Here is a 288,358-nt window from a genome sequence, read left to right on the forward strand (position 1 = left end):
AAATTTCACTAAAGACAGACCCAGAAGCTCTTTTTATCTTACATGGTGAGTATCACTAAAAATAGGATGATTTTTTATATTCTTCTTCTCTTGTGTTTGTTTATAAAAAATGTTTCAAGTTTCAAGGAATTCTTCGTTAAGAAAAGGAAGCAAGAGCTCTACACAAATGGGATGCTCTTAAAATTTAGAGATTTAGTACTTTTTTTTTTTTTTTTTTTTTGAAGCCTATCTATCCAAGAGGAGGGCCCAGGGGCTGTGCGTAATGCAACTGGAGAGAACAGACTATTAGGAAGACCATGGGTCATGAAAAGGGTTTTGGTTTCCCTACCTTTTCTGATGTCTGAAATGAGGAGGCTTTGGAGACCTTCAGAAATACTTTCTTATTGCTCATCCTTTAAACTAGATCCTGGGACTCCAGATATCATGTGTGGAATCATGGGAAGTCTAGAACACGATGATGTATGACCAGTGGACTTTTCTATTGGGATCTAAGGTGGAGTCTTTTGTGTGTTTTGATTTGAACACTTTGCAACAAGTTGAAAAGGTTTTAAAGACCAAGATGGGCAAGTATTACCCTAAGAAGATACCGTCTGGGCCTGGCTACCTTCCACTTGCCCCTTTCTTTAATTTGTCGTGCTGTTCTCTTTTCATGCTCCCCTCTTCCTGTCCTTGTACTTTTTTTTCCCTTCTCTCTCTTCTCTTTGTCCTTTTCATTTTCCATATCTTGCCTCGAATGAACAATTTCTTAGGTAATGTCTGATGCCAGTGGTTGCCTTCAGATCTAAGCAACTTCTAGAGTTGCTTAGCCTATGGGCTATGGGTAGAGAGAGAGGAGTGAGGGATGAGAAATGTGAGCTTGTAAATGTGTCCTGTGCTTCCTGACCTTAAACTTCCTGGTTTCATCTCCTAGGTCAGGATTTGGGTTAAATCAGTTGTAGGATGAGATTGCCTGCCCACTTTTTCTTCCCCTGAAGGTTCCCTTTCCACCTTGTTGGCAGAAGCTTCCCCTTCCACCAGCTGACAGAACTGCCCTTGGACTACAAAGGTGAAAGGTGGCAAATTTCATTTTTGCTATCTCTTTTGTAGCTGGGGTAGTAATCTAGGATAATAGAAAGAGATGTTTGCTAAGGGTCTTCTGGGAGAAATTTTCTTTCCTTTGAAAAATGAAATAAAGGGAAGGAAAGATCTATCTTTGTCTAGATTTGATCACGTTTGCATGTGGCATCTGAAATTGGTACAGCTTTGCTACCAAGGGATAATACTGACTGAATACTCTAAGGATGGCAGGGCAAAAACATGGAAAGGTCCTGAATTATTGAGACCACCAAGCTGCCCATCCAAGACTGGATCATCTTAGGGAATTGGCCTTATGGTTTAAGCCACTTTTAGTTGGGATTTCTGCTACTTGAGCTGAAACCATTTAGATGGGAACCAGCAAGCTCAACCTCATGGTTGGGCTTTATTTTATGCTAAGTTTTAGTTTCTTTAATGTTATATATTAAACAGACAAGACACCCAATATATTTGTCTTTCTCCAATGCTCTTTACTATCCAGAGGGTGGAAAGTTCATTCCTTGATTGTCTTTGTAAACTTTCCTAATAGAAACAAAGTTTCCTAAATAAAAAAAATGACTTAGTGAATCCAAAGCTTATGGCCATCACAGTAGAGTAAAAAAGTTAGTTTTCGTCATCTTTTTCTCATTTTCTGATGAACGGTATATGATGCTGGACTAAATACGGCAGAGTGTCAATTCTGATAAGCAATTCTCCAGCACACTGGTGATGGAGGTAAGAGCCTTTCTACTTGTTTTATTTCTCGTGCCATGTATTCCTTCCAGAAACAAGGTCTGAGGTTGTCCATGTTTAACATACACTGAGCTCTGTAGTAAAGTATGATCTTGAGTGTCATGCCCTCCCTTCATTTCTGTCCAGTCCCATTTCTGTATGTGGCAAGATAAAAATTGTATTAATCTGGGTACCTACTTCATCATTTCATTCTTCTCAGTAAAAGCTTCTGGATTTACTAATTTACTCTCTGTTCTGATCCCTGCGAGGAGGATTCTAATTGTCTGACTGCTTTCAGGCAGTGAAAGAGAATCTGTAGCAAAGGTGGAGGGGAGGTGGGTGATAGGAGGGGCTGGCCAGGATGGGAACTGAAGGAATTCATGGTAGGTAAAAGTTTGAGGAGAGAGCCATGGGAGCAGGTCCAGGTTGAAGTCTGAGAGTGGCAGAGAGTGGCTGCCAGTCAGCCAGTTTGCACAAGGATGGCCAAATGCATTATTGACAGCCAGTGTTCATTCTGAGACATTAGTACTTAGGCTGTGACAGTTAATATCTTCAGTATCACCTCTTGAATCATGGGTACTTGATAAATCTCTGGGACATATAGGGTCCTCTATGGTGTTAGAGATTTGAAATACAAGTTTTATAAAAACAACTTGGAATAACATTTTAATTTCTTTTTGGAGATTTTATATATATATATAATCTGAGTTACTAATCTAGGACTGAAGCATCACTCCAGGAGGCTAGCCTCAAGTGTTGCTGCTATAATTATTTTTTTTTTAATGGGAAAAGAGTGATTGGTACACTGGACTCCAACTGTTTTTACTCAAATACAGGAAATGGAGGAAATGCTTTTCCCTTAAGACTTAAGAGTTTAGAAGCACTAAATTTAGCTCCCTATAAATATGTTTGCTTTTTTGAGAAAAATTTTCTTTCTTACCAGGAAGCGTTGGAGTGATAGGACGATGGAACAAAAGTCTTATGAGTGTCTCTGGTTGTGTATTTATCTTTAAGCATATTCTTGCCTCTCAGAACCATTATCTGTTAAGCCAGTTTGTCATCCACAGCTATGCTGTGAAATAATTAATATTGTATCCTATTTTTAATTTAGCTTCTACTTGCTTTTGAGTCCAAATTCAGAAGCATAGTCTCTTTGGACAAAAACAAGGAAGAAGTATGACTGCAGATAGAACTGGGACAGGTCCGTAGTGTGGCAAACTGGTATGGGGACCAGGGAGGAAAATGCTAAATGAAAAATATTTTATTTTCATATAGCACTAGACTACTGTTCTCCAACAGAAATGTAACATGAGCCACAAACATGACCCACATAGGTAATTTTAAATGTTATAGTAACTCCACTAAAAAAATGCAAAAAGAAGTAGATGAAATTAATTTTAAATACATTTATCTCAATGTGTCTAAAACATTGTTTTAGTAGGTAGTATCAAAAATTACTGAGTTGCATCCCTCTTTTTATTTTTTTTTGCACTAACTATTTGAAATCAAGTGTGCCTTTTGCACTTCCAGCATGTCTCAATACAGGCTACCCATATTTTCGGTGCTCAGTAGCCACATGTCGTCAGTGGTTACTGGACTGAATAAAATAGGTCTAGATTATTTCTAAAGATAATCATTCTGTTTTTTATGTGATGCTCATAACAGATCTAAATGGTGCCAGGGCACATAGGCAGAGATGATTGCTTTTTCTTTTAGATGTATAAGGACTTCTTGTTAATGCATTTGGGACCAAGCTAAGAAATGTTTGCCATAGAGCAAGAGGAGGAAGGATTGCCTTTAACAAGGAAAGAGGATACTCTGAGAGGAGACTCAAAACTTTGTGAGGTGGTCATGGCACAGTACTTGGTGAAGATTTATGGTTGGTATTTATGATCCAGGTTATCCAGATGGTATCTTTTATGAAAATAGATACAGGAAGTATAATTATATATCAGGAACAATATGGTATAATGGAATGAGTTCTAGATTAAGGGTTAGGAGAACTGGGCACTAGTCCAGGCATTGGTCTCCATGGAAAGAAGTAAACTAAAATTTACCAATCCTGTTAGTACCCATTTTCTTACCCAATTCTTATAATGAGACCAATAGGTAGGAATTAAAACCAATGCCAGTTAATAAAGGAAGAAACAGAGCCTAGAGAGGTAATGTCCTGCTTTATCCTGGTTTATTATAGACTTAGGATAAAATCTCTGTTCTAATTCCAAAGCTGCTATATTCTTAACATTATAACCTATATGCATGCCATATAGTAGGTTCTATCTTTTACGAATTGGGGTTCATCTAAAGAAGCAGAACAAGGCATGCATGCATGTGTGCAGTAAATATTTGTTACAGGGACTTGGCTAATGCAATTTTGAATATTGGTTAAGCATTCTCTATAAGGATGTCATCTCTACATGTGATGCTAGAGCTTAAGTCCAGAGGGGAGGCAGGGATAAAGGTAAGATGGCAAACGTGCTGGAAGATAGAGCATGAGCTGAACCCCATGAGATCAAACTGAACCCTATTTCCATCTTGTTGACTCCCCCCTTATTCATAAAAAGTTTTGCGGAAGCTGGGGTTCTTCATCGTGGATTGAAGCACATATACCTGGCTCAGGGGTCCGAGAACCTAAAGGAGGATCCAGGGGAAGGTGGAGAACTTGCACGCCCGGTAGCTGCTTTGTAGCAGTGAGCTATATCAGCTGATCAGCCAGTGGCTGGAGCTTCCCTTGATTTCTTTTCCCAAGAACCTTCCCTGTGGTGCACCCTGATGGGAAACACATAAGGGAATTCTGGGTAGTGACGTTCAGCCTATTCAAGTTGACACATAACAAAGCCATCACATAGGTACTCAATGAATATTTGTCAAACGAGTGAATGAATATTGTGCTGCTTCCCTTGGAAGTTATTTGGAGACCACAACACCTAATCCTGGTTCTGCCTCTGACATGCCAAGCCATTTGGAACAGGTCACTTAAGCCTTTGAGTCTTGGTTTACTTGTCTATAAAACTCCAAGAGTAATTCCTGTTTTGCCCATTTAATAAAACTTTTATAGGGATCTGTAAAAGTTGAGATCTGAACGAAAGCACTGTGAACATTGTAAAGGATAAAACAAATGTAGTATTATTTTAATTATGAATGTTGTTACTACTTGAGCTTCCTAATTGATCATATGGAGTAATAGTTCCTAAGCAATCCACCTTCTAGCTGTGCTAGGAAGATTAGACTGGAGTATGCAGAAGTACTGTCAGCTATGCCATATCAAAGGTGAGACTTGAGTTATCACTCAACACTAAGATATTTGCTCATAATATTTTAGTTCTGGGCTAAGTGGCTTTGAGGGCCAAGCATGTAATTGGTAACCTTGAGACCTGGAGGATAGTGGCCACTTCTCAGGTGGGAGTTGTGGGCAGTGGATAAAGTTTCTGTCCTGTAAGTCTGGGCTTGAGTTTCATAGCAGCCAAACTTGCTCAGCAAAATGAAGAAATCCCTGCGGAAGTTCTTAGTGAAGATGGCATAGAGGAAGGGGTTGGCGCAGGAGTTGATGGGGTAGAACAGGACCAGGAGGATCTTTGACTTGGACACCGTGATGAGGGGCACCTTGAGGGAGGCAGAGATGGCAAAGAAGGAGATGGGTGCCATGCAGAGGAAGTCCGTGAAGATGAGCATGGCCATGCGTTTGGCGATCTTGGTGTCACTAGAGGAGGACACGATGTTGGGGTTTCTCACTGTGAAGTAGATGTGAGCATAGCAGCCACAGATGACCACAAAGGCCAGGACATTGAGCACAAGGAGAGACATAACATAGAGCTGTGACATGGGGCTGTCAATATCCATAGGCAGGCAGATGCTCACCTTCATGTAGCTGCTGATGCCAAAGATGGGAAAGAGAGCAACTGTAAAGGCAAAAATCCAGCCTAGCAGCATGACACCGGCAGCATGGCGGAGCTGCACTTTGCATTCTAGCTGCATGGCGTGGGTGATGGTGTGCCATCTTTCCAGTGTTATGGCTGTCAGAGTGTAGACCGAGAGCTCACTGGCAAAGACTGTGAAAAAGCCAGCAGCATCACAGCCTGCTCCTGTCTGCCAGTCAATGGCATAGTTGTGGTACTGGCTTTTGGTGTAGATATCAACTGAGGCTATGAGCAGCAAGTAGATTCCAATGCAGAGATCGGCAAAGGCCAGGTTGCACATAAGGAACCGGGGGACTGTGAGTTTGTACTGGCTGGTGATCAGGATCATCAGCACTATGGTGTTCCCTGTGATGGCCAGGATGCTAATAAACCATATCAGGACTCTGAGAATATCATACCCCATGATATCTTCACATGGATTGAATGCATCTGGCTTAGGGGAACAAGTCACATCAACCACTTCCTTGCATAAGTCATAGTCAAATTCACTGTACATCATGTCAAATCCTTTGGTGTAACTGGATTCCTCATCTTCTGCCAAAGAGACTCTCTGACCCCTAGCCTGAGTCATATCCTCGACTTCTTGCCTTAAAATAGATTTGTTGCAAATTGGGTGAAGCTCAGAGCTAGAAAAATACAAAAAGAACAGGATCAACATCTTGCGTCCAGAATGGCAAATACATCACTGTTTTTGCACAGGGTAGAAATGATGGGGTTTCTTTCTGTTTTTATTCCCCCCCCCCTTCTCACAGTCTGTCTGCCCTTGAGTCTAAGCACAAGGGTTAATGGTGCTTACTGTAAATGAACAGAGCAACTCATGTGTATATTCCTAGAGTTGGATGGCTCACTGGGGAAGCCATCTAGCCACAACCTGAATGTGGGAGGAAGGCGCCCGGGACTAGCTAAGATTTGCTGTTAAGTGCGAATAATTTACAGACCTAATATCTACTCCACCCTTTGCCTTCCCCCTTTCTATTTAGCTATCTGTTAATATGCCTGAGTAGGATATAAAGCTATTCCTCTACTCTCTACTCTTGTTGCTGGAAGATATGGACTGTTTCCTGACTGAAATGAGAACTTAGTTGCTTCTTTTATCTACTTAAAGCAGAGAAGTGCAGTCTGTGGTCCATTCCCAACCAACACCCCTCCCTGGCTCTCTGCTACTCAGCCTAGTGGGAGGTCTGTGATTTGCCTGAAATGTTATGGAGGCTAAATTATTCTCTATTGACTCACGTTCCAGGAGCCACAGTAGTCTTCAGGTATATATCCGTCTGCAAGGTAAACCAGACTCTCTCATATTAAATAGTTACCTACTAACTGCTGAGAGAGCAAATATAGGTTGCAAGTGGGTTGGGATGGTGCTAACTCATTCTAAGATTATAATTTATTCCCTGGGGAACTGGCTCTTCTTGGGCTCACATTTTTGTATTGCTTTTTCCTTTCAGCCCAAACATACAAGAGGCCTAGTCAACAAAATAGAGGTACTTGCAGAAGGGATTTGAATGAAAACCAGAGGATAAACATCCTATCTATGTGTGAATAGTGCAGGTAGAGATGGGGTAATCTGTTTTGAAGCAAAGACTTAAGGAAAGGCGATGTTTTACACTGGGTTTGTTTTTGGATGGGAAAAAAAAATTTCACAAGACCCTCTATACTTCCTCCCACTTTCCCTCCCTGAGAAGCAAATTCACAACAATGTTAAGTGACTTCATTGCTCTCAAACCCTAACATAATCTCATACACGTAGGGAAGTAGGTATTAAGCCCTTGAAAGAGTCCCCTATAAGGAGAGAGTAGCTGGGGGAGTGGAGGTTTCATCAGAGATCTTCGAGAAAGGTGAGGCAAAGCTCAGATGGGTATAGGGAGGACAAAAGCAGCACTACGGTCCTTCACCTACCTTGTGACTCCTAAACCCTGTCATCGGATTAGCACCAGCCCAATTCTAAGAACGGAAAGTAAGCTGGTACCTACAGATGACAATTCCATTTATTGAAACAGATCTGACTTAACCACCTAGAGACAGTCTTCACTTCCTGGGGCTTATGTTGGCTTCTGTGAAGATTCTTACTGTTGATAATGCTACTAACATATTTTAAATATTGATGCTTCCCTTTCCTGAAACAGAAATGACTCAACCACCCGAGTATAGAAAAGGTAAACAATGTATGTCTCTTAGAAAAGGATAGAAACAAAAATAGAAATGAGGGAAAGTAGTCCTGCCTTTGCAGTATCTTAGCAAATAATAAACATCATAAAGAGTTGGGAATTCAGTTTAAGGTCATCTTAAAAAATGGTGTTCTTGGACCTTGATAAATCATTGAACGGGCTCTTGGGAAGTGTATAGCAGAGTGGCCTAGAGTCTGAGCTTTGGAAACAAAGCAGAGGGTTTGGGCAGTTTGGTTGTGGTTGGTCAGGTTATTTACTATCCTGAGCCTCTGTTTCTGCCTCTGTGAGGAGGGAATAAAAATATTATTGCCTTTGCGAGAATTACGAGATAAAGTTACAACGAATCACAGAGCTGGGTGGTGAGAACGTAGCCAGTATGAGCAATACCAAGACAAATGACTGCGGTGAATTCCTGAGTTCATGTTGGGGTCCAGGCCCTGTGTGAGGATTTAGATGTCTATGCCACAGTGTATCAGTTTAAAATCTAGTTGTGAAGAAAAGGCCTAAATAAAACTAACATCAGAAAATGAACAAAGTAACATTGCGAGCTGAGTGCAAAACTCTGACAAAGGGCTACGTGGTTCAAGGACAGATCAGGTGTGCAGTTAACAAGGTCTTTCAGGAGGGATATTGGCCAAAACCTCACAGTCACAAGGGCCTGACATATCTTGGGCACTGTTGCCAAATGAGGATTGGAAGGACAATTGTATCATACAGTTTTAAACTTGAATATCATTACTAAACCATACCTACTATGGTATACAATGAAATGACACCATTAAAGAAAAAAAAAAAGCCCTACAGTTACCTTATGAATAGCATACTTATTTTATTTTGTGTTTGTGAGTAAGTGTGTTGAATACAGAGACTAAACGCCCACTGCAATTTTTGTTACTCTGTTTTGGCACCTCTTATTAGGAGAGGGGTAGGGCTCTCCTTTCCTGTACCAGACAGGCGCTGTTATAAATTGTAGTAGGGACCTAGAAAGGGTGAGAGCCAGGGAGTCCCTGGGTGGTGTAAGAGACCTGGAGATTGCTGGCTGGGAGGAACCCTGAAGCTGCGTGTATGCTGCCTGGGGGTGGCAAGACCAACAGAGGCTGAGCAGCAGTTAGGTAACCTATTCTGGGGTGTGTTAGCACTGAGGAGTCTCACAGTGATCTTGACATCCTTGAGAGTTCTCCTGAAGGGTGTTGAGTTCCAGGGTTTTCTTAGTGAATTGGTATCTTTCTTGCCCCGGGCTGGAATAACTCTTGTCTGGAATATAGAAGAGGCAAACCTTGTGCCTCAGCCCAAGCCCTTACACATTCTAGTCAGCAGGAAGAAGTTCCCTGACCCTTGTGTTTCTGTGTGAGGAGTGTCTGATTCTGGATAGTTCCTCCCTGAGGCATGGTATTTCTGAGAAGTTGTCCCTTTTCTTCAAATCCTTCAAATGGGTGAGTGTGGACTCCTAGTCACTTGGAAAACATTTTAGATAGATACCCTGTGTTGTTTTGTTTTTACCTTATCTTGCTTTTGAGCAGGGATTAAGTCTACCCGGACAGGTGAAAGTCTGTTAAAGGTTGAACAGTAAAGGAGACTGTACCATGTGGTGCAATGATGACACAGGAAAACTCTGTGACAAGGCATCATCTGAGTGTGAGTGTGTGGCATGGGTTGTGTCAGTGAGCTCGGGGAGGATGTGAGCTTTGAGAACTCCTGATATCCAGTAAATTCTATCTGCAATGGATCCTTTCAATGTCTGGAACCTTTGTGTGCCTTCTCCAAAATATTCCCTTTCCACTTTGTCTAGATCCTCTGTATGATTACCTCATCTTTTTTAACCAGTTGCCTCCTGGTTTTTGTCTCTGTCTGGATTACCCTCTTTTTCTGGGCTTCTTCAAATTTGGCCAGCCTTGAAAGCCGAAGTGAACAGATGTCCCAATCTTTGTTCTCCCTGTGAGGTGCTAATCTCCAAAGATGGACTGGGGCTTCTTAGAGGGGTTGCGATGTATTGTGCATGTATGCATCAGTCTCTGGTATGGCATTTAGGCTTCTCCCCTCCAAAGTTGACTTGGGTGGTTCCTGGGACATGTGCAGGTGGCAGAGTGTGGGACTAGAACAATAAATCCATATTGGTACTAAGGAAAGAGGGAATAAATAAATATTCATTAAGCATCAGCTATGAGTCAGGTGCTATGTTTGGAGTTTTTCATGTTGCCTCATTTAATACTTGGAAGGTGATCTACCATTGTGGGAAGCCCTCTGTTGTGAGCCCATTTTGAAGAAAATTAGAAACCCTTCACAGTACTGAAGCTTTGATCTAGAATATGTCTAAGGGCTTTTGCTGGGGAGGTCTCTGCAAGTGGATTCTCTTCATGCTCAAGATACATAGAAGTTGTGGACCAAGTTCCGCATCGGAGAAATGCCAGAGTGGGGCTCAAGGATGGACATGGGAAAACTTACATTTGATGTCTCCAGTTTGCAAAAGCGCAGCAGTGGCTAGGGTAGGTGAGGCTGGCCTCCATGAGTGCAACAAACGTATCCAGACTGGGGAGCTTTTTCAAGTTGTATGTTGATCTGGCCCGCAGCTTCTTAAGATTTTCTAAGCCGTAGCTGGGCAGGGAATGGATCCTGGTTCTTGAAATGTCTCTAGAAGGATAAAATGTAAACCTAACATGATTATTACGGGCCTCTCTGATTAATTAACAGGCCTCTCTGATTCCCAGATATACTCACATCCTGCCTGACCTGGGGCTTAACTTCCGCCATCTCCCATCCTACAGTCTGTCTTGAAATGGACTCTGCGTATTAGTGGAGACCTGAGGGATTGAAGGCATTTCCTTCCCACCGTAAAGTCAGCTACAAAAATATTTGTGATGAGCTAGGGGTGGAATCTGCGGCCAAATTTCAGAAAAGGTCAAGAAAAAAACAAACAAACCATACTATAGGGGCAGTAAATGTACCCTCAGCACGATGTGCAAGTGGCGACAGAGTAGTAAGTATGAGCACAGCCAGACTAGCTTGTATAAGTGCCCCACCCTTCTACCTATTAGCTCTGTGACCTTGGTAAAGTCATGTAATTTCTCCTCAGCCATACAATAGGAATGATAACAATCCTAGCTAACTCAGAGGGTTGTTGGGACAATTAGATGAGTTAAAAGTACACAAGAAACTTCTGGCCAGAAGAGAGCCCTTAATGACTGATGGCTATTCTTTAAACATCTCTGTCTGACTGTGTCTCTCTCTCTGCCCGTGTCTCTGCCTCGAGTACACGGTTGTTCTTGCTTTGTAGGCGTCTCTGGGCAAATCAGCAGGGATCTCTGGAACCTGACCAACACCAACTGAACTCAGATCCAAACCCTCTGCTTTGTTTCCAAAATAAAATATTTTGCTAAATAAAAAACAAAACCAAACAACAACAACAAACCCCACAAAGCCCTGGATGTGATGTGTGGGTCATTTGCCTGGTGTCTCTAACATCTGTTCTGTGCGCTTCTCTCTGCTCTGCTTTGTACTTCAGAAGGGATGGCCTCTGCAGGTTCCATTTCCCAGATAGCCTCCACTTTGGAGGGTTCAGCAAATGAAACTGGTGGGAGATTGGAGGCTAAGAGGAGGGGTAAAAGTTAAGGCATTTCTCATCTATCCTTTATCTCAAGCAACAGTTCCTTTATGACTTCAACCGTCATTAGATCTGCTGAGGGTCCAGCTTCTACTCACTTGCTCAAGTCCTACCTTTAGTAGTAGTGGTTACCTATCAATACTAATGCCTAGACTGCTTCTCCTCTGCTTGATATTAGGCAGGTTGTATGTTCGAGAGCTAATGATTACATTATTTAACACCTACGTATATTTCACTTAGTCCCTTCCTTTTTAGTGCTGACAAATTTGGTAAACTTGGCATCTGTCATTCAGGTACTTCTGTGTGCTTACTGGTTTATTTATTTATTTTATCATTATCATCATCATCATCATTATTATTATTATTTTGTTCTATCACTGCTGAGAGAAGTGCATTAAAATCTCCAACTATAATTTTGGATTTGTATACTACTACTTTTAGTTTTGTCAGTTTTTGCTTTATATATTTATGGAAATGTTTTAGGTACGTACAATTTAGGAATTTTAGATATTCCTGGTGACTTGCTTGGTATCTGGTAATATTTGTCTCCTAATGCTTTGGATGTTTCTTCTTCCCTGGTTCCTCCCCAACTGCCAGCTGTTAGAGTACCCCTGGGCTCAGAGCCTAGACTTCTTTCCTCTATTTTACACTTAATCTATAGGTTTACTCACCTCATATTACAGCTTAAACACTATTTATATGTTGTTGGATCACTTATACTTATCTCACCTATATGTCTTTTCTCTCCTGAACTGTAGGCTCTTAAATTGGACTGCCTCCTTAAAATCTCTGCTTGGATGTCTGATGGGAAGGCCAAACCTTGGGTATTAAAAATTGAGCTCCTGATTATCCCCCCAAACCTCCACTTGCGGCCTCTCCAATTGTTGAGGCAAAAACTTGAAAGGCATGCTTGGCTCCTCTTTCACACCCCATATGCAAACCCTCCGCAGAACATCTTGGCTTTCCACATATGTCTGGAATGAACCACTTTTCACAACAGTCATTGCTATCACCATAGGGTAAAAGTTCTGGTGTTCCAAGGTGTCTTTCTGGTTATCTCTGAAGTATTAGGATCCTTCAGAGATGAGGTCCCTGGAAACAAGAGTCTGATCCATGAATCTTTGTTCCTGTGGTAAGTCTCAAGTCCCCACTGCTCAGTGATCCAGCTACGCTGGCCTGCTCTCCACTTATACTCCCCATTGTTCTGGAGCTTCTCAACATCCTTCCCTGCCCTAGAAAATCTCTAGTTTCTGTTTTCACACCATTGTTCCACTGACCAGTTCTGCTATTGACATTTGCTCTGGTCTCTGTGTCCAAGTTCTTCTTTCACCTGGCTTTTCTCCCCCCTCAAGTGTGAAAGAAAGCAGACTGCCTATTTTGTATAAAACAGTTCAAGGCTCTATCTGAGGAATAAGATGAAGGTATAAAAAGAAGTCCTTCAGGAACAACTGAAACCAGGGCAATCATTACCTGCCATGAACATTTTTCATATTTTTAAAAGCAAGCAATATAAAACAGGGGACTATTTTTTCTTAGTTATGTTCCCCCCCTTGAGTTCAGAATATATATAAAAAATCACATTAAGCGAAGATTTCTAAAAATAAATTTTTATATTCCATGCAGTGCTATGCTCTTATCTCATATACTGTGGTAGATTAAAGAGGGCTGCAAATTCTTTACACTCTTCCCATGCAGGGTCTACTTGCCCTTCCCTTGAGTTCAGGCTGCACTGTGATGCCTTTGGACTATAATAGAGCATGATGAAAGTGTTGCTTTACCAGCTCTGGACCTTAGCTTTCAGAGAACTGACAGCTTCTATATTGGTCTCACAAAGCCCTAAGCTGCCATGGAAGAACTCTGAAAGCCCCGAGACCGCCATGCTAGGAAAAATCCAAGCTGTGTGTAGAGGTCCTGGAGGATGAGATGCTGTGTGTGTGTGTGTGTGTGTGTGTGTGTGTGTGTGTGTATGTGTGTGTGTAGGAAGGGTGGGGGAGAGAGAGAGAGGAGAAAGAGGGAGAAGTAGTGCTCACTACATGAGGCACAGGAGTGAAAGGACCACTTGCACATAGACCACCCCAGCCACCTGAGCTGATATCACATGGATCAGAGACAAGCCACCCACGTTTCTGAAACACACGATTATGAGCAAAATGGAATGATTGTTTTGAGCTGCTAAGTTTTAGGATAGTCTTTATGCCCATAATAGAGATCCCAGACTCCCACTGAAGTCTCTGTGATTCTGTCATCTCCATCATTTTTAATAGTTGTAGAGGTATTTTTCCTTGAAAGCCATTAAGAGTGCAATAACATTATATTCTGTATATTTTATGCCTTTCTCATCACTTACTAGCTTTTGTTTTATATACTAGCTCCTTGTATTTGCATTTTTATCTCTTCTTGATGGTGGAGCACCCTTTGCATTCTCAGCGGTGCCTTTCACATAGTAAGCCCCCAGAAAATTGTTGATTTGTTTGAAGAGAGTCTGGGGAGTGACACTGAACAAGGATATGGGAGATGAAGAACTAGGTCACCCCAGTCAACTGTGATGTGCCCTGACTTCTGACAGTTTCAAAGGATCTCCCACCTTGTGTTATCTCTTCTATTGTTTCATACTGCTGGACTTTTCCTGTGTCTTTGCTCAGATTTCAGATGCTCTGAGAGCTGGGATTATTTACAAACTTTGGTGTTATGCGTTGTATTGAGCACAGGGCGGGGCTCATGAAATCTACTCAGTAGATAGTCCTCTGATGAGCAGAGATGGTTCATTATTGGCATCAGAGTACATATAGATGAGAAGCTGGAACAAGTCTCCCAGGAGAGCTAAAGGGAGAAGACTGCAAGGCAGACTGAGAGAGGAAATCTGGATTTCAAGGTTGATCAGCAAAATGGTGCTTCTGCAGCAGGCAACTCTATGTAACTGAGAGTATCAAAGGCACCAAGGAAGGGAGCAACCTGTGCAAAGTTTACAAGCAAATAGACGTGTATGAGAGAAGCAGCAGAGTAATGTGTTGGGTGGCTTGATCTGAATACAGTTCAGTGCCTGAGAAGCACTCACGCACTGAGAACTTTGAGACTGAGACTGAGAAGCTTTGGTGCCTCTGCCTTCTCAGTGTTCTGGAGCTAGCTTGTATTGCAGATTGCTCCTATCACAGCTACGAAATACGTAAGCTGTTGTCTTTAGCACTAGGTGGCTTTGCTGCTCTGAGGCCAAGGCATCTTGTCAGAGTCCTGGGATCCAGATCTTCTGCTGGTGGATGTTGAAAGGAGGGAGTGGTTTGTAGGAGAGGGATGTAGAGTCACTTTCATGTCAGTAAAGCTGTCTTTGGCAAGGTGATTCCAGGGTGATAGGGAAATACGTCTTTGTAGAAGGGTTGACTTAGAGCTTGCTGGATACTTGCTGGAGTGAGTAAACATGGGACCTATCAAGACTTCCAAGTTTTGGACAGGCCGAAAAATGTTTCTGTTATCTCCATGGATTAAGAAAAATCGTAGAAATTTATATCAGCAGGGACAAAGATAAGTGGATATTGTTGAGTGTGGTTTGAGACTGAACTACAAATATTCCCACTTTTGCTCTCTGTTCCCCTAAAACTCTTTCTCTTTTCCCTGGCTACGATCTTTCTTCAAGGACTGGAAGTCTAATGTTTGATTGCAGTTTCTCTGTAAAAGCACTTTCCATGCTTAGGACACAAACGTCCAGTGGGGGGCTGGGATGGGGTGGGAGGGGTAACAAAGTAAGACCTTGTCAGGTACTCATATCTTCATGAAAGTGGATTATTAGGACTATTGGCTGAAAGTGGGCTTGGAGAGAGGTCCAGAGCACAAAGCATAGCGAATGAGGGGTTTTCAGAATGGTTATTCTGACCAAGGATTTTTTGAGGAATAAATAAATGAGATTAGATCTTTGAACCTGGAGAGCCAGGTAGATGAGCCCAGAATTTATAATGAGCAGACTAACAACTCACTGAAAGCTGTGTTTTTGTAGGATGAGTCTATAGAACCCTGAGCCTGGCACATAGTAGGTGCCTGTAAATCCATGTTGAGTGCATTGGAAGGAAAAAGGATTGAAGGTAGGAAGCAAATGGAGTGACTATTGCAGGAAGTGAGGAATAAGCGCTCTTCCTCACATGCTGTCACTTCATCTGTTAAAGTCACTGTATCACATGACAAAGATTTATTGGGCATCTGCTCTGTTACTATAGCCTCCTGAGGAAAATTTCTGCAGAGCATATTGTTCTGGGCAATGACGTTTGTCCCTCGACCAGAATGAGATACTTTAGGGCAGACACTGTTTATTTCTAAATCTCTACATCCCTTACACCAGAACAGTACTGATGCACAGTAGGTGCTCAGTCAACATGTACTAAATGTAGGACATGCATGAGCCAGTGTGCTCAGGGAATGGCTGAGAAGGTTTATCACAGATGCGGTTCCTAGGGCTGGTGGGCTGGACATACAGGGAGGGCTAGTCGTGGGCTGCTGTTTTTAATCCTTGTCTTTCAGGCTGGTCTAATGACTGCAGACTTTCTTTTTTTAAGATGTCACTTGGTTAACATTTCAGCACATGCTGTATTTGGCAGTGACTGGTTTGGAGAATTTAAATCCTGAAAAGTACTAACAGGAGACATAATGGGATGATGGCTGGCGCTGAAGAGATTTAGTAATCCTAAATTGTTTCAACATTGTTAGGATTCCTGTTTTTGAGACACAAAGCGAAAAGGGAGATAGCTGTCAGTAATAAGGCACCGAGTCAGGAGAGGCAGGAGTTAAATTGCACTCTGTGCCCCATTTAATAAAGTGTGTTATAGCCAGTGCCACAAATTTGATTTGAACAATTTCTATTTTTCCAGCAAAGATGTTATTACAGGTCAATCATTTCCATAAGTGAGAGCACATTTCTGGTGTATACTACACTGACAGATGGCTAGAAGACCTCTCTTTCATGATCCCAGGCGGAATAAAAAGGCAATTTACTATCTATAGGACTGTGGGTACACTGGTAATGGAAGAGAATCATTCTTATACAAATAACTCAGTGTTTGAATCTGAACTATCAAATGAATCTGAGCTATAGCCAAATCAATTTGATAAACCATCAGAATATGATTGTACTAGCTCCAGCCTACAAAGGCAATGCATTAAATTTTCCCCATAGGAAACAGTTTCCCAAGGAAACAGCAATTGCTTGATTGCTTAACACACACAAACACACCCCAAAACTTGAGTGACTTTAGAATATCAGGTGAGAACTGAGCTGGCCACTGATGTTCAAGGCCAAGACTCTGGAGGGGAAAACGAAGATGCTAGCCTTCTCCTTTGAAACTCAGAGGCACATGCATGTATGCTCCTGACTTTCTCCACATCTGTTTCTTTTTGCAGTGGAACATCTCACTCTTGCATCCTTTGGTGTTCAGAGATTCTGTTTTTCACTCATCTAAAATTTTTTGCCTTCATTAAAGGAGTTACCATTGGTTGGGCACCTTTCACTTCACTCTCTTGGAATCCTCTGCATGCATGTACTGGGGACAAAGGGCTGAGCTTGTTGGAGAGGAAGATTCTCCCTAGTTAGCTTGTGGAGGAGCTACCCTGGAGACCGGAGGAAGCTTCCCAGGTTTCAGACTTGGTTCTAGTGCAGTGATCCTAGGTGAACTTTCTGGACCAGCAACAGCAGCTTTATCTATGCAAATTATTAGAGATGGAGCTTCTCAGGCCCATTCCTGACCTGATAAGTATGACTCTGGGGGGTAGGGATCCACATTCCAGGGTTTTATAAGCATGACTGGTGATTGTGATGCATAATCAAGCTTGGAACCACTCCCAGCTGAGCTGCTCGTAGCTGAGCTCTCCTCTGGAATGGACTTCTGACTTAGCCATGATTTGCCTCCATCAGTCAGTATCATGTGATTGTTGAGGAGGGGGACTATCCCCTTGCCTTAATTCAGTACAACTTTGAAGGGCCATCTTAATTTCACAACTCCCATGGGATTAGCTGGGGCTTCTGTTGCAAATGCATTGCAGTTTAACTTTCTTTTTAGCCTGATTCTATTCCCAGCAGGTACTTCTCACATACTCCAGTAGCATTCCCCAGTCAACCTCCTGCATGCAAACATCCATATAACAGGCTTATTTGGGGGAATGGGAATCTGCACCAATGCACAGTCAAAGTGCTAGCCCGAGCATCTACTGTGCAAAGCAGTCTTCACAGTCTGCCCTCTTCCTACTCATCAACCCATAGCACCTGGGGTGGGCTCCTTCTCTGCACACACCCCAGCAAGGAGATCTCAGGTCAGGGTCTGGCTGAGGTTGGCACATCAGGTTGTAGGAGTAAGAGATAGAATAGGCCATAGAATCCTAGCTGAGCAAACAGACTGGAAGGACATCTACAGACTAACCCGAAAGCCCCAGAAAGAAGGGAGGCTCATGTTGAGGTGATCAATCCTCTTGGCCCTCGGGAGAGGAGAAGGAGACTAGCAATCACAGGCTGGGCTTTTGGCCAGGCTCTTGCACATATATCCTCATGCATTGTAATGAAAAGATGTGGGAATGTATTACCACCCTCTACCCTTTTAAGTCATGGTAAGTGCTTCATAATTCCTTTGGATTTTCTGTAAATGTTATTCACTTTATTCTGGCCAGATCTGTTCCTGTGGTAAAAGGGTTGAAAAATGCACCCGTAACTTGAGGACCCTGTGAGCTGCTTGTGATGGTGACCTCCCTCTTCCTGCTGGCATACGTGGCAGGACCAGCTGAGGGAGTCATGTCCGTGTTCTCCATTAGATGCTCAGATGAGCATGTGGTGCCATGCCTCAGCCTGGGACCTGCCTATGCTCCTGTAGGAGATGTGCTTCTGTGCTGTGTGTCCTTATCATTTACTGGTGTACTTAGGCTGGGAGTCTGGGGCTTACAATTATCCCCCCCGCCCATCTTTTAGTTCGCAGACAACTGTATAACATTAAGATGTTTGATTAGACATATTTATGTGCTTTAGACAACATGATATAGTGGGAATCTGTGGAATTTAAGGCAGAAGACCCATTCTTGGTCCAAGCTCTGCTACTTACAGTGGCAGTCTGATGTCCATCAGGTCCCTTTAAAATTCTGATTTTGGGTTCCTGGATAATGAGCTAGTTGAGGATCTAGTCCAACTCACATGTTCTTGGTTGCAGAGTGCGTTAAGGAGCTATGCTTTAATAGTATACTCAGTACAAGTAACAAAGGGAAAGGTGTCCCCTCACAGACGACGTTTTGCCATAACAGACAGAGGTGCCTTTTTAGGAACATTCAAAATCCTTAGGACTCTCAGGTAAGGGAAACAGACAAACTGCTCTTGTGGTCAGAGACATGAACAGCTCTGTCTCGAAGTCTGTTTGTCTAAGTCCTTGGTATATTAGAGCATATGGACCATATGCCTGGCACTCTCTATTATGCATGGGAACTACCTGGTTCTTCGTAGCGCACATCATGAGCTGTTGTATTAATGTGTATATTTAGTAATTGTCTGACTGTCTTAGGAGAATACATTCTGTGAGAAGACCAAGGCTTAGGGAGGTGAAGGAATGGTCTTAAATCAAGGTAGTCTGCTCTGGCTTCTCTGCTTTAATCATGCTGACACTTCCTTCTATTGCATATATTGTCCATCTGAAGGCAGGCATACTAGAATAATCGTACTTTTCAAAGAGGCAGAATCCTGTCTATGGGTCAAACATGCTCTATCATCAATAGTAACCATTGGTGGAGTTTCTTCTCTACCATATAGGGTGTGTCTAGTTCTAGAGATACATTACGTTCCAACCTGAAGGAGAAGATAAACTTTTGAATTATAGGGAAAAGTGATGTTGACAGATAGGAGGGAAGGAGAGAGGGAACCACATGTGGGAGCCTATATTGATTGCCAAATACAAGGTGGAGTCCAGTGGCTCTCAAATGCCTCAACTGACCTTGGGCAGACCATGGATGGATCATCTACTAAAACTTGATTTTTTCCCATATGTCTATTTCTGTGCTCACTAATTCTTCTTACATCTAACTTCTTCCTTCTTGATTCCTTCCTTCCTGCAATATATTTCATCAGTAGATGGAGTAGGCCTTGCCAACAGCCCAGGAAAACACATTAAAAAAAAAAAAAATCTTGGAGAGTGGGGTCCCTGTCACCATGAAGGCTATAGAAGTCACAGGAGGAAGAATTCTCTGTTGGCTAAGGTGGTCAGGGAAGTGGTGGCAGCTGGCCTGACCCTACTGGAAGGTCAGGGGCCCATGAGAAGAGAATGGGAGACAGAGGTGAGGAAGCAGCACCAGAGGGAGGGGTGCCCTAGGAGATTTCAATCGAGGCAAAGAGGATCCAAAAATAAGTGTGTTTGGGGATCTCTCAGGGGAGCATACTCCCAGACGTTGAAGGTGAAGAAGGAGACCTGTGCTTCCCCTTCCAGGGGAGAAAGGTATGGCAGAGTGGTTAAGAACCTGTGCTTCGAGTCAGACCAGTTTGGTGTTAAATATATGCTCCCAAATTTGCATGACTTGGGATGAGTTAGTTAACATCCCTCCATGGAAGCCAGTTTTTTGTTCTCTACAATGAGAACAATAGCTCCTACCACAGAGGTTTTATGAGAATTAAATTAGAAATGCCTCTTAAGCTTTTAAAACACTGCCTGGGACTTGGCTAGTGCACATTATATATTAGTTGCCGTTATGTTATTGAAAGTCAGGATATAGATCAGTCTAAAATTGTCCCTGGAAGTCTTTGTAGATGACGCAGGTCAAGACTGACCTTAATTGCCAACCCTATATGGGAAGCGTCTTTGAATTAGAGAAAGTTGACCTCTGACTTGGACATGTTAATCTCTAGCACATGGAAACAGGGGAAGCTACTTACAGAATGACTGGTCCAGAGGCTCCGTGGAAAACATCTTTAGGCAATTCTTCCAAATTATTGTTATCACTTAGATTCCTGGGGATGGAGTTAAGGAGAGAAGAAGGGAGACAAAAAGCCACGTAAATATCACTGTTGTAAGAGCCATTTCCCTCTAAATGGCCTGGAAGAGTAGGCAGGGCTACTTACAGCTCATCTAGTTGGGTTCCATTGAATGCACAGTTGTGTATTTCTTGAATGCCATTCTTATTCAGCCATCTGAAATAAAAGGCCCATTAAAAAAACAATAATGTCGGATGCAAACAATACAGGGGTTTCATTATTGGAAGCACTGGGGCAAGGTCAGACATTGCAGATTATTGGCATAAATAAAATGCCACCAATAAGGCTCAGGGACAGGAGTGGGAGGGAGGCTGATTTATCACCGTGTGACCTCATGTGATGTTTGAAGTTTGCATTATGTGCGTGTATTACATATCCAGAGGGGAAAAATTCGTTTTGAAAGGGCACATTTAGGCCTACCACCTGGATCCTATACAGTCTTCGTGCACATTGTTAGTGCATAGAGATGGTACCATGGGGGCATGAGACAAAGATCTTTCCCATCCTGAAGGACCGAAATCATGCAATTATTAGACAAGTGTTTATAAGACAAAGAACATTTTATATCCTTTCTCTAAGGCCTTAAGCTTCTCACCCATGCTCACTCATAGCAGCAGGCCTGCTTGTCATCAAAAGGTGATCTAATTAAGCTGTCGGACAACCTGAACATCTCCTGTGACCCACAGGGACCTGGTTATTGGAGGTTTGTGGAGGTGGCTCTGGGTTAAGCCAGAAAGGAAGAGAAATCAATTACGGAGACTGTGGGCTGTGGCAGGGCGCAGTAGTGTGAGTGGGAACAGGAGGGGCCTCTGCGGTTGAAGGGGGCTGGATGTGGAACCGTCAAGCTGATTGTGCAAAGGACAGTGAGCAGGTTAGGGGAGACCAAGGACACCTTGGGCGGACAGCTCCGCACTGCTGTGCTCCTGGATGGATCTGAAAACAAAAACAAAATCCAAGGTCGGGAGAGCTTAGCCCGAAGAGCCTTTGACCACCTGCTCTTGATTTGTTGTCAGGTTCTTTTCCTTGTCAGGCTCAGTGGGTTTACAAGTAACAGTGTTTGAAAAGCTGACCCCGAGAGGCTCCTGCGTGTTGCAGACTCGTATTTCCTGGCTTGCAATGGGTAGCTAGAAACACTTACAATCACAGGACAGTAACCGTATGTTTTTTTTCTTCCTCCCGAAAACCAGTTTACATAAAGAGATCCAGACAGGAACAAGCAAACCTTTCTAAAACATCAGCAGCCAGTCGGTGGGTTCTGATGGCAAGGAGTTGCCGTGCGCCTCCACTCCCACTGACCTTGCAACTACCTGCCTGGACCCCAGCTATCCCTCCTGCTCACGGCTTTGTCAGCCTGTCCCTGGTAGTGAGTTGGTGCGACAGCTGCCGCTAATCTGTGGGATGTAGTTTCCTGGGATTTTCAGTCAACCCCAGGGATTGGCAAACTTCTCCGTAAAAGGCCAGAAAAGCCATTTTAGGTTTCATGGGCCAAGAGACAGAACGGAGAATACTACATAGATATTTTATATAGGTATGTGTGAAGCAATGTTGACAAAGGTTTTGACCAAACTAAAAATAGAATACTGATTTTTTAAATAATAGATGTCTATTGAAAAGCATGTTTTGTTTTGTTTTGTTTTTTTTCTGGGCAGGATACCATCTTGCTTAATTAGGTTCAGTGTCAGTGTTCCCTGTCATCAAAATGTTCACTTGTACAAAGCAGTACAGTTCATGGGCTGGATTTGGCTGACCCTTCATCTAACACAAAGGTGTGGGTAAATCTGGGTGGGCTCCACCTATGTTTCTGTAGACTAGATTTTTCTGTACATAAATTTCCTGCAAATAGATCTTGCTATGATGAAATAATATACAGATGGATTTAGAAGAATTCCTAAGTAGACTTTTGTCTTCATGGATCCTTCTCAAACAACAGACACCATCCTACAGGGAGGGGTGGAAGTTTTTGGTGTCAGCAGTGGATCATTACACACACACATACACGAATGATGTCTAGAACTCCGGCCTTGGGGTTTACATTAGGCTATAGCATTCAAACTACTATCAGAGAGAAGCTGACATTTATTATGTATACTCTTAGTCTCTTAAGAGATATAGTGCTGGTTTTAAAGCCTGATGATGATGACGACGTCCACAGTGACCAGGACAAACTGGGCAAAGCATCAGCTAAAGAATAACTGGATCATGGTTTTCTTTCCTCTTCATGTGTTTGTGGCCTCAGTAGAGGTTCGGGAGGCTCCAGAAGCTGGGGCAGGCAAGTGAGATGGAACCCAACTAAGAAAAGGAGGAAATGCACATGGAGTGAGCCTCTCCTATGGCTGGGACATGGTGGGAGCTGATACACTTAAAAGCTCATTTTATTTTTTTCTGAATTGAGGCTGTTCTTTTGGTTGGTCATAGCTAGTTTTTTTCCCCTATTCAGGCCCTATGGTTGCAGGGCGGGCGTGGGAAAGGGCTCAGATGGGGTGGGAAATGGTGGACCTTTATTGCTCATTTTCCTCTGAGTCACTAGCCTAGTGTCTGTGTCTGATAATCCATTATTATTATTATTATTATTATTATACATATAAAATATTTTTTAGAGAAGGGACTTAAGATTTTGGAAAGTACCAGTGCACAGAAAACTCTTTCGGTCCTCTGTGCCATTTTAGCCGTGCTGCTTTTTCTGAGCATACTTGGGTGTTCCTAGTGGGAAAAGATGCCCCTGCATCCAGATGGGTCACCCCAACTAGAACACCTGGAGTCTTAAACTGTCTTCAGGGATTTTCTGATTCCATTATCTATAGATTAAGGACCATCTGAGGTCAAGAAAAATAGATTTTGTTCTCACAAAAGTGAATTTATCCTTCAGAGATGGGTCTGAGAAGTATTGACCGTTAAGAAAGCTCTCCTCTCCGGGAGAGTGTGTTCTAAATTTTGGGGGGCCACATAGTGTCCATGAACACAAGCCCGAGAAGAACAGCCACGATCTGCACATTTCCTTGGTAGGCTTGGGTTTGTGAAGCTGTGTCCTAAGTTCTTATTTCCTCAGGTTTGCCTTCACCCGGGGAGAGGTAAGGCCTCTTTAGATCAGGATCCTTGCCCTCTTGTGATTTTGTCTTGTGATCTGGACAAAAAGAATGTGTGTCAAAGTAGAAAACTGTGAGGATATCTGTAGACTCCTACTTAATGATGTATTTTTATAAAATACTCTGTTAATAGATTTGCCACATGGTAACATGAAGTAACTTAGAATCACTATATTTAAAGATGTTTAGAGCAAGATTTAAAGATGCACAGGATGGCTAGGTACACCTGATGGCGTTTATCACTAGTCTCCTTCCATAATGTAGCCTGGCAATCCGTGCACTGTCATTCGTGCTCTAACCTGGCGAGCTGATGTTACTCAGGTATTCCCTCTTTCCCCCAAACTCTTTCTCCACCTCCCCCCTCTTTTTTTAACCTCCATAAACTTGATGATTGTTTCCTCTCCTTGCCTTTTGCCTGGCTATATCCCATTTACCTGTTAAAGCCCCATCTTAGACACAACCTTCTTTCTCAGCCACCTTTCCCTTCTTTAACTGTTCCTTCAACCCTCATGTTACAGGCCAGTCAGAGTAAATTATTCCTTCTGTCCTCTTAGGATAATTGCCTTTATTTTGTACACTTTTCATTCTGTTTATATTTTAATTCATTTCTTTTGTTTTCCCCTTCTTTCATATTTCCTCTACCCCATTGACTCATTCTAATACAGGTGCACATAAATTCTGAATATCATGAGTGTATTAAAGAGAAGGAGTAGGTATTAGTTAAAATTTTTGTTCTAATACTATGTACTGAATACATGCCTTTGATTTAAAAATTTTTTTTTCCTTCATACTTGCATTGCCTCTGCTAGTCTCTTTGAAACCTTTCCTATTGTTCTCTCTAATTAATTTACATCAAATGCTGTGCTTAGCTTTAATCTTCAGCATGTCCTCATCTCTACTGTTTCTCCCCCCTCCCTCTTTTCTTTTTTGTACTGCTGGGTAGTCTCTGAACCATGTTACTGCTTTGAAAATGACTGAAATTCTTCCTTGGCTGGAACTTACCTTTTTATGTAATGGCATATTTTAAACACACACACTGGTATATTTTTCAAAAAATGCAACAGTTTGTGAACTGGAAGGATAAAATGCTTTTCCTAAAGATGTAATGGTGGTTACCAGTTTCCCAAATGCCATTCTGTTTCCCTAACTTTGTAGACCCTGCCAACACCTGGGTAGCCCCAAGCTTTCTCTTTCTTAGCCATCTTGGGCAGTGGATGAACTGTCACACAGAATACTAGTATGAATGACGATGAAGTAGTCCATTATTGGCACAGAGTGCATTTGAAAACATTCTTCAAAATAAGAGGGACTAACTCAAGCTCATTAAAAAATGTAATTGTTCCAAGAAAAAGAGAAGTCATCTTACGCCCAGCATGGGGTTGAACAGGAGCTGCTTGGCATGGTTATGAGGGAATATCTTCCGAATTCAGCCTCCTCCTTGGTCTTTTTCTTTGGGCAACAAAAGCCTTGCCAGGCAATAACTAGCTTTATTGATGCATGAGTTATTCTGTCCTTCAGAACAGATGTTGCATTGCAGGAGACCATCATTTAAAGAGCAATTTTAAATATTTGAATCGCACCACAGAATCATAAATTATTAACATGACTCCATGTTGTGATTCTGAAATGTAAAGATGGGGAATGAGAGAAAAATACTGAAGCAGAGAGAAATTTAAATGGTGTAATGCCAAAGTTACCCAAACACAAAAGGAGCATCCTGTTATGAGAGATGATTAAATCAGAAACCAAATGTTACTCCATTGGAGTTTTTTCTTTACTTACAAAATCATACTTTCATAACTCAGTCCCATGAAAGAATTTCTTTCAACTGTGTGGATGTTGATATTATCTTGAATGTCTCTAGAAGAAAGTACAAATATATTAGGTCTTTATGCCACCTCCACTCCTATAACCTCCACATGCTTAGCTTCCTGGGCAAGATATGGTCTTTAGCTGAGGCAGTGTTGGAACGGTTAGTGTTCTGAAAGATGATGAGTTCAAAGTTAGGGAAATAAATGACATTGAGTTTATCTTCAGTATATCCGTTCCTAAAAATGAAATTGCTGACAGTTTCTCCTCTTCTCTTGTGTCTGGACATTTTCGTAGCTAATTTCAGCGTGTTAAGATTCTGATACGTTCCTTTATTATCCTTGCCTGCTCACTGTGACAAAGCCAGTCACACTGACCTTTTACCTACATATGGAACTTCTCCATTCATCGTACTTGGACCTTCAGCTTCCTCCCATTTCAGTCCCCCTCTTCCAGCCAGTTTACTTCCTTCTGTTCCCCTTGGGTCACAGAAAAGTTTTATCATTGATTTTTCTTTTCCTGAATGGAGCAATGGAGAAAATCTTTTTTTTTTTTTTTAATTTTTTTTAGATTATGTCCCTCATGCTCCCATGAAGCTTCCCTATGGTCAGATTTAACAAATACACTGTATATAGGTATAGTAAACTGCCTAGAACAATTTGAGAAATGTTGAGAGATCTTTTCCCCTCCCTCCCCCTCTCCCCTTTCTTCCCCCTTTTCCTTAGCTCTCTATACCCCTTCTTTACCATTTCCTTTTGGTTCTGTCCAGATTCTTACAATCTCATTATTGAAAGTAAACATGGCATTACACACTGTCTTTTTTCCTCCTCTTTGAAAATGCAGATGTCTTGAGAAAAGGCAAATAGATTATCTTGCTAACAGTGTGAACTTGTCAGCTGGTTTCTTTATGCCCAGGGTAATATGAGAATTCAGGAGGGAAGAGGCGAGGGTGGTGCAAGTCTGGGGTGAGGGGTGTAGTTTTAGGAGGGAGGTATATTAAACACTGAGTGGTGAAGAAAGGAGACTCCTCTGTTGATAATGGTCTTTTTGAGGAGGCTGCTGTCTTCAAACTGAGCTTAGCTGGCTTTCCTGTAAAACCCAAGGATCCTTCCTGTTTGCCTTCCTTCCTCCTCTGCTTACCCAGAGTGACCTCCTTGGCGGATATACATCAAATAATGCATATTACAGGCCCTGAGGCCATTGGGCAAGACATCTACTGAGTAGGTCAAGTCTCAAGGAAAAACTTACAGTAGAACCTTTTGGAGAGATTGAATCTTGTGAACAGCTGGCAAGTGCTTAATACCCGTGTTGGATATTAACCTGGAGAGGGAGAAAATTAAAATGAGGGAAAAATGAACCTGGCTATCTTAACAATTGCTATGGTATACTGACTCCTTAGAGAAAAGAAACTTACACTTCTGACACAATGCACAAAACTTTTCAAAACTTTTTTTATCTTTTTTTTTTTTTATAAGATATGGTGGGTATTGAGGGCACATATTTCATGGAGCACTGGGTGTGGTGCATAAACAATGAATTTTGGAACACTGGGCACAAAAAAAAAAAAAAATGTTAACACAATCCAAAGGTGAATTGTGACTAGATAACAAAATGTTCCTAAATTATCGCTTGTAGTCTTTGGAAAACTGCCCCTTCCCCAATCCAAGTGATTCTGTTGATATTAGAGCATGGGGTTCCATGTGCTCTGACCCCAGAATATGCATGTAACCTAATTCTGGTGAATTAGACGGTCTCCTGGGAAGTGGTTAGAAGTTGATTAGAGCTGAATCCATTGATGCTGTCACCCTTAAGAGATAGTCCATAAATTTCTATAGCTGAAATGTCCAGAGCTATAATGGATCCTTCCCAAGGTCTGCTTATCTTCATCTGGGTTCCTCAGGAAGCAGAGACTGAGATGAAGCCCAGCCTGTAGATGGCATCTTTGATAATGAGTTTAGAGAGTTTGTGACATCAAGTAATGAAACGGGGAAGAAAGTTAATCAATACAAAGATAAGTTGTTGAGTTGGCCACTGCGACTGGTTACTTAATGCCAAACACTTGATTTAGGAGACTATCAAAATGGATCTCAGAACTGTTGCTCTGAATGGGAAAGAAGAGGAAACATTTAGTCATGGACTACTATTCCTATTGGTCAGATGTGTTTCCATGGGGTTAACTCCCTACTTAATGGCTTACATGCTGAATGAGTGCCCAGTGAGTGAGGAGACCCAGCACAGGAAATGAGAGGTCTGCAAGGCTGGGCCAGATGATGTCCAGTTGCACCTGTCTCCAGCTGATTGAAATTTGCTGCCACAGCAATGGTGAAGATTTTCAAGGCACATGAGAGTTTCCCTCTAGTGAGTTATTCAGAATCCTAATAGCTCCTCACCACCATTTTTCTTCTCTATGTGGCTTACTCAAGCCAGAGTTGGTCTTGATCACTTGCAATCTAAAGAATGTTCCATGGTACAAGTGAACAATGTGAAGGTTCGTGTGTCCTTTTGGGTTTATGATTCTAGAATAGACTGTGCTATCTTTGCTTCTATATTCAGAGTCAGTGAATTCTGCCTGTGGCTTCTCTAATGGTTCTCAGATTTTGTTCCCTCTTGGTTCTCAATGAACTACATAGAATCCATCTTGGTCAATTCTTTTGATTACTCAGCAGCCCTTGATTTGGTCCTCCTCTGTTTTGATCAGTTATGTTCCTATAATTTTGCCTCTTCCAAAACGTTATAGCAATGCAATTATGTATTATGCAACTTCTTGAATCTGACTGCTTTCACACAGTTTAATGCATTTGACAGTCTTCCATCATGTTGTATATATCAATAATTCATTGTTTTTTTTTTTTTATTGCTGAGCGGTATTCCATTGTATGGATGCACCAGAGCAGACCCATTCACCATTGAAAGACATGTAGTTTGTTTCCTGTTTTTGTAATAATTAAAAAAACTGCTTTAAACATTTGTGGTGGTGATGGCGGTGTGTAAGCATGTGTATATGCATGTGTGTGTGCATATGAGAGGGAGAGAGAGAACATTTTTTTATCTTGTGTGAATACCTATGAGCAGGATTGCTGGGTCGTATGGTAAATGTATGTTTAACTTTATTAGAAAGTGCCGAACTGTTTTCCAAAGTGGCTGCACCATTATGCATTGCCATCAGCAATATATGAATGTTCTAGTTGTTGCACATCCCTGGTTATGTAAAAAATACTCTTTGAATATAAAAGTAATACATGTTTATTGTCAGAATTAAAGAAAGTATGGGAGCATTTACAGAAGAAAGTAAAATCACCTTTAGTTTGTCTACCCAGATATGGTTTCTGCTAATACTGAGGGTTTGATGTTTCTACCAAAACAAATGGCTTTCGTAGTTGCTCTCCAAATCTCTGAGATTCTACTCATTCTAAACAGAAACATGGCCATAAATAAGTATATACTAGCTTGACACAGTCCTATTGCCCATTTGTTATTTAATCATATCTAATCATCTGCTATTTTTAGATCTCTTCTCGTGTGTCTAAATACTATTCCCTTAATGAGATACCAAAGCAAGGGCCATATTTAATATTCTCTGACAATCTATATGACTATGTTCAGATTTTGAATGTAGTATGTGAACATAAAATATTGAGTTAATTGGTTGATGTTTCTAAAACATTGCTTGAATCTGTCACCAAGAAAAAATAAAAATTAATCAGTTAATTTATTTTTCTAGTGTCACTGCTACCTAGAGTAATTAATCTTAAACTGACACAGGGAAGTCTTGAGGCCAGGAATCTGTAGAACCTACGTGCCAACTCTGTCATGAACTAGACATAATGTGCTTCATCTCTCTAGCCTGGAAAAGATGTGGAGTGCATGAATATCAAGGTAGACATTCTATCAGACACCTTTGTGCTCTGCTTCACATCCTCTTGGTCCATCTTTTACTCTAGCTGTTACCATAGCAACTAGTTACATACAGACTTAACTTGGCAGATACTGGTTGGAGTTATACTGATTGTCTCATTTTCTGCCTTGGACTTCTCTGCCACATCTGAGTGGGGCGCTCAAATGAATCTGCTCTACCATTCAGAGGCATGTACAAATCAGGCAGTGCAAAGAGGTTGATACACCATACAGTGACTTTTGACTAGTGATCAACTCCTCTCTTCCATTCTTTGGGTGAAGAATTCTGAATATATCCTAAATGACACTTAAGAGGGACTCTAGCATGACTGAACCCCATTTACTGGTGGTGGTGAGCTGATGATAAATTCCTGAGCTGGCTCTCCCTCTTTGTTTTATTCTCTTTAGTCATCCAACCGCTTTCTCTGGGTTGGGGTATAAAAATAAATTACTCCCATGTAAGTCCTTCCTCAGACATGTTTTAGAGTGCCTAGGCTAAGACAAATACCAGCTTGCACTGAATCTTGCATTTATATAGATTCCCTGATGGCAACCCGTTACTCTGCAAACCTGTCTTCAGTTGCAGCCTAGCCTGCTCTGTTTCTCTTTTTTCCCTTACTGTAAAGTTTCTAGAAAGAGCTGTCTGTATCTGTTGTCTTCATTTTCTTCTATCCCATTCCCCTCAGCCTCCTCCCAAGTTTCTTCCTGGTATGTCTCTCCACCAAAACTACTTTATTATGTGCCAAATGTACCAATCCATAACCAATAAATCTAATGAGCAATTTAAATTCTTTTTTAAACATCTTTTAGGAGGATTCAGTACTTTCCCCCTTTCCTGTTAGTTTCTGTCATTTTGCTCTCTTCTGTTGTTCCTCTTACTCCTTTTTATTTTCTTTTTGCCCCCCGCCCCCACTCTGAACCTTTTGCCTTTTTTCTTTATAATCTTGCCGGAAGATCTCCTTTCCAATTGCTTTAAGCACTACCAGTATGTTGACGACTCTTAGGTTCATACTTGACTTCTGACTGCTCTAGTCCATCTCTAATTAGAGTTTCTTTATATGTTCTTCTGAATGCATAGCAAACTACATTTCTTTCCCTCTTCACTTCAACCAAACTGTTCCTCCTCAGTTCTTCCTCATAAATAGCACTACCATCTATCAATTGTGTGTTACAAATGTGACAGTTAAACTTGGCTTCTTCACCCTCACTCCCCAATATCAATACACCTCAAAATCCTCTTTGACTCCATTTTCAAAAGATTTCCTCATTGCATACAATTTCTTCCAACACTACTGATGCCACTGTAAAATTTGCACTTCTTACTCTTTGAACCCTATCTCATGCCATCTTCCCCCTGCCCTGTAGCATCTGTGGCTCTCACTCATTGCCTCAAATACACTAAATTGGCATTCGCACATGCTTTTTAAGGAAGGCTTACCACCCACACCTTGCTTAGTCCCTCTCAACCGATGCTTCAGGGGTCAACTGCAAATGTCATTTTCTCAGTGAAGAACTCCCCAACTGCCAGCTTAAAGTAAGCCCTCTGATTTATTCCCAGTATAATCATGTCTTTTTTAGCATTTTTTCTTCTTAGCACCCATCAAAATTCTAAAGTATACACTTTGTGTTTATTCAGTATCAGTTTCTTCAACTAGATTGTGAATGGCATGAGTGCAAAAATCATGTTTTTCCTGAAAATTCAGTGTTGGCACAGTGGTTGGCACATATAATATGCTTGATGTTGTTCAGGCCAGGCAATGTGCTATGTGCTATTTAGAGATGAGCATAGAAAAGGAATCATTCACTACCCGTGTTCATCACACCTGATGGATTTGACATAATATAGATAGTAACCTGGCTCTCTCTCTCTTAATGAATGATTATGACTTTTACAACATTGAAAGAGGGAAGAATTTTGATTGTCAATGAGAATAGTACATTATTTAATATCAGTAGCATGAGCTTCTGAAGCCACAAAACTTACAGGATATCTATAAATGTCTATAGTTGCACATTGAAATCTTTGGTTTTTATAGAAAACACACAGCAAAATGGTTCAAATTATTCCAGTAGTGCTAGGTTTAAGACACTTAAGAAGATCTAGTGACCATCTAGTGAGCTGGATTATTGGTGATAAGTTTATAGCTAAGACTCTCCATAACCCCAAGATAACTCAGGAAATGGAGTTCGGATGAACACTTAGTTTTCAATTCATTTTTCCCCTTTGATCAATAAATTCATGTCTGATGGAGGCTGGAAGTGGGTAATAACCCAGGAGCTCTATGTCTCAATGGGTTTGCTTTGGTCAAATGACTGTTTGCTGCAAAATTATTTTGATTCACTCAACTGTGGTTTATCTTCAAAAACAGGAAAGGCCTGAGGGTAAAATGTCAGCAAATTTAAGTTCTGCAAAAGGATTTTCTAAAGAAAACTTCCAGTTAGCCCTCTCAACAGCAAGTTGTGTGTTCTGAGCTGGTGTTAACAACTTTCATGCTGAACTGTCACTAATGTTTAGGTTACCGTAATGGAAATGGGCTCCACTTCTGTTGGGGTGACCTTAGTGAGGTTCCTTCTATTGCTGGGAACAATTCCCACTGTGTGCTGCCGCGTAATGAGATAATGCACTTGTCTTGTAGTATATACTGCCGAAGCAAGTGCTATACTTGCCTTTTATGGACAGGTGACCCCACAACTCTGAGCTCTGAGGCTCATCATTGTAAACATTGTTAGTGTTTTTATTAATCTTCAAAAGTGCTGGTGATTTGTTGTCTCCAAAACCGTGTGTGTTCTTACTTGTATTGCTTTGGACCGTATGTCTTCCTTCCATACAGCCTCTGTCCCATCCAAGAGAGGATACCAAAGATCATCCCCCAGCTTCAGAAAGTGAGTTTGGGTTGGTACAGATGAAATACTCAGACTGGTGTAGTGCAAACTCTGTTATTCACTGAGTGTCTTAAGAATTCAGAGAAGGGGAGAACAATGTGGGTTGGAAGAGTCGGGGCGGGCTTCTTGTAGAAAGAAAAGAAAACCAGATTTCTGAGTGAGTATAGAGCTTTATTGGCCTGAATGAGAGAAGTGAATGCATATGGCTCATTCATGGGAGGGCCATGGGGGAACAGAGGAAGATGGAACAGAAAGGTAAGGAGGAGGTAGTATGCTAAGGATTTTACAGCTATGTAGGGGAATGTGGACTTGATGGGTAAGTGACTGGAAATCACTTTAAGGTGCTTAAAGGTGAAGTATGACTTGGGGGTTCTCTGAGCAGAGGTAGCCCATGTTTTTACCATCCCATAACACTGGGCTTCGTAGTGGTCGTTTGGTCAGGACAAACCGAGTGGTAGTTGAGACCCTACTGCATAACTGAACTGAGAAAAGTCAGGAAAGAAGGACCCTCTCCATCACACATGCTGGCCAAGAAGGCTATTCTTTATCTGTATTTCACCCCAAATCCACTATGGCAGGGAATGATCAATTCTGAGACTGTGCAAATCAGCTCTTTTAACCTGTGAACAGAGGCTGAAATAGAGTTCATGCCAGGGACTGGAAGGCCCATTGAGAGGCTTTAGGCAGATTTGAGTTAGGAAGGGTATACTGCTGATTATGGGTTTAGGTTAGGGGTCTATTAATTTTTGCACATTTCCTAGAAGCTAAAGCTGAGTGTTTGAACTTGAACTTCTTTTTCTACTTTCTAGTTGTTTTACCATGATAAGGAATTTGTTTGCACCTAATTGAGTTTTTTTTTTTTTCATTTTACATATGTAATTATATTATTTAGTGTTCTCCTCCTGACCACTCTGGGAGAAGATAGTCATCTGCTAACAGATAAGCAGGAGAGTAGACTGTGCTTGGTTAACACATGAAAAGATTTCTTACCTGGGGTTCACTTATATGGAGATTTCTATTTACTGCAGTCTTACCAATTGAGAATTTGCATCTTTACATACTTCACTATATAAGATGCCAGTTAGCTAACGTGTACTGGATTGATTAGGTGTAGAATTCCACAATCTTGGAGTTAGATGGCAGTGTATAAGAAGCTGTGGTACAGAGAAAAAGGACTTGTACTTACGATTAGGGACCCTGGACTTGAATGCCTTTCCTCTTACCATCTGGATAATACTGAGTAGTTTAGCTGCTTTTTCAGAGCCTCAGTTTTTCTGTGCAATGACTTTGTGTAGGGAATTACAAGAGATAGTGGAGCGCCTAGTTTCCTGCTCCCCTGTCTTGTAACTTCAGAACTGGATCCATTAAACTTATACTCAGCTTAAATTCCCCTCAGCCTCCATGGAAAATAGACTTAGTAATCCAGGATGGGTGGTAGTGGTGGAGAATATATGAGCCCAACATCAGGATTTTAAATAGCTCAGTCCTGTTAATGTGGCCGCATATTCGGTTTTGACCTAATATCCTGTCTTAATAATCAGTCGCTGATCCTCTTAGGGCAGAGAGCAAAGATTTTGAAACTAGCATCTCCAATGCTAGAGGATCTGGGTTCAAGTCCTACCTGTACCATTTCTTAAGATGTGTGGTTTTAAGAGTGTTAGTTGATGTCTCTGTGACTCTGATCCTTTGTCCTGATACTCCTTACACGACACCTTAGCACCATATTCAGGCACTGTTCTTGGTCTTTCTCCAGCCTTGTATTCCAGTTGCACTGAGACCATTCCTGATTTCTTGGTTCCCCTAGGACCTAGACCATGTCTTGTTTGTTTGGTTGTTTGTTTTTGTCAGTTCTCTTGGGTACTGAGATGCCATTTCCACGTCTGGGTCAAGAGTTGTCACTGTGGGACTTCCATGATGCCAGAGCGGACTGGTCTGATATCTGCTGCCCGAATGTCCTTTTACCCTCTTGCAACACCAGGAAGCTCTAGCTACATTTCCCAGATTCTTCTTGGTCCCTCCTCTAATTTCCTTCGGCTACTTCTGATAATTGTGCCTGAATCAACTTTCTTGTGTGTCTGATTCTGTGTACTTTCTGGGTCCTGATCGTATTATCACCTAGAGGTTTGTGGGTCATCTCAAGGAAAATTACTGCAAAGAGTTGACAAAATTGAAGACTTAGTCGACTATTTTTAACAAAAATACAAGCAATCCAAATTGGTTATTTTCTGTGATAACAAATGACTTCAGAAATATGCTACAGAGCAGATATTTTTTAAAATTAGGCACATTTGATTTGTCTTTTTAAGGAAAAGATGATATATTAGTAATGAGGGGGAAAACAATGCATTTGAAAGAAATCTATGCTATGTAGAGATCATCTGGGGAAAAAAAAGAATGGAAATAGTTCATTTATTGCAAAAAATGATGCATGTCATCATTAAAATTCTCATATTATACATTTTAAAAAATATGGAAACACAACTTTCTCACCTGTTTGCTTTTTCATTGGGTTTTGAACACATTCACTGGAAATATAAAAATGCAATACCTTGTAGGTAGTTTGTAAGAACATCTGATTGACATTAGGGAAGAAAATTTCCTAGCTGAATGTCATAAAAACATTAGCATGAAAGTATAGGGTTGAACCACTGAGTCTGATGACTCAGAGTACTGCTGTAGGCTTGTCTTCTCTGAGATCTACTTATTATTATATGTGCTGCCGAAGCGAGCACTGAGATCTACTTATTTTAGTGATACTTGGTTTTCAGCTTTGACAGCCCCTGAAATCTAGTATTGATACAACCTGTGAATTGCTTTTCCAGTGTAAAACAAAGGATTAAAAAATAATGAAGCATATCCTAGGACATTGCTTTCTCTAAAATATTTTTATTATACTTGGAGCAAAATAGGCTTTTTGTGTCATATAAAATATATATAATGAGACAAGACGTAAAAACCTATATTCATCTTGGTTTCATGCTTTAAAATATTTTTTTGCATATATTTTGTCATGTATACATTAATACTGCAATCATATATGTATCTACTTTGTAAATAAGGTTATTTGGGGATGCATGCTTGCCTTATTTTTTTCTGGGATGGGGTGAGGAAGCAAGACCATATTGTTCAATGTGTAGGATATTTTGCTTGGAAAGAAAAGCCTATAATTCTGAAGGGGTGCCAGATGGAAATGGTAATAGATTAGTGTTGTGTTGCTCTAGATAGGTATAGGATTAATAATAATAATGGTCAACATTTATTGAACATTTCCTATGCACCGGGCACCACCAAGCACTTAACATTGATCGTTTTATTTATTCCTCTTCTCTACCTGCGGAGACAGGTATCATTACCATCCTCATATCAGAGCTGAGGAGGCTCAGCTGATAGAGGTCCAGTAATTTTCACAAAGCCACACATAAGGAGGGCAGAGCTAGAGATTAAATCCACCTCTTTCTGACTCTATAAAGTTGGTGCTGTTAACATTATCAGGTTTAGCATAATGACTGATGGTCCTTCATTATGAAGGTTGCCCACAGATGAATGAATGGACTATATAGCTAAGCACTCCATTCCTTACCTCTGGAAATGTGTTCAACTAAAGGCCCGGGAGGGTTTCTTCATGAGGGCCATGATACTGTAATTTATAATAAACAAATATTTCATGTTTGTCCCGTTTCCTTGTGCAGAAGTTCTAGGTTGGTGGAGATGTGAGGAGAGTGGCAGGCTCAGAAGCTCTGAATCTTTTCCCCACACCTTGCCCTATGTGTGCATCTCTTCCATCTAGCTCTTCCTGAGTTATATCCCTTTATGATAAGCTGGTAACTAGTAAGCAAAATGTTTCTCTGAGTTCTAGAAGCCATTCTAGGAAGTTAGCTGAACCCAAGTAGGGATCATTATGTCAAGTGAACTTTGGCTCACTTTCTACTTGCATCTGAAGAAGGTAAGAGACTCAGAGTAACTCCTCTGTAACTGTATAGATATGTTTGCCACGTAATAAGACTCATGCTCTCAGCCCAACAATTAACCTCTAAAGGTACCGTGGGTGGGTACAAAGAAATCATGTGCTTTAGTGGCAAATTGAATCAAGAGAACTAAACTGAAGAAAAATAATAGACAAAACAGGCCTGAATGTTAAAAAGTTTCTGATGGGCTAATTGTGCAGCTAGCTGTCGCTGTTGATGTTCTTTGTGCTTTCAATTTTGAGCACACTGTAGGATACCTTTGTATCCTTAGCTAGGGCACATCTCGGTGAAATAGAATATTCATGTTGGTTTTGCCTGAGACACCAAGGGATGAGAGATGCTACCTTCCAGTTACATAGTTCTTAACCTCTCATGCAAACTGAACAGGAAACTGGTATAGAGACCTTGGGAGAAGGGCTTCTGGGGATGATTGTGAATATGCCCTTCCCCTGCCCCTCCATGAACAAGTGTGGGCAGTGCTGGCTGCCTCATGTATGTTGAGAAAGGAACTTGAAGTAGACCGTGTGGTAGTTTCATAGCAGTTTCCTGCTTGGGGGGACGTAGTGACCAGTGTCTGACTCAGGCCAAGTGAGAGGCTGGCTACAGTGACAGTAGACCAGAGGACTACTTTTGGGGAAGTAACTGAAGACCTATGAAGTAACATAGGTCACAGTTCTGACCCGGGCCTCTCTGATGAAGGGAAGACTGGAAAAGCCCTTGCCTTATACCTGTGTAGCACATATGATTCACAAAGCTATTGTATGTTATCACATGTGACCTGGCAGTGAGTCTCTGAAATGAGCATGATTATGATTCTCATCTTACAGTGCTCACAGGTAGTATAAAAAAAATCACTCAAATTTCTAGACTCAAGCCAGAAAGAATCATAGTTAAAACTTACCAATTACCTTAGCAAGGGTTAGGCAACATTTTAAAGGCCCTCCTGTATTGAAATCCTTTAGTCCTGCCCACACTCTAGAAGAAAGGTAGTATTAGCTCCATTTTCGGGTAACTGAAAGTTTTGAAGCCTCTGTTTTCTTGGCTTGTCTGCTAGAAAGTGGAAGAAATGGCATCTGAACTCAGCACTCTGGCTCCTATGCTTTTCCTGTGATGTTCTTTCCATTATAGCACATTGGCTACATAAAGGACTTTTAAAACCTAAAGTTCTCTCTAGGTTAGATTCACTGCCAATAGAGCATTGCCAAGTGGCAACCTTTTGGGATCTGTTTGGATGCCAATGTAAGAATAACTTTAATCAAACTACCAATTTGTGGCAAGCAGTTACTTTTAAAATACATAGGGGAGTCACAAAAGAGTTAATATTTTAAACAGTTTGCACACCCTTCCTCACAACTCATTTCTAACATTAATTATTTAGGAAGCTATTTCTTAGGTATACTCTGACTTAGCCTGAGTAGATGATCACAAGTTCCACATGGCAAACATTAATAAGGTGTCAATGTTTTACTCAGAACACCGAGTACATTATGTTGGCTTCATCTGTGCTCTACACCTTCCCCGCTGTGGTGTGCCAGAAAGTGGGATGAACTGGGTTGGAGTCAGACATTTCTGGCTTCCATTTTGTCAAGTACATAATCTCTGAGTTTCAAAATCCTCATTTGTCAATTGGGCAAGATACACACATACTATTTTGGGAAGATGGGACGATGAGATGAATAGATGCTCAATAAACACTAATTTCCCTATTTTTCATGTCCCAGGATTGTTTCTTAATCCCATTTTCTGAGTTTGGGCAATTCAGTCACCATCTATGAACCTCAAATTAACCACCCATAACATGGAGTCATCAGAAAATATCTCTCAGCGCTTTTGTAAGACTGTATCAACTTACACCAAGTGCAAATGCTTTCTTTTTATGCTAGGATTCCTGTTACCCGCCCCCGTATCATCCATCAGAACCTCTTCGAGTTAGCAGTTCTTGCTCTTGTTGCTGCTTTAAACTTTAAAAGCAGTCTCCTACGTGTTTCGTCTTCTCCCTGCCTTTCCTTCTTTATGACAACTTTTAGAAGGAGAGAGGAACATGGTTTCTCTCCTCATTGCGTTGAGGCCCAGAGGGGTCTAGTTGCTTGCTTACAAGTTCCCACTGACAGGACTGGAACCTGGGTCTGTGGCTCTTCTTGGTGTCCTGACGAGTGACTCTGTGTCTACTTGACTCCTGTGGTTTGTTCCTTGTCCAGAGAAACCTTAATGGGTGACCTTTGTTGGGGGGTACCTGATTTCTTCTCCATAGCCCCCTAAACATCTTGCTCTCTTCCTTGCACTGCTAGCTTTGAAACCCAAACTGGTGAGGGAGGAGCTCTCCACCTCCTGAACTCAGCATTTTTTTTTGGGGGGCAGGGTGTTCACTATGAGTAAACTCATGATTAAACCACAACAGAACATTTTTGTCTGCTACCAATGAAGATATTCTTCCTTAGAGCATTTGTCACTTTGGCATTCATACTCCGTAATGCCTCAGATATTCCTCTAAAGCTCCTTCCCTTTCCCTACCCAGACTGGTTCAAACTCAGACCTGCATTTTCATGAAGAACCTACTATGCGCAAACCCCGTGCCTTGTGGGGGGCCCAGAAATGAATCCCTTACTTTGCATTTTCTGCCACTTCATTGCTCCCTAGTCCTGAGCCACTTCATCTGCTGGCTGGTGAGTCCCCTGGGCTGTGTTCTTTCTGTACCCCATGTGTGGGGGAGCCATCTTCTCAGATGGGCATGTCTAGAGTGTGGGAGCAGCGGGGCCTTTCCACTAGACCATGCCTACATTCTCATGCCTTTGTTTGTAGCTGACAGCCTATGAACACACATTGGGAAAGAGAAAGTAGATGAGATAAATGAGGGCAACAAAGGAAAAGTGTGTCCTTCAACATCTATTAGAGGGAGGCGAGAACCAGGTATATGAGACCTGAACAGCCAACATACTCTATAAGGAAAAATGCAGAGCTGAGTGCCTTCTTTTTCTTTTGTTTGTTTGTTTTTGTTTTTAATGCCCAGACCTGGGGATCTAGCTATGAAGACAACCTAGTCCCCACCTTGGAGTAGCACAGAATCTGGTAACTAGAATTCTCTTGTGTCGCCCTCCCTCTGTCATCGTCCAGCCTGCCCCTGCTGCCCTCCCCAGACTCCTCTGCCCATCCTAGTCTCCATGGGCTGCCCTAATCCTTAGGGAGAATTCTGTGTTAGCTCTAATTTCTTAAGCATCTGTGACATCTCCCAGGGATAACTGCAAATGTAAAAGGGTCTGCAAAAGACACAAACAGCCTTTAAATCTCCCCACACTGACTGCAGCGATGGAAGATAAGGCAGGGGTTCATCTTGCATGGAGGTGGCGCTTTGCCTGATGCCATTAGGGTTTGCCATTGGAGTTGTCGCTCCTCCTGCCTGTGCCTGAGGCAGCCCCTGCTGGGGATCTGGCCCTCCCAGGCCAGCTCCAGCATTGCCCAGTACAGTCTGCCTTGTAGGCCTCAGCCCCACTTCCAGTGTTTGCCGGAGTCTGCTGAGGCTGGCTGTGCCCAGGTGTGTGGGACTGAAGTGACTGGGATGGATCCTATGATTGTCCTTTAGTTCCAGGAGTTGAGTTTCTGCTGTTCCTAATTTAAGAGTAAATCTATAGCTGCTTTAAGTTCTTAATGTACCCAGAGGATCTCAGTACTTGAAAGGTCCACATGCATCCTGGGGAAGAGGAGACTGGTCTGGGAAATACAGTGTTCTGTAGGGAGCTGTGTTTTCCCATCTTGCAGAGAGCATTTCTCCTTCTGTACAAGGCGCTTCGTGCTGGGTCTAAATATACAGAACTGAGGACAGCACCATCACTGGGAACCCCAGATTTGTGAAGATCACAGTTTAGACTTGAGAGTTAGAAGAGATCTTAGAGGATGTGTAGTCCAGTTTCCTCTTCTCATTTACCTCATTAAGCATATTATGTCCATTATGTGGATGAAGAAACTAAGCCCTAGGGACACCTGCATGGCTCAGTTGGTTAAACGGCTGCCTTCGGCTCAGGTCATGATTCTGGTGTCCTGGGATTGAGTCCCACATCGGGCTCCTTGCTCAGCAGGGAGCCTGCTTCTCTCTCTGCCTCCTCCTGCCACTCTGTCTGCCTGTGCTAACTCTCTCTCTCTTTCTCTCTGACAAATAAATAGATAAAATCTTAAAAAAAAAAGAAAAAAAAAGAAAAGAAACTAAGCCCTAAAAGGATCAGCCATCACTGTTGGGAGAAGTGGGAGCTGTGCTAGCACTGAGGAAGGAATCAAGTCTGAGCTTCACACAGCTCTTCTGAGACTTGTCTCCGGCCCCTCGCTGCACTTGTCTGTACATTTGACTTCTGGTGATGACCGACATGGCTTATTTAAAAATTAATGGGGCGAGGGGTGCCTGGGTGGCTCAGTCGTTAAGCATCTGCCTTCGGCTCAGGTCATGATCCCAGGGTCCTGGGATTGAGCCCCACATTGGGCTCTCTGCTCAGTAGGAAGCCTGCTTCTTCTTCTTCCACTCCCCCTGCTGTGCTCCCTCTCTCACTGCCTCTCTCTCCCTGTCAAATAAATAAAATCTTTTAAAAAAAAAATGAGGTGAGGACACAACTACTTCATGAGAAGCTCTATCCTATGAAAAAAACAATTCAGAGACTCTGCACGTGGGTTAAGTATGGTTGCCTAGGTGCTATTAGAGTGGATCCTTTGGGACTTAGCTCTCTCTCCAGAAACCTCCATGCCTGAAGTCCATCATTATCAGTCCTTGGGTTTCACATTGCCTTGTCTATGCCTCTCTTTTAAAAACAGAAATTCCTCTAGGAAGAAGAACATCAAGCCCTGAACGTATTGATGTACCATGATGGATCAAGGAATAGCTTGCTGAGGGAAAATCCCTGGGCTTCTTGTAGGAGAAGACACAGTGAACAGGTTAGAGGAATGAGGAAAGGAGGTGAGCAGTATGAAAGCATCACCTCCTTAATGATCAGGCCCTCAGCAAAGCGGAGGTTCTTGCCCTCCTTGAGCGGACAGGCTCAGGCTGAAATCTCATCCTGAACTTGAGCATTTCAGAAGAAAAATCTGACCATATTTTCCTAGCATTGACAATGGCAGGCATAGTTGGCTCTGCGAGACACCTAACTGATAAAAGAAGCAATTGTATAATTTCCATTGTGCCCATTTTTGTCGCCATGACAACATCCTTAGATCCTTACAACACTGACAGCCAGGGAGATAGCTAATAATTTATTTCCAATAAGCACCAGCCCCTGTGTAAAAGGACTTCTGGTCCCATCTGGAGGATGGTTCTATGTGTGAGGTGCTTAGAGGGGGCATGGGAGAAGGAAGGCTTTGGGGGTTACTGGAAGTGAGGGGCAAAAATCATTGCAGTCACTTGGGTCCATGTCTCACCTAGAGGTAAATCACATACCAATGATTCTTCTTTGGAAATCTGTCCCCAGTTGAACCATGCCTCCCCAGGCCTCCAGGTGCCATCATTATTGTACCCTTGGATTATAGCAGTTGCCTCTTAGCAGGTCTCCCTTTAGTGTATGTCGGTACTCTGCTCCTGGTCAACGTACAGTTCAAACCCTTGTCATCTCGTTACTGTGCTGCTTAAAATCTCTTACAGCTTACTCTTTACTATGGTAGTAGGACTGAACTCCCCTGCCTTAATTTCTTTAATCTTACCAAACCCAGTCTATCCTAATGCATTCCTACTCTTCAGTGTGTGTCTTGTTTGTAGCTGGGACTCAGTTTCTCCCCCTCCTCTGCCTGTTCCATGATCCTTTTACCTTCTATGTATTTGCTCATCTCTCCCCCCCCACTCCAGGAAATTCCTTCTTTTCTATCTTTCCAAATTTTATTTACCCCTTAGGTTGCAGCTAAGTGCTGCCTACCCACATGACACTTCCCCTGACTCCTCCAGCCTGAAGCATGGGGTCAGTCCTCTTGTTTATGACAAGGACCACACAGCTCTACAGATAGATGTGTTATTGCCAGGAGTTAATGGGTGCTAGCTAGCCTTTTCTCCACAAAAGACTGAGCTCCTTGAGATCTGTCCATGGATGTCTCCTATCTCTCTCACAAGGCCATCTCCTCCATCCTTTCTCAACCACCACCTTTTTAAAACATTATTCCCTACTTGTCCTACTTTATCTTTCTTTATACCACGAACACCACCTAACGTTATTGAACATTATCTCTTCAGCTAGAATGTAAGTTCCACAAGCGCAGAGGCTTCATCTGTCTTGGCATCTTTTGTATATCCAATAACTACTACAAAGCCTAGACTATAGTAGGACCCCAATACATGATTGTTGAAAGACTGAATGAATGAGTTCTTATTTATTGGCCAATTGGCATCCAAAATGATAGAGGAGAAAAGGGCAGACACCAGTCCTTTCTACTATGTACATGGCTGTCATTACTTCTAAAAATGAACATTCATATGGTCATCAGGACAGTCAGCCAGCCTTTGCTGTACACCCAGAATACTCCAATTTGTAGGGCCATTGCACATTCCTGTGAGGAGAGCCACGTACTCAGGGACTACAGGCAAGGCCAGCGTACTGCTGCAAATGCATGGACTTCTACCTTGCCCACTTCTTGGATTGCCGGGAGGCTCAAAGGCAATAAAGAATGAGGAAAAGTGTTAAACTGTGAATCAGCATAAAAGTGGGACGCATTATCTAACCAGCCGTGATGTGAAGAACTGGAATTAGTTTTTGTGGAGACGGCAAGAGATATTGTGGACAATGAGTATTGAAAATAAACAATAAAAGGAGAGGTCAAGAGCTCTCCATTAGAACTCTGAAGGATAATGCAGTTTTGCTTGTTTGGAAGGGCCTTTCTGGATATGTGAGGAGTTCAGTAAGAAGGATGCCTTATTCCTTTGAGAAGCATAAGTGATGTATTTCCACATTTGAATGCTGGTCAGTGGATTCTCTCCAAAAGAAATGTTAAACATGCTTCCAAAAACTTTAGGGATACCGGAGTGGGAAAATATTCACCATCACCACTACTGTCACCATCCTCAGCAAATTAATCCTTGCAACTATCTGAAAAGGTAGGTATCACTTTGTTTTTATTAAGCATAGGGGAGAACTGTGGTACAGAGAGATGAAGTCTCCTCTGTGAGCTTTCCTAGCTAGTAAGTGACAGGGTCAAGAGTTTAATAAGAATTGTTAACACTTACTGAGAATTTTCTAAGCGTTAGTCATTGTTTTCAGTAACTTCTTTCATACAAAACAGAGGTGCAGGTAATGTTATTCCTGGTTTATAGAAAGGAAAACTGAGACTTAGAGAAGTAAAGCTATTACCAAAGGTCACACAACCAAGAAGAGTGGGAGCCAACACCTGAGCTCAGACAGGTGGCTCTACTCTGTGTGGCTTCCTGAGTCCCTAGCATCTGTCCTTTGAGATGTCCAACATTTGGTTCAGCTTTTATAATCTGAGAAGCTACTTTCATTACTCCTATTAAAGGAAATGAAAGAGGAATACAGACCAGAGAGTGAGGGACTTAGGGGAGGGATGGGGAGGAAACAGCCAGAATTGCTTGGGTGAGTCCCAGCGAAGACTCTCTTGGAATTAGTCCTGGCTGGAGAAAGCAGATGGTGTGGCTACTGCTAACAGGGATCCTAAGGAGGGTCTAACAAGCCTGCATGTGAGGAGAAGATGGTTGTCAGTTGGGGAGCGGCCCTCCCCAGCTGTGGGGAGGGTTTGCTAAGATGGAATTAGGGTTTATTGAGAAGTAAAGAGCAACACCCAGCTGCCTGGGAATTACATTGACAGGATGCAAAGGCAAGAAAATATTGTGTAAACCTTATTTACAGATCAATAGATAATCTTTCATATACAAAAGGTCAGCTCCAGGAAGCCAGAGCATTAAAGAAAGAAATATTGTCTGCAAATACAATATTGACTTTAAAAATGCACCCAGATGAATCCTGTGATTCATCTTTGACTTCTAGTCAAAGTACCTTTCTTTATTCATGAGGTTTTTTTTTTTTCCCTAACCACTTTAAGTTCCTCAGTGAAGTATGAAGGCAGTGATGAAGAACGTTGATTTCCAGTTGTCTTGAATTCTGTGCCATCAAGTGATCATCATGAAATGGAATCAATGCTGAAAATTTCCAAAACAACATTTCCAAGTGTGTGTGTGTGTGTGTGTGTGTGAGAGAATTAGGATGTTCCAGTCAAATGGAAACTTACCTCTAACCCCTTGTAATTTCCTGCTTTGGTGGCTGTGATGATAAACATTTATCCTGGCTTCAGGAAATAAACAAGTATTCAATCCTACTGGTCCCTTCTGGATTCTTTCATCCATTTTGTGTTTCTTCTTCGCCATGAAGCAAGTAGTTCATCATCCCAAAGAATATCTGAAATCGTTGCCAACTACCTCTACCTGGCTACTGGATTGTGAGGCCGTTGTGACTGCTGCTCAGACACAAATAAGCATGGAAGGAGAAGGAGGCTCAACTGGGCTTTGTTTCCATTATGGACTCTTTCAGATTCGAGGTCCACCTAATTTAGATCCCTTATCAGTATTGAAAATTTTTCAAAGGGCCACAGGCTGAGCCCCAAATAGAAGTATTACTGGTAGAAGTGCTTTTGGAGTGCAGAGTTTCTGGGATTCCCAGGGTCATCATGTACCACATCTGAAGGAACTATGCGCAGCTGGTAATAGCTCACCTTTAGCAATAAAGTCAAAAGATTTAAGATGGACCACTCTTCTTCTTAACTTCTTACTTTCTTGATGCATGGCAGTGGATGTGAAAGAATTTTACTCACTGTAGAATTACGTAAATATTTTTCTCAGAGTAATCAAGGAGGCTACTTTGACAACGACTTGTTGTTGTCCAAACTGCTGACAAGTTCTTTTCTCAAATGGTCTGAGAACAATAACCTGCTCTTATAAATGATGTGGCTGGAATCAGTCACCTACAGCTTTGTCTGGACTTGATGGGGGAGCCAGGTGGGAGTGGGGACCACTCAACATCTCAAAGTGAGGAAAGGACATGGGGTGGGGGGTGCTGGATTTGATGACTGATGGCATAGATTTTAGCTTCTTCCAGAATCACAGGAATAGCCTGGCCCCTCTTTTTTGTCTAAGTTCCCATTCCTTCCTACTGGGGCTGTGCCTTCCATGCCCACATCCTCCTAAGTTCCTCCCTAGCTCTCACCCCCTAGAGGAAGGGCTGAGGGTCCTTATTTATAAGAGCGAATGGTGTTGACCATAAAGTATAGGCCAATATTGAGTCTAATTCTGGATCTCTTGATTTCAAACTCTGTTTTGATTCCTCATCCCTTATTCCCCTGCTTCCAGCCCACCATTCTGGCTACTATTCATGCTGTTATTATCAAGCATTATGGAATAGACATGTGAAGGGGTGGTTTTCTTCTTGGACCTATCCTCTACAGGAATGCTCTTCATTACATGCATGTGTGTGGCAGTTCTCCTGTGGATTCCTTTGCATGTCCTAATGTGATTTTATTCTGTTGTTGAAGGCTCTGTGGCCGCCATATTCCGCTCAGACTTTTTCTTAAAGGAAAGGGAGAGAAAGAAGGGAAGATGGCATTTGGGAGGGAAAGAAGAAAAAGAAGAAATGAAATAAGCCAACTGGGTAACAGGCACTAATAATTTTATGTTTGTGTAATTTTTTTTTCTTTTTGAGAGAAAGCATGTGCATGTGAGTGGAAAGGGAGACAGGCAGAGGGAGAGAGAGAATCTTAAACAGGCTCCAATGCCCAGTGCAGAGTCCAATGCAGGACTTGAACTCACAATCCTGAAATCATGACTTGAGCCAAAATCAAGAGTCAGTTGCTTAACCAGCTGTGCCACTCAGGCACTGCTGTTTGTATAGTTATAGTTTGTATACTGAGAAACAACTTGCAAGATGTTTTTCACAGGTATAATATTAATTATTTTTCACAACCCACCCTATTTACAGATAAGGAAACTGAAGCTTCCAGAAAGTACTTTGCTGTCTACCTAATAAATATCAGTATCCCACCGAAATCGGGTCCTTCTGCCATCATATATAGTTTTTTTTTTCTTTTCTATCTTGTTCCATGAAATGTAAAGGCATTTCTCAAGCCTCTTCTTTTTGAACTCATGACAACTGGTGTAAGCAAAAGCTGAAGTTCTCAGTGGCCACCATAACTCTTGTTCAGCCCTTAGTGAACTTTTCCTTAGAGTGGACTGTTAGACTTGAGTTGGTCAGAAATAATCATCCTACAAAATACTCAGTACATTTATTAGTGTTTTTGAACACTTCCTGGTTTGTATAGTATTTTCACATATAAATTTCACTTGAGGGTCCTATACAAGTGCACTCAGAAGTCCAGTTGGCCCAAGAGTACATGGTGGGGTGAGGATGAAGTCAGAAGTCAGTTTTTAAAATTCTAGGCCCACGCCTTCTCTGTTAACCTATATTTCCTCAACTGTTATATGCCTAATCCAGGTTAGTTTCTGCAGACAGTATAGCAAATTGCATTTAGGGAGCCAAGACTCCCAGGTCTGAAACGAGAAGAGGTTGTCACCCTGACTTCAGAGCCTGAGAGGCTGCATTTGTGGGGCACAGTGCAAAAAGAAAACACAGGACCCTTTGTTTTTAAATCAAAAAAAAAAAAAAGTTTAAGCATTTCACAACAGCATCAGCAAGGAATCACACCTAATGGGAGGCCCTCTGGGTGTGGGGTGCTTTGGGGATGGAGCCCTGCATGACTGCATGGACAGCATGCCAGTGAAGCCGGTCCTGCCTCTGACTTTAACTCAGGAGTGAGCAACCTTGACTCTTTCTCAGATCCCTTCTCAGCAGCTGTCAGGGAGAGGAAATTCCATGTCCTATAGTTTCTATTCCGTTAAATCAATCTTTCATTCCCTTAGTCCATCAGAGCTGAGGTATACGACAGCCAAGTGTTGCTCATTGGATCTACTAACTCCAGTTCTCATGGATCAAAATTTAGGGTCAGAGTATCACTAGCAACTAGTACTAATATGAGCATTTACCATGTGACAGGCAGTGGGTAGAACTTCTTACATACTTTAAACTGGTTGCAAAGTTGGCCTCAATGCCCTGTGCTTCTTTGTATCCACACACCTTATTTTGTGACTTTGCAGCTTGTTCCATTAAAAAAAAAGGGAATGTGCTTCTTTACCTCTTGAATCAAGGCTGGCCCCATGAGTTCCTTTGGCTAATAAAATATTCCAGAGGAGACAGTGTGCTAATTCAGGGTGTGGGTCTCAAGAGGCTTGCAAGTTTGAGCTGTCTGTGTTGGAACCCCCAGGACTGCCATCAGAGCAAGCCTATGTTAGCCTGCTGGAAATGAGCACAACTTGGTGGAGACCTGTCCTCTCACCTGGGATAGTCCACAGCAGCCAGTCCCCAGCTGACCTGCCACCTACATGCAGTTACTTTTTTTTTTTTTTTTAAAGATTTTATTTATTGATTCGACAGAGATCACAGGCAGGCAGAGAGAGAGAGGGAGAAGCAGGCTCCCCGCTGAGCAGAGAGCCCGATGCGGGGCTCGATCCCTGGACCCCAGGAGCTGAAGGCAGAGGCTTTAACCCACTGAGCCACCTAGGTGCCCCAATGTAGCTACTTTTAAGTGAGCTTAGCTGAGGTCAGGCAAACAGTCCAGGTCAGCAGACCCACTCCATGGATCAACTCATAGATGAGAGATAATAAAGAGATGTTGCTTTAAAACTCTTTTTTGGGGGTGGTGGTGGTTATACATTACTATGTTAATAGGTAACTGATATGCATCTATCATTATTATTTCCATTCTTGTGACAGGGAAAAAGCTGTGAGAGATTAAGTTCTAGCCTGTGATAAGTAGCTAGTAAATGGGCTTAGTGTGACTTCTAGCCCAAATTCTTACGTGGTGTTTTATGGGTTTCTATCCTAGCACTCTGGGGTCTTTCAAGCACTCAGCTGTTTTGGAAGCCATTTGAATGGAAGAAACCGTGTTTTTGTTAGTGTGGCAGGCTCAAAGGATGGAGCTCAAACACTTGGAATCTCTCCGCTGATAAAATACCATGTCTATTATTAACTAGAACTTATAAAATAAAGCACCATAATGTATCAAAGAAAAAATGTGTATATGCAGAACAAATGAGATGTCTTTGAGGTCAAGGTCACAAGCTAAATGCTAGCACAAATTCTGGCTGCATCTTATTAACACTAAATTATGACTGATTTCTGCAAGAAGTCCATGTGACAATTCCATTTATGCAAGTGACATGCCTTATGATGTCTGTTTTAGTAAGTGAAAACAAAAATGCAGTTATAATAGTAGAACTCACTTATTAAAGTTAAATATAACCCACCAGCAAGTGTCTCCCCTCTTCTACGTTAACCCACACCTATTTAAAACAAAAAACAAAAAACAAAAAAAAAAAACAGTTGCTCCCCTGAGTAGCAGGTGGATGTTTTGCTAAAACAGGAATACACAATTTGTTTATAGAGGGGGTACCAGAGTATAAGAGTTCTTACAAATATCGGAGGTTGGGAAGGCTCTGGAAGGCATCTGGGTCGATGTATAGCAGATTGTTGGCCTTTTCAATTCTACTGCAAAACAGTAAAGAACGTGTACATGAACTCAACACTGAGGATTGCTGTCGTATTTTTCATGTTATGCAAAGGGTTTATCCATTCACCTACCCATCCCTCTATCCATCTGTCATTTCTTTTTTTCTTCTTTTTAAAAATATTTTATTTATATATTTGACAGACCGAGATCACGAGTAGGCAGCGAGGCAGAGAGGGAGAAGCAGGCCCCCTGCTGAGCAGAGAGCCCGATGTGGGGCTCCATCCCAGGACCCTGAGATCATGACCGGAGCTGAAGGCAGAGGCTTAACGCACTGAACCACCCAGGTGCCCCTCCATCCGTCATTTCAATGAAGAGTTGAGACTGTGCAAACTGAATATTAACCCACTTGGCTCTCAGAACTAATGTTCTCTTGGCACCTGTTAGTAATAGCCTAACAAAGCACTGGTTGAGGGCGTCCTTTTCACCCAGCACACTGCATCCATAACTGGTAAGTGTTTTTTAGAAACCCTCTTGTTTCCTCTGCGGCGACTAAGAGGGCAGGAATGAGACTAGCATGGGAAAAGAGATTTTGTCTGGTCTGGAGACAAGAGAGCAGGAGATGGAAAACAACAAAAGAAGGCGAAAAGAAGATGGAAGGGAGGGTGAAGGGCAAAGGAGATTAGGGAAAAAGTAAAGAGGCAAAGGAAAACACAGATCAGGTGAAAAGCAGTGGACATCGCGGATTTTAACCAAGAACCTGCAGCAGACAGTAGCTGGGAATGTGCTGATGATTCCCTGTTTGCTGTAGACTGAGGCTACTCTCACAGCTCCTGAGAAGTGGGGACTTCTGCCCTTGTTGGCTTTGACTGTGTCCTGGTCAATAGTCTGGAGGTGAGCATGTTCACATTTGGATGCCAGCAGAGAGAGACTGCCCTTTCCTCATCTTGCTGGATCAATGTATATTTGCAGAGGTGCTCTGTGTTAATTACTTCCTCCCTGTTTCATTAGCTTTTATATCGCAGTAACCTGTAGCTACCCAGATCCAAGTACCAGGTAATTAATTATTTTAAGTACAGTCAGTGCTACATGGGGGTGAGCACCTCTCCGTGCAGGGAAGAGATGAAAGAGCCGTTCCATTAGCTCCACGGCCCGCTGAACAACAGAGGGGATGCTTGCTTGACCCTGCCCAGAGAGCTGGCTGCCCTTTGGTTCATTTCTGTGACATGCCCTGTGTGTCTGAGATCCTGGTCAACTCTCTTTTTCCAGCTAGGAAAAGGTGAGACCAAACAGAGAAGAAAGGAAGGAACAGGAGGGCAGGGGGAGAATGAGGGAAGGCATCAGTTGCAGAGGTTTAATGGCCCTGAGGAACGATGCAGGTGGGAGGCAGAGTGGGTAGAAGGAAGGAAAAGGGAAGGGGCTGCCAGTATGGAGAAACCATGTGTCATTTCTAAATAAATAGGATGGATAATGTGAATGTGTATATATACATCTACTTGGCAAACTTAACAAAGACGTTTAAAAACAATACCAGAATTGGGATTTATTTTCAAGTCCTTATCCTGTTGTGGATTTGGCTGGGTAACTTTAGATAAGTATTGGAACGTCTCTGTGTCTTTCATCCTCGTCTGTAATGTTAAGAAAGTGGTTCAGTGGCTTTCCTAACCATTTCCGGGGAAGTGTTGTGAGATACTAATACATGCCCCACAGAAGAAACCTTTCCAGTGATCTTGGCTGAGAACTCTTAATAAAATATCCTCCTTGGAGATTCTAAGTATATATTTGCATATTATAGGTTCTGAGTTTTCCTACAGTAAGTGAATCTAACTTTATTTGCCCAGTGTTTCCCAAACTTATTTGACCATACTATCATTTACCTTTTTTAAACAACACTCAATATATTATATCCTGAGTGTTTGATGATGAACAGAATATACTCTGGAAAAATTGGGACCAAATAGTCTCCAGTCTCTTCTGGCCTTGATTTTTTTTTTTTAAGTTTATTTATCTATTTAACAGACAGAGAGAGAAAGAGAGCACTCATGCACAAGCAGGGGGCAGAGTAGGCAGAGGGAGAAGCAGGCTCCCTGCGGAGCAGGGAGCCCATGCTGGACTTGATCCTAGGATCCTAATATCATGACCTGAGCTGAAGGCAGATGCTTAACTGACTGAGCCACCCAGGTGTCCCTGGCCTTGATACTTTATGATTCTCTGAATTGGTTTATTGTAATTATAGGCTGGTATGAAACAGAACTGCATCTGTATGAATATTGGCAGGTGTGTAAAATGAGAATGTCAAAAAGAGAAAGAAAATTGGGTTATAATGAGGAACCAAGGATTGTTATGACATACTTCCTCTATGGCAGTTGATGTGTTAGATCTGATTTATATTTATCTCCTTTATTCATCACAGTGATCCTTTGCCATGTACTTTCATTGTTATTCTCATTTTACAGATAAGAAAACCAAGTCTTGGAATGATTCTGTATCTTGGCCAAGGTTTCATGGAGATCTATGGCATCAGCTGGTATTCAAGTGAGGATTGCCTATCTTTAACTACATCATGTGGGATTTATTTTGGATTTTTACTATGGAATAATTTTAAATGAGAAGATGAGATAGAGGTATCTTAAATTACTGAACAAGGTTCTTGGGTCTATTGAAAAACAATCTGGGAGGGAGGGAGCATGACAAGACTAGTCTCTAGGTTAGTACCTGAGTCACCAGGCAGAGAGACCTATGACAGTGCCTTCGGGCTGACTTTGACATCTTAAAATGAATTTCTTTTTTTTTTTTTATATTTTATTTATTTATTTGACAGAGATCACAGGGAGGCAGAGAGGCAGGCAGAGAGAGAGGAGGAAACAGACTCCCCACAGAGCAGAGAGCCCGACGCAGGGCTCAATCCCAGAACCCTGGGATCATGACCTGACCTGAAGGCAGAGGCTTTAAACCACTGAGCCACCCAGGTGCCCCTTTTTTTTTCCTTATTTATTCATTTGAGACAGAGATAGAGTGAGAGAGCATGTGAATGCATGAGCAGGGAGAGGGGCATAGGGCAAAGGAGAATTAGATTCCCTGCTGAGCAGGAAGCCCAATGCGGGCCTCCATCCCAAGATCCTAAGATCATGTCCTGAACCAAAGGCAGATGCTCAACTGATGGAGCCACCCAGGCACCTCTTAAAATGAATTTCAGAGATCAGAGGATTGAGCAGAGATAGGGCCTTCCAGGGATATATACAAAATTTAGGGCTATTGCCAAAGACCATGAACAAACCCCACAGGATCTTGCTTACATTTCATGTAATTTGGGCAGGTTGGAGAACACATTTGCCTCTATCACTTCCAAGACTTCATTCTGTGAGATCTCTCTGTAAACAAACAAACAAAAAACAAACTATATGATTCAAGTCAGTACAGTTACACTTCACAGATGGATTTAGGGCTCAGCATAGAGACACACAACTCTATTCCTGCCCTCAAGTCAGCTGTAATAATGAGTCAAAGCTAACATATGAGATGCTAATACTTAGAGAACAATGAGAGAATAAGCCTAAGGTGATGGCTCGGTTAGTTTAGAGGTTATTCAGTCTATAGATGTACAAACTGAAGCCCAGAAAGGGAAAGAGAATTGATTAAAGATATTTAGCAGGGCGCCTGGGTGGCTCAGTGGGTTAAATAAAGCCTCTGCCTTCAGCTGAACTCATGATCCCGGGTCCTGGGTTTGAGCCCTGAGTCACTCTCTGCTCAGCAGGGAGACTGCTTCCCTCTGTCTTTCTCTCTCTCTCTGCCTGCTTCTCTGCCTACTTGTGATCTCTGTCAAATAAATAAATAAAATCTAAAAAAAAAAAAGATACTTAGGGAATATACAGGATAAGAATAAGCTTGAAGTTCCTTAGACTCTGCAGGGCTCAGCAAAATTTTTTTACAAGCCTAGATCGTAAGGATTTTTTGGCTTTGTGGGTCATTTGGTTTCCATCACAACTGCTCAATTGATAATGCAGTGCAAAAGTAGCCATAGATAGCAAGCAAATGAATGAGCATGACTGTCTTCGAATAAAACTTTATTTATAAAAATAGATGGCAGTCTGGATTTGGTGCCATGTGCTCTAGTTCAATGACCATGCTCTAGACCATGGAGTCAAGTTCTTCTCTCTACTAATCAAGCTTTGGGAGATGAGAACCTCAATTTAATCTCTTTTCAAAGGAACATGGATTTAAGTAACATTCCCCTCTCCCCCCATACTATTACCCAAGTAGGGGTTGTTACTGCACGGCCTTTGGTCTTCATGTCTTGATGTAAAATATCCAGGAAAGATCTTTCAGGTTTTGTGGGGTTTTTTTTATTTTTATTTTTGTTGTTGTTGTTGTTGTTGTTGTTTTTTTCTTTTTTCTTTTTCCCAGCTGGAGTAACTTGAGGATGGTGGAGAGTGAAGTCCACTATGCCAAAGCCCAGAGCTTGAGAAGATAGAGGGTGGCTTAATCACTTAATGTTTATAAAGTGGCTCACAGATGAAACGTGCTATTATTAGGCCTCCAGAGGAAGGCTCATGCAGTATTAATGCAGCAGCTGAGAGTGTCTTAGGAAATCTCACAGGCAGCATGCATTCAAATTGGCTGAGGCAGAAGCACTGTCTGTTGGCCTGGGATTTAGCTGAAGAGCTCTAGAAAGGCTCTTGATGAGGGGAAAGCCTGGAGGGCAGAGCAGGGAGGAAGTTTTACAGAGAAGGTGTGATTATAAGCAGCAGCCAGCTCACTGAGGGGGGCTGGTGATATCTGGAGCTCGTCAACTCAGTGGTGGTGGGTGACTTCTCATAAGCCCCTATGAGGAAGGAGACATTTTGTGAGAAAAAAGAGCCTTCTTGTTCTATGATAGCATTTTTCGTGATTCACTTGGTAAACTTAAGTATTCACAATTTTTACAGTTGAATATAGATAAGGGTGGTGTGTGTGTGTCTGTGAGATAGAACATGTTGGCCATTGGTCATTTATTTTGCTCTTCTGTCTTACAAGTGGAAGGAGTTCTGGGAGGTACAGGAATGAGGAGGAGTAGGAAAGAGGTGGTAGACCTAGAAAAAGAAGATGTTAATTTGAACACTTAAAGGAGTTAAGTAAAAGGGTTGCACAGGGAAGGATAGGTCATGGAGGAAGTACTCGAGGACAGAGCTTAAATCCGAATGGGGCCATATCTTTCAAAAATGATTTCCAGGTTCACTTACAGCTATCAGTAGGTTTGGTTCACCACTCATGGTAATATCTCACCTCATATTGCCTAAAGGGCAAACTTTTCTCCTTTAGTGAATGTATGTGTTGCGAGTTCCCTTATCTGGATATCTTCCCTCCCTCCCCTCCATCCTTTTGTCAAAGAGAACTACAAATTATTAGAGTGATAATTTTATCATTCTCAATTCTTTCTTTGTTCATTCTTTGTGAACAGAAAGCCAAAGAACATTTCTAAATTATTTCGGAAGGTAGTTCATATTTTATAGCCTCATCTTCAAATACAAGAGAGGGTGTTGGGGTTGTGTAGGGGGAGGTGGAGCCTTTGACAGTCTGAGGGTTGAGGGAAGGTGAACAGTATGCAGCAGTGGAAGAGTGTATCACAGAGAAATTCAGGAATCTTGTTTCAGCCCAAACTAGTGCCATCTCTAGTCATTTCTGTTATCATTTATTACACATCTGTATTTACCAGCTACTCCATATACACTTTCTGCAATCTTTTTGACATGCCTGTGAAGATTTTGATCTCCATGTTAATAAACAGCCCCACTTGTGTGCAGAACCACCTCTGGCTGATTGCAGGCCTGGAGCTCTTTCTTCTACATATCCTATCTCCCGGGCCACCCTGGGCCCAGTATTTCCACTCCTGTATATATTAGCTCAAGATAAATAAAAATATATGCCCTCCCAAGAACTTATAGCAAACATGTATTGCAGCTTTACTTGTATTAGTTTCAAACTGGAGACAACCCAATGGATAAGCTGGAATATCCGTATATTGGTGAAATTCTACTCACCAATGAAATGGAACAAACTGTGGATACAGCATGATTGAATTTTTAAAAAATCATGTTGAGTCAAAGAACACATACTATGTAATTTAGCTTATATGAGGTTCTAAAACAGGAAAAATTAATCAGTAGTGACAGAAGTCAGAGTGATTGTCATCTGGGGTCTGAGATGAAGATTGCTGATGGGGAGGAGATGAGGGGAAACTTTCTGGGATGATGGAAATGTTCTGTATCAAGATTGGGGAAGTAGTAACATGAGTGTACATGCTTATCTAATTTGCCAAACTTAAAATGGTGCACTTCAGGGCACCTGGTTGGTTTGGTCATTTAAGCATCTTATTTTGGCTCAGGTCATGATCTCGGGATCCTGGGATCAAGCCCCATGTCAGGCTCTGTGTTCAGTGAGAAATCTGCTCGTCCCTCTCCCTCTCCCTCTGCCCCTTCCCCAACCCATGCTCTCAAGCAAATAAAATCTTTAAAAAATGGGTGCATCGTGTGTAAACCTGGCGATTCACAGACCTGTACCCCTGGGGATAAAAATACATTATATGTTTATAAGAAATAATAATAAATAAATTTTTTTTTAAAAAGGAGGAGAAAAAGCAAGAGAGAGAGGGCTAGCAAGCAGGGGGATGGAGAGAGACTCTGCACTGAGCATAGAGCTGGACGTGGGGCTCAATCATAAGACCCCATGTGACCTGAGCTGAAATCAAGGGTCAGAGGCTCAACCCACTGAGCCACCTATGTGCCCATTCCATAAACTTTTAAAGTAATGAACTTTATCTTCCACAAGAGTTCATAATGATATCTTCATTCTAGGTTAAGTTGGTTTTCCTAATTTTTTCTTATGACTCTTAGACAAAATCTTCTTCTACTTTCCAGTGTCTTTTTTTCTTCTCTCTGTTTATGTGAATTACATAATTTCTAAAATTCAAATAAAGTGGATTTTTTAAAGGAAAAAAATGGGTGCATCTATTTAATTGTTTATGGAATATAAATAAAATTATTTGAAAGATGACTTTTATGCAAGGGAAGGAGAATAAACTTTGTGTTTTGAGAAGTCTGAATTAAGGGAATTAATAGAAGAATCTTGGTCATGTTGCTTGGCCAGAAGGTGGTGTCCAAATCCTAGTTCTGTCCTGGTGATTCTATTAGTAAGCATTCTTCCCCTTTTGGCCATTGCTGTCCCCCCAACTGTAAAGTGAATAGTTGGCCTGTATCATAGTTTTTCAAGTCTGACTACATTCTAATGAATCTTCTGATGGATCTTAAAAAAATTCCAAAGCCTGTGTCTACACCAAAGATTTGGATTTTAGTCTGGAGCGGGACTCTGGTATTATTTTTTTCTCCCTTTAATTTTCTAAGCAATGGTGAGTCTCCTATACAGGAAAGATTGAGAACTGCTGAACTAGATGATCATTAAGGTCCTTTTGAGGTCTTTGAATTTTGTCTTAAAATTGGCTTCAGGAACAAGAAGGGCCAAATTTCCCTTGGTTACTGAGATAATAAGTTAGATAAGTTTTTTGGAGCACAAGATAATGAGAGATAATGAGCCAAAATTGTAGCAAGATAAACCAGAGATAAAAGATGGAAGCAGGAGTAAAACAGAGAATGTACTAGTTAGGTTTAGTTTTTCATAAGTAAGAAAATTAAAAAAAAAAAAAGCCACACTATTTCAGATGTTAAATGTGTAGCAAGAGCTGGTGTGGAAAATCTATAAGAACATTTATTTAGTATTGATAATTGACAGTATTTTTCATTATGTATTGCTTCCCTTGATTTTTAGTGTACCTATGTAAAGTGGAGTTAGTGTAGCTAAAATATCTCCAGGGAGGTTTAACAAAGGTTACCTGACTTGACTAAGATAATACGCAGCTGTGAGGATCCTTAAATTGGTTTTTGAAGGGAGGATGTGGAATTTTTACATCCAAATAACTTATATAATTAAGAAACCATTCTTTGTCTCAATAACTTCAGTTAAGAATTTTCTTTGCAATTGTGACAAATCATTGCAATTGGCACAATTCCATCTGTGATGGCGTTTTCTTAGAGGCAACAGGTAAAGGGCTTATAAGAAGAGGAGAGCTCTAGGGATGTGACAGATTAGCTGTTCTCAGAATGTGATCTTGTGGTGTGTATGGCCAAAAGTATTTTCATAAAAATGCTAAAAATAGAATGTTTTCCCTCTTATTCTTTGAGGCTACAATGGAGTCCAGGGGTTATTCGATTTGTAATATGGCAGGCACAATTATAATGCAGAAGCAGACATGAGATTCCATCTGTCTTCTATTAAGCCAGATTGCTGAAAATTTTTGCAAATATGTAAAATCATGGTACTCTGCACACTAATTTTTTTTGAGAAGACAAGTTATTTTGCAAATGATTATTATTTATGGTAGCATGTAGGGATTTATTGTTTTAAAATGGACTGACAACTAAAATGCTTCCCAGTTTTAACTTCTAGTATGATAAATGTTGGTGATAACACTCAACCAGACATTTCTCCATATCACAAACATGACTGGATGTGAAAAGCACAATAGGGGAGTTCAATTAAATTAAACCAAGGGGATTGATGCATTTGATTTTTAAAAATAATTTTTAAATTTGTTTATAAACATATAATGTATTATTAGCCCCAGGGGTACAGGTCTGTACACACTTCACAGGACTCACCATAGCACATACCCTCCCCAATGTCCATAACCCCACCACCCGATGCACTTGATTTTAAAAACCCTGTATCCCTGTTGGATACAATTGAAATGTTTCTCATTGAAATTTTTCCTACCTTCTCCTTCTCACAAGGCTTATTTGATTGCTCAGTTAAAGGAATTACATTGTTTTGTCATGCTCTTTTTTTGATGGGGATGTGTGGTCATTGTCTGATTCCCCAACTTGACTTTGAATTCCTGATGGCATCTCATTCATCTATCATTGAATCTTTGGCATCTAGTGGTAAATTAGCATGTAATAGATACTCAATAAATGTTTAGTGGATGGATGGGTAAATGGAGGAAAAGTCTTGAGGTTCAGAAATGGCATCTATAGAACTACAAAGGAGGTGACACTTGTCAGTGTCTCTCACCCTTTTCCTGTAGGCAGCATGCCTGAATTTCAGCCGAGGCCAACTTGTCTGTGAGTTAGGCATTTGTTTCCGGGAGTTTCACTTTTAATTCACAACATATAAGGAGCACATACATGTATTTGGTCTGCTGTACCAATAGTTTCTGGATGCCTTTAGCTGTTTCTCTGGGTCACAGCATTTCCCAGATCCCCATGGCTCCCAGATAAAGTCTTTGAACTGACAAAACTGCCATGGAAGAGGAAACAGCAGAGATGATTGGTACGGTTTTATCAGGATTGGAGATGACTTTTAAGGTCTCTTCTGTGCATGTGAAATTCCATGTTTCCTTGAAGGAAGGGAAGATGTGTCTGTGTGACATACTGGAGGTTTTCAGGGCATGTCTCTGGAGTGAGTTTCTGAGCCACAAATTCTACTCCAGATGTGCATTCTTCTTGTCATTGGGTGGTATTTATATACAGGTACACTTGATGGAAGGGGGCGGGGTGTTCAGTAGGAGGGACTTTGGGGAATGAACGAGCATGTAGAATTCAACCAGGTCTAGCATAAGATTTCAAACTATCATAGAGGGGTACTAATTTGTCTACCATTTTGCCTGATACTTATTTGCTAAATGCTGGGACTGTTTGATTCAGAGCAGAGTTTAGTTATGGGTATACAGGATAAGGAAGAACTAAGAAACTGTCACCAGAAATTGAAGGTCTCACTAGAACCTCAATGACATCTACATATTGGGATGTAATATGAAATAAAATACACATGGAGACGACTTTGCTCTATTTTCCCCCCTCCCCCAACATAGGAGATATTTTCCAACTGGGTCTGCCTCTTCTTTTCCCTCCTCCCTTTACTTTCCACAGAGGATTTCCCTCTAACATGCTAAAATACCCCTTCTTAATTAGGCACATTAGGGGATTCAAGTGCATTAAAATATTTTTAATATTCACTAAATCAAAAAAATTTTTTAAAGATTTTATTTATTTATTTGACAGACAGAGATCACAAGTAGGCAGAGAGGCAGGCAGAGAGGAGGAAGCAGGCTCCCTGACATCCCAGGATCCTGGGTTCATGACCTGAGCCGAAGGCAGAGGCTTTAACCCACTGAGCCACCCAGGCGCCCCAAATATTTTTTGTTTTTAATAACCTCAGACTAAATGGGAGTTGATTGTTTTCCTTCCCTGTAGTCTGGAATCCCCACATACACACTCTGTTATAGCCCTCACATACTGTATTGAATTTGCACTCTGGTTTGTCTCCTTCACTAAGCAAAGAGGACAGCGACATTGCCTTTTATTTTAGTATTCCTGCTACCAGCCAAATGTTTGCTGAGTGAATGAATTATCTTTGAAAGATTATAAAAGATTTTCTACCCTGGCTCATGCACAACAAAGCTGTGTTCTTGAAAACTTGCAGTAAACAGCGTATTTACAAATCAAATTGTGTATTAGCACAGGAAGGAAGCGTCTTGTTTAGCAGAACCTTGGAGTGAATATTTAAAAGAGTTAAGAACGAATTCAACAAATGTTCAACAGATTGTCATTAAGTAGCTTTTGTGTTTCAGGCACCAGCCTGGGTGCTAGGGATCTAAAAGATGAATAAAATTGATCTTCGGTTTTAGCAATCATCTCTAAGTCAGTCTAGTATTCTAGGCTTTCTTTTAGCCAGTGCTGTCTTTATTTGATAGACTACATCTGAGTTACTGGAAAAAAGAAAAAGAATGGTTGGTATGTTGCAATTAAATATAGCTGCAGATACATGAGTAATATACTTTTACATATAGTACATATAATTAACTATTACATATTAAATGTTAAACATGCTTATACATAATATACATAACACACATATACATATACAGGTATACATATATGCATACACATATATACACATGTATGTACATGCACACAAATATATACTGTATGATTTTCTGTATTTCTATCCTATTTCTACTCTCCAAATTCTTCTGGAAATGTGCTATATAATTTTAAAAAATACAGAACAGTTCAGGTGAAAATGCCTTTCAGAAAATTTCATGATGGTCTCTGAACACGTACTTAACCCTCTCATTTAGAATTCTCTTAAGGGTCAGATGCAGAGACTAGAATAGAGATCTGAGTTTAAATCCTGCCTCTGTTTCTTACTAGCTGTATAACTGGGGGCAAGTTAGGGAGTCTCACTGAGCTTCAGTTTCCTTGTCTATAAAATGGAATAATGACTATCTCACAGGGTCATCAAAGGGTCCAAGTATGATGGTATGTGTGAAAGCACAGTGTTTATCACATGGTCAGTCCCAGATGTCACCATGCCTGCTAGACAGTCTGCCTTCTTCTGGAGTTTAAGACTGAATTCCTCTTCAGTTGGGAGATACTGAGTTAGCCAACCACTGTGCTGGGAAAATGATGCTAGCAAAGGTCCTAGGAATAGTTATTTCAACCCCAATGCAGATCGGATTCTGAAAGCAGCTGATATATAGCATTGTACTAACCTCCATTCTGAGTGTTTCCCACAGAGACCCACCACTGGTCTATTGGCCATCAAAGAAGAGTGGGCAGTGTGCCCCAATAAGGATGTCTCTGTCACTGAAGGCATAACCTAAAAAGGATATTGTTCCCTTTGGGACAGGGTCAGTACAGAGTGGGACTTGCTGTTAGTGTGTGATAAGGATGTCACCAAAGGGCTCCTTTTCCCTCCTCAGTGGCAGCAGGTAGATGCCCTCCTTTTCTGATATGTCACATCTCCTTCCTTCTCCTGGGTTAGGTGAGTCTTTGCTAAAGATGCTCTAAATATGGCCCCAAACTGAGACCAGTAAAAGAACCCTCCATGACTCAATCAGAGACAGTTGAATACAACTCACTTTCAAATACATCAACAGCAACCAATTGTGTCATTTTTAGTTTTGTCTTAATACAAAATGTTGAGTAATTATATTTTGAAGTAATATGTTTTCCTTAGTTCCCAGAGCAGATGAGGAAAAGGACTAAAAATCAGTCATAATAGCTAACATTTATTAGGCTCTTTTTGCCAGTTTTTCTGTTCTTCATATTTATTAAATTACCTAATCATCATTACAACCCTATGAAGGTTGTATCACTCTTAGTCCCTTTACAGAAGAGGAAAAAGAAGCCTACAAAGATTAAGTAATTTCCCCAATTACCACGGAGCCAGTAAGTAAAGTCGACCTCGGATATGATCATGGGGCCTTAAAAAGATGGCAGATATCAGGTAGGCTATATTTAGAGTAAGTTGGAAAACTATTGCCACTTAAGAAAATCCTGTTAGAGTAGAAATCCTTTTGGGAGCGATATGCCTATAAAACAACTAAATACCACGCCATTCCTCCATGCTGCTTCGTACTAGAGTTCTGGCAAGGCAATATGTCAACGTGCAAAATCACCTTTCATAGATAAAATCTCAAGCAGTGACTCATATGGTAAGTGCTTTTTTAGTTCATTCTCTATGCAAGTGTAGAGTGTGTAAGAGCACGTAAAAAGCAAGAACTGTCTCCCAAGAATTAGCGGTTTTGTTGGAGGGAAGCAGCATGCATGTGATGTTTTGAGTACAGAAGTGCAATAGAAAAGAAGTGGAGGAAAGTGTGGGAAGGAAGCCCAACACAGCAGTGCAGAGCAGGGTACAGAGTAAGGATTCAGTACATTTTATACTTTGTTCTCATATACCATGTTTTCTCTCATGCCTTCTTAATGTCAACATTTCTGAAGCTCTATCTTTGGATTTCTCAAGCTTTCCCTGTTAGAACCTCTCTGTTGATGCTTCACATGTTATTGGGACATATTTCTCTCTTAGACCAGAGTCCATGTATGCAACTACCAAAGCCGTATATTCTACCGCAAGCAGGTTCATTATTTTCCTCCCCCAACTCCACTCCCTTCCCCAATTAGTAAGTCCAGCCAACAGCTCTATCATCCCTATTGGTTCACTAGACAAACCCAAGCTTTAGATCCTGGGGTCACCTCTACCTTCCATTCAAATATTTAACAAATCTCAAGTCCTCTCAATTACTTTTTTTCAGTGTTTCTTGTAAACGTTTTCATTTCCTACCATCATTATTGTAATTATGGCACGTTGCAATTTCAGCTAGACCATTCATTATTAACAGTCAGGTGATGACTTATTGGTGGTTTGATGTGGGTCATGAGTTCTCTCTCTCTTTTTTTTTTTTTTAACAATTAAGTGTCCCAATGATTTACTTAAAATTCAAGGCTATGTATCTGATATGCAAGAAAATAAAAATGAAGTGGCTTAGTGGAGACATAGTTGGAGTAAAAAAGGAGTTCATCTCTGCCTGAATATAGGAGGGTAGCTAGTACTTGGGCTTGGGAGCCATGATGGTTGTTGTTTGGAAAAGCAAAGGGAATTAAGATGATGATAAAAAGAGAAGGATGGAGAAAGGGAAAGAAAGGGAAGGAAAGGGAAAGAGATTTTCTAGAGATAGAATGATATTGGAGTTAGAAATTAGAAAAGGCAGAAAATCCCTTTATTACTCTGTATGCCTGTTGGAAACTGTTTAACCAGGAGTTTAGTGGGTTCTGTGTCATGGAAAACCAGGGTTGTATAAGGGAGTGGAGGACTGTGTGTAGAGAAGAAAGGGAAGGCACGTTGATTGGGTCACTTGGCTTCGTTGTAGTTTGCCAGCTTCTGCAGAGGCCAAAGAAAAGGAGGTGGGAAGGTAGGTGGTGCTTCTAACACACAAGCCGTGAGAAGTGATCTGTCGGATTGGGACATATGGAAGTCTCAGCTGTGTGACTCAAGGCTGCATCAATAATAATGATAGTGATAATAATTAACCTTTATTACACACCTATATAGCAGCATGGTGTAAAATGCTCTACCTGTGTAATTTCACTAATGACTTGATCTACTAAGGTTCTGCTGACTTGTGTTTGTCTTAGCTCACATCCACATGTGAATGTATGTGAACATAAACCTGGAAGACAAACAGACTTGAATTAAAATTCTACCTTTATCTTAGACAAGTTAGCTAACCCTCATGAGGCTTATTTAATCCAGTGGGGATCATTATAACTACCTCTTAGGGTTTTTATGAGATTATGGACATAATACATGGCATGAAGAAATTTCTAGCTGTCTATCAAAATTGGTTTTTCCTCTCTTATTTTTGAGTACATAGTTAGACTACATTTTCTGGGCAATTTTGCTGTTAGGCATCATCTTGTGAGAAGGTTCCTCTCAATGAATGTGAGCAGAAGTGTTGTGTGTGACCTTAGGCTTGGCCCATAGTGCCCCGCGATGTTCTTCCATGTTCTCTCTCCTTTCCAACCAAGTTGGCTAGAGACATCCAGGGCAAACTTGGAAGCCATGATTAAAGATGGTGAAGCAGCTCTTGCCCTGGCATCCTAAATAAAGTGTGACTGCTAGGTGACAAAGAGGGAAACTTAGTTTTAAAGTCCCTGACATTTTGGAATTTGCTGTTGCCATCTATTCATTCTAAAACCTAAGACTGTAGCATGGTATCTTGTATTTGCCCAACAAGTCTCCTCCTATCAGGCACGTATGAGCTTTCCATCCATCATCTGGTGGAATATGGGTATATACACTAAGTGTTTAAATTTTTGTTGGCCTTTTAATTAGGAGTCATGTAGGAGTATTGTTGGACCACATTGGAAGAAGACAACCAACCAAAAAACTTCCCCCCAAAACTAAGTGTCTATTTGATCTCATTTACCAGAGTCCTCTCTTAAACTTAGTGATACAATATTTGCTACCTGTGGTGGAGTTGTGTGGCCTCTTGCTGTGAGCACAGCAGATGGCTGCTCCTTCCGGAATTATGGTCCCTTGGCTTTTTCTTTTCTTTTTCAATTATGTCATGAAAGAAAATGCGCCAACATGCCAGAAAGAACATCTTTTTCACAATGGGGACTACTGAATCCATTAGCACACAGACTGGGGGAGGGGTGTTCAGATTAAGAAATTTGAACCTCTAGCTCTCTAAACTACAGCAATGTAGAGCTGCATGAGTCAAGGTCTCTTGAGTGGGTCAGAGGAAGTCTTTCATCACTTTTTCAAATTGCTGGAGCTCTCTGAGATCCATTTCCTGCAGTAAGATGTTGGTAAGGCCCTTGGTACCTCAATACATTTCATACTCGATTCTTTGTAGTTGGTTGGGCTATTGAAGATCATATGAATAATGTATGCCATGCAGAAGGAAAAGAAAACACATAATGTTATGCAAAGGTCATGCTGCTTACCATGATTTTTATTACTTCACTGGAGTCAGGAGACCTAGGTTCTAGTCTTGACTCTGCCACTAATTAACCACTCTGTTTGAGTCAAATCAGTTACCTTCTCTGGGCCTTTGTTCCTCATCTATAAAACAACACTGTTGATCCACATGATCTCCTGGGTCCCTTCCTGCCCTAGAATTCAGTGATTTTTAATTATTTCTGCGATTCTGTTATTAAAAGGCAGCCAGCCACATCGTCAGCAGTCCTGCATGACAGCTGTTTCTAACAAGCTGGGGTGAAGGACTCTGTGGAGCATCCTTCTCAAGGCACTGCACCTGTTTCCTTAGGAGCAGCTCTCTGAGATAACCAGCAAGGGCCATTTTTCCTGAGGCCTGGACAAGGAGAGAAGGTACCCCTAGTCTGAGCCATTATTCTCCTGAAGACTGTGCTTGTTTCATTGTCAGCTTAAAGAAGGCTCCATTGATCCCCCTGTAAGTCAGTGTTGAATACCTCATTGTCATATATCCTGAGCCTCTTTCCCAAAGGAAACACCAAGTATGTGTGTGTGGCAATGATTGCATGCTTTTCTGCATACTTCTCTTGCCCCACAGCATCCCCAAAGCTTCCTTAATAATTATCTCTGTGATCTGTTATGCTTTTTTTTTTTTGTAACCTTCCTATACCTATAACATAATTTTCCCTTCCCCAAATGGCTTTCATCCTCTTTCTAGTCTGTTTTCACTCTGTAATTCATAATTACTCTCCCTTTTATGCCCCACCATTTTCCACCTCATTAACTCTTATTCCTGGCATAAAAGTGCCTCCTTTATGGGCAGCAGTGAAGGAACAAGAAGGAACTCACACTTGGCCACTTCTGAATTTGAGTTGGATTGATTCTTACTTTGCTCTTCGGCAAGCGTCCTGCATGGAAAACTGATACCATCCTGTCCCTTGCGACATTTTCTGAATTTTTTTGAATTCAGAAATGCAGGGGCCCCTCCTTAATGATTACATATTTCATTGATTTTATGTCAATTTCTGAGCAAATTTCTCCACCCCACATCAAATGATAGTCAAAAGCCCTATTCTTGGGCTATATTTGCCTCACGTTGGTACTGAATGTACCCCTACAGCAAGGAGGATCCGTATGGTCAGGAATAAAGAATTAAGTCTTGAAACAGATTCTAGGTAATGAGACTTTGCCACTGCCTGGAGGAAAATGGCATCATTTTAGAAAGGGAGGAGGAGAGTGGACTGTCTCTCGACACGAGTCAGATTTAGCTGGATAAGTCCACCCAAGATTTTGGGAATCATCAACCAGTTGATTTTCAGGCCTTTTCTATGCCTTGGTAGCCTTTGTTTAAACAAAAGCTTAGAGAGTGGCAAAACAAAAAATGCTGGGATTATTCCTTATGAATTCTAGGGTGTTGGCTGTGGGGCAGAAAAGAACCCATATTTCCTTCCTCCCTTTAGCAGCTTCTGGGGGGAACTTTTGTACTCCTAGGCACTTGAGTAATTTGTGAAATGCACATTTGTCCTTTACTAACATAACTTCAGGTAACAAAGATCTTGTTAGGAAGACCACTTTTAGGGAATTTTTTTTTGTTTTGTAACATGCCTGAAAAGAGAATTTCAGAACATCAGCAAAGGAAGGAAGGTTCTCAAGTAGTTATTGTCTAGGTTTACTAGATTTTCATGCCCTACACATGCATCTTCTCCTTTTTTCTACAAATTTTCATTCACCCGTTTTCATTCATCCACTTGAGTTTTTGCTGGGGCTGCAGAAACTGAGTCGAGGCTAACCAGGACAAGGGGATATCTACGTTAGGATCCAGGTAACAGAGCCAGTATTGTAGATCCATACAAGTACTCATAGACTCACCCAAGCTTTGTGAAGCTTGCAAAGTTATTTATATTCTCTGAGCCTCAGTTTCTTCATATCTGAAACGAGGACAATAGTATTTACCTTGCAGAACTTTGTGAGGCCTAAATACTGAATAATTAATGTTAAGTACCTAAAGCTTAGTAAGTGTTAAAGAAATGGTATTTATTATCATTTTTTCTGGAGTCTAGTCTAGTGACTATAATTCCTTGAGGTCAAGGGTTTTGCTATATTCATAGCTTGTCACCTCTACACCCAGCCAGCACTCAACAAGTGTGTGCTGATTGGACAGGTGACATCTGCAGTATTTGAACTCCTTTGCCTTGTATTGATTAAAGTAAACTTAACCCCTCACACCTAAGTATCTCCTCAATTTTCTGAGCAACCCTTATAGTTTCTCCAAGGAAGCCTTCTCTAATCCTTGAAATTAAGACATTGCTTTCCTCTGAGATTCCCTAGCACACTCCTTCTGTCTTTATCAGAATATTTTATCATTGCTGGATGTGTAGTTATGCTGGCTGTGCTTCTGTCCGTGGGTTCGCAAGGGCTGGATCTGTGGCCGCCGTCACACTCTCAGTACTACTGAACCTATCACATCACACACAGAAGGGTTTCAAGTCTATGGAGCTGAAGGGAATAGGCATTAACAATGCTTTAGTTTTTTTGGCATCAAATCTCAAATTGCTCTGCAGTCATTGTCTTCAGATATATTCAAGAGAATAGAATTTCTGCCTTCAAGGAGCCTCTAATAGGAAATTGTAAACAGTTGTCTTCAGCGCAACTGAGAGCAGGGTTCCTGTTGACCAAGTGATTGTTGATAGACTAAAGTAGTGAAAGAAGCAAAAATCTGTTATCTTGTTGAGGAGGGAAGAATGAGAAAGCATGGAAAGGTTTGGTGATCTACCTAAGGCCATACACCAACTTGGAGAAGTAGAACCTGGGACTGCCTGCTTCCATTTGATGTTCTTTTAAGCTCACAATGCAGGATCTTTGTGCTAATTATCTCAAACTTAATGTTTAGCTATAAATAGTCCCCTCCTTCCTGCTTGTTCATGATGCTTTTTACCCCATAAAAATATATGTATTTGAAGGAAAAGAAAAACATTCGGAGCAAATGTGTTTTTGGTGGAAATTCTAGGACCAATTTATTACATCCAATCCTGTTTTAGATTTCAGAATTCATTTGAATATGTTAGTTGCACAATTTGTATATTTTCCTCTGTCTTCAACCACAAGCAATTTCCCCCTTTTTAGGATCATTGTGTCTTTAAATGTAAGACCTAAGACACAGGAATTACCATAGCAACTTGCTTTCCGTTTAGACCGCAATTGCTGACAATCAATATGATCAGACAAGGTCAGCGAGAGAATATGCTCTGTATTATTTAAAGAGAGCTGGGAGGTGCAGGCACAGTGAGGAAATGAGAAAATTTTGGAAAATCTCTCCCTACAGTTGGGAGTGAGTCCTTTATTGCTTGCTGCTTCTGTAAACCTGAAGAGATATCTTATAGTAGCAACAGTTTATAATCTGCCAAGAAGAACTTGAGAATGGAGGCAGGAGGCATAAGTGAACACCTCACTTGTGCTCATTTATTCTTTCTTCTAGTTCCCAGAACTTAAGAAAACTAAAGATTGAAAATCACCAACTTGGGGGCACCTGGGTGGCTCAGTGGGTTAAGCCTCTGCCTTCGGCTCAGGTCATGATCTCAGGGTCCTGGGATCGAGTCCTGCATCGGGTTCTCTGCTAGGCAGGGAGCCTGCTTCCTCCTCTCTCTCTCTCTGCCTGCCTCTATGCCTACCTGTGATCTCTCTCTCTGTCAAATAAATAAATAATAATAATAATAAAAGAAAATCACCAACTTGAACGGGAGGACAAAACGTAGCTGAAGGGGGTATTATTGAAGAGGCAAACACAGAGGAGTTCTTTTCACCTCCGATAGGTAATGAGGATACTTGGGAGGAAATGGGATGGGCCACAGCCAAGTTCGTCTAGTGGCTCTAGGAGCAGAGCTTGGCTCCCGGCATCCTAGGAAGTGTAGCCGGCCATGCACCCTGCATCATTTGGGCCTGTGTCAGTGACTTTCTCTCTTTCCCACACCCTGTCTTAGTCTCTGGTTGAAAGAAGAAGCAGTCATTCACACCAAAGTGTCTATCTCTGAAAACTGATGATACTCTTGTTTAAGGGGGAGGCCATACACTTTCACAGGGAGCAAAGATGTAAACAAAGAGTCAAGATGAACACTGGGGACAATGGAGCACATAGCTGAAGTGTTTGGGGGGCATAGTGGAACACATAGCTAAAGTACTTTGGGGCACAACAGAACATATGGCTGAATTACTTTTGGAGCCTTTGAGCCTTTCTGGATCCCCTTACATCATATTTGTGACCTATCATGATTTCATAGCAGGCTGGTTGAAAATGTCCAGGTCCTCACCCAGTCAAGGAAAAGGTGAAAAGAGGTCACTGTTCTGTGGTCAAATTGTAGATGCGGCTCAAACACAAGGCAACAGCATGGAAAGTAAACATAAAGTCATATTCTCTGGGAGCATTTGTGTGATGGAAACAAGACCCAAAGTTTGGAACGCTCAAATGTTTAACATCCAGGAGGAAATCTTGGACTAACTCTCTGCCTGACACTTCCTTTCCCCTCCTCTTCCCCAGCTATTTTCTGCCTGAAAATTGAGTGGGAGGAAGCCAGTTCTAAGATGGGAGAGAGTGCAAGGGAGGGGCTCCTGAGAGCTGGTGCGATGAGGTGTCGTGTTATTTATTAAAGTATTGCCTGATGCCTACAAGGTCCACAGTATTCAAGGAGAGCTCACCAGCTAAATCTGTGGTTAGCAACCCCAAATATGTCTCCTCCAAAGAGAGTCTCTGTGGCCCTTGAGACATCTCTTATTTTATTTTATTTTAAGATTTATTTATTTATTTCAGGGAAAGAATGTGATGGCAGGTGGGGTCAGGGGCAGAGGGTGAGGGAGGGAGAGAATCTCAGGCAGACTCCCCGCCAAGCCAACAGCCTGATTCAGGGCTTGAGCTCACGGTGCTGAGGTCAAGAACTGAGCCAAAACTGAGAGTTGGACCTTAACCAACTGAGTCACCCAGGTGCCCCTTGAGCCATCTTTGGAACAAAAATGTATTTGCAGGATCAACAGCTAGCCTTTAATTTCAGGTTCCCCCCTTTGTTACAAAGATGTGAACTGTGACAGACTCTTTCCAAATCTTAGGTGTGAAGTGAGTAAACAATTCTCTACTTCATAGCATCAAAATCAAAATTAAGTGATATTGGTGAAAGCACTTATTAAGTAGTAAAACGTTAAATGCATAACCATATTTTTGAAATTATTAGAATGATTATCACTACTGTTATTACTATTATTTTTCTTTGAAGACAGCCCCACTCCCTCCCTGTATACTCTTTTCCTCCTTTTCATTATGCTTTTTATCCTTAGCGTTAGAGATAAAACTCATGACCAACTTGATAAATTGACCCCTGAGTTATTACTTTACACCTAGCATTACTTTACCCCCCGAGAAATAGATAGAGAATGATTTTTAACACAACATGGTGCTAGGAGGTAGAATTTGGGCATGAAGGATGACTGTGAGACGCTGTATTAATTTAAAATTCTATTTTGTGAGGATGACCCTCTCCAGTGTCCCTCCCCTAAAGCTGCAGGTGGGGGTACTTCTTTTACTTACACAAGTAGCTATTCATTGTGACATTCGACATGTTTTCAGTGTCTTCAAGCATTATTGCTGGTCTTTCAGGCTTTATGTTTCATACAAAGCATTGCTCCTTTAGAACACGGGGTGGCTGTATTAAAGGTAACCTCTATTCTCATCTGTTGCTGGAAAGAGAAATCATAGAATTGTAGGAAAGGGGAGAGGGCAGAAATATTAACAATGTCCTAAGGAGGTTCTTGTATGCAACTTGCTCCTGTTGGCATAGTTTTCTTAAGGGCTTTATTTGATTTCACAGTGTCTTTCATTTTCAAAGGATATTTACCAGTGACAGAAGGGACCAAGGACAAAGAGTGCTTTATATATGTTAACCTCATGCCCATACAAGGTGCAAAGCTGTGAGGTTTAACTCCTTGGGAGTACCACCAGGAAAGCATTTTGGATCACAAAGAACTTTGTAGTGATGCCCATGTTGGAATGGGCTTGGTGCTGCTGGGGAATAGGGAAAGATGGAAGCAACCTGAAAGTCAAACTTAGAAAGTGAGCAACCAGATAGTCTTCTGTCTAATCTTTGAATTAATTTTTCTCAAATAGTACCTTTCTGTAAATGAGTAAAGCCAATTTAATGCTATCTGCTAGACAGGGATAAGGATCAGGAGTTAGAAGAACTGTGTTTAAATTTTCTACAAACTAGCTCAGTTGGCCCATTGACTACAAATGTAAGTGGGACCTAAGGGTTCTCATGATTTACATGAAGATGTTAGTACCTATTGATCACTTTTCTAAGGTGACGTGAAGATCAACTTAGCAACATGAGTTGAATGGATAAATGAATCGTAGGTAGAAAAATGCTTTGAAAAGTTAACTATATTTTTTAAAGGCAAAGTATAAAACTAAAGCAGCCATATGTTACCTGGCCTTAGAGTTGCTATGGTGGTATGAATCACCCAGTGTGGACTGGGCTTAATTACAGCTTTTAGATCCATTATCCCAAACCCGTTTCTCATCCCATAGTTTTAAGATATTTACCTGTTCTTTGTTTTAAATTCGCAGCTATTCTCATATGTGAATGACAGGATTTAAGTTGTTCAGTTTTCAGTGTTGAATGCATTTGATGTTTAGATACTGTTTATATGGGATAAGCCCCAGTTTGTCAAGGCAGCAGTTAATCTAAACTTAATCTTCCATTAGGATGTTGGTTACCTCCCTCTGACCTCTTCCTGTTTGCAAAGGAGGGTAAGAGAGTGATAGACTGTTATAAAAAATGGAAGAGTGATGTTGGGAGTTCTGAGTACTAGGGAAATTGGAGGGGAAGGCTTCTTTACTTTCAAACACATAGGAATGTTGGGTAAACATTTACAAAACAGCTAATTTAGAAAAAATGAAAGTGACTCCACCCCCTAAGCTGATCAAAATGGTCAATGTACAGGGGAGCCAAAGGACCAAAGAAAAGTTCTAATTAGCTTAATGGCTGGTCTTGGAGCTTCAAAACCCACTTGGGAAGCTGAGCCCAAATTGCAGACTTATATTTGAGAGGAGCTAGAGCTGAATTATCTGCATAAAGTTGAGTGAGGAAAAGTGCTTACTAGGGAAATGGGACCCTAAAATTCCACTTTGTGACTAAGGACATAATCAGAGAAGCAACCTAGGCCCTGGGTAGAAATAGTCACCTGCAAGTATTTAACACCAGTCCAGTGATACTTGGTTACATGAATGAGAATTCATACTATCCACTGGGTATAGTGAGCTCAAGCGAAGAAATTAATATGAAGACCTTAGCAAAACTGGAGAAAATGAAAATGTTTGATAGCAGCAATTGAGAAACTGTATGTTTGGGTGTTTCTGTATCTAGAGCATGGGGCTCCAGCTGAACACACCTTATCCCTTCTAAGATGGTCTGAGATTAAATGTTATAAATTGTACAAAGAATACATTAGAGAGAATATTTATACCTCAATGACCAAGCATTGAAATAAGACTATAATAGATTTAAAAAGAAGTATATTGAAATGTTCAAAGATAAAGGTCTGCAAGTCATAAGATAACAGGAAAGTGTGAAAAAGGACAGAGGTTTAAAAAGAACTAATAAAAAATACTAATATAAGAGCATGCAGTTAAGGTCATTAAAAACCTGATAGATGGATTGAGTAATGATCTAGATATATTGAAAAACAAAGGGAATGAATTGGGCAAGAGATGAGGCAATCACTCAAAATGTAGCTCACACACAAAAAGATGAAAACAAGAATGCTAAGTGAAGAGACGTGGGGGATTGTATAAGAAGTTCCAACATAGCTCTGATAGGGAATCCAGAAGGATGATGAAGAATGAAGAAGGAATGATGAAGAGGATAGAGATGACAATAAAAGCTTTTCCAGAGTTGAGAAAAGATCACCTTAGTTTGAGGAAACCGCTAAGTCACAGGCATAAAAAATAATAAAAATCCATACCCAACAGTGAAACTGTAGACAAAGAATATCTTAAAACTTACCAAAGAGGAAAGACTACCAGAAATGAGACTGAGAGCAGGCTTCATAGAAGCAACTGTACACAATAGAAGATAGTAAATATAGGTGAGTGGAAATTCTGGCTAACCCAGGCTTATAAATTCACCTAGACTATAAGGAGTTCAGGAGACGGCAGAGAAGACTTTCAGATATGTAAAGAGTGAAGAGAGCTTATCATTCCTAAATGTGAAGAACAATTAAACGACTTTCATCAGTAAGACAAAATGGAACTCAGAAGAAACAGCGCTTGAGAAGAAAATTCTTGGTAAAAATTATAGTAATACTAAAAAATTCAATGAAAAAGAATGCTAATTGGGAGGTATTTTTTAAAAAGTTCTAGATCAAAATGACATGGAAAATTGCGAGGAAGAGACCAGAGTTAAATCATTTGGAGTTTCTTGTGTTCAGGTAGAGTAACAGGATGCTGATTAACTGGAGGGTTTGATAAATATTTTAAAAAAGGTAAAGTAACAATAAAATAATATGGATAGAACATATAATTTCCAGAAGAGTAGAGACGATAAAAGAGAGACTAAAGATATTGTATGGTGACTTTCCAAGCATTAACAAGAAAGTTTTATTATTGTATGGACACATATGTGTGTATGTGCTAGAGGCTAAATGTCTTCTCATAGCTCACAGATATATTTTCATTTAACCCTTTGTGTGAGTGTGTGAGTGTGTGTGTGTGAGTGTGTGTGTGTGAGTGTGTGTGTGTGTGTGTGTGTGTATGTCTTTGTTGTAAAGGAAAGCAAAGTTTCAACACATGCATAGACCCAGAAAGACAAATTTTCTAGGTTATTCTTTTGTAGCAAATACAATTGTATATATTGCTACATTCAACAGATTGTCTCTGAGAAACCAGGCTGCAGGTACAGGTGCTTCTAGGGGGCATTTTTACACTATTATCTTCTGGTTAGTTGTTTTTGTTTTGTTTTGTTTTGTTTTTTAAAGATTTATTTATTTCGCAGAGACAGAGATCCCAAGTAGGCAGAGCAATAGGCAGAGAGATGGGGACACAGGCTCTCTGCTGAGCAGAAAGCCTGATGCGGAGCTTAATCCCAGGACCCTGAGATCATGACCCGAGCTGAAGACAGAGGCTTAACCCACTGAGTCACTCAGGTGCCCCCTCTTCTGTTTGTTTTTGAAGGAGCCCAAAAGCTGCCGTTTTGTGTGTTGCCAAGCTTACATTCTAAAGACCTGACATCTTTTATATTGGCTTTCCTCTAATGACAGTTAAAATCCATTGATAAAGACAGCATATCACAGAGCCCTTTTCAAAGAGGACTCTAAAATGCTTTCCACACTCCGCCTCCATGGAGGCAGGCATAGAGTAGTGCAAAAAGGAAAATAATTCTCTACTCTCTCATCTTCTTTACAAAATGATTAAAATAATTGCCCTTTCCCTGTTGAAGTGCCTGTTCTGTGTGGTTTTTTCCCCCCTTCTGCATTCTGCAAGGTTTTAGTGGGAAATGTTCTTTGAAGGCTCCTACTTTTTCCCCAAACTAGTATTTGATTCTTTATACTTACTGTAGTCATGGATGAGTTTTGGTCTTTTTGAATTAGGGATTCTTGCCCTTTAATACTTTAACAGCCATCAATATCTTCTGAAACATTTGTCAGCATAGTGTTATGTTAAAAAAAAAAGTAGGTTACAAAAGCTCATGTGTAATATAATTTCATTTTAATTTTTTTAAAAAATGTGTGTCAGCAGAGAAAAAAATTGTGGAAGGCTGTCCACAAAAATGTTGAAGTGGGCATATCATTGTAGAACTACGTAAAATCATTGTTATTTTTAACATTCTGCATTGTTTAATGGTTTTTTTTTTCCAATAGCAAGCCTGCATTGCTTTTTAAATTTTTATTATATTTATTTTTAAAAAAATTTTTATTAACATATAATGTATTATTTGCCCCAGGGGAACAGGTCTGTGAATCAGGCTTACACATTTCATAGCACTCACTGTAGCATATACTCTCCCCAATGTCCATAACCCAGTCACCTCTCCCTACTCCTCCTCCCCTCAGCAACCCTCAGTTTGTTTTGTGCCTGCATTGCTTTTATAATCATAAAACTGTCTATCTTAATTATTAAAAGCAAAAACTAAACCACTTCTATTTTGGACAGCATTCCTGGTTGTACAGCATGGGTGATTATATAGGTCACCAAAAGAATACAGGCAGTGTATAAGTACACAGAGCCTTTGAAAAACAATATATGCTGTGGTTTGAGATGCTACCTGAAAAACAGTTGTTGCCAACTTTGCTTGTACTCTTTGGTTGCAGTTAGATTTATTTTAGGAATAAGCCCCCAGAAGTGTTGCAAAGGTGGCCAAGAGATATTACAGGATGGTAAAGCCAACATGTAAGTTGAGTATCTTTAGACAGCTGTATCTCAGACCAGGGCAGTAAGCCTTAGAAGAGGTACTCCTGATCCCCCTTCCCCTGCTGTAATTTTTCTCCCTTGCCATCACTTAGAATTTATCTTACTCTCTATGTAAGTCACTTGATTTTTAAAAAGTTCTAGTTTATAGTCCAGTTTGTTAAGGTACAGTGTAATATTAGTTTCAGGTGTGTAATACAGTGATTTAATTCCATATATCGCCTGGTGCTCAGCACAGCAAGGACACTCCTTAATCCCCTTCACCTAGTTACATGGTATTTAAGAAGTTTATTGTCCATTGTCTGTTTCCTGCTCCAAGAATCTAAACTCCTCAAAGGCAAGGGTCTGTCTAGCACACTGTAGGGGCTCAGTAAATACCTGCTGAAGGAAGGCGTACACACTCAATCGTCACATAAACATGGAGAGAGCAGTGGTAACACTGAAGACTGGGCAACAGTAGAAACAGGAAGGTAAGAGAGGGGATGCTGGGAATTGAGCAGCCTAGCCTGTTTGTCAGGGAGGGTCTTTGGAGGTGAGCAGTAGCAAAATTGGGTGGTTGGGCTGGGGAGGAATGCTAAAAGGGATTCGAAAGTCAAAAGGAGCAAATCAAAACAAGGAGTGAGCACACTCAAAGTATGTGCAGAGAGCAGTGAAGATTTCCTAACATGGCATTAAGTTAGGGCTCTGCCACTGAGACAGAGGGGATAGGTTCTCACCCTGACTTACTGTACAGGAAAAGTGGATACTGGTATAAAATTCAGAAGAGGAATGGGCAAAATGGTTTCTTTCATTGTCTGTCTGTGATAATATTACCTGGGTCAAACACTCAGCATTTAAAGGCTTTGCATTTGGAATCATTTTTAATTCAAACCACTGACAATGTAAGACAGCTATACTCGTGCAGAAACAGAACACTTAAGGGGATACAGACCTTTTTATTTAGGCTTCTCTGAAACTCTAATTAAATGAAACGGATCTGTGCCTCATGCTTAGCTCTGATTTTTTTCATACAATACATTTGAAAGGCACACTGTGAATATGTATTTGAGCATTTTGGTGATGCTCATTTGTGATGAGTATGGGTAGAAATGAAATTCACTCAGTATAAAATGTTTACATGCTACAGTGAGCACGCCTTTGCTGTTTCTGAAGAGACAGCATGCCTTTTTGCTTAGTCCACCTTCTGAGGGTGACATGTCAGGGAGCTCCTCCTGCCATGCAGAAATCCTGTTACACTGGAAAATGGAAATTGTAATTAGGATGAGCGGAACAGAGATCCTGTCTCTTTTCTAGAAATGTGCATGTCTTTTATAAGACATGCAAGCTTCATGAAATACTGTTTCATTCCTCATATTATCTTGGATTAATGGCGCTGCAGGGTTTATTTTATTTTATTTTTTTTTAAGTTTCTCGATTATTTTAAGGAAGACCCTAAGTGCTGGGAAAGGTTGCAAGGAAATAATCTGGAATTGAAAGGGAGTCTGGTCTAATGGGTTCTGGACAGGGGAATGTATTTTTTCCAAAGATTAACCTTTGCCATCCTTGCTTGAAGGGAGAGGGGTAGACTTTCTCAACCTAAAAGGGAGCTTTCTTCCTGTCTAATCATGGGACATTTTTAAGAAGTGAAGAGGAAGAAAACATGCTGGAGAAATGGTGCATTGATAGTGGCTTAAAGCACATTAATCACTTTCCCACCATGTCATAGCAATTGATTTTGGAAATATTTCCAGGAACATTGGCAAGGCAAGCATATTTTATATTAAAGACTCTAGAGCTGGTGATTTTAAAACTTTACTTTCCCAAATTTTGCCCAGTGGCCTGATTCTGGGACATTTAACCTGTGACTTAAAGGTGATCATTTACCTCTGTGTTTAAGAATTATTTAGAGTGAGAATCAGGCCAGATTAGGTGTCAAAAAGAGACATGAGATTATGAATACCAAAGAAGTAATGATAGAACAAGAGCAGAGAACACTGAAACCTAAAATGGGATTATCAAAGCAGTGTAGTCAGTCTCATAAAGGCTGGAGGCACTTTGACAAAGAGGGAGCCAAAATGATCAGTGCTCTTGATAAAGAGCTGAAAAATTCATTGCCATCAACTTTTTTCCCTCTATTTAGGAGGACCACAAAACTCACACATGTGTTTGTTACTTTATCTTTTGAAGCCTTTCAAAGTACATAGTTTTGTTTTAATCATATAGTAGTGAACATTGGAATAGCAATTTCCTTTTCTTATGGCTTTAAATGTGGCATATTAAGTTGTAAAGAACCAAACTGATCTGTAAGGTTGATTATCCCTGGACTTCAGGGAGAGGAGCTAGAACAGGTTAGGACCCAAAACAGAGAGGTAATGAAGAAAGACCAAGGAAAGGGGCATATTTAGTTGAGTTAAATCCTGCCATTTGCACTGCTTATGTCGAGGATTACCAAGAAGCAGAGATGCACTATTGTGTTGTGTCACTCATGGACTCATTGATGAGATGTAGCTTCTTTCTTACTCTCACATGGACAAAATTTTATGAAAAAAGCTGAATATATCAGATCTTAGAGCATTTAAAAAGGCATACCAAACCTTCCCATTTTCCTATAATAGAGAAAACTAGACTTGAGAAAGTGAGCATTTGCCTGACTTCTCCCAAACGTTAGATCAGGGAAACACTATTGTTGTTTTTTGGGTAGGAGAAAAATATTTTCCTTTCTGTCTTCATTCCTGCACAAGTTAAGGAGAGCATTGAAGAATTTTACTTTTCCCTCTGGAAGGAGAATTACTTGGAGCTAGGAGATAGGGTTGTGCCAGATTATCCCATGTATGGTTGGCCAATTCTACTTGTGCTTTTGACTGGGATATCGTAGTAGTATATATTTATTATTTACTCCATGAATTCAATATATAAAAATGGAGAAATTGAACAATTAAGTCCCTGAAGTGAATTTTACATGTGTCTTAATTTGACCATATCTTAATATGACTATAATTAGGGTGAGATACGAGGATATGCATACGTCTCTCATTTCCTTTGGTTCTACATAAGCCTGGCCTAAGGGACATCTACTCTGTGGAGAGCTGACCTCCTTAACAATGGCTCCTGCAAGTCAGTGATACCAAGTGGTTTTAAATGTAATTTCAGTTTGTCTGTCGTACACAGACCATTACACTATCAGGACATTGCTAGACAAGCACCAGGCATCTTGTGTACAGGATCATGCTTGGGACATCAAAGAAGTCAATATCCTGGTGAATTCAGGTGAAGTTATGCCAGTGCATGGAGTTTCTTTTCATCTCCTATTAGCTATTTCAGAGCCCAGTAGGAAGGAGCCCATTGTATGTAATGTGATCAGAGGACAAGGACTGTGGACGCCTGCAGACCTCTTTAGGGAGACCTCGGGTCCCCAGTATGACTTTGAATCTATTTCATTCATATCTGCCATTCAGAACATTTTCCTCTCTCCCTTTTGATTATGGAAATCCTACTGTCTCCATAAAAGCTTCCCTGGCTTTTCTGCTCTACTCTGGTCTAACTCCCACCGATTTGAACTGCTTTCAGCACCCAGGGTCTGGACAGCAACATTTAGAAGCTGCTTATCTTCTGGTCTGTGTCCTCCGTTTCACAAGAATTCCTCTTCTATACCTACATCACAAACTTCTTGAAGGTTAAAACGAAATTCAGTCTTTTCTTTGAGGTCCTACTATGGAAGATTGAAAGAAGAATGGTTAGATAGATTGACAAAAGGAGCTTAGGAACTTCTAATAATGAAGCTGAGAGTTCGGGTTGTTGTTCTTTCTGATTATACAAAGTCATAAGCAGGTGGGGGAGAGTCTCATTTCCAGTTGGTGAGGAGCACCTATTCTGTTTATTATTGTTCCCTCCAGGAAGCGTCTCACCCTCCCACCTTCCCTCATTTCTTTTATACACCACACTTAAAATTGGAGGCATAACCTTGTTCAAGAATGTGCAAAACAGGAACATGGTAATGAACTCTTGTTGCTGCTATAAACTTGATGAATGGCTTGTAGAGGAAGGGCATTAAATGGCAATCTCAGTCCAGTGATTAGGTCTGTGGCATTCCTCCCTTGGAACTCATGCAGACCAGCACAGCATTCATTCTACTCTAGGTTTTCTAGGAGCCCCATTGGTTGTGCCAGGAATGTTTCTGGGTCTTGGCTGGAGAGGGAAAGGAGAAAAGAAGATTTCTTTGTTTCATTCCAGCATTCTCACTCTCACTGCTTTCCTCCATCTCACTTCCCCCAAACCACCTCACTCATAACTCTAGCTGAGTTTCTTCTGGGTGAAACCTTAGGTGCTACCTTGACCTGTACTTTCCCTCTGACCTTTGCCCACCTGATACTACCAGGACATGGTTGTTTATATTTAGTCCTCTACTTTTTGCCTGAGATGCAAATTTCCTGCCACAAGGAGTGCTCAGGCTCAGTTTGCTCAGGTGAACCATATGATGAGGTTGCTCCTGAAATATTTTTATGAGAATTGTATTTTTCAGTGTCTATCTGTGTTTGCAGAGCACCAGCAAAAGGGTTTTCAGAAAGTAAGACGACAGTACTTTGGTAAGTGACTAGTTATACTAAAAATGGAGTACTATTTTAACCATTAAATGTGATCTGACAATAACAGGAGAGTAAGGAAACTTTGTCTAATTATCTATCATTTGCTTATAGCAATGGAGCACAGGTTTATGCATTTTGTTCTGTGCTTTTCTCCAATCATGTCATGTGTATTTTATTGAGAACTACACTAGACCAGGTACTGTAGCCCATTTCTCTTGGATCCTCCAACATACATTGTCTTATACAGAATTACTATTTTTTATATCTTGTTATTCCATATGGAACATGGACAAGCAGTGCTGGCCTTACCTGGGAGCTGGTTAGTATGATAGAATCTCTGGTTCTACCCAGACCACTGTAGTCAGACTTTCCATCCTTAGATCCCCAAGTGATTTGTGCACATTAAGATCTCAGCTGCTATGGTGTAGGAGACTCCTAGCAGGGGCTCATAAAATGCTCATTGCATTCAGTAAAAGAAAAATCCTGTCTTACAGAGATGAAATCTTGTATCTCAGCCAAGAATTTCTGGTTGACTCTCTATGTTACTAGAATGTTGAGTCTAAGGAGAGGCAGAGATAAGTAGGCAAAAACAGGAAGAAAAGAAGTCTATGAAGTGGAGCGGACATAAAGAAATTTTCATTAAAAATAATGTTCTGGCGAGATAGCTTGGGCCAATTTTTAATAACACATCAAATTGGAGCAATGATTCTTTGGCATGAACAAGACCAGTTTTGCTCTGGGATTTTCACTGTTTGGATCAGATATCTCTCCACTTCTAGGGCATCCTTCTTTATGACTGCCAAGTGCCTAGCACGCAGTGGGATGTATGAGAACACTGAGCAGAAACACCGGCATATGAAGGTATGTATTTGGCAGAAACATAAGGGTTTCTTTTTTCTTCTGACCTGGACACTTTTACTATCCTGTCCTGAAGTGACCATAAGAGTCTTAAGATGTAATTTCTCTTTAATAAAGGAGAGGCAGCATTGCAAAAGGCAAAGGATTATATGGAGAAAGTGCAAAAAATGTGGCATGGGAGGAATCCTACCTCCATGGCTGAGAGCTGTTGAACTTAGGCCAGTCTCCGAAGTTCTCTGAACTTCATTTCTCCCCCTCTGAGGTGGGCACAAATATTTGCCCCTATTGCCACTGAAGGGTTGGTGTAGGAGCTTAAGCGAGTTATAGGTATAGGAGTTATTTTGAAATTATAAAATAGGTGGGGTGCCTGGGTGGCTCAGTTGGTTAAAGCCTCTGCCTTTGGCTCAGGTCATAGTCTCAGGGTCCTGGGATTGAGCCCCGCCTCAGGATCTCTGCTCAGCAGGGAATCTGCTTCTGATCCCCCACCTGCCTGCCTCTCTGTCTACTTGTGATCTCTGTTGAATAAATGAATAAAATCTTAAAAAAATAAAATAGGTAACCGATGTGAAGGTATTCAAACTACTGTTGTTACCACAATTAAAATAAATAAGAATTCTGAATTTGTGTATGTCCTCCTCTTTTCCATTAGACAGAAAGGTTATCATTCTCCTGTATCATATACGATCTGGAATACCCTGGTTTTATTCCTAGATGTTCTAGAATAATAGATTACTGTGTGAGCATTGGAGTCAGAATGGCTGGGTTCCACTCCCAGCTCTGTCACTTGTTAGATATGTGATGCTGGGCAAGTTACATACCCTTCTTGGCTTTAATCTCTTCAGTGTAAAACTGGGATGATAATTAAGCTAATGCATGTAAAGTGGCTTATCTCAGTTTATGGCAAAATAATTACTCAACAAGCGACAGCTATTATTGCTGTTGATCACTACGGGAACTCCTTGAGAGCCAGTACTGAGTAGATTCATCTTGATGGCCCAGAACATCCAATAGTGACAGGCCCATACGCTTCATCAAATCTCTCCCTCATCTAATTAACACGTATATTGTGGCTCAAGAAGAATTTGTGGAACTATTGACTGATGGGTGGATTATGCTTCCCTGAGTTTGCAGGTCTCTCTCTGAGTAGAACAGAATAGATGTTAACAGCACATAGACTAGTCAGAAGGAGGTGTCCCTGGCTTAGGGAAGCTCATTAGCCCTACAAGCCTCATCCTCACTGGTGTTCAGGGAGTGATGGAATTCACAATCATTTACTCTGTGAACCCTGATAAATCACTTGATGGATTAGCTGGTGTCATCCATCAGCCTGCACTTGTCTTGGGCACTTGACTGAAGTCTGTAAATCTCTTCCCTTTAAAAAGGCCCCAAACTGATCTCTGATTTGGCTTCATTTCCTTGAAGTCAGTGTGGAACTTACTCTTTATCCAGGGTTTTTTTTTTTTTTTTTTTTCGTCTGGAACTTGGTACTATACTAAGCCACCATCCTGTTGCCCCCAAAGCAGATGTCTACTTTACTGAATGAAAAGTCCCATCTCGAGGGTCTTACTTGGTTGGACTGAGAAGTTATATGTACATATGAGAGGAAGTAGGGAAGACAATATAAAGGAAGGTATAAAAGGGCACACTTGAAACAAATACATGAAGATTGGCGCCTCAATTTTTAACATTCACTAAAGGAGGGAAAAAAAAAAAAAAAAAGCAATGAGCTTGAGTTCTCCTGGGCAGTCGGTGAATGAGAGAGCCCTTCAGTAGATCGGGTCTTGAAAGCCTTAATGTCAGTCTGATGAAAGGAAGCTCATCCTTCCTTCAAATTTCAGTTCATGTACACATGGGCCCTTGCAGTCCAAACAAGTAAATCAATCTAGATAGGATTTTCTCATGTATTAAAGAAAATCTCCGTGAGCATATGTGCCACATTGACTAACGTCTCACCATTAGCAATTTAGTCCTCTGAAATAGGCATTAGCTACTTCATGTCTTTATGAAAAGGCAAACTGTCTTGGAGGATCCAATTCATTAACTCCTTAAATTTCAATGGCAATACTTTCTTCAGATGTCCTTATCTTTACTGGGAAAGAAGAATAAAGAAAAAGGGTTTAAAAAAATATTGAGACCCTATTTGAGGGAAATGTTCTCAAAGGCTGGGTAAGAATCCAAGAGGTAGAGATGACAAACTCACAAACTTCACCTGCTGTTATCTGTCAGTTGTGCCCAGTCCTGTGCTCAGTGCTTTGAAAGAATATGAGAAGAGAGAAGATCATTGTGTAGTTGAGCTGAGATACCGTGAATGGGAAGCAGATCAAATGGTCTCTCTTTTTTTTTTTCCATACCTTTTGTTTGTATGCACTTTTAACTTTCCAAAGCATGCTCACATCCAAGTGCAAATTACATGTTTATAAAACAGTTGGCATCGACAATTGCTATCTCTATGCCCAGACTCTCTCAGAATCTCAGACCCACTGTGGTGGTTAACTTCTGCTTTATTCATTAAGGCTCCTCTGGCATTTATCCCTCTTATGCTTTTCCTCTCTGCCTGTTTAACTTCTGGAATGGTCTGAACTATAAAACATCTCTGATCATTTGATTTCCAGGTAAGCTGGCCAGGGTGGAGCTGAGCATCACAGGAAAGGTTTATGAAGTGTAGGATTCAGGTGGTTTATTTGTCAGGGGGGTGGGCAGGCAAGTGGGTCCATATCCTATTTGAGTCTTTTACTGTCATAAATGGTCCAGATGGATGTGGTTGTGATAGGCATGGGCTAAATGAGGAAATAAAAATAAGTAGTTTGTGCATCGATTGGAGCTTGCATTTAGATTGCATCTTTTTATTTTAATACCATTCTATTGAAAAAAAAAAAAAAAAAAGCCTAGCAGGAGTCTCCAGGGCAGAGCCACAAGGCTATTTTTAACTTGAGTATTATGCTGCCTTAATTGTATCTTCTCTGAGAAGACACAAACATTGAGTTACTGGCAGAGAGGGAAAAAAAAAGCCCTGTTCGTTTTCTGGTATATCTGTGAGCAACCACAAACATAACACATTTGAAAGTCCCTCCCACAACTTGCCTTGTCAAGAACGGTCAGAAGAGCAAACATGGCTGAAACAGAAATCTTAACAGAGAAGATATTGCTTGGCTGTTGATTAGAAAATAGGAGAATACTGTACAAGCCAGAAAAACCTTGTTTTAGTAACCTCTGTCAAGTCTTGCTACTTGGAAGTCTTAGCTGCTGCATGAAGGGTACCAAGTGGAGGTCACCAGGACCATGAATGCCTGGGAGTGTCAAATGGGTGGAGGATCTTAGAGATGGACTATGTACATGACAGCATATCTATGCCTTCCCAAGCAAGTGAGCATCTATAATATGCATCTTTATCACTATAAGCTTGATAGTTTACAATGCATACTATGGACTAAATGTTTGTGTCTTTCTCTCTGTATCCCCAACCCAAATTTATATGTTGAAGCTCTAATCCCCAGTGCGGTGGTATTTGGAAGTAAGGACTTTGTGAAGTAATTGCACCATGTCTTGGGAGTGGGGCTCTTAAGGGTGGGGTTGGTGTCCATATAATGGGATAGAGAGACCAGCACTCTCTCTTTGGCCTACAGGAAGGAGGCAGGTGTCTATAAGCCAAGAAGTGGGTTCTCACCAGAACTGCCCATATGGGCACTCTGATCTTGGACTTCTAGCCTCCAGAACTGTGAGATATAAATGTTGTTTAAGCCATCCAGGCATGTTTTATTATAGCAGCCCAAATAGACTAAGACAGTGGGTCCTTTACCTATATTCTTCCAGTATTCCCTTCTAGCAAGGAAACCATGCACTCTCTTCATGAATAAAGCAGGAGGGACAGAGATGTGGAGAGTTAAAATGAATACTATTCTGGGAGACTCCATAAAATCACCACATCTCAGGAACTCTGATTCCCCTATTACACTTCCCCTCTCCTATCCCCCCCAACCCATAAAAGAAATCAGAGCAAAACCAAAATGGGCAAAAATCTAAGCATATAAATATGAAGCTAATAAATTATTCTCTTTTGAGCTGGACAGCCATTAGATATTGTAGAGTTTATTTTAAGAACCCACCTAGAAACAGTTGAAATAAAGAGACTTCATGGCATTACTAAAACCATATCAATCCAAAACGTGACAAGAAAACAGCTTCTTGTATTCTTGGTTGAAGCAATAAATATAACAAAAATACTTATTTTCAGAATATTTATGGAGAACAGGAAATGAGACAAGGACTTTCACCTTCTAGACACTAACTCATGTTTGACCTGGGTCAATAATGACAACTTAATTGGCTTAATTTTACATTTCGCAACTGCTGACTAAGTTAATTTGCAACTTAACAGGCGGCTCAGTTTGTAAACCCTTGAACTTAAGTCCGTCTCAGCAAGAGCTCTACCCAGAAATGAGTTGGCACACAGGAAGTCAAAGGCGAAAAATACTGAAAGAAGAGTTTTGTCCACTTCTATGATTCTCCGTTAAAAAAATGACTCTGGGTTCTGGTTTATGGAAGTTCCGAGTGCTTAGGTATAGAAATCCACTCGTCTAATTATAAATGACATCAAGGAAAGCTTTCACAGCCATAATGTTACCCTTGGTCACTCTTTAATTTTAGCAGAATAATTCTGGGAAATAGTAGATGCCAACATAAAGGAAGTCTTGTGTAGCAGGAAGGATCAGACTACCTTGCTTTACCCACTGAAGGACCCTCTGATGCTGTTTAGTTGCTTAGCGTTGCTGAATGTTAGTATCCCTGTCTGTAAAGTCCAGATTAACAGAGATGCAGTATTTAAAACTGGCCCCAAATAGGTACTAAAGAATTGTTTTTTAAAAGTCAACTTTATTGAAGTATAATTTGACAAATGATAATATATGCTCATTTTAACTGTTCAAGTTTTTACAAATGGATCTATTTTGTAACAACCTGCAATCACGATAGAGAACATCTGTACCAGTCTGAAAAGTTCCTTGTTCTCCTTTCCAAACAATCTCTACTATCACTGTTGGCTCTAGACAACCACTGATCTGATTTCTGGCACCACAGATTTTCTTTTTTAAAGTTTCATATAAATAGAATCATATGGTGTGTATTCTTTTGTGTCTGGCTTGCTTTTTTTACTTGGTATAATGCTTTTGAGATCCATCCATGTTGTATTAGCAGTTGATTGCTTTTTATTTTGGAGTAATACTCTATCACATGGGTAAAACACAATTTCTTTACCCCCTGACCTCGTGATGTGCCTGGGGTTATTCTCAGTTTTGAGCTATTATGAATAAATCTGTAATGAACATTCTCCAACAAGTCTTTGGATGGACATATGTTTTCATTTCTCTTGGGGAAATACATTATAAGAAACTGTCAAACTCTTTTCTGAAGAGGTTGTACCATCTTGCATTCTCACCGGATGTGTATGAGAGTTCTCCAGAGCTCTCCAGAGCCTGACCCATATCCAGTATTGTCTAGACTAATAGCTCTATGGATAGAGACAAAAGTCTGTGTGTGAGTGATACTTAACAAATACAAATCAAACCATTCACTTGGTTGTTCAAAATAACTCATTTCATACCCATGATTAACTATGAGAGCCAGACTTGTCCCCGTAGCCTCTAAGGTACTCCATGACCTCGCCCCAGCTGCTATTTTGATCCTATCTCTACCATCCTCCTTTTGTTTGTTCTCCGGCCACAGCCGGTAGACACACTACATACATTTATTTCTGTTCTGTCTACAAACTGGATTCAGCCCTAAATATCATCCACCTCAGGGCCTTCAACAGTGGATGGACATTAGAGTCAGCAAGGGAGCATTGAAAAAATGATCAGTGCTTGGCCCCACCCCAGACAAATGAAAATCCCTGCAAACGACAGGCCTGTGGATTATTTTAGGAGCCTCTAAAATATTTTTATTTTATTTTATAATTGTTTTAGAATCCCACCCGGGGGTTCTAAAGTGTAATCTGAGATGAGAACCACTGAACTTCATTATCCTTTTTATGCCCAGGGGTTCATATCTCCTCTTCCTATTCAGGGGCCTAATTGCTCCAATACTGGCCTCCCCTTGTTAACCAGGAAGCTGGCGTGTCATCGGTCTGCCCCCCCCCCTCCTGTTTTATTTCACCATGTGGGGCTCCTCTGCCTATTACCTCAGAAACACAGAAATCTGGGGCAAGAATGGACTTACATTATCTAACAAGGAGGTGCTCTGGAAGGCAAAGCATATTGGAGCCCAAATTTCCAGCATTACAGTCTTGGTTCCTGATCTGTTTCTTTTTATGTGCCTTTGAGTGAGTCCAAAGAACTGAGAAATCGAAGGATCCTCAACTTTTTTTGTATGTTTGCTCTAGTTCTCATTTAATAAATTTCTCCTTCTAGAAGTCCCTCTTTAAGTTAACTTTTCTTTCCCCAGTGATCTGGGTGTGGAGGCTGAAGTGTTAGACTAGTGTTCTCATTTTTATATGTAAATAAATCACTTGATTATATTTTTTGTCCTTATGTTATCATGAATATTTCAAATGAATTTTATATGGTTCATATTTATGGCTTGGGAGCTATTTCACATGTTGGCTCATTGCCGCCTCATCTGCATATACCATATCTCAGCTGATGTTGATTGGTCTCATTTACATATTCATCATGCTCCTATTTTCAAAGATATTTTGTTATAAACTGGCTTTTCTTCCCCCTCCAGTGTTATAATAGCACGTAGATGTGTTTTTAAATTGCACTCATTTCCATACATAATTTTTCTGGTTACCATAAATCACCACCTTGTCACCTACTCCCCCTACCCTATTCAGTGTAATCCTCACACTTTATACCAAGCTGACATATGGCTCTGAAGTAATTAAAGACAATGTAAACAGTTTACAGTGCACTTTGCAAAGCCACTTCACATTGCAGAGGGTTTAATGGTTCCTTTTCCCCCAGCCATTCCCAAAGCAGTGGGGAGGTTTGAGACAGTGAGGCTGAGCAAAGCCACGGTGTGAACAGTGATCATTTCATTTCTCAGGGAGAAGCAACTGCCTCTCCTTTATCAGAAAGACTGCTTTCGCTTGTGACTTCTTGCAGAAACAGAGGGGTTGGGTTAATGGAAGAAGAATCATCAGGCATGAGTTGGGCAGAGTTGCTAGATTCTTTAAATCTTTCTAACAGGAGGAAGGGGGAAGAATCAAAGCCTCAACCACCCAAGCCACAGAGACATGTCTCTTGGGGATGAGAACCAGACTAATTTTCTTTTTCGACATCATCTGTTGGTTCAGCCACCAGCCCCTAGTCTCTTTTTTTCGGGCAGTGGTCTCAGGGTTTGTCAGTGGCTCTCCCTCCCCCACTCCAAGCCCATGTGGGTGGGGTGGGTGTTCTCAACTCTGAGTATGGAACCTGTTACCCAGGCCACAGCCACTCTGAGCATTGCTTTCCTTTAGTTGTGGTGGTTGGTCCAGAAATGGTTGTGTCATCTAAAGGAGTCACACTAAATTTTAAGATTTTATGAGATGGAGGAAAAAAAGAAGGTCAGGTCTTCTGAATGCAACCCAGGAGATGAGAAGCAGAACTGCTGCTGGCATCTTGTCACTGGGTTGGGGCAAAGGGCTGAAACTAACATAGTATAAGGGAGATCTGAGAGAGGGAGAGAGGCCAAGTCCTAAGGACATGGAACCTGAATAGAGCTGGTTCTAAAGCCGTTGTCCTCTCTGACCATCAAGTTAAATGAGCCATTACATTTCCTGCCTTTCCTTAAGCCTATCCGAGGTTTATTTTCTTTTGCCTCTCACAACAGAAAGTGCCTAACAAATACAATGTTTGTATCACTTACTTTGAACATAATTATCTTGTGCATTTTAAACTATCACCACATAAGTACCTGAATCACAGTAGATTCTCAGTCATTCACAGTATGCTTATCAACTCGTACATTGCTTATCACTATCGTTCATATTATTTGGTATTTTTATTTCCAATTAGTCCTCCCAACTAATTATATTTGTTGATTCATTTTTATTCATGCATTTATCAGTCATTTGTTGTGCAAGGCACCAAGGATCCAATACTGAAAAAACACAAACATGTCCTTAGTCCAATCAGGGAGTTAGAAATTAAATTATCACATAAATAAGTTTCATATATTGTTAAAATGAAAGTCAGCACCGGGAGACTAGTGATAGGAGAGTTTATGTAGGAGGGGGTTTTGCCCTATTTGGAGAGGCCAGGGAGGGCTTTTCTAGGCTAATGACAGTGGCATGGGAATCTGAAGGATGTGTAGGAGCCAACTAAATTAAAAGCACAGAGTGGAAAAGAAGTGTTAGTCAGGAGGAACAGCATGCACCAACCAAGGCTCATGGTGGGCAGATAACACAGTATGTTTTGTGAACTGATAAAGGGCAAATAGGACAAAGGAGAGACTGTGAGAGGGTCTCATTTCTTTTTTTTTATGTTGAGAGCACTGGTAAGGCATGGCATGTATGTGCGTATGGCAGGACAGATGTGGAAGGGAACAGGATTAGATAGGAGTTTAGAAACTATCACTCTGGTTGCCGGATAATGAATGGGTGGGGGGTTGAGCAGAGGGCATGCTGGTGGATAGGGCAGCTGAAACAGAAAACGGTTGCAGTTATCTAGGGAAAGATTACAGTAGCCGGAGAAGGAGGTAAGTGGACAGATTAGAGGTATAGCAAGGAGGCAAAAACAGTAGGACTGGGTTTTGTACTTTAACAAAAAGTTATACTTGCCCTTGCCCTTAAAGAACAATGAAGGGATCTGGAAAAACTGTAAATTCTGAATACAGCCTGATAAATGTGTTATTGATAGTATAGACATAAGATTATGGTTTGGAAACACTGAGAGAATTCTGGAAAGGCTACAGAGGAGTAAATATTTAGTCTGGACCTTGGAGGACAAACGGGATTCCTTTTCCAATTTCAAGCGAAGTTTTAGTCAGAGGGACAGCAGTGTGAAAATATATTTTGTTAATTAATTAATTGGCTAATTAATTCACCTGTAACTGGGTTTTTTTTTTTAAGAGTTTTTGTTTGTTTGGTTTTGATCTGTCTATGTGCTAGGCATTGTTCAAAGAACCAGCCATCACATTCTAAATAAGTACAATGTCTGGTAATGATAATGCTTGAGAAATGGCAATTTCTCCTGCCTGGTGAAAATGTGTGAGTATGCAGTGGGTATGGTGGAAATTTAAAGGGCTTTGATTTTTGTGCCAGGCACTTCTGACTGAAGCCTATGGCAGTGAGAGTCCCTCCAGTTTCTTCTGTAAGAAAGTTTGAGCAGTGTGGGTCTGGCAGCAGGGAGCTAGGGGGATTGGAGCAGGGGCTGGCATAACAGCCTCACATAACAGGCTATCTAAGTGTTGATGAGACTTTGGACCTAATAGCAGTGGGAGTGAGAGAAGGGCTGGATTCCAGGGATTTTTTTTTTTTAAGATTTTTTAATTTATTTGTTTGACAGATAGAGGGGGGGGGGAGGAGGAGGAGGAAGCAGGTTCCCCGCTGAGCAGAGAGCCCGATGTGGGGCTCGATCCCAGGACCCTGGAACCATGACCTGAGCTGAAGGCAGAGGCTTTAACCCACTGAGCCACCCTGGTGCCCCTCCAGGGATATTTTTGAGAAAGAGCCAATGGGACTGGAAAGGGACCTGGGTTTAAGGGACAGAAAGTCAAGGGAGATTTTGAATTTTCCTGTTTGGGAGTCTCAACAGGTGGTAATGCTAGTCACTGGGCAATGTGGGAAGATGAGAAATTTAAGAATAAAGACAGTGAGCTAATCTGGATGTATTAAATTTGAGGCACTTGTCATTTAGGAGCCCTGACACTAGGGCGTCATTTGATATATAATGATCAGGGATGGTGAAAATAATATAAAAAAGAAAATGGCCAAAATGGAGCCCAGAAATCTGATTTTCTGAGGGGCAGCTGAGGAACAAGAAAGATGGAAAGAATCATCTGTGGAGTGGTCTGGGAGCTTCGCAGAGTGGGCAGGAGGGTGTGGTGTCTCCGAAGTGGAAAGGGGAATAAGTATTAGGAAGAATGGCAGGAATAGTCAATGACCTGCAAAGCTGCATGTAAGTTAAGTATGAAGAACACAAAGTAGAAGTCACGAGTCCGGCCATTCCATCTGTTGGGAACTTTCACAGAATAATTACATGGTGTTAGAGAATTTGTGGTCCCATATCATGAGGGCTGGCTGAGGAGTGAGCGAAAGAAGACAAGGGGCCAGTGAATGCCCCTGTTCTTTCACAAGAGTGGGAGTGGCAAGAAAGAGGAGAGGTAAAATGTTGCCACATGTGCAGAATGAATCAAAGGGATTTTATGCTCCACGGAGAGGGAGATATTGAAGAGGAAGCCAATGCTTACTGAGTTCGGGAAACTGGCTAAAAATTCAGTGAAGAACAGAAATACAGGGAAGGAGATGAGAGAGGAGATGAGCACTCATCACCGACCAAGAGCAGAAGGTGAGACAGTGGATGAAGGGGAGCATAGAGATTGAAGGGTACAGTCTGTTCAGAGTTCAGTTTGGCGCCAGGCCTTCCACTACGCAATGTTTTTGAAGCTCTGGGATACAAAAAGCATTGAAAAGAAATGAGATGAGTTTAATTTTGTTTTAGGCATCTTGCTGTGTCAGTGTAGGCTGATTAATAGGGACAGCCGTGGAAATGGACAAGCTGCGTTTAAGGAAGTTGAGGAGTTTGTGAGCCAGCTGCCCTGTCTCTGGGATTACGGCTCTATCAGCCCAGTTTAACAACTTTTATTTTTATTGCAAGGTCCCAGCTGGTGGTGAAGAGCCAATGAGGGGTCATTCATTTTGGCTGGATTGAATGTGATTAAGGTGGATTATTTGTGGTATATGGTATTCCTCCCTTTAGCACGTTTGCTATGCAGTTACGGGGCTGCTTGGGGACAAGGCATATCAGATAGGCTTGTTATTTAGTTCATGTCACTTCCAGGCAGGGCAATGGCTCACCTGTCGAGGAATACACCTTGAGCAGAAATCTCTCCAACTCTATTGCTTCCTTCTTTCCTTTGGTGAACTCTACTCCAAAGAGTGCCCTATCTCCTAAGTCCTGTAAGTGTTGACGTCCTCAAGAAGGTAAACCCTGAAGATGGCAGGTTTTAAAATGAGCTCTCCTCCAGCTGGGGATCCTTATACTTAGGAATCACGTAAGCTATTCCCTTCTTTGAAAACTCCTTCCTTGACCCACCGATGGGGAAACCAAAGGCCCGAGAGATACAGTGATTTAATCAAGGTCGTACTGTAAGTTTCTATTGAAGCGAGCTCTCCAATCCAGGATCCTGAGTACCGTCCTCTCAGCATGTGATGTAATTGCTGAGACACATCGCCATTCTCTCTGCTTTATATTTCCTTCATTAATGGGTTTCTCTCCTGCTTCCTCAGACTTCAGCAAGTATTCTTAAACAGGGGTGAAAGAAGCAAGAGGAAAATGGAATGGCTCTAAGAAAGAGAACTGTATGTAACCTGGGGAGTTGCTTTCTTCTTACAACAAGAAAAAAATCTTTCCCTCCTGTGTAATCCATTTATCTGTTGCTATATTTATTGGTGTTTAACTTCTGGCTGCCACTGTGGTAAAGAACAGATTTTCCTGGCCCTTGAGGCCTGGGAGATGGGATCAGGAGTCTTCAAAGGAAGAGTGGGTTATTTTAAACATGGCAGACGTTATTGTACTTTTTCCTCCTGTGCCTCATTTTGAGAAAAGCCTGTTTGGGGAGATGCCTACATTAAACTAGTTCAGTAAGGAGCAAATGTTTGCATTAGCAGAGGGGTCTTCTCTTTTCAAAGGAAATCTCCTTCAGTGCTATAACCTTTCCTGCTGCTTTTAAATGTTGATATATCAATTACCACCTGTCAGTGTGGCTTGGGAAAGAAAAGTCTCTAGAATCTCAAACACAAATGTTAGGCCCCACTGTTAATTGAAACTTAATCAGAAATAATAAACAATATCCCTGGGTATGAGCAGAGAAAATGAGCTCTGGTTTATAAAAATTCAGCTCCCAGGTACTTGGGAGCAATGCCTTCGAGAAGAAAAAGTGAGGATTGCTTAGACTGACCTTAGGCTCATCTCAACAACCACTCTCTGAAAGATTCCCCATCATTAGGAAAGAAGATGGGAGGCGGTTCAGAAGGTTGTCTGGCTTCTGAGTATCACACTGGACATGATGTGACGCAGCTGCCCACAGCCCGGTTGAGGCATTCACACATAGTACTGTCAGGTACATACATTTTCTCCAGGTCCCCAAATCCAGAAAATGCTCCTTTTGGGATGACTCGAAGCTTGGTGAGGACAAACCTCCTGAAAGAGAGTGGACATCAAATATTACAACCTCTCCTTTCACTGATACACAATGGAGTGCCTACCCCGTAATAGCAGTCAACAGCCAACATGTGCCCAGTGTGGTCATTTAGTGGTAGCAGCAATTGCTTTTACATGATCTCTCTTCATCCTCGCCACAAAGCCGTGATCCTCATTTTGCCTAAGAGGAAACAAGTTTAGTGACGTTTGCGGATTGGCCCAGGGTCACCCAGCCGATGGGTGGGAGGTGACAGAGCTGAACTATGAACCCGCTCATTAGTACTCTGTGTTGCCTCCTGTAGCCTTCTGGGAGGTCTCTCCTCTTTCTCTACACCAGCCCCCAAAACCTCTTCACTTAGTGTCATTCTTAGCTGACCTTGCTTCCTAGGTCAAAGAGAAAACGAACCTAGGAGAAGAGAACTTACTCATGCTCTTACATGGCCCTCAGCCATGAAGCCGTCTGCACCCTGCCCCCCTCCTGTTACCAAGGTTGACCAGGACTCTGGAGCTGGCTGAGACCAGCCCCTCTAATCCACGTCAGACCTCTCCTCTCTTCTAGTAGAGGTAAACACTACAGCAATTTCCCCCTTTCTTGTGTAGATTTTATTCACCTATTTTTGCTTCTCTAACTGGATCCTGCCCATCAGTATACAAACATGACAAAATTTATTTCGTCAAAAACAACAACAACATAACAACCCCAAAACTCGAAACCTCAGCCACCTTCAGTTTTTGCCATTCTCTTCTGCTTCAAATACTTGTCTAATCCTACTCCAAAATTTCTTCCAGTGGCTCCTTATCTCAGTCAGGTCTTTCCCAGTGACTTTGCTTTCACAGTTTATAGTGATATCCAGGACTCGCCGGGATCTTCCTGCTCTCCCTTTCCGTGGACCCTTCACCCTCCATTTTGACAGTTTTCCCCCTTATCTAGCTTGCTTATCTAGCTCTTACCGCAGTACTCTCTTACTAGTTCTTGGACATCCCAGATCCTTTTTGCCTGTGTTTCTTCATTTGCAACTTTTTCTGCCTCGAGCACTCCTCTCTCAGATATCCGCATGGTTTCCTCCTCCAGCCTGCTATTTGCTCAAAGGTCACTTGCTTAGTGATGCTTTTTCTAACCATCCTATTTAAAGTGACAGTCTCCCCTAGTTAACCCCTGGCCACCTTTCCTGCTCACATTTTTCTTCACAGCACCTCTGGCATGTCATACGTTATGTTTATTCATCTATTTGTGTATTCACATATTTATTTATCTCTAACCTCTAACTAGAATACCAACTCTGTAAGGGCAGGGATTTTTGTATAAGTTGTCTGCTACTGTATACCAAATGCCTGGGAACATTACCTGATATATAGCAAGTACTCAAAACCTTTTTGTGAGATGGTTTTAATCAGTCTGAGAATTCTAAGTTTGAGAATGGAATTACAAGTGACACTTCTGGAATCTCTACAACAGGTACACTATTCCTTCCTCCAGCTTTCTTTCTCTTGTTTTGTGACTGATTCATAGGTACTCCTCCCCATGCCCCGGCCCCCACTCTTAAATCTTTCCTTCCACAAGGTGGTGTGTCAGCAGGAATTAAACAATGAAACACTAAGAATTTGGATAGCTACGCAAACCTTCATTGCTTCAGTTTCCTATTACTTATTTGTGTTAGTGAAACTCCAGTGACAGGTAAAGTTATTAAGGCAAACAGTTCTTTAACTTTGTTTGCCTTTGGCTGTCGTGTGGACTGGCTCTATGGAGAAGCAGTGTGAGAGAGAATCTTAAGTACTGTTTTTGCTCTGGAGGAGTTTATATATATAGGAAGGTAAAGCCAGAAACCTTAGAATCACCAGAAAACAGTTGTGGGATACAGTTGACGTAAAAACTACAAGTGTTATGTAAATATTGAAGTGAGAAAGATCCCAAAGTACATAAATATGTAAAAGGAAGATGGGAAGAAGTGGGTGAATTTGAGACTGGGTCTTAAAACCATCAGGTCATAATACTACAAGCACAGTCTATATGAAACCATTTAGATAAAAGAGATCTAAATTAAGACTGTGAGCAATGTATCTGGAAGAGTGTCAACTTCTAGAATTCCCATCTGAAAAGAATTTTTAAAGATTTTATTTATTTATTTGATAGAGATCATAAACAGGCAGAGAGGCAGGCAGAGAGGAGGAAGCAGGTTCCCTGCTGAGCAAAGAGCCTGATGCAGGGCTTGATCCCAGGACCCTGGGACCATGACCTGAGCTAAAAGCAGAAGCTTTAACCCACTGAGCCACCCAGGCACCCAAGAATCAATGTTAAGGTACTCATTTAATCTTAGTTAGCATAGAAAACTTCTTTTTGTTCCTATTTATCACAAGACAGAAGAATGATTAAAACAAACTAGAAAAAGCAAGTAACAAGTCAACTGGATAGTGCTTTTTGTTTCAAACCTAGTAGCAGATACATTTTCTAAAATTTTAAACACCTATACCTGTACTAAATGTTTTAAACTTATTAACATAATTAAATCCTTTTTTTTAAAGATTAAAAGTCTTGACTTCCATTTCCTGAAATGTAAAAAACTAGATAACCTGAATAATTTCCACTAAAAATCACCCAGAAGTCTTCTATAAATCATGACAGATACTGTTTTAATTGCATAACTGAGCTTATAAGAAAGTATGAAAGATCCCCAGGGGCCCAAAGTAAAGCCACTGAACACAGAATGTAAACAGAAACTGAAGAGGGTAAACTGACGCTGAAGTATTCAGGGCAGAGGTCAGTTTCTGGACCTGGTAGTCAGGTGCTCTGTGTTTTGATGCGAAGGTGTTGGGTGAGACGAGATAAGATGAAATGCAAAGATTTATTTTTGTGTTCTATTTATTTTGTATTCTATCTCGTTCATTCTAGGAAAAAAAGGTGCAAAAAATGGAAGACAGGCAATTTTTAATGAAAAGATGTCTGGAAATTTTCCATAACTTAAAAAAGACATCAATCCTCAGATTTAGAAATTTCAAGTCCTAGGAAGGGAAACAAATATAAATCTACTGCCAGATACCTGTGAATTAAAACAGTGGAACCAAAAAAGAAACTATCTTAAGATATACTACCTTCAAACAAAAATAATTAGAAAATTTTGTAAATATCTTCACAATTATTATAGAAAATAACTGCCAGTTTAGAATCCTTTACCCAGAAATAAACATTCATATGTGAGGGTAAAATAAAGACACTTTTAGACAAATTTGATTAGTCATTAATGAAATTTTAGCCAAGGAATCCCTTTGGAGAAATAAGAAAATTTAATCTAGTAAGAAGACACAAAAAAAACAAACACTAGTAAACAGAGAAATCAGTATGCCTTATTGAATAGGTGGATTTTCATAATATTTACTATTCTATAAAGAATGCCGGAAAAAATACCAACCAAGAACTAAGTCAGAAAGCAAATCAGTATAGAATTTTGTTTAACATTGTGCATTTAAGCTACTTAAAAATCAGTTATGAGAGATAATAATTAACACCCCCCCAATACATGTACAGACATCTAGAAAGTCAAAATTAAATCAAACCAAGACAAAAAAACCCCACTCTTTTAAGTCACACATCAGCCAAAGAAAAAATTTACATTTTAATTAAGAATTGTTTGGAATTGAGCTGTAGTGAAAATATGAAATTTACAGAATGCAGATAAATCACTATATACAGAGAAATTAATAGCTTTTCTATCCCCAAAAGAAAAGAAAATGGAAAATTCACAAGCTACATTTCCAACACAGGAAACTAGTGAAGGAATAATACAACAGTGGAAACAAAACTGTAAAGTTAATATTTACTCCATTTCTGGTCAGAACTTTAGGTACAAACTTAGTAAGAAAATTGAGGAAATGAAGGACTATTGATAGAGATGTTTTGAAAAGATAAACACTCAGTTAGACATTACAACTTGATGTATAGATATAGTTTATACTAACTTGTTTCACTTATTATAAGGTTAAGTTTCTTCATAAGTTTATTGCTAACATGGATAAGGAGTTTTCTTAGAATATTAAAAGATTTATTAGAATAGTTTCAAGAGTTTTGACTTACAACTTTAACACTAAAAATGACTTTTATGGAAAAGTACATTTATCTGAATGTTTGTTGAAGGAAACCATTTATCACTTAAAGTTGCAAACTCTACTTATATGTTTATTTTAACCAGTAACTTTCTGATAATTGATTCATTATGACTTTACTGATCCAGCTCTAATTAACTCATAAATTTGTGCTCAGATTTCCTTTAAATCAAGAATATTGGTAAAAGCATTATTTTCTATGAATTTTCACTTTAGAAATAAATAAACGAGAATCTAACAGATTAACTTTGAGACACAATTCAAAATTTAATGCTGCCTTGAGAGAAGAAACCTAAGGAGTATAGAGAAATGTAATAAAGATAAGAGTAGAAATTGAAAATTATAATAGAGAAGATCAATAAAATAAAAGCTATTTTTTTTTTATTAAGATCAATAGAATAAAAAAGTCTGTTCACTTCAACCAAGAAAAAAAACCAAGCAAAATAAATGAGGGTCATGAAAAATGATGCTTAAGTGAGGATGTTAGTTTTGTTTTTGTTTTGTTTTGTTTTGTTTTAATGTATAATTGACACAATACTGCATTAGTTTCAGGTGTACAACACAGTGATTCAACAACTCTGTGTTTTGCTACACACACCACAAGTGGAGCTTCCATCTGTCACCCATAAAGCACTATTACAGTACCACTGACTATATTCCCTATATGTACTGTTCTGTTCATCCCCATGACTTACACATTCCATTACTGAATGCCTGTATCTCCTACTGTCCTTCACTCATTTTTCCCATCCCCCACTCTTTTCCTCTCTGGCAACTACCAGTTTCTTCTTTGTATTTATGGGTCTGTTTATACTTCTTCAACTGTTTTGTTTTTTAGATTTCACATATAAGTGAATTTATATGATATTTGTCTTTCTCTGACTTACTTCATGTAACACAATACTCTCTGGGTCCATCTATCTTGTCACAAATGGCAAAAGTCACATCATTTTTTATGGCTGAGTAATACTTCATTGTTTCTGTGAATGTGTGTGATGTGTGTGTGAATTCACGCATACACACGTGTATATACACATACCTCCATACTATTTGCCAAAGTGGCTGCATGAGTTTACATTCTCAGTAACAGTGCACAAGGGTTTCTTTTTCTCCACATCCTCACCAATGCTTGTTACTGTTTGTCTTTTTGAGTCTAGCCATTTGGACAGGTGTGAGGTGGTATATCATTGTTGTTTTGATTTGCATTTCCTTTATGCTTAGTGATGCTGAGAATCTTTTTATGTGGCTGCTGGTCATTTATATGTCTTTGGAAAAAAGTCTATTCATGTCTTATGCCCATTTTTAAATTTGTTTATTTGGTTTTTGGTATTGAGCCATATGTTTTTTAAAGTACTTGGGCTATTAATTCCTTATTGGAGATATCATTTGCAATTATCTCCCACTTAGTAGGTTGCCTTTTCATTTTGTTGATGGTTTCTTCAGATAAGCAGGCTTTAAATTAGCCCTAGGAACAATTTTAAAACATTAAATTTGAAAAATCAGACAATACAGATAATTTTCCTAGAGATATACACATCGCACAATTGATTAAAGAAGATGTAGAAAAACTGAATAGATGTAAAACTGTTTATAAATGGGGTTGATAGTTTAAAACCTATCCACCCCAAAATAAGGTCAGCATCATATGATTTTAGAAGTAAACTGTACATTTTTAGAATAATAGCAAATCTCAATCTTTCACAAAGTATTCCAGGAACTAGCAAAGAGGGAATACTCTCCAACCCATTTTATGTGGCTAGTATAACATCAGTAATAACACCAGACAGGGACAATAAAAGAGAAGAAAGATTAGGTCAATCTCATTAATGGGGAAAAAAAATCTGAAATAAGGTAGTGACAGTATGTACTCAAGAGAGACTAAATAATATATTGTTGCCAGTTTGAGTTTGTCCTAGAATTCAAGTGTTGCTAAATATTAGAAAACTCTTATTAAGATTTCCACACTGAGAAGTTAAAAGAGGCATAGAAAATATATTTAGTAAAAGGAGTTTACTCACTCTAACACAGGAAAGGGAGGAATATTCCCAATCTGTAAGTGGTAAAAATCTATCAAACACTGCATTAATTCCACACTCAATGATGAAGTACTAGATATATTCCATTTAATGTTAGGAATGAGGCAACGATGTTTGCCAATACATCTTCCATTCATTATTGTGCTAGATGTACTAGCTTAGATAGTAAGAGAAGAAAAAAAAAAGATAGTGCTATTGATGAAAAGTTGTCATTATCTATAGGTAACATTATTGTCTACAGAAACAAAGAAATCTACTTGAATTTAAGAGATCAGTAGTTGAACTAATAAGAAAGACTAGTAAAGTAGCTTGCAGAATAATTAGTGCATAAAATAATTTGTATTCTTATTTCAAAGTATATCAATTATAATGGCCATAAAACTTAAACAATAAAAGGAAATCTGAAAAAACAAATTAGGGTTATATGGAGAATAATCAAATACTTAACTGAAAAACATTTTTAAAAACCATGGGAAAAAACCAAAACCCTGGTCTAACAGAAATGCCACATTCATAAATGGGATGTCTCAGTATTATAAAGGTATCCGTTTTAATCCACATTAATATATAAATTAAATGTATGACACATCTGAGGTGCAATAATTTTTTTGTTTTGGTAGGTTTGTATGAAATTGACTAGCCGATTAATACTCTTTGGAAGGGCACGTTTCAAAGAAGAGCCAGAACAGTTCTAAGGTGTAAAACAAGACTGGGGGAATTGACATGCCAGGCAATATAATTTTTAGAAAGCTACAGTGATTAAGATGTGGTGGTATCGACAGGGATTAGGAAATAGGCCACTGGAAGAGAATAGAATGCCACAGAAATAGATCATAAACAAAAGGACATGGGAATTGAAAGAATAGCATTAAAAATTAGTAGAGGAAAGTGTGGATTAATCAAGAAACTATTGGTTATCCTTATAGAAAAAGATAATACTTTTACTTATTACCATAGTAAAAATCTCAATTTTAGGCTTACTGAAGATCTAAATGTGAAAAGGCAAAAGTTTAGAACTTTCAAATAAAATGTAAAATTCTGGTCAGTTCTGTTCAGAATACTTTTTTTCCCCCAGAACACTTCTATTTGTATTTATGGTTTTTATTTTATGTGAGGTTTGAACTCACAACCCTGAGATCAAGAGCTGAGCTGAGATCAAGAGTCAGATGCTTCGCCGATTGAGTCACCCAGGTGCCTTGGGTTCAGAATACTTTTAAGTCAAGCAGAGAGAGTCAATTATCATATGGTTTTACTTATTTGTGAAGCTTAAGGAATAGCACGGAGGACATGGGGAGATGGAGAGGAGAAGGGAGTTGGGGGAAATCGGAGGGGGAGATGAACCATGACAGATTATGGACTTGGAAAAACAATCTGAGGGTTTTGGAGGGGTAGGGGGTGGGTGGGAGGTTGGGTGAGCCTGGTGGTGGGTGTTATGGAGGGCATGTATTGCATGGAGCACTGGGTGTGGAGCATAAACAATGAATTCCGGACCACTGAAAAGAAATTTAAAGAATAAATAAAAATTTTTTTAAAAAGGACCCCAAAATTGAAAAGTTGATACATTTGACTATATTAAACTTAATATTTCTATTAAACAAGTATACATAATTGAAAAGATAAGCTATAGACTGGGGAAAGATACCTGTAACACATATAAAACTAACAACGTTAGCTTCCAGAATATGAAGAACTTTACAAAAAATAAAAATAAAATAAAACACAGTAAAAAACATTGTCAGAAGATATGAACAGGCAATTTATATAAGAGGAAATGGGAACGACCAGGAAACGTATGAAAAGATGCCCAACCTCATTAGTAATCAGGAAAATGCAAATTTAAATAAAAATGAAATACCATTACAGACTAGCACTGGCAAACATTAAGAGGAAAACTTGATACAAGGAAAACTTGAAACAATAACATTGCTGGTGAGACAGTGGCAAAAACAGGGCATTTTCTATAGTCTTGATGGAAGGATAATTTGCTACAAGTACTTTGAGTAGTCATTGACAATATGTGTTAAAGTCAAAGAAAGAAATGCCTTTCCAGGTCTCTCTGCCATTGGGTACCTGGAAATAGGTAAAAGATTAATTACGGTAACAAAATTTATAATAGTAAAACACCGGGAACAAATTTCCAGGAACAAAAGAACGAATACATAGTAATAAAGTGTTGCGTGTTGACATAGCGCCAAATGATAAAGCAGTAAAAAGAAATGAAATGACCAGAGCTGCATGCAGCAGTCTGGATAAATTTCCAAAGGGTAATGTTGAGAAAAAAAGTTGGTGCCATATATACACAATATGTACATTATATGACTCTTATAAAGGTTAACATGCAAATTAAAACAATATATTGTTGCATATAAATCTTGTCTTTTTATTCTGTGTTTCGGATGTTTTGACATCTCAGGGTTTTGTGGGCTCTGGAGGGCCTACTCCCACCAGGGCTAGCTAATTCTTAGAGATGGCAAACAACTGCCCTTTGAGTGTGTCTTTCATGTGCAAACCAACTTATCCAGAGTCTTTAAGGTCTACAGCCACCTTCAAAGAGCCCTTGCACTCTGTTCCTCTGCCCTGATCACCCCAGGGCAATCTCTACACCCCAGAGTCCTTGGAAGTTATTTAAAGTAGGTGATCCTAAACCTCCTTATCCTTTTTCACCAGTTCCCTTCAGGGAAGCCACAACAAAACCTCTCCCCCTGTTTTCCCCTCTGCTTCCCAGTGTGCCCTGGTGTGCCCCTCCAGCCTGTGGGTTCTGTGAGTGTAACAGAGTATCTTTTCAATATCTATCTCCTGATCTGTTGGCCTCACCATTCCTGAAGAACAATAAAACCTGTATTTTAAAACATGCTTCAATGGGGCGCCTGGGTGGCTCAGTGGGGTAAAGCCTCTGCCTTAGGCTCAGGTCATGATCTCAGGGTCCTGGGATTGAGCCCCACAAGGGGCTCTCTGCTCAGCGGGGAGCCTGCTTCCCCCTCTATCTCTGCCTGCTGCTCTGCCTACTTGTGATCTCTCACTCTCTGTCAAATAGATAAATAAAAAATTTTCAAAAACAAACAAACAAACATGCTTCAAGATATATGTATATTTATCAAAAGGAAACTTGAGAATGATCACCACCAAAATAAGCACAGTATTATCTCTGTGACAAGAGGAAAAGGAGTGGGACACAGCCATAGCCAAAATATTTTCTATTTTTTTAAAAAAGATCTGGACAATGATGACCAAATGTTAAGATTCAGCAAAGATGAGTGTTTTAGGAGTGTTGATTATACTATTCTCTACACTTCATACTTGAAATATTTCATAATTTTTCAAGATTGAAATTCTCACCAGGCCATATCCACAGCATCATTTATTTGTTTTTAAACAGAGGGAGCAATTTGAAAGTATCATCATATTGTTCGCGTCAGATGGCACCTTTCCTCCGTAAGGGCATAAAGTGTCTGAATGATTTCTGTAAAAAATGCACAATTTATCAAAATGGATCTGAAAAGAAAATTTTCTTCACTGTATTGCAGGTTATTTAGTGTCTCTTCTGTGATAAATGGAGTAGGTGGGATTTACTTTTTTTTCTTCCCTGAAATTGGGAAACTTTAGGATTCCCTTGAACTCTGTCTCTGTTAGAAGCAATTCATATCTTGGGCAGTCCATTCACCCTTGGCCAAATTTAATTTCCCTTTTTGGCTTAAAGGAGAATGGTTTAAAAGTTCCTATAAAAAGCTTTCTGGCGGCCTGGAAAACAGCCAATACTCTTTTTGAGAAAGCTGCCTTTTTATGATGGCCCAAGTGTAAATGACACTGGGCTCTGTGTTCTTTGAATTTCACACAAGTTTAAAAATTAAAGTGAGAACAGCTTGGCAAAGGATATACAAAAAGAAATTGATCATCTTCCTGACCTCAAAATGCCAAGAGTTTTTGAGCTTTATACTCTTTAGATCAAACTCTTACCCTAATTAACTTTCTGGGAATGTGTTTAGGAAAACTATCCAAAGAGGAGGATTGAACTAAAGGAGCAAATCATCTGGAAAAAATAGACTTTAAATAACACGATTTGGCTGTTTACCATGATCCAGCAGACGACTGCACCACTATCCAAATCATCTGTGCATCTAATTGGTTGCATTTTTCATTTTGTTACACACGGGTCTTGAAGCCAGTGGGGCAGGGACTAGCAGGAAGGAAGAGGTGGGAAGGTTGGAAGGGGTAGTTTCCACAGCATTTGACTTTAAATTACTTTGTTTTTCTAGGGCCTCTTCACATTTTGGCATGAATCCTAACTGCCTAGACATGAGGTGCTCTGTCACTGTACAGAGAAGTGGGTTCAGCTCGAATTAGCCTTTCATCCACCTGCAGGCATTGTAAGCATATGCCAAGGATTTATTGGCGGGGTGGGGGGGCGCGTTGCAGAGTCTCCCATGAGGATTTCTTGGGATAGAAGCATCAGTGTTCTCAGTGTCCCTCTTCCATGGTGTGGAGAGTGTGCTTGTCCTTTATCTTAAACCAAATGTGGGAAGTAATAGAACCAATTAAGGGTGCCGACATACATTTCCTGCAATATGGGAATTAGAAGGACTGGAACATGACTCAAGGTTGACCTCTAAGGGTAGGAAGTATCCAGCTGCTTTGGGAGAGAACTGTAGTTCTATAGACAAAGGTGTGGGTTTCCCATGAGTCAGACCTAGAGCCTGTGGCAGGGAGCTCGAGTGCTGACCAGGAGGAAGATGGGCTTGCCTGAATAGTGAACTGACCCCAAAAGAGAGCCCCAAGTGTGGGCTGCTGGAAGCCAGTAGGGGGAGGAATTGTTCTTCTGACGATGGAGGCCTCCAGTGTGAGGGATCCTGAGGAACACATGTGAGCTCCAGTGAGAATAAAAATTGGCATTTAAATACTGGCCACAATCAGGGGGTCCCAAAGCCAGATGGCCGCTGCAGCCTCCGAGTGGGATCCAGTTCCTTTCCTTCCAGTTTCCCTCCCTGCCAAGGCCCAACCCAGATGAAGCCAGAAAGACTGGCAACTGCAGAGAAAGGGAAATAAGAGGGAATGAAGAAACCCTTCCTCAGTTGCGAGTTTCTGGGTCTGAAGCATTCTCTAAGATGACCCTGGACTTTGATTTTGTTCATGAGGCTGGAACATCTATGATGCCTGCCCCAAATTTCATCTGTGGTGATGAAAAATGAGTCAACGGAGTGGTTTTGTCTGGCAGTGGTAGTGAAAAAGAATGTTACTTTCTGGTTGGACCCTACTGAATCCATATTGATAGATAGGATTTCTGATTTGGTGAAAACTTTTCCCAAGTCATCCTGTGTAGTCCTTCATTTGTGAGAAGAGAAAGTGCGAGGGACGTAAACAGGGCGAGGCATGGAAAGTCAGAGAACATTCTTATTCCTACTTCCTGTCCTTACCTAGCTCTCATTACATGGGCTGACGGGCAATTTAGGACAGAGTGAGTAACTTGGCTCTCCTTTTTGCCAGAGTTTATGATAGCCAAGAAACATTTTCAGCTCAGGGGCCCAGCCATAGTGACTGTCTAAGTAATACCAGAATGGCCGGCTATAAGAGGGGAGATCCAGTTGTCTTCAGTTTCCATAAATCATCTATTAGTTAAACTTCCAGATGCTCTATTTGGTATAGACCCTGCCACGTGCCATTGTGTCAACTCATGATGCATGATGTTTTCTTCAGGAGAAAAGTTTATGTTTACAAGATAGAAACTCATGAGGCAGGCACCACTCCAAATCCAGCTCCAGTGACACCTCCCGGCCCCCTGAGTCTGTCTGATTTCCCCTCAACAACCTTTCCAGAGTGGTGATTCTTCACTTTTATCATCTTCCAGTGAACAGGGCTTTCTAATAGCTATTATGAATCTGCTTTCCTTTTTTTTTTTTCTCCCCATTTATGTCCTCTTATCTCAACATCTGTGCTGGGCTGATAAAAAAGGACGTAGGCACTACTGCTAACTGTATATCACTGCTGACTTTATCTCCTCCTCTGCACAACCTTTACATCAAGGTTGTGGAGACCTTTTTTTTTGCAGCTCCCCCCTCCCTTGTTTGCATTGAGTGGTTATAGAATTACTTTCTACACCACATTTTATCACCTGTTCCCGGGGAATCTTCTTACCTGAATCTGATGTCTGATTTATAGCCCATTTATATGAAAGCTCAGGATGTGGAAGCAATGTGGTGAGGAGAAGAGATCATGAGGGTAAAAAATTAGAAATCTGGGTTCTTTTCTGACTCCACTACAAGGTATGCAAATGCCTGGGAAAGTCGAATCCCTTCTGTAAAGTGAGGGGGTTGGACTGGATGATCTCTAAGGCCCTATAAGATAACTTTTACAGTGTGGTTATATAGAAGAATCTTGAAGCGGTCTCCTGTTTCAGTCATATTCTGTTTTAAAGCAAAGAGACAATTTTGTGTTAAGCACTCAGCATGGAATAAAGTCCACCCTAGGGGTTTACTGAATAATTACTAGCCCTCCTTTTTCTCTAGTCAAGATCAAAATCACTTTGAGCTTACCCTTTCCTTCTCATCCCTCGGCCACCACCCAGGCCACACCATCCGCCCTTCCACTCCTCATGTCTGCAGCCTTGGCAGTGACCTAATAATAAGTTGTCCCTCCTCTGTTCTCTACCGTCCAATCTGTCTCATCTATCATGTCCCAAATTTTCCTCCTAAACACTACTTGTCATGATTCTCTGCCACTGAAAAGTAAGACAAAACAAAAGGAAAAAAAAAAAATAAAAAACACATGAAGCCCTTCAATGGCTTGACCTTGCCTCTAGGAACCTTAACTAATTTGTTGTCCATTGGGGCACTCCACTGTCTGCCTCCATTTCCTTTTCAGTGAAATGTTCTATTTCCTGCAGGTAAACACAGATCTAGCCATGCCCTTACCATTAGTAAATAGCTATGTTATATTTTCACTAAAATCTCGTGAGTCTATGTCCTACCTCCCAAAGTATGTGGAATGGTTCTATAGAACAGCAACTATGGCACTTGTCTCTATTCCAAAGAGCCTAGTCAATGCTTTGCCTGTTTCAGGTATTAACGTGTATTGGTAGATTGGGGAGCGATGTTTACAGTGCTGACAGCATGAAGTTTAGGCATTTGGGTATCACATACTCTGAATAACATAATATGTGCCCTTTGGAGCTATTTCTGCCATATCAATCAAATTTGTTGAAAACAACACCTAGAACATACATGGATGATGAGAAGGAACCTAGCTTTCTAAGAATTTACTTAATAGACCCTTGGTGAAGAATATATAAAGGATTTCTCAGGATATTGTAGAGCAGTTGGTAAAAACTTCAAATTATTGGCCCATGAATGGAATCTAGCTCAAGACATGTTTTGTTTACCTCACACAGTATTTTAAAGAAATTTAAATTGGTTGCCAGCACTCAAATTGTGAAAGTTCATCTAAAATTGCAGATTTATGGCTTCTCTTGAAGATTAAGAAGATGTAGCAGTACTAGGCTACTTTCCCACAGAAGTACAACTGGCTATAGTTACACAATGGCTGATACTTAGACATGGCCCAAGTTACGGTTAGCTAAACTCCTTCCTGGTCTGGTCCTGTGCCTTAAGACTTTTGAGTTTGGGATTTCTGGTACTTGGAAAGCTACCTGAAAGGGCTTGAACTCTTTGGAACCCAGAGGTTCTCAATCTTGGAGGCATAGTACAATCATATAGGGGAATGTTGACATAATACAAATTCTTAAACCTCACCATTGTTGGCTGGGGGAGAGGCACAGTCAGGCATTCTTATTTTAAAAGCCCCTCCCAACCCAGGTTATTCTCACGCATGGTTAAAGACTGGGGACACCTGTTTTAGAGGTAGGCTACAAAGCTGCAGCAGCAGCAAGTTGCTCTGATGGGTAGTTAGGGAGTTGGCAACTACCCGTGGGCACAATGGGAAAGGTTTTTAGAAAGCTGCTTTTACTCTAAATCCCCCTCTCCTCAGTATAACGTTGAAGCATAATCTAAGAGGTTCCTTATAATCTAGGAGTTCTTTATAATCTAAATTGACACATCATCATGATCCATTGGAATAACAACACAAATAGAATGTGTGCACCTTCTTTTGGAGACTTCCTTCTTTGGTCATTGGAACTTAAGTTTTTGGTATTGGGACTGGGTCAGGGTAGAGGGAACTCTACCACGAAGTGTATAATGCGGTGAATAAGGGTGATGCCTGTCATAGTAAAGAAGGAGAGTACTGAATGGGATTGAGACAAGCGGGGGGTGGAGGGGAGTTCAATGTGAAGAAGGACCAAAGGCAGATCTTGAAATTCAGAGAGTATTTGTTCTTTTGACAAATATTCTTTGTCATACTGTTTGTATGTCTGACACTGTTCTAGGCCCTGATGACATTATGGTAAAAAAACAAAAAACAAAAAGCATTTGCCCTACTGAGTTTATAGTCTAGTCAGGAAAATAAGGAATGGGAAATGGTTAGAACAAAGGTGCAGTCATGGCACACTTGCTTGGAATGAAAGGAAGGTCAATTATGTATAAGTTCGCAGGATAATGGAGAAGCATTCCTTTAAAAATTACACTAATACCCAGAGATAGGTAGATAGAGAGGAGCAGGGGCAGAGAAGGAAGAGGGCGAGACAGACACAGACCTAGGTACAGTTACTCCTTTATAAATTATTTATTGGTCATCTACTCCATGACACACATTAAGGTTTTAGGAAAAACAGTGGTAAGAAAGTTACATTTCCTGTTCTACCAGTGTTAATTCTATTGTAAGAGATACATATGTAATCTAATAATTATCGTGCAGTTTGTGTGGTGATGACAGTGGTCATATTCAGTGCTTATTGTGTGAGGTACTATGCCAAGTATTTCAATTGCCTCATCCATTATCTTCAAAACGGCCTTAAAAAGTAATGATACTTGCAACTACTTACAGATGAGGCCATGAGTTTAGAGTGATTTAATAACTTACCAAGCACATAGCTAGTAGGTGGCAAACCAGATTATTGAATTCAAGACTGGTCCCCAAAGACATGCTCACTTGCTCCCTATTGATATACAAAGTTATATTTCAGGTGTATAGCGTACCAATTCCGTAGTTCTCTATATTACTCAGTGGTCAGCCTGAGAAGAATAGTCCCCACCTGTCACCATACAGCGTTATTGCAATATTATTGACTGTATTCTGTGTGTTGTATATTTTATCTCTGTGACTTCTTTATGACTGGAAGTTTGTACCTCTTATTCACTTTAACCCATTTTGCCCACCCTCCCCTCAACCTCTCCTCTGGCAATCATCACTTCTCTGTATTTGGGGGCCCATTTTTGTTTCTCTATTCTTCTTAGATTCCACATAAAAATAAAATCATACAGTATTTGTCTTTGTCTGGCTTCTTTTACTTAGCATAATACCCTCTAGGTCCATACCCTCTTGTCCCATGGCAAGAGCTCATTCCTTTTTGTGGCTGAGTAATATTCCATTGTATATTTATACCACATCTTTACCCATTCATTTATTGATGGACAATTGGGCTGCTTCCATAATTTCACTATTGTGAATAATGCTGCAATAAACATAAGAGTACTTATATCTTTTCAGATTAGTGCCTTTCTTTCCTTTGGGTGAGTACTTTATAGTAGAATTATGGAATTGTATACTATTTCTATTTTTTATTTTTTGAGGAATCTTAATACTGTTTTCCACGATGGCTGCACCAATTTACATTCCCACCAACAATATATGAGGGTTCCTTTTTCCCTACATTCTCGCCAACACTTGTTTTTTCTTGTCATTTTGTGTCTAGCCATTCTGACAGGGGTAAAGTGATATCTCATTGTGGTTTTGATTGGAATTTCCCTGAAGATTAGTGATACTGAGCTTTTCATGTGTCTGCTGGCCATTTTTATTTCTTCTTTGGAAAAACTATTCAGGTTACCTGTCCATTTTTAAATGGATTCTATGGAGGCTTTTGGTGTTGAGTTCTAGGAGATATATACATATATATATTTTTTTATATTAACCCCATTATTGGATATGTTATTTCCAGATATCTTGTTCCATTTCCAGTAGGTTTCTTTTTCATTTTGTTGATGGTTTTCTTTGCCGTGCAGAGCTTTTTATTTTGGTATAGTCCCAGTAATTTATTTTTGCTTTTGTTTCCTTCGAGGAGACATATCCATAAATAGATTGCTAAGGCTAATGTCTGAAAGTTTACTGCCTCTGTTTTCATTTAAGAGTTTTATGGCTACAAGTCTCACATTTAGGTCTTTAATCATTTTGAGTCTATTCTTGTGTATGGTGTAAGGAAGTGGTCCAGTTTTTGTTGTTTTGTTTGTTTGTTTGTTTGTTTTGCATGTAGTTGTCCAGATTTCCTAGCACCATTTATTGAAAAAAACCCTCTTTTCCCCAATGGATATTCTTGCCTCCTTTGTCATAGACCAATTGACCATAACATATAAGTTTATTTCTGGGAATTTCTATCCTGTTCTGTTGATCCACATGTCTTCTGTGCCTGTACCATACTGTTGTGATTACTTAGCTTTGTAGTATGTTTTGAAATGTGAGATTGTTCTTCCTTGTTATAATTGCTTAAGCTATTCCTGTCTTTCATGTTCCATGCAAATTTAGGGATTATTTGTTCTAGTTCCGTGAAAGATGCTGTTGGTATTTTGATAGGGGTTGCATTTAATCCATAGTTTGCTTTGGGGGGTATGGGCATACTAACAATATTCTTTCAATTTATGAGACTGGTCGATTTTTCCATTTATTCCTCTTCAGCTTCTCTTGTCAGTGTCTTACAGTTTTCAGAGCCTGAGTCTTTCACCACTTTGGTTAAACTTATTCTTAGAATAACTTATTTTATTTTTATTTATTTTATTTTAGTCTTATTTTATATATAAACTTATTTTATTCCTTGTGTTACAGTTGTGAATGACATTGCTTTCTTAATTTCCCTTGCTGCTACGTTGTTATTAGTGTATAGAAATACAACAGATTTCTATATATTAACTGTGTATCCTTTCATTTTATTTATTCTAGTAGTTTTTTGGTGGTGTCTTTATGGTTTTTTATACGTAGTATCATGTCATCAGCAAATAGTGACTAGAATTTACTTCTTCCTTACAAATTTGGGTGCTTTTTATTTATTTTTCTTGTTTGACTGCTGCAGCTGGGACTTAGAGTACTATGTTGAATAAAAATGGTAAGAATGGATATCCTTGTCTTATCCCTATCTTAAAGGAATTTAGTTTTAGAGGGATTTTAGTTTCCCACCATTGTGTATGATGTCAGGTGTGGGTTTTTCCTACATGGTTTTTATTATGTTGAAAGATGTTCTCTCTAAACTGACTTTGTTGAGAGTTTTTATCATAAATGGATGTTATATATTGTCAATTTTTTTTTCTGCATGTACTGAGATGATCATATAGCTTTATGCCTCTTCTTGTTAATGTGATACATTACATCGATTTGCAAATATTGAACCACCCTTTCATCCCCAGGGTAAATCCCACTTGTTTATGGTGAATGATTCAATTGATCATTGAATGATTGTGGAATGATTATTGAATTCAGTTTCTAAATATTTCATTGAGATTTTTTGCATTCATTTTCATTGAAGATACTGGTCTGTAGTTTGCTTTTTTTGGTAGTGTCTTTGTCTGGCTTTGGTATCAGGGTTATGCTGGCCGGGCTGGTAAGGTTTAAATGAAAGTGTGAGTTTTAAAGTGGGACCAACCAGAGCGAGAGAGGTCTGGGGCTTAGATATTTCTCTGAAAAAACAGTAAAGGTGGTAAATGAATTGAAAGTGGTGAGGATTGTGCTGGGAATAAGGGAAAAACACAAGCCTCAAAAAAGTGAAAGAAGGGATTTTACCAGAAATTTCTCTGATGGCCATTCTTACTAAATTAATTCAGAATTGGTTTTTTTTTTTTACTCTAGATTCTGGATTTTGCTCTGGATACAATTCACAGCACTTACTCTGTCAAAGTGAATAAACAGAATTCCATTTCAATGACTCACTAGGGTCTCAGCATCTGATAACATGGCAAATATATTTTGCCTCTAAAGCAGTTCTTTTGGTCCCCTTGGTTAATGTCAACCTGACTTAACTTGTGATTTTTATTGACAACATTTAGCTCAAGACAAGGTAATGAAAGGTGACTGTCACATAAAGGTCAGTTTGGGGCTACTTCTTCTCAGATACAGAAGGATTAACTAGGGATAAACTTCCTTCTGGAATCTATGGGCTCTGACTGTGACAATCACAGCATGAAATCACAGGAACACCAGGAGAAAAGCTGATCACTGCTCCATGAACCAAAGATAAATTTAAGTCTTTTGTAATGCACTTTAAGCCAATTTCCATTTTCTATTTAGAAGTTTCACACATTTAATCAGAAAGCATATGCGTTGAATAATTATCTTTTACTGACTGTGTAAAGTGCAAATGTCGAATGTTCAAATGAACTCCATTAGAAACAAATGCTAAAACTATCTAAAATAGATTCAGAGGGAAGCAAACAAGACAGTGCTCAGAAGGTAACCCTGCATCCACTCAGTTCTAAGATAATAAATGTTATTTATTACAGAATTTTGAAGAATGATTTATTTAGTCTTAAATGTGATAACCTGATAATAACTATATCTAACCCTTAGGAGCAACATGAATTTTGACAGAGGGAGAGATTTCATAAAAAAATTAATTTCCTCTTGGGGGGGTAAGAAGAAAAAGAATAGCATTATTTCTTTTTAATGGATCGGAGATCTTACGAGAAATCAAGAAATATCTCTTCTTTGCATCAGAAGAATATAAAGCAACGTTAAATATACTTTATGCTTCTCTAGATACTAAGTGCTGGTATAGAGCTGATCCTGGATGAGTAGTTCGCATGTTGTAAAAGACGCAAAGTGACTTTTATCTATAATTCTTAACTGGTAGAAATAAATAGCCATGGTCAATAGAAACACAAGGACTTTTTCCTTCATTAACAAATACTGAAATCTACAAATAATAATTTCTAGAATGACGATGCCACAAAGCAACAGTTTTGCAGCAATGATAAGATAGTATTGATACTTTGCATTTAACAAAGAGGGCTCTGTCTCCAAATTCCAGAACAGGGTTGTATTTCATATTACTCTAAGACTGAAATCTGTATCTCAACATTTGACGTTTCTATTGATCTAAGAAATAAATGCACCTGTTAAATAGGATCTTTGCACTCATTGAAGACCAAAACCTGGTGGTGAGGAGCCAAATCTCTGCTGGTGGAATGCAGATCCACACAGCCCCCACCAGAATTTTCTATTTCTGAATTGTGCAAAAGACATGATTCTAGCTGGGGGTGGGGAGGACACTGACCACTAGAAAGGGGCTTAGCCTTAGCTAAGAAAAACAAGGATTAGGGGCAGTGAACTAACATTGATTGAGGACTCAGTAGGTATAGCCATCGCTTGAGGCTGTTTGCCACATGACATTCTCATTTTGAGTTCTTGCTGCAGTGTAACAAAGGAAGTTCATTTTTTAAAAAACTAACATAAAGTATAAGTGAGTGTGTGTGTTCAATTCTATGTATGGATCTATGTAAACCGCCCCCATGATCAGAATACAGAACTGTTTCATTCCCTCTGCTGCTCCTTTGAAGTCACTTATGACAGTACCCCAACTTCTGAGCCCTAGCAACCACTGATCTGTGTTCTGCTGTTACATTTTTGCCTTTTTGAAATGTCGTATAAATGGCATCATACAGTATAGAATCTTTTGAGAGTGGCTTTTTTTTTTTTTTTAAATAGTTCATTTGCTATTCATTTTGTTGTGTAGGTCAGGTGTTCATTTTTATTGCTAAGTAATATTTCATTGTAGGAATATACTATCATTTACTTATTCACCTACTGAAGGGCATTTGAATTGTTTCCATTTTTGGATAATGAATAGAGCTACTATAAATATGAAGATGCAGGGTTTTGTATAAATATGCATTTTCATTTTTCTAGGATAAATACCTAGGAATGAAATTGCTGGATTACATGGCAAATTTAAATTTAACTGTATGAGAAACTACCAAATTGTTTTCCATAAAAGCTTTACCATTTTGTATTCTCACTAGCGACATGTGAGAGTTCCAAGAACACTGCAACTTTGCAAGCACTTGGTAGTATGTTTTATTTCGTTTTTCTGCAGTTGCAGTAACTGACCAGTTACTGACAAGTTATCATCTTAAGGTTTAATTATTTCCTTAATGGCCATGGCTATTGATTATCTCCTCGTGTGCTTATTTGTCATCAGTATACCTTCTTTGGTGAAATGTTTTTTCAAATCTTTACCCAACCTTTCTGTTGTTTTCTTTCTGTGACATTCTGGGATTTTAAAAAGATATTGTGAATTCCTGCCATTTCTTAGATACATAATTTACGAATATTTTCTCCCAGTCATCCGTTCTCTTGACAGTGTCTTACCCAGAGCAAATGTTTTTAATTTTGATGAAGTCTGATTGATTAATTGTTTCTTTTATGGATAGTGCTTAATGTCCTGTCTGAAACCTCTTTGCTTAACTTCGGGTCATAGAGATTTTCTTCAATGTTTTCTTCTAGGAGTTTTATAGTTCTTTGTTTTGCATTTAGACTTATGATTCATTTTGGGTTTGGGGGTTGATTTCTGTATAAGATGTAAAGTTTAGGTCAAGGTGTTTTTATTTTATGTTTTGTTTTGTTTTGCATATGCTCCAATTTGTACCACTGAGTTGAGTTTGCCCTTTTGTCAAAAATCACATTGTGTGGGGCACCTGGGTGGCTCAGTGGGTTAAGCCTCTGCCTTCAGCTCAGGTCATGATCCCAGGGTCCTGGGATCGAGCCCCACATCGGGCTCTCTGCTCTGCAGGGAGCCTGCTTCCTCCTCTCTCTCTGCCTGCCTCTCTGCCTACTTGTGATCTCTGTCAGATAAATAAAGAAAAAATCTTAAAAAAAAAATTACATTGTATGAGTCTGTTCCTGGACTCTCTTACATTGATCTGTGTGTCTGTGTCTTTGACAAAGCCATCTATTCTTGATTACTGCAGGTTTTATAGTAAGACTTTATACTTTCTCAAAATTGTTTTGGCTGTTTTAATTTCCTTACCTTTCCATATAAATTTTAGAATCAGCTAATCTGTATGTACAAGAAATACTGCTGGGATTTTGATTGGAATTGTGTTAACCTACAGATCAATTTGGGGGAACTGACATTTTGATTGTATTACATTTTTCAATTATAAACACAACAGAGTATGTATCTCCATTTATTTAGATCATCCTTGATTTCGTTCATCAGCATTTCATGGCTTTCAAGATACAGATTGTGAATCTATTTTATTAGGTTTATACCTAAGTATTTCAAATTTTTTAAAGTGATTGTGAGTGGTATTGGATATTATTTTTGGTTTCTAGTTGTTCATTGTTAATTTAGAAGTAAAAGTGATTTTTACTTGTTGACTTCGCACCCTGCGACTTTCCTAAACTTACTGAGTAGTTCTAGAATCATTTTTCTTCCTTGAAATTTCATGGATCTGATAAGTATACAATTGTCATTTATTATTAACAGGGACAATTTTTTTTTAAAGATTTTATTTATTTATCTGACAGAGAGAGATCACAAGTAGACAGAGAGGCAGGCAGAGAGAGAGAGGGAAGCAGGCTCCCCGCTGAGCAGAGAGCCCAATGTGGGGCTCAATCCCAGGAACCTGAGACCATGACCTGAGCTGAAGGCAGAGGCTTTAACGCATTGAGCCACCCAGGCGCCCCTCTTCTTTAGTTTTTAAATTAGAGCCTGTGGATTACATTGTTTGATCTTTAAACACTAAAGCAGTCTTGCAGTCTTGGGATAAACCCCACTTGGTCATTATGTATGATTCTTACTGTATGTTGCTAGATTTGATATGCTTGTATGTTGTCAAAGATTTTTCATCTGTGTTCATAAGGGATATTAGTCTCTAGTTTGTCTAGTTTTGGTATCAGAGTAATGCTGGCTTCATAAAATGAGTTGGAAATGCCAATTAGATCCAGTTGGCTGATGTTATTGTTCATTCTTTTACATCCTTATTGATGTTGTACCTACTTGTGCTTTTCCTTATTTAAAGAGGAGTGTTGAAGCCTATATATACAGTTTGGATTTGTCCATTTCCCATTTCAGTTGTGTCAGCTTTTGCTTCATGCATTTGTGAAGCAATGCTGTTAGGTGTATATACATTTAAAATTAAGTCTTGACTCTGTCATTATGTAATGTTTCCTTTTATTTTGGGTAGTTTTATTTGCTACAAAGTCTGATATTAATATAGCACTCCAGCTTTCTTTTGATTAGTGTTTGCATAAAATATCTTTTGCCACCCTTTTATTTTCAACCTTCCTATAATGTTAGAGGTGGTCCCTGACTTAGTATGGTTCAACTTAATGATTTTTCAACTTTACAATGGGGCAAAAGCAATATGCATTCAGCAGAAATTGTACTTAAAAGTTTGAATTTTGATCTTTTTCCAGGGTAGCCACATGTAGTACATGCATGAAAATAGTTTTAATGGAATGTGATAGAAATCACATTGTGATCACACAGTGATAGAAATAAATACAGAATATTAAGGAAAAAGCTAAGATTAGTTACTTAATTCAGTCTTGGAAGGATAGAGCCAGGAGAGAGAGAGAGAGATGGTTTTCTGGAGGAAGTCCTTCTCCAGTGGGGTCCTGAAGGTTGAGTGGAACATAACCAGATGAAAGGGAGCAGAGGAGAGAGAGAGATTTTAGGCAAAGGGAAACATTTCAAGGAGGTGGGAGCTAGTACCTGGTCTTCAGCAAAAACATGTGACAGACTTTGGAAGACCTAAACGCCAGTTTATGGAGACTATATCTTTGCATTTGAATGTTGGAGAAATAGAGTAGAAGAAAAGGGGTTAAGAGGAAGGAATAATGTGTGAGTATGTGTGAGTACACACACACATGTATAACTATGTATATATCTACTGCTACTACTGACTGCTACTACAACACACACACACACACAAATATGAACCAGCAGAACTTGGTGTGTCATTTGAATTTGGGGGGTGTGAGATTGAGAAGAATCACAGACATCCTATATTGTTTAGAAGGTACCTCTGTGAGAGTTGTGGTGCCTATTTGTTGAATCGTGTCCCCCCTACCCCTGCAAAAGGTAGAAATCCTAATATTTTGAAAATAGGTTTTTTTCAAAGGTAATCAAGTTGAGATCATACTTAATTAGGGTAGGCCCTCATCAAATATGACTGATGTCCTTCTAAGAAAGGAAAATAGGGACAAAGGAGGAGAATGACATGTAAGGACATACACTGCCTGAAGATAGAAGCGGAGATTCGAGTGATGTGCCTATAAGCCAAGGAATGCGAAGTATTACTTGTCATCACTAGAAGCTAGGAAAGAGGCATGACATGGTTGCTTCCTGACAGTCCTTGGGAGGAATGTGTACCATAGACACCTTAATTTCAGACTTGTAACCTCCATACCTGTGAGAAAATAAAATTTTCCTATTTAAATCTGACCGTTTGTAGTACTTTGTCATGGCAGCCCCCGTTGCAGCTCAAACAGGGTCTAGTGGACAGTTAACTGTACAAATCCAAAGCTAGAAGGAAAGAAATTTATAGGGCAGTGTATGTGTAAGCATTAATAATAAAAATGGTAATAGCTACCTCTTTTTATAATGCTTGCTCTATGGAAGGATCTGTTCTAAGTCTTTTATATAAATTAACTCATGTAATCTTCACAACAAACCCATTAGGTAGGTACCATTACCTATTCCAGATTTTTAAATTAGCCAAAATACAGAGGGTTCAAGTGACTTGACTAAAGTCACAAAGGTAGCAAGTTATAGTGCCCAAATTGTTTTAAGGACTCCCAACTCTACTGTCCATGCTGTGGGTGCTTTGCCTTTCTGCCTGTTGAACTTAATTGACACCAAGAGAGAAAGTGCATTTATACTCTGTGGCAGACATTGAGTACCAGCAAATCAAAATCCAGAAATTCACAGCTTTTTTCTTCCTTGACTTCTTCCATTTCCAAGGCTACAAACTAAAATACTCCACTGCTTAGCTATTGTTGCAGCTTACGGTGGTCATGTGAGACATTTCTTGTGAAAGTTCATAAGGATTCCCCTTCTGCAAAAAAAAAAAATTAATGTTTCAAGTGTAGAAAGTAGTATTCCTACCACCACCCTTCTCCAGTCTCCCAGCCTGGAAGATTAAAAAAATGGCAAGTACACCAATGAGATGTGGTAACATAAGAACTCTAAAGTGTGCTTTGGATTTGACTTTTGGGAGGTCACTGTGACCTTATAAGGAGCATTTTCTATGGACTGTTAGCAGAAAATATTCAGGCTGGACAATTGAGAAAAGATGTGGAGATGTTAAGGAAACAAAGATAGCAAGTGTGAAATAGTATTTCAACAATTTTGAGTGCATAGGGAAGAGATGTTGGAGGGTAGCTAGAGGAAGAGGGAAGGAAAGTCAAAGAAGAGCTCCTCTCCCCCCGACGGTGAGAGACACAATCATGTTTGTAGGCTGGGAAGGAGCAAGTGTTTGTGTGTGTGTGTGTATGTGTATGAGGAAGAGTGATAGAGTGGGGTCCCTTCAAAGTGGAAGTGTGTGGGGGAAGATGTTAGCAGAGGGGCTGATCTTGGACATGTCTGAAAGACCATTGTCCAGTGAGACTAGAGAAAATTAAGTAGAGAAAGGAGAGATTATAGTTAATTCTCCAGGTAAGAGAGCAAGTTATTGAGGGAGACAGATTAACCAGATACATTGAATTTTCTGTATAATAAATTATACAGGGGGCAAGGCCACTGGCTTCAGTGGTGAGGTGGGTTTGAGAAAGGCATGTGAGGAGAATAATAAGGATTGGGTTCTAGATTAAGAGAATGGACAAAACCACTAACCAAGGATAGCTAAGCATGATGCTGACGCTTTAGTCCAAAACTGTATTTTCTGTTTGTTTGTTTTATTGGCTATTTGTCCATGAGTGTGCATTTGTACTCTTAGGGCACAGTCTCTTGGACACAGGGGTGAAGAGATTGCATTGTGGCAGTTCACCAGAGCTATCCCCCTTTCATGGATGCTTCTCCCTTTGGTTCTTTGCTGGGAAGGTGTGGGGATAGGCTAGGTGTAAAGAGTCAAGAATTCTGATGAAAGAATAAAGTAAAGGTTCAACCAGGTCTGGATAGAAAAGAGAGGAGGGCTAGGAGGTAGGTGACATCCAGGAGGAAAATCAATGGATCATGTGGTAGGAGTTCAGCCAGGGGGTCAGAATCAAGAAGTGTGGTGAGGGTTGATAAGATAGGAGGTTGTATGTTGTAGAAGAGACAAATGGGGTTAAATACCGACTGTGGCGGACAATTCTGGACAATAAATGAAATGAGGATGTGCCCTGGAAATGGCTGCAGAACCAAAGTGAGAGTCTTTAGAGTTATCTAGCATATAGGAGGTTAATTGTCAAATGAGTCGGCTACATGGACATTGAAAACTAAGTTGATGTATGAAGTAGTGTAGCTCAAAATGTTGTGTCAGTTTAGCTCATATAACAGAATATTACAGATTGATCATGTTAATTCCAACATATAAATATTCCTACAAAAATCCCTGTGATTGTTAGGATCTGCCTTTTAAACCATTGGCCGGATGGGGAAAGGACAGAAAGGCATGTAGGGATCAGATTGTCAAGGTTTTGTTCTAGGTCAGTGTTGATCTACTTTGACTTGCATTATTTCTTCCCTAAGGAGCCTTGTCAGAAGACATTTTTCCTCTCAATCTTCCTCTCCTGATGTTTTCATTCTCATGAAATTTTAATACCAATGATACACTGTATATCTGTTTATGTACTATATGTATATCTGTTCTTTATATATAAAATGAGTAAAAACTGCCTCCCCTTGCCTCGCCAAGAGCACATTTTTACCTCCTCAGGAGTAATATCATCCCATTGAGAAGAAATGTTCAAGGTAAATACGTCTGGACTTTTCTTGAGAGGAATAGGGGCCGCTGAGGAGTTGTAAGGAAGGACTGGTACTGACCGTAGAAGTCAACTTCTTCCTACTCTTTCCAAAGTTGCAAATGCAGAAACTGCTTTGTAGAGCCCCTTGTAACAAGAAGTGGATGTCAGCCCTGATCTTGGGTAAGGGGCCAAGTAGTACCTAATAATCTCAGGGAAATGGGCACATTCTGAGATGGCATCCTCACAGAACTGGTGACCTGCCCCTAATGACTGGCTTGTCAGTTGAGAGAGTCTCTGCTCCTGTTATGTTAAATGATGGTGAAAAGGAGATAGGAGTTTAAGTCAGTGTATCTGACTGTTACTGAAATAATGATCTAAATAATGGCCAGGGTTTCGCTCTCATGATGTTCCAAAAGAGATATAAGAAAGCCCACACTCACCACTCAACACCACTTGGGATGAAATTTGGAATTAAGACAGGTCACCTTAAAGCTAGGTGAGTAGGGGACACCAAGAGCTATCTTTTTCTTTTAGCGTGAACTGAATACCCACTGGTTCTCCCCCAAGTCCAAATGCCATTGGTTATTATAAACAGGGTGAGCTACACTTTCCTTATCCCTTAAAGAGATGTTGAAAGAATTTAGCATTATCATGGCAATTTCAGTTCAGCCAGAGAAAAGAATAATGTTAAAATAAAATGGAGACCAGGTTTGAGATTCCTCAAACAGACAAAACCAGGTAAGCCACATAAGTGAAACTTAATCTTGCATGTTTCATGGATGTAAGTGGAAATTCACTTAGGTTATTTCTTATAAGTGCTCCTGATAGTCGTAAAGGAAACTTAAGTCATCTTATTAAAATGATTGGGTGACCATTTTTAACCAATCCTCTGCCTTCTGGAAGCCTCCAACGCAATAACCAATGGTTTAATAACATCCCGGTGCTCATGTTGTAAGCCACCCTGTGATGTCATACCTCTCAGTCCTACCGGTTTTGGGTATAAAGTATACCTATTCAGGAGCACTTTGCTCAGTAAAATAGTGATGTTGAATAAAGCTCTCTGAATTTTTTTTTGACAACAGAAAAGAACAGATCTTTACATGGTGGAAGCAAAAACTCAAATGGAGGAAAACTAGAGTAGATCTAAAGCTTGCACAATGCCTAGAGGCCCCTCAAAGAAAAGGGTGGTCCTTGAAACTAACTATTTGGATTTCTCTAGTGTCCCAGCAGGCCGATGAGATTAACAGGCACACTTTGACCTTCTGGTCAGCCATGAGCATTTCCTTCCCCTGCAGACAGAGAATTGCATTGAGCAGAAGCAGGTGGTGCTAGGCAGAGGCTGGCTGGGGCAGCATTCTTTGTGAAGGAGGAAAGGGACAGAGCATGGAGGTTCTTATGTGGGTCAGAGTTCAAAACAAGTCACCATGGAAGGCTGCTCTGAGAGCCATTCTGCTTCCATTCTCTTTCACATCTATCAAAGCCTTTTCTTTTACATAGAAAAAGGGGAAACGTTTAAGAAAGAGAAAATGTTTCTGTTCAATCTTTTCTTAACTGCTAGTTAAGCTTTAACCTTGACAGAAGCAAGTCAGTTTGGAAAGTTAGTAAGGGGAAAATGGTTTGCGGATACTGTGTTCCAAAGGGCGCGTGGTGTGGTATGGGACTGCGAATTCCTTGAATGTGGAAGACTGGAGTAACTTCAACTGGGTCTCTCTTTTTGCTTCTGTCTCCCTTTGACTGTCCTCGAAAAAGCAAAGTGTAAAGAGAGGGAGCAGTCATCAGGCAGTCTAGCTGGTCTAGCTCAGCTTGACTCCCAGGTGCCTGAAGCTCCTCAGGTCATGGAGCAGGAGATGAAGAGAAGATGGGTTTCGTCTGTAGCAGAGAAGAGACCAGGCTTCCAGAAACTACTTGGGGGATGTGGAAGGTGAGAAGGGCTTGGCGGTGGGGACTGCAGAATTAAAGTTTAGTAAATACAGATAACAGATAGAAATACCTGCTTTGTGTAGAAAAATCCACAGATACAAAGATGTTGGAGGAAAAGCCATCAATCCCAGATAGGGTAAGGGCAGGAGATTGAGGCCAGTCACAATTCGTGCTTCTCAAAGAATCAAAGCATAACACAAAGCATAAAGATTGAGTGTATTTTCACCAGTGCAACCCAGTTTATCTGATTTTCCAGAACAGCTTTGAAAACAAAATTAAACAGAACAAACCTCAAACTGAACCAACCAAACAAACAAAAAAACTCAGAAAACAAAAACAGCCTATATTGAAAGAGCAGGGATGGTTTCTTCCTCTTTGCCTTGGCGTGCTAGGGGAGTGCTGTTAGTGTTTCTATGCCTTAATCGTGATTTGTTGGCATACTCCTCCTTAGCTTCCTCTACCACCAGCTGCACCCCAGTCGCCCACTTACTCCTGAGACTGGATGGCCTGTTTCCTAAGTTCAGTGAAAGGGCTGTGGTCCAAAGAAACCTCGTTTCAGCTTGCTGCATGCATTAGAAGGCCAGACACTTTCCTGTTTGTGCTTAAAAAACCAAAGTTGGCTATTAAATGTTCAAAGTCAGGAGGCTGAGAAGAGAAAGAAAGAAAGAAAGAAAGAAAGAAAGAAAGAAAGAAAGAAAGAAAGAAAGAAATGGAAAATATTTAAATAAGAAAAAGAGTTGAAGTTTCTGCTTTCTCAGAGAGATCAGGCCCTGCAGGCCGACTCTCACCAGTGCCTGTTGGTTCCCAGTCCCCACATGTCCCTTCTTAGTCTCGACACTGATAACATGTAGTCCTTCAGGACAAAGCATCTCTGTCCTTCTAAGCTGTGCTCCCCTGGAAGCCAGCTGGGAGCTGCCAAGACTCAAGGCCACCACGAAGACAAACAAAACCCTGGGGGAGGTGTGTCTGGATGGACTGACCTCCATTCACCATGTGCGGCTGGCTCGATCTTCCAAGTGGAGGTGGGAGTTGGAGAACACTAATACAGAAGAGTTACATGGCAAGCTGACGCTACTCCTCCCTACCACCATTCGGCAGGCTAGACCTCAGTGCTAAAGAGAACTGTGAGGCCTCGAGCAAATCACATAACCCCTCCAGATCTCGTTTTTCTCCCCTGTAAAACGGGGATATGACCATGTGGTCTGCCCTCTGACCAGGTTATTAGGAAAACCAAAAAAGGCAATATTTGGTAGCTATGAATACCCCCTGGGTGTTTATGGAGATATCTAGCTAGTGTAGGGTGATTTCAGGAGTGTGCAGATAAGGCTCTCTACCTGTCCACCTCTCTTTTTTCTGAGCCTCAAAGCCTGAAATAGCTTGAAAGGGAAGCAAGTCTTCATGTTTAACAAAAAGATGCTATCTGAAGTGCACATTCTCTAGGGAGAAGGTGTGCAGTGACACTGGGACACTGAGGAATGAGTGGTTGCGCCAGGGATGTCTGGAGAGGCAGGTGTGATTCGGGGAGGGGAAGAGAGGGTGCCCCTGAAGCTGGCTCAAGGATAAAGATGTGGGTGCATAAGGAAGGAGAGAGATGGTGGAAGACAAGATTCCCAGGATAAACATCACCATTTTCACAGTTGGGCTTGAGGCTGATCCTGCCACTCGGGGCTTTTCTTCAGAAGTACAGATTGAAATTACCAAGGAAGAAGAAAGAAATAGTTTTTTTTTTCCATCCTGTTCCTTAGGAGGTTTTATGTCATGGAAAGAGACATTTTATGAAACCCTACCAAACCCCGGGCCCACTGGCATGCAGCAACGTTCTTGACACTAAATCTATGTCACTGGCTATCCCTCACATTTCGCTCATTCGGGCTCACCCAGACAACCTCAATGTAGTTAATTCTCTGACACTTTTCTTGCTTAATCATCTCAGCTGTCCTTGAATCTGTATTCTTCCCAAGTCACGTGCCACGTCACACTGGTGGGTACAAGGCTGCTGTGTACATGTAAAATTGTGGCCCTTTCGACTCTCTGAGCCATGCATGGGGATCCAGGGCAGCCTTCTCGCCTAAAGCAGTCTTGTCTCTGAGGACAGTGAGTCTGAGTCATTCCTTTATTATTCTATGTGCGCTGTGATGTCTGTTGTGCCATGGTGTGGGAAAAATTAAAAAAAAAATAAAGGAAAATATTACTCTAATCCATTTTCTAATTGTAGAATGAAAAATTATCCAAAGAAAAGTCTTGAAATGTAAATCCTACTTTGTCATTGCCACTCAGCAACTCTTTATTACCCATAGAATAAAGTTCAGACTCCTGCATTCCTGAACGCTTTACGCTACTCTTTTGGCTTCCTCCTTCCTGGTTCTCAACGGATTTCTTCCCTTTAAAAGACCGCTCCAGTGTCACTTCCTCAGAGTGGATGTCTCTGGCCTCTGACCTTCTTCGGCTCCTCTAAGCCTTTTCTTCTGGGGCATGCGTGCTGCCTTGCTCCTACCCATCTTACTGCACTTTTCTTACTGTTGTGACCATTTGCTGACCTGGATGCTTACCCCTTTATAATTAGCCCCCGGAGCGCAGGCTCCGATTTCATTCATCTTGTATTTAAAAAACAATAGGTGTATAATGAGTATTTATTGGAGAGTAATTGATCCATCTGTGATGGTACAAGAGAAGCTATTGAGTTTTCAAATGAAAACTAATCAACAAGGTTAATCACAAAATTCTTAGTAATAACTACTATCTTTTATTGGGAATCTACTATGTGACACGAACTGTATGGGGGTCTTTATTTGCCTACCTTGTAGTTCTCTTGATAACCTTACAAAGGAAGAACAAGTAACCCCAGTTTTACAGGTGAGGAAAATGAGGTTGGGAAGAGGTTAGGTGACTTGTTCAAGTTCACACAATTATTTAGCAGCAGAGTTGAGTTTCAGGCAAGGTACTTCTGACCCCAAAGATGGCGCTCTTTCTCCTCCCACCCCACAGCAAAGCATACGGAGATGTATTTTGAGTACACATTCCTTACCTGGATACATCAATACATATCAGCTCCTGAGTGTATTTGCCTTCCAAGTCTCACATGGCTTTTGTCTTTTCTCACTCCTTGCTCTGCTCCATTCTGGCCAATGAAACCTACCTTAGAAAGGACTGGGGGTGGGGGAGATCATGTTGACAATGTCCTGTTGTCATATGGTCTGCCAAGAACCCATATTCTTCTGCCAAGAACCCATTACATAAAATCTGAACGTGGGGGTTTTCAGAAATGGAAGCAAAACAAAGTGAGATGTACCATAGAGGGACAATAAGGACATGTGCAGTTAGTCCTGTGTGGCATTTGAGAACATAGACCGGGTTGGAATAGAGTGGCAAGTAGTGGCCTGAAGGAGAAGAAAGGAGAAGGTAGCTGTGGTGGTAACTGGAAGAATGATGATGAGGGGCATATACTCCAGGGATAGCTGACAGAGTTAAAACGTTAGATACCTAACTGGATATGGGGCACTGAAAAGTCATGCTATAGACATTTATAACCCAGTCTGTTCCAGGAATGGAACCAAAGGATAGTTACAAAAGTTGGGGAAGGAAGAGGAAACAGGGCAAATCTAGGTTAAGATATGTAGACCAGACATAGCGAGAGCTGGTCAAATAATGGGAAAACCCTTTGCCATGAAGAGCTTCCTGCACCTATCGTAGCCCTGCTCAACTCAATATCAGTTTTTCCAAGAAACCTCTATGATTCTTTAGAAATTCATTGCTTTCTCCTTCATTTCTCTTCATGATGGGGAGATGAGAGGCAAATGTGCCATATTAAGAAAATCAAAATAAAATTTAAAATTAGGAAAAGGATAAGGTATCCTCCAGTAAAAAAATGATTAAATGTTTTCTGCTTCTAGGAAATCAAGACAAATCTGTTTAGGTGGGACCAGAGTTAAGGAGTAAGAAAAAGGACTTCCTAGGATGACAGCATGGGCCTATGGGTGACAGATCACCTCAGGTCACCTGAGAAACAGGTCAGGACAGGTGTAAGAGTAGTCTAAGAAGAGTGCATTTGGGAGGATTTTGCATGTTGATCGTTTGGAAGCAGAGTAAGTCAAGAATTCCCATGTTTATATGTGCTTTACCTCTATAACTCATTTAAACCTTCTAGTAACTTGTGAAGTAAGAACAATCTCCATCCTTACTTCATTGGAGAAAAAACTGAGGGACAGAGCAAATAAATTTTGGGAAGTGGCAGACCAATATCCGAACACAGGTACTCTAGCCCTAATGCCAATTCTTAACCACTTAATATGCCTTAATATGCCTCTGCTCATTAAATTCATCAGCACTGCTTTCTGTGACACTTAAACTGTAAGTCATTTCTTTCTAGGTGGGTATCTGACATTCATCAATATCTCATGAGAGTAAGTTAGCTATAACAATCGAGGGAGAATGGAAGGATGGAGGTTCAACATCTAGTTAGTTGTTAGTTGTCTGCATATTTGTCACCTTCTAGATTTTCAGCCTCTTGAGGATTAAGGGTCTTTTTTCCTGTCTGCCTTATAACAGATGGTATAGGTCTTTGTGTCAAGCAGGTGATCATAAATGCCTATCAGCCAGCTCCTTCCTCCCCTCAATTTAGCTGTTCTGTACCATTTCTATTCATACTAGAGTTTGTCAGAGTCAAAAGCTGCTGCTTCTGCTGCCGTGCCATGTGTGGGGTTATTGTGGGGAGGTGGCTGCCCAGCCAGGGACAACAGTTACAGTCCCCTGCATCCCGGTGGGGCTGTTCAGGGTACTGACAATGGAATTAAGTCAAAGAGCCACCTAGCCAGGCATGATGCAGGAAGGAGAAATACAGTTTTGTCATGTTAAGCCACTGCAGTTTGGCGAGGCTGCTTTAAATAGCAGTTTGGCTTGCCCTTATGAATGCACAGTGATTTCTTTAAATTAAGAAAAGAAATGGAGTCTTGTTTCACATATAGCCTCTAGCCATGGAACTTAACCAGAGGCAGACCCCCGCCCCAACCCCGCTGGACTTGTCTTTGTCCTGATCAGTTAGCTGTCGCCATCTTGTTCTCATGCAGTCTTTAGGACACGTGAGAACCCATGTTCTGAATGTCTGAGAGAAAGGCAGCCCCAGAATGCTTCTCTGACAAAGGGCCTTTGTATAACCAACCATTATTTTATTCCTTCCCAGTGCCTGTTCTGCCTCCTGTTCTTTTCTGGCTGGCCCTGTGAGGAAAATAGGTGAGGGAAATTTTTGTTTTAATCCACTGTCCATTCTTCTCCCCAGGTGTTTTTTTGCCTTTAAAATGCCTTTGGTCTCTGAATTCCGACCGATCATAGTTTTTGCTGAAAGAATCACCATCTACTTGCAGCTCAGCTGGTCACTTTATTTCTCTGGCCAGCCAGGGAAAGGATTATCATTAGACAATTTCTCTTCTGTCTGAGGGGAAAGAGCAGTGATCTGTTCTTCTGTTCAGGTCTCAAAAGAAGGTGAAAAATAGCCTTTTTCTGGTGGCTTTTGTGTCTGAATATCCCACACAGTGGAGGAGGAGGCAGGTTTATTGATGGAGATCATACGTGCTGAGACCTCTCCGGGGAGAGCGCTGCAGCTGGCGCTTTCCATGGCTTCTCAGCAAGGGTGCGTTAGGAGCTTTCACAGAAGGCGCCAGGAACCATAACGGGAGCATTGGCAGGGAAAAATCTCCATATTCTCTCTCCACTCCTGCTGAGCTCTGGTTCTGCAATGTGTCTTGTTTAGTTTAGTTTGTTTCCTGCCCCCCCTCAGTAATTATTTCTTACAGCTGCACACCACATTGTCTTTACAAGGTGATTCCATGTGGACCATCCCAGGGGGATTCTCTTAACAGCTCTGTCAGACAAGTGGGCAGGCACAATTACCCCCAATTTATAGAAGAGGCAAGTGAGGGAATATCGCTTACTCAGGTAACACAACTGTCAAGTGATAGGGTAGCAACGAGAACCTTGTCAACGTTCTTTTCACTTCATTGTGTCACTTCTCGCAGAAAATGAGATCAATGCCTTGGTTATGTGTGTGTGCTTCCTTTAACGGGAGTCTTCAAGCTCATTAAAGAGAGAACACCCATTCCAGTCATTACCTTTCCATTCACAAAACTGCAAGCAGGTACGCCCAAAGTGCTTCAGGGTGAAGTAACTGCATTTTAATAAGAAGGTGAGATTGGAAAGGGAAACGTATTTTTTTTTTCTTATAAAATACATAGAAGAATACTTACAATATAAGGTAATTATAATTGGGGTTGTCTTGAAAATAGTATGGTAGAGGAGGTTGTGGAGGAAGGTGGTGGACCTAGATGAAACAAATTGGCCACTTATTGATAATTGTTGAAACTGATGTTACTTTGGGGTTATTACATTGCTTTGTGCACATGTTTGAACATCTTGAAATTTTTGTAACAAAATGCTAAATATATAAAGATATTTTGATAGTGGAGGAGCCAGAATCCTCACACAGGAGTAGAAGACCACGTGGTAAATATATTAAAGGGAACACTGCGTAAGATCACTCCTGCAACCATTAGAACCAAATATTGACCGGCACCAGATTTTTATTTCCTTGAGAGAAACTTCCCAATACTCAACTAAATAAAGGGGGGGGGGCTTCTTGCCCCTATAAGTTGCTTTTATTTGTTTATTTAGTTTCTCAAGTTGCACCAAGGTATTTCAATGAGACACAGTGATGCTGTGTGTTTGAAAGGTTCATTAATGCAAAATGGGCCATAAGGGATCCAGCCCTGAAAATTTTTATTCCTGAGACAAAAATCCAAATGCCCAGTTGGGAGAAAGCAATCAGAGGGGGGAAGAAAAAAGCCTGCAGGAGTGTGAGAGGGAAAGAAAACAGGCTGGAGCTGGTGGATCATATTTGAGCAGCAGGCAGGAGGGTCTGTAGGAGGACACCGTGGGAGCTGTGACCTAAGAGAGGAGAGTGGAGACAGTGCAGGAAGGGCGCCCTTCACCACCAGCCTTAACTACCAGTGACCTTGAGGGGATGCCAACACCTCCAGACAGGCGATGCTGGCGGCTCCGAGAGCCAGTTCTGCCTGACAAGGCTAAGCCATTTTAACACATTGTTTATTCCGCCGGCAAAATATGGGTTGGAGATCTCTGTGCAGATGGCCCTATGTGACTGCGCAAGTCTGGGAGGCATGCGGGGCAGGGTGAGAGGCTGAGCCCTGAGAAAAGTACTCTCTGAGCCCCTGTGAGTTCTTGTCTCCTCAGTGCCAAAATGGAAAAGAATGATTATTTATGAAATCAGTTCATCCAGCAATATCCCTACCTTATGTTCTGGGAGGCTGTGGATTTACACAGACAGGGAGAGCACTGATGTTAGCTCAGCAGGTCAGGAGACAAGATTTAAATTGAAAACCATTCAAGCCTTTTAGTTTGCCTGGTTTCCTCTTCATTTCTCTCTCTCTCTCTCTCTCTCTTTTTTTTTTTAACTGGGGGATAACTACATAGGACCTGTGAGAACACAAGTTTGTCTGTCTGTTCCCCTCCCCCACCTAGTTTTAATTGAATTGAATAATTCTGTTGGTGACATGGCCGCTGGTTTTCCTGTTTTGACAATGATATTTTGTAGGAGGTGGTTTCTGAACTAAAACTGTGTAGAAAAGGACTCCAGGACACACTGAGGGAAGCCTAGAAGCCCAGGTTCGTAGGCCCTGATGCACAACCAGACATGGTGGCAGCAAACCCTGCATTTCCATTGATAATATGCAAAGTGCCCTAATAATTCACACCTGTTATCTCCCGTCATTCTCAAGTCACCTGTGAGTTGTCTCAAGGAAGTCTTATGACCCCCCCATTTAGAAGAAGGGATGAGTAAGATTTGGAGACATGGCAGACTTAGTAAAGAGCTCATTTTCCCAGATTCCAGGCCACATCAGCAAAACACGCTGTTATTCCAGTTAGCAGGATGGTTATGCTCTCATGCTTCTCTCCCGGCAGGCTTTTACTCTCCAGCAAAGCCATCTTTTCACTTCTCTCCTTGGTTACGAGAGGTTGACACAGAGGCCGTTGTGCAAATGACTAGCTTTGGAACCCCAGCGTCACCCCCTGGCCAGTACAACCACCTGCACTCAGGGAAGTTTTGCTGAGCCTCCCATCACAGGCTGAGTGCTATCCAAATGCTAAATGTGATGGTGGGGGAATAATTAATTCTGTATCCTGGGAGCCTCTGTGGACTCAGACATCCATTCTAGACCAATACCATAGTCTCCTCATGTGTGGCTTTGACATGACATGTCAGAACGAGCATGCTCTATTTTCCCTCATTTATGAATCACAGTGACCTTTGGGGAAGTGCTTCAGAAGAAAAAATTCAATGAAAAGGTTTGCACATTAACTTGGAGTCCCATCTTCAAACTTTGGCTCTAGTACTTAATAGCTTTGTGACCTTACTGTTTCTGGGTCTCAGCTGCTACAACTAAAAAAAAAAAAAAAAAAAAAAAAAAAAAAAGAACAAATGAAGAAGCCTCAGGGGGTTACAATGGTCCTGAAAAGGGACAGAGCATTTGAAAATGTCTTAGAAAGTGAATTAAGGTCAAACAATAATCATAATTCTTTATATTGTTGAAGAAGTGAGAGGTTGGGATGGTTTCTCCCTCACTAGGCCTAGAATTCACACCCTGAATTCTAATGAAGGCAGAAATTTTGGCAGGGAAGGAGCATTAAAACATACTTGGCTCAGCCATATATTGTTACAATGATCAAAGAAATCTTTGTAGTAAAAACGATGTGATGTAATAAGGATCCTTAGAACGTTAAGAAGATATACAGAAAATGTATTATTACCTAATGCTAAAACACGAAGGACTGGAATTAGGTTTAAGCCATTGATTGAAAAGTTTATTTGGCCTCTTTTCTGCCTGTAGAGAATGATCCAGTATAAGCCCAATTCCAGTGGACAGCACATACTAGCAAAGCAGCTGCCTTCCCCAAACCCCAAACTGGTGGAGGGAGAACACCCAAATTATAGCAAGAAGGGCAGATAATAAGACTTGGCCACAGCATGAACCTTCACAGCATCCAACCAGCACATCTGGAGGGTTGAGAGTGGAGAGAGGTCATGGCTGCCAGATGCACTCCTCGATAGCTCTAGATACGCTTTGAACAACAACTCGGAACCTAGCACTCTATCTGTGCCACGTGATAGTCACCTGTGATAGTTATTATGATCTTACACACAGTCAGAGAGGTACAGTATTCATTCACTCAACACAGATTTACTGAGCACCTTCTATGTGCCAACACTATTGTAGGTTAGTGGAAAGAGGGAAGAGCCGGTTTAGCAATGGTCCTGATTTGACTGGTCTGTGTAGTCCAGTGGAGTGATGATTGCAATTTGGGTTCAGTACTATGGTGAAAACAAACACAGTGCTGTTACTAAAAAGAGGAGAGAAATAGCAAGGTAAAGCTTCTCCTGAAGGTGGTTCACTTTAGGGACTTATTAGTCACGGCTGGGCTTTGAAACTAGGGATCCACATTCTGCTGGAGACACGATCCCCTTAAATTGTGCTATATTATATCATGAAAAGGGTAAAGAATCTATGCTCTAGGGATCTCCTGCTCATGTGGCACTATTAGTGAAAGTCCACTCTCAGCATCAGGTGTTTTTTTTCAGTCACTGAGCTGATTGATAGAAGAAGGCCTGGTTTATGGACGGCATAGTGCCAAGTTCAAGGACTAAAACAATGAATATGGGATAGTTGCTGCCCTTGATCTGGGGATGGAGAGAAAAGTGATTTGTGTGATAAGTGCAATGACACAGGTGCAGGGGTGGCTCCATGACCCCAGAAGAAAGGACAACTTGCAGGGCCTTTGAGACTCTTCTGAGAAGCAGTAAATAAATCAGTGTCAAATCCTGTAGGTGTGTTTGCATTTTGGCAAAACAGGTAATCAGGACGTAGGAGGGAGAGACAAGCCTCTTGTTGGTAGGGGCAGTCATCTTACACCAATACCTGCAAGTAAGACGAGACATGGGGGGGCACCTGGGTGGCTCAGTCACTAAGCGTCTGCCTTTGGCTCAGGTCATGATCCCAGGGTCCTGGTGTCGAGCCCCGCACTGGGCTCCCTGCTGACCAGAAAGCCTGCTTCTCCCTCTCCCACCCCCTCCTGCTTATGTTCCCTTTCTTGCTGTGTCTGTCTCTGTCAAATAAATAAATAAAATCTTAAAAAAAACAAAACAAAACGTGGAGATGTGTCATTTGCCAGGAATGGAGGCAGAATCTTCACAGGTAGAGAAGAGTGAGGAGTTGGCAGAAATGGAGTCTGAGTCTGAGCACTGTCCAGTCAGGAGGCTCTTGTTACGCCGTGTTGGAGAATTTAGGGAGCCCTGAGAAGCTTCCAGCATGGGAGTAAGATGATCAAAGTTGAGTTCCTAAGTTCCCTTTGCTGCTTTATGGAGAGGGAGGGAGGGAGGTAGGGAGGGATCAGACCAAGGCAGGACAGGTTGATGAGCTTCACAGCTCTGGCAAGTGTATTGCCCGGAAGCAACGTGGTGAGATCAAGGGCATGACTTTAGAGTGAGACAAATCAGGGTCTCGGTCTTGGCTATGCTACTTACATGCCATGTATCTTCGGAACTTGTGTTTGCCTGTCTGTAAAATGAGGGTGAAATAATGCTTCTAATGAGGTTGTTATGAGGATTACATGAAATAAATGCATGTAAAGTTCTTAGCACAGTACCTAACACACAGTGAAGTAACTTGGTAAGTGATAGCTGAAAAAGGAAGCTAGAATTTTTCCCTAACCTCCAAGTCTCCAAGCATAGGTTTTTATGCTGCCACATTCTGCTACTGTATTTGTTAGAGTAATGCTCTTAGTTCAAGATTCTGGCCTCTCTACCTAATACCTTCTTTGTTGGCTTTACTTAGAAGCCAAAAAGCAGACAAGGGAACAGTCACTCTACTCTGTTCTGTTTCTGCCTGAGACTGACAATGGTGGAAGTGTTTTCTGTGCCACTAGCTCTAAGAGGAAGAAAAACACGAGAAGGTTGAACTGGGAAGGGGGAAGGCTTCTTCGCCTTCTTCACGTGCCGCCACGTAAAGCATGGCCCTGGCATTTTTGAGCACCCGATCAGTTCTAGCTAGGATTGCTGTCGTTGGCTTGGTCAGAGTTTGGGGGCTGCCAGTCCCAAATCAGGCCAAGAAAATGTTCACAGGAGAAACTGACTTTAATTTTACATGAAAAAAATCACTGAGTGCAAGTATGGGAATATGCAGCTTCTGTTTAATACTCACCCTTCCAGGCTTCTGGGATGATTTTCCCAGATCAAAGCAAGTCCTTCACTCTGCCTCACATCTCTCTCTCTCTGTATCTCTCTCTCTCTCTCTCACACACACACACATCTTTGCACATCTGGTATTTCAGTGAGAGAACTTTACTGAATGGGATGGACACCTTTAATCTGATAGGACTTGCTCTGGCTCTGAGTATTTGCATAATAGTCCACTGATAACAAGGTGGAGCCAAAGAAATATTAGTTTATACATGGATAGTCCTTTTACCTTCTCTGGAATTCAATCAGATCCATAGAAATTAGCAGTTGCTTCTGTTTATTTATCCCAAAGAGTAATCAGAATTCTAAAAAGCGGCATTTTGGGACGCCTGGGTGGCTTAGGCAGTTGAGTGTCTGCCTTTGGCTTGGGTCATGGTCCCAGGGTCCTGGGATCAAGTCCCATATTGGGCTCCCTGCTCGTTGAGGAGCCTGCTTCTCTCCCTGCTTGCTGCTCCCCCTGCATGTGCTCTCTCTCTCTGACAAGTAAAAAAAAAATCTTAAAAAAAAAAAAAGAAAAGAAAGAAAAAAAATAGCATTTTATTCCACAGAACTGGGTTGTCCTTATTGGACAGTGCAGCTGAAGAAGTAAAAGGTTCAGTGATACTAACAACCCGATAAATGTTAACAATGAATTAGATGGGATATAGCACAGGAGAGGTATTTTAACCTCTTCGCTCCTGGCTATCTTTTTTGTTTCACTTTTCTGATGTGCCTCACTCTCTGCCTTCAGTGTTTATTTTGCTTGACCATTCTTGAAAATAAGTTATCCCAACTTTTCACCTGGTCTCATCTTAACATTTTTATTCACTGCCAGGGGTTCTATTTTGCCTCAGGGCAATATTCACCCATTATGGCAGAGGTAGAGAACCAGTGCAAGGGAGAGTTAAAGAACTAAGTTAGGGAACAATGATGTGGCACTTAGCAAACACTACTGAACCCTCGACTAGGAACTAGGGTGACATATGGGTGTTGGGATCCAGGTGACTTGAACACCTACAGATTTAGAAGTGTTGGGGCCTAACTGATGAGCAGGTGTGCAGAGTGGCAGCTGATGTGACTGGGGAGTGAGAGAGTGGGGCAAGAAGTCAGAGCCTTTGTAATCTACTTTTACCACACTATAATTTGTTTCTACTATGCTAGCGAAGTTTGAAGAAATTTAGGTTACATATATTAGAAGATGCTCCATATACAAATAATACATAGTTTGGCCAGACTAGAAAAAAAAAAAAAAAAAAAGAAAAAAAGAAAAAAAAACTTTTAAAATTAAAAAATTTTGTTTTTGTTTTTATTTTTGGTCCTCCCAATCACCTTCTTTTCTCTAAAAAGTTCCATGCTGGAAACCTGAAATATTTCCTTAACTTCCCTTTCAAACCCACCAATTCAAATTGCTGCACACCTACACAGTTTAATCCCTTTCTGTTGCAATGGCAAATATTATAGGTTTGTTTTATTTGTAAAAAAAAAAATGTTAGGATTGGATTATCTTATAGGGTTCTTGTGCAAATATTGTACAAACATTTGTCATAGATTGTTACTGAAATCCTGGGTGACATACATTATCCTTAGGTACTCTTTTTGCAGCTTTGAGGATTGTAAGAGGTGATTTTCAACTTAAAACAAGTGGTCAAAAGTATAACAATGGAGCAAGGAGCCCACACACAGGGTTTGTGTCTCATTTCATACTTAGAACTGTGTGAACTGTCATGTTGCATGAACACTCCGAAACTTAGTTTCCCCATCAGCAGACTGGGACTAAGGAGATAGTCTCGACATCATAGGGTTAATATGAGGATTCAATGAGAGAGTGCAATCACAGCAAAATGCAGTGACCAGCACACGGAGAGGCCCAGCAATGGAAGCTCTTCAGAGAAGAAGGAAATGGTTATAATTCTTTACACTAAGTGCAGAATTTCATTTTCTAAGTCAGGGTGGTAGTGGATCTTATTATGAATCAAAATTTGGGGGAAATGTATTGTGGCTCCCTGAGGATGAATGCTGATGAATTCTGGTTTCTGTCCTTGGACACAATGGCCTTTTGTGGTTAACTGACTCTTTAACTCAGGGGAGAATCTGGCACTTTGAATTATATTGATGTAGTGATATAATATTAAGTCTTGAAAGAGCTAGAATTTGCTGGTTTAAGTAACACTTAATAGGATTCTAGCAATCTGTTGAAGCAAGAGGTACTGTGCTTTTGTTGAAATAGGCTGGACTTGGAGCCAGACACAATTTCTGGTGTCGGACCCTGGCTCCATAACACACCAGTTACACCATGGACAAATTATACAGCCTTCTTGTGCCTTCTCACTTCTGTACTAAGAGACTGTAATTTCCAGCTCTCCTACTGGAGTTGTTTTAAAAAGGGCTTATGATAATTGTTGACTTATAGCAGGTGATAGGCAAAACTTGGTTTCTTCCTGCTCTGCTTCCACATTTTAAATCCCAAACCAATGTTGTATCAGTATAAATTAATTGGGTATTAGAATATGAGAGCAAAATGCATGGCAGTGTACCAGGAAGATATTGGTGAAGTGGGGTTTTTCTTCTTGGCTTAATAAATTACAGGAATGGGAATGAATCTTCTAGACTCTCTGTGAGTCTTCTAGACAGAGAGTGATAATGAACCTAATCATTCTTTTCATGGTCATCCTTTGAAGGAAGAATTGCTCAAGTGGTTGACAAGTTGTTTTGGTGAATCTTCTGTCTTGGGGTATAAGTACAATATGAAGTGGCATCTGTACGTCAGATGTGCTACTGAGTGGTTGACATGACCTACCTTTGGTCTTCACAACAACCTTGGATTTGGATTCATTTTCATCATTTATAAAGTGCATAACTTTGAGCAAATCATTTAGCCTCTCTGACCTCCAGTTTTCTCATCAGTTCAGAATGGTAACCTCTACCTTACTGCTGTGGTCTCAATGTTTGTGTCTCTTCCAAATTTGTGTGTTGAAATTCTAGCTCCCCTGGTGATGATATTTGGAAGTGGCACCTTTGGGAACTGATGAGATCATGAGGATGGAGCCCTCATGGATGGGATTAGTGTCCTTATAAAAGAAATCCCAGAAAGTTCCTTTGCCACTTCCACCATGTGAGGTTACAGTGGAAATGTGCCATCATCTCATCTATAGACCAGAAATCAGGCTCTCCTCAAACACTGAATCTGCTGGCACATTGATTGTGGACTTCCCAGACTTTAGAACTGAGAGATAAATGTCTGTTGTTAATAACTCACCCAGTCTCTGGTTTTGGTATTGTATTCTAGCAACCCAAATGGACTAAGATGCTTGTATATTGTGAGAAGCAGATGAGATAATGCCTGTTAAAAGTGTTCCGTAAATGTTAGCTATTGTGAAGAAGTTGAACTCTCAGGAACAGAAATCTGGTATGTTTTGAGATCTCTGAAAGTCCCTAGCCTGAACATTGCTATCATTGAGAGTAGCACGAGGGGGCTAATCATTTTTGGGATACCAGATACTCTTTGAGGGCTTTTGCATACCTGACTGAGGTTCTGGTATCAGTGATAGACTCCTGTGTAGCTTTGACTTTGCCTCTAAGTTATTCTGAATGCCTCAGTGCATATGAAAAGAGAAGCTCAGAGACAGAGTTATATGCATAATAACCCAAGCTCCAACATTGAAGTTCATCGTAGGAAGACAGAGGACCACCATGTCAAAATTCTCAAGTCTTGCATTTTAAATAAGAAAGACCTCTTTTTTTCCCCCCTTAAGAATAATATCCATAAAGTAGTGTCTTTTCTCTGCCTTATCCTTTCATGATCTATGTCTTTAGGACAAAAATGAATACCCTTTCCCTTGAACATGATTCTTTCCCAGTTACTTATTTATTTGAGAAAATTTTCATTCAAACTCTTAAATCTCCTTCTGTATTTCCCCTCCCCAAAGCTTGCTTAGTCAGGCAACATTCATACCTCTGCAAATGCTCCTAACTAAGGAATCAGAGCCCTTGCTGTAGCTTATTTTCTTTTATCCACTTCTTGGTGCTTTAAAAATCCTGGTGGTGATGGTACAAGAGTGAACTTTTTTTCTTTCTCAGCTTTGGGATAAAATATGCTTTGCCTAAAGCATGCTCTGAGCATTTTTCTTTGTACCTTCAAGATGGAAAGAAAGAGCTGAGAATAGACTGACAGACCCATGTGGGCATGTTCTTGGCTTACACAGGAATGAACTGGTGCCTTACTGATTATGCTGACAGAACTGTCAAACTCCAACTGTGGGGATGGGGGATGGACCTGGTTTCCTCTAGGAATGGATCCACAGGGTTACTAGAAGCTTTTGAAACAGTGAGCCAGCCTCTGTGGTTATGGCAGTTGGAGTCCTCTTTGACTCATCTCTAGCTTTCAATCCCATTACTCAGAAGTCTGATTGCTTCTTCCTTGGAAGATTCTCTTGAATTCAACCTTTCTTCTCTATTTCTAGTTTTATTCTGGTCAAGAGTCTTGTTCACCTCATGACTGAATAGCCTCTGCTCTGTCTCCTTCTCACCAGTTTGTCTCTTTTCTAACTTGTCTAGGACACTTACCTTCAAGGAGGCACACTGAAAACATGACTTCCTGCTTCAGCTTTAGGGCCCACGGTGGCTTCCCATTGCCTGTCATGTTCAATCTACAGTCATTTGCCTCTCTTTTAAAGTCCCTTCTGCTGAGGAGGACTCACTTCTGCTAATGATTAAGGTCCAAAATTTTGAGTTCCATTCCTGGCTTCACCAAATCCTGGCTCTGTGTCTTGGGGAAGTTTCCCTCAGCTCTCTGGATCTCAAATAATTCTCTATTCTCTAAGAACTGTAGTATTTCTCCTCATTTCTGTTAGTTCCTCCCTTCCTCTCTTCTTCCCTGCCTTCTTCCTTCTCCCGCCCACAGTTTCATTTGTGATTAAAAAGAAAAGAGCGGCAACAACAACAAAAACAAAAAACCAGAACCTGGCAAATTTCAATGACTTACTTACTTGAGTAACATAGTAATATAGGGAGAGACTCTGTCTTCCATATCATGTCTATAAAACTGTTGTAAAATAAGTCATGCCCTCCAAGCAGGTTTCGCATATCCTATTGGTCTTTAGCAGAGGGTGGGTGGAGGTCGGGGAGAAGGAGAGAAGGGATTTGTAGAGGCACTGGGACTTTGCCAAGGGGGAAGACAAAGCAAAGAGGAAGGTTATGAGTGTTGCTGATAAAAGGAACAGATCTGGTAGTTATCTTCATGTAAGAGAGGGTCTTCCCGGCATCATCACTAGAGAAGAGGGTATATGGTTTACATTAATAGCTGGAGGGAACTTACTTAGCAATTTAGAGGCATTTTTAAAAGGTAATCTTGAAGTACAATGTAATCATCCACAAACTCTTCAGTTTTGTTTTGTTTTTTAAGCATAAGATTTTAGTGTTAACATTCTAAGGACAAAGGACAGACAGAAGTTTCGCCTGGATAGCATTTGAAAATAAGAATATGATATCCAAATCAAATCTTTAGACTATGGAATTATTTTTAAGTGGATAAAGATCTGTCTTCCTTTGGTTAGGTCTGTCTCCTAGTCCTTACCGCTCCATTTACCAGTGCCCCCCCTCCCAAGCCCTGTTTCTCCTGCATTCTTTCTCATCTTGGGAAGCAACTTTATTTTTCTCATTGTTCAGGTTCATAAACCTATAGCTGTCTCTGACACTGTTTTCCCTTATACCTCATATTCAGTTTTCCAGTGATCTTACTGTGTTTGCCTTCAAAATACACCCAGAATCTGACCCCTTCTCATTATCTCTACTGTCCCCAACCTTCATAGGATCTATCATTTACTCTCACATGGATTATTGTAATAGCTCTTAACTGGTTTTCCTACTTCTCTCTTGACATCCTTCAGTCTCTTCTTAATAGTATTCTCTGTGAGCTTGAGTCAGATCACATCCTTCCCATGGCTTCCCATCCCACCCCCCACAAAAGCGAGTGTCCTTATAAGGGTCTATATGTCCTTCATTACATGCAAACTTCTCTGTGACTCTCTGACTTTACCTTGCACTATGCCTTCTTCACTCATCCATTCCAGGCATTCTGACTTTTTTGATGTCCCTTGTATATGCAGGCGTGTCCCTGACTCAAGAGTCCTTGGTCCTGCCGGCTTCTCTCCTGCAATCCTCTTCACTAAGTCATTCAATAGTTAATTCCATCACCCCCTTGAGGTCTTGACTCAATTGGTTCCTTCTCTGAAGGGCTTTTATGGCCAGTGTGTTTACCATTCTGACCCTTCCTACTTCCTTTTCCTGTTTTATTTTTCTTAGGACACATCACTATCTAATACATTTTACATCTTATTTTTCATGTTCATTTTCAATCATCTACTATACAATATAAGCTCCATGAGAGCTTTTTATCTTTTGCTGCAGTCTGTTTTGTTATCAGCTCTCTCTCTAGCATATAGAGCGTTGTGTGACACAGAGTAGGGAATCAGTGGGTTTTGTTGAATGAATGAGTGAACTGATGGTCACCAAGCTTTGCTTCCTTCTTTCTTTAGGAAATGATATTCAGTTACTTGAGGAATTTAAGGTCATCTGCTGCCTCAAGTTTGTAGGACTGTTGGTTTTGAATATTAGACTTAGACAAAGAAAGCCAGAAACAATCACACTGGCCCTTACTCCCAATCTTGCCACTAGCTATAGTGGTGTGGACAAAATATCAGCTGCTAAGAGACCTACAGACTAGATAACTGCAGGTGGCTGGTGAGCCTGTTAACCTCTGCTACCTCTCCTCCTGGGGCAGGGTCTAGAGGACAAATTGTTAAAAAAAAGACCCTGGCCCTTTAGCTTATTCCTGCTGCCACTTAATCATCACAAGCTAGAAGAAAGTGGCTTGGAAAAAAAAAAAGGGAGGGGACAAGATTTTCACTATGCATGTGAGATTCCTAGACTCACAAATGACAAGACTATTATAAAGGGTCACGAAAGCAGCAGTCTGCGGAGCACAGTGAACCAGACATGAAGCTGGTTTGTTATTAAATGGTTGAACATCCATTCTGAACTCTAGATCTGACATATTACCAATGTCTGTATTGATTAGGTCCCTAGCCTTCGGTACTGCCTCTTGTTCTTTTTTTTGTGGTGAATTTTTCCGCCTTGTCATTTTGTCCAGATAAGAGTATATGAAGGAGCAAGTAAAATACTAAAAGCGTGGCAACAACCCCAGGACAATATGCTTTAACCAAATCCGAAGAGATCCCAAATCGTGAGGGGGGAGAAAGGGGATAAAAAGAGGTTCAAAAAGGAAAGAAAGAAAAAATAAATAAAAAAAAAATAAAAGAGTTTAAAAAAAGAAAACGAATAAAGAAAAATATAAACCATAAGTGACTCTTAATCTTACAAAACAAACTGAGGGTTGCTGGGGGGAGAGGGGTTGGGAGAAGGGGGGTGGGGTTATGGACATTGGGGAAGGTATGTGCTTTGGTGAGTGCTGATTCACAGACCTGTACCCCTGGGGATAAAAATACATGTTTATAAAAAAAAAAAAATGGTTGAACAAACTCAGTCACAGTTCATTCCCAGGGGTCAAGTTTTCTTTCTGTTTAGTGTAGGTGGGTATGACTTTGGCAATCACTGGGTTTAGTTATTTATAAAGGAGTAAACTGAGGCCCAAAAATGTTAAATAATTTTCCTGGGTTATATAATGTAGTGTTCTTGGGATTAGAACCAGAACCCAGGCCTCCTCCCTTCAAGCCTTGGGGTCATTCTACTACTTTATGGTTTCTTTGTCCTCTGATATGCCTCTCAGGAGGTGGAAATTGAGGGTTACAGGGATGGCCTGCAAGCCTGCCCCCCAGGGAGGTATTCATCCTTTACCTCTGCTTTCTGTATTCACCAGAGAGAGAGATTGTCTACCTCTGTCAAGCTGGCAGGTAAACAGTGAGCAACCAAGGGTGTTCTGGGTAAACTCAAAGAGAGGTGGGGAAATGTGGAAAGTAATGATCTCGGGTGAAAAAGAGTCCTAAGGTGGCAAAAATAATTGAAATATCTGAGCGTTTAAGACAATATAGATAAGGAATTGCAAGAAATGTGCACTATGGGGAAAAAAAAGAAGAAATAAGAAATGGAATGGAATAAGTACATACATTTAAGTTTCCTGTGTTAATTAAAGACTTATTTTCAATAATGTTCTCTTTCCTACTTCTGAAATACCCTGCTTCTCCCTCAACAAAGGCCAGCACATGCACACACACACACACACACACACGCACGCACACTACCTTCCCTTTTGTACATTATTAAAGGTGTAGGTCTACTGCCATCTACTCCATGAAACTTTTCTTCTCTGATCCACCATGTCATCCACAAATGCTGCCTGTAGTATCTTCCTTTTCTGAATTCCCACAAGACTTCTATCTCTTATGTCGTCTGTGATTTATACATAACTTACTCTCATGCTGGTGTGTTAACTTCTTAAACTCAGATCTGTGTCTGGTTAGTCTTTTTGTCCTTCACAAGCACTACTTCAGTGCATGCTCAAAAGATACTTGTTAAATGAATGAATGGAAATATTTTATTAAGTAATCATAATAGAATTAAAAGTATTTATAGAGGATCTTAAACACACACACATATGGAAAGATGGAACAATGGCTGAGAAAACATCTTGAAAAACATTACACTAAAGGTTATACCATACAAAGGAAAGGAGGCCAAAATCACAAGTAAAGATGAAAGAATGACAGGAACCTAAATCCTAGAGTATGTTGGGGCTTGGGGTAAATACTAAGACCTACAAAGAAGACTCTTCATCCGCATTCAGGACAAGAGCTACCGATCAACCTGCCGCTACTGTAACTCTCAGAGATAACAAGAGAACATAGGAGTAACTGATTCCTATTTGACCTCTCCCTTCTTAATCCTGGAGAACAGTCCTGGAGAGTGTTGAACTGTCTTTTGTCATATTGGAAGTGAAGTTCAGTATATGAGAGGACAGAGAGAGAAGAGCGAGCTGCTTCAGTTGAGTTTCTACTTCCTAACAGAGAAGGGTGGCATCTCAAGGCTCTGGAAAGACTAAGGGAAATGAAGAGGCACTCCTGATATTTGAAGAATTACAAACAGGAGTGCTATCAAAAGACTGGAGAGTAACAAGTAATGATCCATTTCTTTTTCAGAAAGATGGAAAACAGATTCTAGAAACTGTATACCAGAAAACATCAATTTCAGTAGTAATTTCTTCTAGGATTGGCAATTTATAGTTGGTGAGGTGTTTACAAATAAACAGAGGAAAAAAACTAAAAATCACTAGAAAATAACTTGGATTCATTAAGAACATCACAGGACAATCCTAATTTCATGTTCTCATCCCACATGGTGGTTAAAGCACCTAAATCTTCTAGAAAATTTATCTGTTTGCTTCTTTACTCATGTGTTTCAAACTCAGGTCAAATTCATGTCCCAAACTTTACTTTTGTTTTTACCCTCCCCATCTTCTGCCAGTCTGCTCCTCACATAACTCAGTAAATGACACTGCTGTCCACTAGATTGTAAATGCTAGACTTGGGCATTATTCTTCGGCCTCTGCCTCATACCTCATAGCAAATCCATCATTCACGTCTGAGGATCCTGAGTCACCATTTGCCTCTCTGCATCTACAGCCATCCCTGATGACTTGATTCCCATCTGATTCTTAGTGAGCAGAGACTGCTAAGTGGCCTACAAAACCATTATGTAACGAGTTCTGTTTGTTCAGGATCTAAAGAGCTTAGATGGTCAGAACTAGAGAAGTGAATAATTATTATCACTTGGGCAGTTTTCATTCTAATAGGTTGATTAGAATATCTCTCTGTCAGGCTCAGCAGAGGCATTTGGTTATTCTTCACAGAAAATTCAGAGGTGAACAGGACTTTGGGCAGTGAGATAATGCCACGTCAGGGTTCCCGGTCCATTTGGAGGTGAGGGCAGAGCATGGTGTCCAATATTGACTAGGGTCTCTGAGTCCTAAGGTATTAGTTGAATATTTTATTTTTTCTTTTCTTTTTTAAGATTTTATTTATTTATTTGAGAGAGAGAGGTAGAGAGAGAGAGAGAGAGAACATGAGAGGGGGAAGGGGCTGAAGGAGAAGCTCACTCCTTGCTGAGCAAGGAGCTCAATGTGGGCTTGATCCCAGGACTCCTGGATCATGACCTAGGCCAAAGGCAGTTGATTACACAACTGAGCCACCCAGATACTCAAGTTGAACATTTTCAACATTATGAGGCTATGTTTTGGAATATAAAGGATAGAAAAATATGAATATGAAATTATGTACTATTTTTAAGAAAGCTTCACTTTATGGCATTCCCAGAAATTAGAACCTTGACATACCTACAAGGCTCTGTACAATGTATCTGACATAAATACCAAGGTCTAACTTCAAGTGACCCAAGAGATGTGAAATATGGCTTTTTAAAAGCTTTAAAAAAAGGAGATTGGAACAGGTATATAACTTCAAGTCCTCAAGAGAAGAAAGAATCGTCCTTTCTTCTCTTTCTCCATTTTCTTAAAATGCTATTTCCTTTTTAAAAGTTTTTATTTAGACTATATTATAAATTCTCTTTCTCCACTCCCCATGATGTTTTGAAATGATTAAGAGTCTTGGGGTCTTGCTTCTGAGATCCAATCCTAGATGTGCTACTTGGGCAAGTTGCTTAATTGTTTTATTCCTAGTTGCTTTATCTGCAAATGCAGATAATATTAGGGTCTGGCCTACCTGGTTACCCTGAGGAGTAAATGAGATAATACAGGGAAACACATGGAGCACATAGTAGGTACTCAATACTGTAAGCCCAATTATTTGAGTATATCGTTATTATGTCTGGAGTCTCCGGTGTCTCCCGCGTTGCTGTTGTCTTTGCCAAATCATTTAACTTCATTCTTCTCAAAAGCCAGGAGGACTCCTGATCATTCCAAGTTCTGGCTTTGATTAGCTGGCGACTGGGACAGCTTGACCTTCCTTTACTTTCATGATAGCTACTCTGTCAGTCCAGAGAAGCTCGTTGCAGTTCATTCCAATGTGATCTAATCCAATTGAGTTCATCTTGTCAATTGAATTTAGTGCAACTCATTCGTTTCCTTTATTCAACATTATCTCCGGAGGTCTAAGTCATCCATATACTTGCCAAAACTAAGTCAGAAACAAGTCATGGGAATCCTTGTTTTTTGAAGGTTTTACAAATATGAATGCCTTCTGTAGCTTCACATCTTTTCTTAGTGGAGAGAAAATAAGAAAGACTCTACTCCTTTAGGGGTTTAAAGGACTTTTCCTTTAAACAATTTTTAAGTAAACAACATTTAGCCAATTCCAGTGGCTGGGAAATGCAGTTCTGATACCGAAGTGGTTCTAATTATTCCTACTCAAGGGGTGAGGGGCGGTTCATAAAGAGTGACAAATCTTCCCTGGAGGGGTAACAGACAAATTACTCGACTTTGCTGAAAACAAAAGGGTGGCTGTTGCAGGGCTCAAACAACAGTGAAATAAACAAAGACTGGGCTTTTCTATTTAGTCAGAAGGAATTGATTTTCCCTGGAGTGTCACTGAGACCATAATGATTATTGGAAGGGAGATAACTTAGGGTAAGACAAAGACAGAATTAGATGGGTTATGGATCAGTAGCTGATTTTGACTACCTGTCTTAAAGGCAGAGTTAGAAAAGTACAGTATATGGGGAGGCAGGATATCAGAAACATCTTTGAATTTATCTTTCTAAAATCATTCATTCATTTCATTCTTTTTTTAACTCGGGGATCAACAAACAAAATGGTAGTTTCAGCTTAATTCTAGGAAAAATTGTCTAGATCTAATTGAAGCCAATTTGCTTACTGTGTAAAAGAATAAATTAAGCTAATGTTTAAATAAGTGTCTCTGAAGGAATTATTTATTTTAGATACATGTGGCTTTAGATCCAAAGATCTGCCAGGCATAATATGATCTCAGTTGTTCCCCACTTCAGGCACTTGAAGCAAATAAATGAATAAAAAACTAATTCTGTTTGAAGAGATTTCAAGTGACTTAAGTAATTTGTATTTCTTAACTACAGACTAAGGCAGGATCTAATCTGTTCTACATTCAGTAATAGAGATTTCTGAAACCTTTTATTACAACCCAATCAGTGAACTATACCTTGGTTTTTTTTTCACCTAAACTTCCACAGAATGTTAAAAGGGAACTTCATTTTCTTCCTGTTAGACAGTATTTCTTGACCTTGAAGATCTGGAATGGAAATGCTCCAATTTACCCCACCCTCACCTGAGTGTATACTTGGCACATTTCTAGCAATGAAATTGATTTAGCAGCAATACTATTTCCTTCAGGAGAAGAAACGCTTTCTTTGATTTGCTGCTCTGTGCCTAGCTCTCCATGTGTTCTTCCTGCTTACCATGCATCTCCTTTGGTGTACTGTATACTTAAAGCTTTTTAAAAAATATCTAGCTCCAGTGTCACCTTTCCAAGGAAGTGTTCTATATTTAATCTCAAGCGTAGGGATTTGTCCCTTCAAAGAACGTACGCAGTGCTCTAATTTTGTTCCATTTATTCTCTCCTTATGTCATTACATGACAAACTGAAAAGCCTTCTCTTTTCTTGTGAATGTGTATGTGTGTGTGTTTACTCTCTTCAGCTACATTAAGAGTTCATGGGTCAGGCTGTATCTTTGGCTCTTCTATCCCAGCCAATGGCTGTATACACAGTAAGTGTTCAGTAAAGGTGTCTTGCTGGAGGAGCAGGTTGTGCATGATGTACTGTTTGGTTTAGGGTCTCAATGATTTTTCTGTGAAGATGCTGAACTCAGGGTTTTGATACTTTCTTGGCTTGTTTTCCATTCGGTACCACTGCACACTCTCTGTTGCTGAAAATACTTAAGTCAAATGGTCAAGACTGTAAATACACAGGGAGAAGGTCATTTTATCTCTATTCTGTTCAGGAGAAAATAAATCTGTTCTTTCCAGTGATCTAACAAACTGGAGCAGACCTGGAAAGCACCCTTTCAGTTGTAACTATTTCCACCTGTTTTGCACACTGTATCATGGTTTTTAAGAAACTGTGAGGCCGATAGGAAGAGCAGTGCTTCCCTGGCTGAAGAATCCAACTGAGAGGATCTTAGGTGGATACCCTACCTTTCACCAAGTGCTTAACTCCTAGAAGGAGGATCTCAGAGAGAAGTTGCCATTGAATCTACTCCTGGTTCCAGTGCTGGGACTGAGATATTGTCTAGGGAGGTAGAGGGAAAGCAGTCTACAAAACAGATATCTAGTAACCTCCTCCCAAGGGAAAGGACTTCATTTGCAATGGAGCATGGAAAAGTTTAAGCCTAAGCGAATTCTTAAAACCAATAGAGGTGTGGTAAAAGGCAATTGGGAGATTCATGGATCTAATAAGTATCTAATATAGGCTGACTAGTTTGCAGGAAAGAACCAGGAAAATAAGACAGCTGGAAGAAGCCCTCTCAGAGTCAGAACAAATATCAAACAATGACCTCAGAAATTATTTCTTAGAAGGAGCCACAATTTGCTTAGTCTGTAAAGAAATTTAGGTCTGCAGGGGATTGCTAAGAATCATAAACATTGTCTGTCTGCAAGTAATACAGATTAACATCTTGGTGTGGTCAGGGAAAAGTGAAAGAGAGCCCTCCCAGTACCATTTTCCTCCCAGGATGGCTGTGGGTGTATGCAGCTCTGTATCTCTCTGAGAGCACTATAGACTTCGACTAAAATAACCCAGCCAGTCACTAAGTAAACAAATAGCAAACAATGGAGAATCAGTACCCAGAATGCTATAATGTCTTTTCTAAGACACCAACTTTCAAGCACCTGGGTGGCTCAGATGGTTTAAGAGTCTGCCTTCAGGGGCACCTGGGTGGCTCAGTGGGTTAAAGCCTCTGCCTTTGGCTCAGGTCATGATCCCAGGGTCCTGAGATCAAGCCCTGCATTGGGCTCTCTGCTCAGTGGGGAGCCTTCTTCCTCCTCTCTCTTTGCCTACTTGTGATCTCTGTCTGTCAAATAAATAAAATCTTAAAAAAAAAAAAAAATAGTCTGCCTTCGGCTAAGGTCATGACCCTAGTGTCCTTGGATTAAATCCCACATCAGACTCCATGCTCGTTGGGGAGCTTGTTTCTCCCTCTGCCTCTCTCTCTGTCGCTCATGAATAAATAAATAAAATCTTAAAAAAAGATTAAAAAATATCAACTTTCCAGCCCCAAGTTATGAGGCATACAAAGAAACAAGGAAGTATGACCCATATAGTGAAAAATAAGGTAAGCAACAGAAATTGACTCTGAGAGTAACAAGATAGCCAAATTTAACAGAAAAAGATAACAGTCATTTATGACTATTGTAAATATGTTCAAAAAAGTAAAAGCATGATTAAAGCAATAAAGTACAATGACAATATTGCATCAAATTGAGAATATTAATAAAAACTATTTAAAAATATATGAATTTTACAGTTCAGCAGTACAGTTGAAATTTTGTTAAAGAATTGGAGGGTCTCCACAGTAGATTTAAATCTGCAGAAGAATTAGAAAAAAATAGATCAATAGAGATAACTCAAGCCAAAGAACAGAGAGAAAGAATGAAGAAAAATGAAGAGATCCTTAGAGAAACGAGAGCCAAAAAAGGGAAACCAATATGTGTGTAATGAGAGTACAGAAGAGGAGAGAGAGAGAAGAAGAAAAAATACTTAAAGAAGTAATGGTGAGAACTTCCCAAATATTTTGAAAAACAATATTCTACAGTAGGATATACACACCAAGACCTGTAAACGGATATATTATAGTAAACATGCTTAAAGTCAAAGAAAATGAGAAAAATCTTAAAAACACACAAAAAAGTGCCATTACTTGCAACAGAACCTCAATAAAACTAGCAGTTCACTCTTCATGGAGGCCTGGGATTGTGGGATAACACGTTTGAAGTGCTCAGAGGAAGCGAACCTGTGAACCAAGAGTGCTACATCTAGAAAAGCTATCTTGCAAAAATGAAGGCAAAATATTTTCCAAGATAAGTAAAAACTGAGAGAATTTGTTGGTAGCAGACCTGCCTTAGAAGAACTAGTAAAGAAATTGGTTTAGGCTGAAGCGGGTGATCCCAGATGGTAATTCAAATCCACACAAACAAGCACTAGTAAATGTAATTATGTAATGATAAAAGATTCCATAAATGTGTATTTTTTTTCTTTTTTGCTTTTAACTGATAGGAATAGAGCTTTATAGGTGTGACATTCTCTCTCTCATTCTTACTCTTACTCTGGAATTAATCTAGTATAAACCCAAAGCCAATTCTGATAAGAACAACTGTTTAAAAAAAAAAATCTCAAAAACATAGTGAAAGAGATCATTAAAGAAATGAATAGGCTTCTTGGAAAAGATCCACTTAATATGAAAGACAGTTGTAAAGGATGAATAGAGGAACAAAAAAGACATATAGAAAGCAAAAAGTCAAACGGCAGATGTAAATTCAACCTTATCAATAATATTAAATACAAATGAATTAAACAACCTAATTATAAGATGCAGATTGTCAAATAGGATATAAAAAACATGACCTAACTATGTATTCTAAAGGACACATTATATTCAAGGACAAAAATAGATTAAAAATATTAGAAGAGACATATCTTGTAAAAACAGCCACAGGAGAGCTGGAGTGGCTATTCTAATATCAGGTAGGAGATTTTAAAACAAACAAAAAAATCTTAGTAGACATAAAGAGGGATATTTTATGAGGATAGCAGTTTCAATCATCAGGAAGATAAAATGATTATAAACATATAGGCCCTTAATAACATGGCACCAAAATACATGAAGTGGAAACTGACAGAAATTGAGAGAAATAGAAGATTCAACAGTAATAGTTGGAAACTTCAACACCCTACTCTCAATAATGGGTAGAAAAACTAGACAGATCAGCAACTGTATAAGACCCTCGAACACCACTACTAGAAATTAGATCTAACAGACACGTACAGAACACTCAACAACAATAGGTACAGATTCTTCTCTAGTGCATATAGAACATTCTCCAGAGTAGATCATGTGCTAAGCCATAAAAAACATCCTCAATAAATTTGATAAGTTAGAAATAAAGTATGTTGTCAAACAACAGTGGATTGAAATATGAAATCAGTAGCAGGGAAAAAAATGGGAACTCACAAGTATGCTAAAATTGAAAATATATTACTAAATAACCGAAGTATCATAAGTAAAAAGGGAAACAAAATACTTTGAGGTGAATGAAAATCAAGAAATAGCATAGCAAGATGTAGCTAAGGCAAAGCTAAGGCAATGCTTCTAGGGAAATTTGTAGCTGTAAATACCTGCAGTAAAAAAAGACATTAAATCAACCTTCCATCTTAAGGTAATGGGAAAAGAAGAGCAACCTAAACCTAACTTGAGAGGTAAGAAAATAACAAAGAGTACAGCAGAAATGAATGAAGGGGAGAATAGAAAAAAAAGAAACCTAAAGCTGAGTCTTTGAAAAGATCTAAAAAAATGGGCAAACTTCAGTTAAAATGGCCAAGAAATGAAGAGAGGACACTCAAGTTACTATAATCAGAAATGAAAGAAGTGACATTATCATTGACTTTATGGTAACAATAAGGAATGCTATGAATAAGTGTACTCAACAAATTAGATAACTTAGAATAATTGAGAAATTTGTTAGAAAAGTGTAACTCCTGCAACTGACTCAATAGGAAATGGAAAATCCAAATAGAGCTATACCAAGTAAAGACATTGAGTTAGTAAAAAAAAAAAAAAAAAAAAGAACTCCCAAGAATATTTCCATAACCCAGATGGCTTCACTACTGAGTTCTGCCAAATACTTAAGGAAGGATTAATACCAATTTTTCAAAAAATCTACTAAAAAAATTTGAAGAGAACATTTTCTAACTTATTTTATGAGTCAGATATTACCTTCATATCAACACCAGACAGACATCACAGGAAAAGAGAACGATAAACCAATATTTCAAAGGAATATGGATATAAAAATCCTCAACAACACTCTAGCAAACCAAATCCATGTAAAAAGATTATACATGATGATTACGTGGGATTTATCCCAAGGATGCACAGTTATTTTAACGTCCCAATGTTATAATGTCATACATAATATCGACCAGATAAGAAAAATTAAACACTTCAACAGATACATAAAAAGTTTTTTTTATAAAACCCAACAGCTTTTTTTGATGAAAAATATTCAGCAAATGAGGAGGAATAGAATAGAACCTCCTCGACACAATAGAGGGTATCTATGAAAAATCTACAGCTAACACCATACTTAATGGTAAAAATCTAGTTGTTTCTCCCCAAATCAGGAGGAAGACAAAGATGTGTACTCTTGGTACCTCTACTTCAAATTGTATTGAAGATTGTAGGTGGGGCAAGTAGGCAATAAAAAGTAACAGTGACATGCTGTACAGAGTAGAAAAGAAGAAGTGAAAAACATTTCCATTCACAGATGACATGTTCTTCTATATAGAAAATCTTGTAGAATCAATGAAAAACCTGTTAGAACTAACAAATTCAGGTAGGGTTACAGTTTACAAGATCAATATATAAAATCCATTTGTATTTTTATATACTTGTAATGAACAGACTGAAAATAAAATAATTTCATTCATTAATGTATCAAGAAGAATAAAACAGTAAATTTAATAAAAGAAGTACAAAATGTGTAGCTTAAACTATGAAACATTGAAAGAAATGATAGAAGATCAGAATAAATGGAAAATCATCATGTTTATGAGTCAGAAGACTTCACATCATTCAGATGGCAATAATCCTCAAATGGAGTTGTAGACTCAGTACAATCCCTTATCAGAATCAGCTCATTATTTTGTAGAAATTGACATGTTGATTCTGAAATTCATTCAGAAGTGCAAACTAAACAAAATGGCAAAAGAACAAAGTTAGAGGACTCATGCTTCCTGATATCAAAACTTACTAGAAAGCAATACTGAGCAAGACAGTGTGGTACTTACAGGAGAATAAACATACAGATCAATGGAACAGAGCTGAGAGTCTGGAAATAAATCTATACCTCTATGGTCAGCTAATTTTCAACAACAGTGCCAAGACCATTCAATAAGGAAAGAGTAGTCTTTTCAACAAATGGTGCTGGGACAACTGGTTATCTACTTGGAAAAGAATGAAGTTGGACAATTACCTAATATCACATACAAAAATTAATTCCAAATGGATCAAGGACTGCATGTAAGAGTTAATACTGTAAAACTCTCAAAAGAAAACATAGGAGTAAATCTTTATGACCCTGAATTCGGCAAGGGGTTTTTGGATACAGATATGACACCAAAATACAGATAACAAAATTTTAAAAATATATATTAGATTCTATAAAAATTAAAACCTTTGTACAAGAAAGTGAAAAGATGGGGTGCCTGGGTGGCTCAATGGGTTAAAGCCTCTGCCTTCGGCTCAGGTCATGATTCCAGGGTCCTGGGATCAAGCCCCGCATCGGACTCCCTGCTCAGCGGGGAGCCTGCTTCCCTTCCTCTTTCTCTGCCTACTTGTGATCTTGTCTGTCAAATAAATAAATAAATAAAATCTTTAAAAAAAAAGAAAAAAAGAAAGTGAAAAGACAATTCACTGAATGGGCCAAATGTTCAAATTATGCAAATTAGGGACTTGTTTCTGGAATGTACAAGGAACTCTCACAACTCAGTAATGAAAGGACAACCATTAAATAATGGGCACAGAATCTGAAGAGATATTCAATGAAGAAGTGATACAGATGGCCAATAAGCATATAAAATTATGTGCAACATCACTTCTCATAAGATAAATACAAATCAGAACCACAATGACATATCACTTCCTACTCACTGGGATGGCTAGAATAAAAAATGTCAAATAACAACAAGGATTGACAAAGATGTGGAGAAATAGGCACCTCACACACGAGAACGTAAAATGTCTCAGCCACTTTGGAAAACAGTTCATGTATTAAACATCAAGTGACCATATGACTTGACTATTCCACTTCTAGGTATATACCAAGAAAAATGAAAACACATGTCCACACGAAAACTTATACGCAAATATTTAAAGTAGCATTATTTATAATAGCCATAAGGTGAATAATTGAAATGTCCATCAACAGACAAATGCTCAAGCAAAATGTGATACATCTATGCAAAGGAATATTCTGAGCCATAACAAGAATGGAATATTGATACCTATTACAACTTGAATGAACCATGCAAATAGCATGTGAAGGGAAAGAAGCTGGTCACAAAAACCTCATATAATTCCATCCAGAAGGAAGTCCATAGTAGAGAAATTTAGAGACTGAAAGTAGATTAGTGCTTGCTCAGGTCTGGGTAGAAGAGGGTAGGGAGGAGAGTGCTAGCTGAAGGATAAAGGATTTTCTTTGAGGTAATAAAAATGTTTTGAAATTGACTATGGTGATAGTTACACATACCTGTGAATATACTAAAAACCACCAAAATGTATTCTTTGAATGACTTGTGTGCTTGTGTTCTATCTTAATAATGCTGTTTTTCAAAAGCAGGTGAAGGTCAGAGGAAAATAACAGTAGAATTCTAATGCTCATAAAATCTGGGTGTAAGGAGAGGCACAGGTGGTAGCGGAGGATTGTCTGGTCTTTGTGGGAGTAGAGAGGTAGGTTTTATAAGGAATCCAGACATAGAAATTTGTAAATTGTGGGTTTAGGTTTTTGGCTTTGGAAACAGAGACTAGGCAATAGCTTTAATCACCCACATGACCTTAGGCAAGTCATTTCATCTGGCTTGGCCTCATTTTTCATTCCTAAAGCAAGAGGAGACAGGAAGCATATGCTCTCTAAAGTTCATTTAGCGTAAAAGTTCTCTAATTTGAAGAGCAAAGCAGATTTGCACAGATGAAGAATTGACAGATATAGACTTTCAAAAAGAGGGGAAATAGTTTTTGGTGCCTATATTGGGTTGTATATACTAACTTGCTCGTCACTCCAGCTCCTCTGGGCATATATGAGGCCCATTTGCCAAATCGTAATCTTAGTTAGCTACATCTCACTAAATCAGTTTCCTAAAGTGTATTCTATAGAACGCTTACGGGTTACATAAAATTGGAATGCTTCTGAGAGTTTTAATATGTACATTGTGAATCTTTAGAATGGGGATAAAGCATGTAGTTTTTCCAAACCTAAGGTCATGGAAGACTTTTTAAAATTTGCTTTTTCTTGAGTGTCTTAAAAAAGTAGGGTTATGAGGAATATATTTTGAAAAATGCTACAGCAAAGGGCTAGTCTTCAAAAACTTAAGATACTTCTCTTCTAAGAGGGTTTCGTATTTTAACTGCAGAGTCTTAGAAATTAAGACAATCTTGAAGGTTCCCAGAATTACTTTATTAATGGTGGCATTGCAACAAGTAGCAGGGGAGATATTTTGGGTGAACTGAGCCAGTTTGGTGCTTCTCAAATCGTATTACATAAGATGTGGACTAGTTAGAGCAAGGTGGACTAGACTTCAAACCACATCCAAGATGAGACAACAGAGGTACAGTTCCTCAAATCTAGAAGAACTTTTAGAAAAGAGGCTGTGAGGTCACATGAGATCACTAAGGATTTTTTTTTTTTAACTCTGTGGAACTTTTGTAACATCATCAGCAAGGTTCATTAACATTGCATGAAGACAATTTAGAGAGTATCTACAGAGCTCTCCAAGCCTTCATCCAGCACTCCATTTTCACATAGCATTCACTTTTTTTTAAAGCCTTTACACCTTCAGAAGATGAGCTTCTCCACCTGCTGACAGTTAATTATTTCTAAGGGACTGTCTTCATAGGACATGTGTAAGGGGCAACAGAGAGTGGAGTTAGCCCCACCAATCACTTCTCCCATAGGCACACACAAATAGCTCAAATGGGTCTTAAATGTTATTAGACAACTTCTTGTTATTTTGCAATATATCAGTGGAAATGACCATTGACATTTACTTTCCAGTCCTCCTCTGTTTATTCGTGACCTTGCTCATTCATCTTCTGTCTGTGTGTGTCCTCCCAATTGAGTAGTGACTGAGTACTCAGCCCTGGATGGCTGCAGGAGAGGGATGGACTGCTGGCCCTCACAGAGCTTACTGTATTTGAGAGACAAGATAATATATAAGTTTTACATGATGGATAACTCCAGAATTGTACATATTTACATGTAGATACAGTGTTTAGATTGTTTTGCTTTAGAGATTCAGAGCACAGGGGGTCCTCTTTGTCTTTTTCATGGTTAGTACAAAGACTGGGTATCTTTAAATTAGGTTTATCAAGAATATTAATTTCATTTCTGACACTGAGGGGCTAAATAAGTTTGGGTTAGTTTTTCAATTACATTTTCTTTATTTCCAAAATGGGAACAGTGATAGCTATAGTACAAGACTGTTAGGTGAGGTATTAGGAGAAATAAACAGTCTGGTGATATAGTAGGACTTCCTAGATGTTTGTTAAATTTGGTATTTCCTTCCAGATTGCATTTGTTTGAAGGGACTGTCATTTATTCCTTCATGTATTTATTATTTGGGGGGGGCAGTTTATTTATTTTAGAGAGAGATAGCACAAGCTTGAGCAGGGAAGGTGGAGACAGAGATAGAGGGAAAGAGAGAATCTCAAGCAGACCCCCTCCTGAGCATGGGGCCAGACATGGGGCTCGATGCCAGGACCTTAAGATCATGACCTGAGCCAAAACCAAGAGTCAGTCACTTAACTGACTGAGCCATCCAGGTACCCTAATTCATTCATGTGTGTATTGAGCATCTACTCTGTATCAGGAATATTCTACATCCTGGAATCCTTGCCATCATGAAAGTTTTCTTCTGCTTTCTAGTAGGTGAAAATAAATAGCTAAGTGAAAACATTCAAACATTCAAATTGCAGTAACCTTATGAAACCTTATGAAAGAAAAAGGTACAATGCTAGAGGATTGCTACTATTAGCAGAGTGGTCAAGGAAGACCTCTCTAAGGAGGTAGCATTTTGGAAGATGCTGGAAAGATGCAAGTCAATGAGGGGGGGAAAAGACATTATAGACAATGAAATGCAAGTGAAACACACACACACACACACACACCCCAACAAAACTTCAGGTGGGAAAGAGCTTGGTGTATTGGAAGAGTAGAATGGCGCCCAGGGTGGTTAAGATTAGTGAAGATAGGCAAGTGGCACGATATGCACTATGCCCGTGGAAAGACAGGTAGGGGTCAGATCATGGAGTGTCTTGTAGCCATGGCAAAGCACAGAAGCTCCAACAAAGAAGGGGTTTTGTTTGTTTTACTCAATATTGGATCTCTCACACCTAGAACAGTGCCTGTTATAGGAGATAACATGGAACACAGGCTGAATAAATTTTATTCCAAGTACAATTCTAAGTAATTGTATGTCATTCTCTTTAAAGCTTTATCTAGCTGCTGTGTGAGGCTGGATTGTAGCTTCAAGGGGAACCAGGAGGTAGAAGAGGTTGAGATTATTCTAATAGTTCAGGCAAGAGACAATGATGGTTTGAGCTAGAGTGGTAGTAGGGAAGATCAGAAGTAGAGACATTTGTGGTGTATTTTATGGGTCAGATCCAAGCACTTGCTGTCAGACTGGATTTGGTTGTGTATGTGTGGGGGGGTTGGTGATATGTGCATTTCTGTAGATGATGAAGCTTGCCAGAGAGATTCTGAGCAGTTTAGGGAAGGGTGATTAATTGTACTATTTTCTACTTGTTTGGTTTTGAAATGCCAGTAAGAGATCCAAGTGGAGATGTCAAGGTTTCAGCTGGTAAATGAAGAGGTCAGGAACAGCATATATATAGTAGGTGACATGATATTTAAAACCATGGACTGGATGATATATACCTGCAGAGAGTAGAGGTGAACGAGAGAAGAGTTTCCAGATGAGGTCTGGGGAACTTCAACATTGAAAGACGGGGTAGCAGTGAAGAACTCAGCACTGATCCAGGTCTGGCATGAGATGTAAGAAGAGGCTAGTGTGGTGTTACAGAAGCTGGAAGTTCAAAGAGAAAACTGTTTCAAGCAAGAGGAGGCTCACACGTGTGGAGTGTTCCTGAGAGGCATGTGACACGTGGCTAGGGGAGTGACCATTGATTACTTCTGGCACCTGAATTGCGTGACATTCCTCTTATACTCTAATATTTATTTTTTTATTTGAAAAAAGATATAACCACAGTATAAAACATACAAAAAATAAAGAGAAGTTTACTGGTACCTATAGCAAGGAAATTTTCAGTGGTTCCTATGGGAAAAGAACCAGATTCAGTGGGTTGAATAACATGTGGAGATTCCTGAGAAAAGATGACATAGTAAACAAATAACTAAATAACTATCTGTTTCCTCTGGAAATCCCACTGAGAAGATAGCCATTGTTTTTTAAAGGGTTTTTATAAAGCCGCAAAGCCTCCTGGGAGCTGGTAAGAAATGTAGACCTTCAGGACCCACCCCAGACTTACTGAACCAGGATCTGAATTTTCCCACTACATCTTTCTGATTTGCTTCCACATTAAAGTTTGAGAAGTACTGACTTGGCAGACTCTAGGAAATGGAATCCTAAACAGATGTGATTCACCCTGCATGTCCCTAAAACACGCAGGAATTGGAGGCATTAGCGTCCCTGGAAGTGGGAGTAGGGAGGAAACAGGGTCGAGTGGCTACAATAGAGAGGACTGGTAGAGAGATGAAGAGGCAGCCATGCTTTCCACTGGAAGCAGTCAGGCAAGTGCTTCCTTCCACCTGAGCAAAACAACAAAGGGCTATTCTTTAAAGAGAGTAGGGCAGATAGTTTCTGGACTGGAGGATACCAGGTAATACTGATGACGGCTGAGGCCCTAGCCTTTTTCCTCAGCTACCAGAATGCTGGCATAGGGCTTCACCCTTTGGGTAGAAGCTTGGGAAAATCTTACCAGGGAATTTGACCAATCCAAGAGGCAAGATTTACATACGGACTCAGCAGTTTCCCAACTTCATAGCGCAGCCATTTGTTTGTTTCTTTCCCTTTCTTCCTTCCTCCCTCCCTTCAACCTTCTCCCCCTGTTATCCTCCCCACCTTCCTACGCTTTCCCTCCTTCCTTCCGTTGTTCTTTTCCGCTTCCTTTGCTGTTTTTGCTCCCTCTCCCCCACCCCCATCTCACCAGAGAGCTCTGCTTCCAGAGCTACTTTGTAATTTTCTCCAGAGCTATTTTGTAGTTTTCTTATCTGCCTATCATAACTGTTTGTTCTTTTTTCTCTTGTCTCTAGTATTTGTTTGGAGGAATGAGATGCCATTCCAAGACTATATGTTCTTACTGAAGGAGCTCAACAGATTTTCACAATCAGGGTCCCGATAAGCAGTTTTGCTACTTTATGTAGAATTTCAGCTGACCTCTTTGCTCTTCACCATATTGTCATATTTGCTTTCATTGCCTTTTCAGTTTGTTTTCTAAATTAAAAGGGTGTTTCTTGCTGCGTTTTCCCAGTCTCTCCCCCACCCCCAATATATTTACTTTCAGAAATTCTACACAGTTTGCTCACAAAACAAACACCAATTAAGTGAAGGCTTCTTTCGTTCCTGCCTTGAAGAGAGATTAGACTTTGTGGGTGTATAGTGGTGACAAGGTTTTGGACTGGCTCTTGATACTTGCTCAGGTGTTACCTGATGTTGGTGTGATCCTTCTTTTTCATTCAATGTGTTTTTCAATTCTAAAGTTAGCATAGACATGCAAAACAGTTTAAAATTTATACAAAAAGGAAATTGCTTATAAGTTCAGGAGCACTGAAAAATTCCTTCTTAGCGTTCCCTTTTGCTAAAGTTGAAAATTTAAACTTGTGTCATTTTCAGAAGAGACATCTGGGTTTTGTTGAGCCTAAGTCTACATGATTACTGGATTTCAGAGACGACACTCAGTTTCTTTGGGGGAGAGCTGGCATACGCAGTCTGTTGATTGATGTAGTCTTTTAACCTCCTCTCTCCTGGTAACCACATAATAGTATTCATGAACACAGCCGCGTCGGGGAAAATTATAAAGTTGGCAAAGACAACAGTGCAGACTAAGTTTTCCCTTTTGGTGCTGTTTTCCACCTTCTGTATTATTCTTTTCTATCTCAATTCAAAGGACCCGGTCTCTTGTATTTGCACAACTTGAAAACTTCTAGTCACACTTAAATATCTGAACATCAGTCTGCTCAACCTTACCATAAATTTGCTGGTGTTCATTTGTCATTCTCTTTTATTTGAGGTCCGTTTTGTCCTTGAAAAATAAAGCAAAGATTTTCTGACCTTTTAAGGATTAGACTGTTGTGGAAGAGGCCCTGCCTGACTCCTGAAACCAACCCTTGGTGGTCAGAAGAGTCAATTTAGATGGCACAGACAGACGCCCTCCTTCTCACTCACTTGCTTCTGGTATGAAGCACACAAGCTTCTTATTGGCTTTTACTAGGCATCTGTTCCTTCCAGTTCACACAATCTATGATTTCAGATTGCAACTTGCAGTTAGTTGTGAAATGATTGCATTTGACATTGACTACACTGGATTCTCAGCAGGGATTTTTATTTTTGTGAGTAAAAGTGAGGAAAAACAGTATTGTTATTATTTCTGGGATGTTCTTCTCTTAAAACAACTCCATGAGATCAGGCACCATACCTCTCCTGTTGATCCCTTTTTTCCTGACAGCTTAGCACAGTGCCTCGTACAAAGATAACCAAATATTTTCCATTGAAGGAAAGCTTACTGAAAAAATGAGCATCTTTACTTTGGTCTCAAAAACTGAATAATACTGAAGTAACATACTTGAGGTTGGAGAATAGAAGATCTCTCTGGGAACACAAAGTAGTGCATGAAGCAAAGATTTAGGGGGATGGAAGATGAGAGAGAGGACAGGAGAGTTAATCTGGGGCCAAAGTATGGAAGACCTTAGTGTCCAATGTAGGACTTGGGGCTTTTGTCCTAACTCTGTGTATTGGAGCCCACAGGGGAATTAAATGAGAGCAGGAACTCAGAACAAGGAGCTGGAGGGCAACCTATGGAAGGCACAGAAACCAGTTCAGAAGCTGTTATTGTGAGATGGTAAGAAACATACCAGTAGAGGGAAGCCTGTCTTCCAGGGATGTGATCCATCATGCGAGCCCAAATTTAGTAGACTTTATCAGAAGGGACAGAATATTTTAAACTGGGTCACTCCTGAAGAATCTAGCACTCCAGGCTTTGGCTTTTCCTCATGAGGGACCTCTCTTTTTCATGGCCTTCTTATTCCTGGAGGACTGTGGATGAAATGTTCAGGGTCCTCCAGTCAGCCCTCATTTACTGAGTTCCAGTCATTGCTGGAGATGGGATCTCCCACAGATCTTTGTTTAAAACCCCTTGCCAAATTGAAAATAATGAGAGAGAGGAGTATCTGTATGAGGTTTCCCATGTTGGATTTCAAAACAAAACTGTCTATTGAGCCTAAAAGAACCCTGCTCAACTCCCACCCCCCTAAATCCCCCAACTGAAATCACAGGATTGAGGAGTATATATCTGCTGGACTCTGAGACCTAGAAAAAGCTTATTGGCTTTGGGAGGTTTGGTGCCTGAAGATGTTTGTCACATCGAAGCACTTTAGAATTGAGTGAAATTTTGGCATTAACTTTACTTCAAGTTTCCGCCAATGTACTGACAAATTTTCTTTCTGATTTCCTCTATTAATTGATCTCTCTGTCACTTAAATGTATATGTTCCTTTATTTTAGAGGTATTCATCAACTTTTGCGTTAGTGGGATACCAACATTGTCTAATACTGTTTATTTTCCACTATTTCTGACATAGCATTCTGTGATGACTCAGTGTTAGCTCTTGCTGAAAGTGTCTGGGAGAAGGGATGAAATTGTGGGTTCAAGCTACTCCTAAGACTAAAAATATCATTGAGTTCAAGGCTATGGCAAGGGTTTGGTTACTTTATTCCTTTTTTTTTTTTGCACAGCACTTGAAGTTTTTCAGATCAGTAGGCCTATTCCGTATGACAGAACAAGGTAATGGCATGTTTAGGTCGAACACACAAAACATGCTCTGAGATATTTCAGGGGGAGGTCAGATTAATAACAAACATCCAGATCTCATTATAATTGGATTCTAAGCAATTAAAAATAATTACTCTCTTTCCTAGCTGACCTTGTGGGGTATATAAGCTAGAGTCAAGTCTAAATAAAGCTAAAATGGAGAGTCTAAATCTAAAAGCTTAAAATAAAAGTATAGTCCAGTCAACCATAGTGACTAGATAACCCAATTAGTGGCTTTGGGGAAGGATAATCAAAAGTTAAATGAATTTCCCATTTACTGCCAGCATATCTTGCTTCTGAAGCCGAGGCTTCTTTGGTAGAGGACTTGGGTGGGGAAGGAAAACTCTCATCTTTAAGGTAAACAAGGGATTTTATCATCACCAAGCTAGCGGAATTTTGCTGTCTCAAGCCCCTACTCTTCAATTGCTGATAATGACTCTGTAAATTATAGCTCTCAGCCAATTCTCAGGATAGAGTTCATCTTGTATTTTAAAGGATTCTTTCCCTGTGATATAATTTCTACTTTTCCCCTTTGAAGATACCACATTATATAGCTCCCCCTTTGGTCATTTTCCTGATTCCTCCACAGGGAATATAAACGTCCCCTACCCCCAGCCCAATTAAATTCCAAATGTTGGGCATACATATACCATTTCTCACTGAAGTAGGTGCAAGATTTTGTTTTGAGAGAAAGGATTATGTATGCATTAACATAAAAACTGTGCTGTTTTTTTCCTTCAAAGAAATATCTAAACAAGACAGTAGGAGTCTCAGGATATGGGCACCAGGGGTAATCTTCACAGTGGGGTGCTTGGTTTTGATATCCAGATAGAACTACAGTAATCAAAGCACATCTGGAGAACACAGGAAACCTCACATTCAGGGTCTGGGATCTGACCTTAATTGGCAAAAATTATATTTCTTTGAACATTTCTGCCTGACTTAAAGTGATTTTGTTTAGGCAATGTCATTTATCTTTTCAATATTCTTGTTAGCTATAGAGAAGCAAGTATTATTACTTATGTCAGGAGAATTGAGTGACGTGCTTAGAATACAGAATGTTCAACTTTTTAACTTAGACTTTGTTCCTGATCTTTGTATCTTTCTGAATAAATTAATTGATTCTAGAATGACATACAGGCATTTTCTTAAAACAAGCACATAAAAAAGGCAAGGAAAATAAGAAAGCTATCAAATCCTATAGTAGCTCACCACAGGGAGAGCAATAATCATCTTTTATAGGAATCTTTTCCTTAGTACTGAGGAATGGAGCAAATGAACAGATGTAATTCCCCCTGATTTATTGTATCATTTGTTCTACATGTAATTGAGGGCCCAGAACATACATTGCACAATAAAGAATACAAAAGAAATTTTCACTACAGTGGAGGAAATAGGACACACATGAAAAAATAAGGACAAAGTAAGATGAAGTGCAAAATGAATTGTACTAGCTTTCGGATTAAATAAAGATGAAGTGGTCAGGGAAGACTTCATCAAGGAGGCAACCTTTGAGCCAGGTGATCATAAGTAGGTTGGATTTTAAGAGGCAAGAAAGAAGAAACTCAGGATAGTATAAACAGGAGGCATAACATGAAGACACAAGGAGGCAGAAATGCACAAACTGAGCTTAGGAGGGAGTCTTCGTCAGTCTTACAGAGTAGATGGCTCCTGTTGGAGAGGAGTGAGAAGCAGTCAGAAAAATGAGCCACTGAGTGAGTTTGAATGGGGGAATCATAACTTGGTGGCAATTGTATTTTAGGGAGAAAAATTCAGTGACAGTGTGCAGGCTGGTTTAGAGAAGAAGAGAATTGACTAAAGGGAGATAAAGTAGGACATAATTATACGATCCTGGCTTTAGATGTTCAGGGCCTAAACAGATGTTGGCAATAAAGAAAGAATTACTAATGGGGGTCCCTCGTTGCCTCAGTCATTTGAGCTTCTGACTCTTGGTTTCTGCTCAGGTTATGATCTTGTTGTAAGATCAGGCCCCCTGTTGGGCCCCACACTCAGCGGGGCGTCTGTCTGGGATTCTCTCCCTCCCTCTCCCTCTGTCCCTTCCTCCACTTGCATGTGCCCACACTCTCGTCCTCAAATAAATAAAATAAATCTTAAAAAAAAAAAAAAGAATTATTGGTAGTAGCAGTAGGAAGGGAGTTTATAAAACTGATTGGATATGGGCAATCAAGAAAGTGAGCCATTGATACCCAAGAAATCCAGAAGTCAGGAGTGGTTTTTACTCATCTTATAATCCATTGTTTTCTTTTTCCTTTCTTCACCTCAGTCTAAGTAACACATGGCTATAGTCCTCACAACCATCTTCTTTATGAGAACACACTACATTCTTAAATAGCAGCTTCTCAGACACAAAGCCCTGAAACTCCAGCCAAAGATTTGCCTCCAGCTGATACTGAACCCTGAACTGGGAGGTAGGAGGTCCAGGCTGCAGCTCCAGACTTGACAAAGGATTCATTCTGGTGGCTGGGGTTGGATAGACCAGCCTTTGGAGTAGCCTTTCTTAGAGTGTGTTCTGCAGATATTAATCCCAGAATATGCTTTCAGTGGGGAAAAATGCACAATTAAACTTGTTTGCACATATCTAAAGCTCCATTTCCCTTTTGAAGATTACAGAACTTTATTGGCACAGTAAAAGTCTTCCTTTTGGCACACAGTACTGATACATCCCTCAGAACTAAAGAAAGACAAAAGTAGCTCCTAGCTAAACAGTAATCTGTGATTCTGGAATAAGGTGAGTGATCTAAACCAAAGCAGCAAAACAAGAAATAAAAGGCAAAGGGAGAAATTAAAACAAAAAACTATAATTAGAAAATTAAAAGTAAAGGTGAGTCATTTGAGATCACAATGAGATACAAGAACTTGATAGGAAGAGAGGGGTCAACACAGGCAACCTATAATAAAATCTCAACACCAATCTCCCTGAGTCAACAGGGACCTCCAGTGGACCCTTTTCTCCTCTTAGTAATGAGGTCGTCTGAACCTGCTGAAGAAAAAGATGGCTGTTTGTATGCTGTCACTTAGAGCTAAAATTTTGGATTTTGAATGGGTGCTCACATTCTCCCTAGAAATTGTTAACTCCAGGAAGAATAAAGCAAGATTGAAGTGTCCTTTCTAGACTGACTGACTGCCTCCAATTTAAACTGAGTTTCTAGGGTAAGTTAGAAATCAAATTTCCTTTGACCGTGGTCAGAATGAAACCTCCCTGAGTTCTTGGCAAATATTGAAAGCCTAAATGAACACATTTTCTTACTCAGAAAATAAGTGCATAGAGAGTAAGTGCTTCAGCCACTGGGAGAAGGAGGAGATCATTCTTAAGTAAGAGATTATAAACTGTCTCAGAGTTACAAAGATCTCTGTATCAGTTGTTGAAAACATTCTCATACCTATTGATTCATTTGGTCATCATGAAGGCCCTTTGGCATTTGTTTGTTTTTACTAGTGTTCAACAGATATAGCAACAGATAGCAAGGATGACCACCACCACCAGTGACCACCACCACCAGTACCCAAGAGGCATTGCCCTAGGTGTTAAAGATCCATTGTCCTTTGTAGTCCTCACAGCAACACTTTGAGAAAGGCTCACATTACAGTTTACATTACACAGCCATGAGACTATGTGGTAGAGCAAAGAAGCTCATAGCCTGGGTTCAAACTTCAGTCTCTTGGATTCTAAAGACTATTCTATACTATCTCTGACTTGTCAAAAACAGTAAGAAGCCCCCTTGTGAATATTGCCTTGCAAGTCCCTCCATTCCTGCCCTAGCTCATCTAGATCAGTACTTTCTCCATGGTGCCATGTTGTTTCAGGCTGTCTCAACCCCACTTAAGCCAGTAAGACTTAGCCACTTTTAGCTACCGTCTAAATCAGAATTGGGTACCTGATAACCTGTGGGTCAAAGTGGGCCTGCCCTCTGTTTTTCTGTGGCTCATGAGCTGAGACTATTTCTCACCTTTTACATGATGAAAAAAAAAAATCAAAAGACTATTTGGGGACATGTGACCATGGTACAAAATTCAAATTTCAGTGGCAAAAATAGGGTTTTGCTGGAAAACAGCCATGCTTGTTGCATTTTGTCCTTGGCACCTTTCCTACAACTGTGACAATTGAGTAGTCACAGCAGAGACTTATGGCCCATAAAGCCTAAAGTATTTATTACTGGGTCTTAAGCGAAAAACTACTGACCTCTGGGCAAATTCTAAGGTACATCTCTGTTTGAAGAGGAACAAATGAAAGGAGTCTGAAGCTTTCATTATACACAGCACAGAAGACACAGGTTCAAGTTTGGATTCCAGCTCTGCCATCCAGGAGCCACAGGGCTGACAGCGTCCAAGTTATTAAACTTTTGGGCTCTTTGGTTTGTCTCATGTGAAAAATGGAGCAATAATACCAAACTTGCAGTTCTGTTGTGAACTTTTAATAAAGTATTTTGTGTAGAGCTTCAGGCAAATGGTACAGGCCCTTCCGTAAATGGAATGCACCTGCCTGTTGGTGGTGCTTTCCTCTTGCTTTGCCATATATTAACATGGGCAGATGGTTGGGAATTAGGAACATCTCGTGATAGCTGGCATGTATATGAAATGAGAGTGCTGCAAGGTAGATGGAATGATAGGTAAATTGTACATGGTAAGAGGTAGCAGTTACTTTCCCCTGGGTGAATCTGATTATGAAGCTGTGATTTGGTGATGGATTAAGCTGTTGCACTCATTGAAGCCCAGCTATTCCACCCACTTCCACCTGATGTGATCATCATTAAGTCAACACCCAAATGCAGAAGACTGCAAGGTGAATTAGAGATCCGTAGTTGAAAAAGCCATTTCATCTTTCCTCTGCTGGTGTTTCAGATAAGCCCCACCTAATCCTTTTAAAAACAAAAATAAAAATTATTGTTCTTGCATTCTAACTCAACATCTGAGTTCTATTTCACTTGGCATTTTATCTGCTCTACAGTGATGAACACACTAACCTCAAAAATATCCTCAAATAATTTTTCTACATCTAATGACTAAAGCAACATTTATCTTGGTTGGTTATTTGCCAATAACAGGCAAATACTTTCTTCCCTTCCTTAGTTTTATGCAGCTTTGTCCCCTAGTATATACACCGAAGGGAGGGGTTCACCCAGAGCTAGCATTTGTCAAGAGATAAACACGCTCTCCTACAATTTCTTTCTCAGTTGCAAAGTGCTCTTGGACAGAGACGTATTTTAGTCATTTACATCTTAGTATGAATTACTTTCCAAAAACCATACTCCTGCTCCTCCCATATTATATGCACATACTCCCTGAGATTTGGAGTTTGGGAATGAATTTTCTTCTTTTCTTTCCTTCTTCATGTTTTCTATGCAGAATGAAAAAAATCTCTCTTCTGATAAAGAGATGTCAGAAAGTAGATGGTCTAGTGCAGAAGGGAGTTTGGGATGCATGAGTATCACCCTAAAATTAAACCTTGCTAGGGATCGTCTGCTGTAGCAGTTGGTTGGCACTGTTAGGCTCATCTAGAAACATTGGAAGAAGTAGAGAGGTAGAAATGGGTATGTTTGTGAGGGAGTTATATTTTCTAGTATTAGCAATAATCCAACCAAACTGCTTGTGTTAAAACCATTTAGAAGTGAGGAACTTGAGGTTCGGAAAGGGTTAAACAATTACTCAAAGTTGCTTAGGAGTAAGTGACTTCTTATAGGAGCTCAAGTGTGTTGACCTTCTCCTGTTTTTGTAATGACCCAATAAACCAAATTTTGCATAGGCACATTCTTCCCCGTAATCAGGAATATTTGTCTCATTGGAAGCAGTGTAGCCAAAACACAGAGCTGACTAGTTATTTTCTCTGCCTGTGCAGCAGCCTCTGCATAGGAACTGAAGACACGAGATGACCAGGGGAAAAGTAGCAAGCATAACTAACCAAGTGTGTGACCATTTGTCTCTGAGTGACAACCTGAAATGCACCTCCATGTTTGAGTGTAGTGTTGGTAATTGTGAACTGAATAGATGACTGTACTTTGCAGTCAAGTAAGAGTCATCTGTAGCTTTATGGGACCAAGAGTGAAACAGGCTTCTAGAATAGTTGCTTCTCTTTAACATCCTTGGACTGAGTTTATCTTCAACTTCTGAGCCTAACAACCTACTAGTACTCCGGGAAAGTAGAAATTGGATAGTCAGAATAGGGTTTGGGGGAAAGAACAGTAGATTATGAGTCAAAAGGCCTGATGTGCCTTGACTCATCGTAAGAGATTGGACAAACCTCTTGACTCTCTGGACCCCAGAATCCTCATTTCTAAAATGAAGAGCTAGACTAAAATGATGTCTAAGATCTTGTCCTACTCTCAGAGTCTATGGACTTCCTATTAAAATAGTTCAGTGACATTCTAAAGTTGTGAATCACATTTTCCCAGCTGTATGAAAGATGATGCAATATTTTTTCCAGATCACTACCCCCCCTCCTTTCTCTCTCTCTTTCTTCACACCCCTTCCCCTCTCCTCCAACTCTGTTTCCCCAGGAAGCAGAAACTCAGTTCAGGAGTTATCTTCTGGAGCCTCCAAAGTGACAGTGACTCGTGCCTTCTTGAAATTCTGTGTCTTTAGGAGACACGTTGTATATGCCCCTTAAATCATGACTGTCTTTCTGCCTCTAATTCCAGGTCTTCAAAGTTTCTAGGTTTTCTTAGTTTTACTTTTCTGGTTCTACCAAAGACAGTTTGGAACCCAAGAGCAAATGTGTTGAAAAGACTCAAATATCTTCTTTTTGCCTTTGGATTGAGATTTCCACACTGCTCTTCCCTGGCAGCTGCTGAGTCAAAATCTTTCTAAGATCCTGGGAGAGCTGCAAGCAGGGGTGTTAGGCTGGGGGAGTCTGTTTTACTCAAGCCCTTGGTCAGGGCAGAATTAATTCAGCCCAACAGTTATCAGCCTAACGTGAAAATAGTAATAGCATACAACACACAGATGCTAGCCCCACCGTTGTTCCCGCTGCCTCAGATACTCACAGTTCAACGGCATTCCTGGGGAGGTCGGAGGGAATCTCTGTCACCTTGCTCTCTTGGCAGAGGAAAACCCTGTGAGAGCAGTGACAGATCTGATGGTGACATCCCGAGCTTAAGCTCAGGAATGCCAGCAAGGCGACCGGGAGCAAGGCCATACTTATTCATCCATCCACCTGCTTTCTTCCTGCATCTGCAGAGAAAAATCTCCACAGATTTCAGAAGCTTCACACAGCCCTTATGAGAAGAGATCTGCCAGGGTCATGTGACCCACTATGGATTTTTTTTTTTTTTTCCCGTCACTTCCAGACAAAGAGCAAAATTCCTGTGTGTCATTAATGATTTCCAGGGCAAGATAAGCTACTCCCTTATCCTTCTCTGTTGGATTTCTTGTACGCTGACCCAAGGGAGAGAGGAAATAGAAACTTAATGCATGTCTGGAATAGTTTACATTAATTATACTGTAGAAGTGTCCCCTGCTGATCACTAGTCTCTCTTCCAGAAAGTGATATGATTGACTTTCTCCAAAAAAGACATGACCTACGACATGAAACATCAGTAAGAGTGTCACTCAGTGAGGGGCAAAGACTCGTCTCCAGTCTTGGGGTCAACATCTTCCTCCAGCCCACTTGGTATAAAACTGTAGCTTCTGGATAGTAGTCATGATTCCTTTCTTGCTATAATTAATAACCAAAAATAGAAGAGGTGGACTAGTGAGTGCTGGGCAGTTATCCCAGGGAGAGGGCACCTCTGAGAGGGTGTCCAAAGAGATAATGGACTTATCTGAGTGATTTGAGGAACAGGCGGTATTTTCACTGTGGATTTTGTGGACACTCCACCCTCTGTTGTGGATCCTTCTGGCTTATCTCATGTTCAGGCTCAGAAGATTTCCCTTGCCTTTGGGACATTGGCATGAATGAATTGCTTTCATTCCATTTTTCTTTTGAAAATCTATGCTTTTAAGTTAATTTTAAATGACGCCTCTAGGTGACAGTCCTGGCATTTTGACTGGCATTCTCGATCTTCTTGATGGTGTGGGATCTGGCAACATTTGGTAACACTTTCCGGAAAGTGGCCTTCTACTTCCAACTCTAGAATCTATAAAGATTAAAAGGCAGAATATTTTCTAAGATACTACCTACAATGTATTACTTGCCAAAATTAGTTTCAGCACTATCTTTAAGTAATTAGTTTCATAAAATTGAGTTAGGTGGAAATACTAAACATTTATTTTTCCATCTCTTCCTTCCCCCTACCTCACCAAGGAGTAAAGACTTACAATGAAAGGATTAAATTATCTTTAAGGGGGAAACAGAAGAAGCACGCTGCTTTTAGGATGAAAATATTCCCTACTTTCCTCTGGGAGCAACTGATTCATTCTAATTCCAGTATTAGAAGATCAGGGCAGTATTTATATGGACTCTCTATGGTTCCAATTTTGGCTAAGGTGAATAGTGAAATTATTTCACTCAACAGTTGATCTACAGAATAATAGTCTTTCAGATGTGGAAGGGATTTAATGTAATCAGTCAACTAATGCTTTAGTTCACTCTAAAATACAGCAATTTAAAGGGATTTACTTCCCTATGCTTGATTAACTCCAGTGATTAAAAACAAAACAAAACAAAACAAAACAAAACAAAAACAAAAACCCAAACTCATTACCAGTAGAAACTCCCACCTATACCCCTCCCCACAAATCCTCACTTAGACCTGTAGAACTCCAATTGTATTTAGATTAGACCATCTATAATGAGGACAAATCTTTTTAAAATGGAGAGTTTGATTCTAAAATTATGTCATGTTCACAACTTATAACATATTTAAATAAAATAAATGTAACTTACTAAGCAAAGTAATTGAATAGTTGTGGCAGGAAGAAATAGGATATAACCAATGCCACTGCCTCTATTTAGTTGCTCCTTCTAATTTCCTATGATGTTCCTAAGCCCAGAAGTGATCACTAAAGTGAATTTTGTGATTTAAAATTTTTAAAAATTTTATCATCAAACTATGAATCTCCAAATAATATGTTGCATGATTTTGCCTTTTTTCTGATTTTATACAAATCTCATCAGTCTTTAAGGAGTCTTCTTTACTTGTTATTTTACCCTAACTTGATATTTTTTTCTTTTCCTTTTTTAATATTTTTTAAACTTAAATCCAATTAATTAACGTATAGTGTATTATTAGTTTCAAAGGTAGAGGTCAGTGATTCATCAGTCTTACATAATACCCAGTGCTCATTACATTATGTGCCCTCCTTGATGTCCATCACCTGGGTATGCCAACCCTCGCAGCCCCTTCCCCTCCAGCAAACTTCAGTTTGTTTCCTATGATTATGAGTGTCTGACAGTTTGTCTCCCTCTCTGATTTCATCTTGTTTCATTTTTTCCTCCCTTCCCCTGTGATCCTCTGTTTTGTTCTAACTTGACATTTTTAAGAACCACCCATTTATTATGAAACAGGTCAACGTAGTTAATTAATTTTCATTACTATATAATATCCCATTGTGTAAATATGCTATAATTTATGTCTTCATTCTCATGTGATCCATCTTTATGCTGAGCTCAGGAAAATATTCTCCTTTTTTTTTTTCCCTTAAAAATTTTATAGTTTGGTTCTTCACATTTAAGGCCTTGAACTGTTTGACAGTGATAATTATATGTAGTGTGAATCAGGAACTCAATTTCAGGGGCGCCTGGGTGGCTCAGTGGGTTAAGCCGCTGCCTTCGGCTCAGGTCATGATCTCAGAGTCCTGGAATCGAGTCCCGCATCGGGCTCTCTGCTCAGCGGAGAGCCTGCTTCCCTCTCTCTCTCTGCCTGCTCTCCATCTACTTGTGATTTCTCTCTGTCAAATAAATAAATAAAATCTTTAAAAAAAAAAAAAAAAGGAACTCAATTTCAGTGTTATCCAGTGACTTAGGATTTTTATCCACATGAATAAACAATTGTCTCAGAAAGTGAATAGACCCTTTCCCCCTCATCTGTAAAAACTATTTTTCTCTTATCTTAGTAACTGTTTTGCATGGGTTTTTGTTTGAGCTCTTTTATCATCCATTGTCCTTTTTATCTGCTGCCAGTGCTATATTAGAGCAGTGAAATTGTGCCAGTGAAATTTAAGTCTTGATAAGTCTTGGTATATGATATAGTATAAGAAAATACCTTTCTCTTATTTCTTAAAGTAGGATCTTGCCTATTTTGGACCTTGGTTATTCCATATGAATTTTTGAATCAGCTTGTTAAACTCCTTGAAAAAAACTGGGATAGAATTTTGTTTGAAATTACGTTGATTATACAGATTAATTTTGAGAGAGAATGTCACCTTGAGGATACTAATTCTTCCTGTTCCTAATTGTGGTATATCACCATCTTTCTAAGGCCTTCTTTGATGTCTTTCAATAAAGTTTGATACTTTCTCCATAAAGGTCTTAATCTCTTAAATTTATTTCTAAATATCATTTACATTATTTTGCTATTGTAAATAACATCAATATTTAAAATAACACCATGTTGGTTATCACATGGTAGAAATGCAATTGATTTTGGAATATTTACCTTATAATATTTATCTCATACCTAATTGCCTTATTAAATTTCTATATAGGATATCATTTACATCTAAACAATCACATATATACAATATGTATATTATGTATGTAATATGTATATATGCGTCTGTTTCTTCTTAAGTCATTCTTTCCTTCCTCCCTGTTCTTGTTTCTCTCTCTTCTCTCCACTTTCTTCTCTCTCCTTCCTTCCCAATACCATTTATTGAAGAGACTGTCTTTTCCCCCATTATGTATTTTTTCCTCCTTTATCATAGATTAATTGGCCATGTAAGTATGAGTTTATTTCTGGGATCTCTATTTTGTTTCATAGTTTTATGTCTCCATTATGTGCCAGGATCATACTCTTTTGATTATCACAGCTTTGTAGTATATCTTAAAACCTAGAATCGTGGTACCTCCAGCTTTGTTTTTTCTCAAGATTATTTTGGCTATTGGAGTCTTTTGTGGGGTTTCATATAAATTTTAAGATTATTTCTTCTAGTTTTGTGAAAAATACTATTGGTATTTTGATAGGAACTACATTGAATTCATAGATTGCTTTGGGTAGTATAGGCATTTTAATAACATTAATTTTACTAATTCATGATAATGGTATGTCTTTTCATTTGTTTGTGTCATCTTCAGTTTATTTAGTGTTTTACTTTTCAGTATACAGGTCTTTCACCTCTTTATTCTTTTTGGTGAAACTGTAAATGGAATTATTTTCTTCTTCTACTACTGCTACTTCATTGTAGTGAATAGAAACCCAACAGATTTCTATGTATTAATTTTGTGTCTTCCAAATTTACTGAATTCATTTATTAGTTAAAATAGTTTCTGTAGAGTTTTAGAGTTTTCAATATATGTTATCATGTCATCTTCAGATAATGACTGTTTAACTTCTTCCTTACCAATTTGGATGTCCTTTGTTTCCTGCTCTTCTTCTGCTTCTGCTTCCTCCTCCCTCTTCCTCATCCCTCCTCTTCCTCTTCCTCCTCCTCCTCCTTGAATTAAGGCGGTGAGAATGGACATCTTTGCCTTTTTCCTGATCTTGGAAGAAAAGCTCTTAGCTTTTCACCATTGAGAATGATGGCAAGTTCGGGGTTTTCCTATGTGGCTTTTATTATGCTGAGTTATGTTCCCTCTAAACCCATTTTGTTGAGAGTTTTTATCATGAATAGGTATTAAATTTTGTCAAATACTTTCTCTGCCTCTATTGAGATGATCATAGGATTTTATCCTTCGTTTTATTAATGTATTGTCTCACACTGATGTGTAGATATTGAACCATCCTTGAACCTCTGTAATAAATCCCATTTGATCATGGTGAATGAGCCTTTTAATGTATTGCTGAACATTGTTTGCTAATCTTTTGTTGAGAATTTTTACATCTGCGTTCATCACACATATCAGACAGTGGTTTTTTTCTTGGTGGTGTCTTTCTGATTTTGATATTAATATTGTTATCAATATTTTAGTATTCTTTTTGAAATTCTTTTAAAACAATTTCTTATATTGCTTATTTCTGTCCATTTTCTTTATATTGACCAACATAGTCAAAATTTTCTCTATTTTATTAATTCTTTCAAAAGACTTAATTTTCCTTTTCCTGATGCCCTTATTTTCTCTTTACACAATTTTTACTCTTATTTTCCTCTATTTTTTGTTTGCTCTGTTTCCTTTTTAACTTTTTATTTGATGCCAATTCAGTAGTTTTCCAGTCTTTCTTCCTTGTAATATATACACTTGGTCTGTAAGTTTTCCTATAATCTTTGCCTTGGCTCCATTCCACAGATATTGATAGGTAAGTTTTTCATTATAGCTTTGTTCTAAATATTTTTCAGTTTTCCATTTGATTTCTTCTTTGGCACATAAATAAATGAGATGTACTCTTCTGAAACTTATGAACTACCAGAAATATTTAATTTTATCTCTTTGTTATTGACCTCTAATTTAATTGCCTAATAGAGACTGTTCTCTGTATTGATTTTTTCCCTGAAATATGTTGATACTTGTTTTATGGCTTAGTATAGTTGATTCTTGTAAATATTCAGTGTGAGCTTGAGAAGAATCAATATTCTCTATTTACTTGTTGACAGGTCCTATATTTATCCCATAAATCCAGCATATTATTATTTTTCTAAAATATTCTACATATTTACTAACATATTAAGTTTTAATTTATCTAGTTGAGGGATTTCTGTTGATATTTCACAGACTGGCAAAACTTGTCCCTGTATCCTGTCAATTTTTCTTGATGTATTTAAATATTGTTGGGGTTGTAAGTTTAGAGCTATATACCTAGTGAAATGAAACTTCAGTCCCTCTATAGAATCTTACTCTAGTCATAATATTTTATGTCAATGGCTGTTTTACCTGAAATTAATATAGATATGACAGCTTTTCACTTGACAAATATTTTTCTAGTATATTTTTCTACCTTTGTGCTTTCAACCTTTATGTCATTATGTTTTAGGCATATCTGTTATAACCATTTATCAACAGGATTTTGTGTTTTAGTCCGTTGTTAAAATCCCTTTTAACAGATGACCTTAATAATTTAATATTTATTCTAATGATCAGCATATATGGATTTTTTTCCTACCATGTAACTTTCTATTTTGTTCTCATTTTACATTTTCCATTTTTTCTCTTTTCTTTTATTTGTTGAATTTTTTGTGTGTGTTTGTTGAATTTTCATGTGTTTGCTTACTTATTGCTGTTGTTTTATTTCATAGTCTTATATTATGTCCCATATACAGTTTTGGACATTATATATTGTCCTTAAAATTTTTAATAGTTACTCCCAAATTTTTACCTTATACATTTACCTTATGCATATAGTTTTTCTTAAAATTTAATTTTATCAATATTCTTAATGCCTTCCTGAACAATGCATGGACTCTAAAAGTTAAAGCCTACTCATGGGCTAGATAAAATACATGTATTGTTGCCCAGTATTTTAGTTCCATCATAATTATATATCATCTTGTGCATTTAATACTCGCTTCAATTCTCTGCCACTTTGGACCATGTCACTGGAGCTCCAAGGAGTCTGTTTTATTCTCACTTGCCTTTATGGATACTGTGTTAGAAAGCCTTCTGTAGCATTGCTTATGACTAAATATAATCTCTTTAGAAAGATAAGCCTTAAAGTAGTTGAAGACAGTTATTTTCAGTGATAAACTGGCAAATGTGTAACAAACAGAAAAGAAGTCCTTATTTGTTGTATTTGTTAATTCTGTGGTATAAATTCTTCCACTATAGAGTATATCAAGCTACCAATGTGATGTCAGCCAGCTTGTAAAATACCTGAACATTTATCCATCTGCTCTTCCGAGCAGGTAAGAGCTGGTCCTAACACATTGCTGGCTTTATTGTACCTCTTGAATCATCTTCTTGTCAGTGTGATCCCCTGTTCCTATGCTTGTTCCTTATCTGACATAGCTTGGCACATGCTGCAGTTCATCCAGATCTCCACTTTAGAGTAATCTCCAACATCAGTCGCTTTACCTCAGTGCCTGAAGCCCAAGGTGTTGTTCTGGGTTGTTTTGTCAGAACCATCATGAGTTCTATGGGCTCTATGCGAATCTGGGCAGAAGAGAAGTGTTTCAGGGGAGATATATATATATACATATATATATATATATGTATATATATATATACACACATATATATGTATACATATATATATGTATATATATATACACACACATACATGTATACATACACACACATACATATATATATATATATATATATATATATATATATGGCATGCTCTCAGAAGCAACTATCTGGTTTACACTCTTCTCCTCAAGTGAAAGAAAGCGCTACTTACACCTGAAGAGAATTGGGCATAGCAGTTGTGGCAGCGATGTTAGGCAGTGGTATTGGAGACAGAAGGGAAAAGTCCTTCTCTAATATCGAATGGAGTCAGATACGGAAAATGAGACTTTTAACAGCTTACCAGGAGATTAGTGGTGAGAAAACCTGAATTAAATGACTTATTACTGAGCGTTCAGCCCTGAAAAATGGTATGGAATACAGCTCTTTTTCTACCACAGTAAATCTCCCACTTGACCTTTGTCATCCTTTTAATCCTGTCGTTAGCTTCCTCCATTTTTTTTCTTTCATGTATTCTATTTCATGAAAAGCGTTCTTTTGAGGTTGTTTGCCTATTCTTCCTTTTATCAGAGGACACCTTGTATTTGACACTGCCTTCAGATTGCTCAGATTTCCCTGTTGATTTCCTAGAGATTAAGAATTAAGTAAACATCAGGTGATGATAATTATGATTGTAGCATGTCTCTGGGATGGACTCAGGAATTCCCTTGGGACTCTCTTAGGACCTCAAGGTCCATTTTAGCTTCCTGATTTAATAAGTTAAAGTTTCTCAAATCTCAAAGACCTTAAATCTCAAAGATGGGTTAGTAGCATGTCTTTGCATCATTAGAGTGGAGGACTTAGGGTAGATTCTTCAAGCAGATTTATGCTATGGACTCTGATGTTCTCACACAACTGTGCAGAATTCTTTACCAAGGGAGGTTTTGTCACAGGTTAGAAATTTGAAATGGCTGACCATAAATTGGAAAAACTAATTGCTAAACCAATTTTCTTTTCAGGGAAGTCCTATGAAGATAAGATGTCTGGGGTCAGTAGGAGAATATCTGTCCATCTATTGGCAGAAAGATGTCCTAATGATGGAGACAGTAGCCACAGAAAGAATGGAGTCCTAGAAGCAAGACTGTGAAATAAGGTGAGGTAGAAATATTTGCACTAGATACTTTTGTGCTAAAAAGAAACTAAATATGAATATAAGATGATATTTTTTCCTCTCTTATTTATGCCGTTAGATTTTGATGCTTAACTGCCAATGACAAGTCATCATATCTTAAAACAACCATTTGTTTTATTCATGATTCTGGGAGTTAGCCCTTTGGTCTGGGTTCAGTTGAGTAGTTCTGGGTTTGACCCAGTTCATTCATATGCCTGTAGTCAGGAATAGCGTCGGGGCAGGGGGTTGCTCTATGGTCCAAGATGGCTTCAGCTGCAATCTCTTAGCTCTGGTCTACAAAATCATTCATTCCCCAGGAGGATAGCTTGCTGGTATTCACATGGTGACATTCCAAGAACCTTAGAACTGGCACACAATAACTTCTATTGCAATCTCTTGGTCATGCCAAATCAGCAGACCAGATCAGATTCAAGGGCTGCAGGATTTCACCTCTTAATGACAGAAACACAAAGTGGTGTGCATACACGAGTGGAAATCACTGCAGCCACTTTTCCCAACATTTAGCACAGGCACTTAAACATTTAGAGAGGACATTATTGTCTACACTAGGTAATTTATTTTCCTTATTGTTTTCCAAAATACAAGTTAGGTCAACTAATAGGGATACTGGCAATGATAATGTTGCAGATTCATTTTCAGCTCTTAGTAGTTTGTTCAATTTTTAAGCATGTTATTACCCCAAAAGAGAAAGTAATGTTGGCTGGTCTTTTTTAAAACTATGATGTTATAAGACAACAAAGGTATTTGTTCCCTCTTCAGAAATCATATTTGGTAGTTGTTTGTTTTTTTTTTTTGTTTGTTTGTTTTTTTGTTTTTTTTTTTTTTAATTTTTTATTTTTTATAAACATATATTTTTATCCCCAGGGGTACAGGTCTGTGAATCACCAGGTTTACACACTTCACAGCACTCACCAAATCACATACCCTCCCCAATGTCCATTATCCCACCCCCTTCTCCCAAACCCCCTCCCCCCGGCAACCCTCAGTTTGTTTTGTGAGATTAAGAGTCACTTATGGTTTGTCTCCCTCCCAATCCCATCTTGTTTCATTTATTCTTCTTCTACCCACTTAAGCCTCCATGTTGCATCACCACTTCCTCATATCAGGGAGATCATATGATAGTTGTCTTTCTCTGCTTGACTTATTTCGCTAAGGTAGTTGTTTGTTTTTTAAAAAACAAATTCCTTTTCTCTTTTTATACATTATTGTGTTGTGATTTCAGTTGTTGATGTGCTTTAATGTAGCCTTTTTATAATATTATAGGCCTTAGTGAAGTATGCTATGAGACTCATAGCAGGAATAAAAATTCTTTGTGATAGAAAAAGAGCATAAATATATAGCTTGTGAATCTTTACTAAAACATGGTAATCTTGAAACACTAAATCTTGCTAGCAACATTCTTGAGTCTTCTCTGTCAATATTATATTAGTTATAATTTCTCTAATACTTATTTTTTTACACATTAGGCTTTATTTATTGATAGTTTGCTGTTCTGTAATACAGTTTATAGTAGAGAGTTATATGAGATTATGTAGTTGAAATACATTTTATATGGGCCTGTGACACCAGCTCTGCAACCAGTCATATATGACCGGATTGGCCATGGCACTTTTTGCATATTGAGACAGGACATTTAGGCCACAATGTTAATGAATCCTCTTGGGTTGAGCAGTGCACAACTTGCACAACTGCACTTGGCAGCCCTGCCGTGGGGACTCTGGGTGGGTGCCCATGATGAGTACTTGACCTAGTGAGGATAAGCATATTGGACACTGGCAGTGGAGGCTTAGCAGAGACACTTGGCAGAGTACTCAGCATCAGGGGAGGTGATGCAGAGGAGCACCCCTTAGGATTCCATGCAGCTGATTGTATTACCTATAACTAAGGCCAGCAAAGGAAGGAGCAGTTCACTGCATTTGGGAGGTCTGGGCTCTGGTCATATCTTTGTTACTACTGTGGGATCTTGGGAGATTGTCAATCATTTGGAAGTCAGTTTCTTCTCTAAAATGTGAATATGAACATGTAACTTACAGGGCTCTTGTGAGGACAGAATGAGATAAGCATGTGCAACACTGGGAGTGGGAATGTGTGATGTTCTCTTCATTGCTATTGTGGTGAAAGGGGAGAAAAGTAAACTGCTTAACACTGCGGGAGTGGATCATTTTAATGACAAATTTCCAGTTTATGTGGTGAAGTGGCATGCGGACAACTTTGGTCACATGATTGTTTGAACCTGCATGCCTCTTCTCTAAAACCTGCCTGAGCCCATCACCACAATAATGCTGTTGGCAACATGGAGTTTCACTGACCCCATTTCCCCTTTCAGACCCTTCCTCTCAGTCAGGACTTGGGGAGTTCAAGGCTGACAATGTGGGCAGAGAGATGACGTACCCTCCCTGACTTGTCCTTGACTGCTTCAGATAACAAATGAAGTATACAGTCAAGTTTATATCAACAAAAATGTTACTATGATAGGTGAAGGAGAGGCATTTTTGTAACTTGGTGGGCAAGTTGATGCTGCTTTTGAGTGAACAAAGTGGATTTTAAAATCCTTGCATTAGTTTAATTTCTCATGGAGACACATAGAAAGCCTTCATCTCTTTTAAAAACAAAATGGAAAAAATCCAAATCACATTTTAGTTACTGCAAATGATCCTGTGTCCATGTTTTGACTTCTAACATTTCTAGGTTTTACAGTAAGGCAGACATTGAAGGGGAGCATGCTTGGGAAATGGGGCATGTGGATATAGAGCCCAGATGCTTCATGTGTTCAGATTCCAGACAGGAGCCCAGGAGAGGCCATGGTGGCGGCTGTATCTAGTCTCTGGTTTGATCGTGGGAAGTTCTGTGAGAAAGTTAAAAGGTTAGTGAATGTCCTCAGGAATTCTGGTAGTAAAGCCTGTATGAATAGAAATATATACCTGATATTTAGTATCAACTAGGAGTTAGAATATACCAGTCTAATATACTGCCCCTTCACCTGAGGAGGTGAAACATTTAGTTATGAGAGCATGATATAACATTCTTTTAAAAAAATTTAAAATTTGAGTATCCTTGACACACAGCATTACCTTAGGATTATGTGTGTAACATAGAGATTTGACAATTTTTTGTGTTATGCTATATTCACCACTACCATCTGTCACCACACAGTGTTACTACAATACCACTGCCTATTGTCCCTTGGCTGTACCTTTCTTCCTCATGATTTATTCATTCCCTAACTGGAAGTCTGTATCTCCTACTCTCTTTCACCTGTATTTTCAATTTCCCTAACCCCTTCCCTCTGGAAACCACGAGTTTGTTCTTTGCATTTGTAAGTTCTAATTCTGCCTTTTTAAAAAAATTATTATTATTTTTTTAGATTCTGCCTGTGAGTGAAATTATATGGTATTTGCCTTTATTAGTATTTGATTTACTTAGCAAAATACCTTCTAGGTCCATCCACATTGTTGCACACTGCACAATCCCATCCTTTTTAAAGGCTACATAATATCCCAATATGTGTAAATACCACATCTTCCTTATCCATTTGTCTGTTCATGGACACTTAGATTGCTTACATGACTTGGCTTTTGTAAATAATGCTAAAATAAACATAGGTATACATAAGTATTTTCAAATTAGTGCTTTCATTTTCTTTAGGTAAATACCTAGTAAGGGAATTATTGGGTCATAGTTAATTCTCTCTTAAAATTTTTGGGGAATTTTTTCTTCAGTGTTTTTCCACATTGGCTGCATCAATTTACATTTCCACTGATAGTGTATGAGTTTTCTTTTTCTCCACAACCTCATCAACACTTGTTGTTTCTTCTGCTTTTTGATTTTAGCCATTCTGACAGGTGTGAGGTGATATCCCATTGTGGTTTTGATTTTCATTTCCTTGATGATTAGTGATGGTGAGCATCTTTTCACATGTTGGCCAACTGTATGTTTTGTGGAATATGTCCATTAAAGTCCTCAGCCCATTTTTAAAACAGACGATTTCTTTGGTGTTGAATTGTATACATTTTGTTTGTTTATTTGGGGGGATTTAACTTTAGTGGATATATCATGTGCAAATACTTCTCACATTTATTAGGTTGCCTTTTTGTTTTGTTGACAGTTTCCTTTGCTGCTGCAAAAGACTTTTATTTTGATGTAGACCTAATAGTTTCATTTTGCTTTTTCTTTCCCTTGCCTGAGGAGTCATATCTAGAAAATGTTGCTATGGTTCATGCCAGAGAATTCACTGCCTGTGCTGTCTTCTAGGATTTTAATGGCTTCAGGTTTCACATTCAGGTCTCTAATCCATTTTGAGTTCATTTTTGCATATGGTGTTAGAAAGTGGTCCAGTTTCATTCATTTACCTGTAGTTATCCAGTTTTTCCAGTACTATTTACAGGAAGAGACTGTCTTTTCCCCAATGTATATATATATTTTTTTAGATTTTATTTATTTATTTGACAGACAGAGACCACAAGTAGGCTGAGAGGCAGGCAGAGAGAGAGAAGGAGGAAGCAGGCTCCCTGCCAAGCAGAGAGCCCGACGTGGGGCTCAATCCCAGGACCCTAGGATCACGACCTGAGCCGAAGGCAGAGGCTTTAACCCACTGAGCCACCCAGGTGCCCCCCAATGTATATTTTTGCTTCCTCTGTCATAGATGATTGCTCATATAAGGATGTGTTTATTTCTGGGATCTCTGTTTTATTGTTCTGTGTGTCTCTTGTGTGCCAGTACTATACTGTTTTGATTACCACAGCTTTGTAGTATGTCTTAACATCTGGAATTGTGATACCTTTAGCTTTCTTTTTCTTGCTCAGGATCGCTTTGGTATTTAGGGTCTTTTGCAGTTCCATACAAATTTTAGTATTATTTATTCTAGTTTCGTGAAGAGTGCTCCCGATAATTTGATAGAGATTATGTTAAATCCATGGATTGCTTTGGGTAGGATGGACATTTTAGCAATATTAATTGTTCTTTACTTCACAGGAATGTAATGAAGAATTAAAGGAGAGCAGCAGTATTCAGTTTCAAACTGTGAATGTTGTAGTGCTTGAGGTGACACGGGTTTTAAGCTGAGTCTCCAGAGCAGCTGATCGGGCACTTTTCTGACACACCGGTTTCCTATACCCACTTAAACATCTCAGTCAAACCCTAATTAAACAAAATATTTCACATATCTGTATTTATGTGTGTGTAGTGTATATATACACTTGAAACATAACAGCATCTCAGGGTAGGGCTATTGTTTAGGAAAGAACGAGGGCTGATTGCCAGCAACACAGCACTGCAAGCTAGAAACCCAAGGCCTATTTTCTGTTTTCATTCTTTGGAAGGAAGAAAAATAATCCTGACATTCCATTATTTATGAGCATGGTTAAAGAAAAGAGAAGCAGTGAAATTTCATTGCCTTCAAAGGATAATTTATTTTGACTCCACATAGGGCCTCATGCCTTCGCCTCACAGTGATGTCCCCTTCCCGGCGGATACCTCGGGCGATGCAGGTGCTGTGATATTCTGATGCTTTCTAGGGCAAGGGAAAGCGCCAGCAGGCAGGCCCTGGCCATCAGTGTTCACTGGGCTCTGGAAGCAACTGAGTAATTGATCAGGGATGTCTTGAGGGCCTGCTTTATGCCTTGCACCATGGAATGCTGGGTGCTTTGGGGAAAACTGAGGTATAAAATGGAGACTATCCTTAAGGGATTTGCTGACTCCTGGGATTGATGAGAGTGAGGCATATAAAAATAGGGACCCATTTATAAGATGTGGAGAGTCATCTACTAAATTATTCAGAATTCAGATACAGGCTATGAAAACAGTTTCTATTTATTTTATGCTAACTTTGCGCTAGACCCCAGGCTAAACAGTTACACAAGCTCTGATCCTCATACCAACCCTGTAAGGAAGCTCTGCTTATTCTGATTTTGTGGATGGAAAAACTGAGGCTCAGAGAAGTTAAGTGAATCTGCCCAGAGTCATACAGCTGATAAATTATTAGTCTAGAACTGAAATGCAAGTGCCGTGGCTCTAAAGCCAGTGACCCTCTGCTTCAGGGTAGCACTGCTCTGGAAAGGCAGGTGGCTAGCCCAGCACAGGACCAGAAGCAGCAGGCTGAGGCCAGTTGATTGGCCGACTGACAGTGTGACTTCTGCTGGACTGTGCTCAGCTGATCTTCCAGGGGAGAGAAACTCCTCCCTCTATTACCTCGGTGGCCCTGGAAAGCCATGGTCCCTCACTTGTTTCTGCTATATGGTCTTACTTAACCCAACTCCCTTGTGACCGAATTACCTGCCTTAATAGTACATTTTTATTTCTGTGGCTCTGATCTACCTGGAAATAGTTCAGTTTTAATGCCAGTTTTTCCAGTGAGTCTGTTTGTTTGTTTGTTTCTTTCTTTCTTTTAATACTTAATCGTCATGTAAACCAGGACAAATTTGAGAGTAAATGGGGACTTTCTTGGCAATTATGCCAGGACTATCCTGGGCACCAAAGGCTTATGATCACCCTACCAATATGGGATTGAAATGTATAGTTAACAAGGAAATAAGATCTGCATTACTCAGACAAGTATGTCTTCAAAGCAGGAAACAGCCACACCAAAGTGAATTTCCTCTACCACATGGTTATCTCCTACCGCAATTGTTATCTCCTGTCTGAATGTGAACACTATCCCTCAGCCTTTACTTACTGCTACTAAACCAAGGCAGCTCTGATTTGCCATGTCAGCATGACACAGTTATGTGGAAACCTCTTGATTACTCCCCAAGTTAATGAATTTGGGCTGTTCTTACTTACAGCAATTAAAGAACTTACTCTTGAAGGCCTTTGATCATTTTCCCTTAAAATTTATAAACTGGACTGTAACCAGAGATGATGGAATTTCTCTTAACAGACAACTTAACCAAAGACATAACATAAGTCTGGAAAATAACACATATTGCTGGTCTGGGGCTCTAAACAAGGGGGTAAGGAATGAGGAAGGAGAAAGGGAGTCTGGAAAGGTAGAAGGGAGGAAGCACAATCCAGGTGCCATTAAGCCAACAAAATTCAGAAATGTCTTCCAGTGTGACAATGGACTTGTAACCCAGACCCCTCCTCCTTTCAATCCCTGACCTTCTTGTCATATGTTCTCTTTGGGCTGACAAATGAGCATTGATTCGTGACAGCATCATTGATCAAATGACATGTTGTCTTGTGTCATGTCTGGTAATAAAGAAACATAAATATGTTTCTTGGATTAACCTGACAGTATCAATTTAGAAAGTAGCTTCCCATCCTAAATCTTTCTGGGATTGACAGAAAATTTCCCTTGTCTAAAACTTGAGTGTTTTTTATTACTAATGCCAAAAATAATGCTTGATCTGAGACCAGGCTCCTCAGCAATGTCCATCTAACTACCTATGATGGGGGGGGAGGGTGAGTTTTCCAGAGAGATCCCCAGTAAAGTCAACATTCCTTTGGGGCCTTTTCTTTTATATTTTAAATCCATGTAGAGTTTAGATTCTGTTTTACAATATACATGTTCACATGGCTTTATTATCACATTTCTCACATATCCCCATAGTAAGAGTTACAGACAAAGAAGTCATGCCATTTTTATTGGCCCCAGTGCATTACCTCTGGCATCACATTGCATCCTCCATTTTGGGAATGAGGAAATAGAAAACCACCCACAGCAGCTGACATCAGGGAGGAATTCATTATTTTTGGAGTCTACGTCTAGAATTTTGATTGTCAAAGTCAAATAAAAACCTGGACTTCATTTCATACTTTTTTTTTTTTTTCCCCTCCAAATACTTCAGAAGACCAGAGGTTGAGTATGAGATAAGGAAGCTACTCTGACGATGTTACTGGCTGAGTACACTATAGATGTGCCAAGAGCTGGGAGAGAAAACAAGGAGAAAAATCTCCTGCTGTAATCATACTGACCCAGGACAACCTGTAACAGGAAGGAGCTTCTTTCCACATGGCTCCATCACTCCTGGTTTTCATTGGCTTTCATCAGAAGGGTGGTTTAAAATTTGGGATTTCTGGATACAGTGGGATTAAAACAATGGTATGTATTTGATGTAACTTAGAATTTGCCTTTCTCCTCTTCTTGATGGAAATGTGCTTTTTCTTCTTTTTTTTAAAATTTTTTTATAATTTTTTAAAATTTTTTTGGTGTGTGTGTGCTTTTTCTTCTTTAAGAAGGAAAAGAGAGATGGCTATGGTTTGCTTGAAGCAGATGTAAAAAACCAGTGCCCTTTCAAACAGTTTTGACTTTATGATAAGAACACAGTTAACCACAGTTAACCTCGTAATAGACACAATATAGGCCTTTCCTATACATTACTGTCAGCGTCCTAAAAACAATGACAACAAACAAAACAAAACAAAATGAATGACCTCCCCAAAACCAAAATAAAACACAATGAAGCTGAAAATGTTGATCACATTAAGGGAAAAAAAAATGATTTTAGAAAATATTTCTTCATTTCCTTTACATTTTAAGTTCATGTGTTGATGTAAATAATCAAATTTAGTTTCCATGATGGAATCTTTCTATATTTATTTAGTCACTGGAGTTCAGTCTTGTCACTTGAGAGATTTTGATCCCAAGAAGGCATTGTACCATTCCCACCATCTATTCTGAGGATGATCGAAAACTCAAATGCCGTACCAGCTATGAATGTGCTTTATTCACTGCCCAGTGTACTGAGTGTCTCCTATGTTTTAGGCCCTGTGCTTGCTGCTTCATAGTTGAAAATGAATAAGACACTCCTTGTCTTCTGATACCACAGTCTGGAGTAGGAAAAGACAGCTAACGTGTGCTAGACCGTGTTAGGCCAACTTGGCCAAATCTGAAAACTATAGCTTATTTCCCCAGATAACCTTGCCTGGGTGTTTTTTCAAAACAAAACAGAACAAAACACAAAAACAAAAGCTTGCATGCAGTTTGGCTGACAGAAATGAAACAAGACTCTTTGGCTCTCACAAGCTCTTTGTCGTTCGCTATGGTGATGGACAGAGAGAGGTACCTGGTGGGCTCCAGTTTTCCCCTTCCCTCCTCATCCACTCTGTCTTCACCGGTGGCTGGGTATAGGCCTGTCACCAGGTGCTTGGCTGGGGACCCATCAAGCCTGCACTATGCAGAGGCAACTTCTTCCTCAGAGGGTGAGTTTCCAGAGACTTCTCCATGACCTTTGTGGTCCCACTTTTGTGACTTGCTGGATTTCTCTTTAAACTCCCATGGGTCCACTCATACTTTGACTATTTGACTAGTAACTGTCATTCTAACCTTCCAGGTTCCCTTTCCAGATCATCTCTTTCCTACCTCCCTGCATGTTTGTATAGTCTAACTCCTATAATAACCCCCCTTTGCCCATTGTACTTAGAGTGAGTCTGCTTTCCTGTGTGAATCCTGTTCAAATCACTGCCAGAGGATGTTCTAATGAGGGCAAGTAGTGGGCACAAAGGAAGATGAGAAAGGTATGTCACCTCACCCAGATTGGTTGGTGCCACAGGCATGGTCTAGAAGGTTACCTGAGAGGGCTAATCTGGCAAAGCAGGGTAGAGAATTCTGTAAAGATGGCACACAACATTTTGGAGCTGCAAATAATTCTGTATGATCAGATCACAAGTTATGTGTTGAAAGGTGTAGTGGGAGGAAAGTTTCAAGAAAGGAGACAGTGGCCAGATCATGACATCCTTTTATGCCTAGCCACGGGATCGGTTTTATGCATAATGGGAAACCCTGGGGTACTCTTAAGCAAGGAAAAGATTGATGAGATGTCTTTTGTAAAAATTCTCTGGCAGTTATATAGAAGCTGAATTGGAAAGACTCAAGACTAAAGGTGAAAGGACCCAGAAGGAGGCTGTTGGATCAGTCCAAGTTAAAAGGTAAACAAAACAATGTAGGCTCATTAGTGCAGGGGAAGAGCAAACTGAGAGAAAGAGGGAGCATCGCTCTATAAGGGGCTGAAGGAACAGATTTGTGAAAAGCTGAGAAGGGGGAGTCAGCGAAGTTAAGGGAGAATCAGAAGAGAGTGGATGGAAGGGGGAGAGGACATGAAGAGAGAGAAGTGGTCAAGACTGTTATGAAATCCGAAGGACAGAAAAATTACGCCTTTTTTTTTTAACAGTGTAGATATCATTGGTAACCATAGGTGAAGTAATTCGAGTTATGTTTATTTTACTAGCCTTAGGGACACAAACTCCTGAGAAAATCCTATTGTACGTGTAGTCAACTTCTACAGGTGAGGAAACAAAGCACTCTTAGCCCCAGTGATTGGCTTATTTCCCTCACGCACAGAGTCTACTTCAGCACTGATTAAGGTCTCAAGACCCATATCCCCTCTTTCCCCTCAAGAGAAGTCAATTCTGACTCTTACAAGTGGTAGGTCATTTAAAACCTTTCAATAATTTGTCAATAACTTGAATAATGATGAGAGAGAGGTGGGAAGAGAGATGGCTTTTCCTAAATCTGATGCTTGCTTTATTTTTGCCTCTTCAATAAAAAATCATGTTTTCCAATTTCTCTGAGAGAGCCATCATCTTTCTTCAGGTGACTTAACACATGGGGGTGATTCTCCATCAATGTGTGCTGTGAGGAATTCTGGCTGCTGCCATTGCCCCAGGTGACTCTAGGAGGAAGCTAACGCCAGTTTGCCATGTTGATGGGAGAGATCACCCAGGCTGAAACCCAGAACATAATCATCCTCTTCCTTATTAGTCAATGAGATTATTACGGGATCCTGTCTTTCCTCCTTTTGGCATTCAGTTCACAGAGGTTCATATTTTCATTTGTATTCTCCTGATGTCTTAACAAATGGTTAACTTGTTTTCTTTTGTTAAATCTTTTCATTTACTTTAGAAAGAATGAAATAAACCACAGTTGGCATGAAGCACCCCCTGCCTCATAGGGGCTGTGACTGAAGCGTGGCTTCTGCCATGTCATTGCCCATTGTTCTAGGCTAGCCAGTGGCTAACCTAGGAGGTTACACTGGAGGAACACTAGTAGGAACGCTGTAGGTACCAAATCATTTCCTCTTCTACATCTAGATCACAAACGTGGAAATGATTATTCATACTTTGACCTCCTAGTGGTGAAAGACAACCCTCTTGATCTGCCTACCACCCCTTCACCCTCCTAACACACACATACACCTACAATGACCACCAAGAAATTTTAAGAGCTTTGAAGGCTGAGGCTATGCTTTGTTTACCTGGATCTCCAGTTCCAGGCATTGTGTCTGGCATGTACAAATAATAAAACATAACTTTAAGGTCCGATTTATTTTGCTCCTGAAATTGGCCCAAAATAGTCATGGTCCTTGATCCAGATTTTAGGAGTCAATCTTTCTCCCAGGTTTCTTTACCAAGTGGGACCCCAATAAATGCTTACATGTTCTGCAAACTCAACTTGGTAGTTATGTGTTACCTTGTCCACAACCTCAGCTCTAAAACCCTGCTACTTGCAAATGCTGCATTATCATGTTACCTTATAATTCAGCTCTGCAGAGTGCTGGATCTCTACACTAAGGATGGGCACTGTCTCTTCCATTAGGTCTTCAAAAGCACAGCTAAGACCAGACTCATTTACAGATTGCTGGTATAATCACGGAAGGACAGCTCCAAGTTTAATATGCACTGTCACAAGCATTGGCTTCTGCTGGGACCTCTGGCACACATCTCTGAGCCTATAGAAGATTTTATTTCCCTCTGTAATACAAATATGCATTTGTTTCAGGGGAACTTTAGGAAAGGCAATTGAAATTGTCAGCAATATATTTCCCTAAGTCTGAGATACTCTGATTTAAATCATGCCATTTAAGGAGCATTAATTATTAATCCTACTTTAGAACAACTGTCTGAATCTTTCAGGTCCCAGTCTGGCTTACAATGCACACACCCGATTTCCCCAACCAGAAATATGCAAAACTTGGGCCTACGAGATCTACATTCACATTTGTGGGGAGATCAACTTTCTCTGAGAACAGTTGTTGCCATTGGCATTTCCATTTTCTTTGTGGAATGGAAAGGTCCACCTTGTTGGTTTCTCCTAAACCAAGGAATCTGGCTTCAAAAGATTCTAACAATTTCTAAATAGAAGTTTTCCCATTAAAATAAAATGAAAACATTTACAGTTTGTGTTTATTGTTTCCAAATTTTGTATTTGTTGAATTAGTAAATGGATTTTAGGGTCCTGTGATTAAAAAAAAATATCTTTAATAATTGCATTTTAAACCAATGGCAAATAGAGCAAATGACAGTAGACACCTTACCTGAAATTCTGCCTCATCAGCTGTAATGTTGTTGGTATTCGTAGAATAAGAGGTTCCAGTATTATATTTTAATAGAAGTGCAAAGCGGCTGTTGACTCTTCCTTTGTTCTTGTGCACCCTCTTTCTCTGAGGTCACAGTAATGTGGGAATCTCCTGCTGCTACAAAGTGGGTAGGTGTGTTACTTGGATGAAGCAGCCTGTATTGATGGGAACAACATGAAGCAGGAACCCAGGTACCATGGGTTCACATCCTGGATCTGTAACTTCTTTCAGTGAGATCTGGCAGGTTCACATCCTGGCAGGTTCACATCAATTCATTATGCTACAGTTTCTTCATCTATTCAGAGAGGGTGATGAAACTTGTCTCCCTACAAGGTCAGACATAACAAGCTAATGTAGGGCTCAAGTCCATTGCTTTCCTCACTTTCATGGAGAGACCTAGGTGCTAGGAAACAGGAGTGTCTGTGAATGTTGAGGGGACTTACAGAAACAGAAATGTTGGGATGTGTTGAGGATCTAGAGAAAGGCGCTGAGGATAGAACTTCTGGGTGTATTTGACAGATGATTTTAGGACCAAAGGTTTTTAATAGCGGAAATCCTTCAAGGGGCTGGACCACTGTCTACACACTGGATGCTGGGAAATCAGAAGCCATCATCCATGTTTTTCAAGCTAGAACCCATGGACAAATGTCTCATAAAAGAATGTTCTTAAGTTTGTGTTGCATCTCAGTGGTATTCCAATAAATTAGCATACATTCTCAATCCTTTTAAGATCACACATTCCATGAACTGCTGTTCACTATGTGGACATTGGCATTTGTTTTTACAAATTTCATTTTTACTAGAGGTAGGTCGGATGACTTCAGGGAGTGATGCACTAATAAGAATTTCACAGGAAGAAATGTGATGGGAGAACTGAGCCATCAGAGGCTCCAAGAACTATATGCATATCACACTCACAACCATATGCTCCTGGGCAGGCAATCTCAAACTGCACAGACACCCACTGCAGAACCCATCTTTGAATAAGCCAAATTGTCACCGCTCGTTCATTGTAAGCGTGGCCAGACACATGAAACGAGACCTGCTTCTGGCAATCAGGGTTTATTTAATGAAAATTTCAATAATGTTCCATCATAACCTTCTTTTCAAGCAAACAAGACAGCATTACAGAGTTATCAAATGACACTTAATTAAAATTGACACTTGAAGACTGTTTGTTGGCAGCGTTTGGGGAACATGTGAAGTCTATTTATTGTGAACCAGCAAGCAAGGCCTTGAAATTATTAATAACATACTTATGCTAACAGGCATTATCTGAATCACTGAAGCTAACACACACACACACACACACACAGTTAAATGCCAAACCTGACCTGAGGCTCATCTTTCTCCTATTAAAACCCACATTGATGGTCTAATTTCAGCAGAACAATGTCCTTCATCACATTGAATTAATGTTTTTAATTTGAATTTAACTGGTCTTAAAATTTAGTTATTAAATGTTTTTAATATATATGTCTAGTTTGGGTTTCATGATGTTAGAAGGGATTTATAGCTAGTTTTATATTTGTTCACATTTTAATAAAACTGTAAAAAAGTGAACAAGTACGTCCTGGAGATTAGGATCCTTTTGTCTTAAAGAGGTCTGTACATCATCCAAATTTGAGAGACATTGTTCTAGGGGTTAAATGCATAGAGTTTGAAATCAGAGAGACCTGGTTCAAATATGAGCTTTGGCACTTTAAACTATAAACATAAGTGTGTTATTTAAATGAATTGTGCTTCATTTTCCTGACTTGTTAAAAGGGGTATAATCATCATCATCATCATAATAATAATAACAAAAATACCTTCATCATGGGTTTAGTTTGAAGAATAAATAAAATAATGGCTTCTCAGTACATGATCTCTCGGACATGGTGTGTTAGCTATCATCTCCATATAATCATCATTACCATGATCATCAAAATCATCCGTTTTTAAACTTTTAGGGACCCAAGAGATGGGTGAACCAGTCAAGGAGCTAAGAGTTTTGGAGGGGCAGCTGCTGGGAGCCATTACTGTTAAGGCTTATAGTATCTCTTAAGGATTGCTGAGCTGGAGCAGCCCCAGTAACTTTCCTTGGGAGTAGCTTTCACTAAAGTAGCAGGTGAGGTTGTCACTCCAATAAGAGTTCATTACCTGAAGGTCTCACCCATCTCTAACATCCCTAGAGCATGAGTCACCTTCAAGGAAGAAAGCCATGGTTCAGTCTCTGTTGTCTCTTTGACTGTTGCTTCCAAAACTTTCTTGACATGCTCAGCAGGGCTGCCTGCCCTGTGCTTTCCTAGTTCCTCCTTGCATCTAACCCTTCATATAGTTTCGCTGCTCTGGGTTTTCTGATTTTGCTCAGATTATGTCCATTGTGACCCTTCAAGGTACATCCAGCTTTCTGTATTATGTCGTGTGGGACTCCTTTGGCAGTCCTTCCTTGTGGATTCCCTCAATCCAAATAGATTTTCTGTGGGAATGAGATGGCTAGTGGGGGCATTTCATAGTATAAATTGTGTTCTACCATTGTTCTCCTTCTTTAGTGTTTGGGATTTGTGGAAATATATCTGAGTTAACTAACAGAAGTCCTGATCGGGTCATCCAGTGGAGTTCCCTCAACTCTTGGTTCCCCCTGCAATTGTTGAATCACAAGATTTTCCAATTTGGTCTGGACGTCTGAGAACTACTGACTGGCAGTTCAGGGGTGGGTGGTGGACCCCAGTAGGTAAAGCTGACCTAGAGAGGAAGGAGGCAGAAGCCTATAGCGATAATGGAAGAAAAGAAAAAAAGCTGCTTGAGCTTTGAGACCTCACAGAATGTTCACTGTATGATGATTAAAAAAAAAAAAAGTTTACAGAGCTGGTTGAGCTTCCACAGAATGCCACCCAATCTGATTCCTTATCATGTGATCTGCAGCAAGCTCTGCTGATCCAGAAACCTGGTTTGGGTTGCATTAGTATGGAGTATACATATTCCTCTCTTCCCAAATCTACAACCCCTTCTGGACAGCTTTCCCCACTTCTTTTTTCCTAGAGCATTTCAAATCCTTTCTGTTATCCCTGGGAGCATGAATTATTCACTATATATAGCATCAGGCTTCAAAGTGTGCTTTTCAAAAAGTAAAACTGCCTAAACCACCCAATGCTTTGCCTCTACCTTCATGTTCATGAACTGGACAGCATCTTTAGAATCATTACTCACCTTCCTTCCTGGCTAGCTTGCTGCTGATGTGGCTTCTCTTCCCAACTCACCCCCCCTCAGTGAGGTAACAGAACCTCCTTCTGTCCTCTCTGGGGCATGTCCTGCCCCCGCTGTGGTTTACACATATATAGTCATGTTTCATGTAAATGTCATCCTTTACATTTTAAAGGCTTTCATGATCACAATAGGAAAGATTTCCTAGCTCTCTCACACAGGGTCCACCCAGCTGCAAATTCATCTGACAGACATATTGACCACAGCTCTCATGCCTTTAGCATTTATTAAGATTGAGGAAGCACCCTCAGCTGAGGTTTGCATTCCAGCCCTGCCCTCAACTAAATGAATGACGTTCCACTAACATTGTAACTTTCCGAGCCTCAGGTTCCTCCTCTGAAACAGAGGATGCCTATCTAGCAGTGTGGTGAAAGTTAGAGACTTAATGCATACCCAGCACTTAGCATAGAGAAAGTACTTAATTAATGGTGTAAATAATTTATTTAATCAGTGGCAGTTGTGCACTCATGATGTATGGTCCAGGTAAATGACCTTTTAGACCCTGCTCCAGCAGCTGTAGCTGTGCCGTTCAACAGGTGTTAGGAGCTCAGGCTCTGATATGTATCAGATATGAATTCAACTCCTGTCCTGGCCATTTGACCCTGTGACTTTGGGCATGTGAATCATTTCATCTCCCTGAACTTATTTCCTCCTATGTAAAATGGAGATCAAAGAAGGGCCAACCCACTTTTTTTAGGGGGTCTGATTAAATAAGATATTGGATATAAAGTATTTAGTCCATGCCTTGACAGTTAATAATTATTTGTTTTTAAGATGCAACTCACATGCATTTAAATCTGGCCATTCTTTACTTTCTCCACTGCTTAGAAAAAAGGTTGAGAAAAAAATGTTGAGGAAAAGGGAAATGGCCATAAGCAAAGTAATCCGATGCTTTCCAGAACAACCTCTGTTTTTTTCTCATCTTATTACAAAGAAGTTAATAGATACAAAATAAAAAAAGAACATATATGAGGTATGAGTCAGAATACTAAATAAATTAGCAGTGAAAATACCATGAAGTAAAAAGTTACCTAAATCCTCGGAACTTCTGTGAATTTTCCTGATGCTGTTTCTCTGCCTTCCCTCAGAGGTAATTTCTGTCTTGGTTTTTATTCTGTCTTTTCTTCATAATGTTACCACATATGAATTTTTTCTTTTTGTAAAGCCTTTGTCTTTATTTTTTTTTTAAGATTTTATTTATTTATTTATTTATTTATTTGAGAGAGAGAGAGAGAGAGAGAGCGAGAGAGAGCGCACCAGTGGGATAAGGGGCAGAGGGAGAAGCAGACTCCCTGCTGAGCATGGAGCACGATATGGAGCTCCATCCTGGAGCTCCAGGATCATGACCTGAGCCCAAGGTAGATGCTTAACTGACTGAACCACCCAGGTGCCCACAAGTATGTATTCTTAACACACTATTTAGTTTTGATTCTTTTGGGCTTTATGAAAATGATAATATACTGTCTATTATTTTCAAACTTGGTTTTTCTCAGTCAGCATTTAAAAAAACCAGATTTATTCATTCCTTTTAGAAAGAGATAGTGAGAGGGGGAGGGCAGAGGGAGAGAGAGAATCATGAGTAGACTCCCCACTGAGCATGGAGCCTAAGGCAGGGCTGATCCTACCACCCTGAGATCACAACCTGAACTGAAGTCAAGAGTGGGACACTTAACAGAGTGAGCCACCCAGGCACCTCTCAACCAGCATTTGATTCCAAGATACATTCTTAATATGTGGGGCTGCTTTCTTTCATTTTTATTGTTGCATAGTTTTCCATTAAATTTAAATGCAGAGCAGTCTGCAATTAAATTAATCCTTCAGTTGTCAGTGGATATTTAAATTGTTTCCAGTTTTTTTTTCTGTCAGGAACAGAGCTGCCATTAAAGTAAACATTGACATACATGTTTGCTATGATTTCCTAAATTATACCCTAGTATGGTAGTCACTAGCCATTTCTGGCTACCGAGAACTTGAAATGTGGGCTTTCTGAATTGGTAGATGTATAAGTATAAAATACAAGTAGTAAAAGTATAAGTATAAAAAAGTATCAAAGTATAAAATATAAGTATAAAATATACACCAGATTTTAAAGATTTAATACAAATAATGTAAAATATCAAGTTCACATTTTTTATATTGATTTCAGGTTGAATTGATATTATAGATATATTATTTTAAATTAAATGTATTTAATATCCTATTAAGAATAAGTTCACCTTATTTGAAAACTAGAATGTGTCTATCGGAAAAATTGACATATGTAGTTTGTGTTTGATTTTTATTAGACAGCATTGCTTTAGGACATAATTAAGATATTCTTAGAAGTGGAATTCTGGGTCATAGGATTACATTCATCAGCTTTACAAGATGTAGCTTGTACTTTGAATTGGTTTTACTCAAGTCGGTGTGCTGTTATTAAACAACTAGTTTGCTAGCTAGGTTTAATTGGTAATAGCTATTTATCCATTCATCATAGAACCTGGAAAGAGGCAAGAGAAGTGTGGGAAAAAATATGAATTTCCATTATTGGTGTATAATCTTAATTAGTCCATGTTTTTGTCATAATTGGTATGGTCAGATTTTAGAATTTTTGTCATATTAGTGATTGTGAATCACATTTCTTTATTTTGCAGTTTTCTGATTACTATTTAAGATGAGTATTTTCTGACCTATTTATCAGTCATTTGTTTTTCTTCTGAGAAATGCTTGTTCATATCTTGTGAAGATTTTTATTTGTGGTTGTATGCCTTTTTCTTATTGATTTTTTGAAGCTCTTTTAAAAAATAACTTTGTTCTGATCTTTTTCACAGGTTATGGCTTCTATTTTCATTTTCTCCCTGGAATCTTTTTGATGAATAAAAGTTCTTAATGCAGTCATTTAAGTTATTTAGATCTAGTAAAATATTTTCTTTTTATGGTCAGCCCTTGCTTCACTACCTTGAAGTCATAGAAATAAATTTCGATGTTTTCCCTCTTATGTGTAAGTCTTCAATCCATTAGGCATTGATTTGTGTGTTTTGTGACCTTAGAGATAGAATTTCAATTTTTCTATATAGCTAACCATTTTATTCTAGCATCATTTATTAAACAATTCCTCATTTCCCTACCTGTAATGCTACATCCATCAATATGGCAAATAACATCTATGTAAGAGTGTTTCTGGGTTCTCTTTTCTGTACTGTGCCTATCATTGTATTTGCCTCTCATTGAACTGATTCTCATTTTTTCATTTATTAGAGCTTTATGACAAATCTTTTTCTCTGATAGAGCAGGGCTTCTCTTCCTGAGTATTGGGTCTTCTTGGTCTTGGTCTAACAGAGACGTTTTAGAATTAGCTTGTTGAATTTTTAAAATATTTCTTGGGATTTTGATGAAACTGTATTCAAACTATAGGTCACTTTAGGTATAATTTGTATGTGCTCATGAAATTCAGTGTTCCAATCCAAGATCATTGTGTATCACTGACCTCTGAGGTCATTTATTTAATTACTCAATGCATTTATTAATCGCATTCATGGTGAAATACGTATATTTACATTGCTGTTAATATACAAAGTATCTTTTTAGAATTACATTTTCAGCTGTTTTTGGTAGAGAAAAATTCAGTTAATTTTATATCACTCTTTATATTTCAAAACTCTTATAAATGCTACCATTTTGTTTGTATGCTTTTTTTTGTTTTGTTTTTCATTGTAGGTAATTATATAATTCTTCAACAATGAGATTTTGTGTCTTCTAGCCAATTCTTCCCATTTTACTTTTTATTTTTACTTACTAAGATCATTAAGACCTTCAATAAAATCCTTAATAGAATATGTTGAATAGTGAGCATCCCTGCCTTCTTTTTAATATTAAAATGTAGTTCAATTATTGGAATATCCAGTGGATATTTTGTAGGATTTTTTGGTGTACACCCTTAATAAGGCTAAAAGATACTCAGTTTTTTGCTGGTTTCCCAGAAACTTTTATTAGAAATGGATGTTGAATTTTATTAAATGCCTTTCTGAATTTTTAGTATGATCATTTGATTTTCCTTTTTTAATGTTAATATAGTAAATACTGTAATCAATTTTCTAAAGGTATATTAATCTTGCATCCCCGTGTTAAATGCAATTTGATATTTACAAGATTTCATTTTCAAACACTGTTGAATACCATTTGCTATTACTTTGTGTATCCAGTCCTTATCCTGTCTAACCTGTGAACTGCATTTGACACAGCTGGCCACCCAGGTTTTCTTCTGCACGTGTGGTCACCCTTCTGTTAGCACTGTTATTTCCTCCTTAGCTTTCTGACTCTCAGTGTGGGTTGACTCCCATATTCAATCCTTGAATTCTTCCTTTTCTATCTACACTCACTCCCTTGGTAATCTCATCTAGTCTCAGACTTTAAAAACTATCCATATACTGATGACTTTCAAATATATACCTTTTGCCTCCACCACTCCTGTGAACAGCAGACTCATATACCCAGCTGCTTATGTGATCTCTGTCCTGAATGTCTGACATCCAAAGTTTGATACATCTAACACTGAGCTTCTGTGCCTCCCACAGCTCTCCTCTTTTAGATTTTATCCTTCCAGTTGTTCAGCCTGAAAAATGTGGGGTCTTGCTTGCCTCTAATACCCTGCATCTAACCTGTCACTCATGTCCTTGGTTCTACCTCAAAATAAATGCAGAATCCGGCCATTTCTTACCACTTTGGCTACTATCACTGAGTTCCAAGCCACTGTGATTTCTCACTTAGTTATTTCAGTGGCCTCCTGACTTGTCTTCTTGTGTCTGTTTTGCCTGTTTCACCTATTCACAATGTAATAGCTTGATATTATTAAAATATAGATCAGATCAAATCCTCTTCCAATATTATCCTTTCTCATTCATGGAAAAGGGCAACACTTCTTAGAGTGGCTGTGGAGCCGTGCCTGGTCTGGCCTCCCTCTCTGACCTCATCTCCTGCTACCCCAACCGCTTTCCCTCAGGTGTATTCTGTGGGGACTCCAGACAAATGGTCCACCTTGCTGGAACGGTATAGGCATAAGTTGACCTCAGACTTTATTCATTTTCTTTTTTTACTGCCTAGAGAATGATTTCCCTCCAGATACCACATTGCTTCCTCCATCACCTCCTTCTGGTCTTTACTCAAGTGTTTCTTTCTTAGGGAGGTTTGCCCTCACCTCCCTATCTGAATTTTTTTCTCTATCTCCTCTAATTTCTTGCCTCATTTCTGGTTTTATTGTTTTGCTCCTTACTATTTATCATTACCTAATATACTATTGACTTTATTTACTTAGGTAATGTCTGTCTTCTTCCAGGAGAATGTAATCTCCATAACATCTTTTAACATTTATAAGTATCCCATGGAAGCTTGAAAAGAAAGTGTTAGTGCAACATTTTTCATATTATTTATTATTAAAGTTTGTTAACAGTAGTATTTAAATCTTCTTTATTGGTACTGATTTTTGGCCTGCTTGATCTGTAAATCACTCAGAGACGATTTAATACCTGACACAGATTGATAGATTTGTCAGTTTTTCCTCACAGTCCTTTCAGTTTTAGCTTTACATGTTTTGGGTTATCTTAGAGCAATAAAAATTTAGAATTATTACATTTCCCAGGAAGCTTAAACATTTTTTCCCCTTTTGATGTGATCTTCATTAATTCCAGTTTCAGATATATAGAGATAGATATATGGAGATATATCTCTATATCTCTATATCTCTATATATAGATATATAGCCTATTTTGGCTGGTATGATATAGGTGTACCAGATATCTTTGGCTCATATTTGCCTAGTATATTTATTTCTTCTTTTTATCCTCAGTATTTCTCTGTCTTTATGTGTGAGGCTTCTTTCATCTAAAAGCCATATATTGCTTGATTTTTTGTAATCAAGTCCGACAGTTCATGCCATTTACCCACAGAGCTCAGTCCATTCTCATTTACTATAATATCTGAAATTATTTTGATTTATTTTTGCCATCTTATTTTCAAGCTTTCTATTTTTTGCACCCTTTCTTTGCTCAGATTTTCCTCCTCTCTTGCTTCCTTTTGAATTGATTGAAACCTCCCCCCCCCCAAAAAAAAAACTCATTCCATTAACCACCCCTCCTCATACCTATTTGGTCTACTTCTATTTTTCATTTTTGAAATTTTAACATTTCAAAGAATGTTACTTCTTTGAATTACTTCTTTGAATTCCATATTTCATAAACTTAAACCTAAATGTAATTGAGATTTACTCGCCTTCAAAAATATAAAAGCCCTAGAATAATTTTCTATTTATCATAAGATAAATTTATAGAAATAACACGTGGAATGTATGATAGATATGAAGGGATAAGAAGGCCCTCAGCTTGTGTACTCATTCACTCTTTCCTCTATTTTTCCCCGTAGAATTTATAATCATCTGACTTTGTTTATTGCCTGCTTTTTCTATACTACCATGCAAATTTCATAGGGATAAGCTTTTTTTTACTCTTTTGTGTACCCTGGATCCAACAGCTCCTCCTTCAGTAAGCACTCACGAAGTATTGTTAAACGGACGAATGCTTGAATGGGAAACACATTCCAAACTTACATGACATTGTTGCTTAGCTTTTTAGAGCTCTTATTTTTAACCTCACTAATTACCTTATTACTATTTTAAAAATAATGTTTATTATTGTTTTTCTTATTTTGTACAATAACTGTTTAGTTTAATCTACATGTTTAGTATGTTTAGTATTTTACTTTAACCACTCTTCATCCTTAGGGTTAGTAGCATCCTTTGTTTGCATTAGTGCAGGTCTGTAGGTGGAAGACTCATTTCTTTTTTTTTTTAATGTGAATATATATATATATATTTAAATTATTTTTATTAACATAAAATGTATTATTTGTCCCAAGGATACAGGTCTGTGAATGATCAGGCTTACACACTTAGAGCACTCACCATATCACATACCCTCCCCAATGTCCATAACTCCACCACCCTCTCCCAAACCCCTCACCCCCAGCAAACCTCAGTTTGTTTTGTGAGATTAAGAGTCTCTTGTGGTTTGTCTCCCTCCCGATCCCATCTGTTTTCATTTTTTCCTTCCCCACCCCTGACAACCTGCCTCTCAAATTCCTCATATCAGAGAGATATATTTTTCTTTTATTCTTGTGTTAAAAGATACTTTTTTAATGGCATACAAATGTAGATTGACCATTCACTCACGGTTTGAAAGTATTTGAAGGTACTTTTCCTCAACTTTCTGGCTGTTTTTGTTCCCATCAAAAAGTTAGATGTCAGTCTAAATAATATTCTTTGTACCTAATCTAACTTTTCTCTGTGGTTGCACTTAAGACCCTCTTTTTAATCTTTGCTGTAATTTGACTGCACTGTACCTAAAATGGATTTTTTTTTAAATGTTTGCTCTCCTTTGGGTTTCATGACTTCCTAAATCTGAGAGCTCATGTCTATCATGGATTCTGGGAGACTCAGGCATTATCTCTTTGAATATTATCCATTCCTTATTTTCTTTCCCATTTCCTCCTGCCAGAGCACTTAGATAAGTGTTTGTTCTACTGTGCATGTTCTTAACCTCTCTTTTCTACTTCCAATTTCTATTTTCAATCTCCGGGACATTCTATTCAGTTTCATTGTATCTCCCTTCCAGTCAGCTTCTTTACAAATGTAAAATGTGTCTCTTCTAGTGTTTAATCCTCCAATTGCATTTTTTATTTCAGTGATCATACCTTTCAATTCTAAGAAATCTCTCTGAATCTTTATCAAACCAATTTGTTGATTTTTGATAGTCTCCTGATATTTACTCTTATTTTTGTGTCCCATTTTATTTCTTAAATGTGAGGTCTTTTGTGCCTCTGATTTCTTTTATTTGTATTTATATAGGCTTTCATTATCTGTAAAAATGTAAGAGGGCCACACTGAAGTGTTTTTCTCCTGAGAGATGTGCCTTTGATGCTTTGGGCATCTAGGGGCACTACTGCAGAACCAGGTTTACTTTAAATCGAAGTTTTCAAGTTGTGGTTTCTTCAACTAAAAAAAAAAAAAAAAGTGCAAATTCAAACCTAAACTCACTTGGATCTCAAGATCCACAGCAAAGGATATGGTACATCCTTGGTTTTAAGCCTCTACTGGATGGGGTTTCTTCTGATTCGGTACATACACTCCTTCCTGAGCCCTTGCTTTGTGTGGAGTGATCTAAGTTCTGGTTCATTAACCTTTCCCTTATCCACTGAAGCTCCAAACCAACTGGATCTCTGCATGTGTCTTTGGTATGCAATGCTACAGTGCTGGCTTATCTCCCAGACTCACTTTCCCATTTTTTTCTGAATTTCATTTAATTTAGTCTACATTTATTCATTAATTTACAAAGGTCCTTGAACAACATCTTGTCTAACAGTTTTATACTTTTGTAACCAGCATATTACAGGATTTCTGCTTTGTTATATTGATGGAAACAAAATTGTGGAATAGTCTTTCTCAAAAGGCTTTCCTGACTTATTGCCATTTACCAAGACAGAAGGAGAGTGTGATAACTAGTCCTGTCCATGAGCTCTATGACCATGAGATCATGGAGACCAGACTAGATTGTTTAGTGTCTTCCCTTAGTCGCGTGTCTTGGAATCTTCTGTACCTTCAATCACTCTTCTACGTGATGCACCCCTCTGTGGCTCCACATGAGGCATGATGTAGTATCTAGAGTTAAGCAATGATTGTTATAATTCTTGTTGCTTAAAAAGCTTATTACATGGGGTGCCTGGGTGGCTCAGTTCATTGAGTAACTGACTTATAATTTTGGCTCAGATCACGATCTCGGTGACCTGGGATCTAGCTCTACATTAGGCTCCACACTCAGCAGAGAGTCTGCTTGTCCCTCACTCTCTGCTCCTCTTCCCATTCTTTCTCTCTCTCTCAAATAAAGAAGTAAAATCTTAAAAAGAAAAAAAAAAAGGCTTCCTACATTTTAATATTAAAATAATACTATGGGAGACCAAAGTCGGTGGTTGTTTCCTCTCTCCAGTTCAGGAGCTGTGGATTTTTTTGTTGGACTCACTTTTTGTGGCTGAATCCATTCTTCATTCATCTGAGCAGAGAATAGCCCAGCAGAGAGTAAACCATGAGCATCAAAACAGTGTTGTGAAATTCATATTTTATTGCTCCACAAATGGTTATCCTAAAGTTCATCTTCTTTGTCTTCTTCTTCTATCTTAACATTAGAAGAACTTTTCATGTAGGTGTGGGGTTTAAGCAAAGTTGTGGGTAAGCTCTTCCACTGGCAACTACTGGCTATCACCTTGTTTCTGTCCAGGGTCCAGCTTGGTGAGGTATTACAGGGAGGCCCAACTGACTAGAAGGCCATGGTGGTAGAGCTAACCATTCACCACAAGAAAGTAGCCAGTAGACTAGGAGAACTGACCAGAGTAGCCACACTCCTTTCCTGATGTCTGAGACTTCTGTTTAATTAAGAGCAGATATTCAAAAAATTTTAGAAATCACATGTGAAGTAAACTAAACTGAGAACTGTTAGCTTAGTCCAACTATTAGCTCTGTTTTGGAAAAATCAACTGGGCTTTATTTACTGAGTTCCTCAAAAGATCAGTTCCAGTTTTCCTGATCAAGGATAGCAAAAAAAGTTTACAACTGTGAAGATCACAGAAGAAGATATGAGAGTTGTAACACTGAAGGCAGATAATCATATAATGAGAAACTGAACTCAGGAAAACACAGAAAAAAAATCATCATATGATTAGCTGAAGGCAGATAATCATGTAATGAGACATTGAACTCAGGAAAACACAGAAAAACAGAAAAAAATAATTATTTTCTTGGGCAATTTCAGTTTCTCTCCTTGTATTTTACATTTTGTTTGATTCTTTTCAAATCTGTACATGCTTTTCACATGTTTTTGAATCTTCTTAATTTCTATACTTGAAAATACTCATTTTGGGGTGCATATTTAATATTCCAGTTGTTTGAAGTTTTGAGGATGGTCTGATTTTGCTGTTCTCGCTGACTCATTTATGATGGACTGTCAACTCATTTATTCTGTAATTGGGATTTGAGCTCATTTTGGAGGGTATTTATCTGTAGAAATCCTGTGTGACTTGAATTGAGGATGTATCCCTATGGGGCAGTTTTTAATTTGTTTGTGTCTGTCACTTGAGAAGCTTTATTGGTCTAAGACAAATTTTATGCTAATTCCCTGGCCTTCCCTGCTGAGTTCTTTGGGATGCCCCTGCTGAAGTGAGGCAGGAACTTGTCTGTGTGCAAGGAGAGAGGAGAAGCTGGACGGGGTCCTGTGGGAGTTACAAACAAAATGGGAAACCGGCAGGAGACAAACACTTCTCTCATGATGTGCTGGCACTTTGACATTGCCTGCAGAAAGTGTCCAACAGGAATGCCTGGTATAGCATCATTGCTGACTGTATTTCTGGTCCCACAGATCCTAGGCATCATTCACAAAGCCTTTCTTTGACCCAGCTGTCAGACAACCACCCAATCCCCATCAGTTGGCTCTGGCAAGAAATCCTGGCCTATTTACTTTTTTTTTCTTTTTCTTTTCTTTTTTGTTTTAAAGATTTTATTTATTTATTTGACAGAGAGAGATCACAAGTAGGCAGAGAGGCAGTCAGAGAGAGAGAGAGAGGAGGAAGCTGGCTCCCTGCTGAGCAGAGAGCCCGATGTGGGACTCGATCCCAGGACCCTGAGATCATGACCCAAGCCGAAGGCAGCAGCTTAACCCACTGAGCCACCCAGGCGCTCAATCCTGGCCTATTTAAATTACAAAGTAAAAACCTCCCCCTGTCTTTCATTCCCCTGGTTATCTCTGTGTGTTCATTTATTTGTTCCTGAAAGGTAGATGGAGGGGTGGGTTTGCTTTTTCCAGTAGCCCATCCTGAAAGCGCAGGTCTGGGGGCTAATAGTATTTGCATAGTTAATGTGCGGTTAAGTTTTTGGAACATACCTTCTTTTACTCTTCCACTCTCTGCTTGTCAGCCTGACTTCTTGTTGTGTCTTAGTGGATTGCAGTTGTGGTGGTCAGGGTTGGGTTGTCTGAGGCAGAAAGACAAAGCTGTGTGGTAAACAGGGCGCAAGGTCACGCCCTCTTGCTGAAATGGCTGTAGCCCATAGATGTTGCTTTCTGAGAGGTTATCACTGCTGCCCAATCCCCAGAGACAACTGAGCTCATACAAGAATTGTTTACCAAATGTGGTATGGGACAAGAAAGTAGCTGAGGTCACGTAGGCAGCCACCAGCCAGTTTTATAACTGGGGGATTCTGCCCACCTGCCAAACTGCTTTTGAACTCAAGGAAGGAAAACATGCATAACTTATCTAAGTGTTAATTGTCAGATGTTCATTGAGTCACAAAAATATCTCACCATTCAGAGGAGTATTTTGATGGTGGCTATCCTGGCATATGGGGAGAGGAGGACCGAAGAGAAGGCATCTCTTTTGCTGGCTTCCATGCCTTGCTTTCATCTGCGCTCCTTCCCCAGTCACCCAGTGCTACAGTGCTGGATGAGGTCTCGAAGGTTATCATGTGCTTAATTTTTATGTTTCATTCCAGAATATTTAATTCCATTACATGGAAAAATACACAAGATAGAAGCAAGACTAATTATAGATAGTAGGTAAGTAAGTATCTTGTGAGTCACAGAGGAAACTCATGGACATTTGTCAGTAACCTGTGAGGCACAGTAGACCTAGCGAGAATAAATGCAACATTAATGTGTTAAACAGAGGTCAAAAGGATGGAACAAACAAGAGTGTAATTTATTGATAGAAGATAATAGGAGCCCAGGTCAATGTTAAATGTTAAATACCCCAAAGCACAGATCATCTCACCCCCTAGATTGACAGCTATGTCGTGTCTGAACTGATTATAAGTGTCTGTGCTGTCTGGGTGTCCCTTTCCCAAGGCATGCCATTTTTCTGCTAGGACTGTTAGTGGCCGAGGACTGTTAGTCATGAGTAGTTTCCCCTGGGTCTCTGCAACAGAAGAAGCTCCAGACACCTTCTGTCTGCAGGTCTTCCCAGTTCACCCTCCACACTAGTCCCCATAAACTTAGTGTTGACCAGAAAGGGGCGGAGGGAAAGGGAGAGAGAAAAGCAAGAGTGGGAAAGACAAGGCATCAATCATTGTGCAGCCCAGGACGGAGGCAGTGTGGTGCTTCTACCTGTCTGTACCCTGTCCTCGGTGTGTTGAACAACTTGCATCTCTTCCTGGTTGTTTCTCACTTTATGAGAACCTCTTGACAAACATAAGAGGAAGCTAAAACCTCCTAGAGTCCCCATATTTGTCTTCCAAGTCCTTAAAGGCCCTGTCCTGGTATGTACAGTTGGCCTATGACCCTAAGAGATGGCAGGAAACCATTTAACTGTCTGCTGTGAGATTACCTAATGGGGATTCCAGTTTCCCAGGCCACATAATAGCCATCTTATAACCGTGCTCTCCCTGAAGTCAACCAGCTCAGAATTCTGGGGCTGGATATTTGTAATGCTTCACCTCTAATGACTAATCTCTGTTGTTTTCAGGAATCTGTATGTATGTAGCAGAAACTGAACACATACTAACTTAACTAAACAGCTTATTGCCCATTTAACTGAACAGGTTCACAGAAACAAGAGTACGGCTAAAGGAATAAGAGCAACTCTGGGACCCTGGATTAGAATTACTAAGTCTCTAAGAGTCCAGGGCACCTCAGTCCCAGAGAGGCCAAGGGGCGTTCTCATAAAGTGAAAAGTCTTACCACCGGCTGATGTTACTGAAACTATAAAACGAAGACTGTTCAGGATGTTCTGATAAGGCTTTCTACCTGCCATCAGAATCCTTCTCGGTCCTCTTCAAGCCCCACCTCCTGCACAAAGTCTTTTCCAACTATTCTAGCCCACTGATCCATTTCTTCATGTATTAATTCTGCAAAGATTTATTTAGCACTTACCGAAAACCAGAAATTAGGCAAGGGGCCAGATGTTTCTACTGACCCTACTGTTACTAGGACATGAATTGCTAATAATGCAATTTATTTACTAAAGTTGTCATTTAGGGGTGCCTGGATTGAGTCATTAAGTATCTGCCTTCGGCTCAGGTCATATCCCACATCGGGCTCCTTGCTCAGCAGGGAGCCTGCTTCTCCCTCTGCCTATTGCTCCCCCTGCTTGTGCGTGCGCTCTCTCTCTGTCAAAGAAAAAAATAACATATATATATTTTTTAAAGTTGTCATTTAAAAACACAATTCAGAAACAAAACAAAACTGTAACTCAGAACCTAAACCTAAGTCAGCTCATCAAGGGAGTTTTGGTCATGTGATTTTCCCAAAGGAGGAACCACAAGAAGCAAGCTACATATTCATCAGCATTAACTGAGTGTGTGCCACACAGATTTGACATGACTTCTGCCTTTGAGCAGTTTGTAGATTCCTGGGAGCATTATTAAGTCAACACAGTGGGATCATGGTGGATTATCAGGAAAACCAGCTGCTGGTGTTCCTTTTACAGGGATTATATTTTCATTCTTTTTTTGAAATCAAATCAAATCAGGCCAGAGGAAACCATGATATATTCTGAACATTTGGACAAGTGCCAAACCTACAAAATCACCTTGTGAATAGGATAAAACCTTTTTACTGTTGAGTAAAATTCCTCTGTGGGGGTTGGTATTCCCATCTCCCAGCCACATATCCGTTGCTTCTCTGTGCTCTTAGAATAAGATTACTGGGGGCGCCTGGGTAGCTCAGTGGGTTAAGCCACTGCCTTCAGCTCAGGTCATGATCTCAGGGTCCTGGGATCGAGCCCCACATTGGGCTCTCTGCTAAGCAGGGAGCTTGCTTCCCCCTCTCTCTCTACCTGCCTCTCTACCTACTTGTGATCTGTCAAATAAATAAATAAAACATAAAAAAAAAAAAGAATAAGATTACTGACAGTCGACTATAATCATCAGGTGAATTTTTAAGTTTCGGATTTCCTTCCTTCATTCATTCATAAATTCACGCTATGTAGCAAGCTGCATGCCAGGTAAAAGCAGAGGCAGGGTAGAGTTGAGAGGGAGGAAACCTGAACTGTAAATAATGATTTTCCCTGAGTAACTGTGTGATCTTTGGCGAATCATAAAAATGTTCTCCGTCTCAATTCCTGTATTTGTAGAATGGGAATTACCAGATGATCCAGGAACATAAATGAATCCATCATTTTATATATAAATATATATATTATATATATAATATATATAAATAAAAATATATAAATATATATAAATAAATATAAAATATATATTAAAAATATATATAAAAATAAATTATATATATATATATATAAAATAAGGTAAATAAATGAGGAAAAAGAAGCAAACAGAAGAATTCTGAAAATACAAGTAGAAGGAATTAGGGAAATAAAATCACCATTAGGAGATTGCTCCAGTTAAGATCCACAGGTGGATGCTAAAATCAGTGGGCAAACCTTGAAGGAGAAACAGAATATTTGCATAGCCTCCAATTATCTTTCCCCAAATATATATATTAAATGCTTTGCTGGTTCTAACACATCTACATATTACTTGCTATTCCTCCTTCCAGGAGGCGGGGCTAATTCCCCTCTGCTTGAATGTTGACTGGACACAGACTCACTTCCACCAAAGAATATGGAAAGGGAAAAATACAGCTTTGCATTGGAGAAACCTGAAAGATCGCACTTTAACCCCTGATCAAGGTTAACACCACCAGTAACAAGTTAATATTGCTATCATTTACCTTATATGATACAATGAAAAGCGCACCTTGCTTCTGTGGTGTTTTCTCCTCACAGACCCATAACCCCATCCAAGCATGAGAAAGCAGACAAACCCAGCTGTGGGGGAAGGGGGTGTTCTATGAATACCTGGCCAGTATTCTTCAAATGTGTCACAGACATGAAGATAAAGAAAAACTCAGAAACTACCACAGATTGGAAAAGTTTAAGGAGAGTAAATGCTTATGGGATCTTGGGTTGAATATTTGAACAACAACAAAAAGAAGCATTAATACATATTAGTGGAAAGTTTTGTGAAAACTGTATGGAGTTTACAGTTGAGATTCTTGCACAGACATTAATTGCTTAGTTTTGACAAATGTACCTTGCTAAAATGTTAACATTGGAAGAAGTGGGGTAAATAGTTCTGAATTCTCAGAACTATTTTTGCAACTTTTCTGTAAGTACATAATTAAGTCAAAATAAAAAAAAATGTAAAAGCTGTACCTCACAGAATTGTTTAAGGAACTCCTGCAATAATGTTTGAATATTTGAACTTAAAAAATATGAAGTGCCATAATTGTATAAAATATAAGGTTTCTTTTTTATTTATAGGAGAACAGAAATAATAGAGAGTAGAGATGGTTGCTGGCTAGCACAGAGGATGAAGGAGAATATTTTAAGTGGCATTTTTAAAAGGTTCTAAATCTTGTATCTAATTCCTGCTTATTGGTATATCAACTTCAAGAAGAGGGAGGATTTTGTTTGTTTTGTTCAGGGCTCTATTACAAGCTAGAACAGTGCTTAGCATAGAGAGTGCTTGATAAGCCTTGTTGAGTGAATGAACAAATGAATGAATGAATGAGTAAGTACCGTTTTCCATACAGGTCATGAAGTGAGGCAGGGTTGGAATATGCTGGCAGTAGTGAGAAGAGATTATATCCACCCCCCCCCCCAATAGTGGTTAGCATGTGGGAGAATAATGTGAATCCCAGCCTGTTTGGTAGGGGTCTGGGTGAGACCCAGGTCAGAGCAACAGCAGGTTTTTCAAGAGGAGAGGGAGAGGGTGAGGGAGCTATCCTGGGAGAATGAACTGAGGGTTGCTGGGGGGAGGGGGTTTGGGAGAAAGGGGTGGGATTATGGACATTGGGGAGGGTATGTGCTTTGGTGAGTGCTGTGAAGTGTGTAAACCTGGTGATTCACAGACCTGTACCCCTGGGGATAAAAATATATGTTTATAAAAAATTAAAAATTAGAAATAGAAAAAAAAGAAAAGAAAAGAAAAAAAAATCCCCCAGGAGAGGAAGGGCAGCTGAAGTGCAGAACTTGAGGTGAGTGAGTGTCTTGAATGATAAGAGTCTGGAGCAGCTCTCAGAGCATTTAGCCTTTTCCAGACGTCTAGGATGGCTCCATACCAAGGTCTTAGTTCCTCTGAGTCAGCTCGCTGACTGGTAGCAGGAATAGCTAGTTGACTGAATGTCAGTAAAATCCGCTTGTTCCTGCGTGACAGGAATATGTCCAAGGACGTGGTACCCCAGAACAATTAGGATTATGGATTTCTGTCCCCAAATTTGAGCTCTAGTTTTTGAATAGAAGCATTTTATAAACTCATCTGGGGAGAGACAGAGAGTATATTTCATGTGCCTTGTTCTAGTTGTCTAAATTGTAGACATACCACAGTGACTTTCAGAATTGGGTTGTGTGCTTTAGTGTAGCTAAGCAAAGCAAAGCATAGTCCCAGGCAGGCAATTCTTTAATTACAGGGAACTTTTCAACTGTGTTTTCTAGCAGGCACTGCTTCTCAGGGCTGGGGAGCTCATTCCATTGGCCAGCCACTTGTTGTACCCCTGGCTGTAGTGTTTCTTGGTGAAGGAGACCCTTTCCCCCATAGAGCCTATAACAAGGCCTGAGGAACATTGGTGCAGTTACCCGAGGCCCCACAGAGCATGGAGACACCAGCATCTCTTTCCTCACTTGTGTAACACAGGGAAATTAGTTCTTTCTCTGCCTTTTCAGCTTGATTTAACTGCTCTTAAATTTCCCAGGCTGAGCTCTATAACGTGGGCTAAGGATGGCTTCTAGGCCTGTGACCACCACCATTTAGTCGTCCTTTCCTGTAGAAAGTTAGTTTCCTCAGAGTTGGTAGCTCAGCTGTTTCATATCATAATGGGGTGGAAAAATGGCAGGCAGGCTGTCAAACCTGATGCAAATGCTATTTTATAAAAAGTGGTTTAAATTGGCTGAAGCTGTTTTTAGACTGATCAGTTAAAAAAAATATATATGTAGGGCATCTTTCTGACTTGCAGAAACATAGCTCCCAAGTAGATTTTTCATCATGTATTTTGGAAGAGGGCTGTAGGCGAGCATAGGCTCCTCATAAAAACTAGATGAGGATTTGTTAATGTGGGATTATGGAAACTGGATTCAGCCTGCCCTCAATTAATGGGAAGGGACATGTGCGTCAAGTAGGGAGAAAGGGAAAGAGATACTAGAATGAACATATTTGCATACCCTGGAGAGATAAGCTTTGATCTTGGTTTCCCCTGGAGCTATTTAAAGAGTTGCAGGAATTTTGCCAGAAGACAACAGGGGTAGGCTCCTTTAGCTCCTTGGGTTTGTAGTTATTCTCATTTTCAGCAGAAACAAAAGAGGGAAGTGATATTTTGACCCTTGATAAAGGGATTTCAGGGGCAGGAGCTAGGAACTGGGGAAAGTTATCTTTATGAGTTCAGTGAAGACTAGTTCCCTTGAGATAAGCCTAACCAGAAACTTAAGATTTCATGGAGAAACTTCGGACTTTGTGGTGTATATTGATATCCAAGCTGCTCAAATGCCTTTCTTCTGTTCCTTTTGACTCAAATCTGACTCTTGGCCATTTTTTTTTTTTCCTGGCTCTGGGCCATTCTAGTATCTAATGTTTTTTTCAGTAGGTTCTTTGTCCAGCATGAAGCCCAACTGGGGCTTGAACTCATAACCATGAGATCAAGACCTGGGTTGAAGAGTCAGATGCTTTAATGGACTGAGCCACCCAAGTGCCCCTCAGGGCCAGTCTAGAAGCAGTAAGTGTACTGACCCCACCCACCAGGAGATGTACCATGGAACCAAATGCTGTTGCCGCCCCTCCTCTCTCACTGTCTGTGCATTTAGGGTCTTTGAAGCCCATCTCTAGTATAATCTAGATGAGACACACTATACTGAACGTACTTGATCATGTTTGGTACAACATAGAGTAGATGATGGAAATGTATGTCAAAATGAGGAATGTGTAAATAGCTACCAAATCGCCTCCTCCTTCTCACTTGAATTCTAGTTAAGTTTGGGGGGGCCTGGGTGGCTGAGTTGGTTAGGCATCCAATTCAATTTCGGCTCAGGCCATGATCTCTGGGTCATGAGATTGAGCCCCGTGTCTGGCTCTGTGCTCAGTGGGGAATCTGCTTGAGATTCTCTCTCCCTCTTCCCCTGTTCTGTGCTTTTTCTCCAAAATAAATAAAAAGATCTTAAAAAAAAATTGTTAAGTTTATTCAGTATCTCTGTTTCCTCCCTGGATTTATTCTAAGATTTAGGGGTAAAGAATTGGGGGAGTGAGGAGGAACAGAGGGTGATAATCAGGATTTGAGGGGTAACTTCAGGTGATTTTGAGAAGGGATCTGAAAGCAGGTACAGTGTATGCAAGACATGCCCTGGAGAAGGATAGAAATTATAAGAAGTACTGACATTCACTCAAGTTCTTTTTACGGTGTTAAGTGTTAGGGAAAAAGTGAGGATTGGAGCTGGATTATTTTTATATTCTTTTGGTTGTATGATCCATGTTCTTTGACCTAAGTTCCATTTTGGTATCATACCATGTGAATCACAGCACTATAAGCACTGTACTTGGTGCAAGCACTTGGCCACTCCATGTGTTTTGGATTGGGTGTCTATAATTCTATAAGCAAGTAGAAGTTGTGGTTTGAGCCCTGGAGAAATCTACTTGGTAAGGTAAAAGCTAGGAAATTTTAAAGAGATGTTAGTTGTTTACTGTGTTGGTTCTTTTCTAACCCATATTACAACAGGAGAGGGGGCAAATAAAAACAAAAAATGTTCAACAGTAACTGTTTCCTGCCATAGCTAATCTCATTTTCATTTGGCTTTGCAATGTATCTAAATGCTGCCTGTCTCCTTCCTGGCCTTTCTTCATAATTATATCTCAGTACTCTTGTTTGCTTCAGTTAGGTTATTTTCCTCCCTTGACCTTGTACATTTCCTTAATTATGACTCCCTGCCTTTATCCAGAATTACACCATCACCTAGAGACATTCTGTCATCATTCCTTCATCTATTTGCATCCTACCCATGATTCAGGAGACGAGGTAGGATCTGATGGTCTATGAAACTTTTTCAGGTTCCCAAACTGATCAGGATCTTCTAGTGTTCATTGTACTTCTTTTTCAATTATTATACTTTATACAACCTAGTAATTAGAATCAGAGAGGTGGACGAGCTCTTAGTGTATCTGACCAGCTCCATTCATTTTTCAGATGATGCAACTGAAATTCAGTGACATGATATTACTAACAGTAGATAGTTAGGAGTATACATTAACATGTTTATAAACTAAAAATTGGTAAAAATAACAGTTATTATTCTTGTAGGGGCAGAGTTATATCTAGGAGCCAAATCCTCTGACTCCTTCCTGGTTTAACCATTATATCAAGCAACCTCTACTAAATTGTTATCTGCCCAATGTGAGGTGGGAAATCAAAATTCAGATGGAAGCGTTATGTGGTACCCACAATATACAAGGCACATTTGTTACAAGTACTCTGTGAGATAATATATCATACTTATTTTTACAAATGACAACACTAAGCCTCAGAGATATTAAAACACTTGCCCAAGAATACACAGAAAGTAATAGAGGCAGTATACAAATGTAGATCTGCCCAGCTCAAAAGCTTGTGAATGTGTTTTCTCTTTCCTCTATTTTTTTTTTTTTTAAGTAAGCTCCACACCCAACATGGAGCCCAAAAGGGGCTTCAACTTGCAACCATGAAATCAAGACCTGAGCCTAGATCAAGAGTCAGATGCTCAACCAACCAAGCCACACATGCACCCCGTGTTTTCTCTTTCCTCTATACTGTGTTCTTTGAGGCAGAGATGGGTTCCTTTTCTTTTAGTTTCCTCCACCTTTGGCCACAGTGTATGATCATTCATGACGTTCTGCTTCAGTGATGGCCACGTCCCCCATGGGAAGTCTCTGTGAACCTTGTCTTTTTCAGTGGGAACTTTCCAAGGATGATCCATCTTACAAACTATTTTCTAATGGTCCACAATCATTAAAATAAATCATAGGTTAAAAAGAACTTCAGATGCAATGGCTTTCTAAAGAAAGATGTAAGAATTTGGCTGGTGCTTTGAACTCTTCAGTTGTAAGTTACTTTTGAAATATATAGGACAATTCATCTTATTTTTTTAATGGGTGAATTGTGCATGATGATTGCCAAGAACAAAAATAAAGTCAGAGGATGTCACAGACCAAACTGATGTGAAGAGTGTTTCTTGCCCTTTCACCAGATAGTACATGCTGATAGCAACTCTTCCGGATAACACACAGATACCAATGTTCTGGGTATAGTGGGCTTTGGTCAGCCAAAGAAATTCTCTCATTTCCACCATTCTCTCTCTCTCTCTCTCTTTTTCTCTCTCGAATCCTCTTATAGAGCCCAGCCATTTTTATTTTGGGCCTACTCAGCTGGCTTCATGAGATGCCACCTTATGCTGAGACCATCCTAAAAAAGTACTAATGCTGCTGTTCTAGGGTAAATCTATTCTTTAAGAGGGCCAGGAGATCATAATGCTTTCAGTCCTGAAGAGTGAATGTAATTTAGGATTCCTGGTGGTATGGAAGGCTGGTGAAAAAGTTGTTGACTGAGTATTTGTACCCGTTAAGTGGACAAAAGGAGGGAGTATATATTTTTATTTCTTTTAGGCCTACCATACCATTGAGTGGCATGTATTGAAAATGTACCCTAATTTGTAAGAGGTAGAAGGGCTGTGAGCTGAACAGGTGAGGGGAAAATTTCCAAGTTAAGGGTGTTCACCCTAAGACCAAAGTCATTTGTATTACAGCCTTTTCTCCTCTCGAAGGTCCCACTTATAGACCTTACTCTTTGTGGCTGTGGATACATCTGTGACTTTGCCATTTGTTTCATTCTGCATCACTCCCGTTGATTCAGTGGCAGCCCCATATTCACCTGGCCTCCACCCAGCATCCTTTTATTTTCTTTTATTCTCATTCTGGCAACTGTTTGTGAATGATTTAATCTCAAATGATAATCTACACATTCAAAAATCACCCTCAGGCATCCACTGTACATAACAGGGTAGCCTTCAACCAATCGTACCTGTCACTCCCTATCCTTTTTATCTAGTGATATGAGAGTCTGTTTGCCAACAGTTGAGTTTGGCCAGTGGTTCCGAGCAATGTCACTGGCAAGGAGGTTTATTTGGCTGCGGGGGATGGCATCTCCTGATGGCTCTCCTAATGCTCCTGTGTTTATTCTTTTCACTGCCAAAGTGTTCTCCCATTCATTTGAACCATCAACTTTTCCAATAACCTGTCTTTTAAAATAGCAACCGTTGTTGTCTCTCTCTGTCCCCTGAGGACAGAAAGGTTAAAAAATGGGCTTTCTGTTTCCATCGTGTGCAGCTGCTGGGAGAGGAGTTCTTGACCAGACCACATCCCCCTCTCAAGTGCTGTTCCAGAAACCTGACTAATTACAGCAAGTGGTGTGTATGTAACGGGGCCAGGGAGAGGCTGGTGAGGGGTCTGATGGTCAATGCCAGTGCATTGTAGGTTGGAGGGTTGGTTCACAAACTACTTGTTCCTGTCTCTTGGTGTTCTCTGCAATGTCTTGGCTGCTGAGGGGCGCTGAAGCAATTTAAGACACATTCTTGCCCTTCAAGAGTCTACAATTGAGCCATCCATTCAAGAATAGGTATGAATTACCTCTTATGTACAACACATTGTGTCAGGGCATTAAATGTGTCCCTGGGTGATCACAATACAATAAGATTCATTTTATACAAAACGTAGTACAATGTCATAGGCAGTCAATGACATGAGATTACTGTAAATGTTCAGCGGCAAGGATTATGTAGCTGTTTCACAGGTATACCTCATTTTTTAAAAAAGATTTTATTTATTTGTTTGACACATTTATTTGTTTTATTTATTTATTTATTTATTTATTTGTTGGCCATCTGGATGTCTTCTTTGCAGAAATGTCTGTTCATGTCCTCTGCCCATTTCTTGATTGATTATTTGTTCTTTGGGTGTTGAGTTTGCTAAGTTCTTTATAGATTCTGGACACTAGTCCTTTATCTGATCACACTTGTGATCTCTCTCAAGTAGGCAGAGAGGCAGGCAGGGGGCGGTGGGGAAGCAGGCTCCCCGTTGAGCAGAAAGCCTGATGCGGGGCTCAATCCCAGGACCCTGAGATCATGACCTGAGCTGAAGGCGGAGGCTTAACCCACTGAGCCACCCAGGTGCCCCTACCTCGTTTTTAATGTACAGCACCAAACTCATTTGCTTTTTCTTTCCTATTCTCAATTTTGCTCCCCTGTCTTCAAATAATGTCACATTAGCCAACAAAACCAAAGTATCAGTCCTGTATTTCCCTCCTTTCCCGGCAAGATTTTGTCAATTATATATGATAACATCTCACAACATATGCCTTGCCTTTTCATCCCTGCCCCACCCTCTTCTTCAAGTACATTCTCTTTTCATGTGTAATTTGGGTTCTGGCAATAATTTCTAAGTGATTGATTTGTAAATAGCTGCTCCTTCATCTAATTCATCCTCTATACTGCCTTGGAGTTACAATTCTGATTTTATTTGACTTCTGTTTCTTTAAGAGTTCATAGGAAAAATGTTCAATTATGGAAACGTGGCATATAAAGACCTACACCAGGGGCTAGCAAATTTTTTTCTGTAGAAAGTCAGTACCTATTTTAGGCTTTGTGGGCAACATAGTCCCTGTCACAACTACTCACCTTTGCCATTATATTGCAAAAGCAGCCGTAGACAATACATAAGCAACTGGACATTGCTGGGTACCAATAAAACCTTATTTGTGGACACTGATGTTTAAATTTTGTGTAATTTACATGTCATAGTATCCATTATAAGAAAGATAAATGAGATAGCATCCTTCTTTTCATTTTTTTCAACAAGCTAAAAATGTAAAAGTCCTTCTTAGCTTATGAGCTGTATGAAACAAATGGTTGTCCAGATTTGGTCCACGAGCCCAACCCTAGCTTACAGCGTCTGATCCTTCTTTGTCTTCCCAACGCCTCATTACCTCTACTCCTTTATCTTCTCTCTAGTCCTTTGCTTTTGGCACAACAGATTCTTCACCTACTCCTGTACATGTTATAATTTTTCATGCTTCTCTTTCTGTGACTTTTTAACCCTGATTGTCCCAGTATTCAATAATGGATCTTGGGGAATCTTCCCATATCCTTGAAACCAGTCCATGGAGCATTTGAACTTCATTTTCCAGAAAGCTATGTCTCTGTGGACATCCAGTATCATCTCTCCAATTACCAACATGAGTGAAGGGCTGAGATTTTATGCTGTTTGCAAGGTAACTTGCTTTATAAATGGGACACTTGATAATATGCTATAGTGTATCACAGTTGATAAGGTCTTAATTCACAATTTTCAGCAACTTACGTTAATGTCCACTTTGTACTTAAACCTTCCCTTTTAGAAATGAATTAGGTAGTCTCTTATAATGTATTTTACTACCTTTCAATAAAGGCTAAAATGTAGTCTAATAGCAATGACAGAAAATAAATGCCATGTTATAATTTATGGTGTACATTCGTGTCTTTAGCTCTTTGTAAAGTTAATGAATGACCAAATCACCTTTGAAAGTAGTTGATCTGTGATATTTCTGCGTACGGGTTTCTGGGGTTGTCATCCAGCCACTGGAACCCTTCTTATATGCAGAGACATGTAGATGCTGTCAAGCCTCATTGATGTCTTTTTTAAATTTTTTTAATATAATTTTTTATTTTTTTATAAACATATATTTTTATCCCCAGGGGTACAGGTCTGTGAATCACCAGGTTTACACACTTCACAGCACTCACCAAAACACATACCCTCCCCAATGTCCATGATACCACCCCCTTCTCCCAAACCCCCTCCCCCCAGCAACCCTCAGTTTGTTTTGTGAGATTAAGAGTCACTTATGGTTTGTCTCCCTCCCAATCCCATCTTCTTTCATTTATTCTTCTCGTACCCACTTAAGCCCCCATGTTGCATCACCACTTCCTCATATCAGGGAGATCATATGATAGTTGTCTTTCTCCACTTGACTTATTTCGCTAAGCATGATACGCTCTAGTTCCATCCATGTTGTCGCAAATGGCAAGATTTCATTTCTTTTGATGGCTGCATAGTATTCCATTGTGTATATATACCACATCTTCTTGATCCATTCATCTGTTGATAGACATCTAGGTTCTTTCCATAGTTTGGCTATTGTGGACATTGCTGCTATAAACATTCGAGTACACGTGCCCCTTTGGATCACTACATTTGTATCTTTAGGGTAAATACCCAATAGTGCAATTGCTGGGTCATAGGGCAGTTCTATTTTCAACATTTTGAGGAACCTCCATGCTGTTTTGCAGAGTGGCTGCACCAGCTTGCATTCCCACCAACAGTGTAGGAGGGTTCCCCTTTCTCCGCATCCTCGCCAGCATCTGTCATTTCCTGACTTGTTGATTTTAGCCATTCTGACTGGTGTGAGGTGATATCGCATTGTGGTTTTGATTTGTATTTCCCTGATGCCGAGTGATATGGAGCACTTTTTCATGTGTCTGTTGGCCATCTGGATGTCTTCTTTGCAGAAATGTCTGTTCATGTCCTCTGCCCATTTCTTGATTGATTATTTGTTCTTTGGGTGTTGAGTTTGCTAAGTTCTTTATAGATTCTGGACACTAGTCCTTTATCTGATATGTCGTTTGCAAATATCTTCTCCCATTCTGTCAGTTGTCTTTTGATTTTGTTAACTGTTTCCTTTGCTGTGCAAAAGCTTTTGATCTTGATGAAATCCCAATAGTTCATTTTTGTCCTTGCTTCCCTTGCCTTTGGCGTTGTTCCTAGGAAGATGTTGCTGCGGCTGAGGTCGAAGAGGTTGCTGCCTGTGTTCTCCTCAAGGATTTTGATGGATTCCTTTCTCACATTGAGGTCCTTCATCCATTTTGAGTCTATTTTTGTGTGTGGTGTAAGGAAATGGTCCAATTTCATTTTTCTGCATGTGGCTGTCCAATTTTCCCAGCACCATTTATTGAAGAGGCTGTCTTTTTTCCATTGGACATTCTTTCCTGCTTTGTCGAAGATTAGTTGACCATAGAGTTGAGAGTCTATTTCTGGGCTCTCTATTCTGTTCCATTGATCTATGGGTCTGTTTTTGTGCCAGTACCATGCTGTCTTGATGATGACAGCTTTGTAATAGAGCTTGAAGTCCGGGATTGTGATGCCACCAACGTTGGCTTTCTTTTTCAATATCCCTTTGGCTATTCGAGGTCTTTTCTGGTTCCATATAAATTTTAGCATTATTTGTTCCATTTCTTTGAAAAAGATGGATGGTACTTTGATAGGAATTGCATTAAATGTGTAGATTGCTTTAGGTAGCATAGACATTTTCACAATATTTATTCTTCCAATCCAGGAGCATGGAACATTTTTCCATTTCTTTGTGTCTTCCTCAGTTTCTTTCATGAGTACTTTATAGTTTTCTGAGTATAGATTCTGTGTCTCTTTGGTTAGGTTTATTCCTAGGTATCTTATGGTTTTGGGTGCAATTGTAAATGGGATTGACCCCTTAATTTCCCTTTCTTCTGTCTTGCTGTTGGTGTAGAGAAATGCAACTGATTTCTGTGTATTGATTTTATATCCTGACACTTTACTGGATTCCTGTATAAGTTCTAGCAGTTTTGGAGTGGAGTCTTTTGGGTTTTCCACATATAGTATCATATCATCTGCGAAGAGTGATAATTTGACTTCTTCTTTGCCGATTTGGATGCCTTTAATTTCCTTTTGTTGTCTGATTGCTGAGGCTAGGACCTCTAGTACTATGTTGAATAGCAGTGGTGATAATGGACATCCCTGCCGTGTTCCTGACCTTAGCGGAAAAGCTTTCAGTTTTTCTCCATTGAGAATGATATTTGCGGTGGGTTTTTCATAGATGGCTTTGATGATATTGAGGTATGTGCCCTCTATCCCTACACTTTGAAGAGTTTTGATCAGGAAGGGATGCTGTACTTTGTCAAATGCTTTTTCAGCATCTATTGAGAGTATCATATGGTTCTTGTTCTTACTTTTATTGATGTGTTGTATCACATTGACTGATTTGCGGATGTTGAACCAACCTTGCAGCCCTGGAATAAATCCCACTTGGTCGTGGTGAATAATCTTTTTAATGTACTGTTGAAACCTATTGGCTAGTATTTTGTTGAGTATTTTCGCATCTGTGTTCATCAAGGATATTGGTCTATAGCTCTCTTTTTTGGTGGGATCCTTGTCTGGTTTTGGGATCAAGGTGATGCTGGCCTCATAAAATGAGTTTGGAAGTTTTCCTTCCATTTCTATTTTTTGGAACAGTTTTAGGAGAATAGGAATTAGTTCTTCTTTAAATGTCTGGTAGAATTCCCCCGGGAAGCCGTCTGGCCCTGGGCTTTTGTTTGGAGATTTTTAATGACTGTTTCAATCTCCTTACTGGTTATGGGTCTGTTCAGGCTTTCTATTTCTTCCTCGTTCAGTTGTGGTAGTTTATATGTTTCTAGGAATGCATCCATTTCTTCCAGATTGTCAAATTTATTGGCGTAGAGTTGCTCATAGTATGTTCTTATAATAGTTTGTATTTCTTTGGTGTTAGTTGTGATCTCTCCTCTTTCATTCATGATTTTATTTATTTGGGTCCTTTCTCTTTTCTTTTTGATAAGTCGGGCCAGGGGTTTATCAATTTTATTAATTCTTTCAAAGAACCAGCTCCTAGTTTCGTTGATTTGTTCTATTGTTTTTTTGGTTTCTATTTCATTGATTTCTGCTCTGATCTTTATGATTTCTCTTCTCCTGCTAGGCTTAGGGTTTCTTTCTTGTTCTTTCTCCAGCTCCTTTAGGTGTAGGGTTAGACTGTGTACCTGAGACCTTTCTTGTTTCTTGAGAAAGGCTTGTACCGCTATATATTTTCCTCTCAGGACTGCCTTTGTTGTGTCCCACAGATTTTGAACCGTTGTATTTTCATTATCATTTGTTTCCATGATTTTTTTCAATTCTTTAATTTTCCGGTTGACCCACTCATTCTTTAGAAGGATGCTGTTTAGTCTCCATGTATTTGGGTTCTTTCCAAACTTCCTTTTGTGGTTGAGTTCTAGCTTTAGAGCATTGTGGTCTGAAAATATGCAGGGAATGATCCCAATCTTTTGATACCGGTTGAGTCCTGATTTAGGACCGAGGATGTGATCTATTCTGGAGAATGTTCCATGTGCACTAGAGAAGAATGTGTATTCTGTTGCTTTGGGATGAAATGTTCTGAATATATCTGTGATGTCCATCTGGTCCAGTGTGTCGTTTAAGGCCTTTATTTCCTTGCTGATCTTTTGCTTGGATGATCTGTCCATTTCAGTGAGGGGAGTGTTAAAGTCCCCTACTATTATTGTATTATTGTTGATGTGTTTCTTTGATTTTGTGATTAATTGCTTTATATAGTTGGCTGCTCCCACGTTGGGGGCATAGATATTTAAAATTGTTAAATCTTCTTGTTGGACAGACCCTTTGAGTATGATATAGTGTCCTTCCTCATCTCTTATTATAGTCTTTGGCTTAAAATCTAATTGATCTGATATAAGGATTGCCACTCCTGCTTTCTTCTGATGTCCATTAGCATGGTAAATTCTTTTCCACCCCCTCACTTTAAATCTGGAGGTGTCTTCGGGCTTAAAATGAGTTTCTTGGAGGCAACATATAGATGGGTTTTGTTTTTTTATCCATTCTGATACCCTGTGTCTTTTGACAGGGGCATTTAGCCCATTAACATTCAGGGTAACTATTGAGAGATATGAATTTAGTGCCATTGTTTTGCCTGTAAGGTGACTGTTACTGTATATGGTCTCTGTTCCTTTCTGATCTACCACTTGTAGGCTCTCTCTTTGCTTAGAGGACCCCTTTCAAGATTTCCTGTAGAGCTGGTTTGGTGTTTGCAAATTCTTTCAGTTGTTGTTTGTCCTGGAATCTTTTAATCTCTCCTTCTATTTTCAATGATAGCCTAGCTGGATATAGTATTCTGGGCTGCATGTTTTTCTCATTTAGTGCTCTGAAAATATCATGCCAGCTCTTTCTGGCCTGCCAGGTCTCTGTGGATAAGTCAGCTGCCAATCTAATATTTTTACCATGTATGTTACAGACTTGTTTTCCAGGGCTGCTTTCAGGATTTTCTCTTTGTCACTGAGACTTGTAAATTTTACTATTAGGTGACAGGGTGTGGGCCTATTCTTATTGATTTTGAGGGGTGTTCTCTGAACCTCCTGAATTTTGATGCTCGTTCCCTTTGCCATATTGGGGAAATTCTCCCCAATAATTCTCTCTAGTATACCTTCTGCTCCCCTCTCTCTTTCTTCTTCTTCTGGAATCCCAATTATTCTAATGTTGTTTCGTCTTATGGTGTCACTTATCTCTCGAATTCTCCCCTCGTGGTCCAGTAGCTGTTTGTCCCTCTTTTGCTCAGCTTCTTTATTCTCTGTCATTTGGTCTTCTATATCACTAATTCTTTCTTCTGCCTCATTTATCCTAGCAGTGAGAGCCTCCATTTTTGATTGCACCTCATTAATAGCTTTTTTGATTTCAACTTGGTTAGATTTTTGTTCTTTTATTTCTCCAGAAAGGGCTTTTATATCTCTCGAGAGGGTTTCTCTAATATCTTCCATGCCTTTTTCGAGCCCGGCTAGAACCTTGAGAATTGTCATTCTGAACTCTAGATCTGACATATTGCCAATGTCTGTATTGATTACGTCCCTAGCCTTCGGTACTGCCTCTTGTTCTTTTTTTTGTGTTGAATTTTTCCTTCTTGTCATTTTGTCCAGAGAAGAGTATATGAAGGGGCAAGTAAAATACTAAAAGGGTGGCAACAACCCCAGGAAAATATGCTTTAACCAAATTAGAAGAGATCCCAAATCGTGAGCGGGGAGAAAGGGGATAAGAAGAGGTTCAAAAAGGAAGAAAGAAAAAAAATAAAAAAAAAAAAAAAGAAAAAAGAAAGAAAAAAAAAAGAAAAGAATTAAAAAAAAAGAAAACACCTTTCAGAAAGTGGTTGTTTTTCTGTTTCCAGAATTGCTGTTCTTCCTCTCTTCGATCTGCCGATGGATTTTCAGGTGTTTGCAATCTTTAGATAAGCTATCTAGCTGATCTCCGGCTAGCTGAAGTAGTCTCGGCCTGCTACTTCTCCGCCATCTTGACTCCTCCCCTCGATGTCTTTTTTTTAATGTTTTAAGCCTCATTGATGTCTTAAAGATAAACGTATTTAATATTTATATCATAAAGATACCTCCTCTTTTTAAATATTTTATTTATTTATTTGACAGAGATCACAGGTAGGCAGAGAGGCAGGCAGAGATAGGGGGAAGCAGGCTCCCTGCTGAACAGAGAGCCCGATGTGGGGCTCAGTCCCAGGACCCTGAGATCATGACCTGAGCTGAAGGCAGAGGCTTTAATTCACTGAACCACCCAGGTACCCCTAAAAGTACCCTTTTAAAGTACTACCTGCTACAATAAAATGTTTTTATGTTGTGAAATCTCTAGAAAATACGCTGGACCCAGTGGATCAGATTACCCATTTTGAATCAGATGAGACTCTCCTAGTGTTTTAATATAGCATTAGTTATCTATGCTGCCATAAGAATTTGCCACCAAATTAGTCCTTAGTTGGTGAGAAGTTGGGGTGAGTGTTGTTGGATCCTCTGCTGAGGTCCACCAAGGCCAAACTCAGGGTACTAGCAGGGCTATGTGTCCCTCACTAGGGGCTCCGAGGAGGAAACTCTTTCCAATTTCTTTAAATTTTTGGCTGAATCCAATTCCTTGCACTTGCAGAACTGAGATTCCTTTTTCTTGCCTGTTGTTAGTCAAGGACTGGTATTTGCTCCCAGAGGCTGCCTGCACTCCTTTTCCTGCTTTCGGAATGGTCCCAAGCATGTCAGGTTGAGCCCTTTTCCTGCTTCTAATGTCCCTGACTTCCTCTTTTGCCACTTCTCTCTTGCCTCCAGACAGATGAAGTTCTCTGCTTGTGAGGGCTCAGGTGATTGTATTTGGGCACCTAGATAATTGAGAAAAATCTCTCTATTTTAAGGTTAGTAACTTTGATTATATTTGCAAAGTTCCCCTTTCTCTGTAATACAATATATTCACAGGATCCAGGGATAAAGCATGCACATCTTTGGAGTGTTATTCTTTTTACAAATATTGTCACTATTTCATTTCTTGGTGGCTGGAAAATTTATTAGATTAATAGAAGTAATTAAACAATAGCATGAGAATAACTGTTTTACTTATCAGGGAACAAGAATCTCCATATTACCACCTTCATCATCTTCATAAACTCTCTATTCCAGACTTCTTTTTCTGGTGTAGAAGAGGTGGTTAGCAGCCATAACAATAGGTACCAAGGGTTAGTTTATAGAAACCTTTAGTTGGTCGCTGTCCTTCTCAAGAACTGGAGGCAGGCCTAGAAATACAGTATTTTTCAAAGCTCCTTCCTTCTCCGCTGTCACAAGGATGGAATGAGAAAATGCTCTAGCAAATGACAAATTGACTTCTAGCTAATTTAGGGAATAATAATAGCTAACATGTCATTTGTATTTATGAGGCTATTTAATCAACTCTCCATATACAGTGTCATCTCTGATATTCACAACAATTCTGTGAATAGATATTCTTTCCCACACCAAACAGAAAAAGAGACATTAAAGAAGTTCAGTGAGAAGCCCAAGGCTTCTACGTGGCAGAGCTAAATTTTAAAAACCAGATGCAAAAAGTCTGTGATGTGTAGACAATAAAAACAGGCTTATTGAAGTTTATGTATGAAAACATTGTGGGAGTTATACAGTGGCTTGTATATAGTTACATTGTGGCTTGTTTCCAAAAAAAATAATCTCCTGACCATATCACTCCCATTTTCATCTCCTAAAGACAACGGATTCCCACTGCACTTTTAACTTTCCTAACTTTGTATAACATGCTTATACTACTATTTCTTGTTTTTCAGTTTTAATATTGTCTATTGACACATGCCTTTGGAAGATAAGAATTTAACTCTCTCATTTGCCTCACCTCACTTTTTTTTTTTTTTAAGATTTTATTTATTTGACAGATACAGATCACAAGTAGGCAGAGAGGCAGGTAGAGAGAGAGAGAGAGAGAGAGGGAGGAGGAAGCAGGCTCCCCGCTGAGCAGAAGAGCCCGATGTGGGTCTCGATCCCAGGATTCTGGGATCATGACCTGAGCTGAAGGCAGAGGCTTTAACCCTCTGAGCGACCCAGGCACACCTCACCTCACTTCTTAAAGCAAATCCCATTTTTTCCATCTTGTCATTTTGCACAGCTCTTTGAGCATTTTTTCCCCAAGTGTTTCTTCTATACTCTTTTTTTTTTTTAAATTATTTATTTATTTGACAGAGATTGCAAGTAGGCAGAGAGGCAGGTAGAGAGAGAGAGGGGGAGGAGAGACAGGCTCTCCACAGGGCAGAGAGCTCAATGCGGGACTTGATCCCAGGACCCTGACTGAGATCATGACCCGAGCCAAAGGCAGAGGCTTAACGCACTGAGCCATCCAGGCGCCCCTCTTCTATACTCTTAACTGAATTTTTAAGTGCATGATATCAGTTTTAATTTCCAAGTTTTTTTTTATCTGAATGTTACTTTTGCACAACATATTGTCAATTCTATGAAGATACTAATGATATATTTATATTCTACTTTTTTGTTGTTGTTTTGTTTTTTTCCCTAAGTTGTTTTCTCTGTTTGTTTTGCTTCTGCTTTTCAGGTAGTGTTTTCTTAGCTTTTGCTGATTTTTGGCTTTCTGCTCATTTTTAAGATAATAGAAGCTCTGTTGGCATGGGATAGTTAATTGTGGGCTTCCTTGGATGGTGTCATAATGGGGAATTATCAGTTTTTCGGCATTTCCTCTAGGGTTGGTCAGATTTCCAAGACTAATAGCACTCTGAGGACTCAGCAAGGAAAGAAAACATCAATGGTGGTAGTGGTGGGTATTTCAAGATTCTGTATGCAAACCTTCATATTTTCTTCCTTTCCTTGGTATCACATTTCTATTTTTATCACTGTTTTCTGTCCCCTAAAGCAGGGACCTTCTGTTTTCTTCACCAGGGAATACATCTCTAGTCTTCTGATGGAGTACAAATGTACATTGAATCAGAGAGATGACCTTGGGGTTGAAGTGCTATGTAAGCAGACTTTGATCTGATTGTGGCATTGGGAGCCCCATCTTCACACCCACGTACAGAGTGGCAGGATGCCCTTTCTAGGACTTTAGTAGGTTTCTGCAAGTATGAATCAAGTTGCTGCTCAGCTGTGTTCTCTACTTCACTTAGGTTTTAGTGTTTCGGGTTTGCCCTTGAGCATCTGCCTTCCAACTTCTATAATGTTGTGGCTGTTGCCTCCTCTCCTTGTCTTTATGAGATTATACTTCCCCCAAATCGTTTTCCTATCATTTCTGTATGTCCTGAAAGGCGCCGAGGTGAGCACTCGCGTGTACTCTGCCATCTCTCACTGGTGCCTGCGTCAGTTGCATCATTGATCTGGGAATGTTGTCCTTTCAGGGCCTCTTCAGTTGACATTGGCAGTTAGAACTGTTCGTTCAGATGAGCAAGTAAGGATCAGGGGTAAGAGCGATACCCGAGGGCCTGATGGAGTGCACTGGTGTTGGGTACAGATTTTCAGATACAAATGTCAACACCTGCCCTTTCTTCCCCTCCAGTAGCCTTCAGAAGCGTTCTAATGCTGCCACTTAGCTCACCTCAGTAAAGGCTCTTAAAAGGAGCGTGCAAATTGTGGTTGAGTGCCCTCTAGACTCTTTAAAGACAAGGACCAGAGACATGTATTTCCAATTGTGTTCCCTTAAGAAGGAAGAAATCCAATTACCTGTACAAATCCGAGCATTAAAGCAACACACCGAGGTTCTTCTCTCCTCTGCAGGAACCATGCCATTGACAAGTTACCAGGGATTCTGAAGGCAGATAGGAAATAAATCCATTACAATAATAGGTGGCAGACTGTGGTTTAATTTGAAAAGTTTTAGTTCTCATGAATTGTACTTTTTCTTGAGCTGACCAGTTATTTGATAACTACTCAAATAGTAGCTTCAGGCCAGGCAGAGTATGAGGCCAGAATATGGTACTGGACCTCAAAAAAGATGTGGGGGTAACAACTACCACGGTGCTTGGAACATCTTGGAACTGTTGACCCCAATAAATATTTGTTAAAGTGAAAATATGGGCATTGTTTTCAAATACCACGTTTTCCAAACAATGAGGCAAAGAAAGGCACTTTGTGAGGGCACACAGAGGAAAATTCAGGTAGGTTTGAAAGCTAGAGTAATAAGCAGGTGAAAATTAATTGCTAACCTGACTCCTTTCCTACGCATGCCTGCAAAATTTGACCAAGTTAAGGGAAAAGTAAGTAATTGCCTGGGAAAATGTTGTGCAAAATATTCAAGGACATTGGATACTGTCTGGTGTGGCTGGACATATCAGGACTACATATTCAGCATCCCAAACAATTCTGTAAATGAATAAGGAGAAAGTTTGGATTTGAAAGTGCTCATGTCTAAGCTGGCATTTTTCCTTTTGTTTCTCAGCACAGTAAGGTTATAAACCTGGGCATACTAGACTTGTAAGTATTGTATATAGGGCAGTTCTGGAATAAACTATTTTGCCTGGAGTAACTAAAACCCACTCATAACAGGTTTGAGTGACATTTTAAATCCAGAATCCCTTAGTTTCATGTATGATGAAATGGATGGATTCATCCAGTTATCTTGTCATCATGTGAATACAGGGGTAGTCTGGAGCTCAATTTATCACACTCTTGTAAAACACTCAAGGAATTTTGTACCATGTATCCTTGCCTGAAAATTTTAGTATTGAAAAATAAATGCTGTCATTCAAAGGGGAATGTTTAAACTGTTCCAATATGTGTGGCAGATATAGTTCACTTAGCCATCTACTCACCTTGCTACTGATGGTGCATTTCCCAGAACCTCTTTTCCATTGAGCTCGAGGGAAGTTCTGTCAATAGGAGAACTTCATGGAGTATAAGAAGGCAAGAGGGCAGTAGAAGCCATTTTCTTCTGCTGTACCTTAGGCATAAGAGCTAGCAGTAGGGTCACATTCTTGTTTAGTACCTTCAGTGGCACCAGCAGCAAGTGTAGCCCCTTGGGTTCTTGCAAGAACACTAGAAGCTTCTTGATACATAGTTAGTGTCACCCTTCCTCTTTTGTTCCCCAAGAACTTCCACTACTTTTCTAACTAATGTTTTGGATTAAATCTCTTTCTCCAGCATAATTTCTGTTTACTTCCCTGGGCACTGGCTGATAAAGAACAGAATTCCTTAAAACTAAAATTGGGATGTTCCCATGCCTTTTGGTAAAGTGTTCCATAATTTCTACATGTTGGCCTTAAGCTCTGGTTTCTTTATCTCTTAGCCTTCTGGGGAAATTGATTTAGTCTTATTTGGAGGTAATATATGTAACCATTTAGACGTTATTTCCATATGACCAAATGGTCTTCAACCTTATATGAATTTACCATACTTTATTTATCTACTCTTCTATTACAGAATATAATATTACATATTTAAATGTTTTTGATTCAGGTATCTATTGTAGCATAATATGTTACCCCAAAGCCTAGTGGTTTAGGACAACATTTTATCTCCGTTTCTGTGGATCAGGAATCTGGCGTGGCTTAGCTGAGTCACCTGCCTCAAGGTCTGTATCACGACTGCAGTAAGTGTTAGCTGGGGTATGGTCTCATTTGAACGCTCAGCTATTGGAGGATCTGCTTTTAACATGTGGGTTTTGATAGGATTCAGTTCCTCATGGGCTGTTGGACTAAAAGACTAAATTCCTCACTTGTTATTACTCAGAAACTGGGTACTCAGTTCCTCATCATGTGGGTTTCTCTATAGGAGAACTCACAACATGGTATGGTACCTGGCCTTATCCTAGAAAACAGGAGGGAAGAGAGGAAGGTGGAAAGGAGAGGAAACAGACAGACACACACACACACACACACACACACACACACACACACACACAGAGGAAGAAGAAGGGGAAGGGGAAGAAAGCAAAAGAGGGTCATAGTCTTTATAACCTGATTTCAGCAGTGACATCCCATCACTTTTTCCATATTCTCTTTAGTTGAAGCCATACAGAGGGAGAGGGACTATATAAGCACATGAATACTAGGAGGTGAGGGTCATTTGGACCCATTTTAGAAGGTGTCAACCATATCACTTTCCTAAAGAAATGGTGTATTCCTTGATTTCTGCTTCAGTGCTTAGGAAAATATTTATGAAGTTGGGCTTGTATGTAATACAAAGCCACAATACATAGTTTTAGTGACTTTGCATATAAACTTACAAGCAGTAGTAACAGGCAGCCAAACAAATTAACCCACCTGCCTTTTCACCCTAGAATATATATTTATTTCTTGAGATTGCAATTAATGCTTTAGTTTCTAATTATGTATTATATGAAATCACCACATAAATGAATCATCTGAGCTACTACTAGTTTATCTGAGAGAGTTTTTTATCCCTCTGATTACAAAGAACCTTAGGACCTGCAAGTCAGCCTCCACTCTGGAATCATACCCTAATGGTCACAGAAGTGGAAAATACTCCACCTGCAGACTTTGAGATAAAATGATTCCTATTTCCAGTAGGTGTGGAAATGTCTACTTTTGATGGGATCTTTCAAAACTGCATCATGCTTGCACTTCAGTTTCTCCCCTAAATCTTGATAAGTAGCAAAGTGCTCTCTTTGGATAGGGGCAGGTTTCCACTGTTAAAGATGTCTGTACAGCGACCCTGTGCTATCTCTTACAAGTCCTGCCAATGCTTTTATCATTTCAAATCTAAAAAAGGCTTAAAGTGGCTTCATTAAAACCCACTCCATGAAAAGTCAAAATCGTTCAGTAAGTCAGAATGAGATGCAGCCATATAAAGACACAGCGGTTACCTTATTTTCCAGGTAGAAAATGTATGGGCTATGCTACACCATATTACATTTGAAGAAGAAAGTTTTCATATAAATCTTAAATATCAAGCATATCAGCACACTGATTTTAAATATGTGCATTAAAATATCTGGTGCGAGGCTTTGCCCTGCATGAAGGCAAAGATAGATTACCCAGGTGGTGAGATTTGAAGAGCGATGGGCAAACCCATACCCTCAACAGACTCGACATCCAGTTTGACTCTATTGATGCCTGCTATTCTGTTATTTAAAAGCCACTGCTGTGGATGAATTCATTGTCCTTTTTTTCCAAATGCAAATGCCCCTGGAAAGAAAAACATGTAATTAATTTTCGGAACCCAGTACCTTTGGATAAACCAATTAGCTTCTTTCCGAAGGACTGTTGTTGATGGATGGCAGAAGGCAGAGGAAAGGAATCTGAGTACCTTCCCCAGGCATGTGGATGGAGACTGAACATCACAGGGCAGTTAGGTCATTGGGGGCAGATGACTTACTGGAGGGGATGAGAAAATCCCATGAAACAGTTATTTATTTGTGTGTCAGATACTGTGTGAAGTATGACATATACCTTATATAATTCGATCCCCACATCCCCCTTGCATGGTTAGAAGTGGCAGAACTGAGATTCAGCCTCAGCTCTGACTCTAAATACAGTACCCTTTTTAATCACACTTTCTCAGAATAATTCAAAACATTTAAAGTGGGAAGCCCCAAAGATAGAATTGGCAACTTATTTTCTTAAGTGCATATATGGTGAAAGAGAAAATGTGAGAGCCATCCTACACTAGAAATGAGATGCCTGTTACTGTCTTGAGAGAGATTGCATTTGGATCCATTTCTCTTTCCCATGGAAGACGTTTGTTTGGTTGTCTTAGAGTTTCTGTCTTGCATGCTTCAGGCCATTTGGCATAGATGGCTGAGGGGAGCTGTAAGAGACTGCTCTTGCTTATATGCCTCCTTCCTTTCCTGCAAATGTCAGACCAAACTACATTCTCAGAGGAAGAAGCAAACAATAATTGATGTTCATATTAGTAACCCTGAAAAATCAAGAAAATGTCAGATTGTGTTCAGTGTCTATATATAAGAAGCAAAAATATATATCCTAGATTTCAGAAAGATTTTAATGTGTTTATTTTTTTCTACACGTTGGTGTCTAAATCCATTAATGTCAATTCATTCCTTGACATGTTGCTTAATTTTTAAAAATGCCTAAGAGGCATTTGGCATGATTATTGTCCTCAAGGATTTATACTTTTGTTTATTCAACAAGTACTTATTAAAGACCTACTGGATGTTGGGCAAAGGTCTAGAGGTTATAGACAAAATCATGTAAATTAAGAAAACAAGATTTTTTTTTTTTTTAACAAGGCTAAGGATAGTGTACATACTCCTAGTACCATAAGATTCCAGGAAAAAGGGAAAGCATGGAAAAGAAGTGTTTGGGAACTCTGCATTTGGCCAAATAAAGGCAGATTTTAATTTCCTGAAGGGCTTAAACTTTAATTTAAAAAAATGACTCCTGTTAAAATTGCTGTCTGGTTCATATATCTTTCTCCCCAGGGATACCAGCCTAATATGCACCATTCGACCACCCATCCATCCATCCATCCATCCATTCAGCCATCTATCCATCTAACAAATAATTAAAAGGCTGCTATATAAAGGACAATGGCTTGGGTATTGTTAATATAGTGATGAACAAAAGAACAAACCATGACCCTCATGGGAAAATCTACCTGTTGCAGTGTTGGTTTACATAGTGCTATAGAGGAAAATAAAGCATTATATGACAGCATACATATTGAAAGACCTCCTGTAGAAGATGATGTTCATGCTTGAAATCTGACACATGAGAAAGAGGCAGGCAGTTGAAGATGTGAAAGAAGAGCATTGCTGGCCCAGCATTTGGCCTTCACAGGGACCAAAGGTGAGGATGAAGTGGCATGATTAACAATGGAAGCAAGGCCAGTATGGCAGATGAATTTTGTGAGTGAGGATGGCAAGCATATGGGCTGGGAGTGGTGGGCAGGAATCAGACTGTTTAGTACCTTGTAAGCCATAGTGAAGGGCTTGAGTTTTATTCTAAACCCAAAGGAAGCACAGATTGGCTTTAAAGAGGAGGTGATTCAATTTATGTTTATAAATGTCATTTTGGCTGCTTTGTGGAGAATGACTTGGAGAAGAGAGGGTGAGAGACTATGAGGAGGCTTTAGTTATAGACCAGGTGGGTACATCATCTGTAGGCTTTGTGCCTGGCAAAAGTAACAGATCATAAACCTGGAGGCAGTAGAACTAACTTGCTTTCTTTTGTCTGAAGCACTTATTCTTCTTTTGGTTCAGAGACATCAAATCAACTCTGTGGCAGCAAATGACTTTTCTCTGGGGGCTGCTCTGACTCTGTGGACTCTAGAAACCCATGTCCAGTTTAACTCAGGATGGGGTCTCTCTTTCTAGCTGCTGAGTGGCCTCTTCTTTTCCTTCTTTTTGTTACTGTTGTTTTTGCTCTTGTTGCTCTTACTTTCCCAACCCTCCTTGATTCTCCTGGCAATATTTGTTATTTCATGCCATACCCACTCTCCCACATTCCAGCTCGGTGGAGAAGCTCCTCATATATTTAGTCATGTTAGTCAAGTCAAAAGGTACATACCGACCACAGTATGTACTTTGTAGAGAGTAGGAGAAGAAATGGTTCTTACACAATCAAGGAGATGATATCATGCTCATCATTTAACAACATACGTAGGGAGCGAGCTAAGTGATGAGAATTATGATCACCAAGAGTGTGTGAAGTCAGTGAATGACGAGGAGGTGACATGCTAGGAAGTCAGGTGTTCCAGGATGGAGGGGAGTTTGCCTTGAACTGGCTTACCATAATCAGGGGCCCATTCCAGAGCCTGTAGATGGAGTGACTCCTGCCCTTCCTTCAGAGTTTACCCAACAGGGGAGAGAGAGAGAGAGAGGAAAGGATGCCAAGGATACACAGTCTCTAGACTATTAGTATTTTTTGGCTGCCATAACAAAATACCATAAACTGGGTGGCTTTAACTAGATATTTTCTCACGGTTGTGGAATTTCCAAAGAAGTCCAAGATAAGGGTGTCATCATGGTCAGTTTTTGGTGAAGCTTCTCTACCTAGCTTTGCAGATGGTCACCTTTCCACCGTGCTCACACATAGCAGGAAGAGAGAGCAAGCTCTCTGATACCTCTTCTTATACTAATTCCATCATGAGGGCCACCCTGGCATGACCTCATCTAAAGTTAATTACCTGCCACAGCCCTACTTGCAAATACCGTCACACAGGGTGGTATTAGATCTTCCACATATAAATTCTAGGGGACACAATTTCATAGCAGACTGAAGTTTTGCTAGAATATGTTATCACAACCTTTAATACTTCCCTATCATAGCATGTATAAAATATGCAAATGTATCATGTGATTATATGATATAAAGTATATATACAGGCACTCATGTCTATCTCTCTGATGAGACCAGTCTCCATACTTAACACATACACATAAACACAGTGACTGAAGCCTTTGCTCATTATTTTATCCCTGTTTAAATGGTAGGTAGTCAACAGATACCTTCCTAATATATATGTTTAAATTTGAAATATAGTAAAAATTTATAAATATAAGTTTATGTTTAAATATAAATTTATATTTAAATTTATTTTGTGATTTATATGTTGGGATTCTGCACTATTTCACTTTTTACAATGTAATATGTTGCAATGCATGTATTACATCCTAAGAAAATGCACGTAAAAAGACACCTGGGTGGCTCAGTCATTAAGCATCTGCCTTCGGCTCAGGTCATGATCCCAGGGTCCTGGGATCGAGGCCTGAGTCAGGCTCCTGGATAGGCGGGAAGCCTGCTTCTCCCTCTCCCACGCCCCCTGCTTGTATTGCTTCTCTTGCTTTCTCTCTCTGTCAAATAAATAAATAAATAAATAAAAATCTTAAAAAAAAAAAAAGAAAGAAAGAAAGAAAGAAAGAAAATGGACATAATGCATGATAAGAAACATTGAAACTTTGAAAACATTGGCCTATAAAATTACCTGAGTGCCTCTCTATAATGTCCTGTATTATTTGCATTATGGGCAAAATGATGGAAATTTATAGTGTCACATAAAACCTTCTGTGCCTTATATTTGATAGCTTTTATTACAAAAATAACTTTAACTGCTTTGGGCCAGGATATCCTAGCTAGGACTCTAGGACTCCCTATAATCTGGTTCCAATCTGTCCTCAAGTGTTGTCGCCTCTTGTCCTTCAGTCTATTGGTTCCACCCTCTGTTGGCTCTTTCCAAACATGCCCTACAACTTGGTCTCTGCTGCATTCCTAACTGCATTGGCTGCATTCTGTGCTGAGCTTTTCTCAAGGCTTCATATCCTTAAGCCTATTTAATTATTTTTATTTATTTATTTATATTTTTTAGATTTTATTTATTCATCTGACTGAGAGTGAGATATTACAAGTAGGCAGAGAGGCAGGCAGTGGGGAGAGGGGAAGCAGGCTCCCTGTTGAGCAGAGAGCCCGATGCAGGACTTGATCCCAGGACCGTGAGATCATGACCTGAGTGGAAGGCAGAGGCTTAACCCACTGAGCCACCCAGGTGCCCCAATCCTCATTTAATTTTTAAAATGATCCTTTGAGGAGGGTATTGTTTTACAAATTGTAGCTGAAGAAATTGGGGGTCAGAGAAGTGAAATAACTTGCCTGAAATGACCTGGCTAATAAGCAGTGAACTCAAGTTGCTGTCCCAAAGCCTGTAATTCCCAGTGTGATACCTTCACTTTTGAAAGGCTCTACCCAAATTTACCTAAATCTTCAAGGCCTAACTTGGATTGCACTTCTTCTTTATCTCTGTGCTAAACCTTTTAGTTGATTGAATCATCCCTTCTAAAACAAAAATTGCTACCAGTCGTCGACTACCTGCTATATAGCAACTTCTGTTAAGTGCTCACTATAAATTATCTTATTTACTCTCTCATTGGCCTTATGAAATTAATATAGTGTTATTATAGATGAGAAGCTAGTATCAGAGTTATAGAGTATCTTGTTCAAGGTCACAGATCTATAATATTTCAAAGAAGGGATTAAAACCCAGATATGTCTTGTTCTAGAGCCAGAGTTTTGACCCACTTGTCCTAATCTCCAGCTTTAGGAGTAGCACCGGCTAGTTATGGGATAAGGTATTAATGTGAATAATTCAAATGAAGTTACTCTAATTAAAAATAATGACAAGGAACAACCAACGCAACACAGATCCAAATTAAAAAGTATAAACTGAGTGGCTGTATTAGTTTCCTATGGCTGCTGCCACTACTTACCACAAATTTTGTGGCTTAAAACAACATAAATGTATAATCCTACAGCTCTAGAGTTCAGAAGTCCTAAAATCATGGTTTCAGCAGGGCTGCATTTCTTCTAGATTCTCTAGGAGAAAAATCTTTTTCCTCGTCTTTTCCAGTTTTTGCATGCTGCCTGCATTCATTTGCATGTTCTTTTCTTCTGTCTTCACAATCAGGATTGTAGCATCTTCCAATCTTTGTATCTGACTCTTATAACTCTCTCTGATAAGGACCCTTGTGATTACATTGGGCCTACCTGGTTAATCCAAGATAATTTTCCCACGTCAAGTTCTTCACTTAATCAAAAGTCCCTTTTGACAGATGAGGTAACATATATCTTTTCTCAGGATTAGTTCACGGGCATTTGGTGGGGGCCGGGCATTATTCAGTTGGTGGTGGCATACAGGACCTGCAGCTCTCAAGGGCTGGGGAGAGGGAAATGGGACTGATTTTTTTGGATCCATACTATTGGTGTTTCATTTTAAGGAAAGATAGTAATATTTAACATGAAGGAAAAATGTCTGATGATGAGATTTCAGGCATCTGCAGCATTTTTCAAAATTCAATAGGTAAATAATTTGCCATTGTACTAACACAAAACATCAACCTAGGAAAAAGTACCATAGAAATTTCTCAGCAATTCTTCACTAGGGATAAAAGTGTGGTAATCAAACATCCTCTTTGTGAACCTCTTCAATCCCATTGGAGTGCTATGAGTGGAGACACGGCCAGAGAGCAGGACAGCGTCGGCCTAGAGTCCCTCCAGGTGAAATGAGCACACCAGTTTTCTAGGTGGTGAGGGCGGCATCCCGGTTTCCAGTGCAAATGGGTTGAAGGACTGAAACTTAATCTGTTGTTTATTGCATCTCATTCCATTGTCCCTTTCCATATGACTCACTGAAATGGAGGAATGTTTCTGAAGACAATGGAGGGAAAAGGGGTATCAGCTAGGAAAGAAAAGAAAAGGCTGCAAAAAGGCCTTCAGTTCTGAGCAGGAAGTCAATGGACCACCGGATTTCTTTCCATGCTTCGCCTTTAAATAAGGCCCCACTTAAATGATCTCCTCTTTGCCCCTTTTTCCTATGGTGGTGGCCTGTGGTGTGGGTGCTTGGGACAGGAAAGGGTAGAGATGGAGGAGGATAAGCGGTGATTTTTTCCCTCCTCTCAGGTTCTGCTTGTGTTGATCACATGACTTAGAAGTCAGATGGTTAAAGGGAGAAAACAGAGTTGCTCCAAGTCACAGAAAGTGTTAACAGATTGTTATACTAGGTGTTTAACGGTATCTTTATTTCCATGTAACTAATGCCTTTGAGAGCTCTAAATTTGGTGTTACTCTTCCCCTCCCAGTTCTGCAGTACTGCAAGATTCTGCAGCACAGGAAGAATGCAGAATGACGAATCTTTTAAAAACCACTTTATTGAAATATGTTTGACATATAAAGTGGTTTGATTACCATTCTTTTATTCCAAGTTGGGAATTACTGAGAAATTTCTGTGGGAACTTTTTCTGGGTTGGTGTTATGTGTTATTACATTGGGAAATAATTTGTGTATTAAATTATACACAATTTAATGTGCACAATTGGATGGGTTTGGGGATAAGTATACACCCATGAAACCATCATCACTATCAAGATGCAAACATATTTGTCAGCTCCAAAAGTTTCATCCCTTTCCCAGTAGTAGTAGTAGCAGTAGTCATTGTCATAGTAGTAGAACACAATGTCATAAGATCTACATTCTTAACAAATTCTAAGTAAAATACAGTATTGTAGCTATGGGTGTTATGCTTTGTAGTAGATATCCAGAACTTATTTATCTTATATAAGTAAATGCTGATTTTTTTTTCTCTACTATATCCAGCATTCAGAGCAAAGATACAAATGTAACTCTAGCATCCTGCAAATGCAGATGTGAATAGTAAAATAATAATAATAATAATAAGTAAAATAAAATAAAAATAGTACACATTTACAGAGTAACCTGAAGGAAATAAATATCTTTAGGGAGAGAATTTTAAAATAGTTAATTCAATTATTAGAGGTATTCTTTGAGTTGCTTATCTGATATATTGCATTTACTAACTTGGTAAAGGCATTTGTTGCATTTATTAACTTGGTAAATTCATTCACATTTAGTGAACTACTTAAGACACCAATTTTTGAGGAATATTGGCTTAGCAATATTTATATATGTCTGAAGATGTTACATGTTAACCCTTTACACTCTGGAAAAAGTAGCTACTTTTTCAGAGTAAGATTTGCCTCAGCCTGTATAACCTCTCCTTTGCATATTTACCTCATTCAAGCCAACACAATCTCTCCTGCTCGTCCACACTGACCTATTGGTCTAGCTGTAACCCCCATTTTAAGAGGATTTGCTTTTGATAAGAGTCTGAAGTGAATGATATTTTCTACTCTACCTAGTACAGAATTACAGGTAAAAGTGGAGAAGATACTTGGAAAAAACGGATTTCCTCCTACAAACAACCACCACATTTTATACTATGGTGTTCCAATTCCCTTTACTATGAAAAGGAATTTAAATGTTCATTTCTCTCTCGGTGTAATGTCTAAGTGTTTCATTCCAAAAGTCCTGGTGTCTGGAACACATACAAACCTATTAACAGTTGACTTGGGATGGACTTCCAAAGGTTGGTTGGCTATCATTTCCTAGTGTGAGGGCCAGGGCTGAATCAGCAGCATAATGCCCCACAAGCCCCAGAACATCTGGAACAACAGCAAAGGTGTAAAGGAAATAATTTCTCACGGCCAGATCTCAGACTAATTCAAACACAAACAAATTCAGTCTGATGATAAATTCTCTTTGGCCCTTGTTCTTGTGTTGGAAGTATCACGTCCCTGCCAGGACAACCAGTATGGCTGAAAGGAGAAAGTTGAAACTGCGTTTAGATGGTACAAATATGGCTCCAGTATAATCCTTCCCTGGTTTCAAGTCTCTGCCTGCCAGGACTCTTGGCCGCCATCCCAGGGCTTAATTGCATTTTGCAAGTAGCCGTAGTATGCTTGCCACTCTATCTCCTTAACTAATTTCAGACACAATCCTCATATCCAATTCAGTAAAAGGCACTGAAATACCTCTGACAGAAAAATGAAAGTGTTTTATAAAGATTGGTTCAATTAAGGGAATAGCTGGTTTGCAGGGTAAAATAGATGGACAAATCATAGCCTTGAAGTCTAGAATTCTATTTTTTTTACGAAAGCAACATAGAGGAATGGTTAAGATTTGAGACATTAATAATGTCTTAAATGATAAGTTTTGAGACATTGCTACTCTCTAATGTTTATACACATTTTCAAGTGAGATGGATTTTAATTGAAATTTGGTCTAAAAGTAATTGAGGAAGCTTAGTGGAATCAGCACTGGTTTCATTCTGGAGACTCTTGGTTTTAGGTCAGATGAATGGTTTGGGTCTCACCTGGGCTGGTGAAGAAGCTAGAATGTATGCACTTAAAGAAGCCACTTGAAATTACTCTATCTCCATTTTCTCATCAACATATTAAGAATATGAAAATATTTCCCTTTTCTATTTTTTAAGGATTGATGGATAAAATATCCTAAAACTGTGAAATGTTGATTTTTTTTTAAAGATTTTATTTATTTAGTTGACAGAGAGAGAAAATACAAGCAGGCAGAGAGCAGCAAGTGCAGGGCGGCAGGGGGAAGCAGGCTCCCCATGGAGCAGGATTTCAGGACCCTGGCATCACGACCTGAGCTGAAGGCAGCCGCTTAACCAACTGAGCCACCCAGGTGCCCTTGCAATGTTTATTTTAAAGCCTTATATTAAAATGCAACTAATGAATATTTCCAGTAAGTATTTCTAGTAACATAAATAGATGCTAGCAACTGTACAGTTGATGAACTGTACAGTCATCTGTACAGTTGGGAGGAAGGCTAGAAGAAGATGAAGAAAAAGCACAAGTTTTGTGGAAGACAACATTATGAACAAAAAATACATTGGACATTTCTCCTCCTTGAGTTAATTCTAATCAGAATAGGCAACCCCATGTTTCATTAGGCTACAGTGTAGTGGGAAAGGAGATGCTCATACACCAAATGACATCTACTGAGCTCTTACTGTACCTTTGACACGAAGCTAACCATTGTGGGGGTTATACAACATTCTAGTTTCCGTACTTAAGAGGACCATAAACCCAACTGAAGAAGCAAGACCCAGACCTGGGAATTGGACAAGAAAATGTATACATACACGTTGGTGAATACATATTGTACAGGCAATATGAAGTCCCAAAGAGAAGGAAAGTAAAAGACAATAACAGTTTGAAGAGGCTTCACGGATTTAAGGAGGGCCTAAAGGGTCAGACAGCAGGAGAAAGGTTAGTTGTTTCAGGAGCGGGGAGTAATGAATGTAAGGGTAGAGGAGAGAATAAGGATGACGGAAAGACAGGTGGTTATGTCCGGTAAAACGTGAATTGTAGACCTTGTCATAGTCCTTGTGTAAGATGATCATCATGCATTTAAAACCCACACCAGGCAGTAACTCCTATACCTCAGAAATGTCTGATTCTTCCTGAAAGACAGAAGGGACTGTGGGTGAACAAGGCTAAACTGAAAGTGGTAAGAACAAATGCAAAAAAACACATGAAAATAAGGGGACCTTTGAGATAATAAAATAGAAATAGACCTTTCCCACTACACTATAGACTCAAAATAGGGAATCCAGAGTTTGAAATCAAGTAGATGAGGTGAAACAAGAACAGAACCTCTAGAGAGAGAGAGTGAGAGGGTTAGGAAAAGAGGACCCTGACCTTAGCCTCCTGGGCCATCTTGTCAGGAGCACTTGCTTTTATGAGCTGGCGGAAGACATTCTGGAGACTGACTTAAAGGCCTGGGATGGGGGAATGGATGTAAGGCCATTAGATAGATAATAACTAGATAGATAGATAATAACTCTCAGTAATTCTGTATTACAATCCTGCTCCCCTAAGATCCTTTTCAGAGGGAGAAAAATCTTATACTTAGCGAGCCCAAAGAACCACAGCCTGAAAGAGGTCTTAAGTAAGCCAGCTTGTTTTATTTCAGATAAATTGCCAAAACTAATAAATTTGGAGGACTCTTTGGGAAAAATTGACTCTGTAGGCTGGAAGACAAAAAAATCAATAAAATCAATTATGTTTTGAAAGATCAAATTCTGACTTCTATTAGAGAGATATTTAAGAGATATTATCTCTTTGAGTTAATGGGAGAAAGGTAGGTAAAATTGACTTTACAAAGCAAAGTCCCCTAAAACAAGTATCTACAGGGTAGTCTCTTACAGATTTAAGAATTCTCTGCAACTTTCTCCAAAGACATCAACATGCCTACATGAAATACCAGTGCCCACTTCTGAAAAGGTAATGATTATAGTATTGTTGGTATTATAGCAAATTCAGCCTAAAGACCAGTTTTGGCAGAACCAAAAAGGGGAAAATCATTAGGAAACTAGTTGTTACATGGGGAAGTTGTTACCTAAATAAATTTTACTAACAAGTTTAGAGAAGTCAGGTCAGAGTCTATGAATTAGACTGTTGCATAAAATAATGATATGGATATAATTAATCTTGTTAACCTTTTACTCTTGGTACCTTTGGTTATGCCTTAGCTTATCAGAAAAAAAAAAAAGAACAGAAATTATGAGCAGACAACAGAGCAAATTGAATTAGCATGTGAAAAAAATCTAGATGCTTACTGCATGCCTTAAACCAAAATAAATTCCAGATGGACTGAAATTTTAAATATAAATAACAGAAGCTTGAGAGGACTTGAAGAAATAAGTGAATAATTACACTTGGTTAAGGAGAACTGCCTAGGCATACCCTCAACATGAAACTCAAAAAGGAAAATATTGATAGATTTGATAACAAAAAAATGTTAGATTTAGTAAGGCAATTAAACCCGTAGACCCAACTGAAAGGCACATCACAATCTGGAAAAGCATTTATAATACATTTGACAGATAAAGGTTTAACTTTCTTAATACTGAAATAAATTTTACAGGTCAGTACGAGATGACAGCCCCAATAGAGAAATGAAATAACCATCAGAAAGCATGTTCATCCTTACTAATGATCAAATAAATGCTAATTTGATGAATAATATAAAGATGTTTTAGCTTTGGGATAATCCAATGTTGATAAGGGTATGGGGAAGAGACTTTCTTTTTTTTGGGGGGGAGGGAAGAGACTTTCTTATACACTGAAATAACAATGGCTAAATTTTATTTAATACATACTATATGTATCAGGCCCCATTTTACATTTCTCTGTATATTTTCACATTTAATCTTCAGAATAACTCTATGAAATAAATATCATTAGGTTACCTATTTTTCAGATGTGGAAATTAAGACCTTGAGGGGTTCAGTAAGTTGCCTAGCACCTTCAAACAGAAGTCATTAAGATAACATTTGAAACCAGCATCAACCTAAGGGGCCATTCATCATTGTGAGGCTTTCTCTATTTAAGGAGAATATAAAATAATGCCTTTCTGGAAGACAATTTGACAAAAAAACCCACTTAAATCGAAAAATATTTATATGCTTTTACCTAAGCATTCCTCTTTTAGGAATAAAATAAATGATGTGAGAAGAATGCAAAATTATATGTTTGATGGTATTTATTATAGTATGGTTCATAGTAAGATGACAATTTGATTAATGAAGATACAGGAAGTGGCAAGTTAAATTTGAGGAACATCTATATTGGAATATTAAGCATATATTAACAATGATCATGTAGAAATAATTTTAGGGTCAAAAGAATATGCCTTATTTGAGTCCCCAAAAAACCTAGTACAACAGGCTAAATTCAGTTTGCTGCCAAGTCCAATTACAAGCTTTTTTGTGGTAATGATACTCTTCTTATTATTACATTTATAGACAGCCCTCTGTGTACTGTGTATTTATGACCAAAATAGACAAGTATCTCCATTTTTATGGAGCTTGCATTCTACTGGGGGAGACAGACTATTCACAAGACTGAAAAGAAAAAAATAGGGCATATTTCAGTATAAAAAATATGTATATAGTATATGCAATATTGGTAGGAGGGTGACCATTGATATTTAGGTGGAATGACCAGAAAAGACCTCATGGAGAAGACGGCTTTTTAGTAAACAGCACATATCCCATGAGGAAATTGAAATACAGAGTCATGAAGTAATTCCCTTGAGTTCTGATATCTAGTTACTGTAAGAGGCAGAACAGAAGCACCCTGATTCCATTACGCTATAAATAAAAACTTCAGACTTGTATTTACCATTATTAACAGTAATTATTTATGGGTAGTGAGACATGTTAAATTTGTAAAAACACTGTGCTTGCTGATGTATAAGACACATGGTGTCTTTTAGTGAAGATTTGTGTGACCACGATATTGGTAAAGAAATAGAAGAGTTGCCAATTAGAAATCTAAGCAGTTTTTGAATGGATGAGAAGGTAGACTAGACCCGACTCACTTTTCTGGCTTCTGCTGTAGTGGTTGTTCTTCAGTTCAACACTGTGACTCTCATAATGATAACCTTTAGTTCCTAGACAGGGCATCTCTAATGTGTGTTCTTTTCTAGACTACTTGTGCAATGACATTAGCTTTATTCAAGTCACTGGATCTCTCCTTTTTCTTTTCTTTTCCTCCACACTTCTCAGGTCCCACATTCAATTAATGGCCAAGTCTAATAGGTTTTACCATCGTAACTTCATTGTGTATGTTCTCTTCTTTCCATTTTCACGGCTATGGCACCAAATTAAAGCTTTAATTCATTCTCTCTCTCTCTCTCTCTCTCTCCAGATCACTACCTTCAGGATTACAACCGAATTTAATCAAACCCAATCAGATCATTCCTCTGATCGAACACTTTCAGTGGACATGCCAATTCCTATCAAGGGAAGTGCAAATTATTTATCATGGCTAGAAGTGACTGATATTTCTCATTTTTTGCTTTTGTTTGTGCATGTTTTATAGTCCAGCCATGACGCAGATAGTAATGCTCACCAAAGAATCTAACCCTCTCTACACTTCTCAGCTTTTTGCCGTTAAGTAGGACATATGGCTAGTTCTGGTTAATTGGCTGTTAGCAGAAAAGACATGGGTCTCTTCTGTGCCAGAGCACAGAGGAACAGGCGTGAATTCTCCATGCTGCTTTATTCTCCTGAAGCAACAAAGAAAGCTGCACGTTTCAGATCATGCAGCTGCAAAATGCATTGTGAGCAAGAAATAAACCTTCCGTGTGTTGGTGTGTTCTTGAGCTACTGGGATTCTGGGGGTTAATTTGTAACCACAACACAACCTAGCCTCTCTAAACTGATGCATCACCAAAGTAGGGGAACTCACCAACTTCCATATTTCTTTGTGTTCTCCCATAACCTTACACTAGCCTTTGTTTATCTGTCCATTAAAAACTTCTTTCTTATAACGATCCATTCCTCCAGCCCTCATCACATTGCTCAACTTATTTAAATTTTATTGCTTCTTATAGAACCATCTTGAGCGCCAGTCCTACCTTAGTGCTTCTCTTTATTTGCCCAATCAGATGTAATTTCTCTTCTAATCCTAAAGATTAGTGGTTACTGTTTTGACTGTTCTCCACAAATTTTGTCTCCTATTGTCGTTATTAGTATACGTGTTTTTCCTCTCAACTAGAAAGAAGGTCCTGTGAGGGTCTAAATCATATATGTATGCTTAATCTGTGCAACCCCTTGTATCTAAGAGTTGACTGAAAAATATTTGTGAAACTCAGTTGAAGACTCAGAAGTATGCATTATCATTTTCAAAATTTCTACCATAATGGCTAAAATAAAATAGGTTTGGGGTTTGGGGGGAATTGACTTTTGTATAATGATTTTTTTAATGCAAGTTCTGTTATTTTCGTCTTTTCCATTTCCATCATTAAATGTTGAACTTTTTTTTTTTTCCATTACTGTCCTCTTCAGATCTAGGACATCGCTTGGCAAAAATTAAGTGCTCGATAATGTCAGTGAATAAATAAAGATTAAGTATGTAAAGTATTACTATATTAAAAATCGAGTTAGCAAAGATTTAATTGCATACAAGACCTCTAGACCTGGAAAGAGCCCTCAAAATATAAGTTGACAGTTTTAAAGTTAACAGTGGCTTCAGAATAAGGAAAATGAAAACTAAATGTTGAAGAAGGTGTTCCATTTTTGCAAAGGATTCTTCTGTATGTCACCTCATCATTTGGTTGATAAAATCACTCTCTAAAGTAGACAGGTATCATCCCTACTTTAAAGTTGAAGAAACTAAATCCCAGAAAGGTTAAGTGACTTGTGCAAGGTCAAACAGCTGGTTTAAAATGTGCTCTTGGGTCTCTTAATTCTTTGTCCATTGGTTCTTATTCTGTGTTACTGCCTTTCCTTATCTAAGTTAAGGACCAGAAACATCTTTAGTATCATCATTACGCTTCTATAATGTGTTATCTTGGCAGCAGCAACTATTTGTAAGTAGCTGAAGAAGGCACACACACACACACACACACACACACACACACACACACACACACACACACACACACACACACACACACACAATTATACAAGCCGCCTCCAGTCTAGGCTAAAATAGAATTAATCCTGTGTTCATTGCTGGTGAATGCTGAATCCTTCCATATTGGTGTTTGTGTTTAAGAATAAGTCAGTATACACACTCTGTAATTGAATGTCAAGAAATATGAAAATATATTGTTTTATTGCTACTGTTCATTGATTTATCGGAGTGATTTATTGTCGATGGACATGCAGTACAACAAATCACTTTGCTGACACCATCAGCTGCCTTAACTAGGTTGTCAGTTCACGACATTAAAGGTAATGGATGGTGATTATTTTACAGTAATGGGTTTAATCAGCGCTTTGAATGACTTAGCAGTCGTGTCAGAATAGAGCCAACTCATCATTCATCAAGGCAGCATTTTGTTTACCAACATCATCTATAATTCATTTGATTGTTGACAATCATCAGCAAATAGCTCTCAGGCAAAGTTTTATCAGAGATGGAAATCTGCACAGCTGCAGCGTGCTAAACCACCCTATGGGGCTGCCTGAGCAGACACAGGTGGGGAGGGATACACTTGTCGTCAGCTCCAGAGAGGTGGCTTCCACCAAACTGGGCTTATCGCCTTTCTTGACATTCTCATGGATTGGATTCTTTCAGTTTACCTAGCTCCAGCCCCCCAATTTCACAGGGTCTTCCGTTATCCAGAAAGACTTCAGTTAGGAAAATGAGAGGCACGTGATATTGTTGCTTCAATCAGCTCAGCCTAGCTAAACACATGGTCCTGATTGTGCTACTTAAAGCTGATAGAGTGGAAGCCTGAGCGCTGCATCCATTACTGAGGTTCAGACATGTGTTGGCAGGTGTGGTGACCCAGAGGGGTAGATGTAGCAAGTGTCTGTTTTCATAAGAGACTATAGGGCTTTGTAAAGGAAACCTCAACTTAAAGTTATGGCCTCCTTTGGCCCTTTCAGTATCTCATACTTCTAACCAGAAAGAAAAATGCACGTACGTGCAACATTTGTACGTAAAATTTTAGTCAGCTTGCAAACTATCTTGCCATAGGCAGTAAAGTAGGGTGTTTAGAAAATCTGATTCTTAGTTGTCTGTATTCTCTACTGTATTTTTTATCTATTCATTTTCACACACAAGTCGAGCAAGAGACATAAGGGTGGAAAACAGGAGCCATAAGCAAGAATGGGGAAGGAAGAGTTATTCTGCAATCTGGGGCAGACTGTGACACAAGTTGCACTACTTTGGTCTTCTGTGTGACAAGACGTACTACACAGCACATACTTCTGGTGCCATATAAACGTCCCAAGCATTGGTGGGGGTACAGTGCCCAGGGATAGGCAGTGGTGCCAAGTGGAAGATAGCAGCACCCACGGGAGTGGCAGCATGCATGCTCAGCAGAAGCAGCAGTGGGGACTGAAACATGCCAAAGGACCTGTAGGTGCCATGGGCCCAGCATTACCTGGAACATGAGTTAGTAATTCAAAGAGCTGACCAAGAATGGAAGAAGAGGAACAGAGACACCACTCAGTAGCTGTTAGGACAATTTGATTTTGAGCATGCATAGGATATCATCCCTAAGGACTGCCAGAAATTATTTTACTTAGGGGCAAGTGTTGATCATAAGAAGCTGGATACCCTAAGCCAGCAGCTGTGGGGAAAGAGCCAGGGAAGCCCTAGTCCACAATAACTAGAAGCATGTTTTTGGTAAAGTTATTGTTCCTCTTCTGGTATCATTTTTCTCCTCCACAAACCAAGAAAGTTAGGGTATGTAGACTCCAGTGGGCAAGGAGTGAGTGAAAATATCTCAGATAATCTCGTTGCTTTTTTCAAACTACACATAGGGTTTCAATGAATCTTAACAGAATCTGGGGTTGAGGTTTGGTGGATTCCAGGTAGGATGGAGGTGGAAGAGTTGATGGTGTATGTATGTAAGCTGTTAGTGGGGACAGAATGCAAATTTAATCTCTCCAGGTTATTCTGATCGATATTTCCAACTTTGATAGGCATTAGGTTGGACTGTCTCTAATTCCCTTTTAGTTTCCAGGATTCTATAAAATTTGGCAGCATTAATTTCTTTAAGTTCCTTTTATAGATCTATTTTTTCATTTCTTAGGTTGGTCCAAGCATCCTTAGTCATGGAGGCAATAAGCTCCTCTCAGTCAGATACTGTAGGGGAGATGTTAGACATGGACGCCACTCTCAAATGGTTTAAGAAATGAATACAGATATAATGATGACATTCACTGAGTGCTCATAATGTGATAAATGGTGTTCAAAGTGCTTTTCATGTGTCAACTCATTTAATCTCTCAACAAACTTATGAGGTAGGTTTGATCATAGATTGAAACAAATCCAAGCACACGCAAGTCAAATAACTTGCTGAAGTTTGCCCACCTAAGAAGTGGTGGAGCCAGGCTTTGAATGCAAGCCGTCTCCTCGCCATTCGAGTCCTATAGGAAGAGGATCACGATAAGGCAGGCAAACAACTGGGGAGCAACACCATAATGATAAGATCAGCACCACGATGATGAGATTAGCACCATGCCCCTCTGGCAGTGTCGGGGCACAAACATGGACACTGAATCCTGAAGGAGTGGCAGAGATGGGGAAAAAAAAAAGAGAGAGAGAGAATGAAAAAAGAAAAGGCTTGTCAATCCCACTTTGGATGCTGGTGGAAGAAAGTGATGATGCACCTTTTTTTCAAAATAAAATTGCTTGTTTAATAGCATGCACTTTAGTAGGTAAATATTCCATCCATTTTATCATCTGCAAAAAGCTATGAAATCCTCAGACTTAAACAACTGTTGTAAAAAAGAGGAGACTATATAAAGGGAACTTTTACTGCTTTTGAAACAACTCCATTTCCTTACATCTCCATAATGTACCCAGAGCTGCCTGCCTCCCTTCTGGCTCCAGGAGATGTTACTGTGTAAGTCTTGTCTCCAACAAAGCTACCCTCTTTCCTCTCCAGATGATAGAAAGGATACTCAGGAAGAGGATAGAAGGGGAGGAGAAGGGGTCTTCCAAATGAGTTTGTTCTATTTGTGATGAGCAAAATCTACCCCTGCAGAGATGTTTCTTCATTTACTAAAATGCCTTCTCGCCAAATGGCCTTCACAAATTTCCAAAGTGAGGTGCACCTGCTAAAATTTCTACTTGTAAGGAAGTTCTCTTACCAAAAAGTGGTGTCACTGCGTAGGAAAAATGAGGACTGCTCTTAAGCAGGAGATCTGCATAGACCCGTCTCTCCTGCTGCTCAGGAAAAGATGGAAACTGGGATTGCTCCTTACCTCTGAAAATCCAAAGGCTCAACTAATTGAAATTTCAAGGCACTTAGATAATCAAAGCTTGTGTTCAAGTACCACACACAGAGGTCAGAGCTTCTGAGAAGTTTCAAATATTCAAGTAATCACAGTGGTCATGCAGGGCCTTCATGTATACAAGATAAGCCACTGAAGAACAATACAAACTAGGTGACTGAACAAGCTGCAAAAAAAGAAGATATAAGCCTGGGCTGGCCTAGTGAGGTGAGGCTTTGGAACAAAGGAAGTGACTGACCACAAAAAGGGTGAGGACAATCAGAAGACAGAAAGCACAGTAGCTTTAGTTGTGGGACTGTTACTAAAGAATGAGGTGACCCTCTTAAGTATAACTTGATTTGGCTACAAGTATGTGTGTATATTTAAATCACTGCCTGAAGGCATTCTAATATTACTATAATCTTTGATGAATAACGCATGACTCATGTAATTTTCAAACCTTCAAAATTAAATGGATGTGTGATATTTAGCAAAGTTGTAAGAAAAGAGCCATGGGGGTGTTGCAAATTTCTTTCAAAAGATTGAGGGAGAGAAGGACGACATTGTCTCTAAGTGGTATGTTTGCTATGAAATATGTATCATTCAGATATATTAATGGTTGAGCTAATTCCATGTTGTTGGATGGGGCCATATCCACAGAAAATTTTATTCGAACTCCTTCAGACTGTGTGTATGAAATGTATGTGTGTTAGGATGTGATCATAATGACGTATAATTTGTGGTGGATTGTATATGGTTGCTGAGGAGTCATCTCTCTATGTATGCCTATCCCTTTCACATTGACTTTGGGATTAGCCCAGTGACTTTTATCAACCAGTGGGACACCAAGAAGCCTGATACAAGTGGAAGGCTTGATAGTCACCTGGTCTAACCTTCATGAGAATATAAGACCACGTTTATAGGGAAGTCCAGTCATCCAAATGTCCCATATAAGCCAGGTCCCAGGTGAGCCTGTAGCTCCATTTCATGGCATTCCTCCATCAGTGATCCCAGAAGACTGCAACAGAAGGCCTCCTTAGCCGACCAAATGATTATGAAATATACCATTTTGTTATTTTAAGCCCCTCAGTGATATAAGAGATACTGTATATTAAACCTGATGTTTCATTTAATATATTGTGAACAAACTGTGGAAAGAACCAAGATGCCCTTCAATGGACGGATGGATAAGGAAGATGTGGTCCATATACACTATGGAGTATTGTGCCTCCATCAGAAAGGATGAATACCCAACTTTTGTAGCAACATGGACAGGACTAGAAGAGATTACGCTGAGTGAAATAAGTCAAGCAGAGAGAGTCAATTATCATACGGTTTCACTTATTTGTGGAGCATAACAAATAGCATGGAAGACAAGGTTGAGTTAGAGAGGAGAAGGGAGTTGGGGGAAATTGGAAGGGGAGGTGAACTATGAGAGACTATGGACTCTGAAAAACAATCTGAGGGGTTTGAAGCGGCAGGGGGTGGGAGGTTGGGGGAACCAGGTGGTGGGTATTAGAGAGGGCACGAATTGCATTGAGCACTGGGTGTGGTGCAAAAATAATAATACTGTTATGCTGAAAATAAATAAATTAATTAAAATATATATATATTGTGAACAATTTCTTATGTTCTTAAAACTCAAGAACATTATTTTTAAATTATTTCATCATATTCCATTAAGATATGTACTATATTCCATTCAACTAATGCCTGATAGTTTGAGGTGATTACAATTAATTTTTAATGTTCATTTGGTGATTCCTTAAGGCCTCTTCTGTCTGTGGTTCAGAGAATAGAAACTTATTTTGAAACAAGTTTATGTATCATTGTATTTTAAACTATTTGGGAATGGTAGCTAGGAATTAGCTTGTTTTCCTTCCTAAGATTTTGCATTGTGCATGGCAAATAGTTGGTGCTCAAAACATTTATTGAATGAAAAAATTAATAGATATATTTTATAAAATTTTAAAAAGCAGTTAACATCCTGCACATTTTAATACAGTGTCCAATCCATGCAAAAGGTAATGGGGATATGTTTGTGTTGGTGATCTCTCTTCCTTTCCCTCAGAATTTCATGCTGTCCCAAAGAACTGAGAAATGAGTATTTCCTTTGAATTCAGTGTTGTCACATAAAAATTGTTATTTATTGTTAGGATGATTATTTCCAAGTCCCACTCTCTTAATGTCCCACTTAGAATGTAGGTGACAACTAGCTGGTGAATTAATTTGTACCAAATTGGTAGCTTGCTGTGTTTACCATCCTCGAAGATGTGTATGTTCATGAAGTAGTAGTTTGTATTTTCTAAAATTATATGACCTCACCCATATTCCAGTCTTCCTGGAAAGAAAATTCTTTGAGGTAATCTGCTGTTTTAGGGTTTTTGTTCCTTTGATTCTCTCTATAAATAAGATAGTTCAGATATGGCAACATTATATTTTTCAAGAAATTATCATCCCTCATTAAAGCTAATCCAGTATTCAATTTAGGTTTGAACTGAAATGTTTTAGAAAGGTAAAAGAATCAAGATAATAAATTCTTTTTTTTTTTTTTGTATTAACCTCTAGGGCAACTTCTTTTGTATTTTGTTTTCATTGGATAAGGAGAGTGGGTTATAATCTTCATTTTTAATTAGGTTTTAGAGTATATGTAATCCCTAGGTTAAAGCACATTACTCATGTGTAATGGAGAAAATGGACAACCTGAAGGATGTTAGCTTCAGACTGAAACCACTGTTCTAAGTGATTTGGGTAACAACACTGTGAAGGAGGTCCAGAGCTTCAAAAGGCGTTCTTGTAATTTCAGACATGGACCTGCAAAATTCTTTTCTTCCCTGCCTCACTCTACTTTTCCATCATAGCCTCCTCCCTCTTGGGGAGGCAGGGGAAACAGAACCAACAGTAATTAAGCACAACCTCTGACCCCATGAAATAGACCCAGTTGTTCACATTTCACAGCCAACAAAATGGAGACTCAGTTGAATACAGAGAAATGGGTTCTGGACCTGACACTCGGATGCTAGTCTCTTGATCCAAAGCACGTTATTTCTGAAGTGGAACGGTCAGAAGGCCTAGATTCTGGTCGTGGTTCTCGGAATGCCTGTGAGGTTTTGGGTAAGCACATGAGCCTTGGTTTCCTTATCAGCAGAAAAATTGCCACCTTTCTTACCTATTCATAGGGAGAACATTATTTTCCTTCCTGTTTCATGGGGTGACAGGATAATGGTTGGGACTATGTTTTAAGAAACTGAAATATTTTATAGAAATACACTGATTGAATCTTGAGATTTTGAATGAGTGTAAATCATCTAATGACTGGCCCACAGGTGGTAGGTACATAAGCGTTTTGGCCATCCTCATGAGTAAGGAAAAGGACTCTTTAGGTTGTCTCTTTGAACTGAGCCTCCTGGTTTTCTGTTCCATGGTGACTTATTGATTTTCTTTTCTTCCTGCCTCAAAGCAGTCCTCGGGAGTCTTTTCTTATATAACAGAGCTGAGATCTATCCACCAAGAACAGTTTTTGAAGGGAGAGAAAGTGACAGACATACAAGAAGTGGTGCCTTAGGAACACATCCTTTGAATCTGGTGAGAGAACTGAGGTGAATTGTCTGATTTCTAAACTTAGAGTGAGCCCGTTGTTTGAGTGAGTGATTGCAATTACTGACTTTCCTGTGTGTGTGTTTACTGAGTCAGCACCCCTTCTTCTGTCCTCTGAGTGCTTGGGCACCTTACCTTTACTTTCACAATTTTTCTTTCTCTGCAACAGGGTGCCTGTTTTTATTTTATATATTTTTGTGCCAAGAACTAGCACTAAACAATGAGAAACATGTTGGCTGTCGATTTACATTATGTTCAGTCAATTTATTAATAGTGGTCCTTTAAACTTCACACCTGCAAAATGGGGATGTGGTGTTTGCTCAGGTCTCTTCATTCTGAATATTGAGAAAGTGTTTGGAGAACTTTTGAGCTTCTCTGAATCACACTGATTGCCTCCAGTGTCTTTTTGTGATGGTAAATACTGGTTCAGTGTTCCACTTTCTTTCCTCCAGAGGCAATATGCACGTTGTAAAATAATGTAATGTGTCTATTAGGTTGAACTGTGTGAGATTGCTGTATTTGTAGGGAAAAATAGTCAAATAGCAGCAATTTCATATAGTTCAACCTAGTATCTCGTGATTATTTTTCTGCATACACGTTTAACTTTTGTCATGTGGACTAATTCATATCTATCACGCCTCCCTAAAAAGAAATATCATCATGTGTTCCTATCGATAGATAGTATGAAAGAATTTGGTTTCCTTCTTCTTCTGTAGTCTAGAGTGATTATTCATCAGATGAGCAGCTCGTGAACTTGACCCAGGTGATACAGTCAGGAAGAAATATAGTATCGCCATTTTGCAGGTGGGCAGGTTTGCAGCATTTCAGTGTGTGGCGAGGTGGGAAGCGGTGTAGACAGTTGCTGGTGGTAAAGAAGAAAGGACAGGGGGCAGGGGGCAGGAATGACACTGTGTCCCAGGCCAGGTAACAGTGCAAGAAGGGGTGTGGGAAAGTCCCAAAGCCTTTTCTTTAAGCCTTTTCTTTAAGCCTTTTCTTCTGACTGTTGAGAAGATACCCACTGAGACTAGGGAAGTCTAAACTCTGGAGTACAGAGAGTCTTTGCTTCCAAGCCCCACTTTACCCCCAAATGTTATCTTCTCATGATGAAAGCAGGATTTGGTGATGGTTTTAACGGTGACTTGAAATCTCCCTGCTTAAGGTTTATATACATTTTTTTCCCCATTAACTGTATTTCTTTCTGTTAATTAATTTCCCAAATTCATGTTAGTGTTACAGTGCCTGGGGACTATGTTCAGTGAAACCCATGTGAAGAATAGTGGAACATTCCTGAAGCCATGGCCTAGGCCCTGAGTGGCAGCAGTGGTTTACCACCACAGTCGCTCCATTAAAGAGGAATTCACCATGTAGTACAAAGCAGGCAACTCGGGAGAAAATGAAATATAGAGGACTTGGGTGATAACTTTCTTGTTGTTTCTTCTCTTTCCATTTTGTCATGCTTTCAATACAATTGTGCTGTTTTTCACTCACAGATATGAGTGTTTACTGCCTCTATAGCATTAATGATTGTAAGAATGATAGCAAACATTTATTGAGCATTCTTTTTTTTTTTTTTAAGATTTTATTTATTTATTTTACACACACACAGAGAGAGAGAGAGAGAGAGAGAGATCAGGTAGGCAGAGCAGCAGGCCAAGGGGTGGGGGGGAAGCAGGCTCCCTGCTGAGCAGAGAGCCCAATGCAGGGCTTGATCCCAGGACCCTGAGATCATGACCTGAGTTGAAGGCAGAGACTTAATCCACCCAGGTGACCTTTATTGAGCATTCTTCATGTGGCAGTTTCTCTGCTAGAAGATCAACATGCTTATCTCACTTAATCCACACAAGATTCTTATATGCCAGGTGTTACACAATTAGGAAAAGCAGAACCAAAACACATACGCTGATTTGTCCAGCAGCAAAGGCAGGTTCCTCCATGAGCTCTGTGTTCTGCCACTCTGATGAGCTTATGCAAGGACAAGAGGAGGCATCCAGCTGGACGTTGAAGTGACTTCTGAGGGAGGAATGAGAGGAAGGGTGTGGAAGGCTGGTGAAACACCCAGGCACTCTTGGCCTCTCTTTACAGGGATAATGCTCTGCATTCCTGTAGCCAGGTTACCAGCTAATCTGCCTCATTTATTCCACATTGACTGCCCATTAATTTCCAGGTGATCCTCTGTTCTTCCATTTAGAAACCCAAAGTATTTCTAAGTGAAATAAGATGGAGAGCCACACAAACCTTCATGCTCTGTGTCTTAAAGTTCAAAACACTGGCATTAAAACTTAAATATTCCCCTGGCCTTACTGGCCTAATATTTCTTCTCTTACATTGGTTTTGCTCACCTTGGAGATGGAATCTGAAAGTAGATTAAATGATTTCAGAACCTTTGTTACTATGGTGACCTAGGATGGTGTGTGTGAGATTCTTCCCATCAAATCTTGACACTGAGAAGTCTGCCTGTTTGTCACTGTCTCTTACAGAGCCTCATGATGTGATAGAAAGGATAATGTATGGGAAGAAGGGTTATTAGAGACACCTTGAAAGAAATGGAGCTTTCCCCCTGGCCTCTGTCTGCTTTTGAGAGGTTCAGATGCGGATAATTCTGTGGCTTAGGTCCAAAGCCTAATGAAGACTGAAATGGTTTAAAGTCTGATAACCGCACTGTTCTGTTCATTTATGAATGCGGCCCAAAGCATATTCTTAACTTTCATCTTGCTCTAGAGATCTTAGTTTTTAAATACTGTCTCTCTAAATGATGATTCCTATATCTATACCTATATCCCCATCAAGAACTTCCTGAAACTCCATACTTGAAACTCTAATGCCTTCTTGACCAGCATTTCAGATAAGATACAGGACATCCAGTTAAATTTGAATTTCAGATGAATAATAAATAACATTTTAGCATGAGTAAATACAATATTTGGACATAGGTATTAAAAGTTTTTTTTTTTTTTTTTTTTCCGGGTGCCTGGGTGGCTCAGTGCGTTAAAGCTTCTGCCTTTGGCTCAGGTCATGATCCCAGGGTCCTGGGATCGAGCCCCATATGGGGCTCTCTGCTCAGCGGGGAGCCTGCTTCCGCCCCACCCCCCTCAGCCTGCCTCTCTGCCTACTTGTGATCTCTGTCAAATAAATAAAATCTTAAAAAAAAAAAAAGTTTTTTTTTTCTTCTGAAATTCAGATTTAAACTGGATATCTGTGTTTTACTTGCTAAATCTGGTAACCCTACTCCTCATACCGATGCTTGTATTTAGATAGCTAAAAAAATGCCCCAGGCTTATCATGTCCTGAGCAATACTCCCAATTTCCTCACCTAAACATGCTTCTTCCCTCAGTCTTTTTCAAATCAGTGAATGACTACTTCTTCTGATTTAGGCCAAAACCTTCAATCTTTCTCTCCCTCTCTCTCTCTCTCTCTTTTTCCATACCTATATTGAATCCAATTGTAAATGAATTTTATTCTATATTTATTTTCTGCCCAAAATCTGACTACCATTGCCACATCCTTGTTACTATCTTGGATCAAGTCACAGCCATCACCTGCAGGACTATTCAAATAGCTACTTTGCTTTTGTTCTTATAATTCCTTTTCCACCCTGAAGTCAGGCTGATTCCTTAAAAATAAAAATCATAGCATGTCAGAAAACCCTAGTTTTGAGTAAAAGCCAAAGTGCTCAGAATTGTCCAAAAAGCCCTGTGTGCTTAGCTGCCCTCCCATTGTTATAACTTATCCTTCCTCATCCTCAAACTTTCCTCCTCCGCTTGCTCTATGCACATGGACTTCCTCATTGTTCCACAAACACACTAAGCAAACTGGACCTCAGAGACTTTGCACTGCACTCTCCTTTGCTGGAATATTTTCATGCCTCATACACATGATTCCTCCCTCATTACATGCTTCAGACTTTTAAATGTCTTGAAGAATCTTTCTCCTCTGCCCCCTCCACCTTATTCTCCAGCACTCACTATTCCATTTACATTGTTTCCTTTTTCTCCTTGGATTTGTTTACCGCCTACATGTGTTCACTTTTTTTGTTGTGGTTTGGTCCAGATAGAATGTAACCTCAATGAGGGTAGGGACCTGTACTGTTGAGCCCCAGAACTTAAGACAGTATCTGGCTCTCTGAAAATCTGGTGAATAAATGAATGAAGTTAGCAATTATCTTTGCAGTAGTCAAATGCAGGGAAAACTCACAGAAGAATACATGTATGTGTCTGTTGGTTGAAATATGCACATCTGTGTGTAGGAAGATGCACATGGACATGAAGGAGTAATCATTTTTGTGTATATGTGAGGATCTCATATAATCTAGTACGCTTAAGTGATAAGGATGCCAGAAGAGCCACCTTTCCTTCTCTGGTCTCTTCTCTATTACTAGTAATTTATTTGTATCTTTGTCTAATGCTTTGTGAGTCTGCAATCAGAATTTATTATTTATTTATTTTTGCTTTCATTATTTAAAGACTGGGGAGATTTTTCCTTAGTATTTTGGGTAATGGTTCCTTGAGTCATATATTAATAGTGAAAACTGTTTATCCTGGCTCTTTTCTTTTCTAAGACATCTGCATGCTTTCTTTTAATCACATTCCCATTACCCTCTAATTATGTAAAATTATGTTATATTAAGTCTAATTTCTGCTGGTAGCCACAGGGTGGCATTCATGTTCTTTGCTATCACTTTAATGACTGATAGATTACAAGGTCACTTTGAGTAGATAAATAGCCTATAGATCCTTTCCAATGAGGTTCACATTCTGATTTTTCATATTAACACTTGTAAATTGCAGAAATTATTATTATTATGCTCTCCCACCTGCACCTCCTTTTGCTCCTAGCACCTCCAGTGCCTTCCTGCAGGAATCCAAGATGACTCTATCAGGTGGCCTTATTTTAATATTTGACTCAAAGAGAATCTAATGAAAGCCTGCAACTGACTTGGTAGGCATTTCAGCTCAGCCGTCACGGGAAGATTTGCCAGCAGCTGTTAGCACCAGGCTCTGACTGCATGCTCGCTGGTAAACACTAATCTGAATAGCAAGTAGTATTATTTACCCCAGCCAGTTTGTGCCACTCTAGGTAGATTCTCCGCGCTGGTCCTTGAGGCAGGAAAACCATCTTTTTAATATTTAAACATGGCTTTGATTATTAAAAGAACACACGCACACGCAATGTTTACATGAGGAGGTTCAGTTCTAATGTAACTTCTGGTTTGTGCTTTTGGGACACAGAGCTTATCTCTTGTGCTTTTAACACCAGATTTGGGCATTCATTTATGCATTCTTTTAGATAACTCATTTTCATTCACTAACTTATGGTGAGTCATGTGTCATATATTTTATCACATTTTATCATATTTTATCACATTCCTCAAGTATTATTTTTACCAATTTACAGATGAGGTCAATGAAGATGAGCAAAGTTAACAACTGGTTGAAGGAAATACTAAAATAAACTAAAAGTGAAATAGACCGTTTGACTCTTTTTTTTTTCTTTTTTTCTATCCCCATAGTTCAGGGGGTGACAGAAATATCTCCTACCTCCAGGTGCCCCAGAGCCTGAAAACCTTTCCTGTTTTTTCACTATCTCACGTAGGGTTATTATAATAGGGGCTTTTATGGCCTTCTTGACTTCAACCTCTTCTCCATCCTATCTGTACTGTATTTCCCTTCTGCAGTCAGCTTACTAAAACTTTGATGTCATTTTCTTTTTCTTAGAAAAGTGGGATCTCCTTAAAAACTCAACTTATTTTTTTATCTCCCACTGACCCTTTAAAATTCATTCACTGGAAATTTTCTCCCCCTCCCCCATGAATTTTCCAGGGACTCTTAGGTAAGGGAAAGCCCTGTGGTTTCCTTAAGCCATAAATATAAACTCAAAGAAAGGTGGGTGTTAAGGAGGGCACATTCATTTTGCATGGAGCACTGAGTGTGGTGCATAAACAATGAGTCTTGGAACACTGTAAAAATAAAATTAAAGAAAAAAAGCTGGATGTCTATTCTGGTATATTAAGCAAGACTTCTAACTTCAACCTTTCAACCTTCACTGAAAGGAAAGACTTATCCCCTCTTCAGGGAGAGAATACAATCAGATTCATCCTTCTGGCTTGCTCACCTGTTCTCCTACTTCCTAGATGCTCTTATTGAGATTTCCAGGATTATAGCGCATGAAAGAAGAGGAGTAGTAGAACAGAGGGTTCTTATTTGGCTAATATTATTAGAAGAGAGTTTTGCCTTCCTGACACCTGAAAGATACATGAAGTGACTCTCCTATGGCTTTTGTGGATTCTTCAGAGACTCCCTGTCTGGGCCCACAGACTGTAACTCCTTTCATTTGGGAATACCTCTTCTTTGACTTGCTGTTTCTTATGCCCCTCATCTTCTTGTTTCTGGCTGTCCACATCGCATAGAATCTCTATTGGAATTTCACTGGCCCTGAAAGCACTTTTGATGCAGGATCATTTTAAGCATGATCCTAAGCTCATATTTTTACTATAGGTTTCATATCTGGTCCTAGCATTCATGCATCTTTGTTCATCACTGTGAGTGGTTAATTCCAAGATAAAGCATTTTACTCTGCTACTAGAAGATGCCTTAACAGTCCTCTCCTCTTTGGATTCTTTTACATGAGTCAGCATTGTTCCTCCATGTTTTCCAGCTGCAGAGAATGTTTCTCAAACTCTCAGACTAGTTTCATAAATCCTTTCTCTGGGTTTGAGAAAATTCACATTGCATTCCTGTCAACACATTTTTGTCTTTCTTCTAGGCCAGTTATCTAACTGGCTCTCTGACCTGTAACACCTACATTGAAAAATCTGCCTCTTTGTTTAAACAGTTTTTTAAAAAATATTTATTGTTGGATGCTCCAAGTTTAAATTCCATTATACATATTTGAAAAATATACTTAGAATCCAACCTTTGGAACTGGTAAACTAGTAGCTGAGACTAGTAATACCATTGAGGACAAAACATAAACCAATTTTTGTGTTTTAATCTGCTGGAAGGCCTTGGAGAACTAAAATATAACAGCATCTTGGAGACCACTTTTTTTTTTTTCTTTATTTTCAGCATAACAGTATTCATTATTTTTGCACCACACCCAGTGCTCCATGCAATCCATGCCCTCTTACCAAAGAGGCACTTATTTGCTGTTCAGAAAAGACATCTCATAAGAGGAGCAGCCCTTTTGACAGCTTAGAAGGGCCAACAGAAGTATAGGAGTTTCCCTGAAAATCCGAAAGAGCAGTACCCTTGGTGGAAGGACAAAATTGCAACCTGGCTATTGCAATTGTGCTGCAGAAATTTGAATCCTCTCAGTGACTTGAGAATTCTCAAGTCCTATAATTTTATTAATATAATTCCTGATTGTAGGACCCACAGGCACCAAGTGAAACCAAGGGAAGTCCCCTGTCAAGGAAATGAACATCATTCTAGACCCCAATTAATCCCATAAATATTTAAAAAAAATACACATGTGTTGTGATGAACACTGGGTATTACATGTAACTAATGGATCATTGAACACTACATCAAAAACTAATGATGTACTATATGGTGGCTAAGTGAACATAATAAAAAAAAATACAATGTCTGGCACAGAAACAAAGAACCAGATGTATGCAGATTAAAAAAAAAAGTGAATGAGAAATAATAGAAACATCAAAAATAGAAAACAGGCTCCCAAAGGCTCTAGATACTGTAAATGAAGTATTAAAATTTTACTTTTTTTCTTCAAAGAGACAAAAAACAAGATACAAAAATGTTTAGTAGAAAACATGACATTCTAAAAAGTGACACATGCTTAACTGACTGAGCCTTAGGGTGGCTCAGTCAATTAAGCATTGCCTTCAGCTCAGGTCATGATTCCAGGGTCCTGGTACCAAGCCCTGCATCAGGCTCCCTGCTCAAGAGGAGTCCAATTCTCCTTCTCCCTTTGCCTGCTTTCCCCCCTACTGTGCGCTATTTCTGTGTCAAATAAGTAATAATAAAAAACCTTTAAAAAAAAGTGACGATAGGAAATGAAATAATATAAATTTTCAGACTACAAGTATAATAAAAAAATTACAAACTCATTGGATTTGTTAAATGCCATATTAAACATAGATGAGAAAATTATATATCTATAAAAAAGGACAGAGAAACGGAAGAATAGAAGATGTAGGGGAATGGGCAAGAGAATGATGACACAGCAAAATCTAATATATCCTTACCATGGAGAGAGGAAAACAGGGCAATCACATTTGAAGTGTTAATGACTAACAATATTCTAAAACTGATGAATCATGGATTTAAGAAATCCAATAAAACTATAGCAAAATAAGTTAAAACTAATCAATACCTAAACAAATGACAGTAGAATCACAGAAAAACAAATCCTTTTAAAAATTTTAGAACACTGAAACAATAAAATAAAATAAAAAAAAAATTAAAAAGTGAAAGATGAGAAGAGTATATTGAAATTAAAAGCTAAGTTCTTAAAAGCATTATAGCTTTTAAAAGTTAAAAGAGGACACAGGTGCCTGGATAGCTCAGTTGTTTGAACATCTGACTCTTGACCTCGGCTCAGGTCTCTATCTGGAGGTTGTGAATTCAAGTTCCACATTGGGCTCTGCATTCAGTGTGGTGCCTACTTAAAAAATTTTAGTAAAGGGCAATGAAGCAGTACATTCAGTGTGTGAAAGATAATCGACAACCTTAATTTTAGGCCAGTGAAGTGTTCTTTCAAAATGAAGATGATCGTGACAGCTAAATGAAACAGTTGATCTTGGATTGTTTCTACATTAGAAAAGATAATGCTCTGAATGATATTATTGACACCATCAGAAATATTTAAATATGTACAGTAGATACTTAACTATGATCTGAGGCACTAGTCTCATCTGTGAACTTACTAAAAATGCATAATCATAAGCACCATCCCAGACCTAATGAATTAGATTCACATTTTAACAAGATATCCACATGATTTGTATGCACACTAAATTTTGAGAAGCACCATATTAACTATATCTTATTTATGTTAAATTTCCTGAATTTGATGATTTGTAAGACAATATGACATTTCAGGAAATGTTCTTCTCTTAAGATACGTGGTGAAGTACTAAGGGTTAAGGAGTCATGATATTTGTAATTGATTCGAAATGCTTCTTTAAAATGGCCAATGATAAGTAAACATACATAGTGGCAAATAATATATGAATATATGTTATTACTGTGAGGGAGAGTGCAACATTTATGGTAGTTATAATTAGTGAATCTAGGTGAAGAGACAAGTGTTTGTTGTGCTATTCTTGCAATTTGGAATAATTAGTTTAGAAAAAAATTTATGAGGTTTGAAAATATACATAATCTGTATCACAAGTCCACTGCTAGAAATGTATCCAGGAAAAATTGTGCCTGTCTACTAACAGACATGTTCAGAGTAGAATGTTCAGAGTACTATTGTTTGCAATGATCCAAAATTAGGAACACTTAAATTTCTATTAACAATAGGATGGATAATTTATGAGATAATCATATAGTAGAATACTATATAGCAATGGAAGTAAATTAACTATAGTTATAGACAATAATATTCGTGATTTTCACAAATATATTTCACATTAAATGAAAGAAGCAAGGACTAAAAAGAATGCATAATGTGTAGTTCTGTTTTAGCTGACAGATGTGTAATTAAGGGTAAAATTGTAAATAAAAGTAATTTATTTCTATGCACTTATTTGTAGGAGGGGAGGAGTTGGTTAAGGTTTGGAAAGAGCTTTTTCAACATTGTGTGATGGTAAGAGCCTGGACCTTGAACTGGGAGAGGTTCCATGGATATTTGCCTTACAATTCATTGACCTAAACATTTACATTTTACACACTTTCAGTATATGTGTTTTATTTCAAGACAAAAATGTCTAAAGAACGAGAAGGAAGTAATCCCTCTGCTTGCTGGATGGCAAATGGATTTGAAGAGTTCAGAACGGAAATGGGGAGATAGGAGGAATTTGCCATAGTCTGTGGCAGAGGGTGGTGGTATGCACCAGCATGATGGCCAGGGAAATGGAGCTAAGTGGATGGATTCCAGTTAGAATTTGGAGATAGAGCTAATGAGACTCATTAGCAGAATGTATGTGTTAAGACTGAGTCTTACTCCCCGCAAAAGGAAGGTGTGAAAAACAGCATCTCAGTTTTTAGATTGATTAACTGGACAGCTGGTGGGGCACTAAGATGGAGAAGAACGTGGAAGGAACGATTAAAGGGAGAAACCATGAATTCATTTTTGGAGTTTATACAGAAATAGGGCATTGGAGACTGGGACCAAATCTCAGGGCACTCTGGAGAATGTGGTGTCATAGAAGGGAAGAGAAGAGTGTTTCAAGAAGGAGAAATTAATCAAGCAAGGTGACGACAGAGAAATGACTTTTGAATTAGACAAGATGAAGATTATGATTGTGGCAAGAGCAGGTTTGGCGGAGAGGGTGGTAGGGGTATAAGCTTGTTTGAAGTGAGTCAAAGGAAAAATGGAAGTGAGAAAGTCAGAGGGCAAGAACGAACAGGCTACTCTTAAGACATTTCGTGTGAACATAAACAAGATAAAATAGTGTAGTAGTTAGGCGAGACATGGATGTCAAAAACATTTTTTTCTAATAAGGAAGAAACAAGGGCCCATTTCTAGGTTGATAAGAATAATTCGATGGAAGGAAAATGATAACACAGGAGAAAGATGGAATACTTGCAGGGATGAGGTCCTTGAGCAGAAAAGAGGTTATGGGTTTTATTGAGCATCCATTATGTGGTAGGCATTGTTCAAGGAACTATAGGTATTCAGCATGAAAATTCATGTTCTTCCTTCAAGGACAGCACAGAGCAGTAAGGAGAGAGAGGAGTAAACTACCAATTGCAGCACCATATGCTGTTAATATACAGGAATGCACGGAGTGTTCCACGACGGAGCTCCTAAGGGATTCTTGGGAACAGTGAAGACTTCCTCAAAGAAATTAGACTTAAGTAGAATCTTAAAGGGTTAACTTAAATCTAAACAAAATTGAGAGGGTTGTTACAGTAAAAGTTCTTTTGCAAGTTCACCACTGCTAAATTTCCCAGCTTTAACACTTGTCATAGTATCCCTGCCCCCAATGGGTAGAAATGCGTTCACACTGGTACACACTGGAACACCTGGTATTTGTTTAACATGTCATGTTATTTTATAATGCGTGAACTGTTGCTCTGTGAAGTGTTCCCTCTTCTTTGGTGAACTTCTCCCCACCTTTTAAGATTCAACTTAAAAGGCACTTATTCTCTACTACGCTTTTCAACTGTGCAGACAAAAGAACTTGCTCTTGCATGTATGCTCCTATGGCATAGAGTGATTGTGATTTTTTTTTTTTTTTAAATGGAGGGACTCTGTGCCAGGCTCCAGGAGCCCAGCTGTAGCTTTGCCATTTCCCAGCTGTGTCACCTTGGGCCAGATCCTTAATCTATATGTGTCCCAGGTTCCTCCTTTCTAAAATGGGAGTAATCAAACTTATCTGCTAGAGTGTAAGAGAGAGCTCAGAAAAAAAAACGAGGGAGGTACGGGGGATGTAGAAGCAAGGAACATCCAAGATGAAATTTTCAGAGTTTGTGGTTTGCCTGCAGTTTGACCCTCCTTCCCCTTGACCAGTTTTGGCCACTTGCCCCAGAGAAGAGATGAATATACATGTTGGAGGGAAAATTCATCCTGATTTCTATCTTTGCAAATATAACTACATTGACTATGAATTGTATGCAATTCTAGAGATGAAGCTGGTTTTATTTTTGACAAGATCTTTTTTGTTCTCTGCATCTCTTTATTTTTTTTTAAGAGTACTGTCCACTTTGCCAGTTTGTTCCCATAGAAACCACTGAAAATTTACAGCTTCTTAAAGTGGGTCTGAGAAGAGGCACAGGTTGTGGCTATGAAATGAGTTTATACTGCAAAGCACATAAGCAGCATCTGATACATGAAAAATGCTCGATAAATTTTTGCTACTATTACTCTAATTATATATGTTTTAACCCTGTGATGATAAGAATATCTCTTATTTATATTTATCTTTTATGTACTGCCACTCTTCTGTCACCCAGCCACCTGCCCTTGCATGACATGAAGGAGCTCAAGAAAGACATATTGTAAGGGGTAAACGAACGAATTTCCCTCCCCCCTCCTCAACTGGTTTTATAGCAAGGTTCTTCTCTTGGAATGTCCTTTGGGCTTAGCAGACATTTGGACATAAAGAACTCAGGGCATAGTGCTATTTGACTTTTTAAAAAAGTATTGGTCTCTAAAGATTTCTAAAATGACAGGAACATTAGGAGAGAAGGTACATTGAATCCTTTATACATTAGTGTGATTGCTAACAGGATCAAAGGTTGCCAGAATAAAACAAGCTCCAAGAGTTGAGTTTCATTCTCTGTAATGGCATTTTTTCTCAACATTCCTGAACAATAGTCAGTCATTTAAGCTTAACTCAAAAGTAGATCATCAAGAAACTTCTCTTTGGGGAGAATGTGAACATTGGATGCCAGAGTGGGAGTAAGACAGAACCTAAAAGATGTAGGAAGGGTGGGGAATGGGCAGAGAAGATGGAAAGAGAAGACGCTCAGGACAAAAGGTCCAGATCTTGGGGGTTTGCCTGCAGTTCCTGCCCTACTTCCTCTTGGCCAGCCTTACCCATCTTGCTTGAAGAAAGTGTCACGTATGAGCTGGAGAGAAAATTGGCTCTAATATCTGCCTTTAGAAATCACATCATGTCACACCCAAGTGACATGGGTATGATTTTATAAAGAAAACTGGTTTTTATTCTTTGACAAGGTCCTTTATGTCCTTTGTTTTCTTGCTCTTTCTCTCTCTTTTTTTTTCCCAAATGCATTGTCCATTTTACCAATTTGTTCCCGTGGACACCATTGGCAATTTATAGGTTATTTAAGTGACTCTGATAAGAGGCAGTAGTAATATATAAAGCCCTGACGTGGGCTCTAAATAGCAAGAGTGCTCTGAACTGCCCATTTCCACCTGTCTACTCACCACTTAGCAAATCAAGTTTACAATCATAATTTAAAGAACACTAGACTTTTTTTTTCCCCTGGATGTCAGTAATTGGAGGGAGGTGAAGGCTTTCCAATCCCTACCTTTTGGTATATTATAATGGAAGCTGTGACCAGTCTAAGGAGAAGTGGACATTTCCCAAAGAACCTTTGGGTCATTAACTAGCATCTGGCCCACTCCTAGTTCTTAGTATTTATTCTTCTTAGGACAGCTAGGACAATGAAGGCTCTTAAAATGATTGCAAACAGTAGTGAAGAAAGAGCTAGGGATTTTGTCCTTTAATAATGAAGGGGGTAGATGGATCAGGGAAAAGGTGGTTGCTGACAGCTTCGACAGATGGATACCAAAAGTTAGAGGCAATCTCTGCATTGCAGGGCACCATTGCCATAGCACCCACAGCAGAGGAAGCAGAGTGGGTGAGCTGGGTGCCAAAGAACTGACTGGCTCAAAAGAAAGGGTTTCCTCCATTCACGTAAGTGTACCTCCTATTCCATTTCTATCCCCTATCTTCAATAACAATGATGCTTAGACACCAATCCCATATTGCTCGGGTTTTATTAGATGGGATAATGTAAAGAAGGCTAAGATTGTTAAGCAATAAAAGAGGGGAAAAAAGGAAAAAATAAAAGAGGAAAAGGAAAAAAATAAAAGAAATAAAAGAGGAAATGAGAATTATTTCTTATTCTTAAGAAATAAAAGAGGAAAAAAAGAAATAAACGGTAAACTATAGAAATGGAGATAGAAGGATACCTAGAGAGGCACGGAGATAGAGGGATAGAAGGAGAAAAATAAGTCAATAATTTCTAGTGGTACATATTTTAACAACAACAACAAAAAAAACATGGATTGGCCATCTAGCATTTTCCCAGCATTCTGCTAGGTACCGTGGGGGGAAAAATTGAAAGTCAAAATTTATTCCTTGGAAATTTATAATAGATGAAGGAAAATTTGAATGTCAAAACAAAGTTTGTTTCTCTAATCCCATAGGTCTTTTCTATTGGGGAAGAAAGAGTTAAAGCCAGAATAATGGTAGATGGGAAGTTATACTTTGGACAAGGCCAAACGGTCCTGAAACTACAGCCTCTTTTGTTTATGTAGATGAGTTCTGAGCAAGTATCAATGTTCATCAGAATGTTCTGTGGTCAAATGCTTTGGAAAATAAAGCTGAAGAACATTGTTCAGACTCTGGTATGGTAATGGTGTCCTAACGCTGGCATTAGCAGTCATACCAGTTTCCCTGTTTTAGGCCAAATACTTGCTCTAATGTTAAGTTGGAATCTTATTTATCAGTACCAAGAGGTGACAGAATGGAGGAGCTCAGAAGAGATTAATGGCCATGCGGAACCACTTCAAGCTGTTCTCACCAAATAGATGTTTTGCTCAGCTCAGTGTAGAAGATGGGTGGACTCTAGAGAACTCTTGTCTGGTTCCTCGCCATACACACACGGATGAGAATCTCTACGAAGTATGGAGATGGCACTCTTACGGTTTAGAGTGCTGAAACGCGTACAGTTTAAAGGTATGATTTAAAGGTTACTAAAATACTCACCCCATTTATCAACTCCAGTAGCTTGAAATTGCACTGTGATTGTAGGAGGTAAGGGGCTCTGAGTAAGTGATGTAACAGAATAATTGAAAAGACACTTGGGGCTTTGGTGTACATTAATGATGATAGTAATTAGATAGAAACAAAGATCTAGTGAGAGTAGGGGGTTCTGAATCTCACTAAGGAGCAAGAGAAACTTCTAAAAAAGGCTAAAGGTAGATCACCCTTTTAAGAAACCTGAAGAACAAGCTAAGCAGGCCAAGCGGGTAAAATATCCCGTGAATTATGGACTCCTCTACAAGATGCTGAGAAACTTGTCTATTGACAATTTCACCAGCTAGACAGAAGACACGCAAACAGATGAGTAGCCGGATAAATATTGCATAGAGTAATTATGCACCGGCTATAAATATGGTGAGTTGATGTTTTCTGCCCTCAGGGAAGTGCAGTTAAGATTGGGATAGCGATTTTGATGAGAAGGGAATCAGAACTCAGGGAATCTGAGTTCAGAATTTTAAATAGCCCTGGAGACTGGGCCATCATAATAAAGCATTATACTCCACCAAGGAGAATTTTATTTTCCTGTGTTACTCCCCTGAGGTTTGCATGTGAAGAGGAAGTTAAGATTCTTTCCTGCCTCTTTGTTTTTAGCAGCAAAATTCCTTGGGCTATGATGTCCATTTGTGTGACAGTATTTAGCCATAGGCAGTCTGGTCTGGTTACTTTTTTCTTTGCTTAGATGCTCCATTGAAGTAATAATAAGATTAGCCTCAAAACCCCAAACATCTTGACCCCTGTCTTTGCTAAAACTTATTCTCTAAATGTTAGGGAAGTGTAAATTCTGAGGCTAAATCCTGTGTTGTAAGGAGGAAAAAAAAAAAGAACCCTAAGTGCACCTCAGAAAGTTATATCTCTGCTGGTGATTTATGTTTTCTGCTTTGTAAACGGTGATAGAAATATGGTCCTAGATATAAGGATAAAGTGTAATATCCTAGTGTTAGAAATATATATCCCCAGTGTAAAATTTCCCCACTCTGAGTTGCTGAGATCTTGGTTAACTATTTCTTTTCTTTTATTCTTGAAAAATCTGTTTCCTGTTACTATGTGACATTCATAGGTCAACAGTGATGGTAAAAATATCTGCCCTCACTTGATTGTCCTAAAGGAAATGAGTAAAGGAAGTGATTCATATTGGTATGTGATTTTATCTATTGTGGGTTAGTTTCTGGGGGAGGAGAACAGGATGCCTGGGGTCATGCTCACATTGCATGTTCTTCTATTCCTCTACATTATGAGGGTGCTATACCTCTACTCATAAATATTCCTTTGGTTCCTTACCACTTTCTCTTTTGAGTCTAGATTTCTTACCATGGCATCCAAAGTTCTTCATGATATGGCCCCAATCAGGCCAAACCTTATTGTACCTTTCTGTCCACTGATCACTCATCCCTACAATCACCTCCAGCCTACCACACCTTCATTTCTTCTTGCTTTAGAATATTCTGCCCTCTTTGCTTGGAATGCCATTATGTTGCTCTCTTTATAATATATCATTTTCAGGTCTTCCAGACTTACTCATTTTTAAGATCCAGCTTAAAAGTTACCTCTGTGAAGTCTTCCTAAGTGACTCTCCTGATACCGATGTCAAATAATCCATTTACTTATTTCTTTTCTAATAAACTGGCTCACTCCAGGTTAAGGATGGTTTCTCAGCCCCTTTATTCCTCACAGCCCAGCAGAATTCTTAACACATACTAAGCACCTACTAGGGAAAAAAATGTGAAAATAATAGATAGACACTAGTAGAATACAAATATTTATTTAAAAAAAGGAACAACTACATTAAAAATTACATATGTATTTTTTGACATATAATTCATATTTAATATATGCAGTTACATTATCCATATTTATTTTGTCACTGGAAAATATAAATTTAAATTCAGAAGAAAATCCCCAAGTCTACTCTTTATTGTTAGTCCATAGAAGAACCTCACATTTACATGAGATGGATGCTTGTGGTTATCAATTCTTGCATTACAAGCTATCCTCAAACCTAGAGGCTTAAAATGAAAATCAATTATGTCATTCAAAATTTTGTGGGTTCAGAAGTCAGGAAGGATTCTACTGGATGGTTGGTTCCTACAGTTGCTTTCTACATGGGCACCTTGGTACTCTTTGGCCTCTCTTTCTCTCTCCACGCTCTCATCCTACTGGGCTTCTTCACCTTGTACTTCTCGCTTGATGTTCTCTGAAGAGTTGAACTAACTGCCTGATGACTGCCCCCACGAGACAGGAAGGGGATGCTCCCAGGTCAGTCAAATACTATCCCTAGAATTGTCACTGGTCACCTCCTTGATAATTCAGTGGTCAAAGCAGACACAGAGTCCAGCCAGATTCAGTGGGATGGAGAAATGGACACCATCTCATAAAGAGATGCAACAAGATTGCACAGAAGCAAAGCTTGGAAGTGAAGCATGTTTTTGCAGCCATCTTTTGGAAATACAACCTATGACATAATATATATTTGATAAATTCGTGTCCACAGGATCTGGTCATAAAAATCAAATCAACCCCTAGAAATGCTCAATGACTCTTACTGCGATAAGGTTTAATTCATTGTAAGCAGCTTTTTATAGTCTCTCTGCCATGGAGGTGTAATCTCTAAGGAAGAAAAGGGAAACCCAACCTGTTATCCTCATCTAGATCTTTTGATCACATTTATCTTATCTAATGGACTACATAATCCACAAGTGAGAGGAAGTTCCACTTCATATTGTACTTACTCGTAAATTCATGAGTAATAGATTCTCACTGGGTTAAAGAAAACTAGAAGTGTTAGAGATTATGTCCCTAGCCTTTGAGGCTGACAGCACAAACAGCAAGGTTTTCTCAAGCTGTAGGTTGTGACCTATTAGTGGATCATGAAATCAGTTTAGTGGGCTGGGGCCAGGGGTTAAAAACGAAAGGAAATTGAATAGAATGCAATGTATCAGCTATACATAACATACGTAAATATGAATAGGTGTGTTTTTTGCATCTGTGTGTGAATACTGTATTACAGTTCAAACTCTAGTCCTGTGAGCCACAGTCAAAAATGTTTTTAAAGCCACTAAATAGAGTATCTATGTCCTCTTGTGAACCCTCTCTTGGTTCCACTTTGAATGGCAAAACACAGGGCTAGAGGGACCACTTGTTTGATCCAGCATGACATTTCTGATATTCTTAAGAAAAATATTTTGTTTGGGGCCCAGAATGACAAATAGCTCAGAGTCCAATAGAAACATCATTTTCTAAGAGAAGAAACTGCTTTACAGACAGTGTACTGCAAAATAAAATATCTCACCTCTACAGCTTATGCCCTCTGTCACCGATAAAGAGTTTTTATATAAGACTTTTTTTCCCTTTGCCTCTTTTCAAACTTACATTTGGTTGAATAGATTTCCCAAGAGCTTAATTCTTCATCCATTCAATGTTTCTGACCCTTGACAGGCTACAAGATGTGGGACAGGTTGGATCCTGAAGTACTGAGAAATGGCTAGGTGTGCGGTGGTTGGACTGGTAAGCTCTTTCTGCACCCTCCTCTCCACGAGTGGAGGGGGGTCAACATAGAGGCATTTTTTCAGACTCATATTTTTTACATGCTGCTAAGTCATCTTCCCTCTGACAAAATACCTCACCATTCCTCTCTTGTCCACACCCATCAAAACATGATAGTTTTATTCTGGTGTCTACTGTTGACTCTCCAAATCAAGCTCCTTTAAGATTATAATTTGTTATGAATAGTAAATATAGTTTACAAAGTGCTTTTCAAATACACATTCATTCAATATTCAGAACAAACTTAAGTGCTGGTTATCATAAATATTTTCATTTTAAAGTTGGAGAAGTTAAGGCTCAGGGAGGTTAAATTCTTTGTTAAAGGTCATATGTGTATGTTAAAGTAGCTCAAAACTTGCATGTTGACTCCAAATCCTGTATCATGCTGCCCTTGGCCAGAGAAAAATGGGCCTGAACTAGCTCTCTGGACTTGCGTAATTCTCTTGATTTTATTTTCAGTTTCTTTCCTAAGGATGCCTGGAGGGCATCTATCCATTTACTGGTCCAGCTCTCAAAATCAGGAGATAGTTCAAATTCTGCCCTACTTCTAAAAGTCAATGTCACTGTGATAAAATAAAAGTGATGTAAGGGAAAGGATCCAGTCATGACCAATGAGAGATACTTAATACAGTCACCTTGTCTGTCTTGGGCTTGTCAGATTTCTGTATCTCTTCTTGGCCCTTGATTTGGGCATGTGGCTATTGAGCCTCCAAAGTATTGGTATGTGATTAAAATAAGGAGACATCATATGACCCCACTACATTGTTCTTAGAGAGGTACACTCTTTAGTGGTATGTAATATGTGAAGAAGAGGTAGTGATTTTTGTTGGACATTTTTGTGTTGATTTTCCAAACAACTTAGGAACTTGTCAGTTTAGTAAAACCACTGTAAGTTAACCAGCGAGGGTTCTTCTACTGATTCCGTGCTATGGGGTAAAGTACATCTTATAAGCTAAAAAAATTAGGCTAATTATAACATAATCAGCTAGATTATTTTACACTGTTACAGTACTAACCTCTCTTTTATAAGGCAGTACTGGTGAAACTCTCATCTCTGTGGCCCAGAGAAATGTCTCTGTTCTCACCTTTTATATAATTCTTTAAGATTTATCATCTGTATCTTATGTTAGTGGGTAAAGATAGGAATATACTGATATTAGGGCTAATACCCTAATTACAGATATAATTCACATGTCACGGGCCTGAAAAATGTAAGCCTATAAAATAATGACATAATTATATTGATACCCAAATTATTATAGATACCCAAATTACTGTCTACAATAGTTCAGGAAGTTCAGGAAGTCCACTCTTTTGCCCCATTGTTTTTCCCCAAAGTCAGCTTATAGTCGCTCCACAAATCAGTTTGACATTCTCTTCCTGTCCCAGCCAGCCTCTGGCTCCTGACTGTGGCTCCAACCTGTCCCAGCTTGCCTTCTTTCCAATTTTAGTATATGTGCTGCCGAAGCGAGCACCCAGCTTGCCTTCTTAAGTCTGATTTCCTTTAGGTTCGCCTGTTCCTTCTGCACCCCCATCTCTAGGGAAGTAGATCTGGCCAGTTATCTTTGTTCTGGCCCACAGAAGGAACATGACTTTCTCCTGAGTTACTTCTTAGAACTCATTGCCAGGTCCTCTAACTGCTACAAAAAAGAGGTCATTCCTAAAGACCATCTATCCAAATCAGATTTCAGAGTTCCTTGGTGGCCAGGTTCCCAGTCTGGCTCCCCGATGTTCACCACGTGACACGAACAAGCCTATATAATCCTCGTTTTCCACCTGTTACTGAAAATCTCCAGAATTCTCTCCATTCAAGAATCCAGACTCAGCAGAAATTCTCTGATCCAGAAAAAGAGTTGTTGCTGCCCCTAAGAAACACGGTTAACACTTGCTTTACCTCTGTGCAATCTAATGGGTTTTGAAAAGCATTCTCTCCTAGATCAAAGAGACTCCTTGCCCCAGAGCCAAACCCTGGAAACACAAATGACTTACATCTTTCGAAATAGAGGCTTTTCCTCTTCTGGAAATAATGGTTAAGGTCTGGTCTTTGCTCCCTTATGCAGAGAATTCTACATCTTGCCATTTGGAGATAGCCAAAAGTGTAAAATCTCCCAAATATTTGTGTATCAGCTATAGGCAGTTATTTATATTTTTGCAACTCTTATAAGTTAAGGTTTTAGAAGTTGTAAGTACTGAATCCTGTCAAATTTGGGAAATGGAGAAAGAGAATGTGTGTCCATAAACCCATTACTATTGATCTCCAGCTGTATTATTGAGAACTTCTCATAAGTTTCCATTTGATTTTTTTTCCTTCCTTACCCTATGCACACAGCCTCCCTATCCTCAAAAAGGTATAAAACATGTTGGCCTCTTACAGCCAAAGTCATACTATTCCTACTGTACTCTCTCCAATTCTGGAGCCTGAAGATGAAATGGGGAAGTTGTTTTTCCCATGTCCCCGGGGCCAAGTTCTTCCCTAAGTATGGAAGTCCATAAGCATTCCAGTGATTTTGTTCAGCTATATATGTTGATCAGATTATCCAAATAACAATGGGATTGCCAGTTCATCTCTGTCTACTTGTTCCTTGCTCGGGGCATACCCGTTGGAAGGGGTTCACATTGTCTTCTCTAACATTATGATGAAGAATGTCTGTTTTGTAACTTCTGAGATAAGAGATTTTATGAAAAGGTAGGCTTCAGATAAATGGAAATAAGGTAAAAGAATGCATTGAAGATATTAAGTGGAGTATTTGCAAAGCTTCTTCCCCTTGGGGAACATCTGTTGGTGACTTCTATAGAGCACAGACCATGCCTTTTACTACTGAAGGTCCAGCAAAAGGCCTGGATCCTTGGAGCATGCGGCCCATGCTGAGTGAATGCTGTGTGCAAGGGTGAATTTCCAAACAAAGCCATGAGGATGTTCACACTTAGCCCCTCTTCTTGAGACTGTATATTTTCATAAGGAAGATTTATGGAACAATATGTCTTATTTGTTTTGCTTTGCTTTGCTTTGCTTTTTAAATGTCTGGCAGTCATTGTAGACAGATTTTATGAGCCACTTTCTGAAAAGAGAATTATTTTAGGGAGAGATTGGTGATGAAGACAGGGATGCTGATTACTCATAACTTATTGATTATAGCCCCCAAACAAGAAGCCACCTTATGGCCAGGGCTTTTCAGTTCTCCTTTCAAATAAAGTAAATCTTGGCAGTCTAAATGGTCCTAAGCTTTTCAGTGAGTATCACCCTTGCTTTTCCTTTTCCTCATGAACTTAGAATTAATATGTCTTTTATTATATTTTGGGACCATACATCAGGAAAAGGTGATTTCTTCAACTCTAGCTCAATACCACAGCCAATGAGTCTATGAGGGGAAATGGCCTAAAACCCATATCTGTCCAAGTTTCCACTCTTTGGAGTGAGAAAAACAACACAGTAATAACAACAAAAACTTAATCTTTTAAAATGTTTTTATCTCATAAAAGATTAGGGTAGCTGCATACGAAATAAAACAATTATATTTTCCACCCCTGAGAGTTTTGTTTCTTGTGAATTTGGTTCAGTTTAGAAGAAATGTCCTTTATCCTTCCTTCTGATAAATAGTAATATGTAATCTTATTGGTTTAGCTGTCAATAATTTTACCTTTCTTCCCCAATAGCACAGATGCACATAGGCCCTGAAGTTTGACATCATGTTGCGATTTATTGGGTTATTTTTTATAATACTTTTCAGGGGCAAAAGTAGGAAAAAAAAATCCAATTTCTTATGCAGCTTTAATCTAAGTGAGTACTACTGGGAATTAATAGAAATAAAGCTATAAATTCAAAATGCAGAAAGGTGCTAGATGGGGGTTGGGGGTGATGGGAGATTTATTCATGTCACTTAGACTTAGCCCCATCCATGTTTCCCAGTGAAAAGAGATTACAATATAACAAGTATTTACTGACGTCCACCAATGTCAAAAAATTTTAGGACTAATTCCATTCAGTTTCTTGGGTCTACAACAATTAGTAGTATTTATATTGGTGAATTATGAAGCTTCAGCGCTTGGCATGCCCAGGGAGTATACCTACCTTTGATATGACTATGATAACCTGGTTTTCCCAGCCTGCAGTCTCAGGCAGCTATCCTTAGTGATGGTGGTTATGGCCATGAAGGTGGACTTCAAAGAGAAGTCAGACTACCCAGAGGCTCACATAATGTCTTGTTTGCCTCTGTATCTACAGTGTTTAGAACTGTGCCTGGGACAAAGGAGGCCCATACATGTGTTTGCTGAACTGACTAGATCTTTTAATATCTGGTATGGCTGCTGTGACTTTTCCTCTGTGAATTTATTCAATAGACACAGACCAAATGAATCACCAGAGAAAAGAATAGTACCATTTAATTTCCTTTCCTCTCGAACGTGGCCAGAAGTAGAAAGAAGAGGGGATTTTCTCTTTGTTTTTTCTACCAGCGCTTTGAGTCCTGATGAATTTAAGATCTTTAAAAACTCCATTGCCTGTCTAAAGTACTTTTAATTTTTTAATTGTTAAATTTATTTCAGTAGTCTTTTCTAGCCGTGATTCTTAATTCATTCACTGAAATCCTGTCCCAGGCCATTTTTTAAAAAGCTTAAGTCGATGACACTAATGAAGTTGAATTTATAATGTTCATGTCTGGAACATTCAGATATAAGTGAGAGTGGGAAAGTATGCCAGCCTGAGGTATTTTCCACAGTGCATCATGCTCTCTCACCCCTGGGCCTCTGTACAAGCTCTGCTTGGAACTCTAGGTATGCTGCTTACTGCATACAAGTTCTATAGCCCAAGGATCATGGCACCTAGGATGGTTTTACTGCGTTCCTCTCTGTGGATAGGGTCCTTTCCTTGGACTCCCACAGATCCTTGTATGTTCACCAATTTTAGTACTTGTTTCACTGTCTTAGGCTGCTGACTTCCCTTCCCTCCGACAGACACTAAATGATGAACTTCTTAAAGACAGGACACTCCTGAGTTTTATTCAGCTGTGTTATCTCTTTGCCTAGCAGAATATCTGGCACATGTTAGGGATGCAGTATGTTCTTTTGAATAAGTGAGTCAGGCGATTTCAAAGAAATTATTCAATACAATGAAGCAAAGAAAAACATGGTATAAGGAGATGAGGGCTGGAAAGACGGTTTCAGGTATTTCTTGGATTGATCTAATTTGTAAGTTCAACCAAAATACTGAGTCAGTGGTGTTAGGTTCGGGTGTTCCAGTGACTGGGAGGATGAGTATGATGCCCTCCTCCTTTTTCACACGCTATTCCCCTGCCAAGAATAGGATGACTCTTACCACCTCCTTGAGCACAGAGGCAAAAATCGGAGCATCCTCCCACAGATTTGTCTGTGCACAAGACACGAAGACCAGACCCACAATAAAGGGGGGAAGGGAGCGTTCGTGGGCCTTCATTTCCCTCTTCCAGCTTAGGTGTATGGCTGTACTAGATCTGTCCAGATGGGATGCTTGTCATTCATGGGACAAGAAGGTACAGTGAACCTCACAGACCCCAAATATTTTGTAATCTTGAGAGAAAAGAATACTATTTCTGCAAGCTATATTAATACAAGAATTCTTGTTCAAATCTGTGATGGGTGTCATTTTTATTTCTTTTTTTTTATTAAATTGATTTATTTTCAGAAAAATAGTATTCATTATTTTTTCACCACACCCAGTGCTCCATGCAATCCGTGCCCTCTATAATACCCACCACCTGGCACCCCGACCTCCCACCCCCCCACTACTTCAAACCCCTCAGATAAATATACAGTGGAAAAAAGACAGACTCTTCAAAAATGGTGCTGGGAAAACTGGTCAGCTATATGTAGAAGAATGAAACTCAACCATTCTTTTACACTGTACACAAAAATAAACTCAAAATGGATAAAAGACCTCAACGTGAGACAGGAATCCATCAGAATCCTAAAGGAGAACATAGGCAGTAATCTCTTCGATATCAGCCACAGCAACTTCTTTCAAGATATGTCTCCAAAGGCAAAGGAAACTAAAGTGAAAATAAACTTTTGGGATTTCATCAAAATCAGAAGCTTCTGCACAGCAAAGGAAACAGTCAAAAAAAAAAAAACAAAAACAAAAAAACAAAGAGGTAACCCACGGAATGGGAGAAGATATTTGCAAATGACAGTACAGACAAAAGGTTGATATCCAGAATCTATAATGAACTCTTCAAACTCAACACACATGAAATAGGCAAACATATCAAAAAATGGGCAGAAGATATGAACAGACACTCCTCCAATCAAGACATACAAATGAGTGTCATTTTTTTATCTGTGGGAAGTTGTCTGAGGATCAACAGTGGCAAAGGATATGTGATCCAGTTCCTTCTTTCCTAGGATCTAGAAGTTACAATATGGTCAAAGACAAAGAATAGTATATTATAACATATCTGTCATACATATTTATTAAAAATGTAGGGGCACCTGGGTGGCTCAGTGGGTTAAGTCTCTGCCTTCAGATCAGGTCATGATCTCAGGGTCCTGGGATCGAGTCCCGCATTGGGCTCTCTGCTCAGCAGGGAGCTTACTTCCTCCTCTCTCTCTGCCTGCCTCTCTGCCTACTTGTGACCTCTGTCTGTCAAATGAATAAACAATCTTTTAAAAAATGTTGATAAAATCAAATGTCATAAATGTCTATTCAGTAAGTTGCTGGGAGTGGTCCAGAGGAGAAAGGTCAGTCATGACTGATGTTAATAGAAATTGAGAAGTGGAATTGTTATATTCTTCAGGTCTTAAGGCCACTCTCAGCTCTCCAGGCCCTTTTTCATTCCTCTAATAGGCTCTCTCATCCATGCTTCCAGTCTTGCCTTCAAATTCATTACACAATCTCAAACATGGCTCATAGCTATCTTACCCAAGTATTTGCTATTTTGGGGATGATTTCAATTTCCATGTGGAAAACTGTTCTCAAGCCTTGAATTCTTGGTTTCTTAATCTAGTCCATCATAGTGACATCCTTACTCAGATCTATCTAGATCCCGATGTTACTAGAATTGTTTCTACTCTAAAATCCTAAATCCAAGCTCTGAGATAGAGAAAAGTAGAGAAGTAGAGCTCTGGAATGCCCCCGCATTCAGATATCAAATAGAGGAGAAAAGTTAGATAAGGGCAGTGAGAAAGGAAGAAAACCAGAAAGGCATGCTCTTAGGAAAATAAAACAAAATTTTTGGAGATAAGGTGAGGTGATCTGTGTCAAATGGTATTGGGAGGTCGATGAAAATAATAAGACACAAATGGTAGTTGGATTTGATGATATTAATATTATCAGTACATTGGTTAGTGCATGTTAGAGCCTGGGAATGGTATCTTGAACAACACAAGGCTCTCAGTAAATATTCCCAGGAAAGTACTGTCAACTAGAAGCAGAGGGGACAACAGAAAACGAACCAGCTTGTGCACCACTGGGAGTGTGATTTTTGACACATCAGGTTGGGAGCAGATTCTGAGTGATTATGAATTCTTCAAACCATAAAAATACTAGGGGTGGGTGGGTAGGAAATTAAGGAGCCCAAGGAGAGTAAGAGAACCACAGTCAGTATCATCTGGGTAGAGGAGCCAAATGGATGGCTAGAACCAAGTAGGAGCCAAGCAGGGGCTAGCACCGAACTTAAGTTTTCTCTCTTATAAACCAGAGTTCACGCTCAAGTACAGTGTTGCTTTGGACCAACTAATGCGTTCTTGGAGCCTCCATGTATTCATTGTAAAGTGAGGGGAAATTTACCTAGTGAGTCATAGGGAAACATATACTTTCCCACCTCTCCGCTGACCTGACTGAGGGATGATGACTCTCAATCTGACCAAACCCGGGACAAAGTTGTTTCCGATGAGGTATATATATATATTGCAGTGGAGCTATGTGCCCAGCAGAAGGAAACTTGAAATAGCAATATCCAGAAAAGATGTACTGCTGAGACTCCATCTTTAGCTTCATGCATTATGCCTTTGTTTTAAAAGATACAGAAATCTAAGCAAGGAACTGGAACAATTTGCTCTGGGCTGGTGACAAATCCTGTGGGCTGGTACATGGCAAGAGGAGTTATCTCATTGTCAGAGCTCTCCTCTCTATTTTCTGATGTGTCAAGACAATCCAGTAACTTTTTTAACCTATGTGATCATTTATTCGAACACAAATTGAGTACTTACTATGTAGCTGAGTATAGAAGAAGAACTTTGGATGACATGGTCTCTGCCTTTGAGGAACTCACAGTCTAATGGAGGATGTAGATACCTATCAATCAAATTACCAGTGCCTATGGTGAATATCTCCAACTGCCATTCCACCCGCCTTGTACTGGGCAGTGTGGAGGATGACCCCAGCTTTGGGAGTGGGATTTGTCAACCCTGTCCACATTTATGTCTTTATTGGACTTCTAAAAAATCTAATAATTTAATCTTTAGAGTGTGCCATTTATAATTCTGAAAGCACTTAGAGACATACATAGATAGCAAACATTTTAAAGCGCCTCCTTTCCACAGCATGTTATCCATAAGGCAGGTTATTTAGAACCATTTTATTAATGACTAAAGTGAGGTTCTGAGAGGTCAAGTCCAGTGTCTGATTCAGGGTGTTCGGCATTCACCTGGGAGGTTTGTTAAGCACAGACTCTTAAGTGTTCTTAAGGAAGTTTAGCTTAACGTTAAGAGCAAAAAGTTGCATGGAATGAGTTTAGCAAGCACAGATATCCTACTGCCTTTTCAAATAGGGTGACTGTATATCCCAGGGTCCCTTTTTTTGTGTCTCTTCATCTGACACATGGTAACTAGTTCTCTCTTTTCCTCCATTGAGGGTCCCAGGCTCAATAAGTGTCTGCAGAATAGTGTTTGCGCTCCTAATTTCCCATTTTTGGTACAGCTACAGGACGTCTTTTCTGTAGAGGTAACTTTTTGTCAGGTAAGTTTTGCATTCCCCCGGACTCCCATATTCATTGCATTTGTCACTCAGGGAAAATTGTCACTGACCATTGGAAGACAGAAAAGCCCAGTGGAACAATATTCACAGCATAGGATAAATCATTTGGCCAGACAAAAATGTTCACTGTTAAATTCAGAATGTGTGTATCTCAGTTCTAGGATGAAATTAAAATTCCTTTCTTTCCACCCTCAGCCACTATCCTCAGGTCACTCCTTCTGAAGTCCCTGTCTGACCCCTACGAATATGATGCTACTGCAAAGGTCCTCTAAACCTGGGCCAGAGAAATAGGCTTTCCGAGGGCATTATAAACCTGTTTGAATCATCAGAAGCCACTGCCTAGGCCTCCACAGAGGATGTCAAGAGATTATGAGCTGTTTTTATCAATTCTTTATCTGGTTATTAATATTCCTGCTGAGACCCAGCAATGCCCTCTTGCTTTTCTCCCTTGGGTGAGCTCTTTTATCTCCTCCTTCTTTCCTCTCTATTTTTTCCTTCTGCTGTATACCTTGATCTATTTATTTCCTCCATTCCCATTCAATGTGTGTTTTCCTTTGGGCAATTGTCCTGAATTATTTAATAGTCATTCTATTTTTTTTTTCTCCTGTCCACACCCTCCCTTGCTTTCTTCTCTTTATTGGTTTGTCTAGGTTCCCTTCTGCTCTAGTGTACAACTTGTCCAGCAAACCTTACCTTTCTCACCATAAATCATGGCGTGGAAGATTGTGTGAGGACCCTAGGCAGGGCAGATGCAGCTCCAGGTAGGTGGACAGTGGAGGAGCATCTCTCAGTGACTGGCTTTCAGGAGGTAACAGATTTGATCATTTTTCCGAGAACAGAGCAGGCAGCTTGTAATAGGTAATAAAGACACATCTTGCCATCATGTTTGCTAGACTGTGCTGAACTTGGGTTCACTCTGTCTACAGTCTTCATGCTTTTCCACTGAGCTTTTCTCCTGGCAGCTCTGGGTAATGGTAAAAGAAAAATAATCTTGATATTAAAAACTTTGTTCTAGTTTTTCAGTGTCTTTATGGTTGTTTGTAGCTGGAAACAGTTTTCAAAAGGAGGAAACCCTTTTACATTTAGGTTCACATAGATATGCATATCTACATACACAATTGAAAAACTTGTTAGTTTACTAAGTTAGTCCTTTGGTGGCCTTTTTATAACCCCCCTACACACACACACACCACGTCAGAAGTCTCTCCTTGGAAGGTACCTCTTTTTTCCTGTGTCCTCTCTCTCCAGTCTGGAAAAGGAGGATCATAAGATAAAATTGCTAGTTCTACATCAGAGTCTCCTACCAGAAAGACTGCAAAATAGAGAGGGATAGGCAGGAGGTCTGAACCTAAGGAAATAACTTCCATAAACAGTCTTCTGGCATGCCAGTGTGGGAGACACTTTTGGGATAATGACAGGCCATATTGATACTTCCCAAATCTTTGCTGCTATTTTTCCCTACTTGTGCAGTAAACTGAGGAGCTGTCAGCCATATGCCTGGTGATCGTCTCTGTCGGTTGCTATTTAGACTGTTTTTTGGAATAACTTTGTCATAGGGATGCTATCCAGTTAGATACTTGTTAGGTCCTCCTTATTCAAGAATAAAACTAGTGATTCCAATTCATTTACTCAATTCATTCAACCATTTTTTTTTTTTTTTAGTTCCTATATGCAAAGCAGTGGTATGTCTCACTGAGTGATAAAGAGATAAAATCTGGTTTTGTGACCTTATTTCCATGGCCATCCAAGTCTCTGTCCTTCATGAATAGGAGTATTGATATATTTTAGTATTCCCTAAATTGCAATCCCTTTGGAACACTGGAGCCATGTGTTATTAATGGGTATTTGGAGAAAAGAGGATTCCAGAGTAAAATAAATGGGGTAATGTGGGGAAAAATAAAGTTACAGCATGTTTTTGTAGTGCAAGGACTTCTCAAAGCCTTTGATATGAATAGACATTGAAGATGGTAGAACCAATTGAGTGGAGTTTTTACAGAATCTTACTTGGGAAAGAATTCCTAATTCAGTGTGGAAAGTAGCTAAGTATTATGGGGACACAGTTAAAGCAACTTGAGTGAGAAGAGTAAAGGATTTTTTTTAAGCTGTGAAGATCAAGGAATCCACAGAGGAGACTACATTTATATTTAACCCTATAGGGTAGATAGATTTTGGAATTGGGATTTGTGAGGAAAAGTTATTTGAAACAAGGTTAATTGAAAAAAAGGCAAACAAGTTGAAAATGTAACATATGTATGTGAGAGATTAGGTGAGCTGGACAGAAAAATAGTTTGTTGAACTACTAGTATGGTAGTTCAGTTATGGTGGATTAGGGCTAGAAAGGTAGATTGAAATTCTGGAAGATTTCCTCAAATGGAGTAGTTTAATTTATATATATATATATAATATATATTTATTTATATTTATTTATTTCTAGTGGAAATGATAAGCACTTCTTTCTAGTCTAAAAAAAACTTTGCCAGAGCAACTACCAGTACTACCAGGAAGTGTCTCACATCACACTGATGCTGTTTTCCCATCTGAGTAAACGGGAACGACCAGATTGGTTTCTTGGGTTCTTGTGATCATTAAATGGATGTTCCATGTAATAGGTTTAATATAGCATCTGATAGATGGTAATTACCTAATATTAGTTATTTAGTTACTAGTTTCTTTGAAGACAAAAAAGTGTAAGCAAAGGCTACAGGTGTTCTCAAAAATGTAGAAGACTGGTCACTTCTTCCTGTTTTGACCAGCATCTGTTAATCTTTTCATTTTTAGATTTCCTGCAACCCAGATTTCCATCTGTACTTTTACATTTTAAATACGGAAATTTGGTCATTTCAGGCCTCATTTTCTTTGTATTTGGGTATTTTCATTTTGGGTATTATCTGCCCTATCCTCAGTGATAAGGGGTCTAGCAATTTGTTCTCCTGGAGTGCACAAAGTTATTATGAATTTTACTGATAAAAGGATATGTTGCACACAGTATAGAAGTTATAGTAACATAACCAGATTCTTCATTGTAAATTCCATAAAGCCAATTGATTCTCACAGAATATTTTGTTGATTTTTTAAAAAAATTATTTTATCTGGAGACAACCTATGGTTGCAATTGATGAACAAACATACTGGTTGAAATTTACCTTATGTTAGAGAGAAAGTTGATAGTAACACAAGGAAGATATATGTTGGAAATTTCCAGGACACAAGGACATTTGTAGTCCATTAATGGTTTTTGACTACCAGAAAAATATTTGCTCAACTCTTTGTGCATATATAATGTGACAACTACACAATAATGCACCTAAACTTAATGAGCATTATTACTGTTTTCTCCATCATTTAAAAAAAGTCTAGGGACACTGGGGTGGCTCAGTTTGCTAGGTGTCCATGTCTTGATTTTGGCTCAGGTCATGATCTCAATGTCGTGAGACTGAGCCCTGCGATAGGCTCTGCATTCAGGCATGTTCTGCTTAAGATTCTCTCTCTCCATCTGCCCCTCTTCCCTGCCCCCTCAAATAAATTAACATTTTCTTAAAAAAAAATGTAGAAAACCAAAAAGGTAAACCCTATCCTTCATGTAGAATTTTGGTAGTATATTTACAAAAGGTATAGTGTCTGCTTTGGCAAACTTGAGACCATATTTTTTAATTGGGCACCCAGCATGGATGGCTAACTGTGTACCCATGTGTCCAATACTGTGCTGGACCTTCTGGAATATTGAGAAGAAAATTAAGTAATGGTCAACCATTTGAAAATTGCTCTTTCCATACTCTGTCCTTTCCTTGGGCAAATGGTTTTACTATGTTGAAGCCCAAACATGTTAGATTTTGCTTTCCCTCAATACAGGGAAAGTACAAGAAAGTACTTCTTGCACTGAAAAGGAAGAATGTTCTGCTTTTCCCAAGCATAGACCTGCCTCTACTAGTGCTTTTTTAATTTGGTTCTAGAATACCCCTCACTCCTGCATGCTTTACTCTCATCACAGCATGTTCCAGTAACATTTCTCAGCTCATGTTTTTTGATACTTGGCATCAACATCTCTAAAATGAATGCTACATTTCATACCAAGTCACATGATTAAGTGCTAGGTAAAACATCACAATTCTGGTCATCATTTTGGGGGTACTTTGACAGGTGTTAAGTTTCTAAAATAAATTTCATGCATAAAGATTTAATTAATTCACTGGCATTTCAATTTTGCTTAATGATTAACATCTATTTCTAATTTGTCATCAAAATATATCTTCTTTAGAAAATGTCCATGATAACCACCATGATCCATTCTTAGGAACTTCCCTAACATCCTTTTTGCAAATGAGAAACATCTGAGTTTCAGGGTATCCTTTCTCAAATTTGATACTTTTTATAAAGGTGTGAGTATCACTCTTTCTGTAACTTGTGAGTAACTGAAGCCAAAATGTAGGAATTTTTCAAACCCATGCTAAAGACATGGAAAATAAAATTACTGTATACCAGCCACATCTTGCTGAGGTTAGAGTTAATTCTAATCACTAAAAATGGAGCTGTGAATAGCAATTGCCAATTGCACAGGTGTAGCTGTCCGCAGCACATTTAAATTACGTAAAGATTAGTCCCCAGGTTCAAATATCTCTGTTTCCTCCCAGAGCTCTCTTTGAAATGATGCAGGTGGGTATTGGGACCAATATTCCTGAGTTGGCTGTCCTGCTGGGACTTGTTGAAAGGCATATTTCCCTACCTGAAGTATTGCTGTTACTTCCTCTGGAATTCACTGAGCTGATCTATGTCTTCACTCCTTTGAACATACTTGTCATTTTCAACCTAACCCTTTTTTTTTTTTTCCTTTCACTCCATTATGACAAAAGCTTTTGCTTCAGTGTCATTCCAGACCAAGACACAGTCACTATTTATGACAGTGACAGCTTGCTGGTGCCCCTCATATCTTTAGGGCTTTTTCTTTCCCCTTCCCCCACCTCATGCAAAGGCAAATGTTATTTTTCATCTTAAAGGTTAATGTGGATGGAAGAAATCCCATAATCTCAAAGGCAGTGCCGTGATTTTCATGAGCATTGATACCTGCATTGTTTAGAGAGGACAGCAGGGACAGGTTGCTCACTAACACATGCAGACTGAGACAATCAGGACAAGTACATGCCTAATCATTGCCCAGAGAAACAGAAATCCTACCTTTTCAAATATGCCTCTGAGAAGTACATGAAGGACATGGTGAATATTAAAAATATAGAATCTAATTACCAAATGAAACCTTAGCTACGTATCCACTGTATCCTTTCCCTTAAAATTGTTAAGGGAAAATTCATGGAGATCTTGACATCTTTTCTATGTCCCTTCTTTCCTTGTCTTTCTCCCTCCCTCTCTCCCTCCTTCTCTTCCTTTCTTTCTTTTCCTTCTTCCTCTTCCACTCTCCTTCCCGACCTGACAAATGAGTGAATTTCCTGTTGGCAGTTTGGTAAGCTTCTGGTAGAATGGAACCATTTGTTAGACATGAATATGCCTGAAGTTGCCCTTGGGGCCTGTAGCTACAGAGGGTGAATATAATAAGGGACAATATTCAAATGTTGGAGTCAGGTAGTCACTCATTTCCTTGAATGCTTTTTCTGACCTATCATATATAATTCATTTTAGGGATCAAGCGCTGACCACTCTCAGAGTGTAAAATATTGAACACTCATCTGAAATCCATCTGGTTTTCTCAGTCTCCATAACTGAACCACCATGATTTCTCACCTGTGTTAACTACAGTAACTTCCTAACTGGTCTCCCTGATTCAATTGTCACCAGTTCTATAATTCATTCTACAGCCTCTAGATTGAGAATTTATGAACACAAAACAGATCCTATTATGGCAGGTATATATAGAATAAAATCTAAACATTTCACTCTGGTTTACAAAGCTCTGTATGATCTCTTCCCCACTTACCTCTCCCATCTCTTTTCCTCACTTTGTCCCCCAGTCACCATGCTCCAGCCTCACTGGTCCCCTTTCTGTGTTTCTAACAAACTCAGTGGGCTTCCATATTAGGAACTCTGCTTACAGGCTTCCCCAGGCCCAGGACCATATTGTCTCTGCTGTTAATGCAGTTGGGTCATTCTTGACATTGAAATCTCAGCTTGTGTGCCACCTCATTACAGGAGCTTTTCTTGACAATCCTAAATGTACTAGCTATCCAGTTCATCTCTCTCACAGTACCAGATTTTAATTTCTTTGCCTAGCTGTGAGCAGTATTCTTGTTTTTGCTATTTGTTTTCATCTCTTTGTTGTCTGTGATCTGTTTTCCCCTGACTAGAATGTAACTCAAGGAGATGAGGGAACCTTCTTTTTTTGCTCAGTATCTTATTCTCAGTGCTTAAAATGGCACACGGCACGTATGGAAACATTCAATAAATGCTTGGAAAGTGAATACATAAATACATGAAAGAAGTGCACATATGCTACATGCAAAGAAAAATTGTCCCTGACATGTCACAGGCCCTCACTTCCCTTCCCTCTGGCTTAGATTCCGTTACCACGATCTTCTCTACCTGCATCCCCTTCAGCTCCTTTACTTCCATCTCCTTCCAGCCATTATCCCCTGGTAATACTCCAGTTCTGGGCACATACAACTGTCCACCTACTCTTAGCCACTGAGCCCGGGTGGCGAGAAACACATAATCTTGCTAGCCAGTTCTACTTTGACTCCACCATCTTAAACTTCAAATGAGATCTTGGCGCAGCTCTGTAATTATGTTATCATATTAAGCCTATTGTAACACTCATAGTTTTTCACATTTTAACATCTCTGAAGTCAAGATGCAGTTTATAGTCCCTGTCAGTCTCTGTCATCAAAATGGCAGTTGTGATGTAAAGACATGGTTGCATTCCTGAGAGTATGACTCAACTGAAAAGCGACTCTTCCACTTTTCAGTCAAGAAAGGCTTTAAGGGGGCACCTGGGTGGCTCAGATGATTAAGCATCTGCCTTCAGCTCAGGTCATGATCCCAGGGTCTTGGGATTGAATCCCACATTTGGCTCCCTGCTCAGCGGGGGAGCCTGCTCCTCCCTCTCACACTGCTGCTCCCCCATCTTGTGCTCTCTTGCTCTGTCAAATAAATAAATACAATCTTAAAAAAAATAAAAATAAAAAAGAAACGCTTTAAGGATAATTTGAAGAAAAATTATAAATCCTGGTTCTGGTTTGAAAATCTTACATTAATGTTTTCTGATAGAAGATCACCAGAATCACACTTGCAGACTGTTCACACTCTGCAATCTTCTCCCATTCTCTTATTGTTTTCACAGAAATTTGAACAAAATATTTCAAATAATTAATATATTTACATGGTTCAAATATGAAACGGTTGAAAAGTTTGCATTGGAAAGTCTTGCTTCTTTCTCTGTTTCTCATTCCCCTGAAACAGGTAACCTATTTTATTTAGTTCTTAGATATATCTTTCCAATGACTCTTTCTATAAATATGAGCCAAAATAAACATGTATTCTTATTTTATTCTTTTATTACCCCCAAAAGGTAAAAAATGCATCTCTTTTCTTATTGCTTTTTTTCTATCTAGCAATAGATACTACAGATTGGTATGTATTAGTTCACAGAGTTTTCTCAAACATGTGTACAGTTACACATATTCCATTGTGCAAATATATCATAGTTTGTTTAACTGGCCCTTATTGGTAGTCACCTGGCTTATTTTCAGTCATTTGTTGTTACAAACAATTATGAAGTGATTGACTTCATACACATATAATTTCATATAGATACAAATGTGAAAGATAAATTCCCCAAGAAAATTTGCTGAGTCAAAGGGAAAATGTATGTTGTGGGTTGAATATCGTTGCCTAGAAAAATATGTTTAAGTCCTAAACTTTTGAACCTATAAATGTGACATTATCTGGAAATAGGATCTTTCCAGATGTAACAGCGTTAAGAAGGGATCATACTTCAGTTAAATTGAGGGCAAATTAAAATGAGAGCCCAAATTAATCCAGTGACTGTTGTTCTTATCAGAAGGAATTTTAGAAACATACTGGTCTAAAAATCCAGGTATGCCAAAGATTGCCAGCAACTACTGGAAGCTAATGAGAGGCAAGAGTGTATTTTTTCCCAGAGCCTACCTCATGGCTTGCCAACACCTTGATTTCAGGCATATAGTTTTCAGAACTATGTACCCCACTGACCGCCCCCCCCAAAAAAGTGTAGCTACTCAGTTTGTAGTTCTTTGTAATGGAAGTTCTAGAAAACTAATACAGTGCATTTGTAATTGTGATAAATATTCCTGAGTTATCCTCCATGGACATTTACTGCGTGCCCTCACCAACAAAGTATGGCAAAGATTGCTATCCTTTAGAATCACTAATAGAGGATATTGTTAAGTTTCTGGATTGTTGCCCTTCTGATAGGTGATAAATGACATTCAGTGTAGGTGTAATTTCTATTTTCCTTTTCATGAGTAAGTATCTTGTCATACATTTTTTAAGGACTATTAATATCTCTTTTATTTCTATATTGTGTTATTTTTTTCAGTTACTGTAATTTTTGTTCCAATTTATAATTACAAATTAGTGTTTTGTGATATCTATTGCAAATATCTTTTCCAATTTATCATTTATTTTTGGAAATACCAATTTACTAAGTGTTTAATTCATTAAAATTCATGTGGTCCCTGGAATTTGAGTCATGATTAGCAAAATTTTTACCATTGCCAGTTTATAAGGGAATTTACCCATTTTTTTTTCAGAACTTTTTTTTCTTGATCAAAGTGTTTCATTGGAAAACTTGAAAAAGTTGGACCAAACTTTATCTTTTTCCAGATGGTACATAGTTTATTTCAACACCATTTATTCTTGAAATGTTACCTTTATCCTATATCAAATTCTCATATATATTGGATTTCTGGAAATTTTATCTTTGGCCTATCTTTCTGTTCATGTGCCAATAAAACCTATCTTAATTTTTGAATTTTTTAAATATATTTTCATATGTGGGCAGATAGGTCAATTTCCTATTCACTTTCTCTAATAAGCCTATTCCAATTAGCTTTTATAAAGATCTATCCAAATTGATTTTATCAAGGTTTCCACATTGCTTTTATCAAGATTTCCGGGGAACTCTTTGTTGCTAAGACCAATGGTCAGTTCTCAGTCTTCATCTAACTAGATCAGTCAGTACCATTTGACATAGTTGAATGTTCCCCCTACTTTACATACTCTGTTCAGAGATAGCCTTTCCCTTTATCTCTACTTCACTGGTTCCTCCTTGTTAATGTTCTTGCACATTCTTTCTCATTGCTTTGGGCTGCATATGTCCCATGGCTTTGTCTTCTGACATCTTCTCCAACCTGTCCATACTCATTTTCTAGATGATCTCATCTCAAGACAGGACTTTAAATAAAACCCGTCTTCTAACCCATCTTCTACTACATTATTTTTCTCCAGGCAGGTCCTCTTCTATGAATGTGAGACTCGTACCCAACTGCTTACTCAACATTTCTACTTCTACACAAAAGGTCATTCTCCCCAAAACTGAATTTATGCTTTCCCCCTACCAGATATCCTCTTTCAGTTGAATGAACCAAAAATATTGACATATTGACGTAATCTTAACTCTTTTCTTTCCCTTACATATCACACCCATCACATTAGCATATCCTGTTTGAGTTCTAACTTAAAAATATTTCTGAAGTCTAACTTAAAAATATTTCTGAAGTCTAACCACTTTTTAATCTCTCTACCACCAAGCTCTGGTCTAAGCCACCATCATCCATTGCCAGATTTTTTGCAATATTCTCCTTCCCAGACAGCTTTTCTCCCTCTCCTATAGTCTATTCTTTCCATAGTAGTCAGATAATTTTCAGACATATCAACTCTTATCACATTTTTTTTGTTTGTTTGTTTAGAACACTCCATGGGTATATCTTATCACACTCATCAAAAGCCAAAGTCTTGATCATGACTCAAAAGCTCTAAATCATGTGCTCTCCATGATGATTTTCTCTCTAGCACCTTTGCCCACTCTTTTCAAACTGCAGTGCTTCTATGCTGTTCCTTAAACCTGCCAGCACATTCCCACTGCAGAGCCTTGCTACTTGATTCTCTCCAAAACTGTTTATTTAATTAAATACTTATAACCTTACAATGTGAGGGTTATTATTTTCATTTTGCCCATGAGAAGGTAGAGTATGGGGAGTATAAAATTCTTCCCAAGTCTGTACAGCTATTACTTAGCATGAGTGGGACTCTAACCCAGATCTTTTTGTAATTAATTCTATACTCTTTTTATTATAGAAACTTTCTTGTTTCTAGTTCCACCTCTTGCTTTGTCTTTTGATACACATCTCTGGATAATGTATTTTGGCCTTAGTTTATTCACCTGGGAAGTGAAGACTGATCGTGCGATCTCAAAATTCCTGCCCACTTAGATGCTCAGTAACTCCATGACTCTGGAAGTGTCGCAGGTGTGCTCAAAGTGAAAATATTAATGATTTTGGTGAGATGAAGAGAAGATAGAAAAACATGGGCAAATGTCAGTGGAAAGGGAACCTTGCTATTGCAGAAGTGCAGAGGCACTGGGCACCTGGGTGGCTCAGTTCATTAAGCAACTGCCTTCGGCTCAGGTCATGTTGCCAGAGTCCAGGGATCAAGTCCCACATTGGACTCGCAGCTCTATGGAGAGTCTGCTTCTTCCTCTGACCTTTCATACTCTCTCTCTCTCACTGTCTCTCTCTCAAATAAATAAATAAAATCTTTAAAAAAAAGAAAGAAAAAGAAGTGGGGAGGCACTAAAGCCTTACTTTGCTGTTTAGGGAATTTTTTTTTTTTCCTAGGACTGTCCCTCTTGACAGTAGGTTATTTCAAGTCAGTGTCTGCATGTAAATAAACCATCTTATCTTTACAGGGTACGTTTGTCATTACCTCCATCGTCAAAGCAGAAAGTTAGGATAGGAAGAGAGGTGAAAACTAGGTTTCATCCAAACTTCTAAACTTATAGAACTTTCTATTTCCATGCTTTAAATTTAGAAAGCTTCTGGACACTCATCATCCTAATTCTGGTTATGGTCAGGGTAAAAGTTACCCCAAAAGATGATATACCTATAAACCACTGTTCCTGGGTCAAACCAGTCTGGGGAGGATTCATTCGTTCCTGACGCTCAAACAGTGCAGTCATCCGTATGCCTGTCTCCTACTCACCTGGGACAGAGCCTCCTCAGGTTATCCAGGTTAATCCAGTAGCCATGACATCAGCCCACCTAGGGTTAGTGCTGCTCCTGCCATTTTGTTATGTCTTCTGCTTTGCTTATGGCTTATATCCTCCTTGTTCCTAAGGCGTGACTCTCATGAGTTTGGAGGAATGTCTTCCCCAGCTTCCTTCAGTCCTCCACCTTTCATCTTCCCCAGTGCTGTTAATGCTACTACTCTTTAATTGACATATTCATTACAGATTATTCTTGTCCTCTAGGAAACTGGATAAGTTCACTAGGAACTGACATAAAAGACATTTTGACACAGAGTACTATCACTACTCCATGCTTCTGAGGTAGAAATGAAACCACCTAATTTTGGGAGTGCACAAGAATTGCTGTATTTCTTTATTTCCTTTCAATCAGATTAAATCCATATTGGAACCGCATCCCACCTGGACAGAGGAAAATAAATTAAAACTCAATTGTTTTTAAAGATTTTACATATTTATTTGACAGAGAGAGAGAAAGAGAGAGAGATGTGAGAGAGGGAACACAAGCAGGTTGAGTGGGAGAGGGAGAAACAGGCTTTCCACCGAACATGGAGCCTGATGTGAGGCTCAATCCCAGGACCTTGGGGTCATGACCTGAGCAGAAGGTAGACGCTTAATGACTGAGCCACCCAGGCACCCCTAAAACTCAATTTTCATTTGGAATCCTTCCTCTCTGAAATAAGCAATGTTTCTTCATTAGAGATTTTATATGATGAAAAGAATGTATGGACCTGGTCTTCTGAGATCCTCACAGCTGCTGCATGCATCTGATTTTGGAGTGGCATGACTGTGACATGAGTGGAAACACAGGAGAGGAGCAATTATTTAATAATAATATACATGAAATAACAAACCAAAAATAAAGTAGCAAGGAAATAAATAATTCCAGATGCTCTTTCCTATACCACTGAGCCCTGTCCCAAGCCCATCTATACTTTCTGTGACTTGCACAGTGGTAAATGACACTGTAACATAGGACCGGAGAACTATCTGTGTTTGACCTGTCATAACCAGTTAGTCCTTGTTTGACTCTAGTAGGCATGGGCTATAGTTTTTCCCACTTCATGGAGAATCAGACATAAGTAATCGGTGCAAGTTTACACAGTGAGCAAGTGACAAAGCCAGGATTTGAGCCTGGATCCTGCAGCTCAAGTTCCTGTTCTGAACACATGGCATTCTTTGTTAATCTCACATAAACCCAAGAAGTTGCCAATTGTATGGCTCCTACTTTATGATTTTGGAGTAGAGGCAGGGAAAGTTCCGTCACTTGTTCAAGATGACAGCTGTGAGAGTGACAAGGGTGCTCAACCCAAACTCAGACCTTCCTAATCCCATTCCCATTTTGGGGTCATTCCTCTTTAATCTCTGCCTTCTTCTTGGTTGATCTTAATAAATAAATAAGTAAGTAAGTAAGTAAGTAAATGGGCGGAAAAAGCAGATTCCTCTGAGGTAATAGACTGCCCTGGCTATAAGTATGCTTCCCAGTTTACTCTTGGGTGCAAGATGTGTAAAGATACTTGAGCAGTGGAAAAGCCCAAAGGAATGCAGTGATAAGGTCATCTGTGTCCATGTATCCTATGCCATGACCCCTTTTATTTTTTTAAGATTTTTTTTTTTAAGATTTTACTTATTTATTTGACAGAGAGAGATCATAAGTAGGCGGAGAGGCAGGCTGAGACAGAGAGGGGAGGAAGAAGGCTCCTCGCTGAGCAGAAAGCCCCATGTGGGGCTCCATCCCAGGACCCTGGGATCATGACCCGAGCGGAAGGCAGAGGCTTTAACCCACTGAGCCACCCAGGTACCCTGCCATGACCCTATTTCTTAACATGTATAATCAGAGACAGACCAGTCTGATATAGACACATACCTAAAGAGACAGAGAGATTATCTGTTGTCAAGCACACTGGAAAAGAATATTCTGTCTCAAGCTGAGGCTAAAAATAAACTGTTTACAGTACACTCACCCTCCCTCACACTGTGGTATCTCAGGAACGGAGGCAGAATTTAATCATTTCATCCTCTGAAGTGAAGGTCTCTATGGTTTAATATGCACACATCACAGATTTCAAATTTTGCTGCTAAAATTCAGTCTTCAACTAAAATCTAGCTGTCTCTTTGTCTTGAAATGTGTTCTAAAATGTATAATAAAGGTCTATTGAAGCCAATAAAGCATTTCTGGAAAATGCTGCTTTAACCCACATAGCCCAATTCTTTTTTCATAAATTCAATTTGTATTATTTGGTTGAAGAGACTGTTCTCTGAGCCCTGACATAAGCGAGTGTTGAGGCTAACACTTACTCTAGAGTTCGCATGGAAAAATCTGTGGGAAAAATCATGCAATTGATCTCATTTATTAGGTGTGTCAGACCTTGGTTGGTTCCAAGTCTTTGCATGGCCTTCTCTCATCCCTGGATTTAAGTAACTCCTACCTGACTAGGATGAGCTGGTGGGGTGAGGGTTGGGCCTCTGGGATGTGTGCAGTGTTTCTGAATAGACTCACGCTATTTGTTTCTAAGATCTAGTCTTGGTACCTTGGTCCAGTGTTGAATTTCTCATCACCTATGTGGAAGTCCCTGCTTACTCCCAGCTTAGTTCCTGATTCTTCACAGAATAGAAAACATTGTCTGCTTATACTAATTCTCCTCCTCCCACAATCCAGGGTTTCTGAGTCTCAGCACTGTTAATATTTTGGGCCTAATAACTTTTGTTGTAGGGAGCTGTACTGGGCATTGTAGAATGCTTAGCAGCACCTCTGGCCTCTTCCTACTGGATTCCAGTAGCACTTTGCCCCCCAGTCATGACAAGCAAAAATGTTTCCCCATGTTAGAACTTCCTTAGAAGATGTGGAGAAAAGTGCTGCTGGTTGAAAACTAGTGTGCTTGTACT

At 39.5% G+C, this 288,358-nt stretch overlaps 1 protein-coding gene across 2 annotated transcripts; it reads right to left on the reverse strand.

Annotated features, from left to right (window-relative positions):
- Positions 1–2,622: 2,622 nt before the first annotated feature.
- Positions 2,623–165,645, reverse strand: FSHR (follicle stimulating hormone receptor). 2 transcript variants are annotated; one of them, XM_045077815.1, is made up of 10 exons: positions 165,410–165,645; positions 92,014–92,085; positions 51,877–51,951; positions 48,547–48,618; positions 26,574–26,645; positions 25,299–25,376; positions 20,521–20,589; positions 20,335–20,409; positions 10,310–10,495; positions 2,623–6,328 (listed from the first exon to the last, which is right to left on the reverse strand). In XM_045077815.1, the coding sequence occupies exons 1-10, from the start codon at positions 165,559–165,561 to the stop codon at positions 5,104–5,106; spliced, it is 2,076 nt and encodes a 691-aa protein (XP_044933750.1). In that variant the 5' UTR covers positions 165,562–165,645; the 3' UTR covers positions 2,623–5,103. The 2 variants fall into 2 exon arrangements, with proteins under 2 accessions (XP_044933750.1, XP_004752903.1); XM_004752846.3 differs by having other exon boundaries at positions 48,547–48,621.
- Positions 165,646–288,358: the final 122,713 nt, after the last annotated feature.

The sequence above is a fragment of the Mustela putorius genome, unplaced genomic scaffold (assembly GCF_011764305.1).
Source record: "Mustela putorius furo isolate JIRA1106 unplaced genomic scaffold, ASM1176430v1.1 tig00000224_pilon_pilon_pilon, whole genome shotgun sequence".
NCBI classification, from domain to species: domain Eukaryota; kingdom Metazoa; phylum Chordata; class Mammalia; order Carnivora; family Mustelidae; genus Mustela; species Mustela putorius.

What these genes read in the sequence shown, in the direction of transcription:
- FSHR (XM_004752846.3), bottom strand. Translation starts at nt 165,561, where the DNA reads ATGGCCTTGCTCCCGGTCGCCTTGCTGGCATTCCTGAGCTTAAGCTCG. An exon ending in TCTCTCCAAAAGGTTCTACT is followed by an intron (nt 25,377 to 26,573) that starts GTAAGTTTTTCC and finishes ACTTTCTTCTAG; the next exon opens with AGACATTCAAGATAATATCA. An exon ending in GCCTCTGGACCAGTCATTCT is followed by an intron (nt 10,496 to 20,334) that starts GTAAGTAGCTTC and finishes TTATCCTTCTAG; the next exon opens with AGACATTTCAAGAACCAGGA.